The sequence below is a fragment of the Topomyia yanbarensis genome, chromosome 1, assembly GCF_030247195.1.
Source record: "Topomyia yanbarensis strain Yona2022 chromosome 1, ASM3024719v1, whole genome shotgun sequence".
NCBI lineage: Eukaryota > Metazoa > Arthropoda > Insecta > Diptera > Culicidae > Topomyia > Topomyia yanbarensis.
Window position 1 is genome coordinate 63,006,691 of NC_080670.1, and position 243,793 is coordinate 63,250,483.

At 38.1% G+C, this 243,793-nt stretch overlaps 2 protein-coding genes across 4 annotated transcripts; both read right to left on the minus strand.

Annotated features, from left to right (window-relative positions):
- Nucleotides 1-46,553: 46,553 nt before the first annotated feature.
- Nucleotides 46,554-54,163, minus strand: LOC131695812 (uncharacterized). The gene is made up of 4 exons (XM_058984347.1): nt 54,028-54,163; nt 50,951-53,975; nt 46,754-50,901; nt 46,554-46,701 (listed from the first exon to the last, which is right to left on the minus strand). The coding sequence occupies exons 2-3, from the start codon at nt 53,756-53,758 to the stop codon at nt 47,008-47,010; spliced, it is 6,702 nt and encodes a 2,233-aa protein (XP_058840330.1). The 5' UTR covers nt 53,759-53,975; nt 54,028-54,163; the 3' UTR covers nt 46,554-46,701; nt 46,754-47,007.
- A 62,619-nt stretch (nt 54,164-116,782) lies between these two features.
- On the minus strand, nt 116,783-240,333 carry LOC131677788 (homeobox protein Nkx-2.1). Of its 3 annotated transcripts, none has more exons than XM_058957828.1 (6): nt 239,587-240,333; nt 238,930-239,165; nt 197,929-198,083; nt 186,873-186,968; nt 126,917-127,003; nt 116,783-126,466 (listed from the first exon to the last, which is right to left on the minus strand). In XM_058957828.1, the coding sequence occupies exons 2-6, from the start codon at nt 239,087-239,089 to the stop codon at nt 126,029-126,031; spliced, it is 936 nt and encodes a 311-aa protein (XP_058813811.1). In that variant the 5' UTR covers nt 239,090-239,165; nt 239,587-240,333; the 3' UTR covers nt 116,783-126,028. The 3 variants fall into 3 exon arrangements, with proteins under 3 accessions (XP_058813811.1, XP_058813810.1, XP_058813809.1); XM_058957827.1 differs by having other exon boundaries at nt 239,305-240,333; XM_058957826.1 differs by having other exon boundaries at nt 238,930-239,177; nt 239,305-240,333.
- Nucleotides 240,334-243,793: the final 3,460 nt, after the last annotated feature.

The window sequence follows — 243,793 nt, forward strand, 5'->3', positions numbered from 1 at the left end:
TGGATGAACCTGAAAATGTTGTGAAAAGGTCTCATATCATTTTTATTTCTAACGTTAAATTTGAATGATTCATTCTAAAGAGGCAAAAACTTGTTTTGTCCGTGGCTTATTTATACTTTAGTTTCCTAAAAATATACTACATCAGTACACCTTTGACATATGATCGATGATCTTATTAAGAGTTTCTTCTTTTATATTGCTCGGACATTCTTGTAAACACTGCGAAAAATGCTTAGTATGACAATCCAATGCCTCCCAAAAAAACTCGGTGGCATTTGGATCGGGTGATTGACCTAGCCAGGTCAATTTTGACCAGCCTCCCTGCTTCTCCAGGTTCTCGCATATGGCCCCTGATTTTTGAAACAATGGATTCAAAGCTCCTTACCTCACTTTTTGCCTTTCTCATATAAAGAAAGGCTATGCAATAACTGTAAAAATCGACTTTTAAACCAAGGCCCGGAGGGCCGAGTGTCATATACCATTCGATTCAGTTCGCCGAGATCGTAAAATGCCTGATTGTGTATATATGTGTGTTTGTCATTTAAACTCTCACCATTTTCTCAGAGATCGCTGAATCGATTAGTTTTAAATGAAAGGTATAACGCTCTCATAAGCTACTATTGAATTTTAAGTTGATCCGATTTCTGGTTGCGGAGTCACGGGTTGAAGAGTGCGGTCACACAGCAAATTCACAAATAAACTGGTACCACCATGATGTCCAAATGATGTAATACGTATTAAAATAGGTGCAACATTACATGGATTTGAGAGTCTAGATCACTAATGATCAGTCGAAGTAGCTTTGACCCCATTGGCCACCTATGACGGCTCATGATGCCCCCGTGGAACTCGCCAAGTTCCTATGCTAATATCGCACCTATTTCCCAGTGAATTCATGACCGATTTTTACAAACTTGATTTCAAATGAAAGATACAGTAATCCCATTGACTGCTAATAAATTTCATTCGATTTTGACTCTTGGTTCCGAAGCTATAGGTTGGTTAGTATGGTTACACAGGAATTTCCCACATAAACCGTTACAATCGTAATACCACAGAGGCTAAAAACTATTGAAATGGTCACCAAATTACATCTAATCGCAGATCTAGATCACTGATTGCTAACCAAACATTCTATGAATATATTGTCAACCATCGACGATTCCGGAGGCCCCGGATTCCGGGTATATTCCCAGAGCCGTAGCAACCTAAGGGGCAAGAGGGGCTTTGCCCCCTCACGCGTTTTGCGCCATAAGAAATAAAAGATTAATCAAATAAAAAGCAAGAGATCTATTTGTATAGTTTATACTGTGTTAATTAGTATCGAACCGAAATTTCATCGCCGCAAATGGCCGCGTTTCATGAAACACCGCGCCTAGACGATCTGTCATAATATCGAAAATTGCACAACGAAGGTCCGAATGGGAACACAAGTTGTTAAAAAAATAGATGCAGTCTTTTCGATGTACGGCTATTCCAACTGGTGTAGATGGGCACCGTGCACACCTATCTACTTCCACTCTGCAATCTTCTCCTCCGTAGTCTGCAAATTGCATTTTTGCGGTCCGCAGCACAAACTGCTTGATATACTCCATGTCGGCTGTATTCTCGCAGCCGTAGCACCTGCGCTACACATATTGCCTGGATGTCGACTATTGCTTGTCCTCCTTCATCCCGTAGCAATGTGAATCTTTCCAGTGTCGGCTGAGAATGCCGCTTTTCCGCTGGTTCTAAACGCCTACCTCAATTTTCTCTCGAGATTTTCCAGAGCTGAACTGACCAGCTCTATTTGATGACGCCGAAACTATAGGTTAACACGGGGACAGCAAACGTATTGATTGCTCTGACTTTATTCCCCGCGTTCAGGAAAGACTTCAAGATGCAGTTCACTTGGCTCAAGAACGTTATTTCGGAGCTTAAGCTTGATGTCGGTGTGGCGAATTCCGGAGAGCTGCAGGAATCCGATATAATCGTGTCCCGAATCATCTCACCTTCGTTGATCTCGCAATCTCCAGTCTCGACCAATCGCCCTGATAGTAGCTGAACAGATCGGCATTTCTCTAGGCCAAACGCTCTGCCCATGTCGCCACTAATTCTTTCGGCTAGTTTGATGACTACACCCAATCGTTCTGTCGAGTTAGCATAGATCTTGATATCGTCCACGTAGAAAGTATGGAACGTCTCTTCCGGTGAGCTTTCTGTATACCTTATCTGATAGTCATGCGGTGACAGTCATTGATGTGTCCTACTGAGTGGGATAAAAGAATCGTCTTGGAAGGTCCCCCTCAAGATGCGAAGCATTCTAGACCGCAACACGTCTTTTCCACTTCTGTTTATTGTTACTCTCTGCATCACCTGCCGTAGGAACCTTAGACTACAGGATCAACTTTATAAATCTTTAATATCTTGATGAGGAGCGAGTGCGGTATGGAGTTGAATGTCTTCTTGTAATCGATATAGGCCATACTAAGGTTCCGTTGGTTACACACTACTTCTCCAACAATGACTGCATCGAGGATGGCTTGATCTTTTCAGTCTTATATGTTTTTCTAACATCCCTTCTGCTCCTCTGTCAGGATGCTATTCTTCTCATAGTGGGCCCTTACGTGTGTAGTGGTGAAGGTGCTCATGATCTTGTGCAGACTTGTTAGACAGGTAATTGGTTTGTCCTTGGGGATGAGAATTGTGGTACCACGGGTGACCGACGATAAACGGGGTTCGCGTAACGCCCAATTTCTAAGATACTGCGTACTCTCGCGTACATCACTGGTTTCGACGGAGACAGCTGACATCTTGTCGATTTCTTCGCCTGCTTATTTTTCCTCGCGTCTAAGCGTCAAACCACGCAGTAGCTGCCGACCAAGAGGTTGGTCTTTCTTGTATTTATCTAGTAACGAGCGAGACGATGAAGGAAGAAAGTTTAGATCAGCGTGGAGAAGGTCATATGAGCAAGCTTAGAGTTTGCTGACGACGTAACCCTTTGTGTTCTACCGCAGGAGTCAGAATCGTCTTGAGTACTGTGGCTCTGATAATTATAAATAATTTTTCTTCCAGTCCCTTGCTTTAAATATACCTTAAGTTTAATCAAAAAATTTGTCCCCTCACGCAAAACAGAATAGCTACGGCTCTGCATATTCCAAATTAAGGTCACATCAGTTCTTCAGTGATGACTGAACCGATTTTCTCAAACCAAGGCCAAACATGCAGTTGAGTATTGCGTCGCCACCCCCCCCCCCCCTTGCCCTTACACCTCCATCCTTCATCACCTACACCCCCCCCCCCCCACTTGGTTCACCATCACACCCGCATACCCTTCATTCACCCCGTGTACCGAAATAAGATGAAGAATTTCTAACGCATTCTCCATGCTTACTCTGCTAATCCTCCGGCCGCTTCCTTTTCAAATCCATGCCCACATAATTTCAAAATTTGATCGCATAAAAATGACATTGAACTCATGCTGATTAAGCTAATTAAATATTACATTTTTTTGTTTAGAGTGTGTCAGCGTTGACTACCTACGAAAGCTGACGCAGACATACTTTAAATGTAGTAGATATTTCCACAATTATATTGAATATAACAGGCTAATGAATGAATCATAGTTCGGATAAATGAGAAAAATTCAATCGCACCACTAGGTGGATTAGAACAGATTTTTTTAATTCAATATTATCGTGGCTGCTTCCAAAAATTTTCGCAAACAATTTTTGATGTTAAGACTATTTGGGCATAAAGTATACTTCCTACGCATGGTGTGAACATTACCCTTGCTCTCCCAGCTGCTGATCAAGACGATGCTTCAAGTTTTCGATTTGTCCCTTTTTCTTTTACAAAGTTTTAGAAATCGAATACTGATTTCTTTTCTTGTATATAGTTGTCTTGTCATGTATATTAAAAATGTAATGTATACATTTTAAGGTTTACAAAGAATATAAACAACAATGAAATCCTAGTGTTCATGATTGAAAAAGGCACAATTGCACCGCTAGGTTGATTAAAACAGGTGTTTATATAAGAAACAGATGATTACGATGCTACGGAACCAGTAATCCTATCCAATGGGTATATTGCACCTTTCATATGAGCGGCAGTTTGTGCAAATCTTCTAGTCATCTCTGAAAAATTATTGCGCCTTTAATTCAGAAACTTGGCTACATTACTCGGAAATCCTAAATCTGCTGGTCGTAGCAAAACCCTTGAAAGTAATATAGATAATTTCCAGTAACCCACATCTGCAAAAGAAAATTTTGACAAGATTCATGGTGGTATCATTTTATATTGGAATTTTCATCAGCTCGTAACTTCGGAACCGGAAATCGAATCAAATTGAAATTCACTAGCAGTCTATGAGAGTTTCAGTATAGACTCTATCCTATAGAGGGTTTCCAAGTCGTCCATGAAGCCCAGTAAATGTTATTGGGCCTGTTGCATGATATGGTTCGCGTTTTAAGAAATATCATTCCTTGGGACCACAATCCGGTATAATCCAATCCGGACCACAAACTGGAGCACCGTTCAGGTACTTGCATTGACTTTGCCATTCCTAGAGTCAATTTTCCAACGCACCTAATAAGGATCCATTGTTTGTCTCTTTAGACCGGTTCACAAACCCACAGGAAAATTTGGCCAGTTCTCAATGCTTCAGTATGTGTTTTAACCAGCTCTACAAGTTAAGGAACAATTCAAGATTGGTCCCATACAGAAGTTAATTTTTATTATTCATGAATAAGAATTAAAAAAATACTCAGTTCATTTGACTCCAAAAGTATCCAAATAAGAAATCTAAAAAGAATTAGCACCCAATAAAAATACTAAATCATTCACTTTCAACAAAATAAAAATCATATATTCAATCTAGCATGCTACCGAGCATGCTCAGAAGAATCAATCTTTTGCTTAGCATTCGCTGAGCATTTACTCAAGATTTATCACTTTATTCATACGGAATTAGATGTTCGAAAAGCAAACGCTCAAACTGAGAAAGCAACTGTCAAAGCAAAGTTTTATTCATACCAAGTTGAGCAAATGCTCAGCACAGCTGCTCGACTGCTCGAATCTTGAAAAGCTGAGCAAATGCTAGTTTTTATTCATACGGCTTAATAGCCTAGCATATCAAACACTACGCACCGCCTACGAGTGGTCAATGGGTAGCGGTCTATGAAGAGATGTAACTCAAGTTGTAGTATTCCGATCTTAATGAAATTTTGAGAAAATTTTCCTCAGCGTATATAGTTTCAGAATATCTAATTATCAAAAATTCGATTTTTTTAATCCTGACAAAAATGTGTAACCCCTTAAGGGAAAATTGAATAAAAAGAAGACATAAACACCGGTTTAACCATTCTAACTTCTCTAAACGCTTTCTGCAAGAGTATATGAACAATATTAACTCATTGATAATGTCTGTTCTGCGTTATTGAATGAGTAACAGGAGTTATCCTTATCACCTACTATATATAGTAGGTTGGGCAATAATGGGTTAAGTAAGGATAACGATAGAGATGTTCATAATTACCTTCTGTAAATCAACTGCAGAGTCGCCGTCCAAGCGATATGCCGCTCGCGATGCGTTAGCTAGCTCTAAATGGTTAGTGTATTTTGAGCATAAGTCACACTTCTCCTCTATGTCCATGTGACCGGAGTTTCGTTTATGTTCATCAGCAATCACACACGTTTCGCACTGTTCATGCCTCAAGCTTCACAGGTATTCATTTTTTAGGACACGACAGTACAAGGAGTAGCTGGTCTTCACTTTATGTGTAGTTTGAAAATGTTCATGCATCGATTTTTCCGTAAGATCTGAAGGTAAATACAGACGGTTCGGTGCATGTACTTGGCGATAGTGCGAAATTGTTGGTCCATAGCTCAAAATGTGTGATTTGATTGCCTCACGTTCATGCAATTTCCGTTCATACTTTCCTCGCTTGTATTGTCGCGGACCTTCGCCTTGATCCATTAGAGCTCGATAAATGACGTTACTGTAATTCGAAATAATTAATCACCACAATATTTAACACAAATCTGCTCAAATAGTTTACCCACAATGCTCTCCAAAGCCAACTTCCGGTAGACTGATACTGGGTCACCACTTGCAGCTGGCAAAGTGCAAACATATGACTGTTTCTTGATCATTTTCTTTGCAGCATTCCGGTTTCTCCGTCGTTTCATTGGTACGCTGTGTGCATATTCGCGAATAAAAGCTCTCTGACCGACGGTATCAAGACTCCAATACGTTTCGTGTACTTTCATTCTGTCATCTTGCGACAAAAGGTTATAGCACTGCTTACGACAGCCGCACGACCCTGGATTATACTGTGAGCCACTCGTCGTTTTTGTGTTGAAACTGTTCTTCGGATCTCCTTTTTGTCTGTTTCTTGGTTCTATTTTCCGCGGGGAGAAAGAAAAAACTGCCATCGGAATCGAAATCATGGTCCTGCCCGCTTACCAGAAGCAACATTTTTACGGTGGTTACTAACACTCACTTCCGTCATATTGTAATGAACCGGAAAACGTTTTTCGAAACACTGATCAAATCCATAAAATTCTTCTTCATCCGAATTATCTTCGCTGGATCCGTACATCCGGAGTAAACCCATGGCTGACATTTTGATATTTTTTGCTAGTCACTGCAGCGAAGCGCGTCGAAATCAAAACAATGTCACTGTGGGACAAATATGCGTACATTATTCAAAGTTGGGTTAGATTGAGCAGCATAACTGTCCCACTGCGTTTTGTTTACGTCCAAATTAGAATACATAAATATTTTCACCAAATTTCAATGAAATGTACGAGCCTATGTTCTTTTTAATGCAGAAAAGCTTAAAATATAGCTTTATGTAGGAATATTTGTCGAAAAGGAGTTACAACTTTAATCGCGTTTATCTCGTTTATGCATTTTGTAACATGGGACGAATATGCTTCCACGGGCAGTAAAGTGATTGCACAAAAAATGTAAGTGGATTTAAATTCATTAATTTAAGTCCTAAAAAGTGTATAGATGAATTTAGTCCAATAAAACTAATATAATATATCTGTAATATCTGAACTAAATCAACCAAAAACAGGCGTCGGGTTCACCCCACCATTTTTGAAAACAGAAAAATGTTTTCCTAAAACGCTTGCATCTCAAAATTTTCCAGAGGTATGAATAAAATACTATACATAGAAAGTTGCCCAGACGTTCAACCTTTAATTTGTTATACAAAACGACTTGATCCGATGTAAAATGAGCATTTTACAGCCAAAACAGTTTACTAGGTCGCGGGTTTACCCCACCTTACCCTATGAAATAACAAAGTTATCGTTAGAAAAACTTTTATTGATAAGTTCTCCATCATGCAATGACATTCTGAATGTTTCTTTTCTCTTTAGGTTTTTGTTGACAAAATATAAAAAAATGGGTAGGTACTGTCAGAAACATAACCGAAGTGAAGTAGAATACACATAGGCTGTTAATTCGAATGCTGCAATTTTTGCTACCTTCCGCATTAAAATCAGCTATTTCGATATTTGTTATGATGTCTTGTGCCCCGTTGTTATGCATTTTACCCCTGCACAGGTGCGTTTTGCCCTGCCCATTTTTCAAAGAGTAATTTATAATGATTTTGAAAAATTGAATATTTTTCATGTTCCTGAATATTTTGCAAAGCGATTGTGATTTCAGAGTAACATGTTGGCTAAATGATATCATTAAATAAATTCTCACAATTGATAGTCTACAGCTAAGTTAAGATTATATTTTCTTAGGGGTGTATTTTACCCATCTACCTCTACATACGCTTGGATTACATTCACATAAATCACTTGCGACGCGTTTGTGTAAATGGAATCTTGATCATACCTCGAAAATTTCAAACGTGCACCCGAGACACATGCGTGGCAAAATTCAATTGTTAGGTTTGTTCCAAAGTTTCGAGTGGGTAATTACCAACTCTACTATTTTCAAGTGGATAGTACTACCTTTACTACTCACATTACCCACCGGCCCTGATTATTGAATATTTCATTACACATATGTATAGTGGGATCAAAATGCATTCGTCTTGCTGAATATTTTTAGAAATAGGCCACTTTATAGTATGGAATGTACAAATAAAGTAAATTAAGGGCCAAATCGGATAACAAATAGTTTTTGGACTTACTGTAAATTGTGCTTACTCTACAGTTAAGAGCCAGCAGAAGGGCATTTGCGCGTGGAATGTCAGCATTAAAGAGTTAAGGCGAATGCTCTATGCATAATATGTTCAAACCTTCACCAAGCAGGTTTCTTAGCGTGGAGTTTTAGCAATAACCCTGCAATTGCCACGTATGATAATAACCCACAACGAATGTAGTGCCAGGCAGCGATGCCACATGTTTTTATGAAATATATGTAGAAGAATAAATAAAATGTCTGTAAATGGTTGTGTAACTCCTAGTTACACTAGAATATTAATTTAAAAATAGATTGAAATTAGAATAATATTAATGAAGGAATCACTCGTAGTCGAATACAGTTATTCTAGTACAATCTTGCTAAATATTATTACTCTTTTAAAAGTCTATAGATTTCTAACTACGTCTGTAGGAGGCTATTAAAAGTCTGTAGAATTCCGACATGTCTGTAAATCTGGTATCGCTGGTGTCAGGACATTATTTTTAATGGAGCATTTCACTAGTTGAACTGCGAAATAAATAAAATCATTTAGCTGAACATAAAATAAACCGGTCCTAAAGTGGATGTACAAATCCCGTCATACATGCAGTAGTTATACAATTAAACTGTGTTTATAACAGCATATACATAGATGATATGTATATGCTGTTATGTTATTGCCCCGAGTATAAAATCAACGGCAGAAACATATATCAGTATCCAATAAGCCAACATCATCTCCTCAACACAACACAACAACAAATGCTATTAAAATCGTCATCGTCAATCATACTACTGCTTTCCAAAAGAAAATTAACCAAATGATTAATTTATCTGAGCCCGCCACGCATAATTTAAAGAGCAAGAGAGCGGGGTCTTTCGCACTCAACCACTCCTTCGCACGCGCACACTTGCAATCCGCGTATTGAACTCCGAAAAAAGAGTGTTCTGCTTTTTCTGCGATGTGCGCTGATGTATGCACGCCACGCCTGTGCATCATTGGATGGAATGATGCCTGGCGGCAGTCATTGAATATATTCCAACCGAAGGGTTTGAGCTGACACAAAACGTAGCAGCTACTACGAGGTCAGAAAGAAAACTGACGAATTTTCTCTTGTGTGCCGTTTTTATACCTGGAAGTTCATTTGATAAAAAAGAGGCAGTCCTAGCAACGTTCGCTGCTTGGTTGAATTGTACGGACCAATCAGCGCAGATAATTACCACCTTTACAAATTACATTATTTTCGTGAGCTATAATAGACGTACATTTTACGGGATCAAATACAATATACGTGCCCATATTTCCGATCAGATAATGCAAAAATATAGCGATTTCGATCGGTTAGTTATTCGCATTTGAAAACTGCGAAAATATCTCAGCAGAAATTTTTGAAAAGGGAACCCCATATTGAAACGTTAAAAAAATGTTTTTTTTGCAATTTAAATTTTTAAGATGAATTTTTGTTTTGTGAAAAATTTCACATTTTTTCAATGTATTTTTTTTGTACAGAGGTGTTTACTACCCATGATTGCATAGTTGTCCCGTTTTCTATGGGATTTCCTATCTTTATGGGACTGATATGCGATCATCGGCAGTTTATTCCCTGTTACTCTGCTCTCAGATAGTTTTGATGTGTAAAATATGGCAATCGAACACATTTTTTCGAAAATGTGTTCATGTAGATACTTTTACACTCTTTTAAAAAATTGCTCTTGAGTCAAAATAATCTTATTGACTGTGGAGAATGTTTAGTCTCCAATTCCGATGAAACGTGTAAAGTTTTATCGAAATCTATGATGGTCGGTCACGATTTTAAAGATTTTTGGACGGACCTTCGTGGAATTCCTCCTATGTAAACGCCATTTTTGCCGAAGTGAGTCTGGAATGGGTATTTAGCTAAGAGAAACAGCAAACTCGTCAGCAAACCGGAGCTTCTGTATTTGCTTCCCGGGACATCACTCGGGACAAGCCAGTTGCTTTAGGCGTTCACATAGGTCGTGTGAACTGTTTGCTAGTGCTAATTTGGGTACTAGTGTAGATACATCGTCTAACAAGACACCCAGTTGGTGATAGTTACTGACGAGATGAATTCGAAACATAAAAATTCAAACTTAATCACAAGCACGAATTTATGCGAACCGCCAACAAGGCACGGGCTCCCATACTGTGTCATTAGAGAACTCAGTCCAGCGATACAGAGAGTGTCGCGCTGGTTTCATAAACCAGTCGGTCGTATCTTCGAGTCCTAACCAAGAAGGCAGCTATGTTTCGATATTGCTCACCAGTGATGTTAACGTTGGCTTCAGATTCATTTTTGTAGAAAAATGGATCCAGGATGGCTTTCGCGTGCAAACGCGCCACAAAGCCACTTTTTATATATGCAACGGGGTCTCTAAGATCTTCTCTAATTGCACACTGAAATTTGGTGCAAACTGCGAAAAGTGTTCTTGACCGAACGGTAATTTTTGATTGAAAAATTCCAAACCAGTCCGAGCCCCAGTCCGAATTTTTCGATAGTAGTTAATAATCAGCTCTTACATTTTAATCGAATTTAACATATCTTATGTTGCATAGTTTGTTCTTCCGACTTTTGTTTTCGCCATAACGTAGCTCAATACAATATAGTCTAAAAAGCATACACAAGCAGTCGTGACTTTCTTTCTTTCTTCTATTTTATTTCAGGTGGTAACACGTTCAACAACAGCGGCACTAGCAACAGCAGCTTCAATTCGTCCACTTCTAGCAACAATAATTCCGGCAATGTTTCGAATACCAGTTCAAACTCAAACCGCAGCGGAATGAGCGTATTCGAGCAGCTCAGCAGTCGCATCAACCAGTATCAGCAGGAGGTGATGAGTGAAATTTCACGCCATGCAAACACCTCGGGACAGATGCTGCCTAACCCGTTTGCAAATCAGATTGCCTACAACTATAATTCAAGGCAAAACAGCGGTGGCTATCAGAATCGTGGAGGATTCCACCAAAATCATCAGCGCGGAAGGAACGCTGGCCCTTATAACAACAATAATAATCAAAGCGGCAATCAGTATCAGCAGAGAAACCAGCAAGGAGGAGGCTCTCAAAGGTTTAATAACTTCAATAGTGGTAACGGCAATGGGAACCGTTTCGGGCAGAACAATTTTGCTGCTAACAGATTTAATAACAATAGGAGAAATTACTAGTTGGAAGATTCGCGTTTAGCACATGTACGTTGCTATATTATATAGACGATAAATTCACATTTCTACAAAATAAAATTAACTTAATCGCTGCCGAATATGGCCATTGGACAATTCGAACATTTATAAATATGTATTGCTAAACAGTACATCTAATTTTAGACAATTTGTGAGGAAGTAATTTCATTAAGTAAAATTATACAGTAATCACAAACAAGTTTCCTGGAAAAAAGATGTTTAATAAAATTAGTTTTAGTGAGCAAAACCTGTTAGGTTAATACCTAACAGATTAATTTTAAAGATAGATGGGCAATTTAGCTACACATAGTGAAAAGAGTGTACTAAAATACTGAAATAAGATTACTTGAGTCTTAGGTCTGAGTGTTAGGTCCCTTTTCTTACTAGAACAATCCGATTCCTTCGAGTTATTTGATTTTTGATTGTAATATTTTTTTACTGATTGTACCACCTGAACGAATATTTCACCGTTTTCGGCATTTAGTAAAAAAAAGCCTCTAGCAGTATGGTCTCGATCACTTGTCGCATTTTAAATATAAACATGACAGATATTGCAAGTCAATCAAGATGTATTCGTTTAAAACAGAGTTTAGCTCTGTTTTGTTCCAGCAAAATAAGAAATAATTTTTGAAATTGCTGTCAGCTCGGGAGATACCATTTTATGCGGTCTTTTTGAATTTGTCAGTTCTATTGCAGTTTGTTGAAGAATATTATGAGTACGAGCATGATGACCGCAGCTTTCGTATTTGCTACTCCGTGATTGACCAGAACAAGCGAAATTGTACAGAGAACTAACGAAGGGAACCTGAATGTAGCTATTCGTCCTCAATGGGCACGTTTTGAGAATTCTAGAAATTGAAATACCAATCACGACGCCAACCACCCCAACGGGTAAGGAAAAAAAAGTGTTAGCCTAACTAACATTTGCTACAGAAAAGTGTTTTGGGCAATAGGGCAAAGAGTTACTCAATCTGGATTCACCTTGATTAGTGGTACGATATATGCGACGCTCAGAAGTGTTATCATATCTTCATTTCTCTGGGCAGCTGACTGCTTAGAATTTATGATGAATTTATTGTATGTTAAATTTATTCGGAAATTCTCAGTTTGTAGGAAATGTAACTTCAACTCCTGACAGCGCATGAATGTCATCAAAAATGTTTTGAAAAAAGGAGGACATTTTCATAAATCCTGCTGAAGAGATCTTTTCTTATGCGCTTATAGTTATCTATTTGATGAGCTCCTTAAACTCAGATATATAAGCCTAATATTTTTGTTTCTAATTTATCGCGATTGTATTGTTCCCTCCCCAAGGTTTAGGGGTTTGACGGTATTGCAAACATCATCGAGCATATTGCGTGCATCAGTCCTAAAGCAATGAGGTATATATAGGTGTGGCAGAACACACGGTTTGCTAGTGTTGGCAACCAAAAATATGTAAACAATCCTGAAGCACAACGGGTCGACGTCATAGCGTTCACACGATTCAATGGGAGCGGAACGACCGCTATGACGAAAGCAAGTCGATTTATACTGTGATCACTCACACCACTCATGTACGATTCATCTTACGAATACCAAAGTGCCATCTTTGCCAGACCTGTATATACGACATTGTTCCTAAAGAACCTCTGACAGACAATTGCTTTAAGATGGGTATTGCATTACGCCTCGACAAGGGTGCATCGGGGAGCCCGAGAGGGCTTATGCGCCTTTTTATGTTATGTTTCTTCATACTCTTCTCCTGCGCATACCAACGCTAAACCACTGGTCTATGTGCGATGGCGTGGTCGACTAGTGGATCGATGTAGATTGACTTTTGCTGTATGCCTTGTTTGCAAATATTGTTCTATTGGTGGTATTCGTGGACGGGGCTCACAGAGGGAGTCATTATGTGTCCATTTATCGGTCGACTTGGTCATCGTGCATATACTAATTAAATTAATTTAATAATCTGATTAATTTAATAAAGTAGAATAAGTAGAAACCTATTAGTTGTAGCTTTGTAATAATCGTAGTTTTTCGTACTAGTGTACAACTGTTATGTGCTAGTCGTATGTCTATCTATGTATGTATTCGTCTGAGTATTTGTGACAAGTTGGGTCAGGGAATGGATGCAGAACTGACGTATATGATAGAATAGTGGCTAATACTTCTGGTGATCAATCTGAGCATTTGGTTCTATTCATTCGGGAAAGTCGGGTTGGATAAATTAGGGTAAAATAAATTTACCGGCGCACGTGAGTCATCCATTGCCGGCCAGCATAGCACAATGAAAGTCTAACAGCATGCAATTGTCGTTAATGATAAATATACAATATTTGCTGCATTTAGACGAGTTTGATTGCAGGTTACATGTGTTTTTCTATTCTACTTCATTAGTCTGTTTCTTTTGTACATCTATTAGTTTGCTTTTCCATTATTTATGAATACCAAAATAGTATTGTTTAATTTATACACTTCTAATCAAGCTCTTTGCATCTTTTTTTTCTTTATTCGGCATGTTATGATTCGTTTTATTAGTATATCTCTACTATACGCTATCTATACTCATATAGGTACAAATGCTCGTGACCTTCGCGATAACACAAACATGGCCACAAACGCGACCATGCAATTGCAATAATCCACATATACTTACACCCGCGATTTCGCCTACATGAAAACACCCCGGTAGTTAAGTAAACGTGGCATTTTTAAACTTCCAAACGCGGTCTCAAACATTAACCCACCACTCGCGCGATCATGCAATGGTCACGTCTGAAAGTTTTACCAGTCTGGACTAATGCCTTCAGTTGAACCAATCAAAAAAGTGACGCTCATATTCACTGAACAACACGTTCCATGGTGACATGAACTGGAACTCAAGTGATACATACCCTAAAATTAAGCATCAGATTCACGGTCCGAGCGCGATCAAACAAGAATACACACTACATCATTATAAAATCAAAATTATACACGCGAAGTCACATACACGTGACAAACTTGTTAATATACAAATGCTTGAGCCCTTCGCGACCATCCCCGGTACCTACACCCGCGATCTCGTAAACACGGTAACATCCCGGTGATAAAGTGAATGTCTCAGCTTCTATAAATTTTCAAACGCGGTCTCAAGCGTGAACCTAAAAACTCCCGCACTCGCACGATCATGAATCGGTCACTTCCGGATGTTTCTATCCTTGATATCAGCTGAATAGATCCATGCCTTCAATTGGATCAATTAAAAAAAGAAAGCTCTCTTATCCACTGGACACCACGTTACATGGCGACATGACTGAGGACTCTAGTGATAAGGGGTAACTTACTCCCTGTCAGAATGTGAATTGTGCGTCAAAAACTAACTATCAGAATGAAGGTCCGCGTGACTATCCAAGAACGCACGCGTATATAGAAAATGCCACACGGTTACAAAATCCAGTCTTGTGCACGCGAAGTCACATGAACGCGAGCACACGTGACAAACACGTTAACGTACGAACGCTTTAGCCCTTCGCGATGAACAACGCACACCTACGTTCGCGATCGCGCAAACTTAATAACACCCTGGTAATAAGGAGAACGTTTTAGCACTCACGAAGTTTCAAACGCTGTCTCAAACACGAACCAAACCTAGCGCGCTCATGGATCGGTCACGTCCGGAAACCATTACTCTCTGTCCTAATAACTTAGGTCCATACATTCAGTAGGACCAATAAAAAAAATAAAGCGCATATCCACTAGACAACACGTTCCATGGCGACATCACCGGGCACTCTAGTGATATGGAAGATCTCACACTCTTTTAGCATCTTAGCAGTACACCAAAAAAAAAGTACTAGATTCACAGTCCGCGCGCGATTATCCAAGAACACACGCGAATATGCGAAAGGCACACGGTTATAAAATAGAATTCATACACGCGAAGTTACATACACATTAGCACACGCGACATACAAACGCACACGCGATCGAACACGTTAACGTACAAATGCTCGAGCTCTTCGCGATGATACACGCGATCGTGAGTCCCTAGGCCCGCACATACCTGAACCGTGCAATGAATATCACATTCAGAATCACGGCCCGCTAGAATTGGCCTAATGCAGTGTTTTAGTGGGCGACATTGCCTGTCTCGTCTGCAAATTGTAGTATGTGATTATGACGGGGAGCCCTTTCGAGAACCTAGCTCTACAGCTCCTGTAGGACAACTCTCGAAAAAAATATATCGCGATTGTATTGTTTTGGAATATTTTTTATAGTGATAAAATACACAACTTTGCTGATGTGAACAAATCGCTGTGGCTTTTTTGAAAAGAGTTGAATGATTTGGTGTTGATTTTTCCAATTTTTTGAACCTGTATAGCTTTACTGTGGACAAAAGTAATATTTATATCATACATTACCCTGAAATTGCAGGATTTTTCCTTGAAATGGAGATAAATATGTTTATCTGTAAGCACTCGTTCAGAAGTTATACACTGTTGAAATATTTGTGTCTAGCACTTCTGAAGTCGCGTGAATGGCTCACTGAGCGAGTAGGAGCTGATGTTCAAAGATGCTTTTGCTTGATTTTCTGAGTGGTGCGCACTCAGTGTACCAGTGTGTCTGCCGGAACGTTAACACAGATATTGAATGATTTTCTAACAGGTGATATACATTTTTTGCGGTCCTACTTATCGTCTAATACTACGTTCACACTACGAGTTAAAACGTGTTTTAACGCTATCTTGATGACATTTTTCTTGTTGCTAATTATTATAACATGTTCTAACTCTGTAGTGTGAACGTAGTATAAATTTTAATTTCAGGATACGGAAGACGAAGCATAAAATTGCTGCATTCACTGCAGTATAAAATATTTGAAAATACCCATTCCGTTAATGCAGCAAGAAAAATGTGTATTTTTGCTTTTTCCATATCCTGAAATTACAATTCGTATGGTAAACCGGACCGAGACAGATTTGTCCACAATCGTGAAAAGAAATCATTCAATAAACATCAATGATAAACATTTTTGCGCCTTTTCATTAACTATCTACTATTATTTCCAACAGTACAGTATCTCACAAACAGAAACATGCAAGTATTTTGTAATGAATTTAAAGCTCTTGTGCAGTGGCTTTTGACCGGAAGTAACTAATCATGCTTCAATGTACAACTCCTGGTAATCCCAAGTTGTTCATTGATCAATACCGGATCCGGCCAAGCCCGAACGTAGATCGCTGCAGGAAGTAATGTTGGTCCGATGGTTGATTTTGTTAGAGGCCGTATATACTACTGCGCACTCCACAAGTGTCACGGAAAGCGAGAAAGTTACTAATCCGCAAGTTTCCCTTCTGGCGCCTGATCCGTGAGATTGCGAAGCACTTCAAAACCGATCTACGCTTCCAGAGCTCATCTGTAATGGTTCTCAGTGAAACCAGCGATGCCTACTTGATTGTTCGAGGACACCAATCTGTGCGTTTTCCGAGTCAAGCGAGTGGCCTGCCGAAAGACATCCAACTGTCTCGCAGGTTCCGCGGTGTGTGACTCCCACAATAAACTACAAACCTCTCTTTAGGACCAACCAATTTTATTCTGAAAAGAATTAATCCCAATTAAAAAAAGTTGTTAGCAGGGTTCCATAAACAGAAAAATAGTAAGCAAATGGGATGAGAAACTATTTGACATTTCAAATCATTAATTGAAATATAAATCATTGGCAAATCCTCAAAATATGCCTTAATCAGAGAAAATCAAATTAACTCTTTATGCGAAGAAAATAGTCGCCCAGAAAAGAATGGTTTCCTCATTGTTTCGGCCAGAAACGTTGCGATGTAAGTTGCGTATGCCTTCTTTTGATCTTTTTGTTATCACGGGCAGCATTATCCAATACTTCGGCGGCAAGATTTTCCAACACTGGTGTCATGTAGACGGGTGCTTCGGTACCAAAACGTCGCGCCGCGGCCCCAATTGCAGGTACAAATAGAAAGCGCGCGGGAGTGGCGCCGGCGCGCCCTCTACTTTTACCTGAAATCTGTTAAGGATAATGTAAGTTACTAACGTTCGAAAACTGATGCGGCTGCCACAGCCGACATTTTGAAACGGGATCCCTATATTGAAAGTTTAAAAGTGGTCTACATTAAATATTCGGATAATCAAAAGTAAGCCGCCATATGATTTGTTGGGTTTAATGTCTCCGTCGAAGCAGTCCGAACGGTGTTAGTTCCGAGGTGAAAATCGCTGGGGTACTATACGAGGTTGACGACGAATTCGTACATCTTGGAACACTAATGACATCTGATAACCATGTTTGACGCGAGGTAAAAGGGCGCTAGTTGGCCACGAGCTGTACCAGGTATACAAACATACTGACAATGGAATACGCCAGAAACTTGTCAAGACGTTAAGGTTGAACAGAGAAAGCGCAAAAATCGAAAAGGAAAAAAGCACACAGTTTTTCCACAGTAATACTGCAGCAGTATTCTACATAAGCTGATTGATTTTTATGAAGTTCTAACACACGGTGTGGAAAAAAACTGCTTTTTTCGTTTTCGATTTTTGCCCATTCTCTGTCCAACCTTAATCGAGCCGGAGATGCCAACTAACACACACAGTAAAAACTCATGAATATTAATTATAACGTAATTTTTAAATTAATTCAAATAATATTGATGTGAAACTCAATCTTATACAATTTTCCATTCAAATTAACGTCAATAAAAATCACATCACTCATCAATTTCGATATTTTTGAAAAAGTGCATTTATTTGTAAGAGTTAAAAATTGGTGTCCCATTTTAAAATTGGATTTTGGAAAATTCCACGAAATGGGGTGGTAATTGAAATGAAAAAATAATTGTGATCAGTATTACATTGGTAACACGCAACGTTACTGTTGCAGCAGTTACTGTTAGCAAATTATACTTGCGAGTCATTAATTTGAAAAACGATTAAACATAAACAAAAAAAACAATACAAATAAGTAAAAATGAGAACGATTTTTTTTACTTCAAAATTAAATTAAATTGATTGAATAAATGATTAAAAACGAACGATTGTATAATACTAATTGTCACTTATGTAGTAAAACAACCAGTATTTAAACTGGTATTGTCGCGAATCACACTTCCACTGATACCCGGTCAGCGTGACAAGCTGAAAGTTAGCAAAAGTTGAGCAAAGCGAAATTGATGCTGGCAGAGTTTCTGCGAGCATTTTGCGCGAGAATTCTGGCAACGAATTCGCTCAAATGCAACAACCGTTTCTGACAGAAGCGGTTAAACCAACCGATGCTGCTCACTTTTATCCAGAATCCAGTCAGAAATGTACGGCCAAGATCTCTGCACGCTTCCTGCCACATCTTTGTCAGATGTTTTGCTCGATTCGTGCTAAATTCTACCAGGTAGGCATTGCCAGGATCTTTGCACAGTTTATGTCCGAGTTATGTCAGGTTTTTGCTCGGTTCCTGTCAAAATTTACCAGAAAACGCGAGCGAAACCGAGTTCGCTCTAGCTCAACTAACCCGACAGGATACGCGCAGAAATCTGACTGACAAACCAAGACTTACAGAAATCTAGCAGAGCAGTCTCTGCCAGAAAATTTGCTCACTGGGTAGCACGAAACCTAACGAAACACTAACGGCATCCGTACACTGGGGTACAAATGTACCCCACGCCAACTTTGACACCTGCTTCCGCGAAGGCTATAAGCAAACTGGCTAGACCACCTTGTCCTACTCCTACAAGGAACTCTAAATTGAACTATGGTTAGGGTCCCAGGTCAGTAAATGCCAAATTCTCTAGGGGGATAATTTGTTTATTAGACCAATAATAGGAACATGTAGAAATGTAAAGTATACGATATTCGTTTCACTAATCAAAACACAAAATAAAGTTCTATGAGTCAAACATTGAACGTAGAAAGTATTTTTCCAATACACAGTTGTGATTCGCTGGTTGGGCAACACCTCTGTCCAACTAACGAATTTGATTTGTTAGTTGGACCGACTGACAGATGTCAAAAACTCTCCAAAGAAGACGTTAGTAGTGTAATTGCATCTATTCACATCTCTAATAATTGTCAGATTGATTGTCAAAGTAAATTTGACATAAGATTTTGACATTCAGATGCTTTTTAGTTGGACAATGGTCCAACTAGCGGAGGTCCAACTAAAAAGCGGTCCAGTTAAAAAATGTCCAACCAGCGAATCACGACTGTACAATGTTTGTTGTTCACGATTTGAACAACTGGATGATTCGATTATGAGACATGTCATTTTTCTGACCTCAACGGATCATCGAATCTGGCCTGTACTATTTTCGCATGTTTAGTTCAAAACGCGAGGAAAGCTGATTTCAAAACATTGACCCTTCTCGATAGATTATGTTTCAAATGTCAAAGTATTGAAAGGCAATAGTTCTCGAGTCTACAACTGCCTATAAATAGCGCTGGTAGAATTTCTATTTGTTGCATTTTGAGGCGGTACAACGGTCGGATAACATGGTACCGATTACACTAGTTTACAGCATTTCTGAACTAAATAAGCTGGTGGTCATTTTTAATGTATAATCGTGCGCTGAATCCGAAAATTAGGTCCAAAAAATTCACAGTAGAATAGTTTTCGAGTTATAGTAAAAAAAATGAATTTCACCTTTTAAATTAAAAGTACGTTCAATAAAATCCAAATATCTTCGGTTGTAGTGCACCGATATGAAATATTATTATATTGAATTAAATGTAATTGAATGCACTTTCAACCATTAGAACATTTTGTTTTACTGCGACTACTGGTTCTGACGTTATTTACGAATTCATTGAACTTTTTCTTAGTTTTTCGTCATTTTTGAAGAAAAATGAGTGTTTGGTCAATATTTAGGGCAAGCTAAAGCAATCCAAAATATTATATTTTTATGGGAAGCCTGCTAATAACCAATGAAAATAAGCCCTTAAAAATTGGATGGAAATTGTGAAAGATATCCAATTTTTTGTAGAATGGTGATTTTTGAGTTTGTCTGGGCCAACTCATTGAACCGTCTCGATTCCAATTTTTTTCTAGGGTTTGTTTCATAATATATGAGAGATTCTCTATCAGAATTCTGTTAAATGTATGTAGTATCACATATTTCTACGGATTCGTATAGTTTGTATTAACATTGTTCAAAACCCAGTTGAGCAGCTAGCGTTTCAAAATACAAATTTTATGACGTGTGAGGGTTTAGTTTAAAACGAATTTTGCATCATAAGGCTGTTCGCAACGCTCTGATGGACATATGTTTCAAAATGACAAGCCGTCGGACAATTTGGATCTGTCACAATAGATCTAGAACACGGTGTTCCCAATGCGTTGATTTAGCCACTTGTTCTAAATGTTGTTTATTTGATTTTGTTATTGTTTGTGTCTTATGTGACACATATTGTTTTTTCTGCTGTCAGTCGTCACACATACCAATGAAAAAAATTAGAACAGTGTTCTAATCGTGTTTTAAATTGTGTAAAATTTAAAACAGAATAGTCGAGCTGTCTTAAATCTGATCCAAAAAAGTGCTCGATGACTCATGATAGCCAGGAGTCTTGAATCATTTGGATGTTTATCTACTCGTTTGAGTGCGTATATTATCCCACATTAAATTCTTTCAAAATTCTTCCATTTGCTTGTTTAACAGAATTCTGACAGAGAGTCCCTTATGAAACAAGCCCTAGAAAAAATTTGAATCGAAACAATTCAATAAGTTGACCCAGAGTAACATAAAAATTGCCATTTTAATGCTTTAAATTTCCATGAAAATATAATTTTTTGGATTGCTTTATCTAGCTTAAAATCTTGACCAAACGCTCATTTTTCTTCAAATAATAAGGAAAAATTAAGAAAAAGTTCAATAAACTCGTAAATATCGTCGGAACCAGTAGTCGCACTAAAATAAAATGTTCTAACGACCGAAAGTACATTGTATTACCTTTAATTTAACATAATAACATTTCATATCGATGCACTACAAACGAAGGTATTTGGATTTTACTGAAGGCACTTTTTATTTTAAAGGTAAAATTCATTTTTTGCTGTAACTCGAAAACTGTTCTTCTGTAAATTTTTTGGACATCATTTTCGTAATCAGTACGCAATTTTATATCAGAAATGTGTTCGAATATTGTAGTTCAGATTTTTATTTTTATTTTGTAAACTAGTGTTACCGGAATCAATGTATCATGATGCTTGCGTTATATTGCCGTGATTCTGAGTGACAGACATATGATTTCATGGTGTACAGTAATTTTGATATCACATGTCTGTCATTAGCATTAAATGCATTGAAACAACGATAGATTCGTGGGCGCTCATGACAGTCCAGAAAATTTCATATCCCAAAAAACATGATCAGATGGATTAATTAAAACTGTATCGATAATAGTTGTTATATTCGTGTTATACTTGTGATATTGGTACAAATCAAGGCTCATTGAAACATTTCTCCGACAAAATTTTCTCATCAATCACTTAGTGCCAACAATTGAACAATTTGTCAGCCCAAGTGGTCCCGTATTGTGCAACAATACAATTATTGCATTGTTCTCTCTGACCACCATAGTCGGAAGCAAACATCCTAGGGTAACAAAGAACCAGCAAGTCGGTTATGATATTTCAATCAATTAGTGATTTGTGATAACTGGCAGCGTCTTTTCTCCCTTTTCTCAGGACACGTTGAAATCGCCTCCAGCGACATCGAAAATTCTTAAGGAAACATAAGCGCACAGCCCACCGGGTGGGTTCATTCACGCACATTGTTCGAACAAGGGACCCTCTCGCGTTCCAAATAAGAAAGCGTAGAATAGCGAAATCTCAGCTGGAAGAGGGCAGCAAATGTCGTGTGACTGCCCAGTTGGAAGCCGATGCGGTATTCCAGCAATGATCAAGCACCCAAAAGATACCGATGTCTGAGTACATTGTCGTCTCGTTTACATGAGCGGTCCCCTGCTCAATTTCGGTAACGATCACTACAGGTGGCGCATTTCGGCACAGCCAAAGACGCACGACTTCGATCAGCGCGTTTGACGGTGTAGGGGAACTGTGCAATTGAAGATTGTCGAAAATGCGAAAAAATAAGGAAGTGCGTCGGGAGGAGGTCCGCTTTGACGCATACACGTTATTCTTTGACGAAGCGTTGCTAAATTGGCGACGGATTTGTAGCTAGCAATTAACGTTCGTGAAATGGACAACGCTGTGATTTGGTTAAGTTTCTTTATTGAGAATTTTCAACATGTTGGACAATTAGAAGAACCTAGCTATCAATGTATTCTAAGGTATTACTAGTAGCAAAATGTCGAAGTTTAATTTTCGAAGATCAATTAGAACAAAACCAAATTAGCTTATGTGTAGTTTTCTTTTAGTACTGGGTCTGAAAATTCGAAATACGTGCAATCAGTTTTTTTGATTTTCCATATGTAGACAAAGAAATAGCCGGGAAACTAAAACTAAATATTTTAGTGTTACTATACCAATATGGTAAAGATCTATAGACTCTGTTAGAGGAGTTGATTATTCCTCCATGCTGTTAAGTTTTTGCATTGTCTTGTAAATTTCTTTTTCCCTTTTCCTACACGAGTTCATAGAGCGAAGAGTTCCTGTATCAACGGTGAATGACCGTTTAATATGGTTTAGGGATACACCAAATTCTTTTTTTGCACGGGGGATGCGTTCCGTGCAAAAAAAAACCGTGTAAAAAAAATCCGTGTTATTTCGAGAAACCGTGTAAAAAAATCCGTGCTATTTCGAGAAACCGTGCAAAAAAAATCCGTGCTATTTCGAGAAACCGTGCAAAAAAATCCGTGTTATTGCGAGAAACCGTGCAAAAAAAACCCGTGCTATTTTGAGAAACCGTGCAAAAAAAAATCCGTGTTATTTTGAGAAACCGTGTAAAAAAAATCCGTGCTATTTTGAGAAACCGTGTAAAAAAATCTGATTTTTTTTTATTTAACAGCTATTTTCTAATGGTATTTAACAATGAATACTGTTGGACATTTTAAATGCACAAGGGGGCTGTCAATGTGCCCAGTAGAAGTTTTTTAATTTTTCGAGGTTTTTTTTTTAGAAAAATGTAAGTTTTTTTATTCGTTAAAAGAAGTTATTGTCCTTTGAAAAGCAATAGTTAAAATGGTAAAATGTTTCAACTATTTAGAGTTTGTTAACTTTTTGTAGATTACACTGTGCTACAGTGATTTTAAACTTTTAAAATGAACTAGTATAACAAATGCGATACAAAGTAATGTACACACGAAAATTTGAAGCAAACAAACATTTTTTGGGACCTTTGCCACAACAAAATTAGCTACGTTGTCATTTTCAGCCGATTTTCGGTTTTGTAACATTTTTTGAACGAAGAAAACTAGACCTTTCGAACAGTATGCGGTCATATACAGTTTGGTAAGAAACATTGTTCGATTCTGGGACAACAATATCAAAATTGTATTTTTTTGCGATTTTTTCATGTAAATGGTTATCTTCTCATTAAAAGAATTTTCATGAAAAGTAAAAAAATCATTTTGATGCAAAGACTCTTGCGCAATTGAAATGTCAGAAATTGTCAATTTTCAACGGCCTATTGATTGGCTTTTACTTAATTAAATACTCTTTCCTGGAAAGAGGCAGCATTTGCCATTTTGCAATGTTTGATTAAAAATTCTATATAGTTGAAGTTGAAAAATTCGCTATTTTTCACTTAGCGAATCTAGTTTTTTTAACGACTGCAACCTATGCCTTGGTGGATATCGGTCCGTCCCGCGAGGCAAACTTTGCAAAATCGTACGAAATTGCGACTATCTGCCAATTAAACACCGATCTTCAGGAGGACGATAAAGTTTTGTGCATGTGTGTCTCAAAAAGTGTGATGTCCTCTAATTTGTCTACTTCTAAAAAATATTCTCCTGCCAGTGCGTTTGAGTCGTCTATATCTATACTAAACCAATTTAGAATTAGAACCGCCTTTGTTTCTATTCTTTTCTTTCGTCTCCTAGGTCTGAAGCGGATCAATCGACTATTAATAAATATGATAAAAGATGCCAGCAGTATTGGCCCTTATTCGCAAATACTTTATTCACTACAACTGTGCTATATTTCTTTTCGATCTTATAACAGAATTTGAAAATCTCTGTTCTAAATAGTCGATATTGGTAGTTGTTATGATGTACAATACATTAGGAAAATATGCTAGAGTAGTGACAATATTTTGCAGTTCCACAGATACAATTTCCCTTTATTGGATACTTCAGAGTTATTCGCATCTGCTCTCGGAGACCACCAATCCTCCAAACACATTTCAACCACTGAGCATTCAACTCGAGCATATCACACCGAGGAAGCGATTTGTTATTTCCAAGAACCAAAGCTCGAGTGAAACAATCAACATTCTCGTAGGTGCCAGTCCTGCACATCTTCTTGGAACCAGCTAACATATCCAAGCTCGACAGCTAGCTGAAGTCACATATATCTCCACCCCAGCGAAGTGATCAATTCGCTTGTAAGTAGGACCACTCATCTACAAACCAGTCATGAACACATCCGTACCAACGAGAATGGATTATACCAGACGAAGGCCACAGGTCCAGCACCAACTTGTCCCATCTCAGTAAAAAAATAGACTTGTGCCTGTTCCTAACTCTTTGAAAGCTCTATTTAATCAGAGATCACTAATTGGTTGATAAAAAGAAACATCAGTCGTTATCTACTCAGACCAAACAATACGTATTGCGTATCCCTGCATATTAAAATCTCCGCTATCAGTTTCTAGCTTATCAAACTGAACAATCAAAATTAATATACTTTGTGTAGTGGCACTACCCGGGGGAACTTGGCCAAATACCAATTGCTCCATTGCCAATGCGATGTGATATATGAACCGGAATATTATTTGATGATATCTAAAAAGCATACAATCCTATACAAACCATAGCCCAACATTATTGATTTTCAACTACCATAACTTGAATTTTGATTAACAACTCTTTTCCTAAAATTGAAAAATACGTGATTTTTACACATTGGCAGATCATCCCCATTTGTATTGCAAATATCCAATGCCATTTATTTTCAGCTGCCGTTACTAAATGCCTATTAAAAAAAATATTTTTTTTGCACGGTTTCTCGAAATAACACGGATTTTTTTTTGCACGGTTTCTCAAAATACCACGGATTTTTTTTGCACGATTTCTCGAAATAACACCGATTTTTTTTACACGGTTTCTTGAAATAACACGGATTTTTTTTGCACGGTTTCTCGAAATAACACGGATTTTTTTTACATGGTTTTTTTTCACGGGATGATCAAATCATTAAACTGGTATATCGAAATAGGTATTTTATACATAAAAATCGTGTTATTTTGCAAAACCGTGCAAAAAAGTCGTGCCAAAAAAATCCGTGCAAAAACAGAATCCGGTGTACACCGTTTATACTGCTTTGATAACCTGTTCAAAAAGCATATCATAAAAATTGACAATTAATCAAATGACTGATTCTATCAGTTAATTCCATCCAGGATGAAACTGCATTGTATACGATGAAGTTAGCATATTTTTCAATTTGAATTCGACCATACAACGTTGTACGTGTGGTAGTAACACTAGTCAGGAGGCATTTTTAAATCCCGTTGTTCCAGCGACTACCGAGGGTACAATGCGGTAGCCATTGAACGGAATAAATTTTTCGACAAAAAGCTAGGAGAATAGAGTGCAAGCAGCGATGAAAAGAAAGGAATCTCCTTGAAAAACAAAATCTCGAGAGGCCACTTATGATCGAACAATCAGTAAAGGAAAAACAATTGATGAGAGTATGTGCCGTGGCTGCTGCTGGTTTTTTTTGTGCCACACTTAAATTCATTCGCCTGTATGTATGTATGTATGTGCTACCCAACTGGTGGCGGCGGCGGATAACGTTTCGCCTCAACCTTGTAGCATTTATACATCCGCGTATGCAGATGAATTCACCGGTAGAGGCTTTACGGTTGGTCCTTTGTTCGAATGATCTTCATTCTTTCGCCCCATGCACCCGTTCACGTTTGGTTGCTTTTTCTTTCTGGCCCCGTAATGCCACACTGGCTGAAAATATTCTGTTTCCAATAGTAAAATGTGTGTTCTTCAGTTTGTCTCAAAAAGGATGTTTTATAAATAGGCTCCAATTGCTGAATAAGTTACTCGCTTTCAGCATCATGTTTTGAGAAACACTGTAATATTTGGCTGCCAACAAAAAATTGGAACCTTATATTCGAATTGGTTTGTTCATTAAACAAAGCTTGGGAAGGATTGGTTCATATGTTTGAAACATTGTAGATGAGTGCTACTATTTCGATATGTACTCGGCCTACAATGCCTTGGCCTATTTTTGCAGTAGAGGCAGCCTTTGAATTGTAGTCTTAGAGAGTGTCTTCGACGAAGTTGTTAATCCAATCATATAAAACATTTTTATATTGTTGGATAAAAATATTTCTAGAAATGGGAGAACCCCGTTAAGGAGAGTGAAGGTGCAAACCGATTTATAGGCGTAATCAAGCTTCGTGAAACTAAGCTGGAGACACATAACCACGCAAACATCTAGGAGAGCTAAAAATACTTTGGGGCATCATTTTTCTATTTGGAACTCTAGTGCGGCGTCTTACCCGCACATGCGGGATCTTTCCCGAATTGACTTTTGTTTTTAAAATGTTCGTGGAAATTTGATAAGACAAAAATCATTTCAGTGTATTTCAGATACTTACAGCAATTGGTAAAAATGATTCCATCATATATTGTATAGTTTACTTTGATGCAGGATTGATTTTCAGAAATGTGCGGCCTCTCTTACGAAATTACCCTATGAACTAAAAGTAGACTATAGCTAGTTTCGCATTTATCATGGTTAGTTTTTTCGTACCTTGCATCCTAATGTCTGTATCAGGCTCATCTTAGCTTCTCATTGCCACTACACTACTGAAGGCGATACATGACAATAGTGTAAATTACACGGTGTCAACAATCGTCAAATGCGTTCTTGAACCATCCGCTCATACAAAGTCCTTGCATATACGGACTTTTCCACTCGCATAATTGTTTCTTTTTCAATGAGGTCGACATAGTGTCTTTAAGTCTTATTATTTGCTATTACGGAAGTTAAATAAGTGCGTTGTGCTACTAGAGTCATCTGAACGATGACGGGGGTACAATACAGTGCTGATCAGAATTATAGGCAGCTTATCTGACAAAATTTATTTATAAAGGAATAAAAAACAAAGAACTTCGAAGATATTTTTTTCAGTTTATGCAAGAATTGCTCATTGATAAAATTTAACCCTAGAACGTTGCACTTGCGTTTTCCATCCTTGCACTGGGGTACAAATGTACCCCACGCGTCTGATCGCAATTTTCGCAGGTAAAAATGCAAACAAAAGAAATGTATAATACACCATTTTCTTCGTTTTTTAATTGCGAAAACAGCTGTTTAAACGAAAGTACGGAATTTATTGAATCAATGCTACATAGATTTGTTTGAACAAAATAAAAAGTAAAAAAATCGTTTTTTGACATTTTTCACAAAAATTACTATAATTTTGCGAATTTTCAACCGATTTGAAGAAAATCAAATGATTCTAAAAGTTGGAAAAAGATCTTGATACGGTATAAAATTCGATATTTCTGAAAAACTGTAATTATTTTGAAGTGTGAAAGTTTAAAAATCGGGTTTCGGAAAATACCACGAAATGGAAATTGAAATGAAAAAAATATTTCAGACCAGTAATACATTGGTAACACGCAATGTTACTGTTACAGCTGTTAATGTGCGCAAATTATACTTGCGTGCCATTGCTAAAACTAATTGAAAAACTATAAAAAATTAATAATAAAACAATAAAAATCAGCAAAAATGAGAACGATTTTTTGTTCCGCTTCATAATTAAATTAAATTAAACATTAAAAACGATAATATAATGCTAACTGTTACTACCGTAGTAAAACAAACAGTATTTAAACTGGTATTGTCACGAATCACATTTCCACTGACAGCACGAAACCTGACGAAACACTAACCGTACACTGGGGTACAAATGTATCCCACGCCAACTTTGACACCTGCTTCCACGAAGGCTATAAGCAAACTGGCTATACCATCTTTTCCTACTCTTACTAGGAACTCTAAATTGAATTATGGTTAGGGTCCCAGGTCAGTAAATGCCGAATTCTCGTTTTTACAAGGCCCCAAAGAAGGCGTGTGGTAAATTTTTACCCCAGTGCAACGTTCTAGAGTTAATGTGGATAAAAATCATGATTTGTTTACTTATTTTGAGCAGTATAAGTATAATAACAGTAAACAGACATAACACGGTGAGGAAATTCCTTCAAATTCCTATAGAAGTAACCCACTATATTTTTACAGTAAATGGAAAGTCATGGCGGGTATTCTAGAACAAACCCAGTAAAGTTCAGCCGGACACTAACCGCAATTCTGGTTGGTTCTAGAGTATTCCTGCTTCAGTGACACAACCGATTTTAATTTGAATTGGTTGTATCACTGGATTCGGAATACTAACTAGAACCAGCCAGCATTCCGGTTTATTTTCCAGCTGAACTTACTGAAAAGTTTAAATAGCCTACCGCTCGCCATTAACTATTTAAGGGGGTCTTCTACTCTCAAGGTTTCAAAAAATCGATTTTTTTTTCTTTGTTTAATTCTAATCTATATGTATCTGAGAATACGTCACAGAAAGGATTTGGTGAAAATCATATTGCTTGGCATGTTTCTAGGAACCGAAATCAACCAATCTCCGGCCGTTTCTGTGATACTAAGTGCGGCGCAACACGATGGCGCTTGTCTATGGGAAAATCATTTTTTAAAACATTCACCGGTCCATACTTGACGGTTTATGTATATGTGAGCGGCTGCGAATGGTTTCTTGTTTTCTTTTTTTTGACGAGAAAATCGTACGGAAGAAAGAATGCGTCGAATATGTTGAGAAGCGTATGGGAACGAGATTACGAAAACTGAAGAAAGAAAACAAAGGTATCGGTGGGAAATGAAAGGGAAACTTAACGGACAAATCAATCGGCGAACTAACAAAATTTTATAGGCTGGCGATTCGGAGAAACTCAAATTCTGTAGAACGTATGCGAAATTCAGTCTGGGGTTCCCTCGAACACTGCTCGTCATCGAACGAAAATCCCCAACACTCAAAGTGTTCACCCAGCGAGGACAGTTGGTGCAAGTGGCGTCAGGCTGATGCAAAAGGAACTTTAGAAACTTTCGAACATGTCAGGATCTACGAAAGTCTATCATCTAATGATTTATTAGAAAGATGCTTTTAGGAGCTCACATCCAAAACATCATTGAGACTCAGAATAGTGGATTCTGTGCCTTAGCGCCAAATCACTTTCACATCTTCTGGCAGGCAGGTGGTCAATGTTGCAACTTATTCGGTAATCAGCATCTTCACCAAGGATTTTCATCGATTTTACAAGCTATGGAGGCGATGGGAATTACCTTGGGGGCTGAAGCTGAAAGATGTGCTACTCGACTCGACAGTGAACGTATAACTCGTTCTGAACGTAAAGTATGTATCGCGGCAACAAAGGCCTCATTTCAACAGATGGAGCAAAATGTGCAAAGCCAAGAACATTTTCGTGATGACGAAGATGGGCTCCACGGACCCCGTATAGCAGATTCACTAGTAAGGTACTCCAATCGAGGTATACACCGTACTTTATCTTTAAACGCGTTTTCCCCGAAAGTAGTGTTGTTTAAGTGGTCAAGTAAGACTTTTCATAAAAGTACTGTTCCGATTTCAATATTTTTTTCTCCAATTGTTCAGAAAACATAGCGCTATGTTTTCCCGAGAAGGATTTTCAAAATGTCAATTAGTTACATTTTATGGCCCCTAATAGGCCAAAAATTAACGTAAATATTGGAAATTTTCACAAATCGTTACATAACTTTTACGAATTATAAAATAAAAGAAATCACTCTCGGGAAAACATAGCCAACGTGACTATGATTATAAAAAATATGAGTTTTCTGATTACAGATTAAGCAATTTGCCACATCTTTACTTAACCCATTCATGTCCATGTTGTTTGTGGACAAAAATGTTTTTAAACAGCTATAACTTTTGTTTGAGGCAAGAGTTCTTCACAAAAACAAGTAAGGCTAATAAATGTGACTATTGCCTTTCATTTGAGTATTAACAGTTGCAAGGATCAGCTCTAGAACTGAAGTTATTGCAATTAGTCTGATTGGATTCCGATGTAGCAGTGCTGCCAGGGACAGTTTATGTTGATGAGGGAAAATGAACGGAAAATAAACGGACGGAAATTGGACTATTGTAAATATTCTAGAAGAATTGCATTGAGCATTAGAAGGTAAAAATTGAGCAGCTTCTAGCACTGCAAGGGAAGCAGCTAACTTTATGAATACGGCTTTTCGTGTTTCTCGATCCCACCGTTTTCAAGGAAAAATTGTTTTGAGACCCTACATGCACTAGAAAAAAGTTGGACATGAAAGGGTTAAGCGGGACCCATGCAGTTTTAACATAAATATTATCAATGAAGTTCCAAGGTGGCGAGAGATTTTTTTTTTCGTCTTCAAAAGTAAAATAGAAAAGTCAAAACATGTATCTTCAAAATAAAAAAAAGTTTCAAAATCCATTGAGTAGATGCTTTACAATTTATTTCCAAAAAAAGTGTTCAATTTTAGGCCACGCGAGTAGAACACCTCCTTAAACTCGTCGATTCGCCTTTCCGTTTACTGGGATACATTCGCGACTACGAAGCTGAGTTCGACAACGTGTGTGCGCGTAACGGAAGTTTTTAAAACGTACCGTTTTCAACGTTTTGTAATTAAATATCTCAAACTGTTAGAGCGAATCTAGTCAATAACCATCAAATGAGCTATTTATGTGTAGAATCAGCTAATAATGTGTAGGTCTTGTTTATTTTGATGTATGAACTTAAGCCTTTTTTGTGTGCCAAAAACACATGTTTTAAAAATGCAATACAGGTTTATAAATCGCTAAAGTGAACAACATGTTTCCAGTTCGCAGTAAAAGTTGCTGTCGAAATAACTCGAAGACTAGGTCACAAAATAACCACCGCTGATCATATATCTGACGATGCATAGAAAAAGCAAGGTGGAATTGATGTTGCGGAATCTAAATTCGCGGTGTAAAGGGATCCTAGTCCCGCTGCTGTTGGAAATTCATGAGTAACTCAGACACTTTAAGGGGTTACACCACTGTAGAATTTTCCAAAACTCTTTTTTTATTGATCTAAAATGTATTTTAGGGTCTTGAAAATGATATATTAAAAAACACAGGCAATTCTGTAGGAACACTTCTTATCCCCAGTAACAATTGTGGTTTTATGGTACTCTTGAAGCCACTAAACTTACATTGCACTTATTTGTTTATTTGTTGTACCGTCACCAACAGACCCCTTGGCCCCAATGGTGGTTACATATACTAATTACATTTCAGAATACGAATTATTTTAGTTTTTATCGAATTCCTTGTCAGGTTGAAGTCAAACGCCGTCGCCACACTGTTAAACACACACTGGAGTCCGGTAACAGCGCTCTGGCGCCCATAGTTAGTTCTCCTGAACGGGACTCGCAGAAGAGAGTTATTGCGCAGAGCTCGAACGCGAGTTGAAGATCGAGGCGTCCGAGGATTGTAGGGCAATCCACCCTGGCAGACAGTAAGTCCGAAACGAACAGGGCTCGAGAGCAGTCCCTCCGGATGCTTAGAGTATCGAGCTGACAACGGTTTTCGTAGCTCGGCAGCTGAAATCTGTTTTGCCAAGGAAGATGTCGGAGTGCAAAGCGTATGAACCGGCGTTGGACGGCCTCGATTCTGTCGACACCGTTCTGGTAGTAAGGGTTCCAAACAGCAGAACAATATTCCAGTGTTGAGCGAACCAGCGCACAATAGAGAGATTTTAAACAGTATACTTCCTTAAAGTTTTTCGCTATTCGGAAGATGAACCCAAGCTGTCTTGAAGCCTTATCCACAATGGATGATGTATGTGGTTTGAACGTTAGTGCCGAATCCATGATGACTCAGAGATCCTTGACGTTAGTGTGTCTGGGAATACTCGAGTCGAAGAGATGGTAGTTAAACTGAATCGGATGGCGTTTCCGCGTGAACGTAACGATTGAGCATTTGCACGGGTTTAAAACCATCCTGTTTAGATCACACCACGTACTAAAGCTGTCCAGTTCCCTCTGAAGAAGCTCGGCATCGATTTTATCCCGTATTTGTTGAAAAATTTTCATGTCGTTGGCAAAAGAAAGGCGGGGTCCTTGTAATTTGATGTTGACGTCATTAAAGTAGAGGACGAATATCACTGGACCGAGATGGCTTCCTTGTGGGATGCCGGATGTAGCGAAGAATGGTGTAGATAGACAGTCCTTAATGCTGATTTGGAGTAGCCTTCCATCGAGGTAGGAACGAAACCAGCGCAGTAGTTGTCCATGAATACCGAATTTGTCCAGCTTCGCTATTGCGATATAATGATTGATTTTGTCGAAGGCCGCAGATAAATCCATGTAAATAGCATCGGTTTGCAATCCGTCAGCGAATCCATCGAGGGCATATGTTGTGAACGAGAGTAGGTTGGTCGTTGTCGATCGTTTAGGCATAAAGCCGTGTTGATCGTCTGCAATGTAGTGTTTGCAGTGAAAGAAAAGAGGGTCTAAGACAACCAGCTCGAATAGTTTTGATACTGCACTTAAACACGAGATTCCCCGATAATTGTCAATGTTCGATTTGTTTCCTTTTTTGTAAACTGCAAACATGTGCGCTGCTTTCCAGCAGGAAGGGAATGTTCCAGTATAGAGTGATAGCACAAAGACTCGCTGAAGTGGTTCAAGAAGCCCGCTGATGCACTTTTTGACAAAAATCGAGGGAACGCCATCTGGGCCCGGGGAATTAGATGCTTTCAGCTTGGAATTTGCTGCAAGAATGGCAGCATTATCTACACAAATTCGGTTGATGGTTCGTCCTAGAGAAGGAGTTAGATTTGAAGCGGTAGCGACTTGTTGTGAGGAAAGGTTCTCGTCGGAAAAAAACGCTTGAAAATTTGTCGGAAAACAATTGGCAAATTTCCTTAGTGTCGGTGCCTAAAATTTCATTTAATGACATACAAGATGGTAACCCGGATTCTTTTCGCTGCTCGTTCACATATTTCCAAAACGACTTGGGCTTGGATTTCAGTTGACGTTAGACGTTTCGCTGGTATCTAAAAAAGTCTGCTTTGCTGTTTGTATTCGTGGTTGAGTTGAAAGTAGTGGTTTCGTAATGCAAGTGTCTTATGCCTCGAGAACTTTTTAAATGCAGCTCGTTTGGCAGTTTTTAATCGTCTAAGCACTGTTGATTGCCAGGGAGGGCGTTGATTTGTGCTGACTGTTCGTTTTGGCACATGACGGTCGATTAGGTAGTTAAGAATATTAGAAAACGTCATCGCTGCTTCATTCTCGTCATCATTGTTAAGATTTTCGTCCCAGTTTATATCCAACAGCGTGCTAACGATGCTGTCGTAGTCAGCGTTTTTAAAATCGTAGACGATAGAGCTTGAGACGTCTTCAAAATTCACTCCTAAGTTACCAGCGAGTACAAGATGTAGTGGGGGATGATGGCGCACATGCTGGACTAAAGGTGTCGGAGCGGCGCAGCAGTACGGAGCGTAGTCCCGGGCACTTACAAAGCAGAGGTCCAATGTACGTCCGTTCTCGTTGATGATATTATTAATTTGCCGAAGAGTTGCGCTACTGTAGTTGTCCAAGATACAACTGGCATTGTTGATAAGCACAGACTTTTCGATATCCAATCGTAGAAATCCATTACTTGCTGGGCACCAGGTCAAGCCAGGTAAGTTGAAGTCGCCCAGTATAACAATATCATCAGACGGGGCAGCGATCGAGGTGATGAACGAAACGGAGGAAAGATGTACATCGATCAGGCTGTAATCACGAATTCAGTCAGGTGGAAAATACACGACACACAGTAAGAGACTGCGATCGGCAAGTTTCACTGATATCTACACTTGCTCGGAGCTCTCCCACCGCTTGCAGTGTGCTATAAAACCTGAATTGTTACTTGGGATGTATACCCCGAGCGTACTAAAAACTTTAACCGTGTTGTTCTCGAAACCAATGCATTTTTACCGTTATGAAATTTTTACGGGATATTCAAAATTTAATTTCTTCAGCGACGTACTTAGGATTTTATTTTTCATTGATTAATTTTTTCTTAATCAACAATTTTGTGTCGATTTTCATGACATTTTCAGTATTTTTTACTAAACGAGCGCCATTTCGCGAAAAATCAAAATATAGAGAAAATCTTACAGCGCTGTTCGAAAAAATAGCAGCGCTAATATTTTTTCGAGTTTGATGCACATTGCTCCCATACGTTCTACTCTCCAATAACATTCTATGTTTTTGTAAGTGACGTATAGTACGAAGAGTAAAACGTGCCACTATTTGGAATCATTGGCTTATTGTTTATAAAACATGGCTGTCATTTCGGAAGAAAGTCGATATAAACCTGATCGTTAAAATAGCAGCGCAACCGCAAAAGGTTTTCAAAACGCTAAAGTTTTCAAGATTTTCTGTTAATGCTATCTGTTCTATTCAGTAGTGTGTTCCTACGTTTACAATTAACTGGAAATTTAAAGTTTACAAGTAGTAGTATTTCACGAAAATGGGTCGTTCGAAACACTGTACAGTCGAGGAGCGAAATCTCACCAAACGGTAGATTGCTAATGGCAAACATGCCGTGAGGTTCAGGATTTTTTACAGTGTTCTGCTAAAAAGATACACAATGCTTTGCACTGGACAAACAAAAGTGAAACTAGCGGTAGAAAGCGAGCAACATCCGCTCAAATTTATCGCCAGATGGCAAAATAATATCCGTTTGTGTCTTCGAGAGAATTCAAGAAAGGCCTGGAACATTCTATTGTCACTTCAACGAGTAAAAAAATTTGATAAAGACAAATTTGCACGCAAGATGCCCGAGAAAAGTACCACTATTCACAACACGGCACCTTTACAAACATCTGAACTTTGCCGAATTTCACGCCAGATGGGCTGTCGAAAAGCGACGTATCATTTAGTGGGCTGATGCTAATAAAATGGTATTATTTGACTCGAAAGGTAAGCGTTAGTAAGTTATGGCATATTCGTTTTTGACAGTGCACTACACCGGTGTAGTCGGTGCTACACTCATTCAAACTTGGGTGTAATCAGTCTATCTCTTTCTTTGCACTACACCGGTGTAGCACCAAGAAAAAACGAAAACGCCATTAGACGACCACCAGGTACCGAATTTTTACTACTATACACGATGCAATCATGTAAAACATACGCATACCCATAACACTATACTTGAAAAACGCTCGCGCTGCTATTATTTCAAACAGCACTGTACGTGCGTCGCTCGCTACTGTTATGACCAATCAGAAAAATTTTAGTTTTAAACTCTAGGTTAAATGTTAGGAGGATAGGTTTCGGACCGCGGACCCTTTTCAAAAGCTTATTTTTTCGTGTTTTACAATGGTGTAACCCCTCAATTAAAAGCAAAGCTGCCTATAATATTGGCCAGTACTGTAGGTCGTTGATTAGTGATGTTGCGGGAAGTTGAAAACATGACAATAATGTTAAAATAACATCCAATTAATCTTATACGGATTCATTCACGTCAGTCATAAACTACCATGAAACATAGTGAATCTAGGTTTTAGTGAAGTAACCGTCGATGCTTTTTGTGTTCTCTTGTTACTAACCCGCTTCATTAGTGATTTAAGTATGTGTCGCTTGTTGGGTTCCCGTTGGCTTTCACTCCTAATGGGAGGAACTTCGTTCCTTTCTTGGTGAAGGAAAAAAAAACAGCAGGAATATACATAGAGCCGCATTAAACCGCAATCCAACCGCTTCGTTTCGATGGTGTGTGCACGTACCTACTGCGAATAGTGAATATCCTTATTCTAGTGAGCAGTGAATGAACTTATGCGACGACAGGCGATATGAAGGGGGCATATTCGACCATTGTATAGCACAGTACTCAAGAGCCAGAAAACGTCAAGTCAAATATGTTTTGAATTTTCGTTAATTGTGATCGCAGAATGCGCTTCAAATGCCAACGTCACTTCACTCATACCCAGTACATTCTGTTGGCATTCCGGCTGGTGCGTTTTGGGGTTCCGTAGTCGGTTGTACAGTTGTATGTACATATATAAGAACCTGGCAGGGTTCGCTGTTCTTCAGTTGAATTGCGGAAATACTTAGTCCCTTTATGTTCAAGTCAATCAAACAGTACACTTTTTGTTGCTCGTAGCGCTTGGATATGCATGATCGGTTGATATAATGTAGTGGTAATGAAATACATAAGTTAAATCTTTGGGGTTTTTTTCCACCATCTTTTTCTCAAAGTAACAGGAGCAAGAAAATGTTTGGTGGATGCATAGAAAGATCCTGCAGCAGAGCGCGAAAAAATCTTTCTTTTTATTTTGTCCTTTTCCGCCAATTCAATCAGAAATCAAAAAGTTTCAGCCTATAAACATGTGATTAAAGGGTTAAACAGAATGCTCCGTCAATGATTAGGCGTCAAGCCTAATTTGAAAAGATTCAAAGTTACCGTGACAACCTCGGCTCGCTCGTTCGATTCAACAAATTATGGTCTGGTAGACTTTTCAAACCGAGCTTCAAAGTTCCGTCAATGATGGTGCTTTTGGTTTTGTCTACCAGATTATCATTATCTCCAACACACTACAATCAATAATTTGGCTGTATTTTCGACAGACTGTACGACAGTGATTCAACATTAAGAGGATCATTACAGTTAAACTGAGAAAGCTTCAAAAGGCCATCTTTGAAAAAAAAACAATGAAGTAGTTTTTGGCACACCGTTGGCAAAATCTTTGTGAAACTCAATCAATCGTATTCTAACAATGCCCTGAATACATTGATCGATTTTCAAGCTTGGGTAAATGGTAGGAAAAAATGTTTTTCGTTTTCAAAGATGGCCGCTTTTCAAGGATTTCTCAATTGAACCTCAAATGTAAAAAAGTCTTTATTTTTATTACATGTATACATCAATTAAACTCAACTTTCCAAGTAGAACCACCATATATCGGAACAACCCCTGAAATTTCAGAAGCTGTTACTGTTTCTGTGTTGTTTAACACTATCGGTGGTTTCAGTCCGTGGGTTGGCGTGTCTGATTGATGACAAAGTAAAAGAATAGAGATCTAGATGAATTAACCCTTTCATGGCCAACTTTTTTCTAGAGCATGTAAGATTTCAAAACTATTTTTTCTTGAAAGCGTTGGGGTCAAGAAACACGAAATACCTTTTTTAATAAAGATAGGTGTTTTCCTCGCGGTGCTAGAACCTGCGGTATTTTTACTTTTCAATGCTCAACACAATTCTCCTAGAATGTTTACAATAGTACAATAGCATGTAAAACATAGCCAAAGATAGTCTAAATTGATAAGTTTTATCAATTATCAATAATATTGCAACATAACTAAGATATATGAAAAATTCATTTTCCGTCGTCAACGTAAACTGTCCCTGGCAGCACTGCTCCATCGAAATCCAATCAGATTAGTTGCAATAACTTCAGTTCTAGAGCAGATTCTTGTAGCTGTTGATACTCAAATTAAAGGTAATAGTCACATTTGCCTGTTTTTGTGAGCAAATCTTGCCTCAATCAAAAGTTATAGCTCGCATCTGTGCGACTCAACATTATTATATCGATCTGAGAAAGTACGCTTACATACGTATCTTCCAGTAAGTAGCTGATATCATAAACTACAACGTGCCTTGTTTGTTGTCAAACAAGTTTAACCCTTTATAAGGCAGTGGCAACTATATTGCCACCTTCTCTTTTCGTTTTAATGCAGGAATATGAAGTGATAAGTGTTCCAGTCTTATGAAATCTACTTGTTGGGAGTCTGCCAACGCTTCTTATTCCATTTTGTTGAAATTCAAGGAAAAGTGTCAGATAGGTGAATAGTTTTTTGAAAAAATACGGCGATTCCCTTTTGAACAATAAAATTAGCTCAATTTTGGTAAAAAGTACCATAGACCCTATAAGCACAGATAAACAGACATAACACTTCGAAGAATAATTAAGAAATTCCATCGAACAGATTAAAGGTTGGACAGAGAATGCGCAAAATTCGCAAACGAAAAAAGCAGTTTTTTTCCACACCGTATGTCAGATCTTCATAAAAATCAATCAGCGTAGGTAGAATGTTGTTACAGTACTGCCGATTGATTTTTATGAAGATCTGACATACGGTGTGGAAAAAAACTGCTTTTTTCGTTTGCGAATTTTACCCTTTCTCTGTCCAACCTTAAAAATGATACTTGTGTGTCACTAGTGCCATCTATCATCGTTCCTGCTCAAGTTTTGTATTCACCTCATCGAAGGCAGCGATGCTGGTAACCTGTGACAGATTGATGCTTATTTTCGTTGAATGTTGCTGACACAAGTGCTAGTGATAACAATGTGATCATTACTTGAAAACCCAGCAAATATTATTGAATTATATTAGGTTTGTTTCAGTACCAGGAGAAACTGGAAATGCTTCGGAACAAATATGAGGAGCGCCAATCCTTTAATCTCTTCCTTTCTTTTATCTTCTTCTGAATGCAAACCGGAGTAAAAAAGAGCAAGCTTTTCTGCTCCTGTTTGCTCTTTAGCAACTAGAAGCACGAAGTGTGTACTGGAACAAAACTATTCTTAGTTGGTACATTAACATGATGCGATTGAATAAAAGAGATTATAGCTACTAGAGGGAGCAAAGCGCTACTGTCTCCGTAAATTCACGGACTGAAACATGGGGTCTCGCTCTAGCATATTGTATCCCGTTACTTTTACATGTGTGTACTCGGGGCAATATGTGTCAAACTAATGGGTCTATCATACGTAAGAGCGAGATGATAAATTTTCAGTGTTAACAGCGACATGCGACCTCTAGTAGTTATAATCTCTTTTGATTGAATCGAAGTCTCAAGTAGTAGTATTGCACTGTTAAGAAAAAAACAGGTAATCAAACAACTCATTTTGTAGGATCAATCTGCTTCTGGTTATTCGCCTCGCAGAATACAGACAGGTATTGCGAAAAGCATTATTCCGACCATAGCTGACAGTTAAATTGGTTGCTGTTTGCAATGGTAAGGATGTTTGTCAGATCGCACTGACATCGGATAATTCCATATTAAATTAACAAAAGGGCGAATAAGATTTGTAAACAAACTTTTATTTTGATGGTTTCTCTTAATTTACTATAATTTCAAAGCAGAAAACAATTGAAATTACTTCTACGAAGGGTAAAAATTTACATTAACGCATATTTTTCATGAAATTCCACTTTGCAGCAGACTAATGAGCGAAACAAGTTTGTTTACAAAAAACACTTTCGCCCTTTTGACGAATTAATATTGAATTTACTTATGCTGTGATACTTGATTGGTTGAATGAAGATGTGTAAATGTCTAGTCTAGTCTAGTCTACACATACACAGCCAATACATGTAGGGATCCTGGAAAATTGCAGACGTTCGTCCACAATTTTTCTTGTCATTATTATTGTTTGTGGCACATATCGAATATGACACAAGCATTAAAGCGGCCAGGCCAACGTGCAGCGTACAAAATAAAGATGATTCAAAATTATACGGCAATCAAATTATTCATTCAATGAATAATTTAATCAACAGATTATTTTGAACCTTGAATAAGGAAGAAACGTGGACAACCGCACACAACCGTTTCAATTTGATGGGGGTTTGATAAATCGTTGGGAGTGACTTTGCTAAGCGGGTTAATGTCACTCTTTTGGTCCTAGGTTCCTGGGATGGGACAGAAGTATTTAGTCCTGCCCTGGCTAATGAGCCAGGGTTATAGCGCCCTTACTCGCTCTCTGAAACAATAGAGAAAATTGGCGAAATCGGTTAATTAGTAGTAATATATACAAAAAACACATAATACAAACCAACAGACAACTCACCTTCGACGAAAATCCATACAGGACTTCTATGTTCTAATAGGCAGTACAGGATCATGAAAACAGAAACCTTCCGCGTCCGTTGAGTGTTGACGGAAAACACTAATAACTGCACCGTATATTTCACAATAGGCCTAACCGATACTAAAATCGACTGAGAAGTCATTGCTATTTCTATTTGGTTCAAAACAACAATAGTGATTCCTCAAACAAACACACAAACACGAAAGATAAAAACGATAAGAAACCACAACCAGTAACATTAGGGGAAAATTCGTTATGATACTTGTATTACAAAATCTTTTAAGAATCAAGTATTATAATGCTGGAACCAATTACCAACTAATACAACAATAAATTAGACTAGTTGATGAAGAGATTACAGTGTCAAATGTTGAAATGTCGAGCTAACGAATCAGATGAATAGAAACTCCTAACTTCAATCTTTCCAAAAGCCAAAATTAGGGACTTAATATATTAGAAATTTAAGCATCACATGATTCAGGATTTAGCTAATTTGTATATCTTAGAGAAATCAGGCCTAGACAAAACTTGGCATCCGTGGGATTAAGCAGATATCTAGTAATTCCCTATTTGGGATTTTAGCAAAGAACTTCAGAATTCCACGTGTCTAGAAATTTTGAGATATGTTGCTCATTTCAAGCATAAATTAGCCTTAAAAACTGAAGCGCAATATTTACAATGTTTTACCGACTTACAAAACTGAGAATATACCGCAGCCACCAACCTAAAACTCCGGATCCAATAATCTTATTGGGGTAGTCAATATAAAGCCGACTAAACGGGTGAAATCATTCTAGCGAAACCCCATCTGGAACCTGCCACATCTAATTAAAACAGAAGAATATTCTCCCTCTATTCCATTCGAACAGTTATTATATATATAAAAATATTAGTCATTGATACTTCCTTTGGCCGGACAGATGTCCCTTGTCTTTCAATGGCGACCACTCTCTGTAAGATTTTCCTCACTTTCATTACAAAAATACATCACACGCGGAAATCGTACACTTTTTAAAACGGAAAACTCACATACCGGTTGAATGAAAATGTGTAAATGTATAAAGAAACGTAATTTTATTTCTGAAATCAAACGAAGGCTTATCTCCCCATATTTCAAGTGTTCGGCCTTTTTGCAATACTGCTTCGAGCGTTTATTGTCTTTGGAAATAAGTTTGCTTCACTTACACTAAATTTTACAATAGAAAGCCCTTAGCAGCCACTAACTGTCGCGTTATGCTCCAACATTGAATACGTATACTTCATCTGCAGCATATTTGGAAATGAAATCGACGCTTTCTGCCTCCATCATTTGTATAAACATAACTGATCGCGCTATATGTGCTTGATCATTCAATTGCCTGTGTCCAGTACCACCTTCTGCTACTTGCTCCAAATTTGATACTTGTAATAAAAAGTCGTCGAATAAAAAGCAAACAATATGCTTGGAACTCTTTCATCCCGCAATCGGCAACAGCATGATTTAGATTTGTATGAGTTCATGATTTTAAACTTACCTTTGTTTTGAGTGTTAAACATATTATTCATTATAGATTAGAGCACAATTGAAATTCCACCACGTATCTACGTTTACACAGTGCTCAGTTGAATACATGCAAATAAGAATTACAACTAAAATTGTTCGTAGCCTCGAAGAAGCCTAAAAATGGCAGTTTAATGATTGCACTTTTTCTGTTATGACAGAAAATAAACACGTATGAATATTCACACCCCGACTACTATGCGCTTACGTTATATTACGAAGAGTGGCGCCACAACACTGCCTGTGGAGTTCTTGCATACTAATATATTATCAAAATTCCTGTTTTCAACATGAGCGATGGTGAAATTTAGAGTGTTATGTCTGTGCTATAAGTTGATGATGCAAATTTGTAAAAACAACTCCCTTTCAATCCGAAAATTTGGTTTATGAGTGGTAAAAATTGCAAAGAAAATATTTAGATGAATAAATGAACTTCCGTAATCTGTGGTCTCATTTTTTAGCTTATCCTCAGAATCCAGGGGTTATTTACTGTTAATCAGGTAATAACCATTAACCCACCTTAATTTCTTTCTGAATTTCTGACTAAGCTCGTCTTTATCTTTATATTTGCACCAATCTCGTTAGAAATATATCAAACAATAAGAAGACTGACGTTTTCTAACGGGCGGTAGTAAGTATATTTTTAAAACAGTTTTTATTACGAAATGAATGTAAATATATTCTAAACTAAGTGAAAGAACCATGTTTCTATTAATATAACATTTATTAATAGCCCCAAACTCTGGGCCTTATAAAGGGTTAATTTCCAAACTCCGCTAGCGAATGACGGACCCCAATAGTAGCATGTCTGTAATAACATACGTACATGGAACTATTGAGATCCAGAGCTACAGGTCCAAAGCCCTGGTAAAGGAGGATGGTTGTGATGATCCGGGCCGAGATCACCACGTAAAGCAAGGTAGGGCATAACCCCAATTCCAAGGCGTGAAGCGACCCGTGCCGAGGGATGAGTGATCGAGGGGGTGAAAAAGATGCTCGATCGTTAACGGAGCCTGTGGGGTACCTGGGCAACCCCCACAGTAAGCGTCCCTTACCACGCTAATGCGGAGCTCTGGCGTGGCGGACATATATTTCTCGCGCTACTCGTGGGACTATACATGGAGGCAAATAAAAATAAAAATAAACAGACGGAGGTGCCAAACCCCTTCGCAAGAGGTGGTTTGGCGAGGTCTCCCCCCCGTGGGGAGAGTAGTGGAGCGATGAGTGCTGCACCCGAAAGCACCAGTGACCCCCCAGCAGCGGTAGGCAATACCCCTACCAATGCATCGGAGGGGCCAATAGCTGCGATGCGCAAAGTAGCGAAGCAACTCGATGCTATAATCGACTTCGCTAGCGCAAAGCAGAACATAGCCAAGGAGTTGAAGTTGAGCCTTCTGGAGCTCCGGAAAGCTGTTCGTGTCGCAAGACAGGAACAGCAGGCATATGTTGAGAGGGTGGAATGTCGGGAGAGGCCCGACAGAGAAACCCAGACAGTGGCCTCCAATAGGGAGGAAAGAGAGAAGGTCAATAGAGGTTCACAGACAGTGGCCTTTACCTTCTACGGAGCAGCCACGTCGATCGGAGCGGCGACCGAGTTCCCCTCGAAGGGAAAAGGAAAGGGCAATCGCAAGACGGCATCGAATGCGAAGCGCCCTAGGAAGTCGCCAGGAGAGGGTGCCAAAACCGACACCACTCGGCGTGCAACCGTCAAGGTCAAACGCCGCCTGGGTGAGGTAAGCGAGGGCGAGAGTGACCTCGCTGTGGAGAGCGATGGTACCAGCAACCCGACACGACCGGGGCAGGGGGGCTCAAACCCCTGGACGCTGGTTACCAAGAAAAAGCCGGCACCGAAACCGGAGATACCGCGGCCTGCGAGGAAGGCCAAGGACAGAGGCGAAGCCTTGTGGTTAAAAACCGACAAGGACAAATACGCCGATGTCCTTAAATCGATGAAGGCGGCCGAAAGTCTCTCGGCCCTTGGGCAGGATGTGCGTAGCGTAAGACGCACCAATACGGGAGAGATGCTCATGGTGCTGAAGCGAGGCGCACAATCAAGTGCAGTATATAAGGCCTTGGCCCAAGAGGTCCTTGGTGAGGGCGCCCAAATCAGGTCGCTAGGTGCGGAAACAACTCTCCAGTGCAAGCACTTGGACGAGTTCGCGACCGCAGAAGACGTCGTCGCAGCCGTCAAGGAGCAATGCGGCGTCACTATCGAGCGGGCCTCTATGCGATTGAGGGACGGACCCTCTGGCACCCAGGTAGCCTACCTCAGGCTACTGAATGCGGATGCCAAAAAGGTAACCGAGAAAGGGAAGCTGAAGATCGGCTGGTCGGTATGCCCTATTAGTATACCCCAGCCGCCTTCAGTGGACAGGTGCTATCGGTGCCTAGAATCCGGCCATAAAGCTTACGAATGCAAAGGCATAGACAGGAGCAAGCTATGTCGTCGATGCGGCGAGGAGGGGCATAAAGAGCGGGGGTGCACTAAAGCATATAAGTGCCTTATCTGCACCGCTAAGAAGCAAGCCCATAAACATGCTATGGGCGGACCTTCGTGTCCCTTCGGCGAGTTAAATAAGAAGAAGCCGTGAGAGTCACACAGCTAAATCTTAACCATTGTGCAGCAGCCCAACAGCTGCTGTGGCAGTCGGTCTCGGAGTCGAGGACAGATGTCGCCCTCTTATCAGACCCGTACAGCATCCCTGCCGGCAACGGCAATTGGGTGTCGGACGGGTCTGGAATGGTGGCAATCTGTACAACGGGAAGGTTCCCGGTTCAAGAGGTAATACACCCCTCCGCCGAGGGTGTGGCGATTGCCAAGATCAATGGTGTGTTCTATTGCAGCTGCTACGCCCCACCAAGGTGGCCAATAGAACAGTTCTACCAGATGATCGACAGGCTCTCGTCGGACCTCGTGGGCCGGAAACCGGTAGTAATAGCGGGAGACTTCAACGCTTGGGCAGTGGAGTGGGGCAGCCGCTGTACAAATAGCAGGGGTCAAGCGCTAATGGAAGCGTTTGCGAAACTCGATACTGTGCTAGCTAATGATGGCTCCGCTAGTACATTCCGTAGAAACGGAGTGGAGGCGTGGATTGATTTGACCTTTGCCAGCCCGAGTCTGGCTCCAGGCATGGAATGGAGGGTAGACGAAGGCTACACCCATGGCGATCATTTAGCAATCCGCTTTAAGATCAACTATGGTGTGCAGCATCCGAGGGCGGGAGATCCCTGTCAGGTACGCGGGCGGAAGTCCAATCACTTCGACAGCGAAGCTTTCACCGCGGCCCTGGGACTGGAGGCCAACACCGACAGTCTAAGCGGGGATGCGCTGGTAGCTGTTCTATCACGCGCGTGCGACGCCACTATGCCGAGAAAAACACTGCCAAGAAACGGTAGATGCCCGGTATATTGGTGGAGTGCCGAGATTGCAGCTCTACGGTCAGCCTGTCTCAGAGCTAGACGTAGGATGCAAAGAGCTCGCACCGAGGATGCAAGAGAGAACCGCCGTGAAGCGTTTCGAGCTGCGAAATTAGCCCTTAACAAGGCTATTAAAAGCAGCAAGAGAGCGTGTTTCGACAACCTGTGTGAGAGTGCCAACGCGAATCCGTGGGGTGACGCCTACCGGATTGTGATGGCCAAGACCAAAGGGGGCTTCTCACCCCCAGAACGGTCTCTGGACAGGTTGGCAACGATTATCGAAGTACTCTTCCCGTCTCGAGCCACAAGCCCCTGACCACCTGCACTACGAGATAGTGCGGGCACGGTCGAAATGGTGGCTCCAGTGACGAATGAAGAACTACTCGCAGTGGCTAAATCCCTAGCAATGAACAAAGCTCCAGGGCCGGATGGAGTTCCAAACAACGCTTTCAAGGCAGCGATCATAGCGAACCCGAACATGTTCAGGCTAGCTATGCAGAGATGCCTTGACGAGTGCCGTTTCCCCGATAGATGGAAAAGGCAGAAACTGGTGCTGTTGCCGAAGCCCGGGAAGCCGCCAGGCGACCCATCGGCGTACAGACCAATCTGTCTGATAGACACGACTGGCAAACTGCTTGAGAGGATCATCCTCAACAGGCTCACCCCGTACGCGGAAGGCACGGACGGTCTGTCAAGCAACCAGTTTGGCTTTCGAAAGGGTAAGTCCACAGTGGACGCTCTCAACTCAGTGATAAATACTGCCGAGATAGCGATCCAACGAAAAAGGCGAGGTATTCGATACTGTGCGTTAGTGACACTTGACGTGAAGAACGCATTCAACAGCGCAAGCTGGGATGCCATCGCGCTCTCGCTACACCGGCTTAGCCTACCGGTGGGTCTGTACCGGATCCTGGAAAGTTACTTCCAAAACCGCGTACTGATATACGAGACCGATGCCGGTCAGAAAAGGGTTCCGATTACCGCCGGAGTCCCGCAGGGCTCGATCGTAGGCCCGGTGCTATGGAACCTCATGTATGACGGGGTTCTGAGACTGAAGTTCCCTCCTGGGGTCAAGATCGACGACGTAACCTTGGAGGTCTACGGGGAGTCAATTCCTGAGGTAGAACTAACCGCAGAACACGCGATTAGCACGGTGGAGGAATGGATGAGCGCGAGAGGCCTGGAGCTCGCTCATCATAAGACGGAGGTTGTTGGCGGTAATTGTTCGGAGTTCGTTTAGCAGTACAACTCGCTAGTTGCGGTATTATCTGCTCGAAGCTGAAACACAAATTTTTATTTCATTTCCAATTGCTCTTCCTATCTTATGCTACTTACAATTTAGTATCCGAAATACCACGGACCGCTAACAGAAACTTTTCCTTCACCTCAATTAATCCAATCTGTAAATTCAACGTTTATCAATTCTGCCTTCAATTAATCAAACAAATCTACCTGTCCGATCTATACTCTACACCACGATCTTCTCTGCTTCACTTCCTATAATTCTACAAATTATATTTTTTATCTTTACGCCTTAAACTTTTCTTCATTCGCCGTATATTTTCTATTTCATCACTCTGACACTTCACTTTGTTTTGGTCATTTCCTCGTCTACACTCTCTCTCACCATAACCCATTTTAGGGTAAATTCAAATGTGGGCTGACTTGCCGCACCACGCAACGGGGGGTTTCTGGGAACTTTACACTCAACATTCTCCCCCTCGTGTCGCTAGAGCTTTTGCCTCGGCGTCACCTACATCTCCTACATCTAATATAGCGAGTTTAGTCGCCGGACGTTGCAAAATTCCACTACTCGTTTGAACATCTGCACGACGAGCTGATCCGTCCTTTCCGGGGTATATCCGGACCACACGTCCCCTCAACCACCGATTCCTGACATTCTCGTCCACTATCAGCACCAATTCACCTTCCTGGATTGATCTTACATCCTGGAACCACTTTGTCCGTCTGGTTATTGTAGGCAGATATTCAGTTATCCACCGACGCCAAAAATTGTCCAATGCGTGCTGGATCATATTCCAGCTCCTCCTAATTGCAGCCCTCGCGTCGACGGGATTTTTTACCGGCTGCTGAACCCCATTGGAGCTTAGCAACAAAAAATGGTTCGGGGTGAGCGACTCGGTATCAGCAGTTTCTACCGGCACGAATGTCAGGGGACGAGAATTAATCATATGTTCCGCCTCTGTCAACAACGTGATGAATGACTCTTCGTCTAATCTACGCTCCGTCGGAAGGGCTCCCAGTGCGACTTTCACCGACCTTACCATTCTTTCCCAACAACCTCCCATGTGCGGTGCCGCAGGTGGATTGAATCGCCACTGCGTATTGGCATCGGTGAACGTACTCGCTAAATCCTTGTTGACCCTTTTCAACTCTATCTTCAGCTCCCTACTCGCACCGACAAAATTGGTACCATTGTCGGAGAAAATTTCCTGTGGGGCGCCTCGGCGGGCGATAAAGCGACGAATGGCCTTTTTGCAAGAGTCTGTAGACAAGCTCGCTGCGACTTCCAAATGAATGGCTCTGATCGTTAAACAGGTGAAAAGGGCCACCCACCTTTTAACTACACTCCGTCCGATTTGTATTTGATATGGACCGAAGTAGTCAATTCCCACAAACGTAAACGGTCGTAAGTATGGCGTCAATCTAACGCGAGGTAATGGACCCATCTTGGGTACAGCAGGAACAGCTCTATGTACTCGACACCATGTACAATTTTTTCTAGCAAGACGTACTTGAACTCTCAACCTTGGCACGTAGAATCGCTGCTTGACTTCATTCACGATAGTTTCGTTGTTTGCATGACGGTAAATACGGTGGTACCAATCAAGAAGAAGTCTGGTCATCCGATGTTCCTTCGGCAGAATAACAGGATATTTAGCATCATAGGTTAGGCATTCTGCTTTTTCCGACCGTCCATCCACTCGGAGAATCCCGAACTCGTCCATCGCTGGCGTGGCTGTTGCGATCTTGCTGCTTTTCTCCAATGGCTTCCGATCCTCGTTTCTCACTCGTAGATTGCGCTTCAACGTAGCAACTTCGTCCGGAAACTCGTCCGATTGCGCCAACCGCCATAAACTACGCTCTGCTTTCTGCAACTCTTCTTTAGTTAATCCAGCAGTTTCCAACGGTATCTTGGAGTTCGCTCGCCGACAATTGTCCACGAACCGATGGACATACGCAACGCATCTATGCAGACGTTCCCACTTCGAGAAACGCTCAAAATCAACGATCGGTTTCAAAATTAAATGCGCTAATAAATAGGCTGGTCGTAGTTCTTCGCTGGCCTCCCCGATGTCAACAGGGTCCTTTGGCCATTCATGATTTTCGTCGTGTATATATTCAGGTGCCTTATACCACCGACTAGCGGGTTCAAAGGACGGGCCTCGTCCCCACTTCGTGGCCTCGTCAGCGACATTGAGTCGTGTTGGAACCCACCTCCATTCATCGACCTTCGACAGACTGAGTATCTCGTTAACCCTAAATGCCACGTATGGACGATATCGTCGTAGATCGGATTTAATCCATGAGCGGACGGTGGTTGAATCGGTCCAGAAATATGTACGCTTTATCTTAAACGAATGTCCTTCCTCGATGCTTTTCCTCAGTCGCGCTCCTAGAACGGCTGCAAGTAGTTCTAAACGCGGGATAGATAACGGTTGAAGGGGTGCGACCTTGGTCTTTGAAGAGACTAGAGCGCAGCGCACACGTCCTCGATCCAGCATTCTGAAATAGGCTACAGCTGCAAAGGCTTGCTCACTGGCATCAACGAATATGTGTAGCTCCAACGAATCCAAACTATTTATATCGTAGCCGGGAAAATAGCATCGAGGGATCTTTATATTCTCCATATTCCGTAAAACTGTGAGCCATTGTTCCCATCGACAGAATACCTCATCTGGGATAGTTTCGTCCCATCCGACATTTGCTCGCCATACATCCTGCACAATAACCTTTCCATGTATCACAAACGCCGCAACGAGACCCAAAGGATCGTAGATGCTCATGACAACTCGCAGTAACTCTCTTTTCGTGGGAATAACTTCGCCTTGAACTAACCGTCTGACATCGTCCCGAAGGTTCAACGTGAATGAGAAAACGTCCTCATTTGGCAACCAAACTAACCCTAGCAGTCGTTCGGAAGCTACCTCTTTATCAGCAACAAAACATTTCACTGCCGTTGGGTTGACTTCCCCGATACGTTTCAGCACAACTTCATGGTTGGAAATCCAGTTCCGTATCTGAAATCCGGCCTTTGCGTGAACTTCACTAACCTCTAGCGCTAATCCGACTGCTTCCTCTATAGTATCTAAGCTCTCCAGGTAATCATCTACGTAGTGCCTTTTCTTTATAGCATCTGCAGCCTTAGGATACTCTTTCTCGTTCTCCGTTGCGTTGAAATTTTTCACATACTGCGACTGTACCGGCGAGCACGTCGCACCAAATATCGCGACGTCTGTTACCATCGTCTCCATCGGCAGATCAGGAGTGTTCCTCCAGAGAAAAAGCTGCGCACTGCGATCTTTCTCCCGTATCAAAATTTGGTGGAACATTTCCTTTATATCTCCGCATATCGCAACCTCTCGTTCGCGGTAGCGATACAATACGGACAACAGGGGTGTTAACAGATCCGGTCCTTTCAACAGCATCGTGTTTAATGATACGCCTTTGACTTTTGCCGCGGCGTCCCAAATCAACCTCACTTTTCCAGGCTTTTTTGGATTCAATACCATTCCGAGTGGCAAGTACCAAGTTCGGTTGGTATCGAAACTAGCCAATTCATCACTGGTTGCCTTATGCGCATATCCCTTCTGTTGGAAATCTACTATTTGTTGGCGAACATTTTCATACAACTCGGGGTTCTTCGATAGACGTTTCTCTAGACACCGCAAACGTTTCTCCGCCATTGGACGACTGTCAGGGAACTCGACATGGTCGTGTTTCCATAAAAGACCCGTTTCGAACCTCCCACTTGCTGTACGCACCGTAGTCTCCTCTAATATTTTCCGTGCTCTTTGATCCTCGATACCTTCAATAGAAGGAGCTACCGTCACACCCATACTTTCCACCGAAAAGAACTGACGGACATAATCATGGAGCTGGTCGTCTGATCGAGCGCAAATATGCATTTGGCGATGCTGAAATGACTCCGTGTCCTCTCGTAAATTTCCGTAAACCGCCCAGCCAATACGGGTTTTCGTTGCAATTGGCTCTAACGGACGGCCTTCTCGCAGCTTTAGTGTAGCCAACAGGTGTGTATTGTTCAATCCGATGAGCATTCGTGGAACGGCTGACTTGAAGCTGCTAACTGGGAGACCTCGCAGGTGGTCGTACTGTCTCTCCATCTCGCCGAACTCCAGAGTTTGTTCAGGAAGCCCGAGATTGTCCACAGTGTACACTTCGGCGACGTTGAACAGCTTTTCACTCCCAGCTCCGGATATCTCCAAACTCATTCGTCGGGCTCCCGACATTTTTTTGTTGATACCACCCGTCCACTGGATACACAGAGGCTCCGTCTTCCCCTCTAGACCCAAAGAATCCGCAATCGACTGTTCCAACACACGTCGATGATCCATCATCTAGGAAAGCGTATGTGTGAACGTTTCCTTTCCTACCGAACAGCGTTACAGGTAGAACTCGAAAAAGCGTAGATGATGTCATTTGACGATGAATTGTCACCGTGGCATTCACGTTCGATCTACTCATCTCGGAATCAGCTGGCGATTGCTCGTAGTGGAGAAGACGGTGATGGCGCTTCTGGCACCCATTGACTCCGCAAACTTCTCCCTTGCACGGCCAGCGAATGTGAGGTGTGAGGCATCGTCGGCAAAGCTTGCGATCTTTTACGATCTTCCACCTCTCATCGACGCAGAGCTTGTTGAATGTTGCGCAGTTACTAGCTAGGTGGCTCCAGCCACCGCAAGCTGGACAGGACTCCGTCCTCCTCGTAGTAGTGGGAGCTGGAGTAGTAGAAACTGATGGTGGATTCTCGTTGTCCCGATTATCATTTTCGATATCCTCATGCTGAATTCGCTCCGATGAGTGTGCATTTACGTAAGCCTTCTCCTTTCCTTTGTGCTCATCTCGCAAGGGCTTCGTTGTAGTTCCGCTCATAAGTGTCACACTGCTAGCAGCAGACGCAACTTTTGCCATATAGTCGTTGAAAATATTCAGATCTACTATCGGAATTTGCTGCTGATACAATGCCCAGTTGAACTTCACAGCTGGCGGCAGTTTTTCGATGAGCTCCTGCAGCAACACTGGGTTCGCCAGATGATTGTCTAATCCAACCGCCTTCAAATGTCCGCACAAGTTCTGCACCACCAATCCAAAACTCACCAGCATGTCCAGTCGATCGGCTTTTGGGGCAGGAGTTGCTCGAACCTTTGCGATCATATTTTGCACTATCTGTTCCGGACGTCCATACAGCATTTGGAGGGTGGATATGATTTGAGAGACTGTTGACGGGTGAAGAAGGAAGCTGCTCACTGCTTCTTTCGCACTTCCCTTGAGGCAGCGCTGAAGCCTCAACAAGTTCTCCGAATCAGAATATCCGCACGCATGTGTTGAATGTTGGTAACTACTGATGAAGAGTGGCCAATCAACTGGATCTCCTGTGAACACTGGCAATTCTTTTGAAACTACATGCCTGGCAGCTAGTTGCTGCGGTGTTGGTCCTATTGAAACTAGTTGCAATTGATTCTTTGTATAGGGGTTTGCTGTGGGGGCATACTGCGTTTGAACCGGCGCGTAAAGGGCACTGGTTTGAAAGACTTGAGGGGCAGGGGCTAGAGAGGGTGTTGAGAACGCTAAGTCGGTACGACCACCCACTGGACTTGAAACGATAGTGGTCTCATTCACTCGATTATTAGAATATGAGGGGCGATAATCTACTACAGGTGTATGGGATGCTTGATAAGTTCCAGCACTTACCGAAGCTGCCACGTCGCTGTAGATATCACCAGATATCTTCATGTGGTTGCCGTGAAGAGGTCGAAGATTTTCTCTCTGAGATTGCTGTTGTTTGGAGCAGACCGACTCTTTACTTCCCATCGCCTCGGTCACCAAATGCGATTGACTTTGGAACACTAGCGCATCTCGCGTTTCTTTCGCTTCCTCTCGTTGACGTAACACCTCCATCTGGTACATAAAATCCTGTTCCGACTTACGTAAACGTTGCAACTCGCTATCCCAACTTGCTATTTGTTGCTGCCGTTGTAGTTCCGCTGCCGCATGATCTTGCTTCAAAATCTGCAGTTGTTGCTTGAATTCGGCTTCCTTGCGTTGCTGTTCGTGCAAATCCTGGGCCCGTTGCATTTCCAGTTGCTTCACCTGCTCCACCAATGCAAGCTCCCGCTTTCTCCTTACTTCGTTCTCTTTATTATGGTGCAGTTCCTGCAAACGCAATGCACCAGTCTCTTGCCGCCAGTGATTGTATGTTGGAACACTTTTGGCCAGTTTAGGAACCGTACCTACATTCGACGGTCCAGCACGTGCATCTTCAAGCAACGTTAGAAGCGGCTGGACGCTTACCGACGGAAGTATCGGCGAGATCAGATCGTGGTACGACTTGTCCTCAATACCAACGATTCCATCTGAATCATCCTCCAGATTTTCACCAATTGTAATACTTCCCGTTGTACGTATAAGGGAGTTCATGTTACTAACGGTAGCTATGTCACCTGACAGCAGCGAATGCACACCCACCTTGCCTACTGATGCACTCTCTGCCAACGGAGTTGACGTGAATTTCACGTTGCGTGTATCGACCGGAGATACCATAGTCGGTAGAGTAGGTTCCGCGGCAGCAAACTCGGTTATTTTTCTCTGACTCTCGACCCAAACCCCCACCCTACTGGTGCTCGTTCGGTTTGTACGATAGCTACCTTCGCTATGTTCATCGTTGCCATCCTGTTGGCTGCGCAGATCGTATTTTCTGGCAATGTACAGCTTCATCCGCTCCAATTTCTCCAATCTTGCCTTTTCCAACAACGCTTGCTCTTGCGCAAGCTTTTCTTGGCAAAGCTCATCCAGTAGGCGTCGTTCTTCCTCGAGACGCTCTAACTCCCGGTCGATTCGTGCTTTCCTCGCGCTTGATGAGGTTATCCGACTTGTGTCTGAGCGGATTGCCGGAACGGAGATTCGGGGTACGCATAACACACATGAAAAGGCAGCCTTATTAACACTTGTTGTGCTTACTTTAGCACATGAGAAATGATACCAATGCTCACATTCCTTACATTGGACCATATACCATTCGGCAGTGTTCGGCCGATCACAGTACGCACAGTCAAAAACCTCAGCTTCAACATCGTCGACCATAGACGGTACAAAAGATGGATCATACCTTCCTTCATCTCTTTCATTGATGTCCACCTTTTCGAGGTTAGTTTTCGCGGCTTTAGCCATAGACCTTGTCTGTCGTACGTTGGACATAATTACCGTAAATTCTTCGAGTTTTCTGTTGGCGGTAATTGTTCGGAGTTCGTTTAGCAGTACAACTCGCTAGTTGCGGTATTATCTGCTCGAAGCTGAAACACAAATTTTTATTTCATTTCCAATTGCTCTTCCTATCTTATGCTACTTACAATTTAGTATCCGAAATACCACGGACCGCTAACAGAAACTTTTCCTTCACCTCAATTAATCCAATCTGTAAATTCAACGTTTATCAATTCTGCCTTCAATTAATCAAACAAATCTACCTGTCCGATCTATACTCTACACCACGATCTTCTCTGCTTCACTTCCTATAATTCTACAAATTATATTTTTTATCTTTACGCCTTAAACTTTTCTTCATTCGCCGTATATTTTCTATTTCATCACTCTGACACTTCACTTTGTTTTGGTCATTTCCTCGTCTACACTCTCTCTCACCATAACCCATTTTAGGGTAAATTCAAATGTGGGCTGACTTGCCGCACCACGCAACGGGGGGTTTCTGGGAACTTTACACTCAACAGAGGTAGTTATCGTCAACAACCGCAAGTCGGCACAACATGCAGTTATCCATGTGGGAGAAGTCGCGATCACTTCACAGCGAAGTCTGAAGTCTCTCGGAGTCATTATAGACGACAAGCTGACCTTCGGCAGCCATGTCGACTATACGTGCAAGGGAGCGTCGACTGCTGTTGCGGCACTATCGAGAATGATGTCCAACAGCTCAAAGGTGTGCGCCAGTAGACGTAGGTTACTGGCAGGCGTTGCCGTATCTATCCTCAGGTACGGCGGCCCGTCATGGTCAAGAGCACTGAGGGTAACCAGTTACCTACAGAAACTGGAGAGCACCTACCGCGTGATGTGCCTCAGAGTGATATCTGCCTACCGCACGGTATCACACGATGCATCCTGCGTGATAGCGAGCATGATGCCAGTCGGGCTGGTCATTCGGGAAGATGAGGAGTGCTTTGAGCTACGTGGAAATAGGGGAGCCCGCGAGCGCACCAGGGTGACCTCGGTCGCCAGATGGCAGCGTGAGTGGGACAACTCCTCGAAAGGTAGGTGGACCCACCGGCTGATACCTAGCATATCGAGCTGGGTGGGAAGACCCCATGGGGAAGTTCACTTCCACCTGACACAATTCCTGTCAGGCCATGGCTGTTTCCGTCAGTACCTCCACAGGTTCGGGCACGCGGAGGTCCCAGTCTGCCCGGACTGCCCAGGTGTAGATGAAACTGCCGAACACATACTGTTCGTATGTCATCGGTTCGACGTCGAAAGAAGAGCAATGCTTGACGTCTGTGGCTGGGACACAACCCCGGATACCCTTATTCAGCGGATGTGTCAAACGGTGGAGAAGTGGAACGCAGTCTCGGCTGCTACCATCCAGATTGCCAGTAGGCTACAGGTAACCTGGCGAACCGAGCAACAGACGGCGGGCACGGCTAACTAGTGATTGGTTAGCTGGAGCGAAAAAGGCCAAGCGCAAAATAAGAGAGTGAATGGTCTGTTCATGCCGAGGTAGGTTGGCGCAGCGAATGGCAACCGCGTAAGGGGTAAACCCAGCCACCCCGAAGCAAGACAGAAGAGTGAGTGTATAGGCGTATAAGTGGACTGCCTCATGCCAAGACGGGAGGGTCGTAGCGTAGTATGTTGGAACTAAGCTATCGATGCCTCATGGCGTGGCAGAGGAGTGAAAGGGTGAGCATCCAAGTCAGTCTCACATTGCATGTTAAGGGTGAGCATAAAAGTCAGCCTCACAGGTTGGTAGAGGCTAGCACAAAAGTCAGCCTAGCAAGGAATGAAAAAGGTGAGCACAAAAGTCAGCCTCGCATGGTATGTCAGAAGTGGGGCCTAAGGAAAATGTCCCACATGGGATGCCAGAGGGAGTGACAAAGGTACAATAGAGTGGCACGATTGAGAGTGAATCAGGTGATAGGGTGAGCACCCAAGTCAGCCTCACATGGATGGGTAGGGCGAGCACAAAAGTAAGCCTAGCAAGGAATGAGTAAGGTGAGCACACAAGTCAGCCTCGCATGGAACGTAAAAGGTGAGCACAAAAGTCAGCCTCATGTGGGAGTGTTTGAGAGTGAATCAAAGTGTGAGTTAGAGAGCACCCAAGTAAGCCTCATACAGGATGTATGATCGCGTGAGTGAGAGTGAATGAGTACATTCAGTACAGCCATCCCCCCAGAAGTAATACCGAGAGGTAGTTCCTGGGAGGAATGATGGCGGAGCCCAATGGAGTTTAGTCGGTATTAATGGCTGGTCACCATTCGAGTCCGACACGCCCCCAGTGCACCCCGTGTGGTAGATTGGACCCTACCGTTAGCACGTGTACTGGGCTAGGACATAAAGGTCTTCTCCATTGTAAAAAAAAAAAAAAAAAAAAGGTTAATTTCCAGAATACACACTTATAAAAAAAAGTCATGTAAATTTACGTCTCCTCACCTCGATTTATACGAGCATCAATAATGTCATAGTTTTATGTTTGTTTTTAATTAATGTTGAATTTCGTAAATTTACTAATTGTGTTTTAAACATTGCTAAAAGTAATTAATTGACATTGCGCATGGAAAGTACATTTTTCAAGTAAAAATAAATGGAACACAGAACCCAGATATATCTCGTCATACGTGACTTACATTTTCTTCAATTTTATCATGTTTGGAATTACGCCATAGATAAAATTCATATTTTTGCCGCACAAAACTATTTGTACGTTGGTACTAATATGCCTATGGAGAGATACAATAGATAGTCAGTCTGCGGTGAGATATTAAAGTTACAAGCGAGTTTACCTTTACTGTATCAATTTTGTTGGCTATTTTCGGCAAATTTAAAATTAAGAGAAACGAAAGCAAGGATATTGAAAGACGGATAGGTATTCTAGAGCGAATCAGTTATAAAATTAGAACGGAAAACTAGGACTAAGCAGGCTCATATTGACATGATCGAAAGGAAATGTGAAAAATCCTTTACTCTACTAAGTAGGAGTTGGGCGTTGCACTCAAGTCTACCGCATGGTCTTTGATAGAACATAACTCATCATCATGTTTTACCGCTGGCGCCGTTTTTCTTAGTCTTAAATGTGCCGAAAATGGCCAACAAAATCGTTACAGTAGAACCTTACGGCAATTAAATCGTAGACCATTGCACGAAAATGTATAACCTCACTTTTCTGACAGTTCAGAGAGCTTGTTCACATGGACTTAGAATTCGAACCAAGTTTTTTGTACTGGGTGGAATCAAAAATTTTCTAACACCATGTAAACAAGTTCGCTGAACTGTCATTTTTGCGAGCATTTTTACTCATATGACGTCATCTTGTAATGCTCAATAGTAACATAACGAGTTTACCTTAATCAATCTTCTCATCTTGCACAAAGCGGAAGCAGAAAAATTAATGCGCTTTAGACATCACTGAAGCATGCAAGCGCTTTACTCGATATCCAGTGCACAACAATGCTGCACAGTGAAATGAGTTAGCTTAACCCTTAAATGCGCAATGTTGTTTTAAAACAACATTGCGAAAACCATCTTAAAATTATCAGAGGAACGAATTAAAGCTGTGAGACAATTTTCAGAAAATTTGAAAAAAATTGCTTTGCGCCTTTAAGGGTTAAGAAAATAAAAGTGCCCGTACGACGGGATAACACAGTTTTGATTGACTTATAGAAAACTCGTGTTAAACCCACAGTTCAGGAGATCGAACAACTAGTAAAAGTAAAAATGGAGCATAATCTTGCGGAAGTTACCTACATTCAGCTACACCATGTTAAAGCTGTCTTGATTGAATTAGAATACCCACTACAGTTGACCGTAGTAGTTGATTTTACGCGTTAGACGATTTACGACAGTCCACAGTGGTCGCAGTGGTACCAAAACGTGCGTTTAATTAATGGTGCTCTAGGAGTTGATTTTAGCGATTTGGTGTGTTAGAAACACTTTTTCAGAATGGAAGCCCCCTTCTTTTGATGTATACTGAATTGTGTTTAATCCACCTAAAAGTGAGATAGAAAATTTATTTCCACTAACTTTTAAGATAGAGGCACGATGTCAATGACAAAGTTATAGTAAATTCTACTGCGAGAAAACTTGTTGAATATGCAAACTCTCCACAATGTAATGGTGTTGAGATAAAGCACGTTGTTTGTGGGAGGCACCCAAAAAATCATTTTTTCATTATAACTTTTTTCTGAGATTTTCGCAATTCTTCAGATGTTCTATGAAGTTGTTGAAATTAAGAAATTGCAGATATTTGTCGAAGACAAATTTTTATTTCAAAACTTAAGAGTTATTAAATAAAGTGGGTTAAAAATACCGCCATTTTGAATGACAATTACGAAGAGATGTGGAAATATGTGGAAGACATTTCCATTCTATGAGAAATACAGTGACAAGTAATATAAGAAAAAATACTACTTACAACGGGCATCCTCCGGCCTGTATACAAAAAATACTTTCCGGCAATGCATGTTTTGCATTTTGTATCAAAATAAGTACGACTTTTTCAGCATAAATTTTTTAGCGATTTTTTTTCTATGTGTCGAATATTCTAAAAAATCATTGAGAGTAATAAATACACATATAAAACGTGAACTTTGAATTTCTGTTATCTGAAACTATTTATAAATTAACAGGATTTGGAAAGTGAACACTAGTGACGTCTAAAAAGGTTTACTGTATTTTCATGAGTATGAACCATAGCAAAGAGTATTAGATATCATTTTCACGAAACGACTGTGTACTCAGAGTTGCTACTTAGGATCCGACTTGCCAGAAAATATTTTCACCTATATATTACATCTTTGTCAAATTTTAACCCTCAAAAAGGCAAGGGGTCTCAGAGGCTCGGCTAGTTACAGTTCCCTAGTTTCAATGAATTTGTAATTCGAAATACAAATGATCGAGCGTTTTCGGGCTTTCGATTCTCTCGCTGGTAAAACGACAAAAAAGAGGCTCTTGGTTTCATTGGGTCTTAGAAGCGATGCTTTATGAAGTCACAATTTTCGCTTGCCTTTTTGAGGGTTAATTTCAAATATTGAATCATTCAATGCGTGCTTGCAAAAGAATTATTGACAATTCCGGCCACGTAATCGTTTCATGAAAACGGCATATAGGGTAGATGAGCCCTTATCCATCTCATTAGTCGGGATGTCACAATATTTTGTTGATAACTCGACTTAGAGTGACTGGATTGCGCTTAAGTAAGTATCACCATTTTTCCTTCGTTCCTAAGAAGCGGTACAGTTAGACTTTTTGAGCTAATGCGTTGAATAGAGATAGCAAATACTTCTCTAACTAATGAGTTCCAATGGGTGGGATGAATAGAGGAGCTAAGATGAATTAGGGTGCAGTAATCCTAATACTGTTTGTAATGGTTTTGCCTTTCTCATATAAAGAAAGGCTATGCAATCACTGTAAAAATCGACTTTTTAACCGAGGCCCGGAGGGCCGAGTGTCATACACCATTCGATTCAGTTCGTCGAGATCGGCAAATGTCTGTGTGTGTATGTATGTGTGTGTGTGTGTGTGTATGTGTGTGTGTGTCATTTAAACTCACACAATTTTCTCATAGATGGCTGAACCGATTTTCGCAAACTTAGTTTCATATGAAAGGTATAACGCTCCCATAAGCTGCTATTGAATTTTTAGTTGATCCGACTTCCGGTTCCGGAGTTACGGGTTGAAGAGTGCGGTCACACAGCAAATTCCCATATAAACTGGTACCATCATGATGTTCAAATGATGTAAAACATATTAAAATTGATGTAACATTACTCTAGTTTGCGGGTCTGGATCACTAATGATCAATCAAAGCAGCTTTGACCACATTGGCCACCTATGACAGTTCATGACGCCCCCGGGGAACCCGCCAAGTTCCTAAGCTAATATCACACCCATTCCCCAACGAGTTCTCTACCGATTTTTACAAACTTGATTTCAAATGAAAGATACAGTAATACCATTGACTGCTGCTGAATTTCATTCTGTTCTGACTTTTGCTTCCGGAGTTACAGGGGTGTTAGTAAGGATACACTGGAATTTCCCATATAAATTGGTACAATCGTAATACCTCAGAGGCTAAAAACTATTGAAATGGTCACCAAATTACTTCTAATCGCAGATCTAGATCACTGATTGCCAATCAAACTTTCTTTGAATATATTGTCCACTATCGACGATTCCGGAAGTCCGGAACTCCGGGCATATTCCACAATTAAAGTCACATCGGTTCTTCGGTGCTGACTGAACCGATTTTCTCAAACCAAGTCTCAAATGGAAGGCAAAATATGTAGTTGAGTATTGCGTCGCCGCCCCTCCCCCGCCTTGCCCTTACACCTCCCTCCTTCATCACTCCCCTCCCCTTGGACCACCCTCACGCCCGCATTTCCTTCATCCACCCCGTATACCGAAATAAGATGAAGGATTTCTGACGCATCCTCCACTCCCACTCTACTAACCCCCCATTCCCTCCACTTTCAAACCCATTCCACCAACATTTCAAAATGATGATGAAGATAACATTGAACTCATGCTGATTAGGCTAATTAAATATTATTCTTTTGCCTTTCTTATATAGAAAGGTTATGCAATTGCTCAAAAACCGACTTTCTAACCGAGGCCCGGAGGGCCGAGTCTCATATAACATTCGACTCAGTTCGCCGAGATCGCAAAATATCTGTGTGTATGTATGTGTGTATGTATGTATGTATGTATGTATGTATGTATGTATGTATGTATGTATGTATGTATGTATGTATGTATGTATGTATGTATGTATGTATGTATGTATGTATGTATGTATGTATGTGTGTGTATGTGCGGATTTGTTAACAAAATGTCCACATCGGTTTCTCGGAGATGGCTGAACCGATTTTTACAAACTAAGATTCAAATGAAAGGTATAATATTCCCATAGGTTGCTATTGAATTTCATTTTCAACCGACATCTTGCTCCGGATTACGAGTTAAAGAGTATGGTTACAAAACAAAATTTGTTGATTTGTCCACATCGGTTTCTCGGAATTTTCTGAACCGATTTTGACAAAGTTGATTTTAAATGAAAGGTCCATCAGCTGCTGTTGAATTTTGTGTGGATCCGAGTTCTGGTTCCTGAACTACAGGGTGATACGTACGATTACGCAACAAATCCCGATTCTAACGAATTCTGCGATGAATGTAAAAAGGTGAATTTTTTTCCAAAATATAAGCACAACTGTTGAATTTGTAGATCTAGGTTACCAACAGTCATTCAAAGTCTCTTTGGCCACACTGGCCACCATCGACGGATCTGGAAGCATCCAACTTCAGAATAACGGTTATATTGATTTCTCGAAAATTGCTAGACCGATTTGATCAACTTAGTCTCAAATGAAAGGTGTTGCGTCCCCGGAAACTGATATTAAATTCCATCTCCATCCGACTTCCGGCTCCGGAGTTACGGGTTGTGGAGTGCGATCACATAGAAAACTCCGATTCAAACCGATACCGCGATGAATGCAAAAAGGTGCTCTTATATATACTTACCAAGTGTAATAAGAATGAAAGACATTTCCATAATGTTATATTGTACGAACCAGCTATTAAATCATAGTTTGGAGAAATGAGAAAGGCACAATTGCACCTCTAGGTGGATTAAAACAGGTTTTTATTCTTGTAAAGACAGCCAAAAATTTTTGCGCATTTTTTAGTTGATCACTTTTGTTGTTGTGCTAGCTTAGGAATAATTCGTAAGTTGGAGACTACAGAGCTGAGAGTTTTGGATTCATATGTGTACTTTGACATTTCCAAAGATTTTAGAATATTCGTAGAATAGAATAACACATAGAAACAATTGCCATAAACAGTTATGCTTAAAATGTCGTAATTATTTTGTTACAAAATGAAAAACATGCATTGCCGGAAAGTATTTTTATATACAGGCCGGTGGATGCCCGTTGTGAGTAGTATTTTTGCTTATAGTACTTTTCACTGTCTTTCTCATAGAATCGAAATGTCTTCCACATATTTCCACATCTCTTAGTAATTGTCATTCAAAATGGCGGTATTTTTAACCCACTTTATTTAATAACTCTTAAGTTTTGAAATAAAAAATGTTGACGTCTTCGACAAATATCTGCAATTTCTTAATTTCAACAACTTCATAGAACATTTGAAGAATTGCAAAAATCTCAGAAAAAAGTTATGATGAAAAAATGATTTTTTGGGTACCTCCCACAAACAACGTGCTTTATCTCAACACCATTACATTTTGGAGAGTTTGCATGTTCAACAAGTTTTCTCGCAGTAGAATTTACTATAACTTTGTCATTGACATCGTGCCTCTATCTTAAAAGTTAGTGGAAATAAATTTTCTATCTCACTTTTAGGTGGATTAAACACAATTCAGTATACATCAAAAGAAGGGGGCTTCCATTCTGAAAAAGTGTTTCTAACACACCAAATCGCTAAAATCAACTCCTAGAGCACCATTAATTAAACGCACGTTTTGGTTCCATTGCGACAACAGTGCAGTCTTGTGTTTCTTAGTGGGTGGTGTAGCACCAATGTCAAAACAACAATGCTCTAAGTAATATATTAGATCAGTAACCATTTTACTGTAGTCTTTCACCTATAGCTTCTCAATATTGATGTTTAATTTCAAGGCTTTGCAAAATACCCTGTATACGTAATAGAAAAAAGCTCGTTTCACTCAGGAGTGCAACTTCGGTTCGGGTGCAACCACGCTCATACTAGAGCATTTCTTTCTTTCATCCACTTTGTACCTTACTGTAAATAAACGTTCGGATGTAAAGTACGTTTATATGGCAATGCAAAATGCAATTTTCTCTCGAGCTAATTAAAACAATCAAGGAAATCCTGCACATTTTCACGACAAAAAGAGCACTCTAGGTTGGTTGCTGTGAAAACGATACGGTGGTCGTGCAGTATGGGTACTATCGTATGGAGAGGCAAACTTCTTTATTCTACCGTAGAGTATGTGATACGGGATCTGGCTAATGTTCTCTGGAAATCCTAAATAAAGTTTGAGCCCAAAAAATTAAGCAAGCAATCCTTTCCGTCACAATACTTCTTCGATTGTAACAATTGGCCGTACCAGGATTATTTGGCGAAAATCGAGTATCCAACCAACCTAGAAATTTTGGTTGATAAATCGGGGAAGATAGTAAAATCGGAATTTTTTTGCATCTTTATTTCTATCATGATTTGAAACAAGCAGAGAACAATCTGAAGTTACCTTATTGCAGAGAAGATCACCTATCAGTGTGGAAGTTTAACTTTGACTGAATCTTCCGACAATTTACTTTCAAGCTAAAAGTTTGGTTGCTGTAGAACGTTTAATTGACGTGTTTTCATTCCTAATCTCTGGTTTTAAACCCAATGAACCATTTGTGGGCTTTGACATTGAAAATGCGTGAGTTGAAACTTTGCATGCAAGAAAATTGAAATGCGATAGGTTCGATTCTTCTACACACAATGATCAGCAATGTGGGAGGGAAGGGTAGGTTGGTGGAATGGGTTTTGATTAAGCTCAACACTGCAGAATGCGACGTGTGTGTGTGCTGATTGTGAGTTTTCATATTGGGATAAATTATGCTTGTGTATGCATTGGGTTGACGATGAGTTTTCGGCTATTTGTAAGAACGTATGGTAATAAGCCCATTGATACACATTTTTTTTATATTTCGAAGAAACGTCATCAGGCACATTGGAGATTTAGGCGGGCGAAGATATTGGGTTATGTTAGAGCAGTTTCAGTTTTGATTTGTTTTCAAATTATTGAGAAGTTTTGATTTGTTTTCAAATTATTATTCTATATCGACTCATGATAGTTAATCAAAAAGTAATGCTGCCATTCTCCTTGTCACATCATTTGAAGCACCTTTAAAACTGTGTTTTGAATAGATAAAAAATATTCATGCGTGCGTCTCGATGCGGAAGGCGTCCCATGACGGGCTGTAGAAACTTTTTTGGTGCGTGGATCGAAAAACCCGTTAAAAAATATAGTAGACACTTATACCTTTCTAAAAAATGCGAAGAAAGAATCACATTTTTGAAAATTTTGAATGAGAGCCGCCCTTTAGGAAAAAGATACTAACAAAGTGCAAAACTTCTTCGAATATGTACTCAACGTTCATCTCTATTTGTTTCTTTGACCTCCGTGTGCAAATCAAAAACTGCATATTTGAAAGATTTCAATTAACTGAGTACTGCAAAGAAACTTTATTAACAAACATAAATCAGACTATTAATAATTAAGGAATTATAAATTAAATTCTTTTTCATATTATAATATTTTAGGATCGCTACCCCGATCAGAAACACATAACAGAAATATTTCAAAACTATTTCTCGCATTGTTACTTGTTATAAATTTCAGTTATTTTAATTACTAACGAGACCTAATTTATAACACAATATGTTACAAAAATTGCGTTCTGTTATAATCTTGTTATTTCATTCTGATCGGGTACCCGATCAGAATGAAATAACAAGATTATAACAGAACACAATTTTTGTAACATATTGTGTTATAAATTAGGTCTCGTTAGTAGTTAAAATAACAGAAATTTATAACAAGTAACAAAGCGAGATATAGTTTTGAAATATTTCTGTTATGTGTTTCTGATCGGGTATTGAACGAGGGCTCAGAACAAATACTCCTGATAGCGCACTACCTACAATATACCGTGTATACTAATCAGAGCTGCAAATTTGCGACAGATTTGTTTGAACTTGAAGCAGAAACTTCTATGTTTCAAATGCAGTTGTAGTCAAACAGCTCAGCCGCTCTACCATTTTTCATTCATTTTCGCTATGAATTTTGTTTTACCTATTCACATGCGGCAACACATTGCTGATCTTGTCGCATGATAATATGTATTTTGAAAAAAATCCATTGTTTTTTTTTATTGTGGCGTGTGTCATGTTTGTGGTGTGCCCATTTCAGCAACTAAGCTTGGTTTCTAATGCTTAAAAAGTATTACTAGTTCAGAATGTATAAGAACCGCAATATTGCATTTTTTGCATTGGGGAAATATTTTGAGTGCCCAATCTAGGACAATTTTAAAAATATAACCGGCTTAAACATAAGTTGCTCCTAATTAAATATTTAGAAAGAGGTGGCACGCAGAACATACGGGTGAAGAATTCGCAAATTCCAGAAATTCACTATTTTTGGACTTGATTCAAAGACTTAAAATAATACACATCAATGAAATCTAATTTATAGAAATACAAGTACGTATATTAAGTCAATCATATATTGCAACAATATCAAAGTATTTGTACTTTTTGATCAAGTGTTCTAAAATAATAAATAATTTCTAAAAACTTATGGAAAATAAAGAGTGAACATTTTTACACAAATTTTGACGGCAAATTCACTTTGTTTGTGATTTTTATTGCGATCGGCGTTCATATGATGTGTAGAATGACACCTAATTATCCATAACCAGGTAATCCAAGTTCAAAAGCTTTCATTGGATTCAAAATCCTAGTTTGTGGCAGTCTGATATATTTTCATTAGTCTGTCAAGTCAGCATTTTTGTCAATTTTATAGAACTTTTTTGTTGCATATCTGTAGCAGGTATATTTTTTCACTTACACTCGGAAAAATCCGTTCATAAATTCACGATTTCGTGAACTGAACGATTTACGAAAACCGTGACCAAGTTCCTGAAATTATGAATAACAAACCTTGTATTCATGAAACTATTTGTGTTTTCTAAAAACCAGTTCGTCTCGAATATATACATGGCGTCACATTAAAATGTTTGTTTGGGTTACTGTTGTTTTTCCCTGGACACGTTTAGTTTTTGTTGTGATTCTTATTCATGATTTGGGAATACACAGTCGACAGTCAAACGTTGTTCATGATTTCAAGAGCTTATTCGCGATTCTTGTGAATTCACATGACGTTAGCGGGATTACAGTTCATGATTTCAAGATCTTAGTTGCCATGTTCGTAATTTCCATTCACGTTATCGTGATATTTTAGTCATGAGTAGAGTGATTCGTGTTCATGATTTTAGGATCTTTGTCACGATTTTAAATATTTTTGTCACGAGTTGTGTGATTTATGTTCATGATTTCAGGATCTTAGTCGCGATTTTTGTAACTTCTGTTCATGTTATCGTGATATTTTAGTCATGAACAGAGCAGTTCATGTTCATGATTTCAGGATCTTAGTCACGATTATAGATATTTTTGTCACTAGTTGTGTGATTTGTGTTCATGATTTCAGGATCTTAGTCACGATTTTCGTTATTTTGTTCATGTTATCATGACATTTTATTTTAGAACTCACTTTCAAAGAGTAACTAATGTTCTTGATATCAGCAGTTTTATCATGGTATTCGCAAATTCTCTTCGCCTTATCGTGATCTTATATTTTGGTTACTAACGGTTTTTTTACTCGGAATAACGTGACAATATGAACTGGATCATTAAAATAAGACTCATTCGCGATATTTGGTTCTGTGAACTATATCATGCACATTATTTGGGGTTCTCAGTGCAGTTTTCGTTTTCTGTCCTGATGTCCGGACACCGTATCAAATGAATAATGTTCGAATAATGTTTCGAGGTTCTAATAGTTTTTTTATATCTACCTATTACTGGTCGCCAGCACCTGGGTATTTCATGAAAAAGTGCATGGAAAAATGATTCCACGAATAATACTCCAAATTTTGTGAAAGAGTGCACGTAAAAATTTCATTACCATGTTGCATGAAATTGTAAATGATTAGGGATATCTTCATATCACATATAACAAGCGCGCAAATAGATACTAGATAGATCATAAATCATGTACTGGAATCATGAACCAGTTCACGAAAACTTATTTTATGATTTCGTTACCTTTTTTACGAAAACGAATGATAAGTTGTGACTATTATACTATGTATCATGAGCCAGTTCACGAATACATGAATAATATTTCATGATTTCGTGAACTATTTCACGAGCACGGATATTGGATCGTGAATAATATGTTGGGAATCACGAACCAGTTCATGAATACATAAATAATATTTTATGCTTTCGGGAACTTTTTCACAAAAACGACTGATAAGCTGTGACTATTATACTAGGTATCATGAACCGCTTCATGAATACATGAATAATATTTCATGATGTCGTGAACTATTTTACGAGCACGGATATTGGATCGTTATATATTAGGAATCATGAACCAGTTCACGAATGCATGAATAATATTTGATGAATTTGTGAACCATTTCACGAGCATGGATCGTGACTAATATATTAGGGATCATGAATTAGTTCACAAGTATTGAATGGATTCATGAATAGAATTCCGAATTTCATTAAATAGTTCCGAAAAAAAGGCCAGACTATTTTGATTTTGTGAACTATTGCTCCTATAACTGAAAAAATTATGAGTCTGCGAGTTCCGTTCAGGAGAACCAACTATGGTTGCTAGAGCGCTGTTACCGGACTGCAACGAATTTTTAACAGTGTGGCGATGGCCTTTGACTTCAACCGGACGCGGAATGCGATAAAAGCGAAAATGTTGGCAATTTTAAAATGTTATTAGTTTAAGCAACCACCATTGGGGCCAAGGGGCCTGTTGGTGAAGGTAATAAACATAAACATGAGTCAACCTTTGATTTTATGAATAAGGTTTATAAAGTTGTGAACTAGTTCTTGGCGGAAACCGTGACTGAAGTTCATAAAACAAAAACAAACATTTGCACAAATGAATTTGAGAACAATTTTTTTCCGTGCAGAATAACCAGCCATGATTACCAAGTTGGAGTAAAATATTTTCTGGAATCTCGTGAGCTACCGAACTGAGTTGTAGTCACTTTTTCAAACGTCTTTGTACCAAAATAAAGCAAGATTACACGATCCATGTTCGGTACCCTGACGGTTGTGGTTAATGAAAATGCAATTCGCTGGAGATGAAGAAACATTTAGCGTACAGGTTGGTAGCGTGAAACGGTAGTGCCTGAAAATGTGTTTTCCTCGCGGTTCTTTATGCTTCCACAAAAGCAATGTGCATTACTATAAGGAACAAAAAAAACGCAGCAATTGGAGCACTACACGGTCTTTTGATGTTTTACATAACAATGGCGCATTTTTTTCGTCACGTTTGGGTCTTGGAATATATTTTTTTTGCTCTTTCTAAAACATGTCGCCGGTGACTGAGTGTTCATTGCATTCTGCAGAAAACGTTAAACTACAGTCGCATGTTATCCGATTGAAAACAATGTGCACCAATTTATGAAATATTTAATCGTAGCCACATGAAGCAGATGGCAAGTTGTCAAATTGCAGCAAATTAGTTTATAAAAGCATCACTTTCAAGGATGAAAATGAGTGAAGTGCGAGAAGTACTTTGATGCTAATGCAAACGAGCTGCCGTGAAGGTCCAGCCAACAAAAGCCAAAAGATGGACGTCCGAAAAAAACTTCATTTGTAAAGCAAATATTTGGAATGAAAATATTATTCAAAATATTTCTCCTTTTCACTCGTTCCCGCATGCCTTCTCTGGCCGAGATCGAATCGACCTTTTCGATTCCTATACTTTAATTTTATTATTTTTTCATGAGTTTTTTTCTCCTTCCTATGCCATATGCATTATTGTCTCGGCTATTTCACTGTCCAGCATCCATCACTGGGTCGATCCCTTCGTTGGATTTAGCCATGGTTCGGTTCAAAATAGAAAAAAAAAACTAAATTGTCATCGTTCTTTCTTTAATTCTTGCATTGGTAGGGCAAGAATGAGAGGCGATGGGACGGTTTTCAATTTGATAAGTTTACACATTCTAGCACGACGAAGAGTCCGTCAAAGGTGATGTTATTTTTTCAATAATGTGTATTTTCCAGGCATTTTGGTTTGGTTGTGAAAATATTTTGGTATGGTGTGCATATATTTTAGAACATCGATTGAATCCATCTTGTGGCTTATTGGTGCGCATAATTTGCTACTCATAGATAAGGTTTTTGGATTTTACAGTTTGGTTCCGATTTTAGTAACAAGCAGAAAATATTTAGGGTGCTAAAAACGGACCGTTTTTAGTCCCCTAAATATTTAAAAAAAATGGTTAAAATCGGACCGTTTTATTTCCACGTGTAAGTTTATTGCACGGTGTTATTTTTCAACAATTTTATGTAAAAACATCAGCATCTCTGAAACATCAGGTTATGAAAGAATGGATCTTCCCCTTCCATTTGCAACAAACATCAAAAATAATGCGACGTTTTTTTAAAGTTTTTTTTTTATGAAAACATGTTTTATATTGGAAATAGTTCATATTTCTGCCTCTAAATTATGCTTTAGACCTTCGAACAACACTAAAAAGGAGAATCTGATAGACAATTTATTTGGCTAAAATTTGAAACCCTGGAAAGTGGTGTAAGTTAGTTTTACAGGAGGACTAGTGTCAATTTCCACGCACTTATTTTATTTTCCACAAAATTGGATTTAGTTGAACAGAGCATTCAGAGAAATTTTAGGGCTTGAAAAGTTTCATTTTTAGCTGAAAATTATAATTCCAGATTCCACACGATATAAGCTACCATTGATGTTGTTGGAATGTGCAGGTCTAGATAAACGTTGACCAAACTTGTACTATATTGATGTTCTTTTCCTAGATGCTGAATCGCGCATTTTCAACATTTTCAATGGTGTATGTCTTCTTTTAAATTTCATCGCTTGTTCTCGAGGTTGACTAACTATTCTTGAATGAACCACCTACTCTACCAGCATCTTCTTATAAAATTCATTTGTCATGAACTTCACCTTTCTATTCGAACAAACTCGATAAAAAATTTTACGCCATTGCAATATACAATTAAAATCCGTTTTTATCAGCCCCTTGGTGAATTTTAGACTGATAAAATGGGGACATTGACAAAATCGGGACATCTATTTTTCCTTATTTTTAATAAACCGAAGCTCTTCGAATATTCTTCTTTAGTTCCTAGATATAGCTTTCGATTATTTAGGTTAAATTTCCCTTAAGGGGGTCTGACAGTGCAAAATTTAAATAAAAAATCCTTTTTTTAATTTTTTCATATTTCGGATTTCTAAGATAAGAAAAGTATGCTCAAGAATGGATTTACTCGAATTAAAATTGGTTTGGCTGCTAGAGCCCATCAAACTATCAACAATCAATTTTCAGACAAAATCGGGTCAAAAAGCTGATAAAATCGGGGGCTGATAAAATCGCGTCTTCACTGTATATCATTGCAACGCTTGGTTAAGAACCTCGATTATCCTTTTCAAAACAGTGAACAAAAATCTTTAAGTTTTTGGGTCAATTTTTATATTTTAAAGATATATTCGACGGTCTAGCTGGAAGATTTTTCTTGTACTCCAATCATATTTCGTTTTTCAAATGAATACATTTGGCCGAACATGGATCACAAGTTGTGAAATTCACAACAGCTAACGTCCATGAAAACTTCGCGCTGGACCATACATGAACCATCTTTGGTCAGCAAGTAAAGATTTCTCGCATAAACCGTAGGAAATCCAACTGCCACAATTAAGGAGAATGTACCTATTATGGCAGTAAAGCCTATTGTGACCCTATTTCGGACCTCTTGTTTTCGAACCTAGCATATCGGATAATGACTATATATATTTGGCTAAAACTGGCGTGCAATAAATAAGCTCAAGTTGAATTCTGTATTTGATGTGCACAATTGCACATATTTAGCTTCTAAATTCAACTTTTAATAAAAAATAAAAACACCTTCAAAATCTGTTAAGTCTCATCATTCACATGGTGAACTGAAACAAGACGCAGCGGCAGAATCCATTTATGATTAATGCACTTTAAAAGCACTCGCTAAACGCTAGGACAGGCCCAGTGTTGTAATGACTGATTCAGAAATACGGTGGTACACATTATCGCCATGTTTTTTTCCGATACATAACCACAATAAAAACATAGTTTTTGCATCCAGAAAGAATCAGCAGTGCGGCCAAGTTAAAACATAAACTTGCAGATGCAATTTCAGGTATAAATAATCCATTATTTTAAGTTATTCAACTGATTGCAGAGATTTTATTTTCATCTGGACATAAAATTCGGCTTGGGACACTGCAATGTTTGATGTGAAATTAGTCATTACCAGTTGTTAGCCTTCGAATGATTATTTCCTGCGAGTCCAATACTGGGCGATCTTCTTCTAACAGCTGATGAGTTTCTTTCATGTGCGTGATGTTTACGTTTGTTTTGATTGGTCGAAAAAGTAGAATGATTTGTTTTTACAAATCACGCGTTGGCATCCATGATCTGGAAATCTAATTAAAATCGACGCAAATGGAATATAAGGCATTGCGTTTCAACCAAATTGTTTTTCGATGAGGTGAAATTTGACACGTGTGCAATTAATAGACCATTTATTTTCATTTATGCTGAAAATAGAGACATTTCTGCTACATAAGCAAGGGTTGAAGAAGCAGTAAACTGACATGTTATTCTGAGAAAGGCTATAGATAATATAGCTTCATTTAAAAGTTGTTATGACCCCTTGCTAATAGTGTCAAAATAGGTTGATTACTCTACTTTGAGGAGAAATTTTGCATGAATCGGTACACGATAGTAACAAATTTGGGCAGTTTCCAAAAAAACAAAAGAAAATCGATTTCGTTTACTGTTGTGGTTTGCGTTCGATTAGAAACGGAAAGTCCGTTTCTTCTTGCTAATTGTTACAATATCCGATATCTTCCTCTGATATATTCTAGTTTACTAGTCGTATATCTAGCTAACCGTTACAAAATGTGTGTCTAATTGTGTTGTTTCTTCCTTTGCGGTTTCTTTCTCGGCGACACTTAAAAGCATATGGGAATATGCAACTGGTCCTACGCATTGGTACACGCGAAATTACAAACGTGCTTGCATACGCGACATTCAAACGCCCACTTAAAAAAAAGAATGCGAAAAATAGCATACAAATGCTCGATAATACAAATCCAACATGATCAAACACGCTTATTTACGGTTATGATCTTTCAAGCATGGAATCTTCCGGATGATTAATTCAATGTGTTAGCACTTACGCATTCATTAACACGGTCTTAAGTTCCGTTGTGATCATAAATCGTTAACGGCTGAAAGCCTTCAGTGTCCTCTCAAAAAATACAAATAAGTAATACATAAGAAGTCCATGGCGCCATGACTAGTCATATGGGGAAACTTTCTTCTTTCTTGATTTGAAACATGCACTCAAAATCGTGGTTCGCGCGAACATTCAAAACCCCACGCAAATATGCAAGTACACGATTATACAAACGATTTTTTACAAGCGAAGTTATATACACGTTACGCACTCGCCCACGCGATCAAACTCGTTATCATACAAATACACGATCTTTGCGCGATAATATAGCATTGGTCACACACACACGCAAACAAGCAATTGCAATCATCCACACAAAACAACATTCGTGATCTCACAAACATTATAAAGGCCCCTGTGTTTAGGTAAATATGCTGAAACTCACTAACTTTTAGCTTCTGAACAGCACGCTGAAAATAAGTATCGGTTTACGGCTCGCGTGATCATTCAAGAAAACACGCGAATGACCACACGGTTATAAAACCGAATTTATACACGCGAAGTTGCATACACGCTAGCTCATGCGACATACAAACCCTCACACGATCCAACGCGTTAACATACAAACGCTCAAGCCATTAGCGATGATACAAAAAGACGAACATACAGTAGCGATCATCCACGCCCAAGTTTTCACAAACACAAAAACGGTTCGATGATTAAGTGAATGCTATAGCACTTATAATCTGATTAACGCGGTCCTAAGTACGAACAAAGAAATGCTCACTCCGATCGTCACCGTACACTGGAGTGGGATATGGTCATATGAAAAAAATTGCTCCAAACAACTTTCTGGGCACCGTTAAGGGTTAGGGTCGCACAGTTGTTCGTGCTAATTCTAAGCTCGATCGGTGAAACTATATTTTTGCGCCCATGGTTTAGGGTATATATATATATATATATATATATATATATATATATATATATATATATATATATATATATATATATATATATATATATATATATATATATATATATATATATATATATATATATATATATATATATATATATATATATATATATATATATATATATATATATATATATATATATATATATATATATATATATATATATATATATATATATATATATATATATATATATATATATATATATATATATATATATATATATATATATATATATATATATATATATATATATATATATATATATATATATATATATATATATATATATATATATATATATATATATTTGTTTTTTTATCTTTCTATTATTGTGTACAAAAGAAGTCTCATTTTATTCCCGCAAAACTTTTGTGAAGTGATCAGACAGCTCAGATCAGAAAGTGAAAGTGACAACTAAATTGCATATAATTCGACAGTCATTGAATATTTTATCAATCGTCCGAGCAACAATCGGATGCTGCTTAATAACTTTTTCTATAGGCGTCAGACAAATTCGTAGTCTCTGAGACTTTTTCTTTGTTGAATTTCCTATAAAAGCTCGATTTACCTTTAGTAGTTGTTTGGACCAGGAATCTATTTTTTGTCCCACCGAACACTCAATATCGCAACCAGAATGAGCAGTGTTTTAATGGATGCCATTTCACATCTTGTCTGCAATTGAGCGACCGAAAATAAAAGTCGCAAGGACAGAACATGCTTCGTAAAACCCGTTTCAAATATATTAGAAAATAAAACCCGGATATAACCTTCAAGCATAAAAATCGGACTGGGACTTTCCTTTGTAAAAGACGGATAAAAAACCTTCAGTAAAAACCGGAAAAAATGTTTTCGATTCTTACAAAGGTACCATTCATAAATGACGTAGCATTATATGGGGGAGGGGGGAGTTTTGTATTTTGTGATGATGTGTGACGACAGGGGGTAGGGGGTCATGTCATGCTACGTATCTTTTTTAAAAGGGGATAACTAGCATCGTTTTTTTAATTTGCGGTGTCAAGGGGGGTAGAGTTACCATCAAGCTACGTAATTACCAGGTAGGAGGTGGTTATTTAGAAGTTTGTGACGAAATGCTACGATGGGGGAGGGGTGTTAAAAACCACTCAAAAAATGCTACGTCATTTATGGATGGTCCCAAAGTAGTTTTTGTTAGACGACTTTTAATCTTGAACATCAAGATATACGGATGCTCCTACGAGCGATTTATTTTTTTTAACCGATTTTTATACTGGAGGTTCATCCTTGCCGAGTTTACGGGTGAGAACATTTTAAGCGATTTTAATACTGAAAGATAACTGTCCGATTTTTATGATTGAAGTTTATTTCCGATTTTTATATTCTAAAGGGTTTGAAATGGGTGTTGCAAAGCATGTTCTACCCTTGCGACTTTTATTTATGGTCGCTCAATTGTGATGAGTGATTCTGACAGTGAACCCTTCCTCTACAGCTAGGATAACTCTAAGAAAAGCGTACCGCGCCAAAAACGGCAAATTTGGCAGGGAAAATTTCATTTTTTTAACGTCACATTCGAAAAATATTCTTAAAATAATTTTTTGTTTTATTTATAGAAATCATGCATTTTTAAAAATTGAAAAAACCTGTTTTTATCCACCTAGTGGTCCAAATGTGCCTTTTTAAATTCTTTAAACTATGATCCATGACTGGTTATGCTCAATATAATTATAAAATGTCTATTACATAGGGTAATGAGTCTATTATAGTCATGGTTCTATTATCACTATACCCATTTGAAGCCGTATCTGCCATCTTTGTTCAACGCATTAGCTCAAATGGCAGGGTGGCAAGTGGGACACTCGATTCCAGTTCTCGTTGCGCCCAAACACGAGGATTTCATCATTTATAGGGAATTTGTGCTATTGAATTGGTTCTAAACAACAAAGTTAAGCTTTAGAGGCTAAATTATAGACATTCCATCGATTGTAGACCGAGTAATTAATGAATTAGTGAGATACCCTCCTTAATTAACTCAGTACACTTTGCACTTATAAACACTGGCTCGCCAGCCACGAACTCGATGAGCTACGTGTCGACGGTGAAACACTTGCAACAAAAAAGTATAATATTTAATTAGCTTAATCAGCATTTGTTCAATGTTGTCTTCCTGCTAACTTATTTTGGCATGCGGGGGTGGGTATGTGAAGAGGGTGAATAACCCACAACCGAATCAACCCTCAGCTTATTTTGGTATGTCTGGTGATATAGTGGTGGTATAAAGATGATAGTGTAGGGGTATTAGGGATTGAAGGGGTGATGGTCTAAGGGGATGTAATGAGGGGGATTTTAAGAAGGTGATGGCGGGGGGGGGGGGGGGGGTGATAAATGGGTAACCCCTATCCGTACATCCCTAACTATAACTCACTTAAAATCCAGAATGATTTCTAGAATAGGCGAAAATGGTCAATTGAAATCATAAAAATTGCCCCGTGTAACCGATAGTGGTGAGAGTAAAGTGATGTTTACGCTTAGGGACCATCCATAAATGACGTAGCATTTTTTGAGTGGTTTTTAACACCCCTCCTCCCCCATCGTAGCATTTCGTCACAAACTTCTAAATACCACACTCCTCTGGTAATTACGTAGCTTGATGGTAACTCTACCCCCCTTGACACCGCAATTTAAAAAAAACTACAAGGGGCAGCCCTATGGGGTTGCACGAACTGTAGACGTAGGACTATACTACTTAATGTAAAATATTTATTTTCTTAGTACTTAGTGTGTCGGAAAAAAACACCCGGACCGGTGAAGAAAAATCAAATTTTAGACAATATAATCACATCTCATGTATAGAACAAGCTTTCTAGTTGCTCTCAAACAGATCCTAAAAGTTCAAACACCCATAGATAACCCCAAGTTTGTAGATGTGTTTCGATGCCACAGGATTGTAAAATGGTTAATATTACGTCATGAAAATTCAATTCTTCCGTGACAATTTTTTTTGCTTGCAAAATGCCCTGTGTGTATGCAAAGCTCATGATTTGTTGGGATATTAGCATTGATCGGAAAATGCTTTCCAACGCTGCGCATTGCATACATACAGGACATTTTGCAGGCCACCAGAATCTGTTCATTTTACCCACTCGCTATAAACATGTCTCATTTTTGGACATCTTTAGCAATCAAGAATCATGTTTGAAAAAATGTGTTTATGACGAAGTATTTTTACCAGATATGTACAAAACATGTCTAACAAGAAACATAAGGTAATTGTAATATCTCAGTCACTTATTAGTTATAAAATAATGACTTTGCTGTTCATTTTACCGCCAGTTCCCCTACCTACCAACACATTCGCCCCAAACATTGAACCCAAGCGTACAATGCAAAATAAGTCAACGCTGATGATGATGGGTAGAGCGAAAGAGACAACTTTACCACCACGACACTATTAGCGCGTTTCACCAAAATTCCACGCGGCCTTTCCCTATTGAAAGGAACGGCCGCGCTTAGTCCATCTGTCATAATATCGTGATTTTGCATAGCGAAGGGCTGAATGATAACACATTTTGTTCCAAAAAACAGCCCTGCGTTATGCAACACTTTGTGCTGGTTGATTATACCAGTTGCAAGTGGGGCCAAATTCACCAAGTTCCGTAAAATTCCTTTTAAATTACAGAATTGATAAAATTGCTTAGATGAGCTAAACTAACTAATCAAATCCTGTTTTAAAAACTGTCCTTGCGTTTAAACCAAAATGGGAAGCTTATTACTACCACTACATTACTTAATTTCAAGCGAAAATAACAAATACATGTGCTAGTTAAACCAAAAATTTACTGGCAACATTCCAGCGGCATTTAGGAAGCAGTTTGAGCGGTCGCCTGTTGGACGACACTGGGTAGCGTCCCTCCACAGCCAGTGTAACGGACTTCTAACTCAGCTACACTGGCTGTAAAAAACACAGCGCGGTGATCTGCTTCGCCAGCCGTTCAACAGGGAACTGAGCATGTCTGGCCAAGTCCGTTCTTTAAATAGTCGATGATGACGTCATTCATAGAAGCGTTGCGCGCTAGGTACACCAATCCGTCGTGCAGGGCTTGGGAAGCGCTATCTTCTGTGTGTTAATGCGCGATATTTTGACAAGGTTGTATATTATTTAATTTTTTAATGCTATGATATCAAAAATCCTTGGGGATATCTATTGGAATCTATTCTTAGAAGTATTTCGGGGTGATTTGTGCAAAAAATTTGAAAATTTATCGTGAGATGGCTGAATTACATGCATTTAAAATTGGACCACTTTTCGTTACATAACATTTTTGTAGAATTTGCAGAGTGCACCCCCATATCGAAAACAAAGACGTAGTCCTACGTCAAAAATAAAAAAACGATGCTAGTTATCCCCTTTTAAAAAACCTACGTAGTATGACATGACCCCCTACCCCCTGCCATCCCACATCATCACAAAATACAAAACTCCCCCCTCTCCCATATAATGCTACGTCATTTATGGATGGTCCCTTAACCAAATACATCACATGGTTTCCAAACACACTCTAAAACGGTACCGCACTTAATTCGCACGTAAACAAAAACGAACAAAAAGGGCTGAGAATCGGAATATATTCTTATGGAAGTTTTCGAGACTGGAATTATTCAAAATTGTTTCATAGTTTCTTGCTTATTAGTGGGTGTTACCAAATAAAATGTCTTGATATATCAAATCTGATCAGATAAATTGAATGGGTGAAAATTTATCGGTCATTGGATTTGGTAAAGAAGTTTAAAGTATGCTGAGTGCAGTAGCAGCAGATTATCTGAAGATAATCTCAGATCATTTTCGGTCTGACTCACAGCTAGTTGTGCAATTATGAATGATAATATTAACTGCATATTAAGGATACATCAGGATTCAGCTCCGTATCATACCCGTACAACGGACATACTTTGTAACTATGATACTTTCGCGAAACTACTCATAAATCGAAACCAAAACAACACAAAGCTCTTTTGAGACTACTAACATCAGTAGAAAATGCTTTATTTACCGTGGTTGCAATAATTACATCACATTTTGTGATTTTTAACCGTTTAAGTATCGTGATGGTACAGGTATATGGGAAATTTCTGTGTGACCGCATTAACCAACCTGTAACTCCAGAACCGAAAGGCAGATCGGGATGAAATTCTATAACAGCCAATTGAAGCATTGCGTCAATCATTTCAAATTTGGAAGATGGTGGAAATCGGTCAAGAATTTTCTGATAAATATGTGTGAAATTTACTCTGGACATTGGCAAGTTCTCCGGGGCATCAAAACCCTCCTAGGTGGCCAATGTGATCGAAGCGATTACATGCCTTCAAATCTAAATAATTTATCACCCATTTTAATAAGTTTTGCATCATCTACATATCGACATAAGAACATCGATTGGGTAATCTCCGAGTAACAAATGTGCCATTATTGGTCATATACATAAACATGTGTGAGCATATACACACACACACATTTGCACGAACTCGATGAAGTGAATCGAATGGAATAAGAGTTTCGGCCCTACGAGTCTCTGTTAAACAGTTGATTTTCAGGGTGGTTGCATAACTATAGGAGAAAGGCAAAAAGGTTTATAAGGGAATTTCACGTGTGGTCGGATTCTTTTATTCAACTCCGGAACCAATTCTTTTTTAAAATGAAATATGGTAACAATCAATGTGAATACTGTACCCTTCATTTGAGACTAAGATTGTGAGAATCGAGTCAGCAATATATGAGAAACAGTTGTGTGAAGAGTCATTTGCCTTCTGTTAAGTAGGAGTTGGGCGTTGTACCCAAGTCCACCGCATGATCTTTGATAGAACATAACCCATCATCATGTTTTACCGCCGACGCCGGCAGTTTGTTCAAATCGGTTTAGCCCTCTCTGAGAGAAATGGGTGATATTGTTTGACACATACATTAGGGTAGGGCAAAATGATCGTTTTTTCAGCACAGTACTTTTTTGGTTCTATTTGGGGTCCCAAACAACTGTGCAAAATTTGGGATCGATTGGTTTTGACGCGGCGTAGCGCATTGCGTTTGAAATTTGTATGGGAATTAGTGTGGGAAAACCTACTTTTTTGCATTTTCAATTTTACAGACTACAATTCTTCCTGCAGTATGCCAACAATTAGACAGAAGTATGTTCCAGGAAATGCTGAACAACCTTGCCAAAGGATGCATGGTGTTAGAATGTCTCTAAAACAAGTTATAGCTGTTCAATGTTCGATAGATCGAGTTAAATGCCAAAAATCATTTTTTTGCCAACACTGCGGGTGTACCAATGATATTTCATATAGCATACCAAAATAACATCATATATTTTAGATTTACCACATTGGTATGTTTGGATGAGTTATTCAAAAGCCTTAGCTCAATTTTATGGGCGTAGGTAGTTTCGCAATAAGGCGTAGTGAGGGGAGAGGGAGGGAGGCTTTTATATATGGAAATTTGAACTGAAACTACTGAAATATTTTCGAGTTGGAATGTTTAGATGAATCATTTAAAAAAAAATTGCACAATCCACTAGAGCCCCAGTTCACCAATTTTTACTTCAGGTGATCGAACGGCATCGAAAAGAGGATCCTATCAAATCATAGTGCATAGTAAACTGAAATGTAATCAATGCATTCCTCTAACATATCAACTCGACGTCAGTTGATTCATTATGCAACTTTACTTCCATTGATATAAGTCAATACAGAGGGATACAGTATGTTTCGTTTCATCGTTACTATTATGCATAGGACATAGTGCAAATGTTTTAAAATAATTCATCTAAACATTTGAACTCGATAAAATTTCAGTTATTTCAGTTCGATTTTCTATATGTTGAAGCCTCCCCCCCTCTCCCCTCACTACGCCTTATTGCGAAACTACCTACGTCCATGAAATTGGGCCAAAGCTTTTGAATAATTCATCCAAACATACCAATCTGGTAAGGGATCATCCATAAATGACGTAGCATTTTTTGAGTGATTTTTAACACCCCCCTCCCCCATCGTAGCATTTCGTCACAAACCTCAAAATACCCCCCTGGTAATTACGTAGCTTGACGGTAGCCCTGCTCCCCCCTTGTCACCGTAATTTTTTTTTTAAATTCTATTCTATTCCCCTTTAAAAAAGCTACGTAGCATGACATGACCCCCTACCCCCCTGTCGTCACACATCATCACAAAATACAAAACTCCCCCCTCCGCCATATAATGCTACGTCATTTATGGATGATCCCTAAATCTAAATTATATTATGTTATTTTGGTATGCTATATGAAATATCATTGGTACACCCGCAGTGTTGGCAAAAAAAGATTTTTGGCATTTAATTCGATTATAACTTGTTTTAGAGACATTCTAACACCATGCATCCTTCGGCAACATACTGCAGGAAGAATTGTAGTCTGTAAAATTGAAAATGCAAAAAAGTAGACTTTCCCATACTAATTCCCATACAAATTTCAAACGCAATGCGCTACGCTGGGTCAAAACCAATCGATCCCAAATGTTGCACAGTTGTTTGGGACCCCAAATAGAACCAAAAAAGTTCTGTGCTCGGTTTATGAGATTATGATTACGTTTTTTCATATAACAATGCCCCACTCTAACATACATACATGCACATACAGACATACACAAATATGCTCATACAGACTTTTTCCGATCTCAACGAACTGAGTCGAGGCTCTTTCCCATTTTAACGTCTTTTATAGGTAACAAGCAGTATAGGATTTTTGAAAAAGTGAGGGAACTGATTTAACATTAATGTAACCAATTATTCTATACAGAACCCGTTCAGTGAACTGTAAACAACAATATTGCAAAATCGTTTCTCGACTCATAAATCAATTGCAAATTCCCGGAACAGAACCCTTGAGAGTTTGTATCAAATTTCCAATACGTGCGCGTGCCTCCACTTACTTATCCGTGCTTTTTGTCGAGATTATGCTTCCGCTGATGCGTGCGGCATACATCTCCGGATGGGGACGGTCCTGTGCAACAGCTCTTATCCTTTAAAAGGTGATAAAGTTTCAACCAGCATCTTTGAGCTCTATGTGTGCTATCGTTGAAGAAACGCATTTGTGAGGAAGTGTGAGCTTCCGTTCTGTAAAATTGAGTTTGAAATACAACACTGGTAAGCAAATATGTCACAGAGACACGGTACATTGTTTAAGAAAGCAGTTGAAGGTCAAGATTGGGTGCTTCTGTATCTGACACTTGACATTAACGCGATGTGTCGTGTTAGAGTCGGATACGCACGTGCATATAAAATGATTAACCATTGAAATTTCGGAAGCTATCCAAAATCGATTTTCGCCAGAACTGACCAGAACACTGCTTGATGATAGCTGCTTCCTTCGGTTGGGTATTTAACTGCGGTTGACGGACAAGGGATAGTTTCCAGGCCAGTTCTATCGAACCGATAAATGAATGTATTCTCATGGAGATGGTTGCAGGCTTGTAAAAAAGGCATTTTCAAAGTGGAAAACATCTACTGGTACGGCTTGCTAAAAACCCAATTCGACCGAATGATGCGCATCGGCTGCGTTCTATAAAACCTTCGGGGTACTGGCTTTATCATATATAGACGGCGGAGCTCAATAATGAAATCCATTTTAACGTTTCCCATTTTTTGAGGTACGATTTTCGAGGGGTGATACACAGCTACAGCCCGCACGAGATACAGGTATAGTTGGAATTGCTCAATCCCCTTATCCAGTCAGCGTTTGGATTATTCACCAGGACAATCGCACGATGTACGTTACTTCCACATTCGTTGGATGGAACCTCTGTAGGATAGCTCCCTCCGCATGATTTGTGGCGGTTCACTGCTTCCTAAAGAAGATTTAGCACCAAATATACTACTAGTTGGCTCTTCGGTAGACTTGGTGGTCAATCTAAAGCTGTCAGTGGCAGACTTTTTTTTTTGTTTGTGTAGGGAAAGCTTTTTCATAGAGCAACATCAAATATCTTTATACAAAGCCATCTGTCCATTGATGGGGTATCTACCACAATGCTTATTGGCAGCACATTCGATGATATCCGTATCTACTGCTTTTTCATCGAAAACCATGAAATGGAAATGGAGATTGAAATAAGCGAGCGTAGGTGACACACAAGATTAATCCAAATGATAGGCGCATAGGTTTGAGTGGAAAATTAAATACAATTAAGAAAGGAAAAATTCAATAACTCCTGTTTAAGTGCTGACAGAATTCCAATCTATACCTTACGAAGGCACGGAGTAAGCGCAAAGGATAATTTTGCTACACGAAACGGTTGATTCCATGTTGTGCGACTTTGTCAAATTTCAGTGCTTTTGATAGAAATAGAATTGAGCAAACCCATTTTACCGATATTGCATATCAGGTTAACCGTCTAAATATACAACATCAAAAAACGGGTAACGGGAATAACACGCAAAAAACGATGTGTTTGACTTCCTTGAAAAGAAAAAAAAACCTGATCCAAACCTGACCCGAACTCGACAAATAGAAAACTGAACAACCCGGATCAGACCCAAAAACACGACAATTTTAAAACTGAAAACCTGGAACTCGACTCCAGTACGACAATAAAATTTTGGAAGCCCCGAACCCGACTCGAGCCCGAGAATTTTTAAAGCAATTATCTCGAGCCCGACCCGAACCTGAAAAATAAAAAAATGAGAAACCCTGCCCGAACCCGAAATTGTTTACATGGAGAACCAACCAATAGACATGTAATTTTAAGCACCAGAACTTGACCCTAAGCATATATAAAATAATAGAATCATCCGAACCGGGCGTCAGGGGCGGGCAAAGTGTATTTGGTAAATCGAATACTTTGTATGTAGCTCACCTGGGTTCAATTCTCAACCCCGCACATAGGATTAGAGATTTTTCCAAACATGTTTTTCTAACGAATGACCCTAAGGTTAAAACAACTATAATAAAAACCATACGCATTGAATTATATCTGGTTATGATAAAACAAAATACTACCAAGTGGAATTCGCATTTATATTTATTTACCATTATCGACAGTTTAGCTTGTAATGTTCTGAGAAACATTGAAATCGGCTACATCTCAACCGTAAAGGTATGACAAACGGTTGTTAACTCGTGAGAAAACAAGGTTTCAATCAACCTAAACCGTCGAAGAAAACCCAGGTATCTTTATTATGTATCGATAGCCATCCCTGCAGGAGCAGTTTAGTATACTTTATTACACGAATTTTTCCACATTTGACATACATACATTCTTAGCTTAAATTTGTAATCAACTTCCTTCCTTCCTTTTTGGCGATTTTCATTTTTTAAAGGAATAGTGTGTGGTTAGTATTGTTATATACGGGCTACATGCAAGGCGTTTTAAAACATACATTTTGCATATGACTCAGATGCTTTTATATACACAGAAACAAAAATGACTAATGCGACATCGACACGTGCAGTTTTTCTATTCTATCGAATAGTTATGGTTAATGTTACAACTTATACAAACGACAACATAATATTTGTCATATTTAAGGTCTATGATTTTCGGAATAAATTTGTACTTTATCGCCAGAAATCTGTACCGCATAGGCGTAACAAATCATCGACATAGACATTTGCTTGAAATTACAGTTACAATAGTCGATCAAAAAAAACACTCAGGCAGGCAATTTGTGAAGGACCAAAAAAACAAATACTAGCTCATTCAGTGAGTTTCAACGTCGCAAATTCTTAGTGTGGAAGTTTACCGTGACCTAACTTTTTATCGGTTCCGGAACATGAAGTAACAAGTTACTTTACGCTTGTCCGGACATGCCGTAGACTCAGGTGATTCGCATTTCTAATGCCAAAAGATCCTGACTCCTGCGGTAGCAGACAAAGGGTTAAGTCACCGGTAAACTCTAAGCTTGCTCATATGATCCTTTCCACACTTTTCTAAACTTTCTTGCTTCAACTCCTTGTTCTCCCTTGAGTACTATGGCTCTTAATATTGAAAAATATGCTTCACCTTCCAGTCCCTTGCTAATTAAATGCCGTAACAACAGTTAATTTAGCACAGCTCTTATTTTTTATTGTATATTTACAATAAAGTTTTATATATCAAGGAAAACTTCTCTTTTACAATTCGAAAATTAGTGAAAATTAAATAGGAATAACTTAGGCCGAAATTGGATTTCATTTCTATTGCAAAAATCGATATTAAATTGGTGGTCCGAATCGGAACAGGGTTGCGGTGATTCGGACCTTTCATGTACTTTTGCGCAGAACCGTTTATACAACAATACAGTAAAAGATCGAAAAAATCGCCTAAAAAAATTGATCAGGCTTTCAGGGAAAAATATTTATTTGTGTATCGGTTGACACATTCCAGTTCTATAGCTCATAAACCCTTACTAGGTCCGGATTGGCCTATATTTACGAATTTATATTATCAGTGTTTTTCACTTCAGATTGTATGGCAGTATGGTGGCCAGTAGGAGTTTTCGTAACTACTCTAAACCTTCACAAATGATGCGCAGTATACATAGCATTTTTGATCAATTCTTTAAAAATTAGAATGTTTTGGCAAAGGAAACCGGATCGTGCCATGGTCTTTGTAAACAACATTTAAAAATAGCATTTCAGAATTTGAAAAATTTATAGAACCCGAACCCGAACCGGAACCCAGGGTTCGGGTCGGCTTCGGGTTTCGGGTTAAAAGACCCAAACCCGACCATCTCTAGTAGCGGATTTCCTACTAAGTAAGTTGGTAGCGCACCAACAGCGATCTACTCGCCGCTGCCGATGGCCTCCCATAGATTCCTTTTTCTCTTTGCATTTTTTATTTAGACTAATATGTAGTCACATTCTTCCTTTTAACGACAACAAAACAGAGATAATGTCCACAGGCTTCTAGTGGTGATTGTGCGTTTTCTTTTTATGGTTCTCATGGTAAAGAGGGACAAGTCTCTTTTTGTCGTGAGACATGCTCGTAGACTTGAACGATTCATAGTAATTGTGTCCATGGTCGACTCCTACCAGCAGAAGACAAAAGATTAGTCCGAAAGATTTTTAGTCTGTTTTTAATGACCCTGCCACTTTTAGTTCTCCGTTCTATATATTTCACATCCTTGCTCTTACTTGAGTAAGGTTGCTTAGTATCAGATTGGCAGTTTTGAAGCTTTCGATATCCAGACGATTTAGTAGAAGAGCTTTCATTCGGATCGCTAACACTCCGAGCTGTACGTATGATGTTCAGGCTATAGCTTCCGTGCTGGTTGGCTTATATAGCGGAAATGTATTGTGTTTTATTGAGGTCGTTTCAAACCATCAATGATAATTCGTATAAAAGGAAGTGGGTACTTTTGAGAATGAGAAAATATATAGCTAAATGTGTATATGGAATTTTTAGGAGCCGCTTTATATTGGTCAAACTAAGAGAACACTAGAAATCCAGGTCAAGAACCACAATGCGGAAATAGCAAAAGCCATTTTACTTCAAATCCAAGATAGCGGAACATGCTTTTTCAGAAAAAAAAACATGACCTAACTACTGAGGGTATTAAAATTCATTTGGAATTGTAATATGTAACGATATATAGCGAAACGTTTAATGGTCGTAAATGTTGTTTTTATAATCAGATAACAACGGTTCGAACTCATTCGGTACGACCCAGTTTAACAACTCATGCATAATACTGCCAGAACAGGAAGTTACATCTAACACCTCTTCCCTGCCAGATCGTGCAAATGTTAGGCGATTTCCTCTATTGAGTTGCTTAAGTATTCCACCAATTCAGAGCCTCTCAAATTGATACCTGAGCTGCCGCAAATTATGGGATGGGTATTTGCCTCAGGGCCGAGTATGTGTGAAAACCTATTTCGGCAACAGCATGATACAACCCTTTTGAAATCATCAGAAAGCGATGATTCATTTTGCAGAAAAAATGATAAACAGTGAATCGCGGCGACGTAAACTAAGTCAGTGACGAGGGAAGGCTAAGACTATTGAAAGAATAGCACTATTAACCCTTAAACTACTGCTCGGTAGAATTTTTCTCGATACAAGCAAAAGATGATAAAATCGAAGAAATTAAAGTCCGTTTCTGAAATAATCCGTGTTTCATATAATATAAATGTGTTAGCATTCGATTTTTGGGAGGATAGTTTTGAAATTCCAATGTAGAACATTGATCAAAGCCGTGACCTTTCTCGACAAATGAGCTTTCGAAGGATATGATTGCAGTAAGGAATGGCCATTTAGTAGTCAACTGCTTCAAAAATGTTTCCGTTAAAGCGAGAAAAATTATTATAAGTCTTTTAAAAGTCCTTTTTTAAATCTTAATCACGACGTCAGATTATTGCATTAGTCCAGTACTGAACTGCAGTGTGAAAAAGGTGACTTAAGTTGTTGATGTCTTTGGAGGAGTTTTGGAGGTACTCCTTCTTAAAATTGCTTAATTGTTAGGTCTAGTCTGTCAATTAGTATGAAATTTAAGACAGCTTGGGGCCCTTACGAGACAGACTAGGGGAGGAAAAAATTCGCCCTTCCGGGACACCCCCGCGAAACACTAGCTGTTCCCTCTTGTAGGTTGTACAAATCAGGCCTTTTAGTTTGCAAGCGAGCATTATGATTTTTAAAAGAACATGTGATGTAACATTCTTCAACATTTCTGTGAAAAGTCGTTCCTTAAGTTCCTCCCGCGCAGCTTGTACGCAGGGCATGATATTAGTTCATCAGGACTTTCTCCACAGTAAATAACAGCGAATGTAGTCGTCAAAGAATATTGTAATCTATGATTATTAAACATAAACTAATATTTTTACCATTGGAAAATTGGTGTCCACTTTTGTGACTATATGATTTAGTCTGTGTTCTCCTATTCAATCATGCTCAAGGCAACCTTTGCCCTCTTTTACACCGCACACGTTAGAGTACATACTATTGGCTTAGGAACATAAATCCGCAATTTTCGCCTATCAGTGTCGAATGAGAAGTACTGCGTGCGAATTCTTATACGTTTTTGTATTTCCAGAACGATAAACAGACGGAGCTTCAACTCGATTATGAATACATTCAACAAATATTTACATTCTGCCGCTTATTCGAACCCAGGCAAGTGGATTCCTAGTACCATCGAAATTAATTTATACAAATTCATCATTGCTCGGACCACTAAAAAGTCCATAGGTACATCCATGTGTCTTGCCGGGAGAATGATATTTACATACATATAGAGCATAAACGTTCCATGAGTTTTTTTTTCTTTTCCAATTTTTTGAAACCTGTTGGCTGCTACTCGGCACTCCACGATGATGGGCACAGTGTTTTTCGTAAGTGAGCTTAGGAGCCCCCTGCCGCTACCAGGCACAAGCAAGCTCCACCCAGTACAGTCTACCGATGGGAAAGATACTGTCAGAAGGAAAAGAAGAAGTATAGACATCACTTCTTACGTAACCAGCTCGAGTGTTTAACCAACTAACCATCATCATCGCCAGCGTCATTATGGCGCGTAAAAATATGTCTATGTACACAAACTTATTCCGACAAGAGCGTGCGGCACGAAAACAACGAAGAATACACGCGGGGCATGAAATTTGAATTTTCCGTTTTTCGGAACAAAACGGTTTAGAGGTGATGCATCGCCATCGGTATATTCGGCTGTTTCGAGACGCGGTTTAGGCACTTGACAGAAGAAGCATTTGAAGGATCTTTAGCTGAAGCCTTTGATACAGTATAGAACACATGTGGTCAATGGAAAAGTGGGGAGAGCCAACATAGTTGGTATTGTTTTTCCTTCACATTCAAGAGTGGTAGCAAAAACACAACCTGGCGAGCGCGCACAATATGGTTTATATGCAAAAGAGCTTGAAAATTAACGCAAAACGAGTGCGTTTGTTTCGTTTTCAACGCTTAAATGTTATCTCTCAAGTGTGTCTATGTTTTGATGGTGCATACATGTACCCATGGTGGAGTGCAGCTGGAAGAAGGTTGATACGGCGTATGGACTACGAATTTTCTCAGCTGCTCGGAGAACTACCCATCGCATAGCTGCTGTGGTGCGATAGGCATGCCGCCGGAATGTCGAATGACAACTCGATGGAAATGGTTCTTGAAACTAATTTGGCGGGTGCAAGATGGTCGGGAACTCAGCGGACATTGTGGTTCGACCAAGTTGAAGAGAACGGAGGAGAGGGATTCCATAAGAAAAATATGACCATCGCCGATTCGAACGAAATTTTGCATTTGTGTTCGGTTTATGACTTTCCATGATTTTCTCTGGCAATTGCAATATTTTGAAACAAGAGCAATTTTTGAAAAGGACGTAGACGTTTCTGCGTGCATTACCTTAAGCCAAATTTATATGAACGTATACCCAAATTGTTTGTTAGAGTTTAAATTTTCAGTTTCTGGTAAATGTAATGTAATGTTTTTGACCTGGTTGGACAGTGGGAATCGGTGCCGAATGGGTCATGTTTGGCATACATAGATGTATGCAGGACCGTCATCATAAATCACAGGATTATTGACAGAATACTAATAATAAACATAAACAAAACAAAAATGAGAATTTATATTGAAAATCGTTGCTCTATATGAAAGAGGAAAAGTCAATAAATTCAAAACTTCTAGATGCAAAATTTAAAAAGTTATCGAAGTTTGAAAGTTTATTTTGGGTCATACACTGATAATAAAAATTCGTAAATATAATGAATTTGATCATGCAATGAACGAATTCATTCGTTGTTTTCAGCAACGAAGTATTTTCGTGCATTGTAAATAGTAGGTTTCGTTCATTCCATGAACAAGAATGGCCGATTGGTGAACGAAAGTTTTCGTAAATTTTACATCTTTAGTATACACTGCACGAATGTTATTGTTGATAACGTAATTAATTTTCGTGAATGAAACGAAATGTTTTGTTTATTTTAATAAACGTTTGAGTATACTACGAATGATTTCGTTAGTCGCACGAATTCATTTCGTTCATCTTAGAAAAGTTTTCGTATTTATTAGCATATTATTTTTTTCTTTCGATCTTTTAGGATCGATGTTTGCCAACAACGATTTTTTAACTAAAAAGAACGATCTGGCAAAATTGATTTTATTTCAACCTGCTCACTTCTATAGAGGACTAGAAAGATTGTGGTGTGAAATAATGGCCGCTTGATAAACGAAAGTTTTCGTAACTTTTACATATTTAGTGTACATTGCACGAATGTTATCGTTGATAACGATAATATTTTTCGGGAATGAACGAAATGTTTCGTTTATTTTAATAAACGGTTCTGTTTATTACGAACGATTTCGTTGGTCGCATTCGATGTTTTAGATCCGCTGTTTTACAGAATCGATTTTTTTAAATTATCGAGATCGATCAGGCAACATCGATTTTATTTCAACCTGCTCATCATTATTAAGGCCTAGAATGATTGTGGTGTAAAGAAATGGCCGCTTGATGAAAGCAAGTTTTCATAAGTTTTACTTATTAGGTGTATACTGCACGAATGTTATCGTTGATAACGATTTTATTTTTCGTGAATGAAACGAAATGTTTCGTATATTTTAATAAACTTTTTTGTATATTACGAACGATTTTGTTGGTTACACAAAATCAATTCGTTCATCTTAGAAAAGTTTTCGTATTTATTACCCTCTTTTGTTCATTCGATCTTTTGGGATCGATGTTTGACAACACCGATTTTTTTTTATTTAAAAAACCGATGTGGCAAAAACGATTTTATTTCTGTATGAAGAAATGGCCGATTGATGAACGAAAGTTTTTGTAATATTTACTTATTTAGTGTATATTGCCCGATTCTTGTCATTGATAACGACACCATTTTGGTGAATGAAACGAAATGATTCGTTTATTTTAATAGATGTTTTTTCGTATATTACGGACGATTTCGTTGGTTGCACGAATTCATTTCGTTTATCTTAGAAAAGTTTTTCAATCGATCTTTTAGGATCACAATCGATGATGAATAACGATTTTTTAAATTTTTTTTAACTAAAGGGATCGATTTGCCAAGTTCAATTTTAATTCAACCTGCTCACTTCTATTGAGGACTAAAAAGATTGTGTTTTCGTAAATTTTACATATTTTGTGTACATTACATGAATGTTATTGTTGAAAACGGCATTATTTTTCGGGAATGAAACGAAATGTTTCGTTTATTTTAATAAACGGTTGCGTAAATTACGAACGATTTCGTTGGTCGCACGAATTCAATTTGTTCATCTTAGAAAAGTTTTCGTATTTAATAGCATATTATTTTGACATTGCTTCGGCAGAGAAAAACTCAAACTTCTTCATACAAAACCAGTTCGCGATGGCTCAACTGGATTTGTCTGTACTGCTCCGGATCAACTGGAAGCGAAAGAGGTTCAGGAAATCTTCCTGAAACCGGAGGTTATTGAATAGTCAAACCGAGATCGTCGTGATGATCAACAATTATTACCTCCATATTTTACCTTCATCGAAGCTCTTTTGACGTTGATGGTTTGACGAATGGTGCTTGTAAATGTTATTAAGACTTTAGTATATAGAAGTGAACAATTCGTTTGCCTAATGAAGCCCTTTCGTAATAAGCCAATGAAAATCGTTTCGTAGTTTTCACGAAAAACTCGTAATAAAAAATAAAAGTGTTTCAATAGAACTACGAATGATTCATCATATGTACGAAAAATTCGTATATTTTATGAAAATTGTCCGTACGAATCTAATTCGCAGCGATTTACGAATGTATTCTATCAGTGTATTGATCACTACGCCTAAAGAAGGTTAACCATGAACCCAACACTCTGTATGCGTTTAAGATGGCAGCCTTCTAAAGTATCACTCTTCCTCATATCTCTGGAAAATGCACTGGTAATTAATTGTATGACCACTATCACTGGAAGAAGACAGATAGCTGTGTACACACCGCAAAAAGTAAAGGTCAAAAACACAACTCAAGAGCAACCTGATTCATTGCGCTTGCGAAGCTGTGGAGAAAAAATCGCTCAATTCGAGCATGACCTGAAATGATTGTGTGAATGTAAATATTATGATTCGCATTATATTAACACTTCCTTGCACCCTGCCATTTTTTTCAACCGCCACCCTCCGGTGAGACTCTTCCCAACCCTCTTGACTGAGAAGTGGTCTTGTGAGATGAGAAGATCCAACGGGCCTTCTTCTCTGTACATGATGCCACCAAATGATGACGATAATGATTGTTGACGTTTCTCATCAATGTCGTCTCAAATACCATCTCCGTGAGAGCCAAGTGATACTTAATGATTAAGAATAACAGAAACAGATCCTCCAGACGATATCTGCCTTCTTTTCGGCAGTGGCCAATCGTCAGGGGAAAGCATGGAAACGTACATTTCTAGTGCATATAACTATGCGATGGGAAAGCTATCTTCGACTGGAAGCTGAGAAACAACCTGCTTGATTTTTTTTTATTTTCGAAGGTTACCTCTACCATCCGGCGCAAGCTTCCCGAAAGCATGCTTAGAAACATAAAGTAGTCAGGTTAAATTTGTGGATCCACTAGGTACTCTGTCTATTGAAGACGGGGCGGTGCGCATAGCTTCACCCTGTTATCCTGTTATCAACCATTGGAAACGGTCGTTTAGCGCAGCAACAGCGTGGCATCAGCTATTTTTGTTCAAGGTAATGGGTGTTTTTGAGGCTCGATTCGAGTTTTTATCTTGATCAACCACAAGGAATTGACATTTTATAGGATTCTTTTGTTACTATACTGTTCCTTATGCACGAAGCGAAGTAATTCCAAAAAAATCTGAATTTTATCGTTGACGTAATTGCAAACATGACACAATTCAACAAACCGTAATTTACGATATGACGGAACATTACCGTGTTCTGTTTAATTTTACATGAAACGTATACTTTACATGCGCAATAACATAAAATTACACTTCCTACCATTCAGAACAAACGCTGTATGTGGAGTAAAATTACATGATTTACGAAATTAAACGTCATGTAAAATTAAAATCAAACGTAAAACTAAGTCATTTTTGATGCTCGTATATGTCAGGGTCAGGAGATGTAAATTTACACTATTTTTTCTAGGTGTGCGTATAATAGGGGAACATATATCACTTTTCTGAAATGAAAAAGTTTTTAGAATATTCACTTCATGTAGATGTAGCAGTTTGCATTCTTAATACAAGTACCGGTACCCAAAGATTGAAAATGTTCTAATTGTTAGGTATTTTATTTCATTTTACTATAAAAATAAAATTACTTTGTTGTAAATTTTCATTCGTTGTTTTCGGGGTAATTTCGATCAGCAAAATATGTGTATCGAAATGAGAGATAACGCTCGAAATGTTGTGTAAATTGCATATCATATCCAATTTCATGGCCCGATATTTTGTCGTCTCGCAAGAAAACAAAATTGCCTAGAAGGATACAGTCAACTTTAGTCGTACTTAATAGTCTACAATAAATAGTTATTAACAAAAATCTCTGATTTTTTAAATTAATTATTGGACAAAAATATTTACCGTTTTCAAAAAATGTGATTAGTTCAGTTGAAGTTGATTGATTTCATTGATATATTCTGGTTGCAGTTGAAAATCGAATAATTGACTTGCGCTTTTCGTTTTTTCCCTATTTGCAGAGTGGGCAACTAAAGCGCATCTTGTGTACATGTTAGAGAATCAATTTGCGCATTATCTACACCAGTTGCTCTTTAGTTACGCACGCTGAAATTAGGAGAAAAATCGAAAGGCGCAAGTTCACTATTTCGATTTTCAACTGCAACCAGAATACAAGGAATTGTTTGAATAGATTGAAACGATGCATGAGTATAGGGATCTTTAGGGGTGTGCGGGTTAAGACATTTTCTGATGCTGGTTAGTACCGTGAGTTAATCTGTTAATCCATTTTCTATTTTTAGGTCCGACACTATTAAAAAAACACTTTTTAGTTTGTTTATTTTTAGGACACATCCAAACCCATGCGACTTGCACGACTCTATAGGTTGCCTCGTCAGATCTACCATATTTTGCAGATGAAATTTGGGATGGCAGGCTGCTAGCGGATTGCAAAAGTACCAGATCATGCTGTGTGGGGTGCTGTCCCGGTTAATAATGAGGCTAATGAGATACTTGCAGATACGTCATTTAGTAGGACATCTGTCAGTTTGTTGGCTGAATTTAATTTGTTTGTTTTTTAAATTTAAAAATCAGAAAAGAAAAATTATGGTTTACAAATGATATGAGTGTACTCGTAAGGAAACCCGCTATGAATACATATTGATAAGTGACACAATAATTCTAAATTAAAGTATAATTTTCAAATTGAATTTGTTTTCATAAAATGCACATTAAATGACGAAATAATCATTGCCGATAGATGCTGAACATGTTTAGAATATGGTGCGTTTTTTGTTTCGATGATTTTATTTTAAGGGATCATCTTATCGTATGTTACTAAAAAAAGTCTCATTTGATCAAACTTACTCCGGTGATCAAAGATACCCCGTTTTACGGTATTAATTTATACACATTTTTCATCGATTGTATGTAGGTTTCTTAACGAAATAATGAGACATTCGCCAATAGGATCAATATAGGTTCACAACTGTACAATTTCAAAACGGAACACGACTTTCTAATTCGTTGTCATCATAATCTGCGAATATATGAGCAACTTACGTGTTATGTCATGTGCTTAAATGATACGACAATTCCAAGTTTCGCTTCGCTGTTTTTAATAGCGTTCATTTGATACAGAGAGTCGTTAGCTGATCTGAGCCTTACAACCTCTGTATATTGACATCATTCAAATGTATGATAATGAACTAAAACGTAATGCGTGACTGTTTCAACTTGTCTGACACTGCGCGTGAAGACCTTTTTTCTCTGTCTGATACCATTTGTTGCGTCTCCTAAATCAGTCCACCTTCTCTCGCATTATCGTATACGTCTGTATCGTTAGCGTTATTGATATGTTGGAGCTCATGATTGGAGGTTCTTGTCTATTTTTGTACCAATTATTACATAACACATTGAAACTTCTTTGGAACTACATGCAGGTGCAAGCTCTTTAGGAACCAGACCCAAGTAACCAAGATTACTAAGTGTATGCCCTAAATTGACCATAACTTTGAATTCCCTATTCAAGTATTTTTAATTACAAAAAAACACTTTAAATGTTCATCACTCATCCCGCACTACACTGTGTCCAATATATTCTCATATGTTCAATACGAAAAGATGATATCTTCCTCAAATGTCTCCGTGCTGCAGGCCTCTGGATTTACGATCGAAACTCGTCAACAACGCTGTTTGGAACAAGCAGACACAGAAGACGTTTCTAAAAATGTGTGTAAGCTCAATAAACTGTCGTTTTAAATAAGGCGAACTACTAAAAGAGGCAAGCGTATGTAGGTAGCGTAGTGTTCGATGTGAAACACAGACCTATTCATTTCACCTATTTATTCACTCAAAAAATGTTCACATTCAAATTACGTGAAAAATCCCGTAGATTGATTTCAAATGCCAATCTCGACGTTTCATATGACTACGATGAGAATTATGTGAGCATCTCTTAAAATCAATTTGATAAACACGTACTATTTATGTGCTTTTTTTAAACGCTAAGTTACCTACGAGAATATTATTTCCATAAAGTCTAGTACTAATTTTTAAATAATGATTTTAGAGGGAATACGTTGCATTGCCTATCATAGCTATTAGCTGAAAATTTTGGATTTGCAGCGCCAAATCGTTTCACCCACAACCAGTTCAATCCTAAAATCATCTTTAAAGCTCCAAGGAGGTAGGTTTAAAGTTAAAACATTGATCTTGATTGATTGTTGCCCTTACGTTATCTAAAAATGTGGAAGAAATCATAAGCATATAGTGTTATAGATATGAAAATCGAAATTTATCATTAATATTGTTCATTGAAAATCATATCCCCCCATACCCTAGATCATACCTGTATAAATATTTATAAGAAACCCTATAGAAATTGAATTGCTGAAATGTAGACATTACCAGACACTAAAATAATAATTACCATTTCGCCAAGTAAATGTAACATGAAATTCCACTGATCATTCAAGTAAATTGTAACAAGATACCCCCCAAAAATTAACTGTAGATACTATATAATCTAGCGATTTTTACAATAACAATCATTTTTGGTAGATTATTGTAACATGCAAATCCCCTAAAATTGCGTGAAAAACATTTACCTTTTATTGGATTATGTATTAGATACAGATTATATGATAGCCATATATAATCTACGCGAAATGTAGGGTGGAAAATATCCGTATCACTTTTCACGTAACTTTGAAGTAAAAATTTTTGTGAGTGCATCAAACCAAAAACCGATTGAGTTTTTAAACATTCATTTTTCAATTGAGACATTGAAAGTTTGGAAGCAAAAACGGTGAATCCAAGTCTTACATGCTCTTCAGTTAAAGGATTTTCTTTGGAATATATTATTAAAGCATAGGGTAATTTCGGGAGAGATACCACACATTTCCAAAAAACAATCCTGCATCAAAGTAAACCATACAGTGTATGATTACAATATCTTTTTTAGATATTATAAATCTTCAAGATAGATCATTAATAGCTACCTTGAAAGAGTTACCGCAGTAGTAAACAGAAAAATTTCAAATATTCGGAAGATGATCATTTTGGTTCAAGCCTTGACAGTTTGAACTCGTTGAATTGATAGTTTTATCTCAAAACAATTTCGAGCCGTCTTTTCCCAGCAATCTAAAAACAACAACAAAAGTGTTGATAAAATGCAACCGGAATAATTTATAAAATCACACGTTCACTGAAGCACCCCTGTCCCCAGCTTACCTCAAGCTTTCCTAGCTATTCATTGTCCTTGCAACCGACGGAAGGACAATTATTTTTTACGCTGTTCCCTCTATAGTGTTATTCTCCCCTTCGAGCCAGAGCCGTGCTCTTTTGGGGGTAGTTTTTCCCGGGTGAGAACCACACGTTAGGAAATCTTTCGTTTTAATAGCTGCATAATACTAACGAACCGACTACAGCCTGCGTTCCTATCCGAGTACACGCAAGGATGCTGGCGGTCGTTCCTTACAGCGCACAGCAAAAGGGTACACGACCCGATGCAGAGATAGGACACGCGGGTTACCGTTTCCAGCGTCTCCGGTACCGTTCGCTTAGATTCTGTCACGTCACAATATACACGCCTCTAACATCGTCCGGTAGCTGCACACAACCTGTACTAGGCTGTGGTAGCGTGTACGTGACTTAACAATTGGAAAAAAATAATGGAAGGAAGACTTTCTCTTCCGCTTTTTTCGCTCATAAATTCCCACTGGGGGATACGATCCTGGTGCTGTTTTTGGGTCTCTACTGTACTAGAAGCACCATCGCGTACACGCTGATGAGTAATTATAATTTCTTCGCTTCTCATTATTATTCCAAAGATTTTTTTTATTGAGACAGCATAAATTCGGGGGAAGAAACTTGCTCCTCCCTGCTATTGTATAATAATGTAAACAAATGATGAAAAAGCAATTTCTAGGAAAAGGAGCTGAGAATTGAACATGGGACAGAGACCTTCGTTCGTGCTCGTACCGTATTTTGGGATGCTTGTAGGTAGGACTCAAGAGTCCTATCTGATATACACATTCATCATGCATAGGAACGTATCATGATCTCAGAGCAGCATGACATTAACAGTATGTCTCATAAAAAGGAGCCAATCTGTTGAAACCTCTGATTAATATTGGCTGAAACGCCGAACCCTAAGATATTAACTTCATAAAGAAAAGCAAGCACTTCGAACACTCATTTCAGGGTACCTTAATCCGATCCATTATCCAGTGGCGCTAAACTTTAGCTCTGGAGGACGCAATTTTGCCATTGTTGATCAATGATGTTTATTTCACTTGGTGGCTTTCGAATAGGGATCTTTAATTTGGAAAAATTGTACCAGTTTTTCATATTTATTGATAGCAGGTGTCCTTACGAGTGCACTCATATCATTCTTAAACCTTAATTATTCTTTTCTGATTTTTAAATTAAAAAAAACCAAATTAAATTCAACCAACAAACTGACAGTTGTCCGACTAAATGACGTATCTGCAAATATCTCGTTCGCCTCATTGTTAACCGGGACAGCACCCCACACAGCATGATCTGGTACTTTGTCAATCCGCTAACTGCCTGCCATCCCAAGTTTCATCTGCAAAATATGGTAGATCTGATAAGGTAACCTATAGAGTCGTGCAAGTCGCATGGGTTTGGATGTGTTATTGTCCTAAAAGGAAACAAACTAAAAAATGTTTTTTTTTTTCAATAGTTTTGGGCCAAAAAATTGGAAAAGGACTGAGATATAAACTCACGGTACTAATCTGCATCAGAATATGCCTTAACCCGCACATCCCTAAAGATCCCTATTGTTTCAACAATCCAATTGCTTACAGGATCGATTTCGTTATATTTGTAATGTGAGATTACCACGAACACATCATAAAGAAAACTTCCGATGCGATAAACGGTCACCTTGCATCATCCCCCACAATTTACCTTATAGTTTTTTCGGGCGTCTCATTTTTTGTATACATTCGAGTTGTTTGTTTGCACCACTCGACAATAAAGTATTTGAAATTTACACACATTTATAGAAAATATTGTTTGTATCTTTATGAAAATAAGTTTTTTTTTCTTTTTTTGGGACACACTTTGGATAGTACGACAGCCGCTATAACGCATACATCAGTTTAATGTGAAATTTCTCGCTATTTTTTGCGACAGAGACAAGTGGCAAACTTTTGCTGACAGGTAGAATTTAATGAAGAGAGCGCTAGGTACGAACGATAATCATTCTTAGGAAGACGTGTAGAATGCATGCGGTTCATGCTACGATGTTTGACTGATTGTTATGGATTCATTTAAAACGAATTGGCGACACAACATACATTAGGTTGTTTTTAGGCTTTTTTCGAGATTACATCCAATCTCGACATTTCATGCATTTTAAAGACTTTTGGCATCAAAAATACAAATTCGATTTTGAAATTTTCCTTTACTCCCCCTTTTGAACATTTTTCAGTTTTTCAGCTTATATATAATCAAGAACGGTCGTAGGTGGCCAATGTGGTCAAAGTGATTTTGGTTAGTCATTATTGATCTAGACTGGTAAATCCAAGTAATTTTGAACCTATTTTTTAATGTTGATATCATGGTGGTTCCAGTTCGGTGTTCAATAGCTTAGTCGTTCTGTATCTACTGAAAAAAGACATAGTGGAGTACAAATTCTTCAACGTAAGCAAAAAGTCACATCCTCTAGAGATCTAAAATTGCTTCTTAACTAGAAATGCCCAATTGGAAAACTAAGAAATTACCTAAATTTTCAGCTATGTTGGTTTCGAAATTAATGCAATTTTTACAAATTTTGAACAAGGACCACTATTATTCCTATATTATTAAAACCTTGTAATAATTTTTATCGCAATATGCCTGTGCGGTATACGTATGAACAGTATGAATGTAGCTTAACAATTTGTTGTCATTCGTTTTCGAGCGCTCGGTCGAGAATAGAGAGCGCTCGGTCGAATGAATCGCGAATCGATCAAAAGAATCGACTCTTCAGAAAGAGCGAATGAATCGTGATTCAATTTAGTGACAATTTATTATAAACTCAACGAGAGCCAAAAACAACCGAAAGAATTTGCCATGATTATGAATCCTTCCAAAATAAACACGATGAACACATGAGCTCTGTTTGTGTACACGGTATAAAATGTTAACTCATAACTGATTTAATTTTAATAATAGTTGTAATTTCGAGGGAGAAATCAATCTTGAAAAAGGCGGAATTTTTCGTGAAAATAGTAATTTTCATTTCAAATGAGTTAAAAACTCCCTTAATTGAAAAATTATCTCGAAAACTCAACTTAGGGGTTAGATATCTCATACATAGAATGTGTATGCAAAGTTTGAAATAAATCGGTTAAATAATTTCTAAATGACAGTTACTTCGCAAATCGTGTTTTTTCAGAGGCATTCTACAAAAAGCTTTATCACAGAGTCGCTTGTCGATATTTTTGCATAGGAAAATTTCATAATGTTATTGAAATGATACATTATAATGTACAAAAGTTTTGATCAATTTGCTACAAAAAATCGCAAATAAAGTGTTTTCTTCGTGCTTAAATCCTCAACCGCCCCCCCCCCTCCCTAAACGCAAAATATATACATTTTTCTCGTTTGATCTCAAACATTTTTCAAAGTCCTGAAACGAATCGCTGAATCGATCAAAAGAGTCGATTTCGTTTAGTGAGTGAATCGGACACAATTCACTCTCCAAACTGAATCGTTTTGCCCATCTCCAGGCGAGACACAAGTGCTTTGTTTCCAGTCCGTGCAGTGTATAGCGACAAAGAATAATTCTAATCCGCGTTCAAGGTTATCTTGCCAGTTCGGTTGCGTTTCTGTGTGGTGTGCGATTAGATGCTTATTGCTTTTTTTCAGTCTGTTCGGGCGCTGACGTTTTCGATGGTTCCCTCTCCGGATGGTCAAATGGAGGTTGAATCGGGTTCAACTCGTAAGGCTCCTCCCGGCTCAAATGGTACTCAGATCTCAATTGGTCCATTTGTGGTCTTCTTTCGGCCCAAGACTAAATCGCTGTATCTCAGATTTCTTAGGATCCGACAGAACGGTTCTCGGCTGTGATCGAAATTTCGAAGGTCCGCTCAGACAAGATAAGGGTGCTATCCAACTCAAAGCAGGCAAACGATACTGCTTGCTGTGAGCACTTTACGCGGGATTATAACGTATATATTCGTATATATTGTAAAGGTTGTAAAAGCGTCGTGTTGCTATCCAACTCAAAGCAGGCAAACGATACTGCTTGCTGTGAGCACTTTACGCGGGATTATAACGTATATATTCGTATATATTGTAAAGGTTGTAAAGGCGTCGTCACCGATAAGAGTTAGGCGTGCGAGGATCTGCTGCAATACTGGGTTGGCCGTTTTAGATACCGCTTACTTCAGCCAGTGAAAATACTTGAGTGCCAGTTTTGCATTCAGTATTAGTCGTGGAGGATGGTAAGAAAACATCCCAAGTAACAATTCAGGTTTTATAGCACACTACAAGTGCAATGTAAGTTTTTTGAGTGGCTTCAAGAGTACCATAAAATCGCACTTGTTACTGGGGATCCCCCCAATCAAACTCCTATCGGGTGACCTTCGCTGGAACTGCCTTACTAAACTACATCCTCTTGCACAAGGTCCGTTTACCTGTCCGACTGTTTGTACCGCGGGTCATGAATTGCACTAAGTATAAACAATTGGGTAACACAGTCACCTATTGGAGCAATAAGACCCGCTGTGGAAAATGCGTGGAGAATCATCTAGATGATTCGTGCAGTTAGAAAGCCGAAAAGCGTCCTTACTATGCAGAGAGTCTGCATGATACGCATGTCCCGCGTACAAACTACGCGAGGATAAACTGAAACGTTCCCTTGTGGGACGTTCCAAACGTTCTTTCGCAGAAATGCTTAAGAAAAGCTACACCACCATCCTTACGAAATATCTATGTTCACTTGCCTCCTAACGAGGGCGAGAATGATAACCCACAAGAGGCAAAATCTACTAGGGTGCCTAGAAATCATAGGAAGATGAGGAACATTTCCTCTCCTAAGCATCCTTGTAAAGGCCAAAAGGTGTCGAGTGACGGGGCTTCGAAAGTGACATCTATTGGAAGAGTTGTAACCAAACCGAAGCAAGTAGCTCCTGGTCTCGGAGGATTAAGCTCAGAGAAGGTGCTCCCAGCGCTTCCTGGGATATCAAAAATCCCAAGTGTTCCTTTGTTTCAGTTCAAGAATAATCCCAGCACTGGAATAATCAAACTCTCGGACATGGACTGGATAATAAAAACTTTCAATATTGTTGATCCTACTGTGTTAGCTTTTCTCCCTACAGTATTTTTGAAGCAGTTGTATGCTAAATGGCCGCTCCTTTGAGCGATTGTATCCTTCGATGGCTAACTCATCGAACGAGGTCATGGATTTGATCACTGTTTTACAATGGAATTACAGAAGTATCATCCCGAAAATCAATTCCTTCAAAATTTTAATACATAGTTTGAGTTGCGACGCATTCGCATTATGTGAAACTTGGTTACCTTCCTATATAGATCTCAACTTCCATGATTTTAATGTTATTCGTCTGAATCGGGGCACCCCCTATGGAGAAGTGCTCTTGAGGATTAAAAAGTGCTATTCCTTCTACGGAATTAACCTAAAGGCCTTTACAAAGCTTCCATATATATTCCCCCCAACATCGCAGTTGGGCACCGACGGCTACAAGACATCTTAGAATCTCTACCTGCACCGCAACTAGTTTTAGGAGACTTTAACTCTCACGGTACAAAATGGTGTTGCCTCTATGATGAACCGGTTAAATTGTACGTGGAAGGTAATTTCTGATCCGCACAGTAGCGACCATCTGCAAATCGTAGTCTCAATCAATGATGGCTCAAGGCCATTGGAATCAATCAGTATATCGTATGACCTCACACGAAATATCGATTGGAAGAGCTATGCTGCCGCGATATCCGACAATATCGAATCTACTCATGAACTTCCTCCGGAGGAAGAGTACAGCGGTTTGGCTGGCTTGATTCTCGACAGCACGAATCAAGCTCAGACTAAGCCAATACACGGCGCGAACATAAAAAAACGTTCTCCCAATCCGTGGTGGAACGAAGTGTGCTCAGACGTGTACGCGGGGAAGGCTGCCGCGTATAAGGCCTTCTGGAACGACGGGTTTCCCGCTAGTTTTCGACAGTACGGACGTTAGACAAGCGAATGAAAAGTTTGATGAAAGCCAAGAAGCGTAGTTACTGGCGCCGCTTCAATGACGGACTAACGAGAGAAACATCGATGAGCATTTTTTGGGGCACGGTCCGGCGTTTGCGAAACCAAAATAGTACTAACGAGAGCGCGGAATATTCAAATCGTTGGATATTCGATTTCGCCAAGAAAGTTTGTCCGGATTCCGCCTCGGCACAGAAGATCTACCGCGCAGCGCCCCTCACGAAAACGCGAACGAAACACCTTTTTCAATGGTGAAGTTCTCACTTTCTGTCTTGCCATGTAACAATAAAGCTCCAGGGCCTGACAGAATAAAATTCAATTTGTGAAAGAATCTACCAAACTCTGCCAAGAGACGCTTGTTGAACTTAATTAATAAGTTTCTTGAGTCCAACATTGACCCACACGATTGGAGACAAGTGAAGATCATCGCCATCCAAAAACCCGGAAAACCAGCCTCCGACCACAATTCGTATCGACCGATCGCAATGCTGTCATGTATCCGAAAATTGTTCGAGAAATGATCCTATCCCGCCTTGCTAATTGGATCGAAGCAAATGGCTTACTGTCAGATACACAATTTGACTTTCGCAAAGGCAAAGGGTCGAACGATTGTCTTGCGTTGCTGCACAACCGAAATTCAAATGGCCTATACTAGCAAAGAGCAGCTGGCATCAATGTTTCTAGATATTCAGGGGGCTTTTGCTTAAGTTTGTATCCACATTCTTTCAGAGAAGCTGCACCAGCATGGTCTTTTGGCGACTTTAAACAACTTCTTGCTAAAGTTGTTGTCAGAAAAGCACATGCATTTTTCGCATGGTGACTTATTGACATCACGATATAGTTACATGGGCCTTCCTCAGGGCTCATGTCTATACCAATTTCCCTATCAACGACATTGATGAATATGTTGACAATTTCTGCATGTTAAGGCAACTTGCAAAAGATGGCGTGGGTTCTGTTACGGGACCCAAAGCTGTTGATCTACAAGGACCATTACAGAATACTTTGGACAATTTGTCTGCTTGGGCTATTAAGCTGGGTATCGAATTCTCCACGGAGAAAACCGAGCTAATTGTATTTTCTAGGACGCGAGAACCAGCCCAAGTAACAATTAAATTGCCTCGGGGATTTATCATTGTTTTATCCTGGTTTTATGAAGGAATCCTTGAAACCGGTTATTTTATTATGGTTTTATGCAGCTGTCATTTCATTTGTTCCTAAATTTCACTATAAAACTATGTTATGACTTCCACGATAAAGCTTTAGGTTACAAGTTTATATAGTGGTTGTGAAACGGTTCTATATACTTTGTTAAAACTGGAATAAAACTATCATACAACAAGAAATTAAGTTATAAAACAGTTTTATCGTAGATTATTGTACGTAGTCAGGTTTTGGAATGCCTATATTAAAACCTCTTTAAAATAATTACTCTTATGAAAGGCATGAGCTATACTAAGGAGTTATAACACTGTCATCAGAAGCTCGAATCTTTGTTTACTTGCATGTAATATAGTCACTGTAGTGCAAATAAGTTACTTCGAACATACCATTTGGGAATGGAATTCTCCCTCAATTTATTTTGTTCGAAAGCAGAAGACGAACCAAGACAGGATTATTTCGTCTTTGCAGGTTAATAGCTCTTGAGAATTTCTGAACTAGCGCTGGTAGGAGGATTGGTTTGTTTTTCTCGTTTCTCCAGGATGATTATCAAGATGGTAAATAAGGGTGAGAGCTTTTTTTGTGCGTGCAGATGCAGTTCTCAATCACGAGAAACTCATTGTTTCATTTTTACGATTTGGTGACTATTTACGATTTGGTGACTAATGTTGAGGCTAGAAAACACATTTAACAAAATAACATTCGTTTGAAAAATAAGTAAATATCGAAAATAGATCATTTGTGAAAATTATGTCGTTATTGATAATCAAATAAAAGCTGGTAGTTGATTCAAAGGGCATGTTAATTTTTAATATTAGAAGCAGCAATGTAATAAATGAACTTTCATTATTTCTAGGTGTGATGAAGAATACATCACTTACTGTGGCTAAATAACCTGGGAGGGTTGCAATGATTTGTTTTTTGACAGTTTACGAAAATTGACTTTGCCGATAAAAACAGCAGTTGCAACAATTTTAAAAAACACTTATCGCATTATATTACAAAAAAGGAAGTCCGTCTGCGTTTTAGTACTATAAACAATAAGCTCATACAAATGCATTTCGGTCTAGGGTCAGATCACTCTAGAAATGCATAACAAATTTGAATCCAATTTGAAAAAAGCATTTCATTTCTATTTTTGCATCAACTTTCACACTTTTGCCGAAACATTTGTTCAACAAGCGTCTTACGCTGATCTACTTTGTTCGAAACTTTGTTGGAGTAGAGTTAGTTTGTGGCAGGGCTGTGACGTCTTACACGCAACGCAAAATGCATTTCAAATTTCTATTTTGATGGAAAGTAAATATTTAATTTCGTTGGTTTTTAAAAAAGCATCTCAAAGAATCTGTCCCTAGATTTCGGAACACAATTGGAAGAAAATTATTGCGAATCTTTATCGAACGAGAACTATTGACAAATCTCGTGCCCCATTGGAATGACACTGACAGTAAATGGTGAACACACTATAGAGATGGCGAATAATTAGTGTTTATTTTAATCTATTGCGCTACTCAAATTTGACAACCACACCGTTACATAGAAAAAAAACCCCACCTTTCATTTACCATCCTGGACAAAGTCACTGTCAAAATAATCAAAACCAGAAAGCTGTGATTTAGTCCAGCATAAAACCTGTCACTCTCAACATAGATGCAGAAGCGCCATGATAAACACGCTTGCTATATGAATTGCTCAGTTATGAACGTTTAGGGGGAATTGTCTTATAAAAGAATTATTCAAGTATACCAAGTTTTATTTAAAAAAAATGTCGCCTTCAAGTAAAAATAGCAAATTGCAAAGTAAAATTTCTCAAATATACGCCTTCGTGTTTGTATGAAGGGTGGAAACAAACGTGTTGAGACATTTTTTTGAAAGAATCTGCACTTTTTAACAAAACATTTAAATTTTTTATCAAAACTTTAAAACTTTAGTGTTGTTTAAATGTTTGCAGAAAAATATTACCGAATGCTCTTTTTTAGTAGAATTCATGAGGCGCGTTTATTTTGAGTTGCTCTTTCATGATGTTTCACCATAAATCCTTAACGGCATGCCTTCAAACACACATGGATGAGTTATGAACAATAATAAAGTTCTTTTATTCGCTATTCGCTCGATGATACATGGGAAGTACTCCTCGTATTTTTTGGGGAAAATACGGGAGCTACTGAGTGCTTTATCCGACAAATCTTTCCAGGTTACCTTGGTATGGGTCCCTTCTCATTGCTTCATTCCGGGCAATAAGAAGGCGGACTCCTTAGCTAAGGAGGGTACCCTAGAAGGTGACGTTTACGAAAGACCAATTTGCTTCAATGTATTTTTCAGTATTACTCATCAGAGAACTCTTGAAAGCTGGCAAACTTCGTGATGCAATGGTGTACTAGGAAGGTAACTACATTCTATAGTCCCTAAGGTATCGACGAAACATAGGTTCAAGGGGATGGATGTGTGTCGTGACTTCATTCGTGTTGTGTCCCGAATCATGGCAAACCATTATACGGCGTATTGGGCTCGTGGACAGTGGTATCTGCGCTTGTGGCGACGGCTATCACGATATCGAGCATATTATCTGGGCGTGCACCGAGTACAATTCCGCTAGGTCTCGGCTAATGAACACCCTCCGGGCCCGAAGAAGACCACCCAACGTCCCGATTCGAGATGTTATGGCAAGCCGCGATCTCGCCCTCTAGTTCTTCCTAGTTTTAAGATAGTTGTAAAAATTGTCCCGCTTGATTAAAAAATATTAGCTCCAACAATCTCCCTGCTAAAAATGTCAAACCATATTGTCATAAAAACTAAATGACCCCCCTACCCGATCAGAAACACATAACAGAAACATTTCAAAACTATATCTCGCAATGTTACTTGGTATAGTTTTCTATTATTTTAACTACTAACGAGACCAGATTTATAGCACAGCTTACTACGAAAATTGCATTCTGTTATAATCTTGATATTTCATTCTGATCAGGTAATCTGACAAAAATTATATCACCCCCTTTTGTATATGTATAAGATAGCAATAAAATCTCCTTAGTTTAATTAAAAAATCGATATGTAATCCCCTAGTTTTAAGTAATTCAAAATGTAAAACAAAACAAAATTGGCACCTTTAAGCTAACGTTAGGGTGACCATATCAGACGAGTAAAAAACCAGGACAGTCGAAAGGGTACTGCTTCCCCCCGTTACCTCTCAATCGACATTGCCTTTTCCGCATGTTTTCGGCAGTTAAAAAGTTCTGGGGTCTGGCAGGCGGAGCTTGGACAGTAAAAAATTTATGGGAGTCTGGGAGGAAGAGCTCTGCCAGAAAGTCCTTCATCGGAATTCCACAGGGGCAGTTCTTGCTGCACCACCAAACTGCCTTCAAACTATCCACATAAAAACAAATAAATGAAGTTTTATTTTTTGTGTTTCGAATTCATCTCGTCAGTAACTAGCACCATCTGGGTGTCTAGCTAGACGATGTATCTAAACTAGTACCCAAATTAGCACTAGTTAGGGCTGATTTCTTCACTCTCGCTTAACTTTTAAACCAGGGTTACCGGTACATTTAAACCTGGCTTAAGCGTTAAGCGAGGGTGAAGAAATCGGCCCTTAGACACAAAAAAAAATTCCAAACGGTTCGCACGACACATGTTAACGTTCAAAGCAACTGACTTGTCCCGAGTGATGTCCCGAGAAGCAAATACAGAAGCTCAGGTTTGCTGACGTGAAAGCGTAAACGTACTCTTGTCTTTTGATTTTTATAGGAAATTTGTCAAGGAAACAAAGTCTAGAAGACTGCAAAACGATCTCATGCTTGTGGAAAAAGTTATTAAGCAAAAACCGATTGATGCCCTGAAGATTGATGAAAATTTCACTTTTCATAGCATCACTGCTGCTATTTTTAGGGAGCAATGGGCGACTCCTGGAGGAATTATTTTGTGAAAGTTAATTTTCCCATACAAAATCCCATGTAAACTTTAAATAGTTGGCGCAAAAATATAGTTTCAGGGATCAAGCTAAGAATTTGCACAGTTGTTCTAGGACCCAAATGGTACCCAAAAAGTTGTTCGGAGGTGGAATCTATTTTTGTCCCACCCTAATGAGTATACGTTGCAGTTATGGTTGTGGTCGGCCGTTACTGCGATCTGGAGCATAGTGAAAATCGAAGTCTGAATAAAAAGAAATATATTAGGCGTACAGAAGAAAAACCAGGACAAATAAAGCATTTTCCTCGACTTCCCAGGGCACCAGGACAGTCAATGCAAAACCAGGACATGTCCTGGGAAACCTGGATGTATGGTCACCCTAGCTAACGCAAACGTGCCTTATCAAATAAACGAATTGAATGAAAAAAAAAATTGTTGACAACAACGCCACCACCACCACAAACGAAGGTTTTAGGAAACTATCACCGTGCCAGGAGGGTGACTGACACAAAGAATCCATGTTGGTCGGAGTGAAATAAAATTATGAAAGCTTCACATCTGTGACTATGGATCAATATCAGGCCGGAACACGCATTTTCAATCCATCAAGTTCACCTTCTTTCAATACTATAATCATAAATTAAATTCACGGCTTCATAATCAACCGATACATACTACGAATAATGCTAATCGTTTTGCATTAAATGTTCTCGGAAGAAACCTGTATGTATGTTGTAAACGACAAGAGAAACTGCCTTGACTGGCACAAGCGAATAAAAGGAATATTCCCGTTGACAGGTGAATCGTTTGCCCGTTCAACAGATTCCTAATAAATCGCGTCTTGTGCGCCTCTTTTCTTAGAAGCAACTAGGTATCTCTCCGTGTCCCGCCATCATACTGCGTTCAACAAAAGAATTTATTGGGTCTTGAACAGTGAAAATATGTAATTATTTAATTATCGTTTTACTGATGCGTTAACTTGGACACGGGGCCTCACGCACGCGTTGTGGTCATCGTTGGCTTGAAAGGGTAAACCACCATAAAGTCTACCCCAGAGTGAGTACTAGCTTAAGACGCATGGAGGCATTATTTTGCTGATTCACTGGAAATGATTGCCGATTCTCGGAGAAGAAGCGCATTCATTTTAACGTTCGAGTGGAGGATAAAAAACAACCTGCTGACCACCCAGAAGATGGTTCGTCCCTTTGTAGTGTGGCCTTTCTGTCAGTGAAGTTATTCGAAGGAAAATTGAAAGTTTCCTGTCTCCTCCACTCAATCGACAAGTTATTATTGTTTATGGTAATGCTTGTTGGCGATAGCTTAGAGGCACAATGTTAGACATGTAGATGTAAACAAAATCTGACTAACGAAAGATGTTTCGGACAGGTTTGCCTAGCTGGTTTGAGATAGTGAAACGATAATTGACAGCTTCAATAATTGCGAGGAAATCGACCCGACGTGATGGCGCTTTTTCTATGTACGAGCGCCGTAGCATGATCGGTTTGAAGTAGAAATTGTTATCGCAACATTTGTATATCTAGTGCAAAATGAAATTAAACAATTTCTTCAAAAGGGTTTCCTCACATCTGAAATGATGTGAGTTATGAATTTAGAATTTCTTTTGATTGATCTAGAAATATTTCTAATCTATTACTGAAGTTCACCAAAACAAATGAACAATTAATATTACACTCCAATATAGATAGTTTTGATTGCATAAATATAGGTGTCAAATTTCATCGAGTATAATCATTTTTTTTCATGAGAGGCACGTTTTCAGCTAGCAATTAAATTTCAATATTTCCCACATCCTACATTTAATTTCCATCGGAAGGAGGCAACTATCACTTGCCTTCTGACACACTGCTACCGGCAGCCGTCGTAATTTCCCGACAATCGACAAATCATAATTTGTTTTCCCAAACTGCGTTTGTCCTGGGTGAACAATGGAAGTACGATGCCGACTACGGTCGTCGGTAGCAGGGGGAGTCTGCTACAAACAAGTCATCACCCAATTTAGGCTCAATCAAACAATCGTACTCACGCCACCCTTTTTGAGCCGGGGAAGATCACAAATTAATCGGCAACTGCACGTGTCACTACATGGACAGGCCCTGGAGCCGCGACTTGCCGACGGCGAACCGAGGAGCGCCACGTGCGGCTTGTTTGAAAGTCAGGTTAATCCTAATCACTTCATAACATAACCAAAAATGAAAATCTCGACCCGGACTGAACATGCGGACATCAGGAGGAGGCTATGAAAAATGCTTAAGCCGGTTTCGTCACGATTCAGCAGAAAAACTTTCCAGGTAAGATGTTGAACACAGCAGTAGACGGAATTAAATTAACGATTCGACATACTCCCGTTAATCGCTTGTTATTGAAAAAATTTCCGAATGCGCCCTAAATTATCCGCAGGATCGTGTGTTTGGATCGATGCTAACGCCACCGGAAGGTGGTGTGCATTAAATTGCCGTTACGGTTGCGGGTCACGGGATTTCGAAGAGTTTTACTCCCCTCGTTATCATCGGTATGGATTTGGCTGTAGCAACGGAGAGCAAAAATAACTGCATCCACAATATAGCCGAGGGTTGGTCGGTAACTCTGGAAGCCAGCTTCCGTTTGAACGAAATGAGGGTTGAGAGCTTCTAACAGGCAGGGATGATTGCTTCCTTATCTCCATTGTGAATTGATAATTTGTTTCATATGTTTGGATTAGTTGCGTATACTTGGCACTCGATGAGGGAGAAATTGAGAATGATTTCGGGGGCATTTGGATTTGTGTAAAGCAATAAATTCGCTTCAAATTGTATAGTATGGCATTGGATTACCTGTCCAGTGCGATACTAACTACACATGTTTGTATCATTTCTACAAACACATGCAGAAAGCTAGATTGTAATATTCAGTATAGCTATAATTAGAGGGAAGGGTTTTGCGAAAACCCATAATTATTAAGAGCATGAGATCTACTGAATTTACTAGCCTTTCGAAAATCATATTACTATACTAGTTTTATAAATTGTATGGGTTGCAAAAATTATAAAAAAATGCTTTTAAAATAAATATAGTAAAAATGCCATATGTATTCAGAGCTGTGGGTTTTGACGCTGTTTAATGTATTAGCTTAACGAAGCCGTGGGTCTTTTATATACATTAACAAGTTGTGAAAAAATCGATATTTAAAAACACGAATGTAAATGCCTGTCCGTCAGCGTTTCATGACGCCACTCGAGTTATGGTTTGGTTCGATGAAACTGGTGTCGATGGGTGTCAACCAAGGTCACTTTTTAGCATCAGATAATTAATGTTATTCACGGCAGTAGAGCTACTTCGACATCGCCAATGGAGCACTCGGAGCGACTCCAAACCTCTATAAATCCGCTAGTGGGTGAACAGGGAACACGGTATTTTTTATCAATTCATGAAAATGTTGAAAATTGAGTATTCATGAAAATGGTAGAAATTTCCAAGTATCAGGATCATACTATGACTTTTACAGTCAATAGTTTAAATGTAAATGTTTTTGCATCTCGTACACCGCAACTTTTTTTAAATAAAGTTTTTGTTGATTACATAGGGTAGATGAGCCCTTATTCATCTCATTAGTCAGGATGTCACACTATTTCGTTGATAGCTCGACTTAGAGTGACTGGATTGCGCTTAAATAGGTATCATCATCTTTGCTTCGTTCCTAAGAAACAGTACAGTTAAAATTTTTGCATGTAAAATGAAAAATGCTCGCGCTAGAGCGAAGCGAAAATTCGAGTACAACGTACCCTTATTCATCCTACCATTTGAGCTAATGTGTTGAATAGAGATAGCAGACACTGCTCTAATAAGGTTTTATAGCATGCTACAAGTGCAATCTAAATTTTATGAGTAGCTATGAAACTACCTTAAAACCATAATTGTTACTATGGAATATTGTTTTTCGGAGCACTTGTAACACTTTTGAAACCTCTACGAACGCTCACGATTGTCAAAACAATTAGGAGTTGGATCAACATATAGCTTTGTGTTGTTCACTCTTTTCGTACACCCAAAAAAGTGCGCTCACATTTTTTAGTTTTGCACTCACGATCTAATGGCCAAAAGTAATCATATTTGAACATGCACTGAAAATATAAATTCGCAACAATATTGATCGTGCAATGCACGAGTTCATTCGTGCAACCAAGTATTTTCGTGCATTGTAAATAGTAGGTTTCGTTCATTTCATAAACTGAATAATGTCCGATTGGTGAACGAAAGTTTTCATAGATTTTACATATTGAGTGTACATTACACGAATGTTATCGTTGATAACGACTTTATTTTTCGTGAAGGAAACGAGATGTTTCGTTTATTATATTACGAACGATTTCATTGGTCGCAAGAATTTATTTCGTTCATTTTAGAAAAGTTTTCGTATTTATTAGCATATTACATTTTTTCATTCGATCTTTTGGGATCGAGGTTTGACAACACCGATTTTTTTAATTTAAAAAATCGATTTTACTGTGATATGAAGAGATGGCCGCTTGATAAACAAAAATTTCGTAAATTTTACTTACTTTGTGTACATTGCACGAATGTTATCGTTGATAACGACATTATTTTTCGTGAATGAAATTAAACGATTCGTTTATTTTAAAAATTGTTTGTGTATATTACGAAGATTTCATTGTCATTGGTCGCACGAGTTCATTTCGTTCATCTTAGAAAAGTTTTCGTATTTATTAGCATATTATTTTTTTCATTCGATCCTTTAGGATCGATGTGTGACAACAACTATTTTTAACTATTAGGATCGATCTGGCAAAATCGATTTTAATTCAACCTGTTCATCACTATTGAAGACTAGAAAGATTGTGGTGTCAAGTGTGGTGGTCGCTTGATGAACGAAAGTTTTCGTAAATTTTACTTATTTTGTGACCGAGACCGCTGTGATAATCAATTATCTGACGTATAGTAATAAGGACTCCATATTCTACCTCTATTGAAGCTCTTTTGACGTCTACGGTTTGAAGAAATGGTGCTCGTAAATATTATAGTCTTTTGTATATAGCAGCAAATAATTCGATTGCCTAATGAAGCCCTTTCGTAATAAACCAACAAAAGTCGTTTCGTGGTTTTTACGAAAAACTAGTAGTAAATAATAAAAGTGATTCAATAGAACTACGAATGATTCATCATATGTATGAAAAGTTCCTAAATTCAATGAAAATTGACTGTACGAAACTAATTCGTAGCGATATACGAATATATTCTATCAGTGTGGAGTTATTCGACACAGTTTGAGTCTCAAAAAATCGATGACGAACACGCTCATGCAAAAATAACTCGTTTTCGTATCAATTTGCTGTTTACGAAACTCACAGACTCCCTTTTCTCTCCGACATACATTCCTACCAACCTTTCACCAAATATTATAAATAACAATATAGTCCACTCTTGCAAATCTCATACGAATCATAGAAGACACAAAACGTAAGCTATCTCGTGAGGAAAAAGCATTATAATCCATCATTTTTAGCTTACCTGCGTTCAGCGTGTACTGTGAAATTAACTGCCAAAATGAAATCGGGGATACTAGGTGAACAAATTCTGTGTTACACAGTTTTTCAATGTGCTGCACAGACTATTAAAACTGCACAGAATTCCACAGTTTTCTGTTATTATAGCGCAATTTCCACCAAACTGGACTCTGCACTTTCAAAGTGCGAGAAATCAAACTGCCGGCTGTCAAAACACATAAACTTATCCAACTGCGGGCTGTTTTGACGTTTGAATTGGGAGGAAATTAAATCATTTACACGGCAAATTGGGAGGAAAACAAGAGTGATTTTCTCAATATCTCCACAATAATCGCGGCCATGCTTGACGGTTCTATTTGAGTTGACGGTTACAGGAGATTTCTTTCAAATACATGGAACTGAATTCGTCTTCGAAACAGATGCATTCTCATCTTCCATAAGATGAACATCATTGGTTGCACATTCGGGTGCAGAATGTGTTTCTGACCGGGAAAAAAAAGATGGGTGAATAAGATTAAATTTTTTTTAATGCAAATTCGTGAAATCAATATGAACTACCACTTACTCTTGATTTATTTTGTGGATTAAGATAATCTGAATTCCGGAAATGCAGCGAGCAAATAGCAAGCATTGTAGCAAAATCTAGGCATCTACTTCTCTGTATTTCAAAAATGTTAATCCAGTTTGGTTCTCTATGATAAATGGTTTTTCACTTCAAAACACTTATTTACAGGATTTATCTGGAAGAATGACATTTCTGGAGCTGGAACAACCAGATACCGCACATTTCGGTTTATCCATCACTTTTCTTAAACTTTGTGCAAAAACTGAATTCAAACAACTTTCAATATTTTGCATTAATGACGCGTTATACAAAAAAATGCGGACTTAGCACCAGTAATCATAGCAACCAGTCACGACAATATAAACGACTAGACTAAAATTCAGACCGTACTATAAATAGTGTACACTTCGCGTAAGCTCTTGAAGGAGCTTGTTTCAATATTGTAAAGAAGAGTTACTTCGTTACTGTTAGAACACAGTTCACAACAGTTAATGAAAGAGAAAACTTTTCTTTTTTGTTTAGTACCAACATCAGTGATTGGCGAGTAACGGTTTGTCCGGAATTTCTTTTCAAAGAGAATTTTGACAGTTGGCTTTTAAGCCGTAATCATATGTTTATCGAGAGTTGTCATTTTTCTTCGATACAGACGATAAAATGAAACGGATAGACATAAACATAAACAAATGAAGTAGTGGGTTTCTCTGTGGCCAGAAGTTTGGCTTCGGTTATTATTTTTAATCGGTAGTTTCGAGATAAAAAATGTCCCTAATGTTCGAATCGGAAAATCCGCGGTGAAGCTCGGCCTTCTCTCTTTTAATCGTTGGCCTAAGAATCAGGATGCTCGTTCGGACGTTTGTTTATTTCCAGGGTCGCGAACGCCATGTTTAATTTTACAAGTATAAAACTAATACACTCAAAAAATGACGAATGTTCCCATCTTTTTTTCCCTTCCCCCGCGTGCGGAAACGAAGTGACGCATTATGGCTATGTGTCAAAATCGCTTCACTAGCACCACGCTCGGTGAGATAGCGCATTTTTCATAATTTAAATCGATCGTTTTTTCTGTGGGCGATGGAAATTCATCTGTTTGTCTGTGAATGCACAATATACTAGCATAATAAGACTTTGATCAACAGAAACAGCAACAGATCCAACACAGATTGATTTAAACAATTGAATGAATAGAATTCCTTTAACCAAAATTCAAATAAGTAGGTTCAGTAGGGGCCGTTAGTAATACCGGCCTTGGGGCCCGTCGCGACTCTCGACGGCCCTGGGTACAACTGGAAGATTCGAATGTAATTGACTAGTTAGTGAGTTTAAAGTAATTGCAGTAGGAAACAGAATAAAGCGAAAGCACAGCGATAAAAATGTCAGGCTTAGACAGGAAAAAGTAGGACTTTTCATGATTTCCAGGACACCATGACAGTCAATTATAAATCAGGGCAGCAATGGAAGATGAACTATCGACAACTTATAACTACATTTAGTGCTATTAATATAAAAAGGTGAAAGTTTTCGTTGGGTTTGCAAAAACATCTATTTTCAGTATTATTTTGACCATAAACAGTATGATGTCTAAGCATCCACAAAAAGAGCGGTTCCTTAGAGCGCAAGGAGGTAGAATAACCTTAAATCGAGCAAGAATATCAAATACAAGCCTTCTTTGGGATGAATGTGCGGCGAAACTCTATCGTCGGTAACTCAAGCAGTATGCATTTATCGTTATACGGTTGTAAGCGGGCAGGATCATTACACGGAAAATTTCTTAGAGGATTTCGCACCAAACATCTTAATTTGAACGACGTGATGTGGTGCCCTCACTTGCACGACATATTTCATATTTCAGAACAATTCGCTATATAGAGATTGTGGTCTTGAAGCAAGTATTCATAACGGCTTAGAGTGGCTGATCGCCTGAAACTTATCATTTTACATTTATCGACGTTTATCTACATGACATAGGTCATCTTGTAGTGCAGTAGAGTCAAATCCAGAAGCAATAGAATGCATTTTTTAGATCATCAGTGTAGAATAATTTTCCAGATTTGAAACGAGACCAGTTTATGAATAAAACGAAAAAATAGCGGCCCTAAGTGACTTCCTTGGAGGACTGCGGTTGGCATATCAAGCAAGCAAGAATGTGTTGGACCAATTCTAACGAAAGCACAACGACTGGATAGATAGTATTGCAACCATCCAGTTACTCTCAGAAGAAATTCTAGCTACTGCTGTTTCAGAAGAACAATGCTGTGAGGCGCTTTATCGAATGCCTTTGAAAAATCAAGATAAATGTTGATATTTAAAAATAACCCAAAGGATTTTGAGGAGTTTGGCAGTATAGGTGGCAGGTGTATGAAAGGGATATAGAGGCTCAAATCACTCGGGAAGGTTTCTTCGAGTATCGTGCTATTAGGCAACCGAACTGGAACCAGGGGCTGAATACCGTATGACCAGGATCTAACCAAATTCCACGGATACCAAATCGTCAAATTGTCAAATTAGACTTCATCTAGCTTCAGTAGCAGTTCATGTTACCAAGAATCGCGGAGATGTTTCCGAGAAATACAAAGTTGCTTTAGCGGAAATGTTTACCAGTAAGCTGATTTTTTGGGAGGGTATTTTCAGCTGTGGTCGGGAAACTCCAATTTTCATCACAACCAACAGTATGAACGGACAGCTATGCATCAACAAATGAATGCATGAAAAACCTATATTGCCGTTCATCAGCTTCCGCCGGGGCCTGTCAAGTTTTGGCTAGCTAGCGCTAAACTGCACGGAATGCCGTCCAGTTAAACGTTAAACTGAAGAAGAGTGGGCAAATGGCTTAAGTATTATTTTAATCTAAACAGATTCTGAGAGTTCAGATTCTAAATCGGAATAATCCCTTTATTCCGAAAATTTGCAAGATTTGATTTATTCAACAACAGACTATTTCAATTTGTTCATATTTCATCTCGAATAATAGTAATTTATAACGCCATTTCTGTTACTACCCAGCGTTGATGAGACATTTTAAATTCATAACTTTCTTCTATTTTATGTGCCGACCCTTGTGAAAAACAAATCTTCAAGTACTCTTTTTTAAATCAGCAGCGATAACGATCACCATCATTAAGATAAATGATTTCTGTTTGAAATTCATCACGAAATGTTTGAGTTGCCAAAAACATCTTTCCTGTATACAACACTGTTGTAAGACATTCAACGTCTTGATCTTTCCCTTTCGAATTCAGTCCCACCGGTCGACAACGTTAATTTCCATATTCATATCCTCGCGTTCGGTTTCCGCCCCTTTTGTCACTAGCGGAAAATTCATCTTCTCTATCGCATCTTCAAGATCTGGTTGTAACCCCTTTTTCTCGGGCCACCACTTCAGAATCGCGAAAATTTGTCCTTTCGTCGTTTGCCTTCACTGCCACGTACCAACTACTACTCGGCTCAAGAAGGTATGAATTTTGAGCATTCATATCTCACAAGCCCTTTCCACTCGCGACTGACTCCATTCCGTTTTTTTCGCAGTCGCTTTTCATCTTGAAGACGTTGCTTCCCCTCCCGGCACAATGCTGTGCAATAACCGACAATTGATGCTGAAGCAGCATTGCCAAAAAACTGGCTTATGCAAAACTTTAACGGAACCACCCCCTCCAATGCAGCCCGGAACATCTTGAGTTGAGCACAAGTTGTCGTTCGTGACTTTTCTTATGTATTTCCGTTCTGCAGCATCGTCTCTTCTTTCTCGCAATGAATATATACGGTACATGAGTCATTTGATGACAGCGAACCAACCAACGAACCAATCGTCTTTTCGGTGTCGCGGCTTCGATGCAGGGCCAGAGGACGTCACGTCATACATCATAGCGCTCTCACGCCATTCTCCTACTCGCTGTGGGTGCGTTGGTGGCGTGGACAGCGGATGCTAATTGCTGTTGAATAAATCAATTCTGAAAGAAGGTGACCGTCTTTGTATGTTTCTTTGAATGGCTATGAATAAATTAAAAACCCGGTTGCTTACTTGTTTGTTATTTTATTATTTATTTCCATTGTTTTCGCCATTAGTTACCACATTCTATTTTTTTCAAATTTAATACAAACTTATGCGTAACTCATGCCTTGTTTGGAGCTTACTCTTAAATTCTTTTGCTGCATGTTTTGTCTATAGTTTTATCTCTTATTGATACGAATTAAATTAAATAACTGTCTTCTTATTGGTTTAAACTGTCCTTTAATTAATTTAGCATGCTCGGATCTTTCATTAAAATTTTACTGTTCCTGATAAAAACCTTTCATCCTAGATTGATTGGAAATTTAATACAATCGTGATTCGTTTATTCGGAATCAGTAGCTACTTTTTGTGTATTCGTACCGTTCAGTTTGTGCGGGGGTAAACATTTGATTTTTTTCACGATTCGTTTGTTCACCGTCGCTCGTATTGTGAGTTGTTTTTATACATATTAACAATTCCCCGGATTTTGACGAATTTTTCGATTTGCTACATCAAATGGCTTATTCGTGGCAGGTTGGAATTATTCGTTTTCCAATTTACGGTCTGTGAATTATATTTATTATTTCGATTCATGCGCCGCGGTGCTGCAGCTGCTAGGGGTAGAGGCTTTTTCAGATTTAGGCAATTTACTTTTTTTTAAATTTATTCACTGCTGGTGACATGCGCTGTTGCACTACACGCATCGAGTTGATTTTTTCCCTATTGTCAGTACCGTGATAATCTAGCATTTTTTCGAGTGATCGTTCGTCGGGTTGGGGATGTTCAGAAACACAAAAAATGTCGAATCGTTTGCTTCACTGATCATTCTATTATTCGCGCATATTTGAATAAGTAATTTCTAAGATTAACGATAAGAATGTACGGCCATCACAATGTTTCGACAGAAAAGTAGTCCGAGAGGTTAAACGTTGTCCAAAAATCATAAAATTACTGTTCAAAATTTGAAACCAACAACACTTATATCGATGGCTTTTATAATAAATAGTTTTCTACCTCTCAATGCTCATAATCGCATTTCACAAGCACAGTAGCGAGGCAATTCAATAATTTTGCAAAGTTTAAATTATTGGTTCGATTTCTGCTTCTGGGCGATTTCTCACAGCATCCATTCTCATACAAACCACATGTCTTTGGTTGAAAACTGCATTAGACACATTCTTTCATGACGTTACAACGAATTGACGAATTCTTCATTCGACAAATATGTTATAACTTTATCAAATGAATGCCTACATCAAAAATTATTACAGATTCAGAAAGTAGACAAAATTTCACGAAAGATTTAATCAACATTACCTGAATATACTGGAAGAGGATTGTTGTATGACCGATAATGTAACGTGACGTTACAACGCGCCATAAATTAGAACTTTCAAAGTATTTCATAAAAACTGTAGAAAATAACTCTAGGTAACTAAATTTTTTCTCTTGAAAATTTGTGCAGAAATAATTTAGAGTGTATTGTTTATACTGTATTTTTATCGCTGTCAGTTTTTCGAAAATTGCAAAAATGGTGTCACACAATAAGCAGAGAGAATATGGAGATAGACCAATAGTGTGAAGCCAAAATACCTTTATGAGCAGACCAATCATGCAATGTAAATAAACACTAATCATGCTGCCTGAATTGGAGGAGATAAATAATGTACATCCATCAAAAAATAGTTTAACCCTAGAACGTTGCACTTGCGTTTTCCACCCTAGAACGTTGCACTGGGGTATAAATATACCCCACGCATTAGATCTCAATTTTCGCAGGTAAAAATGCAAACAAAAGAAATGTATAATACATCATTTTCTTCGTTTTGTCTTTCTCATATAGAAAGGTTATGCAATCACTCTAAAAATTGATAACCTAACCCCGGCCCGGAGGGCCAGGAGTCATTTAGCATTCGACTCAGCTCGTCGAGATCGGAAAATGTCTGTGTGTGTATGTGGAAAAAAGTCACCTCTGTTTCTCAGAGATGGCTGGACCGATTTGCACAAACCTGGTCTCAAATGAAAGGTACAACCTTTCCATCGGCTGCTATTGACTTTTTTGTTGATTGGACTTCTGGTTCCGGAATTACGGGTTGAAGAGTGCGACTACACAGCAAATTCCCATATAAACTGAAATGAAATTCTCAAAGGGGGGAGTAGAGGAAAAGTTCCAGATCAAATTTGTATTTTTGATGCCAAATGTCTTTAAAATGTATAACACGTCGAGATTTGACGGAAACTCGAAAAAAATTTTTTTGGCGAAAATTGACTTTTTTGGACTTTGGCACCTTTTTGCCTTTCTCATATAGAAAGGCTATGCAATCACTCTAAAAATCGTCAACCTAATCCCGGCCGGAAATCGTCAACCTAATTCTGGAGGGCCGCGACTTTTTTTACATTTGTAGGCGTAGGTAGGAGTATCCAGTGAGGGGTGGCTACTTTAAAATTGAAACTAGTTAAAAATTTTTTAACAAGTTTAAAATTTTCGGCAGGGTCCGGACCCCCCGGATCCTCTTCCTTGATCCGCCGCTGGTTTTAAGCGATGTTTCAGTGTCGACACATAGCATCTCAAGATCGGGGCTGTCGGTGCATTGTATGTATGTGCAAATCGTACTGAATATGTAATATACATTTCCACCGTTGTATTGAACATAACCCATAAGCCATGGAATCGTAGTTTGGACAAATGAAAAAGGCACAAATGCACCACTAGGTGGATTAAAACAGGTTTTTTAATTGCGAAAACAGCTGTGTACGTGAAAGTGAGTAATTTATTGAATCAATGATACATAAATCAGTTTGAACCAAAAAAAAAATGTGGAAAACTCGCGGTTTGGACTTTTATCCAAAAATTACTATAACTTTGCGAATTTTCAACCGATTTGAAAAAAATTAAATGATTCTAAAAGTTGAAAGAATGGTCTTGAAACGGTATAAAATGGAATTTCAATATTTTTGAAAAACTGTAATTATTTCGAGGAGTGAAAGTATAAAAATCGTGTTTTGGAAAATATCACGAAATGGGGTGGAAATTCAAATGAAAAAATATTTCTGACCAGTAATACATTGGTAACACGCAACGTTAATGTTACAGCAGTTATTGTGCGCAAATTATACTTGCGAGCCATTGCTTTGAAAAACTATAAAAAATAAACAATAAAAATCAGCAAAAATGAGAACGATTTTTGTTCCGCTTCAATATTAAATTAATTAGATTAAATAAATGATTAAAACGATTATATAATACTAAGTGTTACTTATGTAGTAAAACAACAAGTATTTAAACTGGTATTGTCACGAATCACATTTTCACTGACAGCACGAAACCTGACGAAACACTAACGGCAACCGTACACGGGGTACAAATGTATCCCACGCCAACTTGGACACCTGTTTCCACAAAGGCTATAAGCAAACTGGCTATACCACATTTTCCTACTCTTACTAGGAACTCTAAATTGAATTATAGTTAGGGTCCCAGGTCGGTAAATGCCGAATTCTAGTTTTCACACGGCTCCAAAGACAAGGGTGCATTTTTACCCCAGTGCAACGTTCTAGAGTTAAATTTTCGTCAGTTAAATTGTGATTGTAAGGTGTATTCTATAGTAGGTATATGTATTATTAAAAGCAACGTTTAGAATTATTTCATCTTATTGTTTCGAAATGAACATAATTTACTGAAGAAATCCAACGATTACCATACGGTTTGTTTACAAAATATTGCTCAGTTCCCACCAAATCGAACTGCACAGTATGAAAGTGTGATGAATCAAAAGTGTGATCAAAAGTGCAACTCCTTCGACCTGACAAATTATTGACATAGAAAAGTGTCAAAAACAAACTTCTTCTTACTTTTAGTAGCTGGAAGGTTAGCATGGCTGCCAGTATCCCGGTTTTCACAATAAATTTGATGGAAAAAGTTAATTTTTTGTCGTTTTCATATCATTTCATTTGGCAACCGTGAAAAGAGTGTGATAGCGAAGTGCATCAAAAATCCAACTTTCAAAGCAATAAGAAACATAATAGGAGCCATTTAAAGTGCAGACTGTGGAAGCGGTTGCCAAAATGCTACTGTTGAAATCATAATAAAGCGAGTGTTGCCGTTTTGACTGATTTTCACTCTTCGTCTCTCTCCCTATTCTCTCTGTTAAAAAGTAATGTTGCGAATAGATTTTGCGCAAGCACCTGGAAAATCCTCAACTCTCACATCGGTACATCGGAAAACAGCTCGAAAACTTTGAGCATCGGACGGAAGGAGAAATGAGGTTAGAATGGATGTTCTATTAGTGATCAGGACCAGAAGCGTGTAGTGAAAGCGTTTAAGCGGAGTCCCAAAGCTTCGGCCAGAGATGTGGCCAAAAGCTGTATCTGTCCAAGTCTTTTGTTCAGAGAGCCAAGGATCGAGAAGGACTGCATACGTGTAAAGTGAGAAGGCTCCAAATCGTGACGAACGGCAAAATACGGTGGGAAAGTCACAGGCCCGGAAACTGTACACCCAGATGCTGACAAAGCCTCATTGTCTCATCATGGATGCTGAGATTTACGTCAAGGCGGACTTCCGGCAGCTTCCGGGGCTACTGTTTTTAACCGCCCGAACAAGTTTGATATTCCGGAGGAAGTAAGGAAGCAGAAACTTTCAAAGTTTGCCAATAAATACATGTTTTGGCAAGCGATCTGCTCACGTGGTAAATGAAGTGCGTGTGATAACCGGGAATGTAAACGGAAAAATTTATCTCAAGGTGTGTCTATAGAAGCGTCTGCCTCCTCTGTTGATCTTCTCACCGGATATAGCTTCGTGCCACTACTCAAATGTTGTCCTGGACTGGTACGAAGCCAACGGGGTCATTTTCGTACCGAAGGACATGAACTCTCCCAACGCACCGGAACTATGGCCCATCGAAAAATACTGGGTTATTATGAAGCAAGAACTACAGAAGCATCTCAGAGAGGCAAAATCTGCGGAAGACATGAAGAAAAAATGGGTTTCCGTACAGAAGAAGCTGCAGCCAGATATTGTACAGAATCTAATGAGTGGAGTTAAGCGTAAGGAGCGAGCGTACGGCTATGGTATTGAAGTTGAATGAAATAAATATGCTGAAAGCTTACTGATGTAATGGGATGTAATTTGATGTGGGACACTCTTTATATTTAAATGTAACACATATGATATACCCAACAAACTTTGGTACCACGTTCTTTAATCAATTCAATGAACCATCTACAATCAAAATATTGATAAAATTTCTACGAAGCATTCCGAAAGCAACTGTTTAATGTGACTATTGTTGTCGTCTTCGTCTTAATATGAATATAGTAACTATTCTTTCAGTAAGTTTACTTTATCGAACAAATATATATCCGTACATTTAAACATTAAATAGTTAAACTTTACCGGATTAAATAAAATAAAATAAATTAGAACCGGAAAAGATAAACCAAATATGTAGATGTTCGACAGGTTGAAGTTTCTTTCCATACTCAACTTTTTACTAGAAAAACTCAGAACAAGAGAACTGCGGTGGGAAAAGCAGCGTTTTGGCAATTATGTTTGGACATTGTATGGCAACACCTCAAATGTGGTCAGAATACACACGTTTTCGATTTCGCTGTTCGGTAATTATTTTACTGATACAGTCAGCAATTTGTACTGCACGCAGAAAAAAGATTTGAAGGTTTAATAAATACATGGGTTAAAATCAATAAATAAAATTATTGGTCGGAATTCGATAAAATTTATTTATTGTTTCAATAATTTTTTTTTATTGAAATTAAAAGAAAATTATTGAAATTAAAAATGTTTTTATTGAAAGCAAATAATTATTGCTGTTCTAATAAAATATATTTCCAAACCAATAATTTTGTTGCTTAGTGTGATGAACAATAAATGTTTGGATTCAATAACACACATTTTTGGTTTAAATATGCTAAGTTTTCCTGCGTGTGTATAACTGGTGCTTCTGCTAAATTCGTTTGAAATGACAAAATTCGCAAGATCTATTACCGAAATTATGTTGCTTCAAATAAAACTATCGAATTCGCTATTATTAACCAGATTATTTCGACATAACTCAGTAAAGCTGATAATTTCAGTAAAAATCACACTGAACAACCAGCAACATGTCAAACGTTAGCGGATCGCTCGTTACATGCACCGATCCAAGTTGTAACCTACTGGCCGCTATTTTCGTGTATAACATCTAACCCAAGGAGTTTTTATTCTAAGCACCTTGATCTAACCTTTCGATTCGCGCCGGCATCAAACGCTTTTTAGAAGGATTCTCCGAAAATCTGAACCTTAATTGTTTTGTGAGTAAATCTTGCCTAAACCGAAAGTTACTGCTGTCTAAAAACGTTGTTGTAAATAAATTAAAGGTTCGCCTACTGAGAAGCCAAAACTACCTATCGAACATGGCTACCTATCGTGCAAAGTAAACAAACATTCTTCCTTTGGGGAACATGCAACATGGAGCACGTTCATGCAATAATATTATGGTTAATCATTTTAACCGATTTAACAAGATACTTTTTTCATTTTAATACATTCCTTTGTAACATGGTACAATAAATTACATGAAAGAGTGTTATAAATAAAGGGCTGCAAGCCACGAAACGGTAATTTTTTAATTCACTCCGAGTGAATTTTTTGTGTACTCCGTTGAAGTCTCTAAAAGTTACTGCAACAACTGTGGTTTCCAGAAACCAAAAAAATGTCATAATTTTGTGCAGTGTTGCGCATTCCTCTGTACAAGATTATATAGATATAATATACAGACTCTAGGTCAGAAGGGGTCAATTAATAAATATGGCAACACTGGTCGAAAACATACACGGCTAAAATAAAATACCCAATAATGGGTATTAAAAGTATCTAGTTTTATATTCTCCTCATTCCGAGAAGCACAGCCAGGTTTAACTTCCCTCTTAAGTTATGGTAAGAATTCTTACTATCTTCAATAGATTCCCTTGAAATTTTTACATAAGAATTACTACTTTCCATCAGCCGCTTTCAGCCTGTTTCTGAAATGTTGAGTAAGGTATAACTCCACACTTGTATTATGTGAAGAGCTGGGGTAAAACGTATACAAACTTTTCGTGCGGCCATTCTTACTATCTTTTATCGATTACCCAGATTATTCTACATACTTTTCGTTAGTCGTATTCAGGCTCTTTCCGAAAGTCACAGCTAGGTTTAACTTTGCGCTTCATTAATGAGAAGAATTGGGGACACAACGAGTATACACTAGGGTGACAATAAAACTACCATTTTTGAAATCACTAATCTACATCCCCTAGCGTCGTTCCAAATCATGAAAAAATGGCACTGTCCAAATTTGGGCGAAATCGGTTAACTTTAACCCCTCCCTCAAAGAGCTTAAAGTTTTTATGGGAATTTTGGCCAAAATGTATTGGGAAACACTCGCAGTTCACAAAATCGCCGCTAGAGGTCGCTGTAAACCTTCGAACACGGACCTACACTACACACGTTTCGTGCGGTCATTCCAATTATCTCCAATCGATTGCTTGAAATTTTGTACATAAGAATTACTACTTTTCATCAGCCTCGTTCCGAGAAGTACAGCCAGGTTTAATTTCACACTTGAGTTATGGGGGGAACTTTGTGTAAGTGCACATGAAAAAATGGGGTAAAACGGATACAAACGTTTTGTGCAGTTATTCTAACTATCCTCAATCGATTCCCCGGATTTTTCTACATAAGAATTATTAGTCTTTATCAGCCACATTCAGCCTCTATCCGAAATGGGATGAAAAAAGAAATGAAAAAAATATTTCTAACCTGTAATACATTGGTAACATGCAACGCCACTGTTACAGCAGATAATGTGCACAAATTATACTTGCAAGCCATTATTTTGAAAAACTATAAAAATTGAAAATAAAAAAGTAAAAATCTGCATAAATAAGAACGAAATTTTTTGCTACTTCAAAATTGAATTAAATTAATTGAATAAATGATTAAAGACGATTATATAATACCAAATGTTACTTACATAGTACAACAACCCGTATTTAAACTGGTATTGTCATGAGTCACATTTCCACTGAAGAACGAAACACTAACGGGAGCCGTACACTGGGGTGCAAATGTACCCCACGCCAGCTTTGACTCCTGTTTGAACGAAGGCCAAAAACAAACTGGATTTACCACCTTTTACTACTCTTAGCATGAACTCTAGATTGAATTATTGTTAGGGTCCCAGGTTAGGGAATGCCGAATTCTCGTCTTCACAGGGCTCCAAATATGGCGTGGGGTACATTTGTACCTCAGTGCAACGTTCTAGGGTTAAAATAGAAATTAATTTAAAATTCCGCAAACAAGTTAAAAACTTTCGAGGGGGGGCGGACCCCCGGAACCCTTCCGCTGGAGTCGCCAATCTTTTCTGAATTCTTTCTACAGTTTATAAGTTTCAAAATAATCTCAAACTTTTAAAATCGTGTTACTCGACATGTGCTAAATGGCGCTTTTCAGAAGATAGCACAATAGTGACACAATGCCAAGTGCGTTTAACATATTGCGAATATGACGATATTGGCCGCCATTAGGGCCCCTAGAAAGAATATTAGAATATGCCCCTCAACTCAGAATATTAGATAAAAAGAACATATTATCGATACATGCAAAGATCACGCTAAGGTTCGACCTGAACTTAGAATTCCAGCTTGGAATCAATTAATTGCATTCGCAATAGTCAATGAATTTTCCTTTCCCCTGTCAACTGCTAGCACACCTTTTCTTTTTTTCTTTCACGGACTGTCGGCTTCCGATAATCTGTTCCAACCGAAGGAATTGTTATTTTAGAACGATGTTCGATTATCTTGTATTGCGGCTCTGTCGATGTATTTGTGAGTGTTTTGCTAGTTTTTTTCTGTCGTCGGTCGGTTGGTGTTCCAAATTATTTTACTCTGTTAAACGACTACAGTAACAATTGTACTTGTTTCTCAAATCCAGTGATTTTATTTGTATTCCCTGTCCGCTCGCAGGCTAGACTAGGAGTTACTGTCGAATTGCATTGCAAGTAATCTTTTCGCGTAATCTTATTGGCTAATCTGTATGTACAGCTTTAGTAAGTGCCTCATTTTCTGCAAATGAGAAAGAGATTTCTACAGCTTATCTAAAATATATTAATTTATAAAATTAAGTAAAAAGAACTATCTCGAGAGCCAACAGTGTTTGTTTTACAAGATCCGTATTTCAGAACGAAAAGTTAACACCCTAGATTAAATTAGAGTAAAACCTAACAAATCAACTAATATTACCAGGCTCGGGTTTGCAGCGGTAAATAGCTTCCGCACTGCTGTTGATGACTGTTGGCCATGAAGTTATTCTGGTTCCGGTACGCCATGGCCAAACTGTTTGACATCAGACTATTATTGCACGGTTGCTGCAGCATTTGGCCCGTCACGTTGTGGCTGCCGTTGTAGGGCGATAGCAGTGTCGAGGAGGGCGTGTCCGGCGAGTGAGTATTGTTGGAATCACTGGTTAAGATCACACTGGAGCCGCCACCACTGCCACCCCCGCTGCCACCGGTCGTTAACGAACTATTGCTGCCACTTACTTGCTGCTGCTGTTGAGCCTGGTGCTGCTGCTGCTGTTGCTGTTGAGCAGAAGAGCTGGAATTAGAGCCGCCGGAACACGGCTTGCCATCTTTAACTAGTACTGGTACGGCCACACGTCGTGGTGAGCTGGCTGACTGGATGAAAAACAAAGATTGTGTTAGTGAGGGTTCCCCGTACTGCTGGTAATTTTATTATAGGTTTCACTGTCACGGTTTACTAATTTGCGACGAAGCTGTACGGTTGGCTGGTAGTCCAATAATCAAGAGCGATTCTACTGTTTTCATAGCCTTCATTGCAAAAAATATACTGGTCCGAAAACTAAGCTTTCCTTAGGCAAGCAAGAATAAAAAAATATAACTAGAAGTTGAAACAAAGATACACACAATCTATCGGTTCAAATATTTCCACTCTACGGAAATAACTCCCTAAGAAGGTACCGCATCAGCTACGCTAAAACCAGTTACCGTGCCAGCATTACCATAGCAACTAATGACATCACGGATAGACAGGGACCTAGATATCATCGGTGTTTTCATCGCGCAATGTGATTATTCGTTCCAGCAAAGTTAAGCACCGATACTAACCTGATTATGTTGGTTCTGCTCTGCCATTGCCTTTTCCTTCGCCTGCCGCTTACACTTATATCGGTGGTTCTGGAACCATATTTTAACCTGCGAAAGCAAGACAAGAGAAGAAAATTTTAGTTTTCTTTCGATAAGCATGTGTCTGTGATCTAAGGTGAAGACGTTGTGCTCAGACTCTACGCTGAGAAAGCAGGGAGACGGGTAATCGTCGAATGGAAATGCGGAAACAAGATGGCGTGAGTAGAAAGGCAGGGCAAAAGTACAAAAAATGATACGAAAAAATAGAAAAAATCGGGGGGTACTGCCTGCGCCGCGGAGTTCCCGAAAGAGACACGAAAGAATGGCGTAGCTGAAAGCCAGGTAAAAACGAGAGCGCTTCATAACTCCCTCTTGTTGACGCGCTTCATTGTGTGCGCAAGTGCTGTAAAGAGCCTTCTTCAGACCTCTTTCAAATGCACACTCTAGGAGGAACTTTTTCCTTGGTTCTTTGGGAGCTTTGCGGGTTTTTACGTTGCACATGATATTTATACGAACGAGACGTTAGCTTTTTTAGGGGATGATGTTTGTACATATCACATGCCGCTTCGTCCCAGTGGCGCATAAAGTGTGTCGCGTGAAACGGGCGCAACGGCCTTTGTAGGCTTCAAAGCGTTCTAATTTCATTAGTGCCCCAGAGTCGGCTGATGCTTCTCTGGCCATGGCTGGCCTTCTACATTCCGTTAGGATGGAGTGTGAAGTGATTAGGCTTCTCTGACAATCGCACTTCCGAGTTAAAGTAGACTGAAAATTTCGTTCACGTTGGCGGTACGAACTGAGGACACCATACCATACAGCGAGTGGTTTGCTTATTTTGATATTATTAGGAAAGGTTGCCACACTATTTTGAAAATTTCTTGGTGTACAATTGATTACATCAATTTATATCAATCACTTCAATATTTCCACTTTGTTTCTAGAAAGTAGGTGGGACGGGAATCACGGATAAAAAATATTTCACGTTTTCCGTTCCGTCCCACGGAAATTGTATAATAACATAGGGTATTGAGCACAATTTTAATCAATTCTTTTTAGCGTCCAACACATTAGCTCAAATGCTTGATTAAAAACTGGAGTACAGGGTAGGCCAACTGGATGTATCTTTTTTCAACATTGAACAACTCCGCCATTTTTCAGCCGATTTTCACAAGTAACCAAGTTTTTTAGGATATTTTATGCCATTTATTATAAACCAAGTTTAAAATACAACGTCGCTTAAATGACCACCCCCATTTGATACACAAAAAGCAGCCCTTTGCGGGCATGTTGCATGACATTGGACAGCATTTCGGGCTTCATCGCAGCAATTTCAGCTCGTATATTAGCTTTGAGTTCGTCAAGGTTCTTAGGTTTACTAGAATAAACTTTACTCTCCAACACCACATAAAAAGTCTTGTGTCGTTAAATTCGGAGAACGAGGAGGCCAATTCCAAATCACCATTTTTTGAGACAACATGATTTGCGGTGCTACCTGCCATTCAAAAACTACTTAACCTATTTCTTTCACACACATTCTATGTAAAAAATACCTAACCCCTATGTGAAGTTTTTTAGGTAATTTTTCGATAATTCTTTTGGTCATATCAAGTCGCTGCGATGAAAATGTTCTAATATATTTTGCAGTGTTAACTGGAACTGTGCATATCTGCAAATAATAAGATTTTCACAAACAAGCCGAACAAGATAGTATTGGTCTATTCCCATCCACCAAAACAGTTCTTTTTCTGTCCAAACCAGTGCAAAGCGTACAACAAAAACATTTGTCTTGTGTGCATTGTTCGAAGAACAAAGGAAACCATTACTTTTATATGTACTGTGATGATCTATCGAGATGAATAAGTCGCATAAGCAAGAATTGGTGCTCCGGCCAAATGCCTGACTTCCGATCTTTTTGCATAAACCCGAGCCTTCGTGATGTTTATTTTTGGGGTGGGAATGAGAGAGTTGTGGAAGGTGGGATGGGGTAGTAGTCTGATTAGAGAGGGATACGAGAGGGGGGGGGGATTGATGGCCAAGGGAGGTGTGGGGGGGGGGGTTGGTTGAGGGAATGGTTGTGCGATGTGTGGGAGAGTAACCTCTCGCCACCCACCCCTGTTAAAAACCAGAATCCAGTTAGAAGAAAATGTTCGTCTTCAAAAGCTTCGAAAAACACCAGAAGGGTTGAAAAAAAAATGAAAACTGAAAAAGTTATATTGAAAAATTGGTTTTTCATGAATTGACCCTTTGTAATATGTTTAAATTACTATCACGGTAGACAAAATAAAAAATATAGTTTCGTTTTCATGAGAAAATATTGTACTTTACAATACCTTTCTATTATTTTAAATAGTGAGTAGGGTGGTTCTAAATTTATTAAAATCAGGAAATTTACTTTTTAATGGTTCGATATAGAATTTCGCTGTCTTCCAGAAAATTGACGAAAATAAAATGTTAAAAAACTTTGTCGAAGACCATGAAAATCTATGTCCTGTACTTTTCATTTTATAAGAAGAAATTTACTAAAAAATGAGTGTTTCTTAAAAAATTGTTTTCTTTGTATAGCTTTTGCAGTTTTGATTTTTCACTAAGATCACTTTATAAATATTTTCAGACATTTTGAAGGAGAACAATTTGTCTTAGTACATCGAACCTCTAGCTTCTCTCGTTAGAAAATTATATATACTTTTTACCAAAAAAGAGTATTTATTGCAAGATATAAAAAAAATCGTATTTGTCATTTTTTGGTGATCTATACTATAAAGCATGCTGTTTCATATGGCAGCAACGGTATTTAATGTTAAGTGCCCTTATCGAAGATAATGTTCTCATAACTTTGAAGCGAAAAGAGTTTAGTAGTTGGTGTTTTATAGCAAATTATGCGCCATAAAATATTCTTCAAGTTGTCCAAAGGGTACTTTAGTGTAAAATAAAAATTACAAAAGTTATAGAATTAAAATCGTTTTTTTTTAAATACACCCTACAGCTTTCATTAGGATTTCTCGTGCAATGGAAAATATAAAAGCTAGAGCTTACATGTCTTCAGCAAATTTGTCTAAAATGTATTGCTTTACAACTTCATTGAAGACAGTAAAGCTCTATCTCGATCCGTTAAAAAGGTCAATATTAAATATTGCTAAAATTAGAACCACCCTAGCATCTGTTTAGGGCCTTGCAAAGTACAACAAGTTTGCCAAACATATTGTAAGGCCAAGTCATTTATTTTAGCAAAACGTTAAAATTCCTGCTAAATTCACATTCTGGACCACTGTGCAACGTGGTCAAAGGGACTGATTTGCAATTAGTCATGTGGACCAACAATTTCAACCAATTTAGAACTTATTTCAATTAGTTTTGCATTATTTAGCTATAATGACTATGCCGGTTTATATGGGATTTTCTCATGGCTCCGCATACTTCAACCTGTAACACAGAAACCAGAACTCGGATTCCAATGGAATTTAATAGCAGTCTATAGAGATGCTGTGGTTTTTATTTTAGAATAAATTCGAGAAAATTAAGTCAGACATTTCAGAGAAGTAGATGCGAATTCAATTCAGGAACTTAGCCACATGCCTGAAGCTTTCGGTTCCGCCGTGGATGTCCAAAGTGGTCAATGTTGGTTTGATTGGGCGTCAATGCGCTGAAGCTATAAATCCAAGCAATTTAGAACACATTTTATGAAGTTTTGCATCTTTTAGATAACATGCTGATGCCAATTTAAATTGAAATTTCATGGGTGACCGTACTCTTCAACCCGTACCTCCGGAACCGGAAGTCGGAATCAGCTCGTTCATGCCCATGTTGTTTATATACAGCTATAATTTTTGGTTTAGGTAATATTGATCCACAAACCAGGCTAATAAATGTGGCTGTTACCTTTCATTTGAACACGGATGGTTATAATAATTATCAATGGAACTGCAGTTATTGCAGTTAATCTGATTGGATTTCGTTGAAACAGTGCTGCCAGGGACAGTTTGTGTTAACTACTTGATATATCTTCATCATTTTGAAATGTTATTAAAAACTCATAAAACTTGTCAATTTTGGCTGTTTTCTACACTTATTTCACGTAATTGAACTATTGTAAATATTCTAAAATAAAAATACGTTTTATGTTCTAATAGCGGCTGAAGCAGCTTTCAAGTTCCATTCAAGCTTAAGCAGATTGAAAATTCGCTAAGAACTTTATGTGAACTTTAAAGTGTGCTTTTTAAGCATTATCCGAGCTTCTGGTTGCTTGGGTATAAACTAGAAAAAAGTTAAGCACAAAAGGGCTAAATGAAATTCAATAGCAGTCTATGGGAACGTTGTACCTTTCATTTGAGACTAAGTATGATACAATTGGGGCGGCCATCTCCGAGTAACCGATGTGCAATCGTTGGTCACATACATTCACACACAAAAATACACACAAAAATATTTGCCGAGTTCGACGAAATGAGTCGAATGGTATAAGGAACTCAGCCCTCCGGGCCTCTGTTCAAAATCGGTTTTCAGAGGGATTGCATTGCCTTTCTGTACGAGTCAAAAACGTTTTTCAATGCGTATGATAAAATAATAATATGTAAAAAAATCATATCATATCATATATCATATCATCGTGTAACCATTCCTTTGAGTATAATCTTGTTCAAATCAGCCAAGTCATCTCGAGAAAAAACGATTGTATAACCTTTCTATGTGAGAAAAACAAGAAGCTCTAGCAAATTTCATGTGTAATCGCACTCTTTATCTCCTAACTCCGGACTCAGAACTCAGATCCAAATGAAATTCGACAGCAGCTGATAATGATACTATTCTCATTCACTCATAAATACACAAACGGACTCGGTTAGAAAGGCAAAAAATAAGTATTACAATGGTACAAGTATATGGGACATTCCCATGTGACCGCACTATCCAGTGAACCGGAATCTACGCTACATCCGGAATCGCAAGACAGACCTCAGCACCTACTGGCTGGTTCGTTGAGTAGGCCAAAACCACCGCCTGGGACTAGATCGTGTAGATCGAGACGACCGGGGAGCTAAATGGCTCACAGAATCGAACAACGGTATCGAATAGAAATCTACCGCCGGGGAATTCACAGTAGGGTAGACTCGCCGCCGTGGACTATCCGACTTGCCCACTTATCATGACAAAAATTGGAGCTAATTGGCTCACGAAACAAACACCGGTACCGAGAGAAATTCCGCTGCAGTGGAACTCTCAGTTGGAGTAGGGTAGTGCACCGCCGGATAATATCCGAGAGGATCTCGATAAAGCTTGAAGCTAAATGGCTCAAGGAAGTGGATATTGGTTTCTGGAGAAATTCCTCCATCGGAGAACTCTCAGTCGGAGCCGGGGAATATCCGAGTAGATAGTGTTAAGCCTGGGAGCTGAATGACTTACGAAAACAGGAGCTAAATGGCTCATTGAATCAGCATCTAAACGGCTCACGGAGACGAGAGCTAAATTGTGACGATGTAATAGATGGACACAAGAATCCAGAGAAGAGTAAAGAGTCAAAGCTTATAGGCCGAGTCATATCATTAACCATGCGAGGCTCCGATATAGAGTAGAAGAAAGAGGTGTGACGAAAGAACAACGTTCCCCCCACGAAATAATACCTTGATGTTCCGCGGGGAAGAACGGCGAAAAAAGAGTAAGGGTTGTTTTAGTGGTTAGACACGAATGTGAGTCGTGAGTCCCACACAGTGCAAATACACTGCATACCAGGCTTTTGAAGCTTTTCAAACCTTACTATGAAAAACACACACACCGACATTTGTCGAACTCGACGAACTGAGTCGAATGGTATAAGACACTCAGCCCTCCGGGCCTCGGTTAAACAGTTGATTTTCAGTGTGATTGCATAGCCTTTCTATAAAAGAAAGACAAGGAAGCACCTGTAGCATACTGCATATAATAAAAACAGCATTTCACCAACGACACTACGGGACACTTGTATTCCGAACTGTGTTTTAAATATGATAAATACCCCTCTGGACTAAAATATGATAATATTTCAAAGGTTTTCTTCCATTTAATTCCACATTTAATTGGAATTGAATGGAAGAAAACCTTTGAAATATTACGGACATTCCTCTAAGACCTGCGTGCGCGTATATATTGTCAAATACGATATTTGTTTAGAAAATGCACGAAATTAGCAACACGGTTGAATTTGTTTGGTGTTTTTTTCAAATTGAGTTCTACAAGATGACGACACGAATGAATCCATGATGAATGAAGTTCATGTTTAACAATTCGAAGATATGAGTCTATATTAGGTTGGTGTGAATAATAATCAATGGAATCACAGCAATAATTCGGAGAAGGCAACTTGCTCTTATGTGGACTAGACTATAGCATGCTTTCGCAATGTAAACGGTGACTAGAATGTTTTCCAGGGGCAATCGTAGTATGTAGAACGCAGTAGCCTCTTAGCCCACTCTAATGATTCTCTTTTTGAATTTAGAAATGAGTTTTTGATTTTTAATTGGGCCATGACCCAACTAGCGGAGGCCCTACTATAAATCGGCTCAGTTTAAAACGCCTAACTAGCACATCTCGCCATCACTTCATTATCGATGCAACTTTACGGTATCGGCAAGTGGTATATGTTAAACAATGAATCTAGAAAACCATTACCTCTAATGATTTAACATACTTGTAAAGCAAAACGATGGATTCAAAAACGCTCGCATAGAGCACGAACACACACAATGCTCTAATTTCGCAACATCCGCGATTCATTCAGACAAGTGAATGTCAGTATCGCATTCAGACTGAAACATCCATTCACGATTAAATGCATTTACGAGTAAATTATAAAATTGAATAATAAAGATATTTTCTTTACATTTTTTCATTAAATTTAACGAACCATTCTCGCCAACTGAGGCCTAATGAAGCATATCAGCTTCCACGGCCAGCTATTCACTGGGCGCTTCGCTCAAAATGAATGGAGTCTGCCGTTGTCGTCATCAGCATTGCCGTAACGGTATACCATCCCAGTAGCCGGGATTCGTGCGGCTCCATTACAACTGACAAGGGGTATGATTACGCTGATAATTACGACGATGATTCTGCTGATGAGATAATGAGATACACATGTATCTTGCATTATACTAACTAAGCCTCCATTCGCCAAATTGAGTAAAAAAGCATGAATAGCATACAAAAACTACCTTTTCCGAGATTTGAACCTCGCTACTGCACTGGCAGTGGAAAAACTGCAGACGCAGAGTTATGTGACACACGCCGTTGGAAAACAAGATGGAGGCGAAGTTGTTTGCGCGATTCAATGGAAGAAAATAATTAGAAATAACATTCACGAGTGGCTGCTGCAGGTGAATGGGAAGCCCGTTGGTCGTTTCCTCTTATACCAACCATCAGCACTGCAAGCTGATGTTGTGGTCATGGCGGACTGGAAGTGGTAAATGAGACGGTGGCCCCACGAATAGAACGAAAGTTTGTCGATGATGCAGATAATGACACCATTCCACGTATGATGGCGCTAGTGAGGCTGATAAATAGAGCGAAGCAAGAAAAACGATGGCGGCTTTTCATCCCCTGAATAACTGTGTGCGGAGAAACCACTCGTCTTGGCCCTGGAGTGGCTCATAATAACTCGCTAGTGGTTACTTTAACTATAATATATTTTCATTTTTATTTCAAATACACATATTTAGAGGCCTGCTCTTTTTTACTCATTTTCCATTTCCAGAGTGTGAACGAGGCACTTATTGGTGTAGCTGAAGGAGAGACTTTGGCTTCTCGACCGATCCGGTGCTTGTGTGTAAAGTAAGCTTCGCTATGTCTGTGGAAAAAAGGGAATATGAAATGAATATTTACATCGCATGTTGCTCGTCTTTATGCATTCGAGCTGCCGAGAAGTGCCATAACAGGCGACGGGGGAGACAAGCGAGCGATAGTTTGAATTGCCACTTGCGCTAAGTTTGCGAAAAACTGCCGAGAGGAAGCGCTTCGACGGACAGAAGCTCGAAAGTGAAATTGTACTTTTTAATACACGGTCGTCTCCCGTTATACATAACGAATTATTGGAAATAGTAGAAACTTCAAAGTTTCAATGCTGTTCCAAAAATCCAATGCAATTTTTCTCAGTAAGTCATGGATTGCGTTTCGAGTTCGTCTCGTTCGTATCAGGAACCTACTTAGAAAAAGATAGAAGCTAAAACTGAAAGCGTAACACAACTTGTGTTAGCGGAGCAAACAACGAAACAACTGTTCCCAAGTTATGAGAACCTTAACGAAATGAAAACCTGATTCGGCAAACAATCTAATGTGCTGCACTTTGCTTTTCTACGCCCTAAGAAGAAAATTAAGTGGATTAAATAAGAGAGAATTGGATTACATCGTTTTGTGCAGGATGAGACATAGTCGTAGCGCAATCCATGACTTATTAAAATACGATATAGGTAAAATGGATTGAACCAGTGACCCCAGGTTGACCTGGGATCCGCGGACCCCTAGGGGCCGTGAAGTCGTTTCTAGGCGTCCGCGAAGAACAATATATTTTCCGTGTGCATATTGAAATTTCAATTCTTGTTTCCTAACAAACTGAAAATAACATATTGATAGCATACGAAATCGCTGTTTGTCCGTGGGGGTCCGCAGCAACCCAGGGGTATTTCTAAGAAGACCGTGGTACGAAAAAGGTTGAGAGCCGCTGGATTAAATTGCCATCTCTAGGAAGTGATATGATATAATGCATCATTATGCTATATTTCATTCTAAGGAGAAAAGCGTCCTTCAAAGACTGGTTTTACTAAAAAATTTCGTCCCAGAGAGAAATTTTGGTGTTTAACAATTTTTTTCTCCTTAAAATGAAATATATCATAGTGCTTTCGCATAGACCTGGTAAGCCAAGACAAGTTTCGGCTTCACTGTGGCTTATCGGCATAAACAGAACTTCTGCTTGGACGGGACATCGCGTTTGACCAGTCGTTCAATTGAAATACAAAGTGTGTTTTAGTTTTAGGGATTTGCGTCAATCCGATGCTAATCTATTCTGACAAAAAGTTAGTGTCGCTTTCTAATGAGACGAAGTCGAAACGCACCCATATGCATTATATTGGCTGATTAGCCGAACGAGGAGTGGCATTCCGCATCTCCTTTCGACCAAATCAAATTTGCTCTATACTGTGGTAATTTTCATTAAGCCATTCACTAATTCATGATTCCTTATGTATCAAATACCATTCGTGCACATGAAATAGTTCACAAAATCATAAAACACGTTTTCACTTCAGTTTGAAAAAATATGCAATTTTTTGCATGATCTTATTATTTTCAAGTGAAAAATTTCGCAGAACTTATAATATTATTCCATGTTTCGCGAAATGGTTCATGATTCTTGGTATAGTAGTCACACGTCGACATACGTGGTCGTGAATCAGTTCACAAAATCATAAGCTATTATTCATGGACTCCTGAACTGATTCTTGATTCATAGTGCATTATTTACAATCTATCTTGCGTTCTTGTGATATCTAGAAGCTATCCAGGTTTTTTTTGACAGTTAATATTTCGTAACTTATCAGAATATCTGTTAGTTTAAGTTAAATAATATGATATTTGATAAGGTTAGGTGTGATGTAAAACCAAAGCTGAACTGAGTGTCAAAAATACATTATCGCGTTCGAGAAATAGTTCACAAAAACCAATACTGCGAATCGGTTACACTGTCATGGTTCAGTTCATATTGTCCATTTTCTCCGAGAAATAACCGATAACCGATAGCAATCCAAAAATAACACATGAAGATAATGCGAAGATAAATTACGAATCAAGGGTGTCCCACATCAAAGAGCATCACGGAAAACTTTCAGACAATAAAGTACAACCCATTAATAAGCTTTTCGCATATTTATTTCATTCAACTTCCATTCCACAACCGTACGCTCGCACCTTACGCTTAACTTCACTCATTAGGTTCTGTACAACATCTCAGTCACGAATGGCGCACTACTTTTGCCACATGAGCAGATCGCTTGCCAAATCATGTATTTAGTGGCAAACTTTGAAAGTTTCTACTTCCTCACTTCCTCTGGAACATCAAACTTGTGCTGGGCGGTGAAGAACAGTAGCCCCAGAAGCTTCCGGAAGCCCGCCCATCATCAGTCATGAGACAATTAGGCTTCGTTAACATCTGGGTGTACAGTGTCCGGGCCCGTGACTTTCCCAAGGTATTTTACTGTTCGTATCGACTTGGAGCATTTTGCACAGACAGATTCAACTTTTTGGCCACATCTCTGACCTATGCATTGGGATTCCGCCTAAACGATTTCACTACACGCTTGAGATCCTGATCACTAAACGAACATCCATTCTCACCACATTTATCCTTCCGTTCGATACTTAATGTTTGGTAGTAACGTTTAACCACACGACTCTTCGTTGACTGCACAATTTTTCCGCTGCCCCGATGAAAGAGTTGAGGATTTTTCAGGTGCCTACGTAAAATCAATTCGCGACGTTAGTTTTCGGGTGAGGACTTTTTATTCAATTTTCGAAAAACTGACAGCGATAAAAATACAGTGTACACACCAACATTTTTGGAGTAAATTCAGAAAATAAAATGCTGAAAGTTCCGAAATTTTATTTCAACCATTTGACAGATTATTTTTCCTGAAACCTCTGCAATTTAGTTGTCAATTTGACAGCACAATCACCGACTTTTCAGCCCAGATTAATTGACGATTGAACTGACAGCACCCGAGCGAAAAGAAACATGCCACCCATTTCTAGGGAGTCCAGAGAGCAATTCTCTTCGAAAGAAAAAAATGACGCTCTTTGCTTTAATTACAGAAAGGTATTGAAATCATTCTCATTTTTTATTGAGCACCCGTTGCTGAAAATTCGGTCACTGAGCTGTCATTTTGACAAATCGATTGCTGAATTTTCTGCAAAAAGAATCTGTGTAATGGTTGAAATTAACTCACTGAGCTTTCAGCCTTTTTGATTTGCTGAATTTTTATCCCAAGATTTTGGTGTGTAGACAATACACTCTAAACCACTTCTACGTTATGTACAGGTATCTGCTACGCCGCCATGTTTCGGGATAGAGATGCGATATACGTTGGTTGTGTACTACAGAGCAGATGAAGGCTTTGGTTGATGAAAATCATGAAAATCCCAATTCGAAGGTGAATAACAGGGAAGATTTGAATTTGAATCTTGGTTGCAGTAGATCCAACTGAATGTTGGCATTTAAAATTGAAGAATTGCACCCTTGATTATAGTTATCCGTCTCGACCTGAAAATAAAAGCGAGCTGACACAACAAAAATCGCCTTTGATTTTTCGGTTAAAAAAAAGTGTAACTACTTGAGAAAATGGCTTTCTAAGCGGTGCTTCTTATATATTTTTGTAACTCTGGAGCTTTTGGTTGTTCTGAACATTTTAAATTAAGCCTTCTTCATCATTTGCATTATACCAGTTGGAGAGCGAGATTGGAAGCATCACCGTGGAAGCAAAAATGAGACAGCGTAATATTTATCAAAACCTTGAGCTAGTACTGCTAAATAAAATTCTTCCCTGGAAATGAGTTGGACACGCACCCCAAACTGTGATTAGTTGAATTTCCCATTAATTTACGTCAACTTAACCGAAAAAAAATCCGCAATCTTACTCTACAGAAAAACCCCTTAGTCCTGGAATAAACCTCGGTGCAAATGATACTAACATCAAAGCAGTAACAAATCATCAAATTATCGTTAATTATGTTACCTCCAGTCCTGCTCCAGTCCCAGCTCCCTTCGGTGGAAACGGGGGAAAATAAAACCAACCTCGCCGATCCGCCGCCGACGCCAAAGAAGCTGCGAGATCAAAGTGCGTCGGTGCGCGGCGGCCACTACTTATGCCCGGTGTGTCGGTGTGGTTGCTATGACAGCACAAAGTGTCGGACGCCATTTTTGTTGTTTGATTGACACCGACGCAGGCAGTGAAGTTTGTGTTGACAGACAAAGACTTTTGCCCAGCTCGGCAGCGCCATCAGCCACTCGGGATCGCAGGTAATTTTCTCTATTGAAATTCAATTACATACTTTATTCATAATTAGATTGTAATCGCCAATCGGTTCGATAAACGAGCGGCGGAAGCCTTTCAGCCGAATCGCCGGTAGTAGAATTGAACGGAGGAAAAGATTTATCATAATTCAACTGGGTAATCTGCGTGGGAAGTTGTAGCAGAAAAGGTCTGGGCTGAAAATACGGCGTGCAATTTTGCTGCGAAAACATATTTTTTGCTGGTGAGTAGTTCAACTGTTTTCAATATTTACTTTTCATTTCTTTTTGTTATGATTTCTTTTTTTGATTTGAGGATTAAAAAGGTAATATTTCCCCAGTTTTTCTCGATTTCTTTCTCCCGTAGTTTCGTATGTGGGCATGAACCGGATGGTAGGGATTAGTGGTTTGCCCGCAGTAGCAGGTACAATATCAGCACTTTTTTCTGACTTGTTATGGGAGAAATAATTGCGGGTTGCTCCATTCAACAAGTGAACCAACTGTTTCGGCTTTCGCGTTACATTTCAATCTGCTCGTCAGGCGTTGGTTACGACTAACCACGTTTCAACGCGTATGGTTGATTTGTAACAACTTCTTCCTTCTTCTGAAAGCCTGTAATTAAGCTATCATCCGGCCAGCATAATTGACGTGAAAGGCGATGAGTATTTGGGAAATTAATTGATATTAATCCCAACTTCCTGCCGCTACTCGTTTCGTCGGATACCACCAGCTAAATGTTGTCATGGGTGTACACCCGGCAATTGCGCTCTGCCCTCTTCGATGATGGCATGCAAAGTTTTAAGCTCTAGACCGGCACAAAAATTGATTTATATTTAGATTTAGCAACAATTTAAGAATACATTTTTCAATGAAGCCTGGTATCGGGTAAAACCCAATGAACGTAGGAGAGTGGGTAGTAAAAGCCGAAAATAAGGGATTTCCCTTGACTCGAGAGAAACAATTGTTATTGTTTGTGTTTTATCTTTTCGCTCATTATTTTAAAAGATTAAGAAACTGACTTGAGCCGTCGTTGGTGGCTGGTTGGCATAGCAGCGGCCGGTTCTGACGATGGTTTGGCAATAAATAGGCTCTTATTTTTGTTTCGATTGCGAAATCTAAAGTCACTTCCGTCTCAATGGTCGGCAGTAAAAAGTCAGATGTTATTAGACGTGGTTGATTTTGGAACATCCAGCTTCATGTTAACTGAATAACTGCTAAAAAAACTAAAGAACTAGATGTTCGAATTGATTTGGCCCACGAAAACATGCCAAGAGTTTTTTTCAATGCGTCATATCAATAATGAGAGACTTGTTTGTTTACTTTCTCTTTCGATTTTTACGGCGCCCATACAGTACTTTTTACTAATTTTACAGTACAGATCGAAGTAAGGCGGTTGAGTTAAGTTGAGAGATTAATGTTAAGGTTGGACAGAGAATGGACAAAAATCGAAAACGAAAAAAGCAGTTTTTTCCACACCTAGTGTTAGATCTTCATAAAAATCAATCAGCTTATGTATAATATTATTACAATACTACTGATTGATTTTTATGAAGATCTAACACACGGTGTGTAAAAAAACTGCATTTTTCGTTTTCGATTTTTGCCCATTCTCTGTTCAACCTTAAAGCGACTGAGTTATTAACAGAACCTCTCATTGATAACTGTCTTTTTGAAAAAGAAAAAGCCTCGAGATTTCAGATTTTCTTGTGATATTGTAGCATATAACACTCGAACACAATTCTTTGTTGTTTGGCCGTTAAACCAGTTTAAAAATATTTTAGTTGGGACAGTCGTTTCATATGCGATGATGGCGCCACTAGTATGGCCAACTATGTGACGGACAGACCATTCTTCCCAAGCAAAAGGGATAAACGGCTTACAAATTACCGTTTCGGACAGTGAGAAAATAAGTGGAAGGATTTTGTTATAGCGTTATGTTTGTTACTCTGTGATATAAATTAACTAGCTAATACCCATCGCGTGTTGCTCCGACTTTCAACGAAATGGGAAGAAAACAATTTGTTCCGAGGCGCTATCTGGCGGGCATATAATCCCAAACCAATAGCACACAAACACGCTCCAGAACGAATGCCTACTATGTATAAATTTTGACGGCAATCGATTATGCTGTTTGGGAGTCCATAAATCATATTCATACAAACATTGACTTATATAGGGTAAAGTGCCTATTTTGACCATACTAAGCAGGGTGCCTCACTAATTTATTAATTTCTCGGCCTACAATCAATGGAATGCGCAAAAATTGACATCAACAGCTTTGCTTCTTTGTTAAGAACCAAAATAATAACACAACAGCGCTGAAAACAGTGAAATGCTCGTGTTTGAGCTCAACGAAAACTCGAATCGAAAGCCCCTATTGTTGCGCTACCATTTGACTCAATGCGTTGAACAAAGATGGCAGACACTGCTCTAACCAACGGCTTCAAATGGGTAGGGTGATAATAGAAACATGGCGAAAATGGGCTCATCACCCTATGTAGATAGATAGATAGATAGACAGATAGATAGATGTAGAGATTGGGTAATAATTGGAAGCCATCAAAATGTATAGCATGATAGTAACCTAGAAAAATGAGAAATATTCATGCACGTGCTTTATTGGATATTTTTTGTCGTAGTGGTAGTACGACTGAAGCACTTGCTTTGCAAGTAGGGAAGAGTGAAGCCATGTGGGCGAGTTGAGCACCCTTGTATATAGTGAAACTGAACAATATACGCTGAAATTATTTTTCGCTCCGAGTTATTCACTCTATGAAGAAACAATTTTATGAATATTAGTGATACAACTTAGAGTCTACAAATATATCCACTAACGTTTGAAACAATACATAAATTGATATGATTTAGAGCTTCTGCAAAATAACTATTTTGCATTCTTTTTTAGTTTTGTTTTAATTTTGTTTGCGCCTGATTGCATTTTTACCAATACTTTATTTCTAATATATTCGAGAAAAAGTCATTATTTTTTTATTATTTAGTAACGAAGAAATACTTATTGTACCACATCACTACAAAGTGAGGCGAAATGGGCAACATTTCTAGGGACAGTATCGCCAGTCTCTTTCATCGAACATAACCTCTGTTTTACACTGTCTTTGTTGTAAGCATTGCGTTTTTCGGCTGCAGAAAACGGGTTCGCGATTACAAACGTATTTTTATCGCAAACATGGACCAATACAAGTTTGAAAGAGGTCATGGACGCAATAGGAATTGGTTGTTTTTCGATAAACCGATTCCACGTCAAACTTTACTTGCCAAGCGAAATGGCATCAATCATCCTTTTGATTTTCCCACTTGGTTAGGTTGGGCTGGCTCTACAGATTCCGTAAACGACATCTGGAATTGTCATTGCGCTCTCCGGAAGGAACATCGGCAACTCGAGCACAAGGATTCAACAATGTATCTATGAATGACTTTTTTAATATATTGGAAAAAGTATTCTCTTCCAGAAATTTTTCGACCAGTCAGTTTTACAATGTTGATGAAATGTCGGTTGTTTCAGTAAAATAGATTATCTAATTTCTGATTGATTAAATGTTTTATTAAAATTCTAGTACAGGTGAAAACTAAAAAAATCTTAATTCTTGGCACTTCGGGGACGACGGCAAGTGCAATGCATCACTTCAGCCGAACGAGGTGTACTGTCCACAGCATGCATCTGTATGTCAGCCACGGGGCACTTTCCCGCCTTACTGCAGCCGGTCGGTCAGTGTTAAGTCAGACCCTAAGAGAAGAGACGAATAACAGGCTTCTTGCTCTTCTTAATTTTACCGACTAGGCCCCGCAGTAAATCTAAAGACAACAAACGTTCATCGTTGCTAGATTCCTTTTGTATGCTTTTCGCAATTGCTGAAAATAATTGTATCTCGAAAATCGCACCTCAACCAACAATTTGCAATGCAAAAGCTGCATTTAAAAATTTAATTTAATTTTTATTCCTGTCTCTCTTAACAGTAGACGTAACTATATCGTCATTCGGGACTTTTATTCAATTTGCATGAAATGTGGATGTGTATGAAAAGTAGCCAGAATAGATTCAGCAGCACTGTTTTCCATCCCGTTGGTAAATATAAGGTTTGTTCCAGTACACGGAAGTCACTCCGGAGTAAACAGGAGCAAAAAATCTTTGCTCCTTTTTACTCCGGTTTGCTACCAGAAGAAGAAAAAAGAGAAGAAGAGAGTACAGGAACGATTTTCTCCGGAGTACTTCCACTTTCTCCTGGTACTGGAACAGACCTATAATAAACGCTCATGATTGGCAAAACGATCAATCAGAAGCTGGTTCAATATTGAGGTTAGGACTGGATCAAATTGGCAACGCGATTGTCTTCTCTTCTCTTAGGATATTACTAAGAAACATGGCAGACATCTTCTACAATTTATTGCGCTGGTAAGCATGAACGAACGGTGTACAAACCAACGCAACAGATATGATTCTGAGCTTATTTGCAACACGGATTATTAATCCTCTTAAGACAGATGTCATCCGTTTAATACCACTGTAATATTATAGTGGAATTAAACGAATACATATTATGTCTTAGGGTCGATTTCTTCACCCTCGCTTAGCGCTTAAGCCAGGTTTAAACGTACTGGTGAACCTGGTTTAAAATTTAAGCGAGGGTGGAGAAATCGGCTCTAAGTCGCTCAAAAAGTTTTGATTTTTGTAAAAAATTATAGAACACGGTTTATCCAAATTTATTTAATTGAAGGATACCCCAAAATTGAGTTAAAATATCTGTACATAGTTTTTCGTTTCCATGTAGATTTGTTAGACAAGGTCTTTTCCACACATTGACACGTTATTCAGATGGGCTTACAACGCCCAGTATGAAACGACATGAATTGTCGTTTAAGCACCAGTCCATTCGGTTGTGTATTCAGCGAGATGCATCCTTTTTTCAATGCGAAAACTATCAAGTGCACGCTGCGCTACTTCAATTTTATCATCTGTTCAAAAGCCAGCTGAAAATGCTGTTTAACAAATCGTGTTCATAAACACTGAAAACGCCCACTCCAACGTTTGATTGTTTTTAATCCAATTTGATCTGCATTTTTGATTTAGAAATACCGCCTCTTTCGCATTGGTGGCCTGTGTGGTGAACTGGCAAGAAGCGGTCGTATATACATATGGACAGTACTCGAGGGGCATTATCTGTTAAAATTTGGTACGCAAGTGTGCCCCTATTTTATTTTAGAGCACAGCGAGTTTTTTTTTGTTATATCTGAATAGTTCCGCGGTCGTTGATTTGAGAGCGTGCGACTGGTTGACACGATAAATATGAACTGTCGGAAAAATATGTTCATTTTATCTCCATTGTGTCCAAAGCAAATAAATATGCACATACACTAGTAGCTCATTCACCCAACAGTGTAGTGAAATATGCTTTTATGCTGATTTCGTTTTACCAAAGCCATAGAAAAAGGACAATTTCGAATGACTTATTCTGACTCGGATCCAAAAACAAAAATAAGCATTTGAGAACCCGATTGTTTAAGTATTTGACAAATTTAGCGGAAGTAGGTATTTTTCGTGGATATTGATTTCAAGATTTCAAAATCCTTCAATGTTGATTGCCACAACTGCCGAAGAATCAAATCTGTTCAAAATAGTGTTTTAACCTTATGCTCAATTTATTCATATCCTTTCGATTGTCAATGATCCTCCTAGGTCGACTAAGAAGCTTCTATTATCTAACCGTCTTGGCCAAAAGCGAGATACAAGATCAAATTTCCTGATAATGTAGTCGTTAGAATAAATGAATGTTTAAAGTTCAAAAAGGTGTAAACTTTTTGGTTTTTTACAAAGCTGGATGCTTTCAATATTTTAAACACAACCAATAAATTAATTAAGTGCAATTTTTCCTAATCTAACAATAGTTTTTAATGAAGAAACATTGTTGTCAACCTCTGCTAAATATATAAACGGTAAGTATCTTACTGCGCCACTAAGAATTAGTCCTTTGGGTTTCAGTATCAATTAACAAGAAATACGAGATTGCTACCCAGGTCGAACTCTGAACAGAAACAGATGTCGTTTGCCGAATTCTACATTTAGGTGAATATTTGCCGTATCTAAAACATCCAATATAACCTCAAAAATAGAAAATTATTCCGGGTCTCAATATTTCCCAAACGTTAAATTAAAATTAAACGTTCGCCGAATTTCTTACGCAACAATTTCATTGTTACCTTACTTGTGTGGCACGTGGCGCATCCTGTTGGAACCAAATGTTGTCAAGACTACGAGTTTCAAGTTCGGGCAGTACACAGAAAACTTGCATTACCTAGCAGTAGGTAATTTTAAATCTGTGCATCCTACTTCCTCCAACGAAAAACGAAAGAGAGGGAGTCCAAATTTACCCAAAAATAATGAGATATTCCCCAAAGTCGACTAAACTTCATCCCATTAATTTTGAGTAAAAAATATCATTCCCTCTCGCTTGTTTTCCGGCGGTGAAATAAGGACAGCAAATTAAAATTACCTACTGGTAGGTAATGGATATTAAGTGTGTAACCCGTGTGACCGATAACAGGAGCCATTCACATTAACATTTCCCCAAATCCTCATTTACGGACCAATGATACCACCGGCCAATAATCCACACCAAACCGTTGTTCTTTGTGGATAAAGTGATAACTCTTGCATATCTTCAGTTTGCGGCTCATTCCAAATACGGCAATTTTGCTTATTGACGTAACCATTGAGGCTCCATCGCTGAACAGAATATTGGCCGAAAGCAATTGATCTTTTTCAATATTTTCAATAGCCCAAACACTGAATTGGTGACGAGCGGGAAGCTCGGTCGGCATCACTTCTAGCATAGGCTAAATGTTGTATGCTTTTAAACCAAAATCCTTCCATAAAGTACGCCAAGTTGTTGCATACGACAAGCCAAGCTCTTGAAAATGGCTTCGAATCGATTGTTGTTTTCTGGGAAACATCAATTAATGAACTCGTATTTGGATCTCACAAGGCGAAACTCATCCGTTCGGTGCGCTAACTATTTATCATTAATAGGACCACTCGAATGATGACGATATTATTTTTTTGCATTGATTATAGAAAGATTTTACGGGGTGATTCAACATGAGGATTTTTAAACAGTGCATTTTCTTGTGGTTAACGGGTGCTACACTCAAATAAATATTCCCGTTGAAGTGACGTGAAAAGTTATGTGAATATTTTCCACTCTACTGTTCACGTAAATTCAATAGAACTGTCATTTAAAATTTATTTATTACATTACCCAATAAAAGTTATGTGTTTAACGTATGATTTTCATTGTATTGTATGTTCCAAGGAAATCAATCGCTGGATTTTTTATGGGTTATAGTTTTCACTCACAAAAAATGTAAAAAGAAGCACTTTAGAAAACAAAGGAGAATGATTATTTTCCTAAAAATGTATTTTTGTAAGGGTGTGAAAAATTTAAAAAGTTTTGATAATCATTTGGTTTGGGTAAATTTTGGCAAAAAAATCAACGTATTTGATGAAGCGGGACACTTTCCGAGATGTCTGTCCTCGCAAATCGATTTCAATGAACCGGGTACTGTCCCTTATAATAAGCAGTCACCTCACTATGAACATATAAAACAACACTGATTTCTATTTAAGCCATTTTAAGTTTAGGTTCGGCATCGTAAGTTCCATCAAATTCCACCATCCTGATTTTTTCCGCAATCCCGTTAGCTTTTCGGAGTTTAGACAAGCCGAAATCAATTGTAAATACTTTTGTAAGATTCCTCAAAAGCTCGCATATCGTGAATTTTTTTAAATAAAAAACAGAAACAATCGCCGCTATGTGCCTGTATACCGCGAATAAAGTACATTATTGAATAATGTTTCATTTTCCAGAGATAATCAGAAATACTTAATACTCTGCAAAGCTTCCGTCATATTGAGATTTGAATTTTTCACACCTGAAATTTACGTAGATTGTAACAGTTGACTTCGACAACGCTGTAGGTCGTGTAGTTACAAGTACATCTTGTAGAAACACAAACTTTGTAGCTTCTATACATTTCCAGATGGAATTAGCATGGATGGATGGAAGCAATCTTCAAGTTCAATTATCACGTCATTTTGATGTACTGTGATAGGAAGAGCAACAAAAAAGTACACTTCCATTTAAAAAAATATGACTTGAACTCTACTAAATTGACAGTATAAAACACGCTTCGCATTTAAGTATGATACAGTAAAAGTATGTGCTGGAAAGAGATGGATCACAAAATATTTAAATTTGTTTTTATGATTTTGTGAATTGTAAATATGTTTTATTCAAAGACTCTCCAACGTTTTTGTAGGTAAAGGTTTTAAACGGGAAATTCATCATTAAATTTCATGCAACTCACAACAACAAATTTCGTCATATTTCATTTATTTCTGATAATAAAACGAAATACTTTGTTGTGTGTGACAATGCTAAGGTAATGTTCTCCGATACATACAAAGATAACGCAATCGATATGCGAGTGCATGATTTGCTTTCGAAAACATTCTCTCCATTAGCGATAATAATTGGGGGAACTTCATCCCAGATATCCACAACGGTGTTCGAGTCATGATGATATGGATGAGACGCCCTATTCATTCCTTCGTGACTCTGTAAGCTGTGCCTATGCTTAGACCACGCTGTGTACTTGTGCCAATCAGTCTTTCAAACGTCACCATTGTGATCTATTTGACCATAATGGAAAAACATCCGCGAGATTACCTAAAAAAAATCTGGAACAACAAAAACATAATAAAAAGTGGGTCTCATTATCTTCAATTCATCCATAAACTGTTGTCCAACTGCCAACACATGTTAAACTATCATTAAATGCTATGTTACACCCGACAACATCCAGTACAGTCGGTTTCATGATCCGCAAAAAACAATCTCCAAGACTGCTCCAGTCATGACAGTACACTGAAAATAATCGACAGGATAAAACCATATGCAATTAAACATCACTTTCATGTGCGTTCTCATGTTAAAAAGAAAAGGAAATGGTTTCCCTTTGCATATCACATGAAAATCCATTAAAAAGCATTTCATATGGTGTTTCAAACTAAATTCAATCAAATTCCACGTGAATACGACATATTTATCCATTGAATGTTCATTGCCATGCTTTTGAGTCGTAAAGTATGAACTTTCCACACGACTTTCGCATGAAAAACATGTAGTGCATTTCTACATTTAGAACAATTGATTTCACCAATTCTCCTGCCAATGAAATCTATACGCAAAACAAAGATATTCATGTGTAATTCATTTGGAAAATTTAGTCAATGGTATTTCTTATGATTTTGATGTGCTCTTCACACCTTGTTCGCATGAATTTTATTTGAAAACCATATTTCCAACACTCGAATGGATATTCAAGTGGCAACCGTGTGCATTTCATGTGCTTGTGGATTGAAATAATTCAATAGATTTCCACATGATGTTAACTTGTTAAGTTTTTTCAGTGTATGGACAATAGCGACTACCAAAGAAGCGAAAAGGTCCACCACCGCGAAAGTTACACACATACTGGTAAATTGCGTATAAGAATTTAATGGACAGCTGATATCAACTTAGTCATTCCGGTTCTGTCTTCCAGGGTGGTTAAGGATTTGTATTTTACTTTCAATGACTGTCCGCTTCCTGAAAAGCTAGTAGTTTCTAGCAGGCCATCGGGTACATTACATTCGTACAATCTGTCGTAGATTACTGTGTGTTCCGCACTTGTGGGACTGAACATAAAACATGGCCATCGCCCATTAGAACAAAACTTTGCAATGGTGTTCGATTTCCGAATCTCCATGTTTTCCTCTGGCAATTAGAACATTTTGACTCAAAGGCAATTTGTCAAAAAGGCGTAGAAGTTTTTGCATGCATTTCTCCTAAAAAATATTCCACTACCGTATTCGAGAAAAAGTTAAAGAGATGAAATAGTTCTGAGAGAAAAAATGTACTCTGAAATTTTTGTGACATAACGACAGTGAAATATTTGGTTGTAGATAATTCATGATGCAAAACACGAATATCTTATAAAAAGACCATAAAGGTTGTTTTTCATTGAAGAAAATTCCAAATATTTCGAAAACTGTAAAAGATATCAGTTAAATGCATTAAACAAAACATTTAGAATTATTTTTTATAATGAAATTATAGTTTTGTCTGTCAATTGGTATGAAATTTGACAGAAACACGTTTAAAATTATCGTTAGAAAAACATTTTTACTGATAGTTTCTCCATATTGCAATTATACCTAAATTTATTTCTTCTTTTTTAGGCTTTTGCTGACAAAAAAGAAAAAAATAAAAACATGTTTTTTTGTAGTTCAATTTTTTCGATATAAATTTTTGTGTTAGTAAAAAATGCCACAACTTTTTTTATCCTTTTTATATGTGCAGTGTTTTTCATTCCCTGCAACTCTTTCACTGTACACTGTGCTGCACAAAATACGAAAATCTAACATTTTTTTTAAAATGCTGCATGCAAAAGACTTCTACGCCCTTTTAAAAAATAGCTCCTTAGTCAACATGATCTGATTCACTATGGAAAATGTTTAGTCTTCAATGCTGGCGAGACGTGTAAAGTTTCATGGGAATCGAAGACGTGACTGACCACGATTTTAAAGACTTTCTGACGAATCTTAGTGGAATTCCTCACTCACCTCCTGTGAGTTAGGTGTGGATAGTGCATCAATTATTGAGACTGTTTGGACGAAGATTTCTACGTCCACGAAGAACTGCTTTATTTAATCTGTTTACATTCCACTAGGAAAACTATTCGACTTCAATATTATGCAGCTCCATCTAGACTCCGTACAATGCACTACTTCTAAGGCAGATGCAAATGATTTGACGATAATCCTTGGTGATTTCAACCAACCAGGGCTTCTCTGCATGGAAACGTTTACCCCAACTCGTCAGTCTCGACAAGTAAAGAATAGAAAGCATAGTTTTTCTCGAGTTTCCAAATGATTGTTATGAGAATTAACCTAAAGACTAAAAGAAACAATTAAATCTAAATGCCTCTGTTATCTCTATTAAATATATTGACTCAAATTGAAAGACGAAAAGAGGGTCGTTCTCAAAGTCCTTATATAGGAAGGTCCTAGCATGCGTCAAAACGAAAACTGGCTCTGTGATCGTATGTGTGACGGTTTCTAAGGGCGAATGGTAGCGTCTACGTCATCTATACCACGTTTTATAGACTGTCTCTGTTCACTACCACTAACAGTTTTGACGCATGCTAGGACCTTGTTTAGAGGGACTTTGGGTCGTTCTATTTGAATTGTTACACAGCTCAAATACGAGTTTTTGGATATTTTCTGTCAATTTCGTTACTCTCCTATTTTTTAGATAAAACAAGGGTGATTGATACCGGTGTATGCTCAATTCATTGATTGTAAGAAAATCAATGGAGATGTTTGACAGCCTGCTTAATTTGATGATTAACTGATCATTTACTCTACACAATATTTCGTGAACTAGACGAAAAATAAATTTATCATTCTCAAATATATTCGTGACATGTACACTGTACAGACAAATTTAATGAAAGTTCGAACATTTTCGTTGCATTGGCGAACTAATACTTTTGGATAAGATTGTATTATATTTTTGGCAAATGGCCTTTTGATTGCACATTTCGGTAATAACCCTAAACGATGGAATCTCGTATTTCGAAGGCTGGGAATGTAAATTAAGGTGGCAGTTGCAATGTTGAAAACTTTTCCTTCGTTGGCCATAACATCAATCAAGGTACAAAAAATAAGATTCAGAGGGGAAATACACATATGTTTTCATACGTTTTATTTGAAAATATTAAAACATTTTTCAAAATGTTCGAACAATTTTAAAACTTGGTAAAGTTTGAGCACGTGATGCAAAGAATCCAACGAATTTTTTTTCGGTCTTAAGACATATATTTTAAATGTTCAAAATTCTATGTTTACGTTTAACGTTTGTAATTTTTTATACATACCTTCTGTCATGCTTTCGAATTATACTAAATATCAAAATAAATTTCGAGCATTTGGAGAAAAGATATGACCTTTCAAATAAAAATACGGAACAAGATATATTATTATTATTATTATTATTATTATTGTTATTATTATTATTATTATTATTATTATTATTATTATTATTATTATTATTATTATTATTATTATTATTATTATTATTATTATTATTATTATTATTATTATTATTATTATTATTATTATTATTATTATTATTATTATTATTATTATTATTATTATTATTATTATTATTATTATTATTATTCATCTGAGTTGGAAACACCGTTCCGTACGGTATCAACAACGCGCATACGGGAATTAAACACAGTGTTTTTTCAGTGTTTTTCGCGCTATCCGCGGTCTAGTTGCTGACAAATAGCTGAGTGAAGTGATTCTCCAGTGATTAAAGTTGAAAGAATTGTGAAAATCGGTGAAGAAACGGCTAAATTAAGTGGTTTTTAGTTTTTACCCACGCGGTACTAAGGCATAAATAAACAGCCATCGCAGTGCTACCTACTGGGCCGACCGGCCCGTGTCATTCACTCGCTGTGGATGCCGGTCGCGTGTGTGACGGTGTGCTGAACGGGGGATATTTTTGAAGCCGTAAAAAAGTGAAAAGTTTTTAAAAAATATTGATTTTTTTTTACGTTGGATTTGGTGGTATTTGAGATACCAATACAGTGTGTATCAATATTAGTACGGTACAGTGCGTGTCAAAAGTGTTGGAACGGCACAAAAATCAAAATCGTCAAAGTGCGTTTTTCTTGCTCGTATTACTATCTAGTGGCTGCGTAGAAGCTAGTAAGCGAGCAGATTCATCACTGCGCACCTACAGTGTGTCCCAAAATTGTGGGAACACTCGTAAACCGTCGACGTTGAGGGGGCAATTAAGGTAGGATCTTTCTTTTTTTTGCCTTTTTGTCTATTTGGGGGTGGTATCGGGTGACCGTGCCAAAGAGTATTTTCCAACGTCTGGTGGTGTAATCCAAGATGGCGGCCGCTAGTAGCGGTGATCCGGGTGGGTCGAGAACGAGAAGACTACCAGAGTACATGGACCCAACGAACAAATTTGGTGAACTGACATTCCTGCAGCTGACAGGTAAAGACGGTGTACCATTGCCAAGAAACCCGTTTATCATTGGGAAATCGGTTGAGGTTGCCGCTGGAGGTCCAATTGAAGGTGCGAATACCGAAGCTCAGGGGACACGGTATACCCTTCGAGTTCGGAACCCAGCCCAAGTTGCCAAACTTATGAAAATGACCAAGCTCATGGACGGTACTGATGTTGTGGTTGAATCCCATCCGAATCTGAACGTAAGCAGATGCGTAATTTCCTGCTACGATCTGATTCACTTGGAAGAAAAGGAAGTCTTACAAGAAATTCTAAGCCAGGGAGTGATTCGTGTGCAGCGAATTACACGTAAAGAAGCCGAAAACAGAGTGAATACGCCAGCACTCATCTTGACTTTCTGCAAGACCACATACCCGGAATACATGAAGATCGGTTTGCTTCGCGTCCCAACTCGCCCGTACTTCCCAAACCCGATGCTCTGCTATGGTTGCTTTAAATGCGGCCATACGCGTGTTCGCTGTCCTGGCCCGCAACGTTGTCCTAACTGCTCTGGAGAACATCAAAGCGAAGAAAAATGTCGAGCACCCCAGTTTTGTCTAAATTGTAAAGGAGATCACCAACCAACAAGCCGCCAATGTCCAAATTACAAAAAGGAAGTAGAGGTTATAAAAATAAAAATCCGCGACAATTTGACATTCCCGGAAGCGCGCAAACGAGCTGAACAGCAAAATCTAGGAAGTTACGCCCAGGCTGCAGCGCAATCAAATGAGATCCTGAATAAATTGAAAGAACTGGAGCAGACAATGAAGAAGAAGGATGAGCAGATCGTTAAGCTTCTGGCAGAGAACAAACGCAAGGACGAGAAAATTGAGCAAATGATGGCGTACATCAAACAACATTCCGCCAGCCAAGAAAAACCACAGCACAGTAAAGAACAAAAACCAACGAATCAGACTGCCGGGCCAATAACACGATCCAGGAACAACTCACCAGCGATAAATACGGACTCAAAACGAGGAAGACCACAGAAACAACAAACCCCGTTCAGCAAACCAACGGCAACCTCACCGGATAACCTAAGCCCACCACCAAAAAAAACCGCTGCCACTACCACCAACGAAACTATGGAATATTCAGACGATGAAATTGAGATTACCGAGACGCCTCCTAGCCAGCCTCTTCGATGATTCTCATTTTCATCAACGTTTGGATACCAACGACAACCCACGCACGAATACTGACCACGAGATAGATCGGTTTGGAAGAGAGGAAAGTGTAGTACTCCTTCCAACGCAAGCACAGCAGGATGAAGGAACTATCCGGGCCGTCATACCCCAACCCGTTGATAGTGAATTCACCTCTGTGGCCGATAGGAACACCGATTTCACCACTACAGCTTGTAAACCAGCAGACCAAAAACCCACGATCGACGAACAGAAGGAGATCAGCAGAACTACACAAAGTCTATCCCCAGTGCCGACCGCAGTCGGTGTTCGTGAGCATAATAGTGTAGTTTGTACGACAGCGGTTGGCACTGTGGGGCTGGACCTTCCTCAGGTCAGTTCCGAAATTGTCAATCCCCTTGCAGGTACTGCTTGTTCTGATGTTCTTCCAGGTGACACGCTCCTTCCACATCACCACACGCTGTCGCCCGGAGAAGGTCCATCGAGATATTCGTTTCGGGATGGAACAGCTGCCAACACAACAGTAGCGTCGAAGCAAACATCGAAAACTACACAAAGTCTTTCCCCAGTGCCGGTCGCTGTCGGCAATGCTGGAAGTAATCGTGTAGTAGTTTCGACAGCGGCTGGCACTGTGGGGCTAGACGTCCCACAGGTCAGTCCTATTCCACCTCGCTTACGAACGGATTCTGTTGCGTTTTATCCTGTTACAGATGTGAACAGCACGAATCGAACGAGTAACCGGTTTGGGGAAGAAGAGAAGAAAGTAGCTTCCCCACTTCATCATGAAGGGATCGACCGGGGGGAAGAGGACTGTCCCTACCTCCCGGATATACAGTCCTCGCAATTCTCCTCCTGGCTTTCCGCCGGTGAAGGCACATCACAACAGCAGTTCCAGAACACCGATCTCCCAACCACGTCGAGGAACCCTGTCGGCGAGCCAATACGATCTCGTAGACGTTCGCCATCAACATCGTCGTCGTCAGCGACAATCACCACTCGCAACAGCAAAAGTTTCGCACTGCAGTGGAACATTCGGGGTCTGCGCTGCAATATCAGTGACCTTAAGCAGCTGATCGCCCAATACGAACCGAGCTTGATAGCGTTACAAGAAACAAAGCTGGACAACCGAGTGATCTCAGCAGATTTCGTCGGTAACAACTACACTCTACTACTTGAGACTGGGAGTCGCCGATACTGGCAACAAGGGGTAGGGCTCGCCATTCGGGATGGTGTACCCTTCGAGAGACTTGAGGTCGGTGGCAATATTCAAGCAATCGCTGTTCGGATACAACTGCCACATCAAATGACGGTGGTGTCGATCTACGTCCCTCCCAGTACTCAACAATGTCAAGAGCAGCTGGGAGAATTCTTTGAGCAGCTCCCACGTCCGGTACTTGTACTGGGCGACTTCAACGCGCACCATATCTGCTGGGGTTCCAATAAATCTACTGCACTAGGCTACTTTATCGCCGAGAAAACATTGTCGGAAAGACTAGTCATTCTCAATGACGGATCACATACCCGGATTGATCCAGCTACCGGTGTCACTTCAGCTATTGACCTCTCTATCTGTTCTGAAACTGTAGCCTCGAAATTTATTTGGCGAACTCTCCCGGACACCCATAATAGTGACCATTTTCCAATTCTCGTTTCCACTCCCGGACTGTCACATACTCCAACGAAAAGACAGAAATGGATCTACGACCAAGCGGATTGGACAACTTTCGAACATCTAACCGCCAGCGCTATTCGACCGGGTGCCGAAATATCAATTGACTGTTTCGTTGACCGTTTGATTAAAGCAGCAAACACTGCGATACCCCGCACAACCGGTAGAGTCGGTCCAAAAGCGGTTCCGTGGTGGTGTCCGGAGGTTAAAGCGGCCATCAAAACGAGAAGAAAAACACTGAGAGCACTAAGGCGTATTCAAGCAGAAGACCCACGGAAAGCCGATGCACTAAAACACTTCCAAGAGGCGCGTGCAGCTGCACGAAAGTCGATCCATGATGCCAAACAGCGATCATGGGAGGAATTCGTCACGAAGATATCTCCGAGTTCCACTGCGACGGAGATGTGGCAGACAGTGAACAGGTTGAGAGGGAAACGTCAGCATCGACCAACTGTCATCAAGCGATCTAGCGGCTACACGGATAAGGCTGAAGAAGTAGCTGAAGAACTGGCACAACATTACAGCGAACGATCCGCCACCTCCAGCTACTCGCCATTGTTCCAAAGAGAGAAGGAAAAGGCCGAACGAAACCGCGTGAATTTCTCGCCAGATACCGACGATACTTACAACACAGACTTCACTCTGAACGAGCTGCTTTGGGCACTCGATAGAGGACGAAGTGGCTCTTCAGGCCCGGACTGCATCGGTTATCCAATGCTTCAGCGACTGCCGTTGTCGGTGAAAACTGCCATGTTGGAACTATTCAATAGAATATGGCGTAGTGGCGTGTTTCCACCCTGTTGGCGAACTGGAATCATCGTACCAATTCCCAAGTCAAACTCGAATGACGCGGGTCCAGCTGCATTCCGTCCAATAACCCTAACGAGCTGTATGGCGAAGGTTTTCGAGCGAATAGTCAACCGACGGCTGACCACCGAACTAGAGGCGAACGGGCATCTCGACAAACGACAACATGCCTTCAGGTCCGGTCGGGGCACTGACACATATTTTGCGGAGTTGGAGAGGTCATTACCCGACCGTGACGAGCACTGTCTGATAGCGTCGCTTGACTTGTCCAAGGCTTACGATACCACGTGGAGGTATGGCATACTACGAACACTAAAGAAATGGCACATACGCGGTAGAATGATCAACGTGTTGAACAGCTTCCTGACAGAAAGATCGTTCCAGGTTAATGTAGAGGGTTACTTATCGCCAGCGCATCCGCTGGAAAACGGTGTGCCACAAGGCTCAGTGCTCTCGGTTACGCTGTTTCTCGTGGCCATTCAACCCATCTTTCGCGTGGTTCCGAACACTGTGAAGATCTTGTTGTACGCCGACGATATCCTACTCGTAGTTTGGGGGAAGAAAGACCAGCCGCTTTATCGAAAGCTTCAGTCAGCAGTAAAAGCCGTCCATGAATGGGCAAGAAGTGTTGGATTTACGATATCTGCAACAAAATCCAGCACCTTCTATTGTAGCCCTAATGCCCGTCGTGCACCCAGTCAAGCAATCACGATAGATCGAGTTGCTATACCGACAGAAACACGCCTGAAAATTCTCGGCGTTACCCTCGATCGATCACTCAACTTCGCAGCGCACTGCAAATTGACGAAGAAGGCATGCGAATCTAGGCTGCGCATCCTGAAGATGATCGGTGCCAAACTTCCCCGTGGTCAACGCTCATCTTTACTGCGAATTGGATCCGCAATTATTACTTCGCGACTTTTGTACGGTATAGGAATCGTTAGTAGGGGTGGAGATGCTGTCATCAAAACCCTGGCACCCGCATACAACAAGATGATCAGATATGCATCTGGAGCATACGTCACCAGTCCGATCATAGCCATTATGGCTGAAGCAGGTACTCTACCGTTAGATCTTCTCATTCTCCAAACTGTAGCCCAATTAGCCATCAGAATGTTGGGAAACAGCAGGGAGAATGCTGACCTTCCCCTGGTTTGCCGAGCTTCCGAACGTTTGACAGAAATAGTCGGAACTGCTCTCCCAAACATCTACACCCGAACGCGACTATCTGATCGAAAGTGGTACGACCGCACACCCCAGATCCTTTGGGAAATCAAGAAGCGCGTAAAAGCTGGAGACCCCTCGGGTATTGTTCGTCCAGTTGTTCAAGAGCTCCTGACAAATCATCTCAGCCGTTCAACAATCGTCTACACAGATGGCTCGAAAGACGATACCGCAGTAGGCGCCGGAGTTTTTGGAGAACACTTCCAACAGTCACTTGGTCTTCCACAGCAATGCAGTGTCTTCTCGGCAGAGGCATTCGCAATAAAAACAGCGCTAACAACATTCAACACGGTCAGCGACTTAGTAATAATGTCCGATTCGGCCAGCTGTTTATCGGCAATCGAAGCCGGCACATCCCAGCACCCGTGGATCCAGGAAATTGAAAACCTGCTACGAAATCGTTCAATCAAGCTTTGCTGGATTCCAGGTCACGCTGGCATCCGTGGCAACGAGGAGGCAGACAGACTCGCTGGAGAAGCGAGGAACATTGCTCCGTTAGCTATATCTGTTCCGGGGGCAGACGCCGTCAAGCATATAAAAACAGCTATCCGAAACCAATGGTACCGTCGGTGGTCAGCGTCCACTGAAGTAAAACTTCGTGAAGTTAAATTCGACACAGTGAAGTGGACTGACCGCGAGAATTCGGCCGAATAGCGAGTTCTTACCCGGCTTCGAATAGGGCATACTCGGCTAACACACGACTTTCTGCTAAAGAAAACTTCACCACCAGTGTGCGACTGCTGTGGGATCGTTGTAGATGTCCGCCATGTGATCCTCCACTGCAGAAAGTACGACGACGTTAGAAGGAAGCACGACATCAAGTCGACTAGTCTGCGAGTGGCTCTGCGCAACGACAGGAAAAATGAGGAGAGTATAGTAAAATTCCTTAAGGAAACTAACCTATTTAAATTGCTATAAATGTATATTTTGATTTATAACTGCATAACTGATAACTGCATTGTAAAATTAACAGGTAAAATATTTTCTTCCGACACGAATGCACCCTTCCTTGGTGTAAAGTGTCGTTAATAAACAACAACAACAACAACAACGCGCATACGGGAATTAAACACAGTGTTTTTTCAGTGTTTTTCGCGCTATCCGCGGTCTAGTTGCTGACAAATAGCTGAGTGAAGTGATTCTCCAGTGATTAAAGTTGAAAGAATTGTGAAAATCGGTGAAGAAACGGCTAAATTAAGTGGTTTTTAGTTTTTACCCACGCGGTACTAAGGCATAAATAAACAGCCATCGCAGTGCTACCTACTGGGCCGACCGGCCCGTGTCATTCACTCGCTGTGGATGCCGGTCGCGTGTGTGACGGTGTGCTGAACGGGGGATATTTTTGAAGCCGTAAAAAAGTGAAAAGTTTTTAAAAAATATTGATTTTTTTTTTACGTTGGATTTGGTGGTATTTGAGATACCAATACAGTGTGTATCAATATTAGTACGGTACAGTGCGTGTCAAAAGTGTTGGAACGGCACAAAAATCAAAATCGTCAAAGTGCGTTTTTCTTGCTCGTATTACTATCTAGTGGCTGCGTAGAAGCTAGTAAGCGAGCAGATTCATCACTGCGCACCTACAGTGTGTCCCAAAATTGTGGGAACACTCGTAAACCGTCGACGTTGAGGGGGCAATTAAGGTAGGATCTTTCTTTTTTTTGCCTTTTTGTCTATTTGGGGGTGGTATCGGGTGACCGTGCCAAAGAGTATTTTCCAACGTCTGGTGGTGTAATCCAAGATGGCGGCCGCTAGTAGCGGTGATCCGGGTGGGTCGAGAACGAGAAGACTACCAGAGTACATGGACCCAACGAACAAATTTGGTGAACTGACATTCCTGCAGCTGACAGGTAAAGACGGTGTACCATTGCCAAGAAACCCGTTTATCATTGGGAAATCGGTTGAGGTTGCCGCTGGAGGTCCAATTGAAGGTGCGAATACCGAAGCTCAGGGGACACGGTATACCCTTCGAGTTCGGAACCCAGCCCAAGTTGCCAAACTTATGAAAATGACCAAGCTCATGGACGGTACTGATGTTGTGGTTGAATCCCATCCGAATCTGAACGTAAGCAGATGCGTAATTTCCTGCTACGATCTGATTCACTTGGAAGAAAAGGAAGTCTTACAAGAAATTCTAAGCCAGGGAGTGATTCGTGTGCAGCGAATTACACGTAAAGAAGCCGAAAACAGAGTGAATACGCCAGCACTCATCTTGACTTTCTGCAAGACCACATACCCGGAATACATGAAGATCGGTTTGCTTCGCGTCCCAACTCGCCCGTACTTCCCAAACCCGATGCTCTGCTATGGTTGCTTTAAATGCGGCCATACGCGTGTTCGCTGTCCTGGCCCGCAACGTTGTCCTAACTGCTCTGGAGAACATCAAAGCGAAGAAAAATGTCGAGCACCCCAGTTTTGTCTAAATTGTAAAGGAGATCACCAACCAACAAGCCGCCAATGTCCAAATTACAAAAAGGAAGTAGAGGTTATAAAAATAAAAATCCGCGACAATTTGACATTCCCGGAAGCGCGCAAACGAGCTGAACAGCAAAATCTAGGAAGTTACGCCCAGGCTGCAGCGCAATCAAATGAGATCCTGAATAAATTGAAAGAACTGGAGCAGACAATGAAGAAGAAGGATGAGCAGATCGTTAAGCTTCTGGCAGAGAACAAACGCAAGGACGAGAAAATTGAGCAAATGATGGCGTACATCAAACAACATTCCGCCAGCCAAGAAAAACCACAGCACAGTAAAGAACAAAAACCAACGAATCAGACTGCCGGGCCAATAACACGATCCAGGAACAACTCACCAGCGATAAATACGGACTCAAAACGAGGAAGACCACAGAAACAACAAACCCCGTTCAGCAAACCAACGGCAACCTCACCGGATAACCTAAGCCCACCACCAAAAAAAACCGCTGCCACTACCACCAACGAAACTATGGAATATTCAGGCGATGAAATTGAGATTACCGAGACGCCTCCTAGCCAGCCTCTTCGATGATTCTCATTTTCATCAACGTTTGGATACCAACGACAACCCACGCACGAATACTGACCACGAGATAGATCGGTTTGGAAGAGAGGAAAGTGTAGTACTCCTTCCAACGCAAGCACAGCAGGATGAAGGAACTATCCGGGCCGTCATACCCCAACCCGTTGATAGTGAATTCACCTCTGTGGCCGATAGGAACACCGATTTCACCACTACAGCTTGTAAACCAGCAGACCAAAAACCCACGATCGACGAACAGAAGGAGATCAGCAGAACTACACAAAGTCTATCCCCAGTGCCGACCGCAGTCGGTGTTCGTGAGCATAATAGTGTAGTTTGTACGACAGCGGTTGGCACTGTGGGGCTGGACCTTCCTCAGGTCAGTTCCGAAATTGTCAATCCCCTTGCAGGTACTGCTTGTTCTGATGTTCTTCCAGGTTTGACTGACAACATCGACGACACGCTCCTTCCACATCACCACACGCTGTCGCCCGGAGAAGGTCCATCGAGATATTCGTTTCGGGATGGAACAGCTGCCAACACAACAGTAGCGTCGAAGCAAACATCGAAAACTACACAAAGTCTTTCCCCAGTGCCGGTCGCTGTCGGCAATTCTGGAAGTAATCGTGTAGTAGTTTCGACAGCGGCTGGCACTGTGGGGCTAGACGTCCCACAGGTCAGTCCTATTCCACCTCGCTTACGAACGGATTCTGTTGCGTTTTATCCTGTTACAGATGTGAACAGCACGAATCGAACGAGTAACCGGTTTGGGGAAGAAGAGAAGAAAGTAGCTTCCCCACTTCATCATGAAGGGATCGACCGGGGGGAAGAGGACTGTCCCTACCTCCCGGATATACAGTCCTCGCAATTCTCCTCCTGGCTTTCCGCCGGTGAAGGCACATCACAACAGCAGTTCCAGAACACCGATCTCCCAACCACGTCGAGGAACCCTGTCGGCGAGCCAATACGATCTCGTAGACGTTCGCCATCAACATCGTCGTCGTCAGCGACAATCACCACTCGCAACAGCAAAAGTTTCGCACTGCAGTGGAACATTCGGGGTCTGCGCTGCAATATCAGTGACCTTAAGCAGCTGATCGCCCAATACGAACCGAGCTTGATAGCGTTACAAGAAACAAAGCTGGACAACCGAGTGATCTCAGCAGATTTCATCGGTAACAACTACACTCTACTACTTGAGACTGGGAGTCGCCGATACTGGCAACAAGGGGTAGGGCTCGCCATTCGGGATGGTGTACCCTTCGAGAGACTTGAGGTCGGTGGCAATATTCAAGCAATCGCTGTTCGGATACAACTGCCACATCAAATGACGGTGGTGTCGATCTACGTCCCTCCCAGTACTCAACAATGTCAAGAGCAGCTGGGAGAATTCTTTGAGCAGCTCCCACGTCCGGTACTTGTACTGGGCGACTTCAACGCGCACCATATCTGCTGGGGTTCCAATAAATCTACTGCACTAGGCTACTTTATCGCCGAGAAAACATTGTCGGAAAGACTAGTCATTCTCAACGACGGATCACATACCCGGATTGATCCAGCTACCGGTGTCACTTCAGCTATTGACCTCTCTATCTGTTCTGAAACTGTAGCCTCGAAATTTATTTGGCGAACTCTCCCGGACACCCATAATAGTGACCATTTTCCAATTCTCGTTTCCACTCCCGGACTGTCACATACTCCAACGAAAAGACAGAAATGGATCTACGACCAAGCGGATTGGACAACTTTCGAACATCTAACCGCCAGCGCTATTCGACCGGGTGCCGAAATATCAATTGACTGTTTCGTTGACCGTTTGATTAAAGCAGCAAACACTGCGATACCCCGCACAACCGGTAGAGTCGGTCCAAAAGCGGTTCCGTGGTGGTGTCCGGAGGTTAAAGCGGCCATCAAAACGAGAAGAAAAACACTGAGAGCACTAAGGCGTATTCAAGCAGAAGACCCACGGAAAGCCGATGCACTAAAACACTTCCAAGAGGCGCGTGTAGCTGCACGAAAGTCGATCCATGATGCCAAACAGCGATCATGGGAGGAATTCGTCACGAAGATATCTCCGAGTTCCACTGCGACGGAGATGTGGCAGACAGTGAACAGGTTGAGAGGGAAACGTCAGCATCGACCAACTGTCATCAAGCGATCTAGCGGCTACACGGATAAGGCTGAAGAAGTAGCTGAAGAACTGGCACAACATTACAGCGAACGATCCGCCACCTCCAGCTACTCGCCATTGTTCCAAAGAGAGAAGGAAAAGGCCGAACGAAACCGCGTGAATTTCTCGCCAGATACCGACGATACTTACAACACAGACTTCACTCTGAACGAGCTGCTTTGGGCACTCGATAGAGGACGAAGTGGCTCTTCAGGCCCGGACTGCATCGGTTATCCAATGCTTCAGCGACTGCCGTTGTCGGTGAAAACTGCCATGTTGGAACTACTCAATAGAATATGGCGTAGTGGCGTGTTTCCACCCTGTTGGCGAACTGGAATCATCGTACCAATTCCAAAGTCAAACTCGAATGACGCGGGTCCAGCTGCATTCCGTCCAATAACCCTAACGAGCTGTATGGCGAAGGTTTTCGAGCGAATAGTCAACCGACGGCTGACCACCGAACTAGAGGCGAACGGGCATCTCGACAAACGACAACATGCCTTCAGGTCCGGTCGGGGCACTGACACATATTTTGCGGAGTTGGAGAGGTCATTACCCGACCGTGACGAGCACTGTCTGATAGCGTCGCTTGACTTGTCCAAGGCTTACGATACCACGTGGAGGTATGGCATACTACGAACACTAAAGAAATGGCACATACGCGGTAGAATGATCAACGTGTTGAACAGCTTCCTGACAGAAAGATCGTTCCAGGTTAATGTAGAGGGTTACTTATCGCCAGCGCATCCGCTGGAAAACGGTGTGCCACAAGGCTCAGTGCTCTCGGTTACGCTGTTTCTCGTGGCCATTCAACCCATCTTTCGCGTGGTTCCGAACACTGTGAAGATCTTGTTGTACGCCGACGACATCCTACTCGTAGTTTGGGGGAAGAAAGACCAGCCGCTTTATCGAAAGCTTCAGTCAGCAGTAAAAGCCGTCCATGAATGGGCAAGAAGTGTTGGATTTACGATATCTGCAACAAAATCCAGCACCTTCTATTGTAGCCCTAATGCCCGTCGTGCACCCAGTCAAGCAATCACGATAGATCGAGTTGCTATACCGACAGAAACACGCCTGAAAATTCTCGGCGTTACCCTCGATCGATCACTCAACTTCGCAGCGCACTGCAAATTGACGAAGAAGGCATGCGAATCTAGGCTGCGCATCCTGAAGATGGTCGGTGCCAAACTTCCCCGTGGTCAACGCTCATCTTTACTGCGAATTGGATCCGCAATTATTACTTCGCGACTTTTGTACGGTATAGGAATCGTTAGTAGGGGTGGAGATGCTGTCATCAAAACCCTGGCACCCGCATACAACAAGATGATCAGATATGCATCTGGAGCATACGTCACCAGTCCGATCATAGCCATTATGGCTGAAGCAGGTACTCTACCGTTAGATCTTCTCATTCTCCAAACTGTAGCCCAATTAGCCATCAGAATGTTGGGAAACAGCAGGGAGAATGCTGACCTTCCCCTGGTTTGCCGAGCTTCCGAACGTTTGACAGAAATAGTCGGAACTGCTCTCCCAAACATCTACACCCGAACGCGACTATCTGATCGAAAGTGGTACGACCGCACACCCCAGATCCTTTGGGAAATCAAGAAGCGCGTAAAAGCTGGAGACCCCTCGGGTATTGTTCGTCCAGTTGTTCAAGAGCTCCTGACAAATCATCTCAGCCGTTCAACAATCGTCTACACAGATGGCTCGAAAGACGATACCGCAGTAGGCGCCGGAGTTTTTGGAGAACACTTCCAACAGTCACTTGGTCTTCCACAGCAATGCAGTGTCTTCTCGGCAGAGGCATTCGCAATAAAAACAGCGCTAACAACATTCAACACGGTCAGCGACTTAGTAATAATGTCCGATTCGGCCAGCTGTTTATCGGCAATCGAAGCCGGCACATCCCAGCACCCGTGGATCCAGGAAATTGAAAACCTGCTACGAAATCGTTCAATCAAGCTTTGCTGGATTCCAGGTCACGCTGGCATCCGTGGCAACGAGGAGGCAGACAGACTCGCTGGAGAAGCGAGGAACATTGCTCCGTTAGCTATATCTGTTCCGGGGGCAGACGCCGTCAAGCATATAAAAACAGCTATCCGAAACCAATGGTACCGTCGGTGGTCAGCGTCCACTGAAGTAAAACTTCGTGAAGTTAAATTCGACACAGTGAAGTGGACTGACCGCGAGAATTCGGCCGAACAGCGAGTTCTTACCCGGCTTCGAATAGGGCATACTCGGCTAACACACGACTTTCTGCTAAAGAAAACTTCACCACCAGTGTGCGACTGCTGTGGGATCGTTGTAGATGTCCGCCATGTGATCCTCCACTGCAGAAAGTACGACGACGTTAGAAGGAAGCACGACATCGAGTCGACTAGTCTGCGAGCGGCTCTGCGCAACGACAGGAAAAATGAGGAGAGTATGATAAAATTCCTCAGGGAAACTAACTTGTTTAAAATGTTATAACTTTATACTTTGAATTGTAAATGATAACTGACAACTGCATTGAAAATTTTTTCAGGTTAAATATTTTTCTTTCGACACGAATGCACCACTTCTTGGTGTAAAGTGTCGTTAATAAACAACAACAACAACAACAATTATTATTATTATTATTATTATTATTATTATTATTATTATTATTATTATTATTATTATTATTATTATTATTATTATTGTTATTGACGCCTTAATCACATAAAACATCCATCGCTTTGGGGCTCGTGATAATATGGTTGAATTTTCAAGTAATTTGATTGATTCTACGATCGGGGACGGACAAAATTGCGCACTTCGCAAAAATCCTTGCCACCCTGATTTACATTATAATGACACAAGGATGTATGAAGAAATGAAATCCCGCAGAAACAAGTTAGAAAAATCTGCAATCAGTCTTCGAATTCCTACGTAAAATTATAATTATTCCTGTTAAAGCATGGTTTAGCACAAACGATTTAAATTTGTACAGATTTTATTATAGGAAAACAATAAGTTTCCATCGAATTCTTATTATATCGAATAATTATTTGGTACATATTACTAAGCAATTCGTCATTCATAGAATAACATAAGTGATTAAATGTCAGCTCTCATAAAAAAAATCGTTTGGTAAATTTACAAATAATATATCACGTCGGATGGGTGGCCCGAACTAACAAGCAAAGTCACGAGTGGGCAGTGTAAAAGAAACATTTCCCATTTACACACACACAAAAAAATAATGAAATTTAAACGACATGTAAATCAATACGAATGTAAACATACAACGATTGAATCAAAAATTTGATTGAAAATTGCGTTGAAATCAATTGGAGCATCAAACAGCATACAATTTTACACTCTCATTCGTGTAATATTACATGTCATTCATTTTACAGCAGTATTCGAGTAAAAATACACTGAAGTGCATTGGTTTTCCGTTTTAAGAAACTGTAATTTTCAATCCACGTGTAAAATTATAATAAAATTCGTTGAAGAAAGCACGACAAGTCGTGTGTATTTGTGGTGGAACTTCATTTTACATTTATATTCATGCTCCAAATATGTGCATGAAAATAAACTTAAAATTACAAAATATTTTTTTCTGTGCATAACAATACTTTTCATTCCTGTCCCCGTACAACAGTACATACTTCCTACCGGCGCTGCCTCGAGGTTTTTGTGTTAGTTTTGTGTTTCCGACAACGTTGCAAACGCTAAATCCCTCAAACTTCGCCACAACCCGCCCGGTGTTGTGGTGGTGGAATGGTGGAGCAAAGCGCGCGCGCTCTCGTTCACAAGTGGATGCTCTCGGAAACGAACTGGCAGCCATATTTTATTTTCTAATATTTGTAACATATAACTGTGTGTAGCCATGCCGGTCCGGCTTCAAACCGGACGCTGCTGCTCGGCCGCCAACGGTGGTCCGTTGCTTTGTCGCATTCAGTCGAACAGCCAAACTTTTCGTTCTGGCAGATAGTGCGCGTATATCAGGATGGCCACAAACACACCCACTTGACCGCACACGGACACGTGATCGCATGCTACTGCAATTGGAGGAAGTTAAGAGGAGAAACTTTTTTACATTATAAATTAAATTTCTGAAACGAAGTGTCACTTGAGTGCAACTACCTAGTAGTTTATCACAAGTGACGCAAATTCAATGGATTGCATAGTCCGTCGGGATTTTTTCTGCATCTGTCGCATTCGAACCTCATAGTGATGGAAACGATGTTCTGGTTTGAAAACCGCTAAACTTCATAATGTCAAGAAGAGTTGCTTCTTTTCGCAGCACGAGGTGATATAATCCTTCTAACAGAGCACGATTTTTTCGGCTGCAATTCTTTTCTAATAGGTTGAAATGTTTGTTTAAAAATTATTAACCGATTTTTTTCCAATGATGAATGGACTAGATACTCGGTGGGATACCTACTTGAGTTTTTTTTTTACTCGATCACAACTCACCCGTATCCCACTAACAATGCTTTGTTCTGTAATCTGATTAATATCCTATATTTTGTTGTTACACTGAGCCTTTCTCGTGCATGGTTGTAGGTACCAGAACCAGTAGGCCGTGAAGCGCTGGGGGTGGGATAAAAAATCGAGGGTGAAAAGAAAACAAGCATCCTCGAGACGCAGCGGTTCACCCTATTGTGTTCACGGTTGTTGTAATTGCAAGAAGCTCGTAGCAGTGTAGTTCATAAAAAGCTGGGTCTAGCTTCTGGTCCACACTAAAAATCGCAAAATAAAGTAATATCTGACTGGGCCAAAAGTGTTGTTGAGCCGGATTCCGCAGCCCGACGGGAAGTTGCGATTGTTTTGTGCCCTCGTATCAGAAAAGCAAGAAGATTTGGCTCGAACAACTGGATGGAACTCTTTCGGGCACTTGAAGGTTGGGCATTGTTGGCATATTAGCTTTTTATGCACTCTCCAGCTGCTACGGACAGACATTTTCCTTCAGAGCTAAGACATGGTTTTCATATATGTTTATATATGAATCATTCACATAGGAAGTTCATCAATTTTCATTTAGTTTTTTGTTTTATGAATGTGCTAGAATTTTTAATATAGGTAAATGTATTTCTCTGGTTTGCAGTTCACCTTATCACTGCTTGACTATTGACGTCTCTTCTATATATTTGTTACTAGACCAATAAAAAATAAATATCCAAAGATCATAATAGGAGACTTTGAAAATATTGTTGCAATCGAACTTGAATGGGAGCTAGAAAAATGGATGATACGGTTAACAGAATTGGAGAAAAAACTGTAATAGTTCAGAGTAACTCGAAACACACATGTATACAGATAGAATCTGTAGATTATTGGATCAGCATGAAGGATCGAAGTACGTTAAAATACGAACGAATAGAAATTTGATGCATTCGAATGAGCAAAGCTTCGTTTTAATTCTAATCGAAGATTTTTTTTTTAAATTTAGAGAATCTTTATAATATTGGTTTATAAACTTTAAAGTAATCGTGTTAAGCTAAGAAAACATATGTTTTCTAAATCGATTTTTCGGGTCGCTAAACACGAAAACAATATTAATTATCTTTTCAAAAAAGCGTTTTGAAGATTTGTTGAAAACATTTTTTGTATACTCTTTGCAATTAATTGTCAATATCTTGTAAAAACTTCCGATCGACGTAACAGGCTTACAGTTGGAAATGTAAAGATGTGCATTTTCCAAAAATTTGCAATATGTGTACATCAAATATAAATTCATTAAGTTTTCAAGCGACCAAAATTAAGCAAGCAAGCAGTCTTACCTATCGCTTTGCTCGTTATTCAGTACACAAACAGTATTGTACTGTTACCCGTGACTGCGTAGTGAAAGAGGTCAGGCAAAAGAAATAAAGGTGCCTGTTCCAGGAACCAGCGGTGCAAGTTTTTTTTTCCTGTTCAATATATCGCAAACCAAAAATTAAACTAAAAGCTTACCTCAATAAGTTAGCGAGATTTTCACGCAAAATCGAACGTCTTCATTTCAGTTGGAGGCATTTTCATTATCCAATCATGGTCGTTGTCTTCTGTTTTGTTAGGTTAAGATAGCTTAGGTTACATGTTGACATGTTCAGCATACGTGAACAGCTTGAATGAAATATGTTTGAAGTATTTTAGCTCGAAAAACCTACACCCACAATGAACCATCGGGAGTGTAAATGCATCTGTTTTTTTCGTTCTCGAACTGTGAGCGAAAAGTTCCCAAATGATTCGTTAGTGTTCAACATACCTCAACTTGTGCAATATATTATCGAACCCCATAGCTACATGTAATTGGCTGCAAGGTGCAGAGATAACTTGAATAACACATACATTGGCTCGCGCCCGGGGGGGGATTAGCTAGAGGGGGATATAGCCCCCCTAATGTTCTGGATTTTTTTAAAATTTTAATAAGTATGATTACAATGTTGAAGACATACGAGAAACATTCCAAATTTACTGCATATCTCATTTTGTTTAAGCAAGCCATGTAATCTTAGAACGCCTCGATAAAACGAACAGTTAGCGCTAATTCGCTGAAATCAAGAATCTCTATTCACTATCGAGGACAAGATAAGGTTGCTGAGAGGAAGCGGTAACTGCAGCAAAGATTCGGTTACCGACTTAAAAAATACTGAGTGCTGGTGATTTCCTTTTTTACTTTGACAAAAAATTAAAAAAAACTTTTTATTGCAAATGATTAATGCCGCCGGTAAAGGCATATATGGCGATCCCAGGAGTTATTACATGGAAAGCGGTAATAAGAGAAACTTTCAACTTTCGTAGTAACTTTGATTAAGCTCGACTCCTACCAGCAGAAGATAAAAGATTAGTCCGGAAGATTTTGAGCCTGTTTGATTGGGTAATGAACCTATCGTTTTTAATTTTCCGATCTGTATATTTTAATTCCTTGCTCTCACTTGAGTACCATGGCTCTAAATTTTCAAAACTTTCCCTACTTAGTAATCTTTAACTAATTTAATGTCGTTAAAAGAAAAAAGAAAATGAACTAAGAACTCTTCATTATATGTATGGGAAACATGAAAATATCTTTTTGGGCTGCATCTTAAATAAACGGTTTTAATCAGATTATAGTTTTTATGTTAATTTGTTATATTGGTCATGCCAGGCACGCATAAGGCTTGAGAATTATGGACTAGCATGCTAGAGACAGTGTAAAATGATATTCAGTTTTGAGCATGTAGCGCACAGGAGAGAGACTCGATAGAATGATCAGTAGACAACATGTAAGGCGTCCTCGACTTTTGGGAAAAGCGTTGATCTCGGGAGGTATGCAATCGAGGTGTGGAGCGTGACTAGAAAGCGGCTCCCTGGAAATCTCTAACGCATTCGACCATGGTTCGCATCAAATACCCGGATTGTTCGGTCGCTATAAATAGCACTGGTTTATGAAAAAAATAATTTATTTCCTAACTATATGTTTTCTAAATGTATTTTGGACCACTCACAAAACCCCCAAAAGCGTTATTAATTTTTTTCCTACAGTAAGAAGATTTTCTACTTGATTCTCGGAATAGCTTAGAAGTTTTTGTTTGTCATCATTTTTCTTAAAAATCCCATTAGAGATTCACCCAATACTATAGATAGATTTTTTAAGATTAAAAAAGTAATTTTAGATGAAAATCCAAGTCAGAATTCACATTGTCCTGAAAAAAAGTCATAAAATAAAGCTAAAAAAATTTAAAAGTGAAATAAAAATTATTTTTTAAACTTCAGTGAAAAAATATATCATCTGTGGGCCAAATTCCATTACCAAATCCTGGCGGGATGGAAAGAGAAATAATATATTTCGTAAATATTTTGATCTAATTACTCAAGTTCAGAAAAAAAACTAATTTTTGTTTTTTTATATCTTCCACGAATTTTTTTATGGATTTACCACCTTTCAAGTTCAGTTCATAGTACTTTTTATGGATTTTATTTGCTTTTTGCTTTTTGTTCATTTGTAAAAATTTTCTTGAATTTTGGATTTTGAAGAAAAATTTAATTAGTCTTAAAATAAGATAGCTTTATAGCAAGTGGCCTGTTAAAATTGAAATAGTTCGTATGTTGAGATCCACTCTGATTTTTAACAAAATTTTCGCAACATAATTCTAAAAATTTAGAAAAAAATCCAAGTTAGAAACATTTGAAGCTCTACGAATGTAGAATCGTTATGAGTCTTCTTATCCGGTATAGTGCTTACAATGTCTTTCTCTTGAGATATCGCTCAAAAAAATTGAAAAAGCTTAATGTTTTCATAAATTGTCACACGATGGAAAAAGAGAAAATTAATTCTGCACAAAAGAAATGAAAACCCGAGTATGATGATCACAATGGCCAAACCTCTGTATGTGTAGTACAAACAGATTTCAAGTAATGTTTGTCTGCTGTCCTGAAGGTGCCATTGTGTCGTCGAAGCGGTATCATCGTTTTCTTCAAGTATAGGGCTATCAATCAATCGAACTGGACCGTAAAGCACAACATTATTGCCAAAATCGCGGGTCTGAAAGATGTATGATCAGGATTTGAACAAATTTAATAAATGCATCTGAAAAGATGATGAAACGGATGTCAAATTTGACTTTTAACAGCTTCCGCAACAGAAGCTTTATGTTTCCAAAGATCACAAAGATGTTCCCAAGAAGTATAAAATTGTGGTTGCAGACAAGTTTGCCGTAAAAAAGTAAGTAAATTTGCAGTTATGTCCGTAAGACTCCGACTTTCATCACAACCTACAATATGTACTGAATTATACATCTGCGATAGTCTTAAAAGCGTCTAGTGGTTAATTAGGTCTCTCCGGTGCCCTCACAAGTTTTGGCCAGATTTGGCGAGTAGCCACTACAGTAAGAATTCGCAATAGCAGTACCGGGATAAGGACGTCAACGTCCTTGGGAATTGGATTAATTCTCCAAACTGCCAGGAATTCCACCCAATCCAAATATGTACACTCTACAAATACATAGAATAGAAACATTGCTAAGGATGCTATTTCAATGACCAGATACTGGAAAAAAGCAGCCAGAGGTGTTGACTAGCAGCTTGTGCAGAAATTAAATGCAGGTATCAAGCCCAAAGTTCAAATTTTCATTCAAGGGGAATGAAAACCGCAAAAACCTGCAATGTATTTTTAAACTACAATAAATACGAATCATTCATAACAGTTTTAGCCTTCGCCTTGAAAGGTTGTGTTTGCTGATTGGTTGTAGCAACCAAGGCTGTACAAGCCGTGAATAGGCTAGAAGTTTGTGTACCGTGTCAGTATTTGATGCCGTGTTGGTGCGGAGACAGGCAGGATTGTTGGCTGCGAGAGCGGTCGTTTGGTGGTGGTACCACGCGATAAGCGAGTGTTGGTGCGAAGGCAACGAAGTCTCGGGTAAGCGGCGCCCCACCTTGGTGGTAGTAGTGGTTGCGCTGCATACAACCGGCGCTTGCGACGGAGTGAGACAGAGCTGTATCTGGTTGGTGAAGCGGCTCGCTTCATCATCATTCATTCATCCGTATTAGTGCAGATACGGGATTTTGAGTATTTGTGTACCTAGCCACGCTGCGTAGCAGGGGAATACCTCTGGACCCACAGGTAAGCGGCGGCCCCACCTTGGTGGTGGTAGTGGTTACGCTGCATACAGTCGGCGCTAAGTGAGACAGAGCTGCATCTTGTTGGTGAAGCGTCTCGCTTCATCATCACTTATTCATCTGTGCTAGTGCAGAAACGGGCTTTTGTGTATTTGTGTACCTAGCCACGCTGCATAGTAAGGAAATACCCCTGGACCCACAGGTAAATAGCGGCTCCATCTTGGTAGTGGTGGTTGCGCTGTGTTCAACCCGAGCGTGACAGAGGGAGACAGCGAGAATCTGCAACTCTTCGAAGGACAGGTAGATTTTAATATAATTTTGCTAGTGTTAGTATTTAATTTACTTACTGTGTATGGTAGGCGAGATGGAGGATAGTGAGATGGAATCCTCCATTTCACAAGAGCAAAATTCTTCTGATCCCCCTCCCTCAACTCCCCCTAGAATAAAATTATACCCCCAAGGGTCTTCTGGACCTTGGCAGGTTTTCTTCAGGCGGAAAGGAAAGCCATTAAACCTTGTGCAAATTGCACGGGATCTGACTTCACGATTTTCTGCTGTAACAGAGATCGTGAAAGTAAATAAAGATAAACTTCGAGTTAGCATTGATAACATTAGACAAGCTAACGAGATAGTAGCCTGCGAACTCTTCACGCGTGAATATAAAGTTTATATACTTTCGCGCGATATAGAATGCGATGGAGTCATCTCCGAACCCAGCCTCACTGCAGAGGATATACTTAAGCATGGTGTTGGTTGTTTCAAGAACACCCTGCTTAATAAAGTAAAAATACTCGATGTTAAGCAATTGTACTCAGTATCAATTGAAGAAGAGAAAAAAGTTTACCGACCATCCTATTCATTTCGTGTAACTTTCGCTGGGTCTGCTTTGCCTAGCCATGTTCTCATTAATAAAATTCGTCTCCCCGTTCGCCTTTTCATCCCTCGTGTGATGAATTGCCTCAATTGTAAACAGCTTGGCCACACAGCCACTTACTGTTCCAATAAGGTACGGTGTGGCAAATGTGGGGGGCCTCATCAAGAGGATACATGCAATAAAAACTTAGAAAAATGTTTACATTGCGGAGAAACTTCACACGAGCTCCTTGCATGTCCCATATATAAAATGCGGGAGGAGAAAATTAAACGATCCTTGAAGGAGAGATCTAAGTGCTCTTATGCAGAAATACTGAAAAATGCTACTCCTGAACCCACGGTCCCAGAAAACAGATACGCTATTCTATTGCCGAAAGAGTCTGACTCTGACGAAGCGTCCGAAGGTACATCATTTGTTTTACCTAGAGGATCCAGGAAAAGAAAACAATCCTCTTTCCCCAAACTGCCAAGCAAGGGCCTTAAAATTTCTCCTCCAACAAATAAATTGCGGCCAAAGCTAAAGAATTCCGATGCAATACCGAAGCCAGTCCCTCCCGGTTTTGGTAATGTACAATCCAAACAGAACACCATTACTGGAAATAATAAAACTTCAACTTCCTCCGAGCCTCAACCGGGGATAGGTTTATTGAAATTTTCTGAAATTGTTGATTGGATTTTCAAAGCATTCAATATTTCTGAACCACTAAAAAGTATACTTTCAGCGTTCCTCCCAACAATTAGAACATTTTTAGAGCAGCTGATTGCTCAATGGCCCATCCTTGCAGCGATTGTATCTTTCAATGGATAATTCACCTCCTCCAATGAAAGATTCCATCACTGTTTTACAGTGGAATTGCAGAAGTATCATACCTAAAATTGACTCCTTAAAAATTTTGCTGCATAATTTGAAATGCGATGCTTTTGCTTTATGTGAAACATGGCTTACCTCAAACATTAATTTCAACTTGAATGATTTCAACATTATTCGCCTAGACCGAGACACCCCATATGGAGGAGTGCTTCTAGGAATTAAAAAGTGCTATCCTTTCTATAGAACTAACATCCCCTTGTTTGCGGGCATTGAGGCTGTAGCTGTCCAAACGAATATTAAAGGCAAAGACATGTCTATCGCTTCTATATATATACCTCCCAAAGCTCAAATTGGACAACGTCAGATTTTTGAGGTAGTGGAATCCATGGCTGCTCCGCGGCTGATACTGGGAGACTTCAACTCGCACGGAGTATTGTGGGGTTCCCTCTTCAATGATAATCGATCCTCTTTGATATACAATGTTTGTGACGAGCTCAATATGACAGTTTTAAATACAGGCGAAGCAACACGCATTCCCAGACCACCCGCACGACCAAGTGCATTAGATCTATCTCTATGCTCGACATCACTTCGGTTAGATTGCACGTGGAAGGTTGTACCTGATCCTCACGGTAGCGATCATTTGCCAGTCGTTATTTCAATTAACAGTGAATTAGGCCTCACGAATTCAATCAATATACCTTATGACTTGACACGAAATATTGATTGGAAAAAATACCAATCTTTAATTTCCACTTCTCTTGTTTCGACGGAAGAGCTACCACCTACCGAAGAATATGAATTTCTAGCGGGTTTGATTATTGAAGCAGCAGAACAAACCCAAACGAAATGCAATCCTGGCATGATAATGAACAGCCGGCCTCCTAATCCCTGGTGGGACAAAGAGTGCTCGGATGCATATGAAGCTAAACAAGTTGCTTACAAAGAAATTATGAAACGGAAAGGGTGTACACGTGCAAACTTTGAAAATTATTCGATTTTACAAAACAAATTTGACAGTCTCCGTCGTGCCAAAAAGTCTAGTTATTGGAGACGTTTCGTTGATGGCTTGTCAAGAGAAACATCAATGAGTACTCTTTGGAACACAGCCAGAAGAATGAGGAATCGAAACGTAACTAATGAAAGCGAAGATTTTTCGAATCGCTGGATATTTAATTTTGCCAAGAAAGTTTGTCCAGATTCTGCTCCTGCGCAGAAAATCATTCGCGATGCTCCCACAAGTAACGATTCTATAGATTCGCCTTTGACAATGATGGAATTTTCAATTGCACTCCTCTCATGCAACAATAATGCTCCGGGTCCAGACAGAATTAAATTCAACTTGGTGAAGAATCTGCCTGACCTAGCAAAAAGACGCTTGTTGAATTTATTCAATAAGCTTCTTGAGCAGAACATAGTCCCGCACGACTGGAGACAAGTGAGAGTTATCGCCATTCCAAAACCGGGAAAACCAGCCTCCGATCATAACTCGTATCGACCGATTGCAATGCTATCCTGCATCAGGAAATTGTTGGAAAAAATTATCCTGCGACGTCTCGACAATTGGGTTGAGGCAAACGGCTTGCTATCAGATACCCAGTTTGGTTTTCGGAGGGGAAAGGGAACGAATGATTGTCTGGCGCTACTTTCGTCAGAAATCCAACTAGCTTACGCAAACAAAGAACAAATGGCGTCTGTGTTCTTAGACATAAAAGGAGCATTCGACTCTGTTTCCATTGATGTTCTCTCAGAGAAACTACATCAATGTGGTCTTTCACCAATATTAAATAATTATTTATACAACTTATTGTCAGAAAAGCACATGCATTTTTCATATGGCGATTTGGCAACATTCAGAATAAGTTACATGGGTCTCCCACAAGGTTCTTGTTTAAGCCCCCTTCTCTACAATTTTTACGTGAATGACATTGATAATTGTATTGTCAGCCCATGCACTCTAAGGCAACTTGCAGATGATGGTGTGGTTTCTGTTACAGGACCAAAAGCCATAAATTTACAACAACCACTGCAAGATAGTTTGGATAATTTATCAAGTTGGGCTTTGAAGTTAGGCATCGATTTCTCTACGGAGAAAACAGAGTTGGTTGTTTTTTCAAGGAAGCGTGATCCAGCTCAGCTTCAGCTTCAGTTGGTTGGTAGAACGATAGCCCAAGTCATGACCTTTAAATATCTCGGAATTTGGTTCGATTCTAAAGGTACATGGGGAGGCCACATTAGGTATCTGATAAAGAAGTGCCAACAAAGGATAAATTTTCTCCGAACAATAACCGGATCTTGGTGGGGTGCTCATCCAAGTGACGTGATAAGATTGTATCAAACAACGATACTTTCAGTAATGGAATATGGGTGCTTCTGTTTCCGTTCAGCTGCAAACACTCACATTATTAAATTGGAACGAATACAGTATCGTTGTATACGAATCGCCTTAGGTTCCATGCAATCGACACATACGATGAGTCTTGAAGTTCTAGCGGGAGTTCTTCCCTTAAAAGATCGATTCTGGGATCTCTCCTCTCGTTTACTTATACGATGTGAGGTTATGAATCCACTTGTAATTGAAAATTTCGAAAGACTTGTCGAGCTTCAATCCCAAACCAGATTCATGACAGTGTACTTCAATCACATGTCACAAGAAATAACGCCTTCTAGTTATGTTCTGACATGTGTTAATATACTAGATACTCCCGATTCCACTTTATTTTTCGACACGTCCATGCAAGAGGAAATTCGTGGAATCCCGGATCACCAGCGCTCTCTGGAGATCCCTAAAATATTCATAAGTAAATACCAACACATTGACTGCCATAAAATGTTCTACACTGATGGGTCACGAATCAATGAGGCCACTGGCTTCGGTATTTTCAACAATAACACCTCGATCTCTTTCAAGCTTGCAGAACCTGCCTCCGTTTATACAGCCGAACTAGCAGCAGTTCACTATAGTCTGGAAATCATTGATACTTTACTTCCGAGCCATTATTTCATCCTCACAGATAGCCTCAGCACAATTAAGGCACTACGCTCATTAAAGCTTGATAATCACGCTCCGTTCTTTTTGAAGAAGATACGAGAATACTTAACCAAATTAACAAATAAATCTTATAAAATTACCTTAGTGTGGATTCCCGCTCATTGCTCCATACCGGGTAATGAGAGAGCGGATAATTTAGCCAAAATAGGGGCGCTGGACGGTGACATCTATGAAAGACCTATTGCCTTCAATGAATTTTATAGCACTTCTCGTCAGAGGACGCTTACTAGTTGGCAAACATCATGGGACAATGGAGATCTGGGACGGTGGTTGCACTCAATTATCCCTAAAGTATCAACGAAGGCATGGTTCAAAGGGTTGGATGTAAGTCGAAACTTCATTCGTGTGATGTCTAGACTCATGTCCAACCATTATACGTTGAATGCGCATCTCCGCCGTATTGGGATCGCAGGAGATAATCAATGTACTTGCGGAGAGGGTTACGAAGACATTGAACATGTTGTTTGGTCTTGCACTGAATATCGTGAAGCCAGATCCCAATTAATAGACTCCTTACGAGCCAGAAGAAAACCACCCTATGTACCTGTTCGTGATATCCTCGCTTTACGAGATCTTACATACATGAGCCATATTTATCATTTCCTGAAAACAATAAATATTCAAATATAATTATCTCCACAATGTTTCTAGTTTTTTTTCCCTTGCTACCCACAAACAATTTAGATTTCTTCGCAGTTAGTTAAGTTAGATAAAACGATATAAATAAAGAAAAAAATAAACAAAGATTACAGAAAAACTATCAATAGGTTTACAATGAAATTCAAGAAAATAGAGTATAATTAAAAACATTCAAAATGATGATTATCCTCAGTGTTAGCATTAGAAAGTGATTTTTTTTTATAACGTGATAGTCTTAAGAACCTTTGTAACATGTTATGTAAAAAAACCCCGGCGTAAAAAAGCTTTTGCAAACGCCGTGTCAAATAAACGTTTTATGAAAAAAAAAAAAATACGAATCATTTTCTTCTAATTATGTTTTTTGCTAAATCTTAAACTACAATAAATACGAATCATTTTCTTCTAATTATGTTTTATGCTAAATCATACTTTGAAAGCGTAGCGATTTCAAATAGGATTGCTTATCACAGGATACATAAGGCAAATGATAAAAGGAATATTTAAAAAAAATCCAGGCAGCTCATACGAAGTCACAACTTTAATCATTCGCAAAAAAATTCCATGCATCAATACTTATCTGGGACTGAAAAATGGTAAATTTCATAAACTTAAAAAAATCATATTGCAAAAAACGTTAGAATTATTTTGCGTCAAAGACCACGAGAAATTTTTTTCGAGGGAGTCGAAAATGTTTGATGGTGATTTTTAAGCCTTTGGTTACCTTCTTTGAGAAACCAGTTTCTAGATTTAAGAAATAAATGAAACAACGTAAATTTCAATAAAAAAATAAAATAATTGTTTTACAATCGAAACTTTACCAGAAATCTAACTGATAATGAAGGTTTAACATAACTGAATGTTTTTAAGCTGTTAGGCTCCCCTAATGGAAAAGGCTGCGCACGCCTATGAACACATACCAACGTCTCCATGCTGCCCCACTTGTGATCGCTGCTGCAAGCATGAGAGGTTTATATAGCGCATTCGAACAGCTACATACAATGTGCCGTTAAAGCCTAGGGTATAAATAGGAGTTTTCTTAAGTAGATGTTTGTCAGTTCTAGTCTTGATGCTACCCATTAGTCTTTTTAGTAAGGCTTAGTTCTCAACAAATCCATACAAACGAAACATTGATAACAGTGAGAAAATGGTACAAAGCAAAATGTGTCAATGACGGTGCTTAAATGCCGGCGGCGGGGAGCCAACTGATATTATTTCATTAGTGTGAAGCTTATATATACGGGGGAACAACTAGTAAAAATCATCGCATTCGAACTTAATCTCACTAAAGTGACCTTTATTCAGCTATATAACGTGAAACACTGTTTTGATCACATTTAGAAGTTTAATCCAGGCAGAAAACTGCATTGCGAAGAACAACATGCAACACGACGTCGAATACAATAATATTAGAACCAAGGTACCAGAATATATGGAGTATGATAAGGATGATGTTCGTATACTACCGCACACAAAACCTTATTACATCAAACGAATTATTTCGTAATACGGAGAAGTGGAATCTGTTACGAATGACACTTATAGAAACTTTTTCACTGGTATTCCGTACAGCGTTCGTGTTATGAGAATGCAAACGACCAAACTTATTCCTTCATATTGGACTTTCGAATGAAAGTCACCGACTAAAGCAAACAACGCCGATCTTCGACTATAAGCAATCAACGCATACTTCAGGCCAGTATCCTTCAACGGGAAAACATGCGCCGAAGCAACTAGTCAAAGTCATCTACTACAGACAACTATAATAAGCAGCCACCGATGGTTGCAGATACACAACAAATAGTCACCCAACTAACCAATAGGTAAGGGACAGCGAATCAAATGTCAATATCGATACGGATGTAACAACTAAGAATATCTGACCGAGAAAAGCAAGAAAGTAATACCGACCTGTTACGGGCGAGTATTTGGATTGCTTGATCTCAAAACCATTCATCAATACTGCATCCTTGAAAGCGATACAAAAGAGTTTGGATGCGTTGGATATTGGACAGATACGCCTTTCTGTAGTATTTTTCATACAATGTTTTTAATAATCCCGGCTTGCAAAATTGAATGCATAATTCACATTACTCATATTATTTAATTGATATTACAGTTCCGGCATTTAAAAAATATCTGTATTTCACCAACACAGAAAAAAATATTTTGTAATTTTAAGTTTATTTTCATGCACATATTTGGAGCATGAATATAAATGTAAAATTAAGTTCCACCACAAATACACACGACTTGTCGTGCTTTCTTCAACGAATTTTATTATAATTTTACAAGTGGATTGAAAATTACAGTTCTTTTAAACGGAAAACCAATGCACTTCAATGTATTTTTACTCGAATACTTCTGTAAAATGAATGACATGTAATATTACACGAATGAAAGTGTTAAATTGTATGCTGTTTGATGCTCCAATTGATTTTAACGTAATTTTCAATCAAATTTTGGATTCAATCGTTGTATGTTTACATTCGTATTGATTTACATGTCGTTTAAATTTCATTATGTTTTGGTGTGAAGTTCGAAGATATACATATAGCCAATTGATCTGCACACCAGTTGGAAATGTAAAATTTGAAATTACTACCCACTCCGAATGTTTTCCGATCGGGATATTTCCTGCAGATTTTTTTTTGCAGAACTTAAGTCCTTTGCAATACGTTTAAAAATCTTTTTCCTCAAACATCATGAGAAATTTTCCGAGAATCCCGGGAAATCCGAAAATGTCGGAATTCCCAGGAAATAAATTCCCGGGATGGAAGCTCTAATCTACACTATCGAATGTAGCATTGTATACATTATCTATCTTTGACCCATCTTCAACATTTTTAATGCAGCGTGAAGAGAATTGCACTAAGTTGGTAGTTGTTGATTTGCTCTAGTCTCGCGGATATCAAACAACTTTGATCCAGCGCGAGGTTTTGCCGCGATAATTCGTAAGATTTTGCATGCCACTTTTTTGGAACATGACCGGGTGAGAACGTCGGATACAATACAATTTTTATAATGGTACGAAATTTGCAGCAAACAATTCAGCCCACACAATTCTCCTACTTTCACAATATACGTTCTATAAACTGGAAGGCTCTAAAAACCGTCTTCTCAATAAGTAGTAAAGAACGCGAAGCATATTAAAAAGTTTGTCTCAATTGCTATGTTCAAGTTAATTAGTTTCTACCGAAAAGGTTAATAAAAAATTGTTAAATTTAACATTTATTAAATATAAAATCATTATAAATTTCAAGAAAAGAATTTATAAAATCTAGCATCAGCATTTGTCATCCCTTCGATCTGCTAACCGAAGACGTTTGTAGGTCATGTTGAGTGCAAATTAGCACCGCTCTAATTTATATGACAGCTCATTTGGACGGTGACATATGAGTTCGTTTCGGATTCTTCCCAACAGCAAGAGAACTGTCGTGTGACACAAAGCCAAAACAAAATAAACAATCGCAGCCGCCCACCTCGCGCCGACAGAGCGATTAGAATCGATTAACACGAGAATGGGCTTCGCTTGTCAACGCCAGTCGCCGCTGGGAAAATAATGACACCCAGCAATCCCAATGTCGTAGACTTCGCCTTCCGGTGGATTCGGTTCCCGAGCTCGGCGTGGTTTTGTTTACGCGCGTTTAAATATTGCACGCGTTATTATTTCCAACAATAGAGGGATAACTGTCAGGCTCATGCCCACCATTCTCCCTTTCAAAACACAACAACTTTGTCAGACTGAATGGCAAACACACACGCGTCCTTGTATTGTCGTTTTTCGAAAAATAACATACGCTTCTGTTCGGTCGTCAGCCGTGTCCGTGTCAAATTGTTAAGATACCGATCCGTATCCGGTGGGCGATGGTGTCGAGGAGGCGAGAAAGGTCAAATTTTCCGGAACAGTCCGATCGAATCAAGTCTCGTTTACGTTTGGGAAGGAGGGCATATAGCTTGTGGAGGATATTTTAAATTGGAAAACGGTTTACGCTGGTTCGAATATGAATAGAGGGTGTTTTGGGGCGAAATACGTTGTGCAGACATGCGAATATGCTATTTCAACCGAATGGAAATGCCCTCATACAATGGGAAGCGGAAGATGGAAAATGTAAATAGGGAAGGAAAAGGATTATTGTTCCATTGCCTCTGCCGTCGACCTTTTACGTTACACTCTTCAAATCAGAACTAAGTTGCTTGGGACTTTGAAAGACATGAGATTACTTTAAATAGAAATTCGAAATGTACGGGTGCTCAAATTGTTCTAATATCGTGGAGAATATTTGAAAATTTTCCGGTAAGTGAACCCTAAGATTGCTCCCGCATTGATTTTTCAGTTCGTTCTACAATACATTCTCATTTTGTCGTATAGGCTGATAGACAGTGAATTGATTTTATCAATCTTGTAAGTATATTTTTGAAATCAATTTACTAAGATAGAGCATAGTTGTAATCTGAGACTACATGCACTAGGCATAGAAAATGTGCGTACTGCACATAATTTTATAATAACGCAACGAGAAATGACTGTTTTACTCACACAATCGAGTGATTATAATTTTTTTATACAGGCTTTGTGTTGCTACCTCCAATAATTACCTGTCCCGATCAGAAACACATAACAGAAATATTTCAAAACTATATCTCGCTTTGTTACTTGTTATAAATTTCTGTTATTTTAACTACTAACGAGACCTAATTTAAAACACAATATGTTACAAAAATTGTGTTCTGTTATAATCTTGTTATTTCTTTCTGATAGGGGTTTTAGGACTATATACTTACAAGTTTAAAAAGATTTTCAATAAAAAGTTGTACGAACTACAAAATCAATGTCCAAAAATTGTCCGTACACCATTCCCAAGCAAACAGAAGATCGGATAATACTTAAAAAGCGCACTTTAAAATTCACATAAAGCTTTAATGCAACTTAAGAGCTGCTTAACCTGCTAAATATTTTTTTTTAAAAAATAGTCTTTTCGCCATTTTTTGAGTAAAAAACCCCCTTAATGGAAAAATGTTCTCAAAAACTCAATGTAGGGGTTAAGCATTTTTTACATAGGATGTGTATGTAAAGTTTGGTAGAAATCGGTTAAATTGTTTTTGAATGGCAGTTAGCACCTCAAATCTTGGTTTTCCAGAGATATTCTACAAAAAGCTTTGTCACCGAGCCGCTTGTCAATATTTTTGCATGAAAAAATTACAGAATGTTTTTGAAATGATGTAGTACAATGTACAAAAGTTTCGATCAATTCACTTCTCCCAAATTTCTAAAAAAACGAGAAAAAGTTTTTTTACTCAGAAACCCTTACCCTCCTCTTAATTTAACTGCAATTGAATAACAAACGCAACATGACATCATCACAAATGCACTGGGCTTGTCCAAATAGTCGTTTTTGCATATGCAATGATGTGATGAAAATGGATTGGGTTGAAATAAAAAGATGGAGTCAAAGAAAGAATTGCAGAGTTTGCTCAAATACATTGTTTCGATGATAATGGTGTTGGTGCTTGTTATTTGGCTTTGAGGGATTCCATGAGAAACTCGCCGACCACAAAATATGACCATCACCGATTCGTATAAAACTTTGTAGTTGTGTTCGGTTTGCGAATCTCCATGATTTCCTCTGACAATTACAACATTTTGATACAAGAGCAATTTTTCAATGTTTTCGATTACCGCATTATATTCAGTAAAACTATCTGAGAACGAGTTACTGGGAATAAATACTTTTGCACGAAATAAAAATATACACTGTAAAGAAATGTGTCATTTTTCACAAAAACAAAAATTTATGGTAGAAATTTAAATTACAAAAACCCCATTTTTTCTATTTTTTATATTTTGTCAAAAAAAAACTGAAGAGTAATGAAACATTTTAAATGTGATTGCATGATATTAGTAAAAAGTTTGTATATAATTTTAAATTTCATACTAATTGTGAGACAAAACTGTTATTTTATTACAGAATATGATTTCAAATGTCATTTCAAATCAAATTGCCCACCTCTATCACTAATCAAAAGCATGTTTTTTGAAAGACATGAAAAAAATGTTTTTATTGAATATGAATTTAAATGTTATTTCAAATCAAAATGCTCCTACCAAAAAATTTCCAGACATTTTGTTTCATTTTTTTTTTGTTTATTACGACTTTTTTATTTCGATCAAGACCAATAAGTTTTTCAAAATGGTCATACAACCTGCTGTAAGTTTTCCCTTGATATCAAGGCAATATTGTAAACCAATTGAAAGCTACATGAAAACAACCAAAATATGATTCAACCATAGGATGTGATGATTAAACTATATAGTTGAATCATATTTTGATTGTTTGCCTGTAGCTTTCAAAGTACAGCAAATGTTATGAGCCTTTTGAAAAACCAATTGTTCTTGAAGGAGAAACGCGAATAAGTTATGAAAGGATCGTAATAAAACAAAATAATTGTTTTTTAAACAAAAATTAAAATACATCGACAACTACTGAATTTTAAAAAAATTTGCGATGAGCATTTTAATTTGAAGTGGCATTAGGAATCATATTCAATAAAAACATTGTATTTTTGACTGCAAATAGTATGAATTATAAATATATGGTAAAAGTTGTTGTTAAGAAAACTTTTTATTGAAACTATTTTAGAGTATTTGGATCACGAAAATCCAAATACTCTAAAATAGTTTTTTTGCGTCTTCGGAACGATAAACATTTAATTGTTGATAGTGTATAATTTTACGAATTAATTGCTTTTGTTGGACTAAAATAACACGACACTTATAGCATTTTAGAAGATTCTTTCTTTGATTTGAAATGACACTTGGAATCACATTCTGTAATAAAATTACAGTTTATTCTGTCAATTAGTATGAAATTTAAAATCATGTATACGGTTTTCGCCAGAAAACTTTTTCACTGATAAGTTCTCCATCATGCAATTACATTTAGAATGTTTTTTTCTCTTTTGGCTTTTGTTGACAAAATATAAAAAGTTTTAAAGAAATGGGTTTTTTAAATCTCTGTTTTTGTGACACAACAATTTTTCAGTGTAATTTGCTTCCGTGCAGAAGTATTCATTCCCTGTAACTCTTTCTCAGATAGTCTCGAGGTATAAAATACAGCAATCGACTATTTTTTTTTGAAAATACTACATGCAAAAATTTCTACGACCTTTCAAAAAATTGCTCTTGAATCTAAATGATCTCATTCACTATGGAAAATGTTTAGTCTTCCATGCCGGTGAAACATGTAAAGTTTTATCTGAATCGCAAATGGTCGGTCAAGATTTTAAAGATTTTCGGACGGATCTTCGTGGAATTCCTCTTTTAAAAAAATATAACTAAAACACTAATAATAATAATAAAACCACTTTGAATTAAATTACTTCTAAAGGAATACTAGATTCACTAAACCGAAAGGTATTAATACATTTTTCTATATGAAATATTCTTTGATTTCCAGTGGAAACTGGAAACAAAAAAGGATAAGAGCATACTTTTTACTTACAGCTAGTCTAAGAGAAAATTAGAAGAAAAAAGTCCAAGTTCAATGACCCAAACACATGGAAACAAGAAGAAATAAGTGTATCACGTCAAAGAACATCTAGTGCAGCCTTTTCAGGTGATCGATATTTAGTTTTTCGAAATATGAACAAATACTCGATAAAACGAAAACTTTTAAATACTTCAATACTAAAGGGTTACTTATACTCATTAACCGAAAGTTATGAGGACACCATTCAATAGAAAATTTATTTTCGAACTTTCTTATAGATTCTAATTGCTCTTAGAAAAATCCGAAAAATCAAGCACTTTATTGAAAAATGACTAAAATATTTTAAATTTCAACTTTCAATCGCCATAATAGCCGATCCTGTGCAGAAGAGCCCTTCGAAAAAGAAAATTTTTCACATTTTAGTTTCAGGTAATAATTACGGGTTGCGTTTCTGCACGGAGTTTGAGTTGTCCGCGGTGAGCTGCTGCACGTGATTGTTTCCACGCCTGCAATTTATTAAACTTATTCATGATTCGTCCACGACCTGAGAATTACTAAAATACCGTAAGGAGATGAAGAGGTAATTAAAATTCATATTCTAAACTTTTTGTCTCGAACCACATTTTTACATCGTAGTCTAATTTAAATTTGACAATATCGCTCGAAAATTGAAAATGAAAATAGATTAACGCATATTTTTAATTGTGAAGTATTGAAAAACAAATAACTTGAAACGTTACCGATTGAAATCGAAAAAGTTGTCTACTTTCCGAAACAGTATTGTGAAAAAATTAAACTTTCATGAATTTTTCAGAAAACGCAGTTAAACTGAGATATTTTGTACTGTAGAGCAATTCCATCAAGATTGATCCAATTCTGACAAAAATGGTGATTATCTTTGACTCCGATGAAACAATTTAAGTTTCCTCCGTAAATATTTTCCACAGGCAAATAAACCATTTTTATTCAAGAGTAATATCTTACAAGGGGTATGAGATCTTGAATGCACTATTTAAAAAAATATTGTTCGAAAAATGCCATTTGTACAGTTAAACTATATTATAATGACTTGTAGTGAATTAATCATTTTGTGTGAATATTTTTTGGTGAAATTTTTTTAAACACAGAAAAAAACTTATTAAATAAATGTGATATTTTATGAATTTTTTGTTAACATAAGCCTAAAACTAAAAGAAACTGTAACTGCATTATGAAGAAGCAATCTGTAAAAAAGTATTTTTAACAATAACAAGTATGCTTTTAAATTTCATAGTATAGCCAGATATAATTATAATTATCATATACAATATGATGCTAAAAGTATTCACAAGTGAATTAAGAAAAATTTAGAAAATATTTTGAATTTCTTTCAACAAAAAGTATTAGGTAGTGAAAATACGCCCTTTTCATAAGTTATTCACAACTATCAAACATAAAAAAGAATTGTTTTAAATATAATTGAAAAAAAGACAAGTTGTTTTTACAATGTAAAGAAATAAATAAAAAAATAACAATTAAAGATTTTCTAACAAAAACTTTAAACGTATTTTTGAAATTTATTTTAATTTGCAAAAACTTCAAATAATTTACTTATAGAATGTACTTCAAAATGTTATTTCAATTCGAAATGCTCATGAAAAACTGTCCTTCAAAATGCAGCCTTTTTCACATTATTTTAGATTTTATTTCAACATAAAGTAATAATACTTTTACTTTTTGAAATTACAACCTTTTCATAAGTTATTCACGTTCCTTCTTCAGGAACATAAATAACTCAATTTCATATGAATACTCAGTTCCCAGATCAAGAATGGCACGACTGCACTGATATCCTTGCTTCAATAGAAATACACAACTGTCACGTGACAGATTTTGGTTGTAACGTGACAGATCATTGCGAATACCCCCTAAAATGAAAAACAAAATTTTTATTCAAGAAAACTATATTTAAAACACTTCTTAGTTTTCCAAGCTTCAACTTAGAACTGTGATCACGCATATTTGGGGGCCAACGGGACAGACTTTTCAATTTTGTCGGGTAACTTCAAAACTCACTGCAAAAATTGTGTAACGTGACAGACGCATTAAAATGTCAATAAAGCGAAAACCGTTCGAGATACTCTGTAGAAAAAATGTAGGATTTTTAGGGGCCTTAATAATGTGCAATTATGATTGAATCTGATTTTATCGTTTTTGAAGACTTATGAAACATGCATAAAATTGTAACGTGACAGCCTTGCCCAGATGCGCTTACATCATCAATTATTGTCGCTATTTTTGCTCTTGAAAGATCCGGTTTAGGTTATAGGCGCCGAACCACAATTTCTCCAATCTTTCGCAAACTAAACCACAAACTTACCTGGGTGGGTGTGAGATGTATTAAACTGGCTAAGTGTTCCCGTTCGGGCGCCGACAGGTACTTTTGTTGCTTGAATCTTCGCTCCAGCTCGTAAACCTGAAAGGCAGAGAGAACGTGATAAATCGAACGTTAATAAAATTGAAATTAAATTCCGATCGAATTTCAACCAGCGAGCAAGATACCGTACAGTATGTACAGCTCGAATGGAACGTGGCATGACGAACAAGAGCCTGTATCATACCAATAATGGAGCAGTCGTTCGCAGTAGAATAAACTTATTTCATTCCGGTCGTCCCGCGTATTGTCACTTAGTGTGGTATTTGTGTGTCAACAGGAACCAACCATATCACAACCAATACCAATGTCTGTGTTTCCTATGGGGTAGTAACGTTTCTGGTTCCTTTCTTGCAATATTAGTTTGTTGATGAAACTTGGCATTTCATCTCAAGTGCTTTGTAAATAGATATTCCCAGTGAGTATATTTTTTCGGACCAACTTTTTGTTTATATAAATGTTTCTTCGTCCCTCTAGCAATCGCTCTTGCATTCTGTTGTGTATAAGCAAAAGGATTCTCCCGGGATCGAATCCGGTAGCCGTTTTTCGACTAGAGAGAATCTTCTCCGCTGCCGTAGACGGTACTGTGCGTGTATGTAATGTTATTTTATTTATACTTTATGTAATAATAATAATAACAATAATCCATTTTCCAACAAGCTCCTGGTTCTGCACACAGCAGCTCACGGATACGATGGTGAATTTAATCTACCGTCGTCGTTCTACACAGCAGCCAGCAGTTTGCTGCACCGGTCGTAGAGAAGCCAAATCGTCCCGGTTGGATGCTGTGCAAATAAATCATCGTCATCGCCACCGTCGTCGTCATCATCATCATAAATAATGAAAGATGGGCAGGGGCTCAGTGGTGGCAATGCTTTCGAGACGGCTGCACCCGACGGGAGTTGTCCTGGGCAACGAAAATTTCCGTCATTGAGTGAGTAAACCCTCCATGAGATGAGAGAAGATTTACGAGGATTTAATTTGACCAAACATTACGATGACTGGCGATGAACGATATGATGAACTGCTCGCAGGGGGAGGTGACCTATGAAATTTAATTCCATAATGAAACAATCTAAAATGTCAAGTAATTATTATGTATCATGAGGATTGAAACTAATTGAATTTTGATGAGCTGTCGCCGAGCTTTAGCGCAATGATTCCCATCGGAAGAGACAACCGAACAAAGCAGCGAAAGAAAGAGCAAACGAACTACCAGGATTTCGAGCTGTATTCAAGGTCGTTGGCTTAAGCGTGCTCAGTTTGTGGAGTCTCGGAGGAGACGCAGCTAACTGTTGTCGTTTAATACCTCCGATTAATCAACCACCTTTTAACAACGTCAACATCTTGGCTTCTGAATGTAGACAAAAACAAAGATGTTCAAGCTGGTTACGGTCGATGTGCTATTGTTTAAATATTTGCTTCATTTTAATTTTAAGTGGATGTCACTCTAAGAAGGCTGAAGCGCGTGAGTAAACGAGGCTGCCGAATAAATGACAAACCGACGATTTTAGAGTCTTTCATCCTCCGTTTTGTCGGCAAACATTGGGCTAGACCCAGGATCTACAAACCACCGTTTCAAATAGCCGCCGGTTAACCCGCTTAAGTCTGGACTGTGATAATTCCCGATTCCATTAAAACCGCTAAGCCTGGTTTTCAATCAGACCATTTTTGTTGTTTGATTTCATGATGACATTTGTTATATTTTAACAGCAGATTAGTTTTACAGTGCTCAAGGTTCCGTTTCGGTACATATAATTTCATATAAGAAGGAAAACAAAAAAAGACAATTCATCTTGCACACTGGCGATGGAAGTCCGAAGTAAAATTTCAGGTGTACCATGCACCGTCGGACCAGGGCAAATCTTAAATAGTATGTAGATATGTTTCCAATGTTTACAAACACGTTTGTTGGCAAAATTCTACCATTTAAAAAAATAGTTATAGTCCAAATGATCAGACATCCGGTGACGAAACAGTCAATCATCGATTGATCGTTGAGCTAATTCGATAAAATAAATATGTATTCTGCAATGGAGAAAATCGTATAGTGCGAGCACGCTTTTACGGTTGAATATTTGCTAATCGACGTTCCACTAGTGATCTGGTAAAACAACCACCAGAGACTACGCAGAGACGTGCTACCGTTTGCTACTGACCGTTTTCATAGATTATCTTTCGCTTTGCTTTGTTTTTTGTTCCCTAAAACCCCGGATCGCCATGCCTGATGACAATATTGTCCGGTTGCTTATTGCCGCTGCAAATGCGATGGTGCCAGCGTGCTTGGGGACAAAAATGTAGTCCAAATATTGAACCACCGCCAGTGTTTGTAAAACGAACATGAAACATGCATAAAAGTATTTACAAATATACCGAGAGACAGCGAGAAGGTTGTTCGAACCGGAATCGTGTCCTCGGAATGGTCGTAGCCAATATGGTCAAATCGCCAGACAATCAGCATCAGAAACTTCCAATGGAAGAGGAAAGACGCTTTGAAATTAAAGGCAGCAGTGGTCGTCTCCCCTGCAGAGCGTATTCAGAAGAAATGGAAACAGAAGAAGCTCATCAAATATTTGTTCAAGAAGATTTGTTCTACGAAATTGTTGAATTGTGTAGCGACGTACCATTGCAATAAGGTTGCGGTGATGAGAATTTTCGAATAAAATCCAGACATTACCGTTTGGTTCTAAGTCATTGACAAAGATTAGAAGAAGTCAGGATTCACTGTTTTAAAAATAGTAAAATGTATCAGAATCTTGACAAATTCTATGGCTTCCCATTTCTTTTGTTCGCTGAACGGATAAAATATATTAAGAACATACCCCGGTCTTTGAAAAACTATGTTAAATTTATGCACATTTGTTTATAAAAACGTTTGATTATCCAAGGGGGTGGCGTCTAGTGTAAAGTGCTCAAATCGAAAGTAGCTTCGTTTTACGATTTTGAAGGCAAGGCAACAATGGACCTCTTGTACAATATTAAGATTTATTTATACATTCATTATGTACGAAAAAATTCAGTCACCGAGCCACACATACGAGCGTTTCAAAAGTAGACGTCCAACCGTTTCCACGACGAGAAGCACCACGGCGGACATGATAACTCTTGATAAAATTGCCTGAAGTAGGAAATTCAATAAGAGTAGTAACTCGAAGAACCAAAAAAAAACAAAAAGCTTAAATTTCGAAAAATGGCATCAAAAAATTCTCATATTTAAGTTTTTAAGTAAAATTTACTTCCTTTTCTTCAAACAATGTGGAAATAAAAACGGGTCTTAACTGTAATTACTTTTTGATTTAGGGTAAGGTGGGGCAAATCCGACCGTTGGGTAAACCCGACCCCCCTCAGTTATCGAAAATCGGAAGCACTACGCGAACTAATATTAATGTTGTGTTGTAGAGCATCGAAAATAATTATAATGGTGGTATGACAGCATTTTATTAGTCTAAATTGAGACGCTCAAACGACAGTAAGTGTGTTTTTACAACTTTTGATTTCATTTTTGTGCATCATTGACTACAGGATATTTCTGATTGTTAAAGTAATAGCATAAAAAATGTAAGTGGATTTAAATTCTTTGATTAAAGTCCTACAAAGTGCATAGATGAATTTAGTCCAACTTTTTTCTTATTTTTTTTATTGCATCGTAATGAAGAATGACGCGGTGGGGCAAATCCGACCTCCAAACAGTGGGGTAAATCGGACCGCTTTTTTGCTAAGAAAATGTTTATTCATCAAATTGAAACATATTTTTATTGTTATTATTTATTATTTTTTTGCACAATGGTTCATAATTACAAACGAAAGACACAAAAACGTGATGAATATAGTATTCGTCGAGCAATTGCTCCGATGCAAATGGGAATATCTTTACGTGCTACTGCTCGTGATTCTGACATTACAGGATTGACATTGAATTTCATTTTCTTCATCTTACAATTCAATAACATAACATTAATTGATTTATTATTGAAAAGCCATAAAATTTGGGTAATATCTGTACTAAATCAATCAAAATCATGGGCGTTCGGGTTTACCCCACCATTTTTGAAAACAGTAAAAATGAACGTTTTCGTAAAGCGCTTGCATCGCAAAATTTTCTCAAGATACGAGTAAAATGATATAAATAGAAAGTTGCCCAGAAGTCTAATCTTTAATTTGTTATATAAAACGATTTGATCCGATGTAAAATGAGTATTTTACAGTCAAAACCATTTACTAGGTCGGATTTGCCTCACTTTACCCTATCGTATAGGCGAATTTGAAAAATGCGATTTCGAGAAAAAACGCAACTAACTATACACCTAAACTCCGACGGTAAGACTTTTGGATAAGATTATATTATTATTTTGGTAATAGACCATACAAAAATCGAAAACGAAAAAACAGTTTTTTCCATACCGTGTGCTAAATCTTCATGAAAATCAATCAGCAGTACTGCAATAATATTCTACATAAGCTGATTGTTTTTATGAAGATCTAACACATGGGGTAGAAACATCTGTTCTTTCGTTTTCGAATTTCTTACCATTGTTCGTTCGTCCTTAAGAAAATCCGAAGCGTTTATATGTATTGTATAAGAATTGATGAAACGCGAAGAATCTCATATTACAGATGAGTGCGGCACAGAGAGGGTTTGAATGTATTGATATTGCCGTTTAGAGATTTTTTTCTTGGTACCATTTTAGTATTAAACGTCTTTCTATTGCAGTATTTTTTTATTGCCGTAAAGGTATTACGGCCTAGTTTTAAGGCTCAAGTTACCTTTTTTGAGCATGTGTTAGAAGTGAACGCTTGGTAGTACGCGTAGGGAAAATTATGTTCAGCTTTGCCACCAGATTATCCATTTAAACCTTTTCACTAAAAGAAGAATATCAGTCGATTTATTGGATCATCGCGATTCAATTCATGCAAAATACCTACTGGAAAAACCATCGGTTTAGCTGAATGGTGCTTTTGAAAAACTGTTGTGTTGCGTACCCCAGCACGGTGTGGTAGTGTGACAAAAAAATCGCAGTCACTTTTTTGAAAGCACCATTTAGCTAAGCCGATAGTTTTTCCAGCAGCTATTTTGTATGATTTGAATCGTGGTGATCAAATAAATCGACTGATATTCTTCTTTTAGAGTTTTGAAAAGGTTTAAATGGATAATCCGGCGGCAAAGCTGAACACAATTTTTCCTACGCATACTACCAAGCGTCCAATTTTAACACATGCTCAAAAAAGGTAACTTGAACGTTAAGTGTACGTTGAAATTTGCGGGTGTGCGTGTGACAGCAAGGAACGTATGGCTATTTAAAACTAAAGAAAGTCGATGTTGCCACCGAGATTGCGCGAGACTACTCTAGGGATTAAGCAAATAAAAAGCAACTATTTACCCACTACACAAGACGCCCTCCTTATATATTTTTAATTTGAACTTGAAAATCAGTGAATCTTTCTAAATCTATACTTATTATGTGGTCGCCTGAAATAACTCTCTTATCTTGGATATTTTTTTCAATAAGATAGTTTTTCAATAAGACGAATTTACGCTTTTGTATAATACCAATAAAACGGAAATAATTTTTCTGTTTTACGAACGAAGGAACATTGCATTTTTAAAAAAGCAACATCAAGCGGGAGTTAGATTCATGTGATCGAATTCGCCCGAGAAATCAATCCGTCGTTATACAGAATTAGACTGAATTTCTGGAACATGATTAGGTAATATTCTCTGTAGTGGAATACTTCAATACACTCAACATAACGTTACAAAATTATTTTGGAGTGTGCGTTAGAAATTCTAACAGCAAGCATATACAGTAGAATGAAAAGAAAAAAAAATGACCCCTATCGGCCCACCCCCACCGATTCTTATGTTTCACCAGGAGCACTTGTTCCAAATTTGAAGCAAATAGGACAAGCCAAGCTACCGGACAAGGAATCGATTAAGGAGTGGGCCGATTGAACTTTCAACAATTCATTATTTTTCTGGGTAGTCTAATATACAGCCTGACCACGTTGAATGTTTGACACCAAAATAATACCGGCGAAAGAAATCTACACGTAATTCTGTAAAACCGATAGTTTATTTAAAAAAGTAGACATGCATGCAAAAGTAACTTCTTGTAAAGATACTTCTATTACTTATTAAATTCTCAAACTTCCATAAGTCTACGTATTATTGTATCCTCAGAAACACTAGTGGTAGCGCTTCTCCATCTCCTCTTGAAATTATTGACGCTATTTGTTACCCTATTAGTTTCAAATAGTTTTTGCTCAACCCGGGAGCATTATTTTTATAATGGGGAACGTTCAGGGTAGCTCGGCTGATTGTATGTTTTAGCACGTATTTTACCTCTGACCAGCTACAATTCCAGGACAGACTATGGCATAGTGACAAGAGGACAAACCAGGCCAAGTTGTGGCTTTCGACGAATGATAACAACCAGTTACGCAGACATCATTTTTCGCTCACATATTAGATGATAGTACTGGTAGAGATGAAACCCTGGCCTGCCAATCCATGTTCTTTTTAGAGAATTCGAATAGCTTATATATATACGATAATACTCAGCAACTGTATTATGATGCATTTCAGTATAAAAATCCAGGAGGCACATCTGGGGAAAATTTTATTCTTCAAAAAAACGTCAATAAATATTGGTGAAGGGGCCCTGGTCAGCCGTTCCAATTCTGGATCGTAGTGGTCAACTGCTTCGTATCTTTGGCTCGCCAATTATTTTTGTACACTAGGGCACTGAGGGAGTCGAAAAAATCCTCAATGGGACGGCACTGCGGCAAGTTGGTCGGGTTCGTTTCTTTCGGCACAAACGGTATCTTTTTCTGCTCAAGATACTCCAGCGTCTTCTTGGCGCAACACCTAGTCCGGCCCGAAGACGTACTTCCCATCCGCATGATGCTCCTTTAAGAACGGCAGAAAAAATTTCTCTACACGCTCCTCCTGGTATGTACACTTGTTGATTGATGACCAGACCGCTCTGCTTGAACCACGGCTTTGAAATTCCTCTGTCCGATATGGCGATGTACAGTATAACTTTTTTTCAAATTTACGCTTAAACTTATATTCTATTTGAGGGGTGTGGCCGATTTGTCGCTGGAATAGTAGCTGTCATTTCCTAGAATGTGGGTCTTTGAGAGCGGAAAGTGACATTCGTCGTCCAGTATGAACGACGTCCCGTGGTAGTTTTTCGTCATCCACTGGCACTGCTATTTCATGATCGCTATCTGCTCGTCCGTGTACTCGGGGGGGGGGGCGAGTCTTCATCCGCCAGATGATGTCCTCCATCTTGAGGGTTCGGTGAATCAAAGTTTGGGAGCAGTGATGTTTTCGGTCGGCGTCACGCAAACTCGTCCCATCCTTGTTGTCGAATAGCTTTTTCAACGCTTCCTTCTTCTTCTTCTTCGCTACCGGCCTTTCACTCCACGCTCAGGGATGGCAGGATCCGGTAAACTGTACGTACGGGCATGTTTTCGTCTCGAAAGTTGTAAACTTTTTTCCATGATGACCGTTGCATAAAACCGTCCAACACGCTTGCGGAGTGCTTGCTGTTTCGACGCCATTTTCGAAACTGATAGCACCCGAGCGAAAAGAAACATGCCACCCATTTCTAGGGAGTCCAGAGAGCAATTCTCTTGGAGAGAAAAAATTTACGCTCTTTACTTTAATTACAGAAAAATATTGAAAACATTCTCAATTTTTATTGAACACCAGCTAGACCTCTTTGTTTACTTTCTATTACCTACCCATTAAAAATTTTCCCCATTCCTTAGGACATTACACATCATACATTTTCAACCATATTGGGATCAACATGGGTCATACAATCTAGTGAATTGTAATCAACGTTGAAAATTGAACGAAATTCGTTGAGTAAAACACGTCAAGTCGTGTGAATTCAGGACTAACGTCAACTTTACATATATTTTCATGCTTCAAATATTTGCATGAAAATAAAAATGTAAAATTACAAAATCTTACGAAGTACGAATTTGGATACCGTTCGAGCCAGAGGCAGTTGCATTATTTCCACTTGATTCGACGCATTTGAATATTAAAATCTGAGCTGAAATATTTCAAACCCCGCACTGAAAGAAATGCATAAAAAATTAACGTTAAGAGCTTTCAGTGAGCTATATTTCAAATCATGATTAAATTTTACATCACAGAATATAATTTGTTGGTTTTGAGCGTCTTTTTAAGGCGAAGAGCAAAACAGATAATTTCGTTAATATTATTTTGAATATTTTGAACTAAGGATTAGTCATCTAAACATCCTGAAAAAACGTCGTGCAAATTTACTCCTTCTTCCCTGACATATGCGAGCATCAAAAATGACGTGGTGTTACGTTGTTTTTAATTTAACATGAAGTTGAATTTCGTAAACCGCATAACTTTACTCCACTTATGGCGTTTGTTTATAATTTTATGTCACTGCGCATGGAAAGTACGTTTGGAACACGATCTGGTTTTCGTGGTTGAAATTTAGTTCGCAATATCAAAAAAATATTTTCTTGCGAACTATTTCACGTACCTCAGAATATTAATACTTCCAATCATCGTAAACTAGTTCATGATTTATAATACATTAATCACCATTAAATATCCGTGCTCGTGAAATAGTTCACAAAATCATAAAAAATGTACAAATTGGTTCATGATTTCTATTTTATAACTCACCATTCGTGCTCGAGAAATAGTTCACAAAGTAGGAAAATATTAATAATGTATTCGTGAATTGGTTCATGATACCTATTATATTAATCACAACCAGGGATGCCTGGTATATTTTTTAATAGTCTTCACATTTGATAAAAAATGTCTTCACCGACCAGGATTCTGAATCAGTTTTTGATTTTGAGCCAGACATCCGAAAATAATTATCTTCAAAATGAAAAACCTGTCTTCACAATCTTTCAAATGCCTTGACATCTCTTTACATCTGGCATCGCTGGTCACAACTCACCATTCATGCTCGTGGAATAAATCACGAAATCATGAAATTTTATTGATGGAAACGTAAACGTGATTCCTACAATAATATTCACGACTGTGAATTCGAGCTCGTGAAATAGTTCACAGAATCAAAATATGAATTCGTTAACTGGCTCATGATTTTTATTACATGATTCACGATATATCTTGAGTGCTTGTGATATTTAGAAGATATCCCTGATCATGACCAAGAAATTATCACGGTACCTATTTCACTAAATTTGGGCTTTTTCATGAAGTTTCAAAAGTTTCTAGCGACTTGTAATAGGTGCGAGAAGCAGATATAACAAAACTACTAGGACACGAACATCGTTATTCATTTGAGAAAGTTCAATGCGATGTCCGTCCGGACAGAAAACGAAGACTACATTATAGAACCACAAATCGTGTTCGTGATATACTGCGAATCAATCAAACTTTTATGAATCAGTTCATTTTTTGTAACATTTGAACGACATTTAAGTAGCAAGGGAGTGGAAGATGTGAAATATTTTTCAATATTAAGAGCCATAGTACTCAAGGAAGAGCAAGGATTTGAAGTAAGAAAGTTTAAAAAATCGTGGATATATATGAGCAAGCTTAGAGTTTTTCCGTCTACTTAACTCTTTGTCTTCTGCAACGCAGGAGTCAGGATCTTTTGGCATTAAATGCGAATCACCAGTGTCTGCGGCATGTCCGTACAGGCGTAAAGTCACTTTAATGACTTATGCTGTCGGAACCTACAAATTGTTAAGTCACGGAAAACTTCCACCCTAAGCATTGTGCGACGATGAAAAAAAGCTGCTAGATTGATCCCCATCGCGGTTCATTTTTTTATACTCTAACAGTTCATATTGTCACGTTGGCTCGAGTAAAAAATCTGATGGTAATTAAATATGAACATGAACTACACGGTAATTAAACATGCACATGACTACACGTATCCAATTCTCATACGATTTACGAAAATCGTGCCTGCCTGAAATCATGAACATAAATTAAAGAACACGTAACTTAAATATCAAAAATAGTGACTAAAATCCTGAAATCATGAACACAATTCACTCTAGTTGCGACTAAAATATCACGATAACGACAACGATATTAAATTACGAAAATCGTAACTAAGGTCCTAAACCCGTGAACATGAATCGCGCAACTCTGCAAGAAAAATCCGATAGTGACCTTATGAGTACAATATTAAGTTAACGTGTTGAGAAATTACGAAAATCGCGACAATACTCCTGAAATCATGATCATCATTGAATCGTCGGTTCTTTTAGTTGATATTCTTCATACAAATAAATATCTCCCCAAATTATGAACAAGATTAATAACAAGAATTAAACATGTCCAGCGAACAAGCATAGTAACCCAACTAAACATTGGAATTACCGCCATGTATATTTTTGACACGCGATTTTTTGTTCATGAATTTATGTATTAATAAACCTAATTTTCGTCAAAAAAGGTCTCATAAGTTTTCAACGATAATAGTTAGATTGTGCTGGCTTGAAACAAATTATCCGCCCTTAAACTAAACCCCTAAAACTTGATTTCAAATTTCTTGTGAAATGAAAAGTATGACAGACGGATATCTTCAGCAAACTTTTCTAAAATTGTTCGTTCTACAACTTTATTGATGTAGTATGGCTCTATCTAGAATTATTTAAAAGCTCATTTTTTTATCTTAGTGAAAAAGAACCACCCTAACTATTGCTTAAACAAGAACACCACATGGGTGCACAAACTGCGTAAACTCTCCCAAAGACATAATAAGGCTAAGTTGTTTTTTTTAGAAATCAGCTAAAATTTCTGCTAAATTTCTAATACAAAACCAAGAATTGCGTTATGGTACTAATAGGCTATACTGCCTTAAAAAACTGGTATTTTCACACTTGCTACTTGCTATATGTGGAATCTGCCCTATAATCTGATGCCTCTAGAGCACTACTGCAAATTAGTGGAATCGACTCGCTAAAGAACAAATTTTATTATTATGCATATAACATTTGGTATACTAACCTGTGCCTGTGTGAAAAGCACCCGTCGTTTCCGCCGCTGTGCCAGAGGAAACTGCATTGGTTTTGTGTCCGTTACGCTACATGCCGCTAAACTACCCATGTTGGACATTGCATGCCCCATCGAGCCACCCGCAGATCCGCCCATCAACCGGGAAACTGCAAAGAAACGCAAAATGGAGTAGAACCTTCGGTTAGTAGCTCTCCTGAACAAGGGCAGGAATTTTACAAATAGTGCGGTTGTGAGATCACCCCAGTAGCACACTTCTCACGGACCTTTCCCGGATCGTGCACCGTACCGGGTAAGGGGATACTTGAAACTGTCAACCTTCGATTTTGCATCTAATACACCTATGCGGTCGGCTATAAACGGTAGCGCGAAGGGCAAGAATTTGCATATCCGCCATGTTTGCTTTGCACAGCAGCTGACGTTGTTAGAAGATTGGAAAAAAGTTATATAACTGTCATTGCAGCAACCATGATGCGAGAGACTTGAGCTAAACGGTAATCATGTAAATAAAATAGGTATCAGCTAGCGTGCATACCAACAGTGGTGGGGTGGTCGAAAAATTTGCATTATTATTTTTTCGAGTGTTTGGTAAACTTTGATTTTTATCGTTCACGTTCGTTCGTTCATTCGGCCAGTGTTTATACGTCCGCTCAAAACAGCTGCCAGAGCAAAATAAAATTCAAAACGAACAGGCGGATAGAAATCCACGCTCAGTACGTGTGTCAGTGCGCGTATGTGTGTAATTACCATTAATTCAATCCGACGTCCGTTCTATATACATACCGCGGTATGAAATTGGAGGTTAAACGAAAAAATGGCAGAAGGTGGGATTGAGGGAAGATTGGAAAAAATAAAATGACGGCTGACAGCCGCGAATAAAGGCATGAAAGGAAATTCATAGGTTCGACTGTTGATCACGCAAAGAAATATGATTTATCACGATTCATTGCAAAGCATCTTAGCTAAGCTAGCGGGTATTTTATATGGTAACGTGCTAAATAGGTTCCTTTGTTTGCCGTCGACAGCAGTGATCTCTTTAGGTTGATTGTAGAATGCCATGCAGCATCGGTTTTGAGCTTTACGCGGTCAATTGGGGATCCGCTAAGGACTGATTGTTCCAATAAACGACACCAGTTTTATTCAAAATAGATCACGAGTAAACAAGTTTATAATGCAATACTGTTCGTTGGGAAATTATTGTTCAATTTATTTTACTGCGATGAAGATTTTCTCGAAACTATATGTTTACTATGAAGTTATATACCGTAAACCGGGGTGACATTGATCACTTTTCGAAGTAATGATTACATAATTTTAGACGCAACACATTTTTTTAAAGTTTAGTATTTTTAAACCCTGTACTGATGTATGGAGAACAAGATTGGATGGTTTTACCTAAAATTGTCCGCTTACAGCTATTTTTCCAAAAAATGATTTCAAGTTGAAGTCCGTTTTCGTATTCCGGGGTGACTTTCATAACCTGCATGTTCACCCACATTAAGTTATTGATGTCAATGTTTTTCATTCAAATGTTTGTTTAAACTAATTCTGGAAAAGTACTCATTGTTAATTAGATGTTAATTGGTATTATACAAAGTATGTCAATGTACTGTAAAATTCGAGTAACCAAAATTCGTATAATTAGTGTCCAACTAGAATAAAAGATTCTGAAAACCTTTAAAACCACTAAAATTGTTTATTTCAGTGCTTTATCAATATACAAAAAGTTTCATCTATTTTAACACGTTGGAATATAAAAAAAATGTTGCGAATTTTAGCTTAAAATAATTTGAAATAATTACCAACTAGTTTCACAAAAATTGTATTTAAAATAAACAAACTCCTAAAAGTAAATTTGGCACATCCCACTCTAAAGGAAAATAAAAAATCGCTTGTAATTTATTACTCTTGCACAAATCTGAGATTTATTTGTTTAATAAAAAATAGACACTTTACGAAGCTTCGTAAAAAAAGGTATAGTCAAATTTCGTTTTTTTTGTAGTTTTTGTGCCCAAAATCCGAACAATATACTCAAAAAGTATAACAAATCAGTATTTAATAAGTTTAGAATAAAAATCATTTCAAATTAAAATGATTCGGCAGACTATTCTGGTTTAATAAGAGATCTACGAAAAAGTGATCAAAGTCACCCCGATGATCAAAGTCACCCCGGTTTACGGTACCAAAAACAATGATCTAAGGTATTGATTATTATTTTACAGTGTGAATATCCAACAAGAGGAACAAGAATAAAGAACAAGAATAAATTTTATGCAAAACCAGGATATTTTAAATATAATTACGTTTTATAAAAATATTCATACTGCATTTGTTGATAATTAATAATAAAACAAAAAATATATTAACAGACTGCGAAATTTTTGTGTTGCACTTCATTCTGACAGTTGACATTTTTAACTGTCATATGATGGTTTGAATCTATGTTATAGAATGTAGTAGTTTATACAAACTACCGCTCTAGCCCCTAGTACCCCTATAGCACCAGCACCAAACTCGGTCAACTTTATGCAGACCGTTAAGTTTGCTCTGAAAATACCTTTTTGAAAAGCAAATTTATCAAGCTGTATGCGAGTGCAACAAAAATGTGCAACCAAACGGTACACAGTGTGTAATTATTATTGTTGTTGGTAGTAGTGACAAGCCCAACAGATGACCACCGCAACTTTTGCGCAAGTTGTTTCTTCAGTCAACAGCAGCCGCGCAGTCAGTAAAACGGTGATTTATGTGCTCGGTCACACAGAACTTCATTATTTCGCTACCGTGACCATCGCCGGGCAGATAGCCGGCAGGAGAACTGCAAAAATAATGTCATCCCAGGCAAATACGCACGAAGGCACAGCGAAATATTTGCACAGTTTCAATTGAATGAGCGATGCTGTCATGACCCTGCATTGATGGCGAGTTTCAATATCGTATCCTCATTCAGCGCTCGTGAATACGAATAAAAGAAACTTGGATTAATATTGACTACAGGCGGATCGATTCTGTAAAGAAAGTTGAGCTCCAGATGTTAACTAGTGGAGGCTGGCACCGTTGGTACCAGTCTATGCGGCTTGCGTCAAAAAAGAAAAAAATACTACGTTTTGAAACATGACTGATTTGGCCCGACGGTTGAACTTCAAAAAACAAGTGTTTCAAGATTGGATCCGGGAACTAGGAACATCCTAGAAAACCAGAATGGTGCGTGTTTTCTGAATCTATACCGAAATCAAGTTTATTTGATGAGTCATAGTACTGGCGAGAATAAGAATGCGAAAAATAAAGTGTGTACATTAGAGTGACAGGAAAAAATGACCCCTATCGGCCCACCCCTGTGTCGATTCCTAGCCCCATCAGGAGTACTTGCACCAAATTTGAAGCAAATCGGACAAGTCTAGCTACCGGACCAACGTTCCTGAAGTTTGTATGGGATTTCTCGACAATTTACATGGAAAAACCCCACTAGCTCGCATTTTCGACGCTAGGTGGCACTGTATGCATCGTATTATCACTGTAAGTGAAAATAAGAAAGATAATTTATCTGTCTACAACTTTGTCGAAGACTGCTAGTCAATCCGGCCTTTTTAAAAGAAGTTATTAAACTTTTAACGAAGTAATGTCTGAGTCAGTTTTGCATGGGGCTTAACAGTACATGATTGTATATCAGTACTCGATTAGCACGAACTAATCATTTTTGTGAAATAATCTCTCGGCGACTAAGGCCGATGACAAGCCGACGCGGAGCGCGGTAGAGCACTTTGTATTATGTTTTGAAGCGTTCCTCAAAGCATCGCTCCGCTTTTACTATGATAGAATTACGCGTTCTTTAATAGTTTATAGACGTATAAGTCGGGATATTTTGGCATTTTCATCAAATATGAATCACCAAAGTAACTTAGCAAAACAACAGATTTTAACAACAGGCCCAGAACTAGGAATGTATTCTGCCATTGTGCAGAATTATATATTCAAAGGAAGCATTACTTCGTAAACCATTTTATGATACCTAACGATGTTTGTCATACCTGTCCCAAACAGATTTTCAACTGCAACCGGCTGGAACAACACATGCATATGATCAAAGTCGCATTAATTCGAAACTGTCTACTTTAAAGGTTCAGTATTAGGGTGTCCCAAAATGACATCATGTTAAAAAAGTCATCGGGCTCACTTCTCAAATAAAAGGTTAGGGTATCAGGACCACTTTCTTCTTCGGAGTGAATTTGCTAAAACGATCCCTACTGGTGGCGAATTTTGATTTTTTGAAAAATGGGCCGATCTTGGGTAAAATTTCAAATTCATGCTTGTTGAAGAGCTCCTGAACTGTCTTAGATTTTTTCGGCATTGTTTTATTTTCCTGGAGATCATAATGGAGATGTTTGGTTAGTTATTTTGCACAAATTGTGGATTATAAGAGCGACAGAGCCTTTACAACTTAGTAAAAAGTGTAATTTTTGGTGTTTTTCATTAGTTTTTCTTCAAAACTGGGTAGGGTAAGGTGGGGCAAATCCGACCGTTAGGTAAACCCAACCCCCCTCTGTTACCGAAAATCAGAAGCACTACGCGAACTAATATCAATGTTGTCGTGTAGAGCATCGAACAAAATCATAATGGTGGTATGAGAGCATTTTATTAGTCTACATTGAGATGCTCATACGACAAAAAGTGTGTTTTTACAACTTTTGATTTGACTTTTGTATATCATTGTCTACAGGATATTTCTGATTGTTAAAGTGATTGCATAATAAATGTAAGTGGATTTAAATTCTTTCACTTAAGTCCTACAAAGTGCATAGATGAAATTAGTTCAACCTTTTTCATATATTTTTTAATTGCATCGTAATGTAAAATGACGCGGTGGGGTAAATCCGACCTCTAAATATTGGGGTAAATCCGACCGCTTTTTTGCTAAGAAAATTTTTATTTATCAAATTTAAATATATTTTTATTGTTATTATTTATTATTTTTATGCAAAATGGTTCATAATTACAAACGAAAGACACAAAAACGTGATGATTATAGTATTCGTCGAGCAATTGCTCCGATGCAAATGGGAATATCATTGCGTGCTACTGCTCGTGATTTTAGCATTCCAAGATTGATATTGAACTCTATTTTCTTCATGTTACAATTCAATAACACAACATTCATTGATTTATCATTGAAAAACCATAAAATTTGAGTAATATCTGCACTAAATCAACCAAAAACATAGGAACATTTTTGTAAAACGCTTGTATTTCAAGATATTCCAAAGATCCAAATAAAATGCTATACACAGAAAGTTGTCCAGGAGTCTAACCTTTAATTTGGTATATAAAACGACTTGATCCGATGTAAAATGAGCATTTTACAGCCAAAACTATTTACTAGGTCGGATTTGCCCCACCTTACCCTATCTACAAAATTTTAAAAGCATGGGAAACACTTCAAATAGTTGAGCCAAATATAGGGGCATATTTTTGATGAAGAAAGTGTATAGCTACGGCTAGTGGGGTATGAGTTATTTAAGTTTTTGCAAGATAACCTTTTGACATTTTATGCTATTCATAAAAAATAACACTATTCTACAAAATAAAACAATTTCAGTGTGCTTAGTCCGCATTTTATTTTTCGTAAAATAGGAGGAAAATGATGAAAAATAGCGTTTTCTTCTTGTCTCTAGTACATCAGAATCCGTTTTATGAGCATTTGACGATTTTTTAAAAATAATTTAGTATATTAATAACCACCTAGTGGGGTTGAAAATCATGAAAATTAAACAAATATGTCGAGTTAGTGGCAAGTTATGGCGTATATTTGTATGCCGAATTTATTAACGCATTCAGATTTTGTATATAAAGTCTCATTCCCATGTTAGGTACCTTAGAGTGAAGAAAGATGCAGAAGTGTGGGGTGAATGTTGAAAAAGTGATCCTTACGTTTTAGATCACAGATTTCCGAAATAGTCAATTTTGAAGGCTTTGTATTTTCGAAAAAGTTTTACTACAGAATACAACGCATCTTCTAGTACAATAATTTTGGTGAATAAGCCTCCAAGAAGTAATTATGGAGAATAAACTTTTCTAAAAATAATTAGAGACTTGGCATCATTAGTAAAGTTATCATTATTTTTATAATTGCTCGTATAAAAAATCATCAAATTCTCATTAAACTCGATCCTGACGAACTAAAGACAAACAGAAAAAGCCGTTTTAAATCATTTTCCTTCTATTTTCCAAAAAACAACATGTGGTCTAAGCACATTTGAATTGTTTTATTTTTTGAAACATTATTATTTTTGATGAATTGCTAAAAATGTCGAAGGTTATATAACAAAAACTTATATAACTCATACCCCTTTTACCGCGGCTATACACTTTCTTCAACAAAATTACGCCCCTTTATTCGGCTCAACTATTTGAAGTGTTCTCTCTACTTTTAAAAAATTGTAGATACCCAGTTTCGAAGAAAAACTAATGAAAACCACCGAAAATTACACTTTTTACTAAGTTTTAATGGCTCAGCCGCTCTTATACTTCAAAATTTGTACTAACTAAACTTCTCCATTTTGATCTCCAGAAAAATAAAAAAATGCTGAAAAAAATCTAAGACAGTTCAGAAGCACTTCAACAAGCATGAATTTGAAATTTTACCCAAAATCGGCCCATTTTTCGAAAATCAAAATTCGCCACCAGTAGGGAGCGTTTTAGCAAATTCACTCCGAAAGTGGTCCTGATACCCTAACCTTTCATTTAAGAAGTGAGCCCGATGACTTTTTAGCATGATGTCATTTTGCGACACCCTATTCAGTATACTTGAAAATATTTTTTCCTCCTAGAAGTAATTATGGGAAATTAACTCTTCTGAATCATTAGTTAGAGAATTGGTACCTTTGGCAAAGGTGCTGAAAATGCCATTACACGTAAGTTTGTTCAAGTCATGTATTTAGGGCATCGAGATAAATCAGTTTTCATTTTCCGCAGAAAGCCCTTTAAAATTAGATATTTCAATATTACTGTTCATGGTAACTTCCGCTAAATTGATTAGAGCAATCAAATACACATTTTATCCCAGGTATGAGTCTCTAAAGCCGACAATAAAAGAGTTATATTGTGAAAGCTTATAGCGTTTTTGTTTTTTCTTGGTGCTACACCCGTGTAGTGCAAAGAAAGAGATAGACTGATTACATCCAAGTTTAAATGGCAGTAGCACCGACTACACCGGTGTAGTTCTCTGTCAAAAATTGTGTGAACATTTTCTTATATCTTGATATGCGGCGTTTATAGAGCTCTCATGTCTTCAACAAACTTATTTCAAATAATACTCTCAATAACTATGCTGAAGACACCAAGTCTCTAACTAGTAACCGCCAATTCTTTATAATCACTTCTAGGAGAATTAATAACCAATTTATTTTATCAGAAGATTCGCTGGATTATGCTGATAAACATAGAAGATAACTACCCCTACAAAGTTAACGATTTCGAAATGATGTGATCTTGATCGTTAGAGCAGGTTTTGAAAAATTATTTCACTTTTCTTATCTTTAGAAGTGCTGAGAATATAAAGCATATAAAGTTTAATTACGCCATTGCTGAAATATATGCAAATGCATACGATCATTGGCTACTAGCTTGACTTATTTTTTATTATTCTTTTTTTTTGTTTTTTATTGATAATACAAAAAATCTTCAAATTATCATAAAAACCGATCCTGACGTAGGGGAGTCTGAGGTTAGTTGACGATTGGGGTAAGTTGGCGGAATCCTATTTTCTCCGTTTCTATCAGACATAAAGCGCTGCCTCTCGTTGTGCACCTCAAGTTATGTGAAACCAATTATCCAATGTGTTTTTGTTTGCAAAACATTTTGTTTTGCAGAAGTTGTGGGCAATACTGTGTTTTTGAGCATACCAAGTAAATTATCTAAATATTAAACACTTGGTTTTATTTAAAGTGATTTTCAATCTATTTCCCACATGATTATATTTTTCGATAGTGCATGAAAGAGCTTTCAGTATCCGTATATATTTTACATCAATCCGCGAACCAAAGTTATTTTTTAAATAGTTTTTATAAAATAAACAGTTGGGATAAGTTGGAGGTGCTGCGCGCGGGGAAAGTTGGCCGTACTATTTGCGGTGCAAAAATAGTCATCAAATATTTTTGCCTTTCTCATATAGAAAGGTTATGCAATCACTCTAAAAATCGTCAACCTAATCCCGGCGATTTTTTTGGACTTATTTAGGCGTAGGTAGGAGTATGCAATGAGGGGTTGCTACTTTAAAATTGAAACTAGTTTAAAATTTCTTAACAGGTTGAAAATTTTCGGCAGGGTCCGGACCCCCCGGATCCTCTTCCTTGATCAGCCGCTGGTTTCAAGCGATGTTTCAGTGTCGGCACAGAGCATCTCAAGATCGTGGCTGTCGATCAATTGTATGTATGTGCAAATCGTACTGAATATGTAATATTCATTTCCACCGTTGTATTGAACATAACCAGCCATTGAATTGTAGTTTGGACAAATGAGAAAGGCAAAAGTGCACCACTAGGTGGATTAAAACAGGTTTATTTCTGGAATTCACTACAACGTAAGAATATCTTTTTCTTGTGTATCTCGTCAATGCAAGAAACATTTACTTCGGCCAATCACCTGAAGAATTTCGAAAATATGCTTTTGGAATATGGAGTACGCGTCAAAGTCAAAATGCCGGGGTATTGAGACTGAAATATAACAGCAAATGCCGGTTAATATATAGTTTTCTTGAAAAGACATTCACCACGTTCCACAGGTTTCTAAAGTAATTGAATCTCCATTGGATTGCTTATTTTTTGGCGTATCCATACATACCGCCAACTTACCCCGAGCCCAGGGAAAAAATGGAAACAATGCATCAAACATTTAATAAAATTCAGAGATATTGCCAACAGTCTGCCCTTTCATGCCACGTGTTCTATTTTGCAAGATCTACCTAAATCAAAGCGGTAAAAAAGAATAAAATGAAAACACCGCCATCTAGCCTCGGTCTCCCGCTATTTTTCATATTTTTTATTCTTCTTGATAAAATACAATATACATACAATAATAACATTTTGAAATAATTTTCTCTCTGTAGTTTTTGGATTGCTACTGCTCCGAAAGTGTGGGAATTGATTAAACTTGGGTCATTAAATGAGAGAAATTTTTTTTTATTACATGCATCGATAAAGCTGATTTTCATGACCACAACAATGTATTTTCCAACTCAGGAAACGCGAAAATAAAATTTAAATTTAAGATAAAGAAATATGTTGACAGTCTTGATTTGACACTATCAGAATCATTTGACATATCGGATTTTACGACAAATGATGCCCTGTCAGAAAAAATGAATACATGTTTTCCCGGTTTTCCCGCAGGGTTATTTTTATTTGACATAAACACCATTCGAGTCCCGACCCCGCACATGCAGTTAGAAACTTTTCCTAAGAGATTTTCCTAACCCGAAGAGGCGAATGACCTTAAGGTTAAAACCTCTATAATTGAAATAAAAAAAACGCTTTTAATCCACCTAACAGTGTGATGAGACATTTCTTATAACTCTTATTACTCTCTTCGGATATTATATCGTTTGAGAACATTTAGAACTTGATGTTTCGCGATGTTTTTGATAACACATACTACATGGGATAGTGGCAGGACTCAGAGAATCGCTCAAATCAGCATAGGACAACATCAGTACTAGAAATCTCAAACCAAATCAATGGGAAAGCGAAAAAATGGCCCATAAAATAGACATTCCAACGAATTATTGTTAATGCTCTGTTAATAAAATATCTAAATTGTGGTGGGAAAACTGAATTTTCGTAAAGGGGTTATTTATTTATCATTCGCATGTATGAAAAAAGCCTTCTGTTTACATTTGTGAGTATCGCCCTTTTCACAAAAAAAGCGTTGAAATGAAATCGCAGCTCCTGATATCACGTTATCCCTGAAGTGAATGCGTGCATAGTTCCAAATTTTACTTCGATATCGACTTTTTCTAAAGGTGACTTCCCAGTAGTATCCTTGATTTGAATTATTACCGCTAATCCTAATGCCAAAGAACAAATAAAAACCTCTCGAAAACGAACCGTTTGAGGAAATCATCATCATTACTGGAATTTCCATTTTCACGAAACTTTTCGATAGCCTTCCGTCACTTGCGTTAATGCACTGGGTGCACAGTGCTCCGAAAATCTAGCGAAATCGTCTTAGGACACCAGCGGGTCTAATTCAGAGCTATCTGCGCGGCGAGTTAAACACTAAAAATTATTTTCTATTCCATAATTTTCAGTTCAGCAATTCGAGAGATCGAAGTCACCGCAAGCAATGAAAAATAGACTACGTTGTGAAGTGATGGTCACTATTTATTAAAAAATCACGGTAAAATAAAAAATTAAACTATTAAAAAATTTCAAATAGTTTATAATTTTCACAAACTTATTAGGAAAAATTGTTTAATAAGCTTTCGTAATATTGTGTAGGAAAAAAGCTGAAAATTTCAGTATTTTCTCTATCTGCAACATATAAACCCTTAAGTATACCAATTAATTGGTATACGAATTGGAATAGGTTCGCCAAATTTTGGAAGAAGTCTATAAAATAACCTCTTGAAAGCTACCTAAAAATTGTTGTAGTTCGATGCAATAAAAAAATCATATTTGGCAATTCATATTTGGCTGATACAATTGGGGTGTCAATGTATTATAATAGATATTCAGCATTCGAAGAAGTTTCTTGTGAACGAGTGTAGAACGACTTTGTTTCTACTTACTTGAAGTCAGCGGCGTAGCCAGAAATTCGGTTTGGCGGGGGTTTGGTGAAAATCGATCTTACTGTCCAAACGGCATAATTCCGAAACCATAATTTTTGAAGTTTTAAAATTATGCAGAATTATTTTCCAGAAAATAGTAACAAGGTTCGTGTCTTCAGCGAATTTGTTGAGACTTTATTGTAGTCATGAATATTAACCTGAGAAAATTCACCATAAATACTTCTTGGACGATATACCGTCAAAATAATTTTATCAAATGATGCGCTGTTTAACGTTTGTAAAACTCATCGAAGATACTAACCCCCCGAAATTGGCGGTTTCAAAATGATGCTATCTTGACCTTAAATTATTGTTTTTAAACATTTGACCTATACATACAATTGGTCATACAACAAAAATCAAATGCTCATCAAAATCGATCAGAACCTGCTAGAGTCGAATGGAAATCGTCATTTTTCTCTACATTCGGAAAGTGTTATCCTCGTTATTAATCATATTACGTTTTCGTCTCAACTCGACGCATTCCTAAAATAAAAACCTGTTTTAATCCATCTAGTGGTGCAATTGTGCTTGTCTCATTTGTCCAGACTACGATTCCATGGCTGATTATGTTCAATACAATGGTGGAAATGAATATTACATGTTCAGTACGATTTGCACATACATACAATGGATCGACAGCCACGATCTTGAGTTACTATGTGATACTGAAACATCGCTTGAAACCAGCGGCGGATCATGGAGAAAGATCCGGGAGGTCCAGGTCCTGCCGAAAATTTTCAACTTGTTAAGAAATTTTAAATTAGTTTTAATTTTAAAGTAGCAACCCCTCACTGCATACTCCCTCCGGGCCGGTATGATTGACGATTTTTAGAGTGATTGCATAACCTTTCTATATGAGAAAGGCAAAAATGTACCAAAGTCCAAAGAAGTCAATTTTTGTCAAACATCTCAATGTTTCATGCATTTTAAAGTCATTTGGCATCAAAAATACAAATTTAATTTTGAAAATTTTTCATTTCAGTTTATATGAGAATTTGCTGTGTGATTGCACTCTTCAACTCGTAACTCCGGAACCGGAAGTCCAATCAATAAAAAAATTCAATAGCAGCCGATGGGAAGGTTGTACCTTTCATTTGAGACTAACTTTGTGTAAATTGGTCCAGCCATCTCTGAGAAACAGAGGTCACATTTTTTTCCACATACACACATACATACACACAGACTTTTTCCGATCTCGCCGAACTCAGCCGATTGGCATATGACACTCGGTCCTCCGGGTCGGGATTAGATTGACGAATTTTAGAGTGAATGAGAAAGGCAAAAACATTTTTAGCAAATGTTGAAAGTTATGCATTTTTTTGGTGAGCAGTTCTATGTTTCATAGACATTAAATCAATTTTAACTTCGCTTCCTATTAAATAAAGACCCTTATTACAATACATTTCTACAAAAACGAGATCAATTTGAAAATAAATCTGAGGATTATGATTGATTACAGAACTCTGGAATTTTCTATTGGAATGTTTTCAGGCAGGAATTTAATATTGATGCTATTAGACAACTGTGAAATCAAGACCAATAGATCAGTTACATATCAGGACCCCATTCCGACAATTTATCAAAAGTCCTAATGATGTTAACAACAACAGGTTATCAATCCACGGATCAGATAATTAGTATTGTAATATTGAATTAAATCAGTCTGCATCAATAAATTTTCAACTTCAATCCAATATTTTTTTTGGGTGTTGTGGGGGGGGAGGGGTGTTGTACGGTGTTAAACCCCAAAACCTTCTCTTGGCTACGCCGTAGCTTGGAGTTATTTTTTTCGCTTTTCATTTTCCGATATGTTTCAGATCGATCCGATGGTTATAAGTTAGAAAAATTGCAGTCAGAAGGTTCGCACAAATGAACATTTTTGGACTGATAAGGTATCAAGTTCCTTTTGGACAACTTGGAAGTGTTCGGTGATTATTTCTAGCGGTTATAGATTGTAAAATGAAATACAAAAGTCGTTTAATCGAAATAATGTTTAGCTTATTTCAATGGATTATTACTATATTGAACAATAAATGGGCGACAAAGACTAATCAACAAACAACAAGCCATAACTTTTAAAGTATTCAAAATAGATATTTAAAGTCTTTAGTAAAGTTATTCGCAAAAGTAAGAGCTACAAATTTGCTGAAGACATCATTTCGATATAATCACTTCCAAGAAAATTTGTGAAAATATCTCACTCATAGGGGGATTAATCAGCAAAAGCATAATTCCAAAAGAAAGGGTATATTACCTCCATTAAATTCTCCGAAGATACTATTGACCTAAAATAAGCCGTTTTGGCGTTAATAATAGATTATATGTTTTTGGTCATATTTCTGGCAATGGGAAATGATAAAAATCTTTCGTCCGCATTTAATGTTAAATGTCTCTTTTGGTAATAGTCCGATTTCTACAATCTATAGCTTGTTCGAAAGGTATTCGTTAAAGCTGTCTAAAAACATATAAATTGTTAATCTATATTGTCAATTTCGGCAGATAATTTCAAAAAACTACAAAAAGCGCCATTTTTACGCATTCAAACATTCATATCTTGGAAACTAAACATCAGAATCAAAAACAAATTAATAGCGTTCATACTGTTTTTTAGTTCTTTCATTTAAAATTGGTTTGAATAAGATCGGTTCAGCCATTGCTGAGAAACACGAATGAGAATTTGTCCGTTACATACACACACACAGACAGACACACACACACACAGACATTGTCCCAAATCGTCGAGCTGAGTCGATTGGTATATAAGACTCGGCCCTCCGGGCCTCGGAAAAAATCGTGAAAGTTTGAGCGAATTCTATACATTTCTTTTATAAGAAATATAAAACCATCCAATGCATATAGTTTTTTTTCATTTTGGATGTTGTCTTGATAGGCCGGATGTAAACAACCGAAGTTTTCCTATGCATGGTTGTCTATGTTTACATATATGTATTTTAAAAATAAAAAAATCGTTTTTACGTATCACAATGAATTTTTTTTTTGAAATAATGTTATATTATGTATTTTGGACCTGAAATTTCTCGAATGGAACGGAAATCTCTCGAAAAAAGCTCGTAATAATTCAGGCAATTATTTTATTTTATATTGATGTAATTTGACGATTATGGGATCTCGCCAAGAGATAAGTTGCAAGATTTTCTTTCAAAAATTTTCCAAAAGTCGTCATGATGCTTAAAACAATAAATTCTCAATGTAGTAATCAGACAATATCCTTCAAAAAATATTTTGTACAATATTTAATTAAATTTGTCAGCATCAATAAATTTTTTATCAATCAGATTAATTTTTGTTTTAACCCCTTGGCTACGCCACTGCAACCGGGTAGTACATTATTTATGTAGCTGTGGATCCGTTTGGGACGGGTATGCCATACCTCGTGAGGCGTCGTTAGATGCCTTCCGAAGTATCGCTTTCTTCGAAGAGTGTACCGAGCTCACTTGCTCGTAATTCGATAAATGTCATCTTGACTTTTGCAATTTTTTTTAAAATTTTGATTATAGAGGTTTTAACCTTAGGGTCATTCGTCTTTTTTCGGTCTAGAGAAATTTATTTTGGAAAAATCTCTAACCCTATGTGCGTGGTTGGGAATCGAGCCAAGGTGAGCTGCATACAAGGCAATCAATTTATCAACTACGCTTTGCCCGTCCCATTTTTCAAATGATACTAGGCAGGACAATGCAATGTTCTGTAAATATGATTATACGTAAGTCTTTACGTTTTAGATCCATTACTGTTTTGGCTCTTGTAATATCTGGCTGTATGAATTTCTTTCTTTCTTCTACGTTACGCCAGTCATTTATTAGTTGGTATCTTTCCCAAGCCGAAAGTTCTAGTTTGATGTCACAGGTAGATATGCCTAGAAATTGTTCTGGTCCAACAAACATGTTTGATGAACCACGCCTGGCTAATTCGTCGACCACTTCCTGGATGGCCTGGTACCCAGAATATTATTACTTTATTCCGAGTTAGCAGTTGTTGTAAAGATGCGAGTTACAAGCTAATTACTTAAAGCCTCAACTTTAAATTATACCGCAATCGACACATCTATCTATCGTTCATAAACTGCATCAGATATCGTTTTAAAGCAAACCAAGTCAGCCAGAAACTCCCGGATTGGCTTGGCACGCCTTAGTTCAACATAATAATGACGGACACCGGCAAACTAAAAACAAACCAGAAACAAATTGAGCTAAAGATACAAACCCAAATTATCGTCATCTGTAACCGTTCGGATCGTTTTGATTCGTCGAAGATGGGTCACCACCGATAAACAATCAATCTGTAAAATCTCCCCCTAATTCCAAAACGCTTCATCGTCGTTCATGTTCCTAAATACCAACACCAACCCACCACCATCCAATCGACCCTAACAGTTTATTGTTGCCACAGCACTCAATCCAGTTTGTATATTGTTTCTTTTTTGCCAACCAGCAACTCAGCGTTTCCTTCGGCGTATTTCGTTCCGGCTCATCGTCATGTCTGACGATAATGATGCGTTGATCGTCCTCACACATAATTTAATCGTGGCAATGATATTAACATCAGCAGGACCAGCGGCTAAGGCATAAGAGACCGACAATGGAGGAGGGGGACGAATAGCTACAATTCCTTCGCCAACTGCTGCGTGACGCCGTTTATCGTGTGGTTCCGACCGCAGTTTTTGTAACAGACAAGGGTAATCGGAGACCATCCGTTGCAAAAGGGGACGTAACCATCGAAAAAACGAAACGAGGGTTCCGACGACGTTGTTTATGAAGGAAGGGCCAGTGCCAAAGTGATAAAAATAATATTATTCCAATATAATAATTCAGTAGGATGTTTTTAAACACCCGGGTTTTCACGGCTGAGTGCGCGAAACTTCCCCGAGGCGCTTTTCTCACTACGTGCGTGTCGAGCGCCACAAGAGGGCTCTGATTGGTGTTGTTTGTATACAACAGCTTGCCGAGTGTTTGCAACGACCCCGAGGCGGAGAGCCAACATAACCAATTTGTAAAGATAATAATCCGATAAATTGAAGCTTGCGAAAATTGACCTTCGCTAGCCGGGACTTGCTCGATCGATCGGGCAATGGGATTTTTACCTTCGGAAGAAGATACAACTGTCAAAACATGTGCAAATTATTTTTCTAAATCGAATTAAACGGAAAAGCTGCCCAGGAATTTCAACTCTTTTTTTATTCCAATAAGGCAGAATTTTTTTTTGGGAACCCCTGTAGGGGAATTGTGGGAAAAACCGACACTGTGGGTAAAACCGACACCCCACAACATTTCCTAGAAATCAAATTTTTATTCATTTCATAATGATACATTATTATTAGTACGTTTATTTAGAGCATTTGAAGAAAAATTGGATTCATGTTAGTACGCCGAATGTAATAAAAATAAACAAAACATACGACAGCAGCGTTCATACTCGTCTGGATCTTAAATTTCGTTGGTAGATTTTAAGGTTTTAACCGAACAAAAGCTTTTCAAATCACCACATTTTTCACTACCTATTATTATCGGCCTGTCCTATGATCAACTAGGTGCATTGAAGACGAGTTTGAGAAATTCAATATTTTTAATCGCTTTTATAAAAAAATGTGCGCTGTTGGGGTAAAACCGACACCCTATGGTTAGGGTAAAACCGACACGCTGTTAAGATGGTTGTGTATATTTGCGATTCATTTCAAAATACTGGGGATCTTTGTGACACTTCAATTAGCCTATTAGAACACTATAGTATCAACAGAAATGCACTGAAATACTCTTATTGTGTTTATTTCTTGTAAGTCTCTTTAAAAATCGAAAATTGGAATTTTTGCTTATCTGATTCTATCGAAGCTGTTGCTATTTCTGCAAAAAGCTCATCAAACCGAATTTCTAGTGTTCTCTTGGTTTGTCATAGACGAACTTTATCCCAATGAGACAGTGATCATATGTGTACCCCAATAGATCGTTGATGATCAGAGTCCGAAAAATCAAATCTGAAAAAGATAGTTTTACTAAGAAGTGTGTGTGTCACTTATAAGTGAATGAATCCAATTAGCAGAACGTAGAACGCTTGCAAATCTTCTCTTACGAAATAATATGAAACTGGAGGTTGCAACGATGTGCGCAAGGATTATTTGGAAATACTCATCAATAAATAATCCTATAGCATAAAATACTCTTATTTATAGTACTACGCTTTCGAACTTTCTTCCCCTCACTACATGATGAAGCAATAAAAAGCACATATTAGCATCATACATACTCACACTTAATTATTCACGCATATATCTCATGTTTAATAAACATAAAGATTTTAATAAAGTGGAGAGAAAATAAATTAAAGGGGGTGTCGATCTTACCCCTATAGGGTGTCGGTTTTACCCGCAGTGCCTACAAAAAGTCACTTTGTTTTCCAAGTTTTACAACCAATAATTTTTAATGAAATTAATTTTTTGAAGCGCTGAAAAAATTTAGTCTTGTTAAGAATTTTCTGAAGAAGAATTCTGCATAAAAACTATAATTTTATTGGTTTGGTGGCAACTTAGAAAAATTGTTAAGCTTAAGGTGTCGGTTTTAACCATAATTCCCCTACTGTACGGTGGTTGTTTGTTCGAAAAACACCAAAGGTCCGTCGAGATGGGAGAAGCACAGCAGAAAAAAATCTCGTAATCAAAACAATACCCTCTGAGATATTTTATTCATATATTCACACACATAATCAACCTCACGTTCGTCCGCTTTGGCCATCGGTACACGTCGTTCGCTTGATGGACAATTGTTTATCTTTCAAAATCAGAAAACAGAAATAACACTGAACCGAAGGTTGAGGCAAAAGCTCGGTGCATATCAAGTCTGTTGAGGCACGGTTAAAGCAGTGGAGGGGTAGGATGAAGCTTAAAATAATAAGGCGAATGCACCACCAAACAAAGGAATTTCTCTTCCAGAGAAAAGGAACACAGCACCAGCAATGCAAGGTTCTGTGTATAGACCACAACTGATGGTACGATGGTTTCTATGACGGACAGTGGAAAAAGTTTGTACCACCTTTGAATATCTATCTATCGTCGGTACAGTCGTGATTTGCTGGTTGGAACACTTACTCTGTCCAATTATCGAATTAGTTTTGAAGCGACTGACATATGGTAGTAGTATAAAATGTGTCTGCTCTTATCGTAAGCTATCGTCTATTTCATTGTCAAAGCCTATTTCAGCATGCCATGGTCCAATTAAAAAGCAGTTCAATTAAAAAGTGTACATTCAGCAGTACATATTTGGTAGCCGTTTTGCCGAAAATACCGGTGCATCAGATGTAAACGAAGATATTGTTTATATATTATGCAGGATTAACAATGAATGAAATACGCTCGCACCAATACATATAATAGTCACTGCGATCTCGTCGAACCAAGTCGATTAGTATCTTCATATATATTCAGGCCGTCGATAGAAAATAAAATTTTAGACTGATTTCCTGAATGGAGTCTTATAATAAATTGAATACTTTATTCTACGCCGTGAGACTATGGTGAATGATTACATGGTACTACAGAGATTTTATACTTTTCAAATGAGCTAGTATAGGTTGTAGATTTCATTAAATGCAACACAAAATTATGTATGAAAAATGTGTTTCGGGACTTTCGGCACTACAAATATAGCTAAGCGGTTTATTTAGAGAGAACATTTAATTCCACATCCAAAGACCTGTTCATCAACAAAATCGGTTGAAAAATGGCAGAGTTTTTATTATTTTTTTTATAAATTAGAAACTTGCTTGCATGAACTATTAATGGGTTAATCAGCCATTGTTGTACACTATGGGATTCTATGATGATATCTTCCGTTATTTTTTCCCAATTTCATCTTCAAAGTTTAAACGAATATTTTTGAAAGTATACATAATTGAGCAAATAAAAATTTGATTTTTTGAAAATTTTATATCAGACCGCTCCCCAAGCAAGTTTCTGAGCTAGATGAATAACTTGGCCATTTTCTACTGATTTTGATGGTAAATAGATTATTAGTGATGGAATTAAAAGATCTCTCTAACTTTTCATTAAAACAAAGGGACTTTTTCATAAAAATATTGAGCACCCTGTTATTAAGGAGATAGAATATTGAGATGTTCGGAAGAATTACTGAAAAATGCCTTACTACAACTTTGTAGAATACATCTAATTCCTATCTCTCTTCGTTGAAAAGTTAGTGTTGGCGCCGCCTATGCGGTCAAAAGTGGAACTAAAATTTTCTAAGCAAAACATAGCTCGTATCATGTACTAAAACATTGATCGCAGTAATCTTTGGAAAGGAAGTGACGTGTTTTTGAACCCGTGCTACCTATTAAAAGTTTTTCCTCTTTTTCAGAGAGAAAAGTGATTGTGGACGTCTTAAGAGGAACCTTCTGAAGAGAAGCAAGCAGTGCAGTGGATTTCCCCATCGAGACAGCTCTCTATCTGAGGGAAGCAGAGAAGCTTCACTATTCAAGTGATTCAAATATAGCGACACAGCAGCGAAGTGATTTGGAAGCAAAGCAGGAAGTAGGGCGGTGACTCAAGAGGAGACGCTATTTTGAAATTCATTTGAGGATCGTCATAGCAAAACTATAAGTATCGTTCCCCCATTATTTTTAAACTTATATTTGTATTTTAATTTTGTTGCTTTTTTATTTATTTAAAATGGATGGTGATCCAGGAGATCCTTCTGATCCTTCCATTATTGAAAATGATACTCAATTTTCTATACCGAATGGTCAAAATTTAGAATCTAGATTTAGAAAATATCCTTTATTAGCCAAAGGTCCTTTTTCTGTTTATTTCAGGAAAAAGGAAAAACCAATTGATGTTCTCCTTATTTCTGTTCTATATAAACAATTTAAGTCAGTAAAAGAAAATTAAAAAATCTCTTTGAACAAATTAAGAATTATTTTTTCCGATTGTGATGAAGCAAATTTACTAGTCACATCAAAACTTTTTGCTAATATATACCGTGTTTATATTCCATGCGATCTCGTTGAGATTGATGGGTAATTTTTGATAAAACTATTGATTGTCATGATATTATAAATTTTGGTACAGGAGTTTTTAAAAACAAAAACATTTCTTCCGTTCGAATATTACAAAGTGAACGTCTATACAAAAAATCAAACGAAGATATTTTTCAAAATTTTATTCCTTCTAATACAGTATGTGTCACTTTTGAAGGTTCTGCCCTTCCTGATTTCCTGTATATAAATAATGTAATTTTTAATGTTCGAATTTTTACTCCTAAGGTGATGCATTGCGAACGTTGTCAACTTTTTGGACATACAGAAAAATGTTGTTCTAATAAAATCAAATGTGGTAATTGTAGTGGTGATCATAGCACATCTTCGTGTAAAAAAGTCACAGAAAATTGTATTTATTGTCAGGGTAAACATACCAGACTAAATGAGTGTCCTTCATACAAAGATTGCAAAACTTCACCAGAAAAACATTAAATAGGAGTAAATACTCGTATGCTGAACTATTAAAATCTTCTGCATCAATAATTACAACAGAAAATTCATTCGATATTCTTGAAGACATAAAAGATTTAACTATTCCTTCTGACTCTCAACCTGGTTGTAGTTAGCATCCGCCTTTTAAAAGAAGAAGGAGTAATTTACGATATAAAACAAAAGAAAATTCTGAAATTGAATACTTTATTCTACGCCGTGAGACTATGGTGAATGATTACATGGTACTACAGAGATTTTATACTTTTCAAATGAGCTAGTATAGGTTGTAGATTTCATCAAATACACACCAAAAAAATCTGAATTTTATCGTTGACGTAATTGCAAACATGACACAATTAAACAAACCGTAATTTACGAAATGACGGAACATTACCGTGTTCCGCTTAATTTTACATGAAACATATACTTTACATGCGCAATGACATAAAATTACACTTCCTGCCATTCAGAACAAACGCTGTATGAGGAGTAAAATTACATGATTTACGAAATTCAACGTTATGTAAAATTAAGATCAAACGTAAAACTAAGTCATTTTTGATGCTCGTATATGTCAGGGTCAGGAGACGTAAATTTACACTATTTTTTCTAGGTGTGTACAACACAAAATTATGTATGAAAAATGTGTTTCGGGACTTTCGGCACTACAAATATAGCTAAGCGGTTTATTTAGAGAGAACATTTAATTCCACATCCAAAGACCTGTTCATCAACAAAATCGGTTGAAAAATGGCAGAGTTTTTATTATTTTTTTTATAAATTAGAAACTTGCTTGCATGAACTATTAATGGGTTAATCAGCCATTGTTGTACACTATGGGATTCTATGATGATATCTTCCGTTATTTTTTCCTTATTTCATCTTCAAAGTTTAAACGAATATTTTTGAAAGTATACATAATTGAGCAAATAAAAATTTGATTTTTTGAAAATTTTATATCAGACCGCTCCCCAAGCAAGTTTCTGAGCTAGATGAATAACTTGGCCATTTTCTACAGATTTTGATGGTAAATAGATCATTAGTGATGGAATTAAAAGATCTCTCTAACTTTTCATTAAAACAAAGGGACTTTTTCATAAAAATATTGAGCACCCTGTTATTAAGGAGATAGAATATTGAGATGTTCGGAAGAATTACTGAAAAATGCCTGTACTACAACTTTGTAGAATACATCTAATTCCTATCTCTCTTCGTTGAAAAGTTAGTGTTGGCGCCGCCTATGCGGTCAAAAGTGGAACTAAAATTTTCTAAGCAAAACATAGCTCGTATCATGTACTACAACATTGATCGCAGTAATCTTTGGAAAGGAAGTGACGTGTTTTTGAACCCGTGCTACCTATTAAAAGTTTTTCCTCTTTTTCAGAGAGAAAAGTGATTGTGGACGTCTTAAGAGGAACCTTCTGAAGAGAAGCAAGCAGTGCAGTGGATTTCCCCATCGAGACAGCTCTCTATCTGAGGGAAGCAGAAAAGCTTCACTATTCAAGTGATTCAAATATAGCGACACAGCAGCGAAGTGATTTGGAAGCAAAGCAGGAAGTAGGGCGGTGACTCAAGAGGAGACGCTATTTTGAAATTCATTTGAGGATCGTCATAGCAAAACTATAAGTATCGTTCCCCCATTATTTTTAAACTTATATTTGTATTTTAATTTTGTTGCTTTTTTATTTATTTAAAATGGATGGTGATCCAGGAGATCCTTCTGATCCTTCCATTATTGAAAATGATACTCAATTTTCTATACCGAATGGTCAAAATTTAGAATCTAGAATTAGAAAATATCCTTTATTAGCCAAAGGTCCTTTTTCTGTTTATTTCAGGAAAAAGGAAAAACCAATTAATGTTCTCCTTATTTCTGTTCTATATAAACAATTTAAGTCAGTAAAAGAAAATTAAAAAATCTCTTTGAACAAATTAAGAATTATTTTTTCCGATTGTGATGAAGCAAATTTACTAGTCACATCAAAACTTTTTGCTAATATATACCGTGTTTATATTCCATGCGATCTCGTTGAGATTGATGGGTAATTTTTGATAAAACTATTGATTGTCATGATATTATAAATTTTGGTACAGGAGTTTTTAAAAACAAAAACATTTCTTCCGTTCGAATATTACAAAGTGAACGTCTATACAAAAAATCAAACGAAGATATTTTTCAAAATTTTATTCCTTCTAATACAGTATGTGTCACTTTTGAAGGTTCTGCCCTTCCTGATTTCCTGTATGTAAATAATGTAATTTTTAATGTTCGAATTTTTACTCCTAAGGTGATGCATTGCGAACGTGTTGTTCTAATAAAATCAAATGTGGTAATTGTAGTGGTGATCATAGCACATCTTCGTGTAAAAAAGTCACAGAAAATTGTATTTATTGTCAGGGTAAACATACCAGACTAAATGAGTGTCCTTCATACAAAGATTGCAAAACTAAACTTCACTAGAAAAACATTAAATAGGAGTAAATACTCGTATGCTGAACTATTAAAATCTTCTGCATCAATAATTACAACAGAAAATTCATTCGATATTCTTGAAGACATAGAAGATTTAACTATTCCTTCTGACTCTCAACCTGGTTGTAGTTAGCATCCTCCTCCAATTAAAAGAAGAAGGAGTAATTTACGATATAAAACAAAAGAAAATTCTGAAACTCCGAGACCTAACTTTAATAATCGAAATGAATTCTCCTCTCTTAAACCAACTTCTGAAATTCCAGGTTTTCAAAAAATTATTACCGAGGAAAAACCTACTGATTCATCACACAACCCTCCAAAATCTATTATTAGTGAAATTATTGAAAATATTTCAAATTTTTTAATTATTGAAAATATTTCAAATTTTTTAGGTTAAGTGACTTTTGGAAAAATCTTATTATAAAATTTGTTCCCTTTATATCATCACTTCTTAATAAAATGAAATAAAATAAATAAATTAATTCATTTTTGCCTCCCCTTGTTCAACTATTATCAAACTTTTAATGGTAGACAACTTATCAAAAAATAATTTGAAATTTCTTCAATGGAACTGTAGAAGCATCTTAACAAAGATTGCTAGACTAAAAGCATTAATTTTAAATAATAATATAGATATATTTTGTATCTGTGAAACTTGGTTAAACGAATCGATTTTTTTTCGTGTTCCTAGTTTCAATATTTTTAGGAAAGACCGGAATGATTCATATGGTGGTGTTATAATTGGAATTCGTCAAAATATTGAGTATTCTTTACTTTAAATCTTCCTACATCTAATTCCATTGAATGTGTAGGCTTATCAATTAAATTAAATAAAATCAAATATTCCATTTTATCTATTTATATTCCGCCAAATGGTAATTTTTCATGTTCTGAATTCAATAGAATAATAGCTAATGTTCCTGAACCATATTTATTCTTGACGATTTCAATGCTCATAGTTCTTCCTGGGATGTGAAAGGTCTTCCATTGTTAGAGGTGCTCTTCTTTTAAATATTATTGATGAGTTCAATTTAGCTATATTAAATTATGGCTCACCAACTAGAATTACAGTACCTCCAGCAACAAATTCAACTGTTGATATAGCCTTATGTTCAAGAAACTTATTCAAAATTGTTCTTGGAATGTAGTTGAAGATTTGAATGCTAGTGACCATTTACCAATTCTAATAAATTTTGAATTTTCTTCTATTTTATACTATTCTGTAGAATACATAACAACAGATTTAACTAAAAATATTGATTGGTCAAAATTTTCAAATTTAATATCTACAGGCTCTAAATTCGATAGATCGTTAGGTACTCTTGGTAACTATAAATGGTTTTGCGACACTATACTACAATATATACTACAAGCTCAAACTAAAAAAGCTATGCGAAAAAAAATATATAAAAAACCTACATTTTGGTGGAATACATAATGTTCCACTCTTCTAGAATCTAAATCTTTGGCTAACAAACAATTTTGTTCAACTGGTTTACAAAAAGATTATCTACACTATCGCAAAATGGAAGCCTTGTTTACACGGAAAACAAAATTAAAGAAACGTTTTTATTGGAGAAATTTTATTAAATATTTAGATAGGAACAGTCCAATGTCCACATTATAGTCCACTGCTAGGAGACTTCGTAATTCTAACCCTTCTGATACATCAAATTCTGAATACTCTGAAGATTGGATTGATCAATTTGCTTCAAAGGTTTGTCCCGATTTTGTTCCTAACAATTCCCAAACATTTTTGCAAACATCTCTCAGCCCTTTTCCTCATCTGGGTTCTCCTCTTTCACTAGAGGAAATAAATTTTGCTTTGAATTCATGTAAAAATACTTCCCCTGGTTTAGATAAAATAAAATTTATCGTTCTTTCTAATTTACCTGATATTGGTAAAATTAATTTATGTTTATGTTTATTACCTTCACCAACAAGCCCCTTGGCCCCAATGGTGGTTGCTTAAACTAATTACATTTTAAAATTGACAACATTTTCGCTTTTATAGCATTCCGCGTCCGGTTGAAGTCGAAGGCCGTCGCCACACTGTTAAAAATTTACTAAATTTATTAAACCTTTTCATATCACAAAATATTCTTCCGCATGTTTGGCGCGAAATTAAGGGAGTGAGCATTCTAAAACCAGGTAAGAATCCGTCATTAGTTGATAGTAGACGTCCCATTAGTTTAATATCATGTATACGCAAATTATTAGAAAGAGCTATTCTCAATCGATTAGAGATATGGGCAGAACGAGAGAACATATGATCTAATTCCCAATATGGTTTCAGAAATGGAAAGAGTACTAGAGATTGCACAGCTCTTCTGGCATCTCAAATTCAATTATGTTTCAATCAGAAACAAGACATGGTTACAACATTTTAGACATTTCAGGAGCTTATGATTCAGTATCGATTAATATACTTTCCCAAAAAATGTTTCAATTAGGAATTCCTACTATACTTGTTACTTTTCTAAACAATCTTTTTTCCTTCAAAATTATGCATTTTTATTTAAATGGTTCAATCAAATTATCCCGACATAGTCATTTTGGTATTCCTCAAGGATCTTGTTTAAGTCCATTTTTATGCAATACTAGCTAAACCTACCGCGCGTTGCTGCGACTTTCAATGAAATAGGAGTAAAACAGAATTTGTTTCAATGCGCCATCTAGCGGGCAGATAATCCCCAACACAAACACGCTCCTTAACAAATAACTACTATGTATAAATTTTGACGGCAATCGGTGAAGCCGTTTAAGAGTCCATAAATCATATACATACAAACATTGACTTTTATATAATATATTATATATATAATATATATATATATATAATATATATATATATATATATATATATATATATATATATATATATATATATATATATATATATATATATATATATATATATATATATATATATATATATATATATATATATATATATATATATATATATATATATATATATATATATATATATATATATATATACTAGCTAATACCCATCGCGCGTTGCTGCGACTTTTAGCGAAATAGGAGAAAAACACTATATTTGTTCCGAAGCGCCATCTGGCGCGCAAATAATCCCCAATGAATAGCACACAAACACGCTCCATAACAAATGCCTACTATGTATAATTTTTTACGGAAATCGGTTAAGCCGTTTTGGAGTCTATAAATCATATACATACAAACATTGACTTTTATATATATACTAGCTAATGCCCATCGCACGTTGCTGCGAATTTCAACGAAATAGGAAGAAAACACAATTTGTTCCGAAGCGCCATCTGCCGGGCAGATAATTCCCAATCAATAGCACATAACAAATACCTACTGTGTATAATTTTTTACGGAAATCGGTTAACCCGTTTGGGAGTGTATAAATCATATACATACAAACTTTGACTTTTATAGATATAGATAGATATATAGATAGATAGATATAGATATAGATAGATAGATAGATAGAGATAGATAAATATAGATAGATAGATAGATAGATAGATAGATAGATATACACGCACGAGTGATATTATGCAAATTATTACCGATGGCTGTATCTTTTCTCAATTTGCTGATGATAAGGTACAATCAGTTGTTGGAAAAGATAGATACGTTATTCAAAATTTCTTACAGTCTGCCTTGGATAGATTAGAGAATTGGTCTATTGAAAATGGATTTACCTTTTCGGTTTCTAAAACACAATATATAATTTTTACACGTAAACGATTAATTTCGATTTTTTATCTTTATCTTAATATAATGAGGAAATTGTGAAAGTTGATGAATATAAATATTTAGGTATTTGGTTTGATAGTAAGCTTACTTGGAGAAAACATATTGATTACCTTATTAAAACTTGTAATAGGAGAGTAAATTTTTTGAGAAGCCTTACTGGCACGTGGTGGGGTGCCTCACCTTCTGATTTAATAATTCTTTATAAAATGACTATTTTATCAGTTTTAGAATATGGTTGCTATACCTTTGGATCAGCTACTAATTCACATCTTTTAAAATTAGAGAAAATTCAAATTCGCTGTTTAAGAATATGTGTGGGTTTAATGCAACCAACACATACTAAATCTATTGAAGCTATTTCTTCTGTTCTTCCTTTAAAACTTATATTTCACGAACTAAATTGTAGGTTTTCAACTCAATGTTTTTCTACTACTCATCCAATAGTTCCTATTCTTGATTCATTATTTGAAATCAATCCTTCTTGCAGAATTTTAATGCCTTAGATATCTTGTATCACAGAAGAAATAATTAAATCACCTCCTCATATTTATTGTTCTTTCAATATTAATGTTCATTGTACAAAACCTATAATAGATACTTCTTTAATTACTCAACTAACCAATATTCCTTCACGTCATTTATTACAATTTGCCAAACTACTTTTTAATCAAAAAATTGTAAATATTAATGATAAATACTCTTTTTTACTGACGGATCTATGATTAATGAAAAATCAGGTTTTGATATTTATAACAATGAAATCACTTATTTTTTTCGCTTACATTTACCATGCTCTCTCTCTCTCTCTCTCTCTCTCTCTCTCTCTCTCTCGTTTTCGGATCTTATGGCGCAGTCGATTTCGTGAACACTGTGACGCATTTATTGTTTAGGATATTTTGACGTATAAGAAGTGCGTCTTATGCAGTATATGTGCGTCAAAATATCCGAAACAATATTGTCCAGGACTTTATGACGCAATACCTATGCGTCATAATATCCTAATATCAATGTGCGGCATAAAATCTCGAACATTATGACGCAGGACTAATTTTGGGCGTTGTCACACAAGATGTTATGACGAATTCATGCTTTCGGATGTTATGATACACTCTCGTCCGTCATAAAGTCCAGGACGTTATAACGCTTACTGTTTTGGGATGTTATGACCTGGGACATTATGACGCAGTACCTGTGCGTCATAATATCCCACACTACGAGTGCATTACAGTGTCCAAAATGTCCATTACGACATAAAATCCGAAAAACGAAAGTCTGGGACATTGTGACGTACAACGGGTACGTCATAACATCCGAAAACGGATGTGCGTCATAAGGTCCCGGACTTTATGACGCACACTTATTTTCGAATCCTATGACGCCCCCTTGGGGACCATTCATAAATTACGTAACGCAAAAATTGTCAAAAATTGACTCCCCCTCCCCCTATGTAACAAATTGTCACAAAATTTTCCATCCCCCCCTCCCCTGTTACGTAACAAAATCCAAGAAAAACTTTTTTTCTTCGATGAAAACATGTTACGTAACGATCTAGTTAACACCCCCTCCCTCCTATGTCACAACTTGTCGTACCCCCCCCCCACCCTAAAACCGTTACGTAATTTATGAATGGTCCCTTGTACGTCACAATGTCCCAGACGTTATGACGCACCTTCTTTTGGTACTTTATAACCTGGGACGTTATTTTAGAAGAGAAACTAATAAATAAATAAATAAATAAATAAAAGTAGTTCTGTCATCGGCAGAATACGGGATGTTGGGGTTTCAAGGCATTTGTCTCCAAAATCTTCTATAATTTCACAAAATGGTTTAAAGCACGGATCCTCGACCACATTAAAAATTATAGGATTTCTTACGTAAAAAATTCGATAGATCAAATCGCTTCCCGCAAACTTTTCAAGCATGGGGCCATTCATAAACTATGTGGCCCTTTCACGGAAGAGTGACATTTTGTGATACTGGAGGAGGAGTAATCTAGAGCGCACCGTAACATGGTTTTAGTGAAGAATAAAAAAAATATCTTCGTTGAGTACTGGAGGAGAGGAAGAAATTTGTGATAACTTGTGATATGGAAGAAGGGGAGTTAATTTTAGGTCATTTTTCGTTACTTAATTTATGAATAATATTTCTAAGAAGCGGTACAAAACCTGTTTGATTTTCAGTGCAGATCATATATGTGTGCTTATTGATGAGGGAAAATAGAAAATTTTGAAAAAATCCTTTCAGTTCCAACGTCACATATTTAATCTGAACTGAAACAAGCTCCGCTCAATTTCTGGGACTTTTTCGCATAATAATTGGTACCTCAAATGCAGATTTATTAATAGTAGTAATATAAAAATAATTTAATGGATTTTGTTCTACATATTCGCACGCGGCAACAGCGTGTAAATAGCTAGAACAAAATCCATAGTAAATATGTTTTGGGTCCTGTCGCCTCGTCTGCGGACAGTTATACAGTACTTTCTGAAAAAATGAGACCTCAGGAATAAAATGTCCCGCAAAATCTTTCATATGATTCCTGAGGTTGTACATTAGAGTGGGACATGGTTATATGAAAAAAATTAAATTTCGCTCCGAGTAACTTTTTAGGTCCCATTTAGCTCCCAGAACAACTCTGCAAATTTTTAATTCGATCGGTGAAACTATATTTTTGCGCCCACGATTTAAAGTTTACATGGGATTTCGTATGGGGAAAACGTCTTTTGCAAATTAATTCTTCCAAGAGTCGGCCGTTGACTCCTAAAAATAAATAGACGTCTGATTTTTATAGGAAATTTGTCAAGGAAACAAAGTCTAGAAGACCACGAAACGATCTGATTCCTGTGCATTATTAAGCAAAAACTGATTGATGCCTTAAAGATTAATGAAAAGTTTACTTTTCATAGCATCACTGCTGCGGACGGTCGAATTATATACAAAATCTTTAATTTTTTGTTATTATGTACAAAAGAAGACTCAATTTATCCCTCAAAACTCTTGCGATGTAGCCAAGCAGTATAGATAAATGATTTAGACACATTAAGAGAAGATCAAAACAAAATTGCATATAATTGGACAGCCAACAACAGTGGTGCTAGAAAAAATGAATATTTTATCAATCATCAGAGCATCAATCGGTTTCAGCTTAATAACTTTTTACTCAAGCGTCAGATCGTTTCATAGTCTTCGAGACTTAGTTTCTTTGTTAAATTTCCTACAAAAGCCACATAACGGTTTATTTTTAGGAAGCAATAGATGACTCCTAGAGGAATTATTTTGTGAAAGTCCATTTTCCCATATAATATCCCATGTAAACTTTAAACAATGGGCGCAAAAATATAGTTTCAGGGATCAAGCTAAGAATTTGCACAGATGTTCTAGGACCCAAATGGTACCCAAAAAGTTGCTCGGAGCTGGAATCTATTTTTTGTCCCACCCTATTGTACATTTTCCACTATATTAGAAACAATTTATCAATTGATAAAATAAGATATTCTTAATGTCAAATGTCCGGGTTTTACCCAGAATAGAAATTAATGTCCAGGTTTTACCCAGAATAGAAATGTTCTCTATCGATTCCTGAGTAAGAAATGCTACAACAAAGATTTTTACGTAGACTAAAGCTGTAAGCCCTTTTGTGAATATATAGGAAACTTCCTGGGGATAAAATACTTTTATTTAATTCCTGAGTTTTCTTTCAAAAAATCGTTTCAATCGTAATTTTCCGGCAGCGATTTTTATAGCCTATCATTTAAATGTAATTTTTTCCTCAGATTAAATCCTTATCAATTTTTCAAAGAAATTGATAGGTTTCGTAAACAAACTTTACTACTATTTCAACGCTGAATTTTTTTGCTATTGCTTCTACGAACGGTAAAGATGTGGATTAACATATATTTTTATGGGTTTCTGCTCTGCAGCGGAGTAGAGGAATAAATTTATCTACAAAAATCTCTTTTAGTTTTTTTGAGGAATTAAAATTGAATTCAATGGAAAAATGCGTTGAATTTGTTTTGCGCCGCTTGGTTCACCCATTTAATTACCATCTAATATTGCGCCTTGAAAAAAAATTGTCTCAAAATCTACAGAATCAATCGGTTTGACATTTTGCACAGGACTTCTTTACATATAAAATCGACTAATTTGATATTATACAATAAATGCAATAACTTTAAAAAAAAACTGTTAACTGGGGATTGTGTCTAAGTAAATTCACTCTCACTGTTCAATTCGCAATAGATTGCAATGAAATTTGGAAAAATATGATTCAAATGTTACATGATGATATAAAAATTGACTGAATAAACTCCCTGTATAGTAAAAAAAATTAAGGGTTTTTTTCACAGTAAAAGAAGTAGTACTTAACTATTGTTATGCTACTGTAGTATCTGGAAAAATTCAAAAATCTAAGGAAAAATCTGAACTTGTGTAACAATATATGTAAAAACGCAATTCAAATTAGATACATAAGAAACACGGCATGCAGGTTGCTTCGGCAAACGAGTATATTTTTGTCAGTCCCAGCACCATCCTTCCACCTTCCAAGTGGCTCAATTATGTGTGTTTACACAACTATTCACACGTTCTCCGATTTCCAGTATACCGTGCTCTAACACTCCAAGCTTCGTGGCCAATTCAAAGCTCTTCAGCAATCACACCAAATATATTCTATTTCAACCGAAAACAGTCGTTCTCGAAACAACTTTCACTCTTTCTTCATAGTTTTCCATAAGCCAACCAACGCCGTATCGAATATCCTTTTCATATAAGACCAACATTTTTCAGGATCTATGTTTGCTCGGAGCGTACATTTGACTTCTTAATAGCATTCCTGTCTGCTCGTATGGTAATCGGATACTTTTCTCTTCATGCTTCCTATTGTTGAGCGAATTATATTGGCTTTCTCCGTTCTTCAAATCCTTCCCAAGTAAATCACATTGCATTTGTTTCGTCTGCCAGAACAGGACTAGTAGAAATAGTTTTGACTCCTGGTAGCGGTGTTTACGCTTTCAACACCATAATTATCCGGTGTTTGTAATAAAAATCTCTGGTTTCAGCACCAGCCAGTCGGACTACCGCAATGTAGATACTTCAGTGCATCCAGATTTTGCTACCGGGTTTCAATCCGGAAATGATATTGATATGCTTCGAGTTTGCCGAAATATTCGATCTCAATCAATGTGCCTGAAAAGTCTACGCGTTCACGATGAAAAAAAAAATGTTCAATAGGATTCAATTTGAGTGGCCTCTTCAGGCAGGGTCAGTCCATTCATTATCTTTTTCCAGTTCCGCGAACCGGGCCTTTGCAACACGCAACAGCGAGTCCGTGTCTACATTATCATCCCTTTGCTGTTCAGCGGTCCGTAAATTGGTAAAGTACTGCTGCTGTCCAGGCACTCCCATGGTCGATTCCATGTCATGAATCTTTTTTGTTGTACAGATATCCCAATTAGGTCGAACGAAAAATCAAAAACCAACGCTGCTTTTGTGTATGTACAAGTGCCGGATATTTTTTGCGGATGTTGAAATATCTGCATGTAGTCCGGAACAAACAAATTTAGAGCAATTCATCTGGTGCAAAAGATCGCGAATGATTCGCCGAAAATCCGCTTTGAAGAACGGGACTGATGTAAAATATGTGTGGCAGCGGATTTGATTCGGGGATCAGGACGGGAGTCGGGTAGGTGCGCTTCCTCGTTACTCATTGACACAACACAATGTGCTGTGCTGTTTTTTTCCGAACACATATTTAGAGTGCAACTTTTTTTTCCTTCATCCTACGACCGATGCTCGTTATAGCACTTTCCAAACAACTCACGAAGAAATGGATGCCTAATCCTGTTACCGTGAGCCTCCATCGATGATATGATGGTAAACAAATCTTTTCATCGTTCAAATATTGGGAAAGCTTTACATTGAATTGCTTTCCTTTCGGCAATAAATAGATAGAAATATGAAAGCAGGCGGATCTTACAGAACGGGACGAACATTCCGGTCACATACGAGAGATTTGGGGTTGTAAGCCGGCTGAAGTGCAATGTTTGTTTCGAGCTGCCAGAGGTGATTTGGCGAAGGGAAAAAATGTTAAATATCGGAACTCAGGAACAATCGTCATTTAGTTATTTATAAACAATACACTATAAACCTTTTTCCGGAACATCGACCTACTGTTTCAATCTTCGCAATAAATGCTTATCATATATAATAACGCGATGCTATAGTGATATTATACTTTTTAAGTGACCTAGTATAGGTTGTAGGTTCCATCAAATGCAACGCATAACAATGTTTGAAAACTGTTGTATACCCCCAACATTTTGATTTAGTGCAAAAAAGTATTTTTTGAGATCTTTGGCACTGAAAAATTAGAGGTGTTGTCAATTTCCAACCGATGTTCAATTTTACAAAAAATCTGGAAAGAGGAACAGACCAGTCCAACGGTATGCTAAATTGATTTCTTTTGTTAGAATTAATCAATCAATGAATGAATGAATGAACGAAAATAACCACCACTTTGCGATTTTTTTCATGAAAAATATATAAATAGCTCAACATTTTTATGGAAAAACATCTTTAATATTATTACTTAATATTTTTCTTTCAAACTTAAAAATTTGCTCAGATGAACTTTGACGTGGTTAGAATGGCATTGTCGCGCATGGTGGGATACTATAATTTTATTTATTTTCCCTCATAGTTTACATACAAATATTTCAGTGTATACGCAATCCAGCAAAAAAGGAAACAAATTGTTTTTCAAAAAATTTATGAGATCGTCCCCTTAAAAGTTCATGCGAGCAAGATTCTAATCTGGTAAGATTGGTCTACTTTAGAAGATAATAAGAAAATGTTTCTCGTGATTTTTATTTGTGAGAGGACAAAATGACCTAACTGGCCTAACTGAAATAACCTGTTACCTGACGTTAGGTATAATTGAATAAATATTTGAAATGCTCAATTTTTTGTTTAAAACATGTTGCAAGATGGCTTATGGGTTAATCATTATTCTGGCCCGGCACTGTAGTACCTAATTGGGGGAAAAAGTGCAACTCGTTTATTTCATATATGAACAAAATATAACTGAAGAAATTCGTACAATCGTAACTTTCAGGGAAAATTTCATGGAAAATTTGTTTTCGGGATACAATTTTAACTTGAACGAGTTATAAAAATTGGAAAGTTGGTTCGAAAGAATCTTAAAAGTGAAATGTATTTTCTACACGAGTGGACGAGTGAGCGGCACGAGTGAAAAAGTGAGTGGCATTGACCACAACCACATTCGTCCGAGTGCTCACATACCTGTTTTGCGATTCATTTGACCCTATATCTGAGAAAATACTTCACGTTGGGTTCGGTAATCTATGATGTATTCATAGATAGCTAATTTATTGCTTTATGTAGTAAAACGACTCGATTTTTTAAATCTTGTACTGCATGGCATAACACTATAAAGCAAACCTGTTTATAGTCTGTTTATAGTCTGTTATGTGCATAGGGGCATTAAGGAACGCAGCAAAGAAAATGGCTATCCAAGTTTTCAGTTACCTTTTCGTATGCTAAAAAAGGAAAATCAGCCAGTCCAAAAAATCGACTTTTATTTAAAGGTTTTCCGAGATAAATTAGCATCAAAAATACAATACAAATTCGAACTTTGAAATTTTATATCATAGGTTTTAAAGCTGTTTTTGGTCAATAGTAATCTAGAATCCAAGTATTTTAGTATCCATTTCAATAAACACACAAACATTTTCCGACCTCGACAAACTTAGTCGAATGGCATATAATCGCTGTTGTGCTATCTTATGACAAACGCCATTTTGCGGTAAACTGAGTTAGATATGCCACATCACTTGTCTAAAAAATCTCTACATTGTGGCATTTTCAGAATTTTGATATGCTGCTTGGTTACTGAGATATAGCACAAAACATGATGAGAAAGTTTGAATTTTTTACTTCAAATGACTGTGTCTGGGAATTAACTCAAGCTATCTTGATATATAAGATGTTTTATGTGTAAAACTATCTACAGAACACAATAGCATAATTACTTTCAAAACAAAATTACACGAATTGTGAGAAAATTGTAGTTTATGTTTTAAACTGGAAATATAGCATATTTGGCAACACTGTAACCAAAAATAACTATTTTTACTAGATTCTCTCACTCATTTCCTTCCAAATGCATCTCACCGATTGTTTATAGGCCAAATTAAACTAAAGATATGAATAAAAGTTAATAATTGTGAATTTTTTCTATGGAAAAATTTCCATGCACGAATATGACACGCCATACAAATTTTGTCATCTATACACACCTATGACACGTGTGAGTGCGACTTTTGTTTACATTTATAGTCAAAACTCTCAACGATCTTTATAATATTTGAGAGATTCATACAGAATAGATAGAAGCATCAATTGTCTTCCTTGAATTGTTTATACCATTTATAAGTTTCAAGAAATTCAATCTCAAACTTTAAACTTTAACAAACTTTAAAAATTGATTTTCTCGAAATGTGCTAAATGGCGATTGTCATAAGATAGCACAACAGCGACGATATGGCCCTCCGTGCAGGTTTTAGGTTCCAAAGCAGTGTATCATGGACTTTGATTGCCAAATTCGCCATGTTGCAGTCAATTCGAATTGTAAGAGCTGTGAATAATGTGTCCATGTCCTGCCATAAATATGAACAGTTTCATGCCAAAATGAAGTTTTTGTTAAAACGTGTGGTGACTTGATCCCCTGCTTACTAGAGCTATGAAACAAACAAACATACTGTGACTAATAGACACGAAATTTCAGCTAATCATTACAGACACTTTATACAGACTTACGAAGATAAAAACAGTAAAACTAGCAACCATGGATATTTGCTGGCATCACGGAAGATCCCATAAACTTTTTTCACAGTACGTTTGGCTGCACTTGTTGACACTTCGCTAGTCTGCACATCAAAAAATAATGAAATTCAAACGACATGTAAATCCATACGAATGTAAACATAAAAAGCTTGAATCAAAAATTGGATTGAAAATTACGTTAAAATCAATGCGCTCAATTGGAGCATCAAAAATCATACAATTTTAAACTCTCATTCGTGTAATATTACATGTCGTTCATTTTACTGTAATATTCGAATAAAAATACATTGATGTGCATTGGTTTTCCGTTTAATGAAACTGTAATTTTTTAATCCGCGTGTAAAAATATAATAAAAACCGTTGAAGAAAGCACGAAAAATCGTGTGTATTTCTAGTGGAACTTAATTTTACATTTATATGCATGCTCCAAATATGTGCATGAAAATAAAATTAAAATTACAAAATATTTTTTCTGTGTGTATATAAAGTGTCTGTACTAATCACCTAACCTGACAAAATAACTAAAAAGATTACTTTTTAGATACACGGAAAACTTTGACCACAGTAAAAAGTCGTGATAGATATTTGCGACGAATCAATGTTATTCAGCTGGTTTTTTCAACATTCAATAACATCCACCCAAGTTTTTTTTGCGCGTGAGATACAGACCGCGCACATGAAAACAGCGTTCGCCTAAAAAACCGCGTAAATGAAAACCGCCTAAATTTAAAAATCCGCGTAAACGAAAACCGCCTAAATTTAAAAATACGCTTAAATGAAAACCGCGTAAATTAAAAACAATCCGCGTAAATGAAGACCGCGTAAATTAAATAATCCACGTTAATGGAAACCGCGTAAATTCAAAAATCCTGAGTAAATCCAAAAAATCGTGTAAATAAAAACCGCGTAAATTCAAAAATCCGCGTAAAAATAAAAAAAAATACCGTGCAAAAATAACGCGTGAAAAAAATCTGAGTGTAGGGGAACATGGAAAGACTTGACCAAGCGTAAAATTCTATTTTTTTGCTATGGCGTCTTCTGTTCGATTTTTTTCAAAAATATTTTTATACTTGTTTCGATCCCTTAAGGTAATTTTAAAAGTTTGAAATGAAAAATCCTTTCCTTACAGAAAATATTACGTGATTAATAAATTTGCACTAAATGATGTAATTTTTATCAAACTTTGTATGGGCATATCTACTCGACTACTAATTACTTTTAATGTACTAATATACCATCTTAATCCTTGTGAAGCAGTGAAATGATTTTACTTACATTGGAACATTGGAATAGTTATTACTAGAATTTGCATGACATTGAACGCAATAACTAATGTCGAGGAGACTTGACCAAGATTTTATGGGGAGACTTAACCAAGTGGCAATTAGCTGAAGAAAGATAAAAAATTCCTGATATTTATTATGATCTACTGGTAATTTTAATCACGCCTTTAAAAATTCCATCTCAAACATAAGTCTTTATATTTTAGTATTAGTAGTATTTGAGTATTTCATAATATATGTATATTGATATTTTTTCTAAATTGTGTACAGAAACCTTTTTCTAGTCCAGGTATTTAAAATAGTAAGAATCATGTCAGTCTATGGAAAAAAAGATTTTTATTTTAATTCATATGCTAACGGCTTCCATTCCGAGGTAGTCATAAATATCCATGACGCCATTATTTGCATTGGTTTTTACTGAACTCACTATAAGATCCTATTAAAACAAATTATTCTGACTCAAGAGCAATATGATGTTTTCAAGATTGCGATAAGCCCATCGTTATTTCTAGTATATCAGAATAGGTTTTTAAGAGCATTTAAAGATTTTTTGAATGATCAATTATAAAAAAGGCACACGGTGGAATTGAAAATTTCGCAAAATAAAAAAAGTGAAATAAGGGGCTATTTAAGACGTATATTTGAGTGCTAAATTGATAGCGTAATTAGTATACAAGACCACGTTCTCAAGTTATGCACTTTTTATGTCAAGAATTCTGAAATAAAGGTTCGAAACCAGTTTTTTCGCGACCAAGATCACATTATTTCGCAACCACTAACTTTGGAGGTTCAATGTCTTCAAAGAAATTATACAACATAATACTGACCATCTCTTGAAAAAAAACCATTTTGGTAATTAATTATCTTGGGCATAATTACGGAGAATAAAATCAAAACATTATTTAGAGGCTTGGTATCTTCGGTAAAGTTGTTGATGATTATAAAAACAACTTTTTTAAAGACACAAAAATCTTCAAATGCTCATAAAAACCGATCCTTATATACTAGAAACAAACGAAAAACGCCATTTTTCATCACACAAAAACCTTCAAATGCTCATAAAAACCGATCCTGACGTACTAGAAACGAACGGAAACGCAATTTTTCATCTTTTTTCTTCTTCTTTCCGAAAAACAGTATGTGGCCTCGGTACACTTAAGATTTTCTGTTTTGTTGAGCAGTCTTATTTTACGAGCCTCCAATCACTTGTATCGACCCTTGAAGTGTTTTGTTTGTTTTGGTGAACAGTGTTAAGAAAAATGACAAAAGGCATATGCAACATGGTTAAAAGACATGGCTGTTAGTAAATATTGAAACACTAAAGTGTGCATAGTAGCCCCACATATCCAAAGTAGCCCCGCACGACGGTACTCCTTAAAATAATGTAGTCAAATTTGATTTATTGGGTTAGAACTACCTATGTGTGAGATCGATCGGCTAGCTGCTTGGTCGTCTTTGTTCATCGCAGCAGCTTTCTTCAAATAATCTACCTTCAATTTGATCTTTTTCTGCACAGATCGTTCGCATAAATTTAATGCACATTATGCTTGGATCCGTTCCTAATTCGTAGTCTGATGCTCGATTCATAGTACAATGCGTGTGCGCGAAGTAGTGTAGAAAACCATAAAATACTTTCAAAGTATGGTTCATACAGTATATAATGAAATATTTCACAGAACTCAGATATATTAGTGACGGATAAACTGGTTCTTGATTTATAGTATATTATACACGATCTATCATGCGTTCTCGTGAAAAAATTCACAAATGTAGAAGATGTCCCATATCGCATGCAACTCTGCTTTTGATCTTTCATGTAACTCTGCTTTTGATCTTTCATGTAACTCTGCTCGTGAACTAAAATTTGAAATTCGATTCAGCGTCGTTTTTTTTGGTCTTGCATCCGCATCGCAAAGTTGATTAAAGGGGATGTTTTGTTTGAAAAGTGCTCACTTCAGTGAAAAAAGAATATTCCTCTGTGTGTACTGGAAGATGTTTATGTTTGTAGTGGATCTGTGCGATGAGCAGCGAAAAAAGAATATTCCTCTGTGTGTACTGGAAGATGTTTACACCGTGCGTATGAGCCGTAACGGCAAGGTTTAAATCGGATTCTCGACCCGAATCACAAGACATAGTACTGGCAAACAGTTCTTATCAGGACGAATACATATCGGAAAAAGATTTAAATTAGAAAAATTATATTAACTTGTCTTACATTTGTGCTTATTAATGATCAGTTATATGCCTTTACCAAAGAATAATAACGTTTGAAAATGATATCTACTGAAGTCTAAAAATTTCGTCGATCGTTTATACTTTAATGATTAAGATTTCACGTTATTATCAGGTTACTACTTGTAAAAATTTGATAGTAAACTCAATAATAAATTGTCACTTTAGCAAAATGAAATAATAAAAATCGTGACAAAGCTCCTAACCCTTTCATGTCCAACTTTTTCTAGTGCATGTAGTTGAAAACAGTAAGATCAAGAAACACGAAAAGTCTTTTTTCATAAAAATAGGTGCTTCCATTGCAGTGCTAGAAGCTGCTTTTTTTTCCTTCCAATACTCAATACAGTTCTCCTAGAATATTTACAATAGTCCAATTGCATGGTAAACGTAGCGAAAGATCTAAATTGATAAATTTTATCAGTTTTCAAAAATATTGCACTATAACGAAGATATATTAAAAATTCATTTTCCGCCGTAAACGTGAACTGTCCCTGGCAGCACTGCTCTATTGGAGTCCAATCAATTTAATTACAATAACTTCAGTTCTAGCGCTGATTCTTGTAACTGTTAATGCTCAAATGAAAGGTAATAATCGCATTTATTAGCCTTACTTGTTCTTGCGAGCAAATCTTGCCTCAATCAAAAGTTATAGCTGTATAAAAACGTTGTTGTCCACAAACATGGACATGAATGGGTGAATATCATAAACATGGATCACATTACTCTGCTTGTAAAAATCGAAATCGAAAAAATAAAATATCGCGGTTATGCCGGAGAAATTGCGAAAATCGTTACTAGGCTTCAGATAACATCACAAAAAATATATTCAATGATGAACATCTTGAATATATGATGATCTCCTAAAATCTAAAACATGAGTAACATTAATCCGTGTGGAAATATATATACTGCTCAGCCAAAACACTCATTTTCTCACATAACAAATAAGTCCGAAGAAATAAAGAAATCGAATTCAGAACCAGCACCATTGCTCTCGTGCAAAACTAACTAACAACTAGGCTCGGCTGGCTGTAGAATTTGACATTTTCGTTGGCTCAAGATGGAGTCTGCATATCTTTCCCTGGAGGATAACTAGTTATGAGTACTATTCAAACTATATGCATCTGACACTAGGGCACCTATTTCGATCATCTACAATCAATGGAGTTATTATATTAACAATCAATCTCTCTTTGTTTACTTACTCTTCCACGAATTACTCGGTCGCCTTTCCGATTTCCCCTTATTTTATCGCGTATTAAACTAGTTAAAACTTGGGTCTTTCGAAATATAGTGATTAAGGTTTACAAAGGATTATGGTTTTGCAGTAATAATCGAAAGGGAAAGCAAACAAAGAGAGGCTCTCATTTGCAGATTGCACCTAACGAAAAAATAACTGTTTTATGCTTTTACGAAGGAAATGAGATTGAATATTATCAAATTAGATTAGTCGCTGCTATAGTTTGATCTTTAGCGTCAGCTGGGCATGTCGATCTTTTTTTTTATAAAGAAAGGAGTTATTCTGGCAGTCAGAAAGAACGTTTCCATTTTTTATTTCTGCATTTCACCACAAAGAGGGCGCCAACACTATAATAGAGATAAAAATTTGATGTCTTCCACAAAGTTATCTAACAAGCCTTTTCCAGTAATACTTCTGAACATGTCCCTATTGTATGTGCTGGTGTCATCTATGCAGTGCCACAAACTAAAATTTTGTAGTCAAAAGATGACTCATATCGTGTACTAAAATAGTTCCAAACATACTATCCAGTTAAACCGAACTATTTTTAACAAAGTTCGTGGGAATCGACTATTGATTCACAAACCATGTGCTGCCAGGCCAGGTTTTCACCTGGATTGTCTAATATGCATACTTTTTAGAATGTTTAGAGTTGACAACATAAACGATCTATCTGCATATCAATACAAAACTTTTTTGTACTTCTTGGCGTATGTTTCCAATGTAATTGAAAATATTTTAATTTAAGCAGAAAATAGCGCAGTCTTAGAAATCATTAGCCAACAAATTCAAAATTTCCAATTTGCATTTTTATCACGAGTTTGGTATCTGTTTTAAGCTCTTCAAACACATAAGAGGTACTCACTTGCAAATCGTGGATCACTGGCAGTCGAACCGTACCAACCGGCGGCTGAATTTCGCATGTCGGTGTAGTGGCCAGCGAGGGAAAGATTGTCAGTTGGACCACAGTAGCTCTGGACGCCCGGGCTGTGGTACAGTGGGCCCATTGCGTACGGGTTGGCCATACTGCTTGCCGCAGCTGCTGCAGCTGATGCTGAGTTGGAACCGAGGGCACTAGGCGAGTTGACACTGCTTCCGCCGCTGGAATTGGATCTGTGCGTTAGTAGAGTTCACAGATGGTGATAGTAGGAATAGATGATTGCATACGAGAAAGAACAAGAAGATGGTTGCATTTTAACAGAGATGCCAGTTTTATATGGAGTAGGGTTTTGATGCTAACCTATATGGGGATGGAGGATTAGCACTAAGTTCCAGTTTGCGATACTCTTCGATTGGACTCAGAATATCGGTGACGCTGAACGGCGTCGAATGACTATGTAGCGAATTGTGCTGAAGGTTTTGCAAGTGCTGTAAACTGGTTAAATGGTGATGATGATGGTTCCCTTTCGGCGACAAGCTCATAACCAGGTCAACACCATTTAAATCGGGTAACAGTCCATGCTCTTGTTCTGAATCTTCTGGATACACTCCAGATACACTGGAAAGTGTGGTGGACATGTACCGGGCGTAAATGATGGCGGCTGGAGCACACTGGCGATCACCAAGAAATCAAGCCTCACCCACACCGATGGTATGTTCACTAAGTTTTGGATGTTGCGAAAAGATCACTGGTCAGTCATGTCTCAAAAGTTTAATCGTTTTCAGAATTCATTGGATTGTGGTGGCTTCACAACACTTCAATAGAGGATCGACCTTGACTTAGTAATCCTTGAAACTAGGGCAAACGTTCAGACACTGCTCGAGAGTGTATTTCAGGAAGCATAAAATAAGCAAGCACTGACCACAAGGGCTCTTACTCTTTGCAAAAGTATCAATCAAGGATGCTTTCGTGATGATCAATGGACAAATACACCAGACACTGCACACTTATTCCGGAGAGTTACGATAATTCAACACTTGAACTTAAGTCTTCCACTCGAGATAGTCCCCCGCGCGTGTGACGACCGGATCGCACTTTGACTTGGCAATTGCAATCTAGTGGCAATAATAACAATAAATAACCGATTGATGGATGATAATGGACCACTTTGGGGGTACCGCACTACGACACGCGCGCGAGACACTAAACACTAGACCAACTCGAATCACGGCGTTTCACGACAACTCAAAAACCCGTCGAGAACTGTACAGAACACGCTTTACTCTGAAGCTGCCTCAGGAAGTTGAGCCGTAACAACACACTCCGCCACGCTGTGAAAGAGCGCGAAGATACTCCACTCGACACGGATCCGTCAAATGTATTAAGAGGTCTACAATATACTGACGAGTATGCTTTTTACCATTGCATCTGATAGCTCTCTAAAAACTCTATGCCGCGCACTTGAAGGTAGGTGAAGAAAAACACAAACTACTACTGCTCACTCCCTTGCCGTCGATAAGCTCTCTTTCTCGTCTTCACTCACCGGTCCAAGCGTGACGGAGAAAACCAAATCGCCATCTGTCAGATGATTTATGATCACAAACGCATACATTCAAGTCCGGACTACAACCAGCCTCAGCTGTTCCATTGTTCTCTTTTCGTCCTTCATTGAGCAATTTTTCTCCATTCCATTCACTCTGCAATCTTCCGCCTCGCTGCGGGAGTCCATTGCGCGTGCACTCACACTTTGTTCAGTTAGGCCACACCCCCAAACAACAGCATCTGTACCGCTTGCTCACCTATATCGGAAATGTACCTCGCTTCGCACCGCTTTCAGCGACTGGTGCTCTCTCGCGTATATTTCAAGCGTTCTCGCTCTTTATTCTCTCCACACTTATTAACCATCCGATTGGTTTTCGAGTACCCTTATCAAGACACTCGAGAGGCGTGTCTTTTCAATGACAACTATCCAACCAAAAATTGTTATTGTGTTTTGTGTGTTCGCTCTTTTCTCTGTTTTGTGCCTTCCGCGCTGCACTTCCATATCCTCTTCATGGCGAGGATGGTTATAGGAAGCGCGATTGTCTTGAGCGTTTGTAGAGTTCCTCCATCCTGCTCACTCGCTTGCACCAGAAGTGGGTTCTGTGTGATCTCAATGATGATTCGATTTATGCGACTGTGAAGAGTGAAATATGTGTGCAGTAACAATTTTTCAAGAGTGTGTAAGTGGAGTAATACAATAAAGCTCTCCCCCGTTGTCGCAGCAGAAGAGCGCCACATCGACGGAGCACACAGAGCGAGCAGGCGCGAGTCGAACAAGTGGGTGCGAGTAAGAAGGAGCTTATTTTGCAATTGCTTGCGCTCACTCGTCTCTATTGTTTTCCTTTCTTTGGAGTGATCTGGTTTGGTGAAAAGGAAGAAAACAAGATGACTTTTTCAACATTGCTGCAAGTGTGGAGAGGCGATTTATTGATTTTCCCGGCCATTCCAAAAGGAGACGACTCTTCTTTTCGCTGCTAATATTTTAATTACATTTCTATAGGACAAGTCTATTGGAATTTCTCGGCTGTAACCTCATTAGACAACGTGAATGATGAGAAGACACTTGAAACCCAAGTCATCATCCATCACTACTGTTGGTCGGACACGCGGTGAAAGTGAAAAAAGGATACTCAAGTGGACACTCCAAACGCGAGCCTCATTCACATTATAGACATGGCGCTACGGCGAATGTTGAACGACGGTGAAGAGGTACAGGCTGCTGGGTGTGAATAAAACGGTAGACGGCCACAGGCCGGTAATGAGCACCCATAGGAGTAACGGAAGGTGTACTACAAGTTAGTTTCAGCAAAATCAGCACAAAAAGGGCATTGCGGCCTGCCACCCACCGCCATCGTCGTGACCGGGTATGTCCTTTTTTCTTCGACTTCCCGTTCCTGGCTGTGTTAGTAATAGAGGAATTTATCCGTCGTTTCGTCGAAGCTGAACCATTGCCGTAGCACCGGAATTCGTTGCCAATGGGCACTATTGGGCAAAGATGGAAGAAGCACGGATGACTGGCGATCGGGCAATGAGATATGAACGAAAACTAGGTGTCAATAAAGTACGCTTGAGCGCGGTCTAGCGAGCTTTGGAGTGGCCACTCTTTCTCGTCGTTGAACGCAGAGTGCACACAGCTTCAGAAGTTGGATTTTTTTTGGCTGGTTACCTCTGGCATTCGACGTTGCCCGTGGATACCTCAATGTGGGCTGACTGGCGGCTGTGGATGGCTAGTCTGTAAGCAGCAGTTTTTCATTTTTTAATAATGGCTTCATTATGGGCGTTTTGGATAGCGCTTCGTTTTCGGCAAAATTAATCTCAGGCGAAACTACTACATTTGGATATTAGTATCATTCTTTTGAGCGTGCTGTGCGCAAACTTTGTTTTCGAAAATTATGAATGTGAATAGTTATTTAATGAATGGTTATCAAAATAATTTACATTTATCCTAGATATGCGTAGAAGTTTGCTTTACCGACTTAAGGGTTAAACAGAATGCCACTGCCGGAATGTAATAGCTCGATTTGAAAAATATTCGTCTAACTATGAATTGCTTTCTGTAGCGATGTTGTCAAAAGAACTATAGAGCTTTTCAAATTGACTCTGGAACAGAATACTTTACCACTGACACAGAATCAGACCTAATTGTAAAATGTTTCATTCGTTCTGCACTCTATAGAAAGTAATCTATGTTTTAGTCGAATTTTTATACGGGGATTTGAAACTTGTTCAATGATGAAGCAAACCGAAACAAATTCTTAATTTTTTTTTTCACATGATACAACAGTATTCCAGGAAACAAACTTATATTTTTAGCAATTCGATGCTCATTCATTTATGAATAAAATAAAACATTCTATGGTACATCTAGTAGGGGAACATGGGGAGACTTGACCAAGCGCAGATTTCTATTATTGGCTATGGTGTGTTCTATTAGATTCTTTAAAAAAATTATACTTTTTTCGATCCCTTAAGGTAATTTTAAAAGTTTGGAATGAAAAATCCTTTCCTTATAGAAAATATTCCGTAATTAATAAATTCTACTAGACCAATAATTACTTTTAAAGTAGGTTATTATCTTATCTTATTCCTTATGAAGTAGTGAAATGATTTTACATTAATCGAAACATTGGAATAGTTATTACTAAAATTTGCACGACATTAAACGTAAGATCTAATGTTGGGGAGACTTGATCAAGATTTTATGGAGAGACTTGACTAAGTGGCAATAAGCTGAAGAAAGATACAAAAATTCCGATATTTTTACGCTGTGGTACCAACTGTTGATGTTAATCACACAAAAATTCTACCTAAAACATCAATCTATATCTTTTAGTACCAGTAATCAAAGTTAAAAGTAATATTTAAGTCTAATTTCGTAACGTGTGAACATGCAATGTAAGCAGTATAGATAATAGACCGGCAACAATTTTGACTTTTCTTCGGAATACTGTTAAATCAAACGGTAATTGGGTTCACATACCACTTGTCAAATATGAGCTTTTTTAGATAACTCTAATTCAATCACAAGAGTATTCAAGTTTATATGTGAAAATATATGAAAAATAGGCAATTGAAACAATAAATTCAGTACAAAATGCCAGTATCATCTTGTGCATCCCAAAATCTGCAGATATATAGCTTAAGGTGTGATGATCAACATTGCCGAAGACTGTAAATTGATCCGATTCTACAATATACAGATGTTCTCATATAAAGTTATATGTTGCCTCTCTTTCTCGCACATGCTTAGAATAGGAAATTTAAAAAAATGGTTGGTTTTCAAATTTAAATAACTTTTTAGGGAAAC

Coding starts and splice junctions, on each gene's coding strand:
- LOC131677788 (XM_058957826.1), bottom strand. CDS start 239,582: ATGTCCACCACACTTTCCAGTGTATCTGGAGTGTATCCAGAAGATTCA. Junction 239,178..239,304: donor AATCCTCCATCCCCATATAG/GTTAGCATCAAA, acceptor ACTAACGCACAG/ATCCAATTCCAGCGGCGGAA. Junction 198,084..238,929: donor CAGTGATCCACGATTTGCAA/GTGAGTACCTCT, acceptor GTTTCTTTGCAG/TTTCCCGGTTGATGGGCGGA.
- LOC131695812 (XM_058984347.1), bottom strand. CDS start 53,758: ATGTCCAACGTACGACAGACAAGGTCTATGGCTAAAGCCGCGAAAACT. Junction 50,902..50,950: donor CGCTTTTTCGAGTTCTACCT/GTAACGCTGTTC, acceptor ACGCTTTCCTAG/ATGATGGATCATCGACGTGT.